At 42.8% G+C, this 248,496-nt stretch overlaps 2 protein-coding genes across 3 annotated transcripts; one reads left to right on the forward strand and one right to left on the reverse strand.

Moving 5' to 3' along the window:
• Positions 1–23,989: 23,989 nt before the first annotated feature.
• UBP1 (upstream binding protein 1) lies at positions 23,990–72,903 on the forward strand. 2 transcript variants are annotated; one of them, XM_065398589.1, is made up of 16 exons: positions 23,990–24,102; positions 35,471–35,622; positions 40,341–40,417; positions 44,097–44,202; positions 44,795–44,901; positions 46,612–46,764; positions 46,906–47,016; positions 47,561–47,668; positions 56,709–56,812; positions 58,577–58,631; positions 58,863–58,956; positions 65,929–66,019; positions 66,803–66,915; positions 69,299–69,441; positions 70,529–70,580; positions 72,832–72,903. In XM_065398589.1, exons 1-16 carry the CDS (start codon positions 23,990–23,992, stop codon positions 72,867–72,869), a joined length of 1,617 nt encoding a protein of 538 aa, XP_065254661.1. In that variant the 3' UTR covers positions 72,870–72,903. The 2 variants fall into 2 exon arrangements, with proteins under 2 accessions (XP_065254661.1, XP_065254662.1); XM_065398590.1 differs by lacking the exon at positions 47,561–47,668.
• A 4,380-nt stretch (positions 72,904–77,283) lies between these two features.
• Positions 77,284–210,278, reverse strand: FBXL2 (F-box and leucine rich repeat protein 2). Its single transcript, XM_065398813.1, has 15 exons — positions 210,201–210,278; positions 156,105–156,166; positions 121,934–121,988; positions 120,194–120,268; positions 111,743–111,837; positions 107,852–107,920; positions 107,670–107,765; positions 107,245–107,371; positions 106,971–107,045; positions 101,528–101,658; positions 89,903–89,963; positions 86,274–86,318; positions 85,447–85,503; positions 78,689–78,901; positions 77,284–77,487 (listed from the first exon to the last, which is right to left on the reverse strand). The coding sequence occupies exons 1-15, from the start codon at positions 210,201–210,203 to the stop codon at positions 77,380–77,382; spliced, it is 1,272 nt and encodes a 423-aa protein (XP_065254885.1). The 5' UTR covers positions 210,204–210,278; the 3' UTR covers positions 77,284–77,379.
• Between the last annotated feature and the right edge of the window lie 38,218 nt (positions 210,279–248,496).

Raw genomic sequence — 248,496 nt, forward strand, 5'->3', positions numbered from 1 at the left:
TGCACACCAAGAGTGGAATACATATAGACAAGCACTTGGAGAAGAAGCCACTCTCACAAGAGATATCTGAATCTTCTTCAGCAGCCCATAGAGTCTCCCTGGCTGTCACATGCTTTGTATGGGCCATAATGTTGTGGTGTAATTACCTAAAAAGCATTGACCTCCAGAACCATGATGAATTCAAGTTTGCAGTAAATCAGATGTCCCTAAGCACTGGTTTGAGGGGGAGGGATACCTCAGTGGTTTGAGCATTGGCCTGCTAAACCCAGGGTTGTGAGTTCAATCCTTGAGGGGGCCACTTAGGGATCTGGGGCAAAATCAGTACTTGGTCCTGCTAGAGAAGGCAGGGGGCTGGACTCGATGACCTTTCAAGGTCCCTTCCAGTTCTAGGAGATGGGATATCTCCATTAATTTATTTATTTTATTTATTAGTGTCTGGTTGATCTATGGATTTCAGGAGGCTGGCAGCAAGAGCCAAGGCAGCTAACTCAATGGCTAGGCACCAGCTCTGGCTTTCACCCTGGACAACAGATAATTCTTCAGAGAAATCATGTGTGTCTCAAAATTCTCTTGTAAAAAATTAAGGGGGAAACACGATGAACAGAGACAAGCCAAAGCATTTGCTCCTCACTCCAATAAAGCTGCGGTCTCTCCAAGAAAGCTTCTATTCTTAGTGGACCTGGCAAAAGCTTATTAGTGGGTTCTATGTAAGCTCTGTCAGTGGGTGAATCTTTGGTTCACTAGTGCGGTGGTTCTCAAACATATTTGATCGCAGCCCCCTTCTTTGTATCTGTAATTCTTTATGCCCCTAGTGCCTGGCCAGCAGCTGCTGCTCTCAGACTGCCCAGCACTGAAAGCAGAGTGGAGAGTAGTGGCTGCTGGCTGGGTGCCCAGCTCTGAAGGCAGTGCCTTCTCCACCAGCAGTGGATAAGTAAGGGTGGTATGTTATTGCCACCATTACTTCTGCACTGCTGCTGGTGACAGTGCTGTCTTCAGAGCTGGGCACCCAGCTGGCAGCTGCTGCTCTCCGGCTGCCCAGTTCTTGAACGTGCACAGTAAGTTTATTTTTTTCCCCTAATCCATCTCACGCCCCCTCCCTCACCAGAATATATTTCATGCCCCCTCCTCCCCAGAATATATTTTGCACCCCCCAATTTAAGAACCTCTGAGCTAATGGAACTCACCCCTGTAAAAATGTTACCTTTGAGTTTGTCCCCTAACTTATATGTTCACAAAAGAGAAATGTTTTAATGCTTTCCTGAACTTTGACCTCTTATGGCTAAAGATTCCGAATCCTCAATATGAAAAGAGAAATGGGAGCTTTGTTTATAAAGAAGTACATCTTCCTGATGGACTACTTACTGCATTTTTCAGTACCGAAGAATAGAGTACCATCTAACTACATTAGTAAAATGTTATGGGGTAGAGACATTTCAGTAACTGAGAAAGGACTACATCATGCACATATCCAGAAATACATTAATTGAGGGACTGGATGTTTCAGGCCACTAGGAGTACGCTACAATCCCATTTACTTCTATGTATTCCCAATTCAAATCCAGTCTAGGCTAATGCCTAAATATCATGATTACCTGACAGTTACTCAGTGGCATATGTGAAATTAGACCATAGTCTCAAAGCAGTGCCTAACTGATAGGTATCTCCATCCCAAAACTGCCATCATAATTGGCAGTAGTTGCTGACAATTTCAACAAAAAGTCCAAAGACTGAATGGGGACAGACAGAAATAGAACTACTTTCTAACCGCTAAGCCTGATCCACCCCACGTTACAGCTGAAGAACTGTGCTGCACTGCTGCTGCCCGTGTTTAAATAGAACTGAAATTTCTAGGACTGTCAGCCCAACATCTTTCCATTGCAATAAAATTTGCTTGAATTACAATTAAGTGAATTGTAAAAATAAGCTTCAAAATGTCGACATCATCCTGCCACAGCCAGATGGTTATAAATTGTTATAAATATTCAGTTTTAAATCTCAGTGAGTATTTAGTGTCCAAACCTCCAAGTGCCAGAAGTTGGATCACTCAGAATTGTCCTGTTCTTTTCATTCCCTCTGAAGCAGCTCTGACTTGCGCAGCTCACGCTTTTTTTCAGCCTCAGCAATACGCCTCGCCTCAGAGGTATTACTGCCTGTGTGAATGAGGCTGTGCCATGCTGAACGGTTCAGTGCGAAGGTTTCCCATGTGGCGGTGTTGATCTCGAAGGACTTCAAAGAGGTCGTCAGCGTGTCCTTGAACCACTTCTTTTGTCCTCCATGGGAACGCTTTCCCTGAGTGAGTTCTCCGTAGAAGAGCTGTTTAGGAATGCGTTCATCTGACATTCTCACATGTCCGGCCCACCTGGTCTGGGCTCTCATCAGCAATGTGTAAACTGACGGCAGACTGGCTCTAGTAAGGACATCAGTATCGGGCACTTTGTCCTGCCATCTGATTTTTAGAAGCTTTCGCAGACAGGAAATGTGGAAGTGATTGAGCCTTTGTGCATGACTCCAATAGACAGTCCAGGGTGGCTGTTCCATATGCTATTGCTCAGTGTTCTGTTGTACCACAATAGTATTTTACTTTGCACTTTTTAACAGTACCTTTCATCTGAGGATCTTCATACGCTATGAACAATGAATCTATACTCTCAACAGAAGAATTATTCCCATTTTACAAAAGATTACACAGGCTGGGAATTGGAAACTAAGTATTCTGAGTCCCAGGTCTCATGCTATAACCTCTAGACAATACTCCTCTAATTTTAGACCATCATATAACGTCTAAATGGTACTCTTTTGGTTTTCATGTGTATTTTAAAAAGACTAAACATATAATGGTTCACTGAATTGTAATATATGTAAATAATACAGTCTGAAGCATTTACTCCTTTATTGACTTGAATGGGAGTTGGGCTCATAGTATTTGAAATTTTTACCTACACTGGCTCATTTCTTTCTCCCTCCCCCCTTCCCACTTGAAATATACATGCACACTGCTACATAGTGTAACCACAAAGGCCCTGATGCAACCGAACATTTAAGTGCAAGCACATGAGCAGTCTCATTTAAGTATGTTATTTTACTGCATGGTTAAAGTTGGCCTGTGCATAAATGCTTGCCTATGACATGATCCTATGAGGTGCTGATGAGCACCTGTGACTTCTGCTGAAGTCAGAATCGAGGTCTTACACAGTGGCGCAGATAGATCTAGCTTGGTATTAATAAAGGGCTCAATTAATATCTGCAGGAAGTTAAAATTGTACATCATGGTTAGGCTTGGGAAGGATTAGATTTTTATTGGTAAATGCTGATAAATGTTGATTTCACCGGACACACACAAACAGATGAAAAAATATTTCCATCAATAATAATTGAAATGTATAGATAGGGAATACAAGAAAAATGCTGCTTGAGAATTTTAGATTTTGATTTAAGGCTGATTACTTTGTATATTTTGACATGTGATGTTGACAATTTGTATTTTAATGACTATAAAGCTTTAACTTTTTGAATCTCAACATCTACTGTCATTAAATAATTATTGTCTGGCACCCCCCCAGTTGCTTGACCTTCCCTCATAATTTCCTGTAACTGTGAAAGAGGGGAGGAGATGAAATGCTTAATTTCCATAATTTTGTGCAAATGTGAACATTTAAATCAATAAAAATAAAAAGGTTAAAAATAAGCATCATATATGTTGGTCAAACTTATTACAAATAAAAATTGAAATCTGAATTCTGCCAAGCCTCCTCATGGTGCTTGGCTGTCTACACCTTTGGCTAAAATATTTTGGGTCTAACACAGGAGTTCTAAACTATATTTATGAAAAAGAGGAATAAGAAAAAGGCATCAGAAGTAGAGACTAGCAGTGTAGATCCAAAGAGAGGAAGAACCACTAAAATCAATGTATAAAGAGATTGAAACGAGAGACTTTTCATGTTCCAAATAGGAAATATTTTGTCAAATAATCAGAAATGATAACTTTTGATTAAGAAAAAAATGCTTAACCCTAGGAGAGAGGAAAGAGATGGTAGGATAGTGTTACAATATGTAGTAGCCTGCCACTGAAACTATGTAGACAGTGAATAGATACAAGGGATAAAGTATCAAACACTATCGAGAAGGCAGATCCTAGGCAAATATTTGGTGTATTCTATTTGCCTCAGACAGATGCCTGAGGCTTCCCATTTCTCTCGTTTCAGCAATGCTTTTGTTGCTTATGTTGATCAAGTATTTTTAATGGACTGCACAAAGGGAGAGCTTGTTGGGGAGAGATCAAAAGCTACTTTCATTTTTCCTTTATCCTCATCCATAGTGCAGTTTCCTCTTCTGGTTCACAGAAATGGCAGCAACTCTGCACAGGGAAGCACTGAGAGTGAGGAATAGAGGGGAGGAGATCAGCAGCTGGATGTGGCTGATGTCTGGGCTGCACCTGATGACAGGATAGCTAGTAATAAAACGTGGCAGCTGAGAGCAGAACAAACTAGTGAAGAGCTGAGAACTGCTGTCGCACTACTGCCTGCCTGCCTTCCTGCCCCAGAGAGACTGACCCCTGGCAAACTCACTAGCAACAGCTGAATCTAACGGTGAAAGAGGAAACCAACCAGCAGCTTTAATCTGAATTTATTTCTGACTTTGCTTTTCTTCTTCCTCATCACAGCAGTGACCATCTCTTAGTAGAGCACAGTGCATCATCTCATCCTAAAATGCTTTTCTGGCACAACCAGCCTGAACACTATCATCCTCACCAGCATCCCACCAGTAACAGCAACTACCTGCGGTAAGAAAATAATGGACAGGGGTTCTTCACTTTAAAAACATGAGGGTTTTTTTCCCAAAAAAGTACATGTATAGAAGAAAGTGAAATACATGCTAAAAGAATATGATTCTTACAAAAGAACCCTCCAAATCCAGTAATTCATGTAAGAAATCTAGAGGCTTTCTCCCATTTACCAGAAAAGATTTAATGGCAGTCTCTGTAGTGGAGCCTTTCATTACTAGAACTTCATTGTTTTTGCAAACTATATCACAATACATATGCTAGTAACAGTAATATCAATATTTTGCCACTAAATATATTTATATATATATATTTATACATATAACTAATTGTAAAATTTAATTTACAATTGAAACGTACAATGTGGGCTAATTCCATATCCCGTTTATATAAATTGTGTGGGTTTTTATGTATATGGAATAATCCTATAAATTCATAAAGACACTGAGATCTCATGTCTACTGTGGAAGTCCATATTATTTATTGAAATTCAGTTGATCTGCAGCAAAAGTATGTGTGGGAGGGCATAATATGTAAAGTTCAACACATGCCAATGAAAATTGTACATAGTGAAATTCTGATGCAATACATAGCCAGTTGCATCAGAATCCTTCCACGGGCTATGAATTTGCTTTACTTCTTCAGAAATTAAATATTTTCTGGTATTTAAGCTGTTAAAACTAAAAATTAATATTTCTAATAAAAGGAGTAATAGCTTTTAGAAGAACTCAGATAAGAACAGAGTTTCAGGATGGTCTTGCCTATTGTATTTGAATCACAATTTATAACTTGGTTTACTTTTATTTGGAATAAACTTTAATTTACAGTGGTGTTGAATATAGTGTTATGTATTGTGACAGGGTCAGGCCAGATGGCTACAGGAGAGTGATAGAAGGTAGATATATTAGCCCCAGATCAAGCAGGTCCCTTTTCCCTGAGTAAGCTAATAGGCTGATCCAGAACAATCAGGAAGTTGCTGGAACCAATTAAGGCAGGCTAATTATGACACCTGGAGCCAATTAAGAAGCCACTAGAATCAATTAGGACAGGCAGGCTAATCAGGGCACCTGATTTTAAAAAGGACCTCACATCAGTTAGTGAGGTGAATGCGAGGAGCTGGGAGCAAGAGGCGCGCAAAAAGCTAAGCGTGAGTAGGCGTACTGCTGGAGGACTGAGGAGTACAAGCGTTATCAGACATCAGGAGGACGGTCCTGTGGTGAGGATAAAGAAGGTGTTGGGAGGAGGCCATGGGGAAGTAGCCCAGGGAGTTGTAGCTGTCACGCAGCTGTTACAGGAGACACTGTAGACAGCTGCAATTCACAGGGCCCTGGGCTGGAACCCGGAGTAGAGAGCAGGCCCGGGTTCCCCCCATGCCCCCAACTCCCTATTTGATATAAGAGGAGTTGACCTGGACTGTGGGTCCCACCAGAGGGGAAGACTCTGGCCTGTCCCCCGACCCACTAGGTGGGCCAGCAGAGACTGCAGGGATTGTTCTCCTCCTTTTCCCCATGCTGGCCAGTGATGAGGTTAGCTGAGTGAATGGCAGGTTTGAGCCACTGGCAAAAGTGGCCAAACTGAGGGCTGCCATCAGGGCCGGCTCCAGGCACCAGCTTAACAAGCAGGTGCTTGGGGCGGCCAAGGGAGAGGGGCAGCACCTGTGGCAATTCGGGGGCGGCAGGTCCCTCACTCCCTCTAGGAGCGAAGGACCTGCCCCTGAACTGCCACCGCCGATCGCGGCTTTTTTTTTTTTTGCTTGGGGCGACAGAAATGCTGGAGCCGGCCCCGGCTGCCATGAATCTCTGAGGTGAGCAAATCCACCAATAAGCGCAGTACACACCAAGGCAGAGGAGGAACTTTGTCACAGTATATAATATAAACCTTTAGTAACCTATCTTAAAATATGTTTCTGAAAATTCTCAGACTATGTAAAATGCTATAATTTTACATCTATCCTGTTTGGACTATTGAATAGGATGTTTCTATTAGAAATGTGTTTATAAATTTACATGATTAGAAATGTAAAAAAGAAACCCATATTTGGATCCTGATAACTCAAAAAAGTGGAATTCAGATGGTCTGTTACAGAATCACCAGAATCATTCAGTGGGATTTTATATAATCAAAATTCATTTCAGTATAAAAATTTCAGGGGATCTGGAATTCAGATAATAGGAATTTGGCTAATAAGAGTTTTCCTGTACTATACTAATAAACATACAATGTAATGGGTGAGGCCCTGTACAGAGGGGCTACTCACATGTGTTAAGGAAAGCACATGCATAGATCTTTTCAGAAAGAGGGCCTATGCTGCAGTGTTAAGTACTCAAAAATAGTCAGGAAATGAACAAGTCTAGGCAGCCTGCTCAAATCGAGGTCACAATCCTGCAAGTTGCTCTGCACTGGCAGATCCCTGCTGAATTGTTGGGCCCCAGTCCTGGAACTGGAAGTCAACAGGGTTCTGTGAGGAAGCAGCGGCGCACCCACACAGACTCAACTGAAAGATCAGGCTGCTCCCATACGAGAATGCTTTATGAAAGTCTGTAACTACATGATCCACATTATTTCTCAATTATACTTCATAAAACCTTTTCTTTGACCTTAGGCATACATGTGTAGCAACCTGTTGTATTACTAAACTCTCTGTGTGGGTGGGTGGTGGTGGTGGTGTTGTATACTTATGCTATCTATGTTATCAGTATATCTTAAATTATTACTACTTTTTATGTAAATTGTCTTCTCTTATGTTAATAATCAGTGGTCTGATCCTGAAACCGTTGAAACCAATGGCAATAGGATCAGGCCTTTAGGCAACAACCAGGTACTCTCTACATTTTCTTTTCATGCAGGAGCAGAGCACAGCTTTCCTTAGGTGCAATTGACAAGCTGAAATAGTTAATTATGCAGCTATCTTAGACCTTGACTACATGGCGGCGGCATGTAGGGTTTGTGTAGCTGTCCGTCACACTGCAAGGAAAAGCTGCACCCATGCTCACTGTGCTGGGTAGCTACACGAGGCAGTGAAAGGCTCTGGCAGTGGGGAGGCAGCAGGACACTACACTGCTAAAAATAGCAGTTAGACGTGGGAGGCACTGCTTGGGTGTGTAGAGAGCTAGGTAGGGTGTATATTCTAGAGTTCAGGCACGTAGGACACTCTAAGCCATGCCTCACTATCTAAGCTGCTATTTCTACCCAGGCTAGCTGAGCATGTAGGTCCGTACTCTACATGCTGCTGTAAGTGTAGACGTACCTTTAGATGTAAACTCAGATGGCCTATGTATACTAGCAATTTTTCACTATTACTCTTGATTGTTACCCTTAATCTGTATATTACTGACCTCACTTTGGTGGGGAGCAGGGTATGAATCCTGCACCTTCACCATAAAAAGCATGAGCCCCTGGCACTTGAGCTAAAGGACTAAGTCCTGTAGTGGAAAGCTCATAAACCTTTTATATAGGCAAACCATTAGAGTGGGACAAAGACTCGTGTTCTCGTAATGTGTGTTTTATGTAATAAGTGATGTAGGTAGTGTTTGCTGTGTGCTGTTCCTAAATATTTTTTACTGACTCACTGGCATACACATGTTGTATCTAAGGTTGTAGGGAAAATAGTATGTGATCATGTAATTTGATCATTGGAGGAGGGATAGCTCAGTGGTTTGAGCATTGGTCTCCTAAACCCAGGGTTGTGAGTTCAATCCTTGAGGGGGGTCACTTAGGGATCTGGGGCAAAATCAGTACTTGGTCCTGCTAGTGATGGCAGGGGGCTGGACTTGATGACCTTTTGGGGTCCCTTCCAGTTCTAGGAGATAGGTATATCTCCACATATATTTTAAATTTAAAGACTGAATTGTAATGGCTGTGCGTAAGGAGGCAGAGTTCAGCTTGGGTGTGCAATTTCCCGACGCCACACTCAATTGTGCAACCTCAATGTTCTCTTACTCATAGAAGCATAGGACTGGAAGGGACCTCAATAGATCATCTAGTCCAGACCCCTGCACTCAAGGCAGGACTAAGTAATAACGAAACCATTCCTGTTTGTCTAACCTGTTCTTAAAAACCTCCAATGACAGGAGAGTCCACAACCTCCCTAGGCAATTTATTCCAGGGCTTAACCATGCTGACAGGAAGTTTTTCCTAATGTCCAACCTAAACTTCCGTTGCTGTAATTTAACCCCATTGCTTCTTGTCCTATCCTCAGAGGTTAATGAGAGAAATTTTTCACCCTCCTCCTTGTAACAACCTTTTATTTACTTGAAAACTGTTATCATGTCTCCCCCTCAATCTTCTCTTCTCCAGACTAAACAAACCCAGTTTTTTTTCAATCTTTCCTCATAGGTCACGTCTTCTAGACCTTTAATCATTTTTGTTGTTGTTCTGTGGACTTTCTCCAATTTCTCCACATCTTTCCTGAAATGTGGCGCCCAGAACTGGACACAATACTCCAATTGAGGCCTAATCAAAGCAGAGTAGACCAGAAGAATTACTTCTCGTGTCTTGCTTACAACACTCCTGCTAATACATCCCAGAATGATGTTCGCTTTTTTGCAACAGTCTTACACTGTTGACTCATATTTAGCTTGTGGTCCACTATATAATCCCCAGATCCCTTTCTGCAGTACTTCTTCCTAGGCAGTCATTTCCCATTTTGTATATGTGCAACTGATTGTTCCTTCCTAAGTGGAGTACTTTGCATTTGTCGTTATTGAATTTAATTCTATTTACTTCACATAATTTCTTCAGTTTGTCCAGATTATTTTGAATTTTATTCCTATCCTCCAAAGTACTTGCAACCCCTCCCAGCTTGGTATCATCTGCAAACTTTATAAGTGTACTCTCTATGCTATTATCTAAATCATTTATGAAGATATTGAATAGAACCGGGCCCAGGACCGATCCCTGTGGTTTTTCTATGTGGAATTTATTTTTATTTTTTTAAGAAATGAGACGGGGGAAATGTAAACATAAAAAGGAATTGCTTTCTTACACAATATTTTTTTTAAAATGTGAATAAATTCCAGTCTGGAACTGCTGCTGTCATCACCAGAATACCCTGACTCCTGGGCCATAGGAGGTCTGGAAGAGAGAGCTCCTCTCCTGTGAATTGTAGGTGCTGCAGAGTTCTAAAGATGTATCAGAGAGTGGCGTTCCCTCCTGTGCACCTTATAAAGTACATAGAACCCTCCTTCAGCACCTTTGTTCTTGTTCTTAGCCTCACTGAGTACTTTGAGTTTAGAACCCAATCCTGCAATATGATTTAATTCAGACCCCTCCTGTGTCACTAATTTAGTGGGACTCTGTCTCGGTATAAGAGTTAGATAGTAGGATTGAAATCTTACTAGGAAAATGCACACAAAATGTGCTACATGTGCACAGTATATGATTTCCTAAGTTTTGTAATTTGGTTAAATCAAATCCAGTTTTCATTGAAACACTTAGTCACTTCTAAATTATGGCTATTTACATACTGAGCTTAAACTCTCTACTCCATCCCCCCATTGTAACTGCAGAGCCAGTCCCCGGTTAACCAATGTGCACTCAGTGCACTTGCACAGGGTCCCCCTCTCAGTTAGTGTTTGTCTGAGCCTGTGGAGCCACATGTCCACTTGCAAACAAGTGGTCAAGTTCACTAGGTTGCGCCTGCGCCTTCTTGAGATGTGGCTCAGGATGGTTTACTGCCCTGCCCTGCATTACCTGGACAGATTGATTCACCTTCCTCAACCAGTCCTAAATTCCTTGTGCTGGTGGGAGTCCCCATGGAATGTGTGCCAAGGAGTCCCCTTCGCTCTGCCCTCTCTGACTAAGTCAGTGGTTACTGATGCTTCCCTTCTGGGTTAGCAGGCGCATCTGGACTGATGGAGGGTGCAGGGCCTGTGGTTGGAACAGGAAGCCTCACTCCATATCAACATGCTGGAACTTCGGGCCATCCACAATGCATGTTGTGCCTTCCAGGACCGCATCAAACACTCAGTGGTTCACATACTCACTGACAATACCACTGTGATGTACTATGTGAATAAGCAAGAGGGGGTGCATTCCAGGTTACTTTGCCTGGAAGCGATCAACCTGTTGAAATTTTGCATCAAAGAAGACATCATCCCAATAGCAATCCATTTGCCAGGGGTGCAAAATCATCTCATGGACCATCTCAGCAGGGTTTTCTCCCTGTGCCACGAGTGAAGGAGAGTGTTCTCCAGGTCATCTTTGCAACATGGGGCAGCCCCACGATCAATCTGTTTGTGACGAGGGAAAACAGGAAGCGTCGACTATTCTGCTCTCAAGAGGGCCTCAGCTGGGGTTCCCTCTCTGATGCCTTTCACTGCAGCTGATTGGTTGGTTGAATCTTTTGTATGCCTTTCCACTTCTTCCAGTCATTCCTGAGGTCGTCTTCAATCTCAAAGCAGATTGGGTCAAGCTCATCTTCATTGCTCCAGTATGGCCAAGACAGTGCTGGTTCTCAGATCTCCTTCCTCTGTCAATTTAGCCTCCCATATCGCTTCCTCTCCATCCTGATCTGCTCACTCAGAACCCAGCTGCACCCTCCATCCTGCGATCAGCTCTCTGCACCTCACAGCATGGCTGCTGCATGGATAAATGAAGAGGAAGAGCAGTGCTCAGAGGCTGTCCTAAAAGTCCTACTCAACAGTAGGAAGTCCTCCACTAGCATGGCCTAGTTAGCAAAATGGAAGAAGTTTTTGGCCCACGGGACCCAACTGACAGAAGCTTCCATCCAGGACATCTTGTAACATCTTCAGAAATCAGGCCTTGTGCTCATTGAGGGTGCATTTGGCAGCAATATCCGTGTACCATCCCCTGATACAAGGAAAGTCAGTTTTTTCCAATGCCATGGTGATGAGATTTCTGAAAGGGCTTCTCCGCTTACATCCTCTGGTCGAAAAAACTGGTTCCCTTATGGGACCTACACGCAGTTCTTGCAGCTCTGATGGGCCCTCCATTAGAGCCCCTTGCATCCTACCCACTGTCACTCCTGTCTCAGAAAACTATGTTCTTGATAGCCATCACATCAGCAAGAAGGGTATGAGAGTTGCAGACACTAATGGCTGAGCCGCCTTACCCTCAGTTCTCCAAGGATAAGGCAATGCTGTGATCACACCCACAGTTCATGTTCGTGTCTTATGCGGACCGCATGAAGGGGCTAAGTGGGCTCTGCCCAGACCATCTCTAGATGGATAACATCCTGTATCAAGGCTGGGTATGAGATAGCTTTGGCTACACCTCCTTGGTAGATACAGGCTCTCTCCACAAGGGCACAAGCAACATCAACAGCATTCCTCAGTGACATTTCCATATTGGACATATGCAGGGCGGCCATGTGGTCATCCATCCATACATACATTTACAGATCATTATGCTATTACCGCATCTTCCAGAGCAGACAAGACCTCGGAAGGGTGGTCCTGTGATCCCTATTGCAGTAGACTCCAAGCCCTGCCTCCAGACTGGGGTATGCTCGCGAGTCACTTAAGTGGACTACATGTCTGCATCTACTCGAAGAAGAAACCATTACTTACTGTAACTGTGGCTCTTTGAGATGTGATGCAAATGTGTATTCCACGACACACCCTCTGTTCTCTCTGCATTGGAGTCTCCTCTCAGGGGCTTTTGTTGCAAAGGAACTGAGGGGGGTCGGGATGGCGCTACCTCATATATAGTCAGGGGAAGGGTGACAGCCAGGGCCAGTGCAACCACTAGGCAAACTAGGCAGCCGCCTAGGGTGCCAAGATTTGGGGGCGCCGCCGCCAATCAAGACGCTAGCTGCAGATCACAGACTGTAGGGAGGGAGGACGTATATGATAAGAACCACACTCCCAATTAATTGCTCTCCGGCCATTTAGAAAGCCAGCGAAGTCCTTTGATTGTGACTGGATACAGATAGGTACATTTACACAGTAATAGCTCCTTTGTCTTGTAGATTGCACAGCAGCCAGAAGGAGAGTGGTGCAGCTTGCGGCGGGAAGTGTAAGACCCCTGCTGGGGCTGAGCTGTGCTGTCAGTGCGGTGCCGCCAGGACTGGCTTGCATGGCATGCTCGGAGAGCGGGCGGGCTGCAGGATTTGCAGGCACAGGAGGCTCTGCTGCTCCCTGGGGAGAGAAGGGAGGGACGCCGCAGCTGGCAGCTCTGCGGGCTCTCGCATGGAGGGGCGGCTAAGCTGCTTTAACCCACCTCCCTGCGCCCCAGCTTTCTACCCTCCCAACCCTGCTTTGGCGTGAGGGCCGCGCACTCTCTGCCTCACAGTCCTGCCTGCCCCACGCCCCCCTGCTGGAGCGAGAGCACAACATTCAACTCCCCAGCCGGGGCGCAGGACAGACTTGTGAGGGCAAAGCAGGTGACATGCTCCCATTGCCCTGTTGCAGTTGCACTTGGCCCGCTGCTGCATGCCAGGGACTGGAGAGGAGAGCGCCCATTTCACCTTAACAACAAGGAGTCTGGTGGCACCTTAAAGACTAACAGATTTATTTGGGCATAAGCTTTCGTGGGTAAAAACCTCACTTCTTCGGATGCATAGAGTGAAAGTTACAGATGCAGGCATTATATACTGACACATGGAGAGCAGGGAGTTACTTCGCAAGTGGAGAACCAGTGTTGACAAGGCCAATTCAATCAGGGTGGATGTAGTCCACTCCCAATAATAGATGAGGAGGTGTCAATTCCAGGAGAGGAAAAACTGCTTCTGTAATGGGCCAGCCACTCCCAGTCCCTATTTAAGCCCAGATTAAGGGTGTTAAATTTGCAAATGAATTGCAAATGCTTGAAATTTAGTTCAAGCATTCGTAAAACTACAATACCCACCTGGGGAAGTGAGGAAACAGATTGACAGAGCAAGACGAGTACCCAGAAATCACCTACTACAGGGCAGGCCCAACAAGGACAATAACAGAACACCACTGGCCATCACATACAGCCCCCAGCTAAAACCTCTCCAGCGCATTATCCACGATCTACAACCTATCCTGGAAAATGATCCCTCACTCTCACAGACCTTAGGAGGCAGGACAGTCCTCGCTTACAGACAACCCCCCAACCTGAAGCAAATACTCACCAGCAACTACACACCACACCACAGAAACACCAACCCAGGAACCAATCCCTGTAGCAAACCTCGTTGCCTACTCTGTCCCCATATCTACTCTGGCGACACCATCAGAGGACCCAACCACATCAGCCACACCATCAAGGGCTCATTCACCTGCACATCCACTAATGTTATATATGCCATCATGTGCCAGCGATGCCCCTCTGCCATGTACATTGGCCAAACCGGACAGTCCCTCCGCAAAAGAACAAATGGACACAAATCGGACATCAGGAATGGTAACATACATAAGCCAGTAAGTGAACACTTCAATCGCCCTGGTCATTCTATTACAGATTTAAAAGTCACTATCATTGAACAAAAAAACTTCAGAAACAGACGTCAAAGAGAAACAGCAGAACTAAAATTCATTTGGAAATTTAACACCATTAATCTGGGCTTAAATAGGGAGTGGCTGGCCCATTACAGAAGCAGCTTTTCCTCTCCTGGAATTGACACCTCCTCATCTATTATTGGGAGTGGACTACATCCACCCTGATTGAATTGGCCCTGTCAACACTGGTTCTCCACTTGCGAAGTACCTCCCTGCTCTCCATGTGTCAGTATATAATGCCTGCATCTGTAACTTTCACTCTATGCATCCGAAGAAGTGAGGTTTTTACCCACGAAAGCTTATGCCCAAATAAATCTGTTAGTCTTTAAGGTGCCACCAGACTCCTTGTTGTTTTTGTAGATACAGACTAACACGGCTACCCTCTGATACATTTCACCTTGTGGCTCTTTGAATCCTACCCCGCCTGCCGCCCCCCGGCCAAACCCAGATTGCGCCTTCTCCCCGCTCCACACCCAAACCCGGTCTGCTTCCCTTCCACTCCCCAGCCAAACCCAGTCCTCCCAGTGACCAAACCCGGTCTGCTCCCCTTGCACTCCCCAGCCAAACCCAAACCCCCACTGACCAAACCCAGTCTGCTTCCCTTCCCCACCAAACCCGATCCCCCAGTATGACAGAGTATCCGCCATTCTAATTTTATAAAAACAACAAGGAGTCTGGTGGCACCTTAAAGACTAACTGATTGATTTAGGCACAAGCTTTCCTGGGTAAAAAACCTCACTTCTTCAGATGCATGGAGTGAAAGTTACAGATGCTGGAATGACACATGACGAGAAGGGAGTTACTTCACAAGTGGAGAACCAGTGTTGACAGGGCCAATTCAATCAGGGTGGATGTAGTCCACTCCCAATAATAGATGAGGAGGTGTCAATTCCAGGAGAGGCAAAGCTGCTTCTTAATGAGCCAGCCACTCCCAGTCCCTATTCAAGCCCAAATTAATGGTGTTAAATTTGCAAATGAATTTTAGTTCTGCTGTTTCTCTTTGAAGTCTGTTTCTGAATTTTTTTGTTCAAGAATAGTGACTTTTAAATCTATTATAGAATGTTCAGGGAGATTGAAGTGTTCACCTACTGGCTTTTGTATGTTACCATCCCTGATGTCAGATTTGTGTCCATTTATTCTTTTACGTAGGGACTATCCGGTTTGGCCAATGTACGTGGCAGAGGGGCATTGCTGGCACATGATGGCATATACAACATTAGTAGATGTGCAGGTGAATGAGCCCTTGATTGTGTGGCTGATGTGGTTGGGTCCTCTGATGGTGTCGCCAGAGTAGATATGGGGACAGAGTAGGCAACGAGGTTTACTACAGGGATTGGTTCCTGGTTTAGTGTTTCTGTGGTGTGGTGTGTAGTTGCTGGTGGACTCCTTGTTGTTTTTGTGGATACAGACTAACACAGCTACCCCCTGATACTTGACACCATGTAAGGCTCTAATTTTATAAATTTTATTAATAACAATAATTGGATATTATAAAAGGTAGAATAAAATGTAGGAGATTTTGATATGAAAGAATGAAGGACGGAAGTGACAGTGTATTGTGTATAATGTATGTGATTTATTTTAAGATCAATGCTATGTTGTGCAAAGTGAAAACAATGTCAACAATGTCAGGTCAGGTTATTCATTTATTTTTATTTAATATGTAGACTAAATAATGAAATTAATAAATTTTCAAGCCGAATGTGTATTAATTCTAATGAACAATGCCATATTATGCAGTATTCATTTTTGAAAGTTTATAATAAGCAATGCTCTGGGGGGAGGGAGGGGAGGGGAGCGCAAGGTGGAAGTTTCGCCTAGGGCACAAAATATCCTTGCACCGGCCCTGGCGACAGCCACAAGGCGCAAGTGCCACCCCTCTGTAGGTACTGCTAGGCAAAAGTCTCTGACTCTGGCGCACTGGGCGCGCACACATACATGTCTGCATCGCATATTGAAGAACCACAGTTACAGTAAGTAACCATTTCTTTGTCTGAATGCTGTTTATTTTTGGAGTAAGAAAACAATAATAGTATTTCCAATCCCAGGCATTTAAAAATCATGTATCAGGCCCCAAAAAATCATGAGATGGGTTTACAAATTTACGTTTTAAAAAAAAAATGTGTTTTTTTTAATTTGCCTTTTGAACCATTAGAATTCATGTTTTCAAACTTTTCTCCACGAGGGCTAGAAACTTATTTTTTCTTTGAGAATCTCAGCTTTCTTTAAAATCATATAATTCTAGTAGCTAAGGATTTAAGAAACAAACCAGGTATCACAAGCATTACAGTAACATTACAAGAATTGGCGACATTGCAATACAATATGTGAGAGAACAGAAGTAAAGTCTCCAGGAGAGAGAGCACAATGTGTCTTGTCTGGCAGTCTGGTCTGAGCTCTAAAAAACAAAACGGCGGCTGCTCTCTACTCTCAGGGGGTGGGGTGGGGGTGATATACCTTTAATTTAACAATATACAGAAAACAAAAGGCATCGCAGTTTCATAGCTACATACGTCACATAGGTAACCAACCATTAGGAATGCACTAGGAGTCACTAGGGTCCCTAAGCTGTGTCAGCTACATGCCTTTAACTGTTGGGGAATAAATTAATGTTGGTATCAGAAGGTTTCATAGATGACATCTGGAACTGAGCAGTTGGTGAGTGAGAAATCTAAAGTGTAGTGATAGCAACAGGACCTCCCTGAGAAGGAGTGAGGAAAGTGTAAATGCAGTGAAAGTGAAAAATAAAGAGGGAGTGAGCAAAAGAAGAAACTAAGAGAATAATAGAAGGAAAAGCAGGATGACAAATTCTCTTGACAGGGTACAGTGAATGAGCTCCTGGTGTGTGCTTGCTCTTGCTGCACTGAATTAAGAGTTTGAGTTATGTGATGAATTAATGAGGTGAATCCGCTGATGTCAGACAAGATTCTGCAACTGCCCCTTACCTCCTGGCCAGGGGATGATGGATTACCAGTGAGGGAGAGCTCCATGGTAGTTGGGAGGGGGCGGTCACAGAGGCAGACAGTCTGGAGCCCTGCAGAGAGCATGGTGCTGAAGACAACTGGGGAAGGGCATATTTGGACCCACCCACCAGATGTTCAGGCCAATGAAGCCTTAGCTGCTGAAGCGCCCCTACAGGACTTCCTCAGCTGTGGTACACTTGGCATTCAAAACGAGGGCCGGTGTGTATCCCGGCTCTTGAGACCCTGCAGGAGGCCAACACTTACAGCTGTTTGGCCCATCTTTTGTCTACGTTTTAAAATGAAAACTACTTTGTTTACTCTAGTGAGTAAATGCTTACAAGTGCCTTCTGTAAGACTGTAATTCTGCTGAGAGGGGTAAAGAGGTTGAGGGGATAAAACTATTATTACCGAGGTACGGATACATTATGATTTGGGATAAAGAGTTGCAGCCCTAACTACCAAAATCAAGCACTCCTCATATATGTTGTTACAACTTGGTATAGGGCTGTTGGTGATATCTGGACTCAGGGACTGAAATTGATGTGGGGATAGGAGAGGAACAAGTTTCTGCAACTTGAAGAGAGCAACCCACAATATATCTGGATGCTATCACTTGCCAATAAGGTTACACTGGCATCTTTGGAACTGACATATTTTCAGAAATCCCCCTATAAGATCAGACTATAATGTCAGGAAGTGCAAGACTTGACTTGAAAAATACAGGAACTCCTGCTGACAAAACATGTTGATGGGTAATGCATTATGAACTATAAAACTTCCTAGAGCCAACATCCAGAAGCCTGGATAAGAACTTGAAGTTAAAAAAGATGATGGAAGGGACCACAATGAAATGGAGATACTATAATCAGGCTAATAGGATGAGAACTGAGATAAAACAGGTAAAGATTTGCAGGAAGATCTCAAGCACACTTGGATTCAGCTGGAGGGAGGATGTCTGGTACTTGAAGAACATCACATAGCAGACCAAGCTGTGGGAGAACGTGGATGAGCAGTAGCTGATGAAGACAATCAAAAGTATTTGACCCTTCTAATGTTTTTCTGCTGTTAACACAAGGAAATAAAAACCTGTGGGCAATATCTTGCCCTCAGTTCCTCCTTCCCTTCTCCAATACTAGTTTATAGGAATTGACAAATCTTTCAGAATGCAAAGCTAACCTGAAGGAGGAGATGTACCAGCCCCAAAACAATATCCTTACCCAGATCAAGCCAAACAATACATGGACAAGACTATTAAGTCCTTACTGACCTAAGGAGTTCTACATAGATGTACTTCCACCGCCAATTCCCCTATTTGGCCCGTTAAGAAACCAGATGGTTCCTGGCGTCTAACAATTGATTAGAGATGCCTAAATCAGGTCACACCTACTTGTGCCCCTATGGTGGCCAAGCTGCCATATCTCATTAAGTCCTTTGATCCAGAGGCCACATGATTTACTGTCCTCAACATCAGCAATAGGTTTTGGATGTTATACTGGCCCACATTTCCCAGTACTGATTTGTGTTTAGTTTTCAGGGGGTCCAATATTCCTGGAACCATTTATCCCAGAGGTACAAAAGTTCCCCTGCGTTATTTCCTGCTTAGATTAGGCAGGTATTGTCGCAATTTTCTAAACCAATAATGGCTCTGTTCCAGTATGTAGATTACCTTTGTCTAGTGACCCATACCAAGAAGGAACATCTGGAAAGGCTTGAGGAGCTCCTGCAGATCATAAAGAAAGTAGGCTTGAAGTGCAATCCTGCTAAGGCACAGTTAATGGCCACTCATGTGTCTGTTTTAGGTCTCGCCCTGACAAAATGGGGTAGAACCCCAGTGCAACAGAAAGTGGACACAATCCAAAAATTGCCTCTACCCAAGGATCCAGCGGCTTTAAGATCCTTTCTGTGTTTGACTGGGTACCACAGAGATTTCATTCCCAATTTTGCTTCCACTTAGGTACCTTGTACCAACTCCTACAGAAGTGTGTTCATGGGAATGGATTGAGCAACACACACAAGCAGTGTTCCAGTTGAAACAGGCCATTGTCATGGCTCCAGTGTTGATCACTCCAAATCCTGATACCTTATCATCTGGAGGTGGCAGTGAGTGTTAATGGGTTGGCAGTTATGGCTTCACAAGAGAGTCATGGGAAAATCAGACCCGTGGCCTATGCCTCACATCAGGGCCATCCTTACCCATACGCAAAGTACGCAGCTGCGTAGGGCACCAGGAAATTTGGGTGCCCCAAATTTCCTGGTGCCCTGCGCAGCTGCGTGCTGCTCCAGCCCCTGCCCCTGCTCTGCCCCAGCCCCGCCTCTTTCCACCCCTGTTCCGCCCCCACTCCACCCCTTACCCAAAGGCTCCGCTCCTTCCCCCCCTGCTCCGCCCTCCCCCCCCCCCCCCGATGATTGCAGCAGGGCCGGGCCTGCACTCACCGGTGGTGGGAAGTGCAGCAACCTGGCCCCAGCCTCACATTTAATGTCATCAGTAGAGCTCAATATGACAATTGTGAAAAGTTACTCACTGGTCACTAATTGGGTCATCCAACATTTTTCTTTCCTGATTGGCCTCAGCCCAATCATATAACAGTCATCGCACACTCCCCTTCAGTTCTTACTATCCAATCAGGTAAAGGATGGGCAAGTCCCAAATGCCGACCTAGCCCACTGGGCCTTCCTGCTGCAAGGAAAGAATATTGCAGTGAAACCTGTTAGAACACCATATCTGTGTGGCTCTAAGGGGAGCCACATGTGTGTCCAGATACTGACCAATTGAGTTTAAGGGGGAAGGCGAAAAGGAAGCTTTTTCTACCATTGGTTCAGTAGAAAGATTTCTTCAAAAGGTACCATTTCTTTGTAGACTGCTCTAGTTATTACAATCAAGGGAAACCTTATATTGGGTTTGGGATCTATGCAGTTCCACCTGAGAGAAAAGGAGAGCCTTGGGAGAAGGCATATTCATGCACCCCACATTAGGCCCAATATACTGAATTAGCAGCAGTGGCTTGTGTTTTGGAGTAATGTGTGCAAGTTCCATTATTTTTTTTTTCTTTCTAGACTAAGAACACACATTTACAGAGATATCTGGAAGGTGAATATTGTATCCCAAGCCATCACAACCTCCGTCCCTTGATTAAAAATTTACTTTTACTTCCTTATTTCTATTCTCTTCAAGGATTCTGAATCTGGTATCTGTGTAAGGCCCCATGCCTTTAGCATACTGTGATTCTTTAATATCATTCCTACCTCTTTTGCCACATTTCTCTACCCTTACTATTTTCAGAAGTCATTCCTTAAACCCAGCCCAATATTCCAAAGCTGTCCATAGTCCTGCTCTCAGTTCAGCTTCTTTTTACAGCTTATATATTTATTGGCTTTAGAACTACAGTTTCTTACTAAAATATTCTGGATAAAATATTTTTTTAAATAGTAAGACCTCAGCCGTAGTCTGTCAGTGGGTTGCTCTAGCTCTAAATACGCATTTATTTCCCATTGTTTGTTAATTTTCTTCCTTCTTTTAAAATGACTGGTTACACTTTTAATTCAAGAGTAGGTAACAGTTGTAGGTAACTAGTTTAGGGAGGGGGGGAGAGACTAAGGTGCCTAGATGTCTTGGTTCACCCCCAGAACCCCGACCAGGGGTATTCTATCTGCTACCCAAGATCCATAAACCCGGAAACCCTGGACGCCCCATCATCTCAGGCATTGGCACTCTTACAGCAGGATTATCTGGCTATTTGGACTCTCTCCTCAGACCCTACGCTACCAGCACTCCCAGCTATCTTCGAGACACCACCGACTTCCTGAGGAAACTACAATGCATTGGTGTTCTTCCTGAAAACACCATCCTGGCCACCATGGATGTAGAAGCACTTTACACCAATAATTCCACATGAGGATGGACTACAAGCTGTCAGGAACAGTATCCCTGATGAGGCCACAGCACGCCTGGTGGCTGAGCTTTGTGACTTTGTCCTCACCCACAACCACTTCAGATTTGGGGACAACTTATACCTTCAAGTCAGTGGCACTGCTATGGGTACCCGCATGGCCCCACAGTATGCCAACCTTTTTATGCCTGACTTAGAACAACGCTTCCTCAGCTCTCGTCCCCTAGTGCCCCTCCTCTACTTGCGCTACATTGATGACATCTTCATCATATGGACCCACGGAAAGGAGGCCCTGGAAGAATTCCACCTGGACTTTAATAATTTCCACCCCACCATCAACCTCAGCCTGGACCAGTCCACACAAGAGATCCACTTCCTGGACACTACAGTGCAAATAAGTGATGGTCACATAAACACCACCCTATACCGGAAACCTACTGACCGCTATACGTACCTACATGCCTCCAGCTTCCATCCAAGACACATCACACGATCCATTGTCTACAGCCAAGCCCTAAGATACAACCGAATTTGCTCCAACCCCTCAGACAGAGACAAACACCTACACGATCTTTATCAAGCATTCCTAAAACTACACTACCCACCTGGGGAAGTGAGGAAACAGATTGACAGAGCAAGATGGGTACCCAGAAATCACCTACTACAGGACAGGCCCAACAAGGACAATAACAGAACACAACTGGCCATCACATACAGCCCCCAGCTAAAACCTCTCCAGTGCATTATCCACGATCTACAACCTATCCTGGAAAATGATCCCTCACTCTCACAGACCTTGGGAGGCAGGACAGTCCTCGCTTACAGACAACCCCCCAACCTGAAGCAAATACTCACCAGCAACTACACACCACACCACAGAAACACCAACCCAGGAACCAATCCCTGTAGCAACCCTCGTTGCCTACTCTGTCCCCATATCTACTTTGGCGACACCATCAGAGGACCCGACCACATCAGCCACACCATCAAGGGCTCATTCACCTGCACATCTACTAATGTTATATATGCCATCATGTGCCAGCAATGCCCCTCTGCCATGTACATTGGCCAAACCGGACAGTCCCTCCGCAAAAGAATAAATGGACACAAATCGGACATCAGGAATGGTAACATACATAAGCCAGTAAGTGAACACTTCAATCTCCCTGGTCATTCTATTACAGATTTAAAAGTCACTATCATTGAACAAAAAAACTTCAGAAACAGACGTCAAAGAGAAACAGCAGAACTAAAATTCATTTGGAAATTTAACACCATTAATCTGGGCTTAAATAGGGAGTGGCTGGCCCATTACAGAAGCAGCTTTTCCTCTCCTAGAATTGATACCTCCTCATCTATTATTGGGAGTGGACTACATCCACCCTGATTGAATTGGCCCTGTCAACACTGGTTCTCCACTTGCGAAGTACCTCCCTGCTCTCCATGTGTCAGTATATAATGCCTGCATCTGTAACTTTCACTCTATGCATCTGAAGAAGTGAGGTTTTTACCCACGAAAGCTTATGCCCAAATAAATCTGTTAGTCTTTAAGGTACCACCAGACTCCTTGTTGTTTTTGGTTTTACAGAGACCGTTCTGGGGCTTTGTTTTACATCGGTGCCTATTACATCATCCTAATTTCCCACACTTGCTATGGGGTCATCCTCGGGGAGCTAAGGCGGCGGCACATCCCTCCCGGAGGCACAGCGCTTCCCTGCTGGGGGGGACCCAGCACGCTGCCTCCCCGGTGCACTGCACTGGAAGCTCTCTCCCCCGTACCCCTGCTGCAGCCTACAGGCGCTCTTAGAGCCAGGCCCCGCCCCAGGCAGCGACGTGCCCAGGCTGCCCTGCTCATTGCTTTGCCTGCCACTCTACTGCCGCCCATTTCCTTTTCCCGGAGAGTGACAGAGCCCCACCTCCCTTTCCAGCATGGATTGGTTCCTATAGCTGTCAGTCTTAGGCTCCAACCAGTAGCAAGGGCAGGGTTAACGCAAGCGCTGTCCGTGCAGATACGTCCCAAATCAGCGCCGCCAATGAGGGCGGGCTGTAATACTGGCTGCTAGGGTGACAACAGTTCCCAGCATGCACCAAAGGCTTATCGCGAGCAGGCCCCGCAATGCATGCTGGGCTTTATAGTCACTTCTCCCGGAGTCGCTCGCAATCGACGTCGCGGGGCCTGGGGCACTGCCTTTTGATTGGCTACCGTCTACTTTGCCTCCCTTCGAGGTTCTGATTGGACAATCCTGCTGCCCGCCAACAAGCTCCAGCCAACCTTCCCTCTCGCTATGGCTAAGTCCCGCCCCGGTAGGGGACCTGAACGGGGAAGGGGAAATAGCCGACCGCCATGTTAGTACAGGTTCTATAGCCGCGCTGGAGCGGAGACCCCAGAAGAGCCCAGTCCCCGGAACGCCTGACAAGGAACGGCGCCGCGGCTCTCAGCGGGGTGCTCAGAGCCCGGCTGGGGAGACGGGGACAGCCGTAGCGGTACCGGGAAGGAAGCGGCGCTGGCGGCCCGGGCTGTTGTCGCCGGCGGCGGGTCCCCACCCGGGCTGTAGCCGGCGGCGGGTCCCCAGGCAGGGGGTGGTGCTGTTGCCGCTTCTCCCGTGAACGATGCGGCACCCGCCGCTGGGCTGGGTCGGAGCTCGGCCGGCGGCGGCCCCTTGCTGTGTCCGGGCCGAGGCCGCCGGGTCCCGGGCCCCACGCGGCGGCTGGGCGAGCGCAGGATGCTGAGAGCGGCCCCGCGCCCTGGTGCTGCTGCTGCTGCGGGGAAAGGGCCCCCCCGGGGCTGAACGCGGACTCTCCCCTTCCTCTCCCGGGCTCTCGGCGCCTCCCCCGGGCCCTACCCGCCCCCGCCGAGTCACCGCCTCCCACAGGAGTAGCGGCGGCGGCGGGGCTGAGCTGCTCCTCCCCTCCGGCCGCGCCGAGCGGCGGAAGATGGCGTGGGTGCTGAAAATGGATGAAGTGATCGAGTCCGGGCTGGCGCACGATTTCGATGCCAGCCTCTCCGGCATCGGGCAGGAGCTGGGAGCCAGCGCCTACAGCATGAGGTACCCGCCCCGCAGCGCTCCCCGGACCGCCGCGGCCAGCAGGCCCCGCTACGCCGTCAGTGCTGCCCCCGCAGCCGCTGCGGCGCTCCCGGTGCCTGGCCACATGTTAGGTACCAGCGCAGCGTGTACCTTCTGCCCTGCTGCGGGGGGTGGGTGGGTGGGTGAGAGCAGCCAGATCCCAGTCCCTTCCTTCTCCAGCATGTGCCCAGAGCCCGCCTTGGGCGTTACTTCTTCGTACAGCGACGATACCGCCATACCCCAATAACGCGTACTGGAGTGGGGACGCGGACGGGCAGATGGCACCGTCTACAGTAGCCCATGTTTGCAGAGACTAGTATAGGGTTGTTGTGAGCCTCTTGTGCAGCTTAGCTTTAAACGTCTCCGGGGATGGGACTTCTGCAACCTGGGTACATTCCTTATTAGGAAGTCTTTCCAAAGTGCAGATATTCTTAACATAAGCGCTGCTAGTTTTAGATCTGTGTTCTTCCCTAAATCTACCTTTCTTGTTCTTTTTGCACCCTTCAGGGTGGTAATCTGTCATATTTCCCAAAATTGGTGTTAATTAGTTAAGCTGTTTTTATTTAGTTTTTCATTAACTATCTAATAACTTTTATTGCTCTTCCATGAGCTCTAATAGTCAGCATTCTTTCAAGCATAGTATCTAGTTGTACTTTTATTAGGCAGCTCATCTTTTGCTTAATAATGGTGACTTTGAGTCTCTGTGCAACCTAAAATAGTGATGGCTTTTATTGTTTGTTTTTCCTACCCTGTCACTTTTCCAATTCATACCCAATTGTACAGTCTGTTCTGATTAGGTATATTTTCCCATGATGGGTTTCCAGGTGTTCTTTTCCACTGAAAGTGTTTAAGGTGCCCATCACCATGGCATCTGGGTGCACTTCAAATTTAAATGTTTATTTAGAATAAATAGATTATATTCCACCTTCCTTCCTTTACTAGTAACACCAATCTAGCTAACCTTAAAGGACAAAGAAAACCTAGCCGTAGACTCAGTGCCAAGAAGTTCCAGAACCTGGTTGGGAAAGCTTAGACAAAGAGACAGATCTCATATTGGGCAGTAAAGGTAACCAGGCGTGGACTTGGACATGTATCCAATAGGACCTAATTTCAGAGGCGAGGGCCTGCTGTTTAGAATGCTGCCCTTCTGTGCACATCATCTTTGGACCAGACAAAGCATTTTCATAAAAACAGATGACATACTGGTGCATAGGTGATAGCTGGCTACTGAGATAACTGGATTTTATTCAGTTTAAGGTTTTGTCAAGTAACGAGTACCTTGAATTTAATCCACAAAAGAATTGGTATCGATTACAGTATGTAAAGCACAGGTGTTTCTATACTCTTGGTAGCTTACTCTAATCAGTTTGGTGGCAAAACTGAACATTCGCTGAAACTTCTGAGTGGTCTTCAAAGTCCAGGTATTCTAGTGTGTATACCTGCTAAGGTGATTTTCATTTAATTCACTTACCTGCACTTTTAAAATAGCGATTTTTGTTAAAGGTCTGCCAATCTGAAAAATTAGATACTCTCTTTTATTATCAACTTCACAGGTAGCTCATTCCCACTTGAGATTGTTGGTATTTATTCACTCAGCTCTCCTCTGTGGTAGCCCATCTTTCTGACCCATTCTCTTTATCTCAGTCAAGATCTGAGATGCTTCATTTAATGGGAATGAAGTTGTGTGCCAGGTGGTGCAGGGCCTGCAGTTCTTGCCTGAGCTGTTTTTATAACCAGTTATTTTTGTGAGGTCAATTTTTCTTATTGTCCATCTCTTAATTTAAAAAAAAAAAAAAAAACCTAAGAAAAATAATCATTTATTTCCTCTAGCTTATTAGTAATCTAGTTGCTAATACAACTCTTCTCTCAGGTATATTTTTAAACACTTCTTATTCCCTGTAACCAGTCTGGCTAGCATTAACTCATTCTACTTTTTATTTATTTTTTAAAATTATTGTTCAGGCTTCCTCTCAAAGCTGATTTTATATGCCCATTTTTGGTGCATTTTCTTTGTTTTATTTGAAAGAAAAGGTGTGGTTAAAAAAACAACAGACTTTTGAGTAGTCCTGTTAAAATGCGTTGTTTCTTCTGGTTCTTTGTATTATCTATCTGAGGAATTGTTTATGATCTGAGCTTTGTTTATGATGCCTTTCATTCCATGCTTATAGATTTTAATTCTTCCTATTGCATGGTGTTGTTTCTTAGCTCGAGTACTGCTGCATCCTGTGAATCCATGCCTTACTATACTAATGCTCCTCTTTTCTCAGTCACGTCTTGCTTTGTGTTTGGTACCCAATCTGAGATTTTGCTGTTGATAGATTATATAAATCATGATCTCATAAGAAATTATCACTCAAATAGTAGCCATAGCAGCAGCACTTAAAACATTTTTAAATAAAAAAAAAAAAGTGCAAGTTGTGAAATTGCATGTAAGAATCTAAAGTCAATATTGCACATATTTTTAGGGTTACAATAAAGCACAAACTAAGTTCTTTTTAGATAACCTATGGGCAAAAACATTAGCACTATTTTGCAATTTTCATCTGTAAGCATGTGGTCAAAGGAATTCTCTAATTGGGATTGTATTATTCTTTGGGTAAAGTTCAGAGTCGGTTACCCAAATATGCTGGGTTTTTAGGTACCAACAACAGATATGTTAGGTCTTGTATCTGCAGTAGGACATAGTAGGGTATGATTTGGGTTAATGATGGTGACATAAATGGAAAAATAAAAGCAAGTGATGGAATGTAAAGAATGTGACCATGAGTCTCATTCTGTTGTGCCTGTTTTTGTATGAGAAGTCCAATATTTGTAATCTCTGGAAGGAAGTGACAGAAGAATGTATTCATCTTTTGAAAAATAGGCTTGCTATATAGAAATAAATCTCTAGATCATATGTCCATGCTCTGTCTCTCTAAAGGAAGACTAGCATGTGCTTCCTGCCCCACTACCAGTCTTCATAATGTATTTAGTGACCTGAACACTATTTTTCTATGTGGGGATTCTCACCCAAGTTGATGGTCAGTTTATGTCCAGAAGTATGTTGTCAGCCAGTCCAGCATTTATCCAAATAGAATACCTGTGGATGTCTATTAATCAATGTAGATTTTAAAGAGATGCTGTCAACCTGGAATTGAGTAATTTTAAACATTTCCTGGTTTTAATGATACTCTTTAAATAGTAGATCATGAAATTTAAAAATATATTTAAAAAATCTTTTTCTGATCATCTGTTTAAGCGTTCTTTATGCTACAGTGAAACTAACTCTACATATGAAACAGTGACACTTGATATGTACCTAGTGCTGTTAAATGTACAGAAAACAAAACAACCCCCTGAACTGGAGGGGAAAAAAATCCAATATTTTTTGCTAAGTTCTTTCAGTGATGGTAATTTTGGCAGTTACAAGTAACTATACTAGCTATGACACTCACAGAAACGTGACAAGTAACTATACTAGCTATGACACTCACAGAAACGTGACATTAAGTGCTTTTATAGTAGATCCTGTCAAAGTTCATGACCAAAACCAGTATGGTTCCGCAGCCCTGTGAAAACTACTTAAGCTGTGTAAATGGTTAATACTCTGAAAGAAGGTTAACATAATCCAGATGCAGCAAACTTGGTTCTTTTGGGGCAAATGAGTGTGTTTTGTGTTGTTTTTTAATAAGGCATCAAATAGTGAAGGCTGTGTCAAGAGAGAAAATGTTCATCTTAAGAAACTATTCACTGTTTCTGTGGTGGAATGAGAATTTTTTTCTTTCCATATCATGAGAGCCGTGAGCCTTCATTTAAACTAAATCAGATTACTAATAGTTTTTTCATGTTTTATACTTAACTTTTTCAAAACTGGCTATTTCGGTTTAAAAACTGCAGTTTTCAGTATTCATAAGTTACCTGCCAAAATATGGCCTACCATTTGGGGATTTGTTTATTTAAACTCTGTAACTGAGAGCCAACAATAGCCATTAACAGTGGGCTAGAAAAAAATCACGTAAATTCATGTGGGAAGTAGGGTGACCAGATGTCCCGATTTTATAGGGATAGTCCTGATATTTCGGGCTTTGTCTTATATAGGCACCTTTTACACTCCACCCCCGTCCTGATTTTTCACACTTGCTGTCTGGTCACCCTAGTGGGAAGTGTAATGCTTGTTAGTTAAACTGCTACTATTCAAAACTGTGTGTGCAATAGAGAAACTAAGGTTTTGTCCACTTTTGTAAATTGACCAAAACAGCTATTATGAAATAGTTACTTCGGAATAAACCCCATGTGCAGATCTTTATTCTAGAAGTGGATTAAGCTAAATCAGGAAAAAGTACTCTTACTCTGGAACAAGAGTCTTAACACCAGAGCTTATACCAAAATAACTATTCTGGTATAGCTATTTCAGTAGATTTCCAATTGTAGACAAGCCCTTAAAGGATCTGTTCAGCTTGACTGCAGCATGGGAAAGTTAGGAGTGGCCTTGGGGTTGGAACTGGGTCTCTTGGAAGTAAGAACCAAAACAAAGAATGGAGGTTGGGGAGCTGAAATTAACACAATCATTCTTTCACCCTGACAGTATCTGAGGGAGCTCCTTACAGCCTGGGGTGTTGGATGTTTGTGGAACTTCAAAAATAATCTATTCCCTTGCTAAGCAGAGGCCTTGCAATTGAACAGGATCCATGGACACTAGCTGGCTAGAACTCCCAGTTCAATTCCCCACTAATGTGGTGTGTGTGTGTGTGTGTTTGGATCTCACAGTTGGGGGTCCCCCCTCCCCTTGTTGGTTATGTTGGTGTCTGGCTGATATGTTTGTCTCATAGCTCTTTAGATGCCTGATAAACTTTTCAAGCTCTGCAGTAACAAAGTAAAACATTTAGGCGAGTGGTTCAGTACGCACTTCTTTTATGTATTTGTGGGCACTGTTACTTTTGACAGATCAAATTACTGTTTAATATAGTTCCCATAACATTACATGGCTTTCTAAACAAACTTGAATCTTTGTCCAGACTTCTTGTATAGTTACACACACCAAATTATCTAAGTCAGTGGTTCTCAAGCTTTTAGCAACCCAAGGACCCCCATTTTGATTTAAAAATTTTCAGGGACCCCCAAGCCCCTCGCTAAGCCCCGGGCCCTGCCCCCATTCCACCCCTTCCCTCAAGGCCCCGCCCCACCCCTGTCCCTCCTCTTCCCTGTTTCTTTCTGCGTCCTTCCCCAGTGTACCCCGTCCCCGCTCCTCCCCTTCCCACCCAGCGCCTCCTGCACGCCGCTGAACAGCTGTTCCCCGGCGTGCAGGAGGCACAGGGAGAGAGGTAGTGGAGTTGATCAGTAGGGCCCCCAGTTTGCGAAACACTAAGTGATCATTGAGTTTTCCTCGACTATTTTAAAAGTTCTGAGCTGCTTTTTTAAACAATAGATCAAACAACTTTTGCACTTCTTTTCTTTAAATATTATTTTTTGTTTGGCTATTTTTTTCCACATACAAATATAAAGCACAATTTATATGAATATAACCTTATTTTATTTGTAGTAGATCCCAGAAGTCCTGCTCCAATTAGGATTGCAGCTTTGTTATACTGGGTGCTGTGCAAAACATAGACACAATCCATGTCCTGAAGAACTTACAATCTAAAAATTTATAGTATAAAAATGTCATACATAAAACAATATGCATTACATATTACAAATACCTTTTTAATAGAATGGTAAATTTGTTTAAATTTTTTTGTTCTGCTGTAAATTTTTATTTATGGTAATGACCCCAATGTTCTAGATCAGTGGTGTCCAACCTTTTCAGCCTGATGGCTAAACACATTTCTAAAAGGTTAAGGAGACATTATATCTACCCCGATATAATGCGACCCGATATAACACGAATTCAGATATAACGCACTAAAGCACTGCTCCGGGGGGGCGGTGCTGCGCATTCTGGTGGATCAAAGCAAGTTTGATATAACACGGTTTCACCTATAACACGGTAAGATTTTTTTGGCTCCCAAGGACAGCGTTATATCGAGGTAGAGTTGTACCTAGTACTTCAAGACAGATTCTGTTGAACTTGCCTGGCTAGTTCCTATGCCTCCCTCCTTACAACCTGTGATGAAAGGTGTGTGTGGGGAGCAGAGCAGCAGAGTGGTTGTGGCATACTGCTTTTCAGTATCCCTGATGGCATTGATCCCATGACCATAACCAGCTGGAACAAGTTGGGGCAGCCAACTGGTTTCTCTAACCTGTGCTGAGATGGGCAGAGAACAAGGGAGATGTAACTGGTGGCTGATTCTCCGATTCTCCTTACTCCTTTTCCTGGATTGCTGTGGGTTGTTTGAGAAAGGGGAGCCATCCTTTGCTAGGTGCTCTCCTTGGCTCAGGCTCATAGCCAGTTGAGTTTCCATCCTGCTGTCTCTGAAGCTCGCGCAGCCTGTCAGGGAAGAAGGCAGTGGAGTAGCCAGAGTTACTGTCCTCTTTTCTATAATGTAGCAGGGGACTTTCTGAGCAGCTGCAACAGGGAAGGGCCAGGAGCTGCTTGCTCTGAGTGCTCCCAACTCTCATCAGAGCTGTTCCTTGGGCTGCAGGGAAAGAAGCTTTGGGAGGATTTGGGGATGTGATGCTTTCTGCCTCCTTCTTGTAGTTATGTGGATGATTCAAGCACTTACTTTAACATTGCAGAGTGTGGCTGTGGGAGCACAAGTTTTACCTTATCAAATACTCATTAATACATACATTCACCCTGAGAAGTCACAATTTAGAGCCCCAAAGGCCACAAGTGACCTCTGGACCACAAGCTGGATATCAATGCACTGCATACTACATAAAAAGGTCATTTGATCTAAAACAAACAAAATTAAGAGTGGTCAGTTATAGAGTCACTTTTGATTATAAAATTCTTGATAAAATGATTTTTTTTGTTTATATAAATATGACGACTCCCCAATTACTCTGTGGCCTTGGGAGCCAGTTGTTTTCTTCACAGAGGAAGTAGTTCAGAAGGGATTTGTGTTTGGAAAGGGAGGTGACCTTGTGGACCAGGCAAGGAAGACATTTCCAGGTGTAGGGCTGGCACAGAAGAAGATAGAGGTCACTGTGAGAAGGATGTGAAGACAAAATTGTCTGAAGCATAAAGTTGGGCATTGTTTGGTTGAAGCAAATATTCAAGCTCTTTGGAGCTCAGCCATTCTGATTTTCTCCATTGGAGAATAGGAACATTAATAAAAAGTGATATTGTATATAAAAATTTCCACATTTTTAAGGTGGTAAAATCTTGCACTCAAAAGTTAGAAGATGTCAGAATTAAGGTTGCCCGTAAGAGGAGTTTTTTCTCGGCAAAAAGTAGAGATTATGACTGCCACCTGTGCCAAAAGTATAAAGAGGCCAGAGTGGTTAAAAAACCATGCTTTTTATTGAAATCCGATTTTTTGTTTACATTAAACATATTTTTCTTTAAAAAATAAACCTGTTTAAAATTAAATTTGAAATTTTGACTTAGATGCTAAACTTACTGTAATTTATAAATAAAAATACGTTGAAATTAAGATACGAAATCTAGAAGAGAATAATGAAGTGAACCTGAAACCTGTAATAGATGGGTGTGTAGTGCCTATTTGATGCATCTTCTTGTCAAACACTTACATACTCCAGGAATAAAGCAAATTTTTCAAATAGTAAAATACTTCTGCGAGTCACTTTGCTTCAGCTTCACTGAACACAGGAGGAGGATCAAAACTAATTCTCCCCCATGACGCAAGATGGAATTCAGAGGTTGACTATTGTGAGCTGTTTATTAAAAACTTGCCTATGCAGATGAAAACTTGTGAAGAAAAGCAGGACAAAATAGATGGAACTATCGCAGCCAAATGTAATCAACGTAAGACTGAACATAAGACTGAAGAGAAATGTAGAAGATATGCTAAATATACTGAAACCTGTTTCTATAACTTTGGACAAATTGCTTTATTGCTGATGCTGTTGAAGTTTGGAAAGACCTTCAAGCAACACTGCAGGATATCCAACAACAAATTTAAAGTTTGCAGTCAGTGAGCAAGCAGATGGAGAAAGCATTTATACCACCTAATTTTCTTGCTAGTATGCACAACACAAAGTACCAGGGTAGATGCCTAACAGCCAAAGAGGAAGTTACTGTCATAGATGTGGACATCTTCTAGTCATCCATCAATCACGCCATCCATAATAAATACCCAGGATGGAAGGGACCCATGTTCAAGCAGTACATGTTTACTGCTGAAGTTCTAAATCGTATCTAGAAATACACTGTATTCTGGTTAGCAAAAAGCATAAAACTTAGTGTGAAGTTAGTTAAATTTAATTGCAAAGCAACATGTGGTTTACTGGTCTTCTATGAAGTTATGGGTTCTTTCAATGTGGGCATGGTTTCCAACCCCCAGTCTGCTTTAAATAAAACCTGTGGGACTATTCAGTCATAAAAATCATGAGTGGTAAATAGCATTGCTTCCTCAATTATTGTGGAGAAAAATTTAAATAGCAGTTAGCCTTAAAGGCGATTTGTAAAGCTAAACTGAATTTATGCATAGATGTATACTGAATGCCACCACTGACCAGAGTATGGAAGGCTTATGCAAGGAAATAAATTTAATTTACCTTGGAGAGGCTGGGGGAGAAGAAACTTCCTTCTAAGTATCTTCTGTGTTTTGTTTTTAAAGCTAAGCTATTAACCTACACCTGTACTGTCCGGCTGCTGGAGGCATTCAGTTTATATTTTCTGGCCTTAACTAAATTTTTGTTTGATTTTATGCAGTTCACCTTTCATTATTTAGAAGCTCTTTGCCACTGGTAAGCATTGGTCCCTGGATTCTGACATTGTCAGCACCAAATGCCAGATTCTCTGGCTTCTGAAAATTCCTCCGCACAAAAAACAATGTAGTATATATTAAATGAATTTTAAAAAGTTGCTAACTGATATATCTCAAACAACAGTTGTATATTGTTAATTAGTATTGCAGGTAGAAAAAAAGACGTTTAAATGATGGTAACTATTGGAACAAATAACTGAAAGTGTGGTGGATTCTCCGTCACTTGAAGTCTTTAAAACAAAACTGTCTTTTTAAAAAAGAAGCTGTGGCTTAATCAGAAGTTATGGGTTTGTTGTAAGAATTATGGAGTAAATTTCTGTGACTTGTGTTGTGTTATGCAGCAGATCAGACTAGATTATCATAAATGGGCCCTTTTGGCCTTCAACATATTTGAAATAATACATCTTTTCCTGAAAGGTGCTTTCTACTGTATGTAGATCATATGTATGTGAGCAATATTTTAACAATGGCACAAGTTGCTACCTTGCAACAATAATTTAAGTATGTCACCTCTAGATTCTAAAATTATCTGAACTTTTTTCAGTTCTGAGTGTGAGGTTACTGTTACCTGGGTATTGTTTTTGCCTTCCATTTCCTCTCAAAGGGATTGCATGGCTTATGGAATATCCTTGGGGATTGTGGGGCAGATGGCGTCTCTCCATGTGGCTTCAGCTTTTAAACAAATGGTCTAAAGAAATCTCGAGTTAAATGTTTTCCATTACAGTAGAACCTCAACGTTACGAGCATCTTTGATATGGAGGTTGTTTGTAACTCTGAACAAAATGTTACGGCTTTTGTTTAATTTTTTTTTTACAACTGAACATTGATTTAATACAGCTTTGAAACTTTACTATGCAGAAGAAAAAATGCTGTTTTCCTTTTATTTTTTTTAGTACTTTACGTTTAACACAGTACTGTACTTGCTTGCTTTTTTTTTTGTCTCTGCTGCTGCCTGATTATGTACTTCCGGTTCCAAATGAGGTGTGTGGCTGACTAGTCAGTTTGTAATTCTGGTGTTTGTAATTCTGAGGTTCTACTGTATTTCCTTTCATCACTTTTTCTATTCTTTTTCTTTATCTGGGGAAGGCTTTATATACCTAGAGCTGGCTGTTTTAGACAAGAATCAGCAGAATTTTACTAAACACTTAAGTGAAAATACATGCTTGGTAGCTGCATCCATATTGAGGGTGGCCTGATGAGTGGGAAGATTCACCTCCTAGATGTGTCTTAAGTGACTGCCAACAACCTTTGTTCATAAACATGGGCAGAACAGGAGCCTTCAGTTGGATTCTTTTGTATTTTCTTAGCCGTATTGTCTGTGATTGCCACACTGGCAAGGTAAATCATCTTACCAATTTAGTGTACATACAGTAAAGCAAAGTAAAGCAGACCATGAACTACTTTCTTACCTGATGTTAACTTTGAAGCTTGTCACCCTAACTTCCTCCAGTAATCCTTCTTACTTTCTTTGATCTGCTGAAGTTTCACTCATCACTTGTCTCATCACTTTGAACCTTGTCTATGCTGTACTTCTAATAGAACCTCCAGGAACTTGGTTACAGCCTGCTTCCAATTTATAATGTAGATAGTTTCTGTTTGTGTCTGTTTGGCAGTAACTTCACCTTTCACTAGGAAAGGGACTGTTGGTTTAGGTGCTTGAGATAAGTTGCATTGTAGGTGCTGCGACAAAACTCTTCTTACTGCAACTATAATGGCTTTAGACATTTGAGCTTGGAGTTCTTTCACTTAGGAGTGTGAACCTATAAGCAATATATCGTATAGAACTATTCAAGTAGGCATATCTCTTAACCTTGCTTCCCAGATTGAGAAACTGAAGCAGAGCAGTCCAGTGACTTCAGAAGGTCAAAGTATATTAGTGGCAGATGAAAGAATAGAAACCATGTCTCGTGGCTGCTTCCCCAGTTCTAGACATAGTCTTATCTGCATTGGTAGTTTTGGGAAAACTCCTGTCTTGCTTCCACCTGTCCAGCTCCACCAGAGTCTAGAACTAGCAGATCTCATCCTTCTATACGAGACAATTTTATTCATACATTGGAAGGGGAAAACAAGTTTTTTCCACTTTATCAGCTCTCTTTAGTTTCTTAACTTTGAATGATCTAGTCAGTGAACTGAACTACTTAAATGAACTGCAATGGAGAAAACAGTCTCTCTGAACCTGCACAAGAGGCTACTGCTGTCAAAAGCTGATTTAGCACTTCAGCAAATTCTGGTTCCTGGGGCTTGGCCAGTAACTTCAACCAGTTGAGTGGTTTGACTTTCTTTAAAACTTTGCAGCGGACATGTACTGCTTAATATTTTTATATTTTAATTTAAATAGATTATAGTAACCTATGCTAAGGCCCAATCTATTTAATTAAAATTTAAATATATTCTTGATTTTTTTTTTTAATTAATTTTTATCCACTCAGCTTTTTGAAAATATTTTTCCTAAGGTGGTGGTGGTTCTGATTTTGCCTTTGTTTTGTAAGATAAATGGATGCTTCTTTCAGACTGATGTTGTGGGATTTTTGTTTCAGTGATGTTTTGGCACTGCCAATTTTCAAGCAGGAAGATTCCAGCCTTCCACCAGACAGCGAGACCAAACATCCACCGTTTCAATACGTTATGTGTGCTGCAACATCTCCAGCAGTCAAATTGCACGATGAAACTCTTACTTACTTGAACCAAGGTTAGTATGCGTCTTCTGCATATGTTGTTTACCGTGGATGTAGCTTAATGAATGTTGGGATGCTGAAAAGTATAGGGATGAAAAATAGGGGTGGTATCTTCATCTTTAGAATTTCCATGTGAAAATGAAAGACCAAGAGTGCTGGGGGAGGTTTCTGCTTACAGCTTATAGCTTTGGCTGTCAATTTCAGTGACATCTAGCATGCTTATGGTATTCCTCTTATGTCTCTCCTGACAGTCATGTATGCCAGTATGTCCGACTCTCGTGACCTAGGTCCATTTCAGCAATATACCATGGTCTATGGGCAGCGTGTAAATATGCATGTTTTAAATTAAAAAATAAATGCGCATTATATCATATTTGCTTTTATCTACATATTCCTTGATAGTTAAATACAAATTGCTTGAATTTACCAACAATAAAAACCTACAGTTGGATCATTTCTTTGGTCTGCAGTTATATGGTTACAGTGCTCTGGGACTGTATTTTAATCACTTTTGTAATGACATTACTAAAAAGTTACAGCATATAACAGCATGTCTAATGTTAAAGTTGACTTCAGTGGGAGCTGCTGTGTGCTTAACACTGTAGAAAATGAGGTAGGTAGGCATCTAACTACAGGCACCCAATTATTAAAATCTTGACCTTGATGTCACAGATATCTGACTTGGCATTCTGCATTTCTGCTTGTGGAGGGATACATAAGCAAATCCGCATTAGGTGAGTAACTCTCAAGACTGCACAGGATGCTACTAAAATAAGGCTTTAGTGACTGCTACATAGGGATCAGATAGGACTTGCCACTACCGATCATATTTTAATGTTCTGTTCCCACACATTGGCTTCCTAGGAAGTCTCCTTCTACCTTAAACTTAACAAAATGTATCATGAAACTTCAGAGGTGCTGGCAGAGGAGTTAGAGAAGCCAGCATATATGCAGAGGGTAGTAACTAAACCTCTAAAAGGTTAGAAGTGCACCCAAAACAGTGAATTAATCTTTTAGGTATTATTCTGCAAAAGTATTTTGGTAGCTGCAAAGCAGTAGGAGCACCTAAAGCCAGAGAAATCTAAAAATTTAATATTAATTTAAGTTTAAAGGCGGAGGGAATCCTTCTGGGAAGGGAATGTGTAGGGATAGAAAAAATGCCACTACTGAGAGGAGACTCTGCAAGTATTGGAAAAATATACTGAAATTATTTTGCTTCATGGAAAACAAAGGTCAAGCTTACTTATATGTAATTAACTAGAAAATCAAGCTTAAAAGACCTGTTACCGTACTAGTATGAAAGTGAAGTGTTATTTCACATTTTAAAGGATACTGTCTGAATTTTTTTATACCTGCGGGTAGCACTCAAAATGAATATAAATAGAGAGATTTGGTATAGGTGGGATACTTCACAATTTTTATTACTTCATGCATTTGACAACATTTTATATATAATATGTTTAATTGTGTCCCCTTTATAGCTGATCAGTTTCTTTTTGTTGGTTTTCGCCCAACAATAAAGTAAAGAGACATTATTTTTAAGAGTATGAAAATGTGACCTGGAAATGCCCCCAAATGGGGAAGGAGACACAGGGACAGATGTATATATGAAACTAATTTTAATTAAAATTGAAAAAATTCACTAGACATTAAGGTGGTGTCCATTTTATATATGGTTGGTTAGGTTAGTTACTTGGCTGATGTTTTTATTGTGTGTTTGTTTTTTTGAGATAATTCAAAGGTTAAAATCATTGTGTTCTTAAATGGCAGTTAACCAGGGCTCAAGCATCTGTGTAACAATGTAGGTTACTGTCAAGTCTTGGAAAGCTATTTATGACTAACGTATGTTTGAAAGGTAAATTCTGAATGTTCTATCTGTGCAAATATTTACAAAGTAACACGTACAGGTAGATGTCCTTGCAGCCCTTAAGTACTTTACTGTCTGTCTCACTTATAGGAAGCCAGTTAGATTACTTGTCATGCGAGTCTAGCCATTTTATCTAGTAGCCTATGATAGAAAGATCTTCTACGGAAGTCCTTTCCACTAAACTTCACCAGTCAGTAGACAAACTTGGGAAGTTTTTCTCTTGCTGAGCTTAAGGGAAGAAATGCTACCATAGTGGGTAAGTTAAAAATAAAACATATAAGCCAGAGGTTCTCAAATTGTGGTCCGTGGACCACCAGTGGTCCATGAGCTCCATTCAGGTGGTCCGCAGATAGTTCCCTTTTAAGGTGCGTGCCTGGGCAGCTGCACACAAGAGAATGAAGGGCCCACCTCCTAATTAGTGGAGCCACGCAGGAGTGGCTCCACTAATTGGGTGCCTGGACCCTGGAGAAGAGACACATGTAAGGTGAGGTGGTGGCCTTGTGGGGGGAATAGAGGATAGGTGGGAGGGGGCAGAATCCATGTATGCAGACTGTACCTACATTTAATACTGGCATGATGACCGATATCATCTTCAGATTTCCACATGAATAAGGTCACTATGTATCTTATCTTGTGGGACTTATATTTATAACCTACTCTTTCTATATTTGTTTTAAGCACCTTGAGAGTAATAGCAGTTTTTACGTGATTGAATACAAGACCATAATATATTCTCTGTGTTATGTAAGAGGTCTGACTAGATCATAATGCTCCCTTCTGGCCTTAAAATATTTGGAGTGGGGTGTGTGTATACTGCATGCATTTGTTTTGGATCTTCCAAGATGGAAGGGGCCACTTATAATCAAGAAGGATTTAACTGGAATAAATGCTTCTAAGAAAAATATTTTACATGCAAGTACATTGTTTGGGCTCTAAGTACTGAATGTGAAAGGGAATTTGTGTAGGCCCATCCTGTCTGGGTCTTTTGGATTGCATTTCCTTCATTGGTATCTCAGTGAGGAATATATGTAATTATTTTATGAATAGTTCAGGAAAATACCTAAATTTATTATAATAGCAATGGTCAATATCTGGAATAAATTGCCTAGGGAGGTTGTGGAATCTCCATCTCTGGAAATATTTAAGAGTAGGTTAGATAAATGTCTATCAGGGATGGTCTAGACAGTATTTGGTCCTGCCATGCGGGCAGGGGACTGGACTCGATGACCTCTCGAGGTCCCTTCCAGTCCTAGAATCTGTGAATCTATGAATATTATGACGGGGGCTGTGTTGTGCTAGGTGTTGCACAAGCTTAGTAGATATGAGGTCCTTGCACGAAAGAGCTTAGTCTAAGAAAAATATAAATTGGTACAGTTTTGTGTAGTTTTGTAAATAGCTTTTTTTGGTTAGCCATACATTTCTTTTGATCCTCTAGGCTAGTGTTTTGGAATCCAAATGTTTAAAGTTATTTGTCTTTATAAATACTTGATTAAAGTTTCTGAGATAGACCAACCACTAACTGAAAGGGTTCAGACAAAACTTCCTCCTATGGAAAAATTATTCCATAATTGTCCATTGCAATGTTCTTACATTTTCCTTTGAAGCATCTGGTACTGGCCACAGTCAGTGTCTCAGTATTTGACTACATGGTCTGATTTTCTGTGTAACAACCTTCAAGCACCAAAAGCTTTGCTTCTGGACTTCTTTGGAGTAAGTGTAGTAACATTTAATGTTTGATTAGATTACTGGGTGTGAGTATACATTAAAACTTTTAGTGATTTTAATCTAAGTGAATTCTATGTATCTTGGGTTTTAATGTGGTACCAGTCACTATAGTATTTAAGCAAAGGAATTGAGCTGTGAATTTAGCTGATTGTCAGTTATGTCTTAGTTTCATACATCGCTGGTTGTCTTGAATATGTGGTTAGGGAATGCCAAAGCATGGCAAGTTTTGCCCTGAATCTGCTAGAGATCTAGCATCTGCTAACATAATCCTTAGATAAACTCTGACTTTACTCTTAATTACATAATGCTTCATTCAACCTGACCAGCTGACAAGGTGATATAGACAAGTCTGATTCTCAGTTGGTGCTGACTGAAATGTCTCTGGGCTTGTCTACGCTACAAAGTTAAGGCAACGTAAGGCAGCTTACGTCGACGTAACTGTGGAGGTGTACACACTGCCATGTTCCTCCCACTGGTTTAACTCTGCTGCTGTGCCTTGACAAGAGGTGAAGCGCTTAGGATGATAGTGTCAGTGTAGACACTGCGTTGCTTATGTCGCCCTAAATGGCCTCTAGGAGGTGTCCCACAACGCTCACTGTGACCATTCTGGTCACCGTTTTGAACTCTGAAGGTAACTATTTTAAAGACTGCCACTTTTAGAAAGTTATAGGAAGGGTTTTTACCCCATAGGCAGAATGTGTTTAAGGCAAGTTAAAATACAGGCGATCAGTACATAAATGCAGCTGTAAACGGTATAAAAACTCATTCCGTTGCAGTCAGAATATATGGTACTTGTGAAAATATTCTATTTTGTCATCAACATATTGCCTTTCAGCTATTTCAGATATAAAGGAATTCAACTTTTGGTGTGGTCTGTGTTCCTTTCTGCCAAATAGGAATAAACACTTGCACTAGACATAAAGTAGGATACATAGGGTTTGGAAGTATCTGTAGTTTCAGCAGTACTGTAAAAGTTTCACTTTATCCTTATGCAACCAGCTATATACTGAAAACTCCCTATAAGAGTTCCTTAACCTTATGTTTCTACAACATGCTGAATATAAACCAAATATTCTCTGCTTTAAACATAGAGGCTTTGTATGTCACCTTTTTATTGATACAAACTTTTTTTCTCTAAAGGTCAGTCCTATGAAATACGGATGCTAGATAATCGGAAGATTGGAGACATGCCGGAGATCAGTGGAAAACTGGTGAAGGTGAAGTAGAGTTGTTCTCTAGATAATAGTAATGAGAGATTGCTGCTGGTTGCCAAGTTAGTCCAGTGGTTTTCAACTTTTTTTTCTACTCTTACCCCACATTGCAACAGGAAAAAAATTTGGAACCCTTTCTCCCCCAAACCTCTTAATCTAACCATAAAGAAAGTAGAAGCAGTCACAACCCCCAGGTTGAGAACCCCATAGCTTAGTCTGGTTGGGAGCCAGGGAATATTAAAGGAAAATTAAGTATTTTCCTTCCAGCTAACATGGCTGGATAAAATCAAATCTGAGTAACTTGACAAAATAAATGAAACTTAAGTAGTATCTTAAATCCATGGTGTGCACACATGTTGCATACTCTGTCCATTTCTAGTCGCCCCATCTCAGAGGATATAGCGGAACTGGAAAAGGTTCAGAGAAGAGCAACAAAGATTATCAGGGTTATGGAAGCTGTTGCATTGTGGGAAAGGAAAAATAACATTTGTCTATTCACTTTTTCCACACTATTCATGTTTGTTTAGACTGCTATCATATCCCACTTTAGTGGTCTCTTTTTTCTAAGCTAAACAGTTCTAATCTTTGTAGTCTCCCCTGGTATGGAAGCTGTTAGCATTCCTTCAAAATATGATCAAGTTGGTGGTTCTGAAAATCAGATATTCTTTTGGTCTGCATATTAGGTTTTTACCTTCAACTGACCTGCCTTGCTGGCAGAAGGGAAGAACATTCTGTGTGTATATAGCAAGGCCCATAAGAAGGCAGTTTTAAAAAACCCTAACTGTCCCTCACCTTTTTGCTTTCCATTGCAACCCATCTTCTATCTTGCAAGCTTCAGTCTCTTCGGGATAGAGACTTCTTTATTTTGATTACTTTGATCATCGCTGTACATTGTCTGCTCTGAATAACAAATAGTAATATCTGTCCTTAATTTTTTTAATCACAGTTGAGTATTATTAGGGAGAAGGTAGCTACTCCATAGTTAAGACTGAAGACTTGCTTTCTATTATAAGCCAGCTAAAGGGCTTTGGAATTTACAAAGTGCAAGGTAGCAGGCATCAGCAGGAGCCCAGCATAGGTAGTTTATAGAGCTCTGCATACTTTCTCTGGCACCAGAAGATCAATCAGTCATGCAGGTCTCTGGACCTAATTCCCAGATGGCTTCCATGAGTCACTTGCTCCTGCTTCCCTTTTACTTAGAAGCTCTGCAGGGTGTTCTCCTTCTTACCTCCCTGTGGCTGTCATAAATATTTAAAAAGAAAATAATAAGGAAACCAGACAAAATTAATGTTGAGAGTACGTCATAACTTACTGGTTGTTGTGGGTTTTTTGTGTGTGTGTGTGTGTGTGGTGTGTGTGGTTTTTTTTTTTTTTTTTTTTTTTTAGTACAATACTGTTGTAGTTTAAACAAAAACAGACAAAAGCCCTTTGGAATTCAGAGCTGAAGTTAAACTTCAAGAAACTTAAACGTCTGAAAGTATGAAATTAGCACTTTGACTCTGTCCCATATAAAGCTTTGTGTTTTGCTGTGAGTTATTGCATTTTGCAGATAGAGGAAGCTGAAGCACAAAGATTTATGGGCTTGATTTTTTTCAGAAGTGCTGAACACCTGCAACTTCAGTTGAAGTCAGTTGGTAGCTGTGAGTACTCATCACCTTAGAAAAACAGATCTTAAGTGTCTTGCCGAAGGTCACGCAGCAGCCCAGTGGCCGCTGAGCAAAGAATCCATCTCTTGTGACTCCGTCTTATCAGTAGTGCTAACCAAAACTTTTTCTAACTTGCTGTTAGGAGCTACAGTAAACAAAATAATGTAGAGTGAATGTAATGTTTGGCAAGCTAAAAATGGGAATACACACAAGTGCTCATGAATTACTTGTTTAACTTTTTTTTCTAATAGCCAGAAGGACAGGTTGAAGAAATTAATACATACCCTATTGTTGTTAGGTCTCTGAATGAGAGGGAATTATCAAGATAGTTAATTTTTTTGCCCACCAATGCCGACTCTCCATTTGAGAACTTTGCTGGCAAGTATAGTCCTGCTGTTTGCTCTTCAGACAGGGAACTTATTCTGTGATAATTCCATCAATGAGTGCTAGATGTGAGCATCACATTGCTGGATTTATGGACCCTGGAACTGAAACACTGTAGTCATCTGTGCTGCTGCTTTGCTGTTGTGACAAACATTGCAGATTTCTGCCACCTTTTTCTTTGGGGGCTTTAAGTAACATTTCAGTGTATCTGATGGGAACCCACTGCTATTGAGACCAATTTGAAAAGTATTTATTGTTTTTACTGGTTGAATACACTTATGACTAACCTTTGGGTGAGTATTTGAGATCAGGGTTACTTTTCAATAGTTATTTGACTTGCATTTACTGCTTTAGTTAGGTATTTGAAATGTTTTCAGTTTGGATATTGAAATGCTTGTTGGTTGTGAAGTATTTTCTATAGTGGGATATTTTGCATTGCTGTAAACAGCTACAGATATTTCAGGTTCCCAACAGGCTTAACAATTTCAATTGAGAAGTAATGTTAATCCTTTTGTTTTTTCAACTTATTTTTCATGTTAAAAGCTACAATAGTTTAATGGCAAGGATATGAATAAAGCCAGAACACCATATTTGAGTGTTTTGGGCATTTAGTGGGCATTTGGCAGCCCTTTGTGAACCGCCAGTTTCTCCATTTCCCTCTGTATAGTAACTTTCCCTGTTCCTGTGCACATTCACACAACTAGGCAGAGAGAGACTTGTATTTTTAGAGCGAGAGAGAGGTGTGGTTGTAAAACCACAGAATTTTGCGGGGCTACTCTGGGGCATGCATAGTATTTGAAACCTATTTTTAACTTCTTAATAAATTGTCTAGATTTTATAATATTTTAGATGAATATTGTATCTAGAAGAGTGGAAATAGTTCTAGAATTGGCAGTTTCTGTCCATGCTAACTATAAATTGAAGTCCTCCTTGTGTAGTGCAAGATCTTAATGTTTATCTAGTAATACATCTTTTTTACACAAACACATCGATTTATCCATTTATTAATTTTCTGAACTGTTGGAGTCACAATTATACTTTAAATATTTCAATTAATGCACTCCTGTTTAGAAATTGTACAAAACCCTTTTTTGCAGATTTTTAGGTGACTCATTCAAGTTTAAATATTTTATTTTGTGGATTACTGCAGAATGTTACCTTTATTTCTGATTTTTTCCAGCAAATTCTTCTATAAATTTGGTTCAAACCATACATCAGTGCTATTCAGTGTGTGAAACTGAAGTTATAACCTTTCCGGTTGACCTGTTCTCTGATTTTCCTAATGCTAGCCTCACTGTATCCATGTAATTTGGCCACTGTGCTGTGTGAGAGCCTTATCCTCTCCAGTTCACCTAATCTGCAACAGCCTTTACGGGCGGTGTCTGCCCCAGCTCGCCATTTCACTTCATATTGCATCTGAACCATATTCTGTTTCTTGCCCCTTCTTTTCACCTTTGTTTCTGTATTACTTAGTCTAAAGTGTTCTGGGACATTATACTAAATAAAGTTGGATTAAGTGCTTTCCATTGATTTTGTTCTAAAAGTGTGTGTATTTATCACCAGTACGTATTTCAGAATATTTTTAATGCATCAATCTCCTCTTTAATGTATACTGATTCCAAGGCTAATTTTTAACTATTTCTTCCTCTGACTAGAGTATCATAAGAGTTGTGTTCCATGACAGAAGGTTGCAATATACAGAGCACCAGCAACTGGAAGGTTGGAAGTGGAATCGCCCTGGGGACAGACTTCTTGACTTAGGTACTTCTATCAGTTCCCTTATTATCTAGGGTTAAAATAAGAGACTGTCTTGATATGAAGAGCATCAATTTATATATCAACAGCGGGGATAGCAAAAGCATACATACCAATGTCTGTATGCTACTTGTTGTGTTAGGATACTTGAGATTTATATAAATGTTTTCAATAATGTTACAGTGTGAATTTTCCGTGAAAACCTCTAATGGCATCTAACATTACAGAAAACAGCAACACTAAATAATTCAGTTAATACCCCTTTTGTTCTTTCAGAGCAAAATCTGTTCTGGTAATCGGGAACATGAGAGAAACATCTGTATTGCTAATATACTGTAAAAACTTAATTATTGCAGATTTCATAAGACTTACAGTAAAACCCATAAAATCACCTCGCATTATTCCCCAGAAATTAAGTACACATCTCCATCTTTATCAGAAGACCACTGTCATTAAACCAATTTTTGTCATCCCTTGTGTGGTAACGTACAGTATGTTTCACTGTAGATGAGTTTGCAGATTAATGGGGTTTTATTCAAAACAAACCAAGTCCTCTCACTGCTGTGTTCCTATAGCATATACTTTCATTTTTATGTAGATATTCCAATGTCTGTTGGAGTAATTGATATAAAGACAAATCCAAGCCAGCTCAATGCAGTTGAATTTCTGTGGGATCCTGGAAAGCGTACATCTGCCTTTATTCAGGTTTGAAATTTTGCTTTACTGGATGTGTACTGATTTGGTCTTTGTCAGGTCATGAATGTGATTGTTTCCTATATAATTATCCTAGTAAAAAGCAAAATTATCCTATTAGATCCATCATTTTTGGAAACTTAGATCCATGCATCTGCTTCTTCTGTAGGTGACACTAGCTGAGTTTTTATCTTGATATGAGGTTTTTAAACATAGCTTAGAACAGAAGCAGCTTTTTAAAACCAATCAATAAAATGAATGAGAGTGTGCTTTAAATGAACATTAATGATTAGCTCTTACATCTTTGTATGGATAAACATTTACGGAGGTGTATTTTTAAAGCATTTTTTGTAAATAACTGTTGTTGTTCCATTACTTCAGTTCCAGTTAATAGGGCCCCTGAATAGGACTGAATCTGCTTTACCAAGAGAGAGAGCATTTGAAATCACTAAATTTCAAAGCAGATTTTTAGTCCTCTTACTTACCTGATTGATAAGATGTTAGATTCTTGATTGTTTGTTGTTATATTCAAGGCAGGTTTTTTTCTAAGTGACTTACTCCGTGGAATTAGATTTCATTAGAATCCTTTGTATTATACTATAGTCTTCCTTCTGGATAATTTTGTCTCAAAAATCAGGTATTGGAATGAAGAAAAAGTGCAAAGCGAGAAGTGGCAATATTCCTTAGCCTGTTAGCTCAGGTAGATTGTTTCCACATTGGCAGTAAATTATGTTGTGCTACTGTACCCTGACAGTAATAATTCTTCCTTTGTCAAAGAATTATACAATTATTACAATGTCTGCTTCCATGTCAGGCTTTGCTGCAAGGGAGTAAAGAGTGTGTAATGAACCATCCATTTTACTTTTGTACAGTTATATTTTCAACCTTGCAGAATGTGCTAATGGCATGAAGAAAAGCTTAGTCAACTCTTACTGTTTGGAAGGTGGGAATGCACAGTGTGGTGGCATTGGTGATATACTGAGTATTTAATGCCCTACAACATTGTAACTGTATTGTTTCCTAGTATAGCACTCTCTTCTTATTGTACCTTTTTACTGCCATGATATTCATGTGTCTCATAAACTCAGTGCCTTTATTCTGGTATTTTCAAAAAAGCTGTAGGGAGTTAGGTATCAATTCCCACTGCCATTCATTGACACTTGGGCACCTACCTCCATTAGCCTCCTAAATCCCAGCCTTAAGTTAGATTTAAAAATCGTTCCAGTAAGTGGTTTTGATAGAAATTTCAAGACATTATATTTAAAAAAATCTTAATGTTCAAGCTAGCTAAATTATACCACTGTGCACTAATACCTGGAAAAATCTTTGAATTTATTCATCATGATTGATGTAGTTGTTCTGCTCTTATATTTCTTTTAAGATCCCGTATAAGAATTTGAGAGGGATTTTTTTAGTAACATATGATGAGATCCACAACAGTTGTTTAATGTTGTGAAAGATGTAGGAGTTAAAGTATTACTTTCTGGGGAGTATATAGGTGATGTATTGATAGTAAATAGGGACAGGTTTAAACCTGACTTCCAAGCCTGTGCGGCTGGCAAAGATACAGGAATTTGTTCCTACCTCCCTTGGATTTCCAGTTTCATTTCCTGAGTAAGCCATAAATTGTTGCTCACCCTGTCAGAGAAATTTATATAATGGTAGTGGCAAAAGTATTAAGAATATGCCCAGAATGGAATACAGCTTCACTTTGTTTTTCAGGTACATTGCATCAGCACTGAGTTTACCCCACGTAAACATGGAGGTGAAAAAGGAGTTCCTTTTAGGATTCAGGTTGACACTTTTAAGCAGACTGAAAATGGAGAATACACAGATCATTTGCATTCAGCCAGCTGCCAAATCAAAGTTTTTAAGGTAATAGTTGTAAATAATGGTCCCCAGTACATTTTTTAGACATAGAAAACATGTTTACATTATAATGGCTGATTTTTAGGTCCATATTTCAGTTGCAAAGCTGCTTTCTGTCTGCTTGTTCATTTAACTATTCATTTTTAGCCAAAAGGAGCAGACAGGAAACAGAAAACAGACAGAGAAAAGATGGAGAAGCGAACTGCACATGAAAAAGAAAAGTATCAACCTTCGTACGACACCACAATCCTCTCAGAGGTAACATGACGGAACTGCATGTATTTATGAAGAAAAATTATCTATATACAATATATGAAATATTAGCAGTAAATAAATTATATTCTCAAAATGGGGGGAGAGTTACAGCATACATAGACAAAGGTAGGCTTTTTAATATGACAAACTTGTCCCAAAGAAAAACACCAGTAACCTTTAAGATTCTCCTGAGTAAATTACACTTGCCTATATAGTAGATATTGTATTCAAATACCCTTGGATAGAGCACTGTTTGTGCTGAATTCTAAAACAAGTCTCATGTACAGATCTAAAAACCTTGCAGCTAAAAAACAAAAACGGGTTTAGGATTTATTTATACATGTCAAATTTGAGCTCAAAACCATGTTTTTAGAGACTACTGAGTTTATGGCTAGAGCCTCACTGGGTTTTTGCATTTTCTTTTTATTTAAACACCAGTGCGTTCTATACAGTTTTCTAAAGATTGCAAAAGTTTTTAAAAGGCTTTTAGATCTTTCCTCACTGTATAATGAAAAGAAATTGATCCAAATCTTTGGTGTTTGTCCAGATGAGGCTTGAGCCTATAATTGAAGATGCAGTTGAACATGAGCAGAAAAAGTCCAGCAAGCGGACTTTGCCAGCAGACTGCGGTGATTCTCTGGCAAAGCGAGGCACTGTAAGGGACTTCTGCTTACCTTTTCATTGTGCAAGATACCTTGTGCAGTGTTAGATATAGGAGAAACTTCCATGATCAAAAATAAAAACATTTTGACTGCCTTGGCTTAATTTCATTCACTCTTGTTTACACCAATTACTCTGTTTCAGTGAGGAATGCTTCCTAAATCTAACACTTAAGACAAATTGTTGCAGAGGGACTGCGTGACTCTTTAATAATTAAAAAAAAAAAAAAAAAAAAATCTTTCAGTTTACACCTGCATTTCCTTTATTGAAATAGCTAGATGTTTTTTAAAAGCTATTTGCTTTCTTTATATATATGTAATCAGTGAAAGTAAAGATAATAGCAAAATTTAGTTACAGCATATATGTTTTGTCCCATATTTCCACCTGCGTTTAATGTAAGTTTCCATATACATCTGTACTTTTAAAGCCCCGTGTATTGTTGCAGAGAGGTTGTTTGTAGTAATATTACTTTGTTTCCTCTGGCTCTCCGCATCTTGTTCTCCTTGTGCTTCCGTCAGATACAGCAAGGCTTAATGTTATTGAGCACTACTTTTTCTCACAGCATGTGGACCCTCTCTTTAATCCTGTATCTATCTGCTTAAAAGAAGCAAATATGTATATTTTACACTTTCCCTATCAAGTTTTAACCTTCCAGGTGTTTAAACTGACACTTATGGTGAACGATAAATATTTTCCAATATCTTTATTTCTAAGATAGATCTTAGCAACTTATTTGTTTGGGCAAGTCATGATCCTGCATCTACCTGTTGGTAAATTTGGTCATATATTAATGTCCACCTGTGAAAGTCAATTATTTGACTTAATTCACTGAACAAGCAAGTTTTGTTCGTATTTCCTTGACACCTCTTCCCCTAAAGCACTTAGGTGACAATTAGCTGACTTTTGTCCATCAGTATTTCCCTCCCCACTTTGTCATCCCTTTGTGTGCTATTCAAAATTCAGCTTGTACATTTCTCAAGGCAAGGGACCTGTTCATTCTTTGTTTATGAAATGCCCCCACACAACTGAGGCGCTATAATCGAGCACTGTAAACAGTGGGATGAATTCTTTGGAGAATTTTGTTTTACCTGATGCTGTAGTAAACACTGGGTTGTCTGGAATTACCTAAAGTTTATAGTAAAATATTGGCAACCCAGAATACCTAGTTCCTTAGTTGAAGCTGTTGCATTTCTTCTGCAGCATCCGTTGTCAACCCAGACATTCTTCTGCTGCTGGGCAGGATGTCCATCAGCAGATGTATACAGGGGGGGAAAAAAAAAATCAGTGCTCAACATGTGTCTCTCCCTATAAAGCATGTTAACATTTCTAATTAAGTGGAGGCAGCTCTTTCAGATGGCAAGGCTCGACTTCCAATGTTTACGTTTTTGAACCTCTTTTTCCTTTCTGACTAAATTAAAGTATTTTAGAGTATGGTAATGCCCAGGGAGTTCTCCCCGTGCTCAGTGAATCTCTTTTTGGATGTGGCCTCCTGCTAAGTGCATATTGTTGCTGCTGCTAGTTGTCAGGCAGGTGTCGTCCTGTGGGAAGGAGATCTCCAGTTTGCATCCCTCTTAAGTGCTGGAAAGCCAGAGCTTAGTCTCTAGAGAAAGATAGAACTTCCCTTACATTTGGCAAAAATGGACCTAGCCCTTTTCATAATGATTTCATTAGGTCTTCACTGCTCTCTTTCTTCCCTTGTAGTCAAGACTCTTTAAGCCCAGGAGACTTGTTGTTGTTTTTTAATCCTGCAGTTCGTGTCTTCTCTGTCTCAAGGGAGGTCCTGTAGAACTACAGGCTGAAGGCTTTCAGTGATTAAAGGGCTCTGTTATGAGCCATACTCAAACATTTCTAATCTTTGCAAGTGTGGAGTTTATAATATGCTGAATGTTAAGTTTTGCAAGTGTAAGGCTTGTACTGTACAGAGCTTAATTCTTTTAAACAAAAGTTAATTGGAATACAAAAACTTCAGTTCATAGTACACTTCAGTTTTTGACTTGGTGTTTATGTAATGGGGAACATGGGCTGCTCATGCAATATTGTGTCTAACTATACTGCACCTCAGCTTAACTCTTTGCTGAAGCACAGGCTAGAGTTCTGTCTTGTAAGGACTTTTCAGAAACACATGACAGTTAAACTTCAGGGCTATTTTATGTAAACCTTGATAAATGGATGCTAATAGTTCCCAGGCAGCTTCAGAGAGCGAGTACCATACATTTTCTTAGTAAAACAAACATTTAATGCACACAAAACACTTGTAAACAGCATAAAACATGGTAAATAGTATTTGGAATGCTGTGAATAACTTTTAAATAAAAGCTATTAAACAGTAAATCTGCTGGTGTTCCTTATACAGACTTCCCCCTTTTATTTCTGTTACAAACATTCAAATACAAGGTTTTAACATAACGTTTTCTGTACATTAGTGCACCTATCAAAACGCATTCCCCTCTGATCTTCAAACAGGTGCTTTCTCGCTCTTTGTAGCGTGACCACAGTATATCACCTGGACTCTTCAGAGCCTGAGAAATGGCAGCATTTCAGTCCTTTCAAACACTTTAGAACCCTGTCAGCAAACAATGCGGGCCTCCACAGCTAGCAGCATTCTAAGCCTTGGGTTAATAGCTGACAGGTGCTCTCAGTTGTGGGGAAACGGAAATCTGCAGCCCGTGTCCAAGGTGGTACAGGGATTGGGACCCAGCCCTCACAGCAGATTGACACAGAACCATGAGACTATCACCTGTTGAGTCCATGGGGCTACTTTTAACACCTCTGTTTATAACCACCCCATCCACTGCTCTCTGGTTGGCTCAGCTCTCCGAGGGTGACTAGAATATGACTGCTAGGTGAGTAGCCCACAGTGAAAACTTCCTATACAGCCTCAGAACAGCAACTGAGAATGTCTGGTAACTACCACTCTGTTCTGGAAGTTTCTGGGTCTTTGAGTTACCATGCCCTACTCTCTGTACATGTGCAGACACTCAGTATCCAAGTAAGATCCTCCATGTGACCATATCTCCTTCCTCCACACTGCTACATTCTCTTCCACTCCTCTGGAGAAACAAAGCCAAACGATGCAGTATAAAGTATATGGGTGGGTTATACTTAATTTTAAGGTTATCATAGTAAACTTTGCTTGGCCCTATAGCATGTACCTAGTACTTCTTTTATGCTCGTTTCTTCTTAAATGCATCTTTTAATATATTCAAGTTACATGCCAAAAGTACAAGATGTGCAGCATGGCTGATTTAGCATTCTGGGGACAGTAACATCCTCATTTTCTGACTCTGTGTTTAAAGTAACTCATTACATGAACAGAATTTTTAATTGTATATTGTCATGTTAGACTAAAAGGTATTTGGGATAGGAACCCTATATTTTTATATGTTCTTTGACATGCCATTATGGGGGCTCTATAAATAGTCATGCTGATCAAGCAGCACACTCTAAATCTGAAAAGTGACTCTGTTCCTGAGAATAAGGATCTTATTTTGGGTAGTCATAAAAAGGCCTCTAATTCTTTCTTTGTTCTCTGCTGTAGTTATGATACTTTGGATAGGGAGTGAACTTCTCACAGGACCCACAATCTTTGACTTTTTAGGTACCTTCTCAAAGCATAAATTCAGAGTGAATTTCAGTGTTCTGAGAGTAGGGAGAAAACAGCTCTGGGAAGTGGCTCCAAAGGTCTCTAATCCATGAACTATTGGAACTCCTTTACAAAACTTTTCTTAAACATTACATGAATATATTGTCTCATACTATAGAATTAGAATTTATAATCCCTATTCCATGATGTGATATCTTTGAGCTACAATGTATCTTTAGATAGGTTTTTTTTCCCCTCAAAGTATTTTATCAAAAACTTTTTTTTTTTTAAATGATTTTTATCTACCCTGGCATATTACAAGACAGAATAATGGAGGATTGTTCCATGGATACAAGTTTTAGTTATTGCAGATGTGATTAAAGCAACTGTGGCTTGTTGGAAAGTATTTCTGGTTCTTCTGCAAGACATCATAGATGTATATAACAATGCTGACATCTATCTTGCTGTTGTCATGTAATATTTTATTTAATCAATTCTTATATAAACAAACTTTCTATAAAACAAGGCTATTTAAAGAGAAATGAAGTTCATGTGAGACTTTAGGGTCTGAAGTCAGTGGCTTAAAAGAAAGTAAGGGTGAACAAATATTAGATCATTGAAAGGTTGAGAATGTTAGTTGTTTTTGAAAGTCATTACACTGAAATTAGGGATATTCATTTGTTTTACTATTTTGATGTCAAACAGAAGATGTTTGATAAGTAGCAACCACTTTACTGTGCAGTTGTGGACACAAATATCATTGTCTTGCCTCTGACTGGCTGTCTTGTATATTCATTTTCTTGATCATTTTAATATATTGTGAACAGTAATGGCAGCATGGCTTAATGTAAAGTGGCACAGTGAGAGCAACATACAGCTTTTAATGTGCAAATTGTGTAACTATTAGGGCTGCCAATTGCAGTTAACTCACGTGATTAACTCAAAAAAATTAACTCGGATTAAAAAAAATTAATCTCAATTAATCGCACTGTTAATAGAATACTAATTGAAATTTATTAAATATTTTTGGATGTTTTTCTACATTTTCAAATATATTGATTTCTATTGCAACAGAATGCAAAGTGTACAGTGCTCACTTTATATTATTTTTGATTACAAATATTTGCACTGTAAAAAATGATAAACAAGAAATAGTATTTTTCAATTCACCGAATACAGGTACTGTAGTGCAATCTCTTTATCATGAAAGTTGAACTTACAAATGTAGAATTATGTACAAAAAATAACTTTATTTTTGAATGCAATGTAAAACGTTAGCGCCTACAAGTCCACTCAGTCCTACATCAGCAAATTGCTAAGACAAACAAGTTTGGTTACAATTGGCAGGAGATAATGCTGCCCACTTCTTGTTTACAATGTCACCTGAAAGTGAAAACAGCATGGAACTGTCGTAGCCGGCGTCGCAAGATATTTACGTGCCAGATGCGCTAAAAATTCATATGTCCCTTCATGCTACAACCACCATTCCAGAAGACATGCGTCCATGCTGATGACGGGTTCTGCTTGATAACAATCCAAAGCAGAGCAGACCAACGCATGTTCATTTTCATCATCTGAGTCAGATGCCACCAGCAGAAGGTTGATTTTCTTTTTTGATGGTTCAGGTTCTGTAGTTTCCGTATCTGAGTGTTGCTCTTTTAAGACTTCTGAAAGCATGCTCCACACCTCATCCCTCTCAGATTTTGGAAGGCACTTCAGATTCTTAAACCTTGGGTTGAGTGCTGTATCTATCCTTAGAAATCTCATATTGGTACCTTCTTTGCGTTTTGTCAAATCTGCTGTGAAAGTGTTCTTAAAACTAACATGCTGGGTCATCATCCGAGACAACTATAACATGGAATATATGGCAGAATGTGGGTAAAGCAGAGCAGGAGACATACAATTCTTCCCAAAGGAATTCAGTCACAAATTTAATTAACACATTAATTTTTTTAAGGAGCATCATACGTATGGAAGCATGTCCTCTGGAATGGTGGCCAAAGCATGAAGGGGCATATGTATGTTTAGCATATCTGGCACAGTCCTTGCAATGCTGGCTACAAAAGTGCCACGCGAACGCCTGTTCTTACTTTCAGGTGACATTGTAAATAAGAAGCAGTCAGCGGTATCTCCCGTAAATGTAAACAAACTTGTTTCTCTAAGCGATTGGCTGAACAAGAAATAGGACTGAATGGACCTGCAGGTTCTAAAGTTTTACCTTGTTTTGTTTTTGAGTGCAATTATGTAACACACACAAAAAATCTACATTTGTAAGTTGCGCTTTCACAATAGAGATTGCACTACAGTACTTGTATGAGGTGAATTGAAAAATACTATCTTTTATTTTTACAGTGCAAATATTTGTAATAAAATATAAAGTGAGCACTGTACATTTTGTATTCTGTGTTGTAATAGAAATCAATATATTTGAAAATGTAGAAAACATCCAAAAATATTTAAATAAATGGTATTCTATTATTTAACAGTGCAATTAATCGAGCGATTCATTTTTTTTAATTGCTTGACTGCCCTAGTAAATATTCCTCATTTTGTGGGGGGAACCTTGAAAATTTAAGCAAAACAAGTATGTTGTAACTCTGTGTATGTTTAGAGTACTGGAAAAGGACCGAGTAAGCATTATCGCTACGGCCCTACCAAATTCACAGCCACGAAAAATGTGTCACGAACTGTGAAATCTGGTGTTTTGTGCACTTTCACCCTATATTCTACAGATTTCACCAGGGAGACCAGCATTTCTGAAATTGGAGGTCCTGACCCAAAAGCGAGTTGCAGGGGGGTCACAAGGTTATTTTATGGGGCAGCGCAAAAGTAAGTGTGGTAATACCATACCATATCATCTTTACTTCTGTGCTTCAGAGCTGAGTGGCTGGAGAGTGGCAGCTGCTGACGGAGGGCCAAGCTCTGCAGGCAGCAGTGCAGAAGGATGGCAATACCATATCATGCCATTCTTACTTCTGTGCTGCTACTTGTGGTAGCTCTGCCTTCAGAGCTGGGCTCCCGGCCAGCAACTGCTGCTGCTCCAGCTGCCCAGCTCTGAAGGCAGCGCCGCCATCAGCAGCAGCACAGAAGTAAGGATAGCAGTACCGCAACCCTTCCTACAATAACCTTGCAACCCCCCTCCCCCGCCCCCATAACTCGTTTTTGGTCAGGAGCCCTACAATTACAACACTGTGAAATTTCAGATTTAAATAGCTGAAATCATGAAATTTAAGGTTTTAAAAATCCTATGGCCGTGAAATTGACTGAAATGGACCGTGAATTTGGTAGGGCCCTATCGCATAGTATTTTATCACAAATTATGGTATCAGAAAATTCAAGTTTTTTGAACAGTAACACTTCAGGAAAGCAGCCAAAGAGTAAGACAGATGTAATTCTTGTCTTGTTTATAGTGAAGTCTCTTGGACTTTGGGGATTGAGAATTTGAGAATCTTCAAAGGAAATTACCCCACTGTCCCAACTGAACTGAATGTTTTTTTTATTTCTCCTTAAGGCTAGTCAAAAGCCCACTGTGCAATGTTACTTCCAGAACACCAGAGTCTCAGGTTATTCTGATTTGGTGTAAATGCTAAAAAGTTAAAATTAAAAAACCTTTGGCAGCTTTAACTAAAGAAATCTACTATAAGTTGTATTAAAATCAAAACAGCTCAAAACACAATGTCCTAGTGGTAAGTACATACAGAAAATTGCCTCACTAGAGCACAGACAGGAGGTAGTATCCTGGCCATGTCACGTTTTAGGGATGTCAGAAATCTTCCACCCTCTAAACTTTCCGCTTAGTGCTAGAGAAATAGATGGCTCGTTAGTTTATTATTTGTATTGTGGTCGTGCCTAAAGCTCACAATTAGGGATCAAAGCCTCATTGTGTTAGGTGCTGTGTACACACATAATAGAGTCCTTGTCCCTGAGAGCTTAGAGTCTTAGTTTATGATGAGAGACGTCAGGTAGATATGACAGAATGGGTGGGGGAGTACCAGGTAACAGTGAACCATCAAGTTTAGTAGGAGTGACGTCGCAGTCTAGTATGCCAGTGTCGGCTATATCTGTACATGGTAACAATGTGACATTCTTTGTATTAATAAAAGTTATAAGATCACAAATCCCCCTCTAGAGTGAGTCCACTGTATATGTGATTTCCAAGTTTTCCAGCTTTTGAGGCCCCAAGCAGTGTCTCTAGGAACATCAACCAGTTTTAGGATTTTTGGTGTACTCATTGCTGGCAAGTGAAAGACGGACTTCCAGCACAAAAAGATTAATAAGCATGTCAAAAAAACGTGCAGGCAGCATAAGATTTTTCTCATGTTTATTGTCGATAAAAAGGGCCTTTCAGTACTCAAACATACGAGGGATTTCAAGTTCACTGAATCTTCCATGTTTGAAGTGTAGGCACCTGTTAAATTCTGGGACTTACTGTTTAGCTCTTGCTTTTCAGGGACAAGAAATAGCTTTAAAAACTGCCTTAAAGAAACTTTCGCTTATATTTGGGTTAACGGACAATCGTGAAGAGTGTATCAGAAACCTGTGTTGGCATGTCTAGCATGGTCTTGGCCTTCAGTTCATTTAATCTTTGTTTGGCTGCTTGTTTTACAGTTTATCCATGTGTCCTTGCACTTTTCCTTATTAAAAGCTAAATCTTTTTTAAAAATTAATTTTATTTTTAATAGATTATAATAAAGCATTTGGAGCACTAAACACCAGTGTTATTTTAAAGGGCCTTTATCCTGGCTGGTAGATTTTAAAAAAATTGACCTAACTTGATAGTGGGTTTATCAGTAAATGCTTGTGATGAATTACTACTTCATGAATAAAACTCCCAGCTTAGCATGAAAGAAAGCAAAACTGCAAGTGGGCATCAATTTAGTCTTCTACGAAATAACTCTTAAATTTCAGTCCAAAGAATGATTGTTTGAAAAAGAAATGCTGCTAGACAAACAGCTGATGTGAGCACTGTCAGGGTAGGCACCTTTTAAGCTTATGGACTGAGTACTGAAATCTGGTTTCTCAGCTTTGCTTATACTCCTTATCCCAGAACCTTCTTGTAGCCATTTGCTGCCTATTGGGGTTGATTTGTGCGGATTTCAGATGGTTTTTTTTTTTTTTTTTTTTTTAATGAACTTAATAATCTCTGCAGTCCTTCCATCAGCTCCATCCCCACCACCTTCACTGTGTCATTAGAAAGCAATAATCAAGTTAATAATAAATAGGAATCTCCTTCGTGGAACAGAAAAAATAAGTAAAACAGCTTTGGTTTAGTTAAAATTCCTGGTCAGGATCAGATACATGCATGGAACAAGTGGGGTGGGGGAAACTTAATTTGAAAACTCAGATTAAAATTCAACAAGAGTGAACTCAGGGCTTTTCAGTGTAGGACTACATGCCAAAGTGACAAGATTTTACGATAAACTTATTGTTTAATTCTTTTCTCTATCTTCAGTGCTCACCATGGCCTGATACTCCTACGGCATTTGTAAACAATAGCCCTACCCCAACACCAACTTTTACCTCTGCTCAACATAGTACCTACAGTGTCCCAGACAGGTAAGTTTCTTTTCTGTAGTTTAATTTGAAGTATTTTTAAAAAATCAATCTTATGCTTAAAGCATTTTCCTTTAATTTGAATGTAGATTATGTATAAATATGAAAGCTTGACTACGAATCCCCAAAATTAAGTTGAGTGGGGGGAAATGTAGAACTTTGGCCAACATTTTTCAGAACTCTGAAACTTTTGGCATTATTTTTTTCAATTGTAAAATTATTCCTCCAGCCCCAGGAATCATATTTTCCCTGCTCAGTATCCATTGCTGGAAACTTAACTTATTGACCGTAGCACAATTCATAGCAAGTTCTTTTCCTTTTAACCGGGGTACTTACTAAGGCCTTATCTACACAAAAGTCGGATTACTTAAACTGTATCAGCGAAGTTACAGCAGTACAACCCCCCTCGTGTGGACAGTAATATTGGTATAAGTGCTTGTACCACTATAGCTTTATTCCTGTAAGGGAAGGGGGATACTACAGTAAATCTAATCTATGAAATTCACAGTGAAATACCAGTAATAGCTGCTAAATCAATTACTTATCTTCCTTCCTTCATTTAAGGGGGGGGAGGTGAGAGTCAGGTGAGATAGCACAACTAAAGATGAGGGACCTAGGGGAAGATTTATGATCAAGAGTGTTGTCTTTTTCTCCCCGCCTTTCTTTTGTCTTTCTACTTTTTCATCTTCAAGTGTGGTGGCTTACTGGCAGTAGGTGCTGTAGTTGAAGCACTTACAGAAAACATTAATATGCATCTCTTTGTTTATGATGGTGTTTGGGAAGGAGATGCCGTGACAGTGGCAGATTACAGATTTTACCCTTCAGACCTGGCCTAATGGGGGTGTTGGGGGGAAGAAGAATGTTTGTTTGACAGAAGTGTTTTCTGCAGAGAAAAGCTTAAAGTACCCACAGTAGCTCAGAAAGTTATAGGCTCTGCTGGAAAGGATTGCTTAGTAATCTAAATATCAGGTTTTAAATATTTCATTTGTCTTGTAGAAATGTGTTTCACATTTTGGTATGGTTGGCACATCCTTTAGTTTAAGCCTCAAAATAGAGCTCCATGCCAGTATCTATATCAGGTTCAGTTTTTAAAGTCTAATCTGAAAGACTATCTGATCTGAATGTTATGTAAGAGTAGAGGTTAGCCTACTATTGTATCTCATGTTTTGCTCTGGTTGACTGATGCCCTCCATGTCAGAGGCCTCTGCAATGGTGCCATATGTATAAAATATAAGAAACTGGGGTGAAAGGTGCTATATAAATGTGAAGTATTGGTGTAATTTACTGTCACTAATGCAACATTCAGGAGAACCACTAATTTTTTTCAGGGTGTTCAGAAAGCTGATCCTGGCATCTCTACCTTTTTTGTGACTGACCCTGTGCATCAGAGGATGGACAGCACCTCTCTTACCTCTTCAATCCTGTGACCACTATTCATTTCTTCCTTTTAAGATAGATGGTTGGATGTGTGAGTTTATTATGGGTGCTGCTTTTTCAGTTGACTAGCAGGGATTAGATTAGGAACCAAGTGATTTGCACAGTCTAAGTGATGATATTCCTCTTTCTTACAGCATATCTCCACCAGACCAGTTTATTCCCTGAGTGGTCTTTAACCTAGGAATCATGCTGCTGCCATAAAATAGGGACTTTCTTTTATCATTTTGGAAATTGAAGGTTACCTTTATCAGTAATGCTTGAATGTTTTTATTCTCTTAACTTTTAAAAATCCAGTAATATCATTATTTTTGTTCCACCTCTCCACCGTAGCAATTCTTCCTCCCCAAATCATCAAGGAGATGGAACTTCTCAAGGGTCTGGAGATGTGAGTATCTATATTGCTGTTTGGTCTTCATTACACAATGCAAACCTTGTACCTAATTGCTGAATAATCAGTGAAGTGGAGGTGATTCATACTGATTTCATTATTGATGTGTTCTGATGAAAGGAAATGAGATACTTAATTGTTTTTAATAATGTAACAAAATTAGTTGACTTTTGTTTTATAAAAACAATTTAACATCAAAATTGTCTTCTTCAACCCTGTTTCTCACAGCAACTTCAGCCTTCAGCCACAATCCAGGAAACTCAGCAGTGGTTACTCAAACATAGGTTCTCTACCTATACAAGGCTTTTTTCAAATTTCTCAGGTATTTTTTTTTAATGTCTATTTAGAGTTTTCCCTCAAGTTTTGAGTGAGTGTCTTCTCTGAAAAATTACTCTGTAAAAATAGCATCATGGGGTTGAATATTTAGTGTCTTTCTGATTTCTAGGCCAAACGTTCAGTTTACAGGGAAAAAGCTGCCTTTAACTGCCAGCTCTACAAACTCAACCTGACACCTGAAAGTGAAACTGGGTTTTCTTTCTTTCTTCTGCATCACCACCAGTAATGATGGTTCACAGACTCAAATGCTAATTCACTCCTTATTTAGGAAGAAAATGAATCGACACACTGGATTAGACTCGTGGTCTGTCTAGTTCAGTGCTCCCATGTGAGGGCATAAAGAGTGGAATGGCCAGTCCGTTCTTACCACCTGTGGCAGCACAATGGAACGTGGCGAATGTCTGACCATAGATTTGGCTCAACCTTCTTCAAATCTTGTGAACTTCTTCAGAACTCCTTTGATTACCTTCCTCTTCAACTGCTGGGATCCTATTCACTTGACTGGACAGGGTATTGGAGGTTAAACCCCCGCCCCTTTAAAATTGCTCCTTAACATGACAGACTTGAAACCTGTAGGCTTCAAGCCCTGTTCATGCCGCACTGGACTAGTCCCCCTAAAAGATGGATGCAGTAGGTGCCTCTTCTGCCTTGGAGAATCACACGTACCAAGCAGATGTTCAATGTGCCTGACGTTTCCTGCTAGGATATGTTAAGTCATAAGACACAAGGGTCAAACTCCACTTTCCAGAACAATCCATAAAGGTCTGTCTTAGGGCCTGAGGAGACGAGCTCTAAAATCTTGCTAGAGGACAAGCCAGGCTCATTCAGCACCCTCCACAGCAGACAAGATACCAGTGTGGGCAAAACAGCACCAAGAAAGAAACAGGGCACAGCTGCCATGGCACCAAAGCAGATATCATCAGCATCAAAACAGGGACCACCAACTGTCAAAGTCCAGCACCAACAGGTTGTTTAAAGCATAGTGGTAGAGACTCCAGACAGAACTTTCGGTGTCCTCCCATAAAGACAGGTAATGCAAAGCCTCTGCAGAGAAATCCACCAGGCCTTGCATAGCATTGAGGGCTAGGGAAATGGAGAAGCTTGTGGCACCCAAGACCACACCAGCACTGAACCTGGCTCCAGGACCTACCCCCTCAGCATCAACACCGACCATGGTGAATAAGCTCAAGGTAGACTTGGAAAAACCACCAGTGCCAAAGGACTTGCTGGTACTGGTACAAACCGTGGTACTGAGAGTGCCATGTAAGTCGTTGTTGCTCCTAGAGAAGTTGTCTCCTCCTCACTATGACTTGGGCATACATTCTTCCCATCTTCAAGCTGAGAGGTTTGGAGAGTCAGTACCATGCAGCGTCTTGCCAGAATCCCCTACAGGGATCAGCCACAACCGCAAGACTGGCAAGAGTCAACAGTAATGCCACCATCTCAGGCATTGGGGAACCGGTCTTCACTGTAATAGAGAAAGAGGTCACGCTCCCTTTCAGCATCTCTGGCCAGACCATGTATGCTGGAATATTGGGAGGAACCAGATCCTAGGGTAGAGCAACACCAGCACCCCATATTGCCACTTAAGGAACCTCTTAGCTTCATCTCCTGAAAAGGCAGTATCCTTGGCATTGGTACCAATGCCTGATGACTTTAAAATATTCCAGGAACTCCCTCTGCAGGTTACTGGAAGTATGGAGGTAGAGACAGCAGTGGTAGAAGAGAAATACCAAATTATATGAGATCCTATCAGTTCTTGGCCTGGATAATATTACCATTCTGAGAAAGAAGGGGCTGCTTGACCCAACTAGGCCCTGTGGCAGCCACAATAATGCCCACCATGAAATGGGTTGAGAAGAGGTACCAAATACCTTTTAACAAGGTTTGAGTATTTCTGTATTCACCCAACCTAGGCTCCTTAGTTGTGTTCGTGGTACAGGAGAAATCTAAGTTGAGCAAGAGTACCATCAAAGACATGGGTGGGTGAGATTTTGCGGCCTGCATTGTGCAGGAGGTCAGACTAGATGATCATAATGGTCCCTTCTGACCTTAAAGTCTGACTCTGACATGGTCTTGAAAAGGTTTGACCTCTTTGGGAGAAAGTCACACTTTTCTGCCTCTCTCTACAATTGCATGCAGCCAACTGCCAGGTCTTACTGGCCTAATATAACTTCTTAACCTAGGACAAGGTGACCCCCCCCCCCCCCCCTTCTTGCAGTGCTCCACAAGATGCCAGAGAGGTGGTAAGAAACATAATCAAGGTTGAAGTTGTGTCAACTGGTAGCCTGGATGACACACCAAGTCACAATTAACATCTCCAGCACTGTGGTGAGATCTGTGGTGATGTGCAGAACTTTGTGGCTCCAAGTATTGGGTATCCCAAGAGAGGTAAAGGTCACAATTGAAGACTTAACCTTTGTGCTCTGTACTCATTAAGACTCAAAGGCCACCTTAAATTCCCCAGGGAATCACACCCCAGCACCATATCACAAGCCATACGGTCCTCACCTTCAGATGAGGCCTTGGATGCCCGCATACCAGCACAAGCATCCTGAATATCAGGCATAGAAAATACCATGGTATGATAGGGCGCCAACCTTCTTCCTCTTCGGCAATGCACACCGCTCCTATGACATGCCACATGCCAGCAAATTTGATTGCATGGTTGGGAACCACATCAGAACTGGTCAAATGAGCATTACCTTCCAAAGCCACCTTGCCTGTTCCACTGGGCATAGTCTGCCATTATATCGGACAGATGGGTGTTAGAGATTCTTTCCATGGCTACCCCATCTACTTCCACTCTTCACCCCTGCCCCTCTCATGCAATCAGAGGTGGCCACCTTGCTTTTAGAAACCATAGAGGAAGTTCCAAAGAAATGCAAGGGAAGAGGCTTCTACTCTCAGTATTTCCTAATTCCAAAGAGGATGAAGACCTCCCCCTTCTTACCTTAGACCTGAGGAGACTCAACAAATACAGACACCATGGCCTTTCAGCCTTTTCATGGCACCTAGAGTATTCATTAAGTGCCAGGAAGTAGTAGGAGCACATTTGAGGAGAGGGAATCCATGTCTATCCTTACTTGGATGACAGGCTGATCAGATACAGATCCCAGCCTTGGATTAAGTTTTTCTCTCTGTTCCCCCCCCCCCCCCAACTAGAACTCCACATGAGCAATGAGAAATAATCCCTAACAACATCTCAGATGAGAGAGTTTATAGGAGCTGTGTGATCAACTCCCTATCAGCCAGTCTACCTGCCATAGAGTCCAGTGTCTCCAGTTGATGGTAAACTACCTGTAGTCAAACCCAATTATGATGGTGTGTGCATGTCTGGAGCTCTTAGGCCACATGTTGCCATGTACATATGCGACACTGCTTGCCAGAATTAATCTTCAGCCTTTACAACTGTGTATGCCCTGTCCAGACACCACGTGAACAAAAAAGTCTCAGTCCTGTCCCACATCCTACAAGAGCTGATGTGGCTGGATCCAGTGAACATACAGAAAGGGAACTGCCTGTCCCCTACCTGACTGACATTTATCACAAACAATTCAGGGACAAGGTGGGATGCCCTCATGAACCACCTGCAGGTGCAAGACACCTGGGTCCAGGATCTGTGATTACATTTGACCATCTTGAAGCTGAGGGCATCAGACTAGCCTGCATAGTGTTCCTGTCCTTCTTTGGAATTCCATGGTACCAATCCTGACATGTCTGCTATGCACGATATAAAAACAGGGAGGAATGTGATAATCCCCTCTGTACCAGGAAGCCATCAGGCTCTAGAAGCAGTGCCATCACTACAGGATTATCCCATTGTCTATACACCTCCCAGAGGTTGTCATCAACCTGGGAGACTTTTTACGGAGGCATGCAGTGGCCAAACGTGAGTGGTAGTTGAATTATGTCATAGACCTCATATTCCATCAATTAAGAATCCCTCATTGTCCACAGGTTTCAGAGTAGCTGCCATGTTAGTCTGTATCCGCAAAAAGAACAGGAGTACTTGTGGCACCTTAGAGACTAACAAATTTGTTAGTCTCTAAGGTGCCACAAGTACTCCTGTTCTCATTGTCCACAGAAGACGATACCAAATGCGCAAACTTCTATTCCAGAGGAAATATAAACCCAGGCTTAATGCTGGATGCCTTTTTTTCTCTGGTGGTCTCTGACTCATATATGCCTTCCCAATGATTGTTCCTTTAGTCTGTAGTGATCTAGCAGACATCACTGATTCTTTCTGCTTCTGATGTACTAAACTTTTTGTTCGTTTTTACATATTTAGCTATTTGCTCTTTGAAATCCATTTTGGCCCTTCTTTATTGCCTGCTATAATTTATGCTGCTGTCTGACTTCTCTAGTGTCAAATTTCCAAATTTTGAAGGATAGCGGTTTTAGTTCAAGAAACTTAATGAACCTTGTCATTTCACCACGCTGCTTTACACTTTGCTGCCTGGTTCCCCTTTTATTCAGTGGCATGCAGGTCTTCTGAGTCTATTGTTTTCTTAGGTAGTATGCATGCCACTTCTAAGGATTTTACTTTCTTTAAGTTTTGTCTTTAGGGACTTTTTGACTACTCTTATCGTTGTATTAAAATCTGTCTTTCTGAAACTGTCACTGTGTCACTTTTTGGTATCTTACATCCCCCTAGAATTTTGACCCTAATTATATTGTGATCACACTATTACTTAGCAGCTTAGCTAATGACACTTTCGAACTAACTCTTGTGTGTTACTTGAGAATAAGTTGAGAATAGCCTCTCCTCTTGCGTTCTAGAAATAAGCAATCACTTAAAATGTCAAGAAAGTGTTTCTCTAAACTTTGCCCCGCTGTGCCATTTAGTTTATATGTGAATAGTTGAACTCCTTTCTTTCTTTCTTAGGCTTTGCTGCCTCTGTGTTCTCTCAACATTCTGCATTAGGTTTCCTTTCTTGATCATGAGGCCAATAACATAACTGTACTTACGTATTTACATTCTTAAAGCTTAGGATTCATATCGATACAAATTCAGCTGCATGGTCCTCTCCACTTAGAATGATGATCTCACTAGACTCTATGGAATCCTTAAGATGCAAGACAACTACTCTCCCTAATTGGCCCAGTCTGTTTTATATAGTTTATAGCCAGGTATTACAGTATTCTACTAACTTTTGTCATTCCACCACATCTCTAATGTCTATTATATCAGAATCATCTTTTGTTCTGAGAAATTCTAGTTCACTTACTTTTGCTTTTTAAGCTTCTCATTTGTACATAAACATTTGTAAGGTGGTGGGGGTTTTGTTTTTTGTTTTTTGACAGATGTCTGTGTTTTTATTTAACACCTTATTCTATTATTTCTCTGAAGTTTTCTCTGGTTTTCCTGTCCCTTGTCTAGATCAGTTGCATTTTGTGCTACCCTGTATTGGCTACATAGTACTATTCCTTATAATTACTGATATCTTTGAAAGATGTCTCTGTACTGCTCGTCTCCTGTCCTCTTCCCCCAAGCTCCTAGTTTAAAAACTCAAATCAAAACCTAATTTATTTTGTGCCATCCGTCTGGTTCCATTTTTATTAAGATGGAGCCACTCCTTCTGTATAGTCTCCCTTTCCTAAAAAGATCCCCAGTGTCTAATAAATGTAGACCTTTCTGCACCATCTTCTCCACTACACATCAAGACCCTGAAGTTCCTCTGCCAAGATGGAGCTGAATTTTCAGAATATGCCCTCAGTGACATCTGTATAACCTCACTGTCTTCAATAGATCTGCAGAGGGGCACAGGCCTTAAAATCAGAATTCAATGCACTATTCTGTTGCACAAGAAAGAAATGGAATTGAACATGTTATGTTACCGCTGTGTTGGCTCTACAAGGATAAAAAAATTTGTCACGTAAGCTGATCTGACTGAATACACCGTAGGATGCAGATATGTCTATTAGAAAGGTGCCATTTTTGCATAATCACTTTTCAGAGTAGAACTGCACTTAATATTGTAGTCTTTTTATTGGTTGGCATATGGTAGAAATAGTTATTCCTCTGTAAATGTGGCTCTTGATACCATTTGTGAGACTGTGCTTTGGTAACTGACTCAAATTAGAGAAGGTTGGAGGTGAAGTGGACATCAGCTGATCTTGTGGCACAGCAATACATGTTGCCAGAACTTGGTAAATATATGCTGAAGCCCTACTCTCTGAGGTTCTTGATGCAGCTAACATATGGACATAGAGCAACTGTGATGGGTGTCAGAGGAACTTCTTTTTCATCCAAATTTTCTGATATGCACAATCTTTCTAGGGAACAGCAATGTAACCAGAGCATTTTCAGTGCGCACAGTCTAGGATAAGGTGTCCCAAAAGCTATACTGTAATATAAGGATCAGCAGGCTGTGATAAACCAACACTTCTATGGGTGTATTTTTTTCCTCCATTTTGCATCTGACTGAAACACATTAGCCCAGGTGTAAATCTCTTAAATCATAGTTTAACTGGCTTAAGACCAGATTATCTATAGAGCAGTCTAATATTTTTAAACCATTTTTACTAAAACAGGTGACACTTTGCAGTCACATTACCTGATTTTCAAAGGTGTTGAATTAAGCTGGAGGTAGGGGTGCTACTTTCTCTGAAAATCAGGTAATTATTTCTTAGTGTTAGCAAGTACTTGTGTGTTTTGCAGGAGCATTATCAAAATCATCTTTTAGTCTTTGTTTGCTGTCAGTGTTTATCTTGCAGAGTTGCACTGTTTTTCAAGGGCCAATTTTGTAACTTGTTTTTAATGACAGGTTTCAGAGTAGCAGCCGTGTTAGTCTGTATCCGCAAAAATAACAGGAGTACTTGTGGCAAATTTGTTAGTCTCTAAGGTGCCACAAGTACTCCTGTTATTTTTTTGTTTTTAATGAATATTGAATTCTTTTGAACTTCCTTGTCCTAAAAGAAACTAGCTAAATCCTGCTCTTCTGAATTTCTCCAGGTGCTGATTTATTAAAGCTGACAAGAGAGGACCTGGTACAAATCTGTGGTCCGGCCGATGGCATTCGGCTATATAATGCACTGAAATCCAGGTAAAATGCCAAGTTTACATTTAAGTGTTTTTGTTCAATCACAGTAATGTGCCTTTCTTAGAATAGGGGATTTGGGAGATATGAATTGAGAATTAGGTTGGCATATGCCTGTTTAGCTGTCTCAGGAGTTGGCAGTAATGTGCTCAAAAGAAGACTGTTTTGTGTACACCTTCAGGGCAGGCTACAGATATGATGCAGGCACTGATGAGTTCAAAGGTAGACTGTAAGACTGGTAGCAATGCAGTTGGGCAGTACTGATTTCTTGAAGACGGATGGGTTTGTTGCCAAGAGACAAAACTTCTCATTTAGGTGAGCTATAAAGAACCTAAATTTTTTGAGGTCATGGCTGCTAAATAATAAATACAGAATTCTAATTACAAATGAAACTGATAATACATATTTAGTAACATACTGTCTTTATAAGAGATGTAATTATTGCTATTCAGTAGCTGTGTTCCAGGATTCCATTGTAAGCAAGTCTTGTGTCAGTGATTTTAAAATTGTTGAATTAATTTTTAAATTTAAATTTTACCAGCATCTGGCAGACCATCTCAATGGTTCTGAGACTAGATCATTAGATTAAGCCACTGGTGATAATTTGTATGAGGTGTGTGTGTTTTTTTTTTTTTTTTTTTTTTTTTTTTAAATAGCTTGTAAAGCAGCAAAATTTTAAGTATATTGTTAATGCAAGGCAACTGAAATAAGATTGATCTAAATCATTCATACCGTTTTTGGGCAAGTGTGTTTATTTTTAAAATTATATGTATCCTTTGTAAATTGCAGGTCTGTTAGGCCCCGTTTAACAATCTATGTCTGCCAGGAGCCATTGAGGAGCATACAACTGGAAAGGCAGCAAGATGCAACCAATGGTGATAACAGCAATGGTGCAATATATGGTATGATCATACAGTGCTCTTTTTATGACTTACTAAGCAATGAAAGGTTTGAAATAAACACGTGAGGAGGAAAAAGAGGAGCTGAGAATAGATTTTCAATAAAATATAATAGTTTAGACTAATTTATAAACTGCTAGAATTGTGGCTTTACACATAGCATAGCATCAATAAAATTGTATCCAGAAAGTGAATATGCAGAGGAAAGTGGATTAAAGGTGACACAGCAGTTTTAGCATTGCAGAGATGAGTGCACTCCTAAGACTTTTAAGCCAGAAGTGGTATATGTGCTTCTATGGTGGAACATATATCACCTTCAAGAACAGAAAATTTAATAAAAAGTAGGCTTTTAAGTGGCTTGAAAAAAATCTAAGGTTTTGTTTTTGTTGCATGGATAATGTAGTTAATGAGCATTCACGTGATCCGTGGTGGTCTGCCAAGAAATTCACTTTAGGTGAATGTACAACTGTAATTGAAGGAACTTATGTTCATATCCATTTCAATTACTTTTTACTGATAGGACTTTATATACTTGAAATGAAACTAGTGTGGTTTGGATAAGGAAAAATAGCTGAGGAGTGTATTAAAGGATATGATCTTACTAGTGTGTGTTTGGCAGGGAACGGCTCTATTTCCACCACTGCTGAGGACGTAACTGAGTACATTACAGAGCAATCACATTAAAGAACAAGTAAATCCACATTGCTCCTATTATTAGAGCCATTGGAACTACTTGAAGCTAAACTTATCTTGCTCTTTCACTTATGTCAACTTTCTGGAGGGAGAAAGAAGAAGTGAGGTTTTTACCCACGAAAGCTTATGCCCAAATAAATCTGTTAGTCTTTAAGGTGCCACGAGACTCCTTGTTGTTTTTGTAGATACAGACTAACACGGCTACCCCCTGATACTTTCTGGAGGGAGTGGAGACTCGCCCTCCCATCAGATTTCCTGGGGAATGACTGAGGATCGTATACCAGCACTTAAATGCTTTCCAGCCAGGAAACTGGGGCAGAGAGGGAGTATCTGTATGGAGTACAGTAGAACCTCAGAGTTACGAACTACCCAATCAACCACACACCTCATTTGGAACCAGAAGTACGCAATAAGGCAGCAGCAGAGACACCCAGCAGAGCTCTTCCCCCCCCCCCCTTTCCCCCAAGCAGAAAATACAGTACAGTACAGTTAAATGTAAATTACTAAAAAAAACAAAGGGAGAACAGCATTTTTTTCTGCATATTAAAGTTTCAAAGATGTATTAAGTCACTGTTCAGTTGTAAACTTTTGAAAGAACAACCACAACGTTTTGTTCAAAGTTACAAACAACTTCCATTCCCGAGGTGTTTGTAACTGAGGTTCTATTGTATGTCCTATGTTAAATAAGCTAGAACTTCCTCTTGGATAAGTGTAGTTTCTCATTAAATTTGATAATGGCTAACACATCCAAGGTTCAAAATTGCTGTGAAAGGAGAGGGAGGGGCATATGCAAATATGTAACTGCTAGACACTTCTGCCTCTTTTCATTTATTAGAGCATTCCCAGCAACATGTACAACAAATCCTGACCAAATATTGATCACAGTTGTTAAAGCGATATTGGTATAAAGCTTTTTAATTTTCATCTCTGGGAACCCACAGTTGTGTAAATCTGTAAAATTCAAACCCAAGCATTAAGCTGCCCACAGCCATGCTGCTGTTTGGAAAAGAAGAAACTTTGACCATGTTTTATTTTGCTGTACAGTCTCACGTTTACTATCGTATCAAGTTATATAAAATGGAAGGGAGAGATTAAGGCGGAAATCATCTGGGTGGACTCTGTAGAGAGCTTTCTTTGCAAGAAAACTCATGAAGCAAAGTGATTATAGTCTAGTAGCTCAGGCCAAATATATTATCTGCCTTAAAAATAGAATATGATAGATAATGTCGTGGATTAAAAGTTTTCCAGTCATTTTTGTAGCAGAACTAAAACCAGTTTTTAAAAGGTAATTTTATACATGATACTGTAAAATCTGTCCTACGGATGCTTTGAAGGTTGTTTCAGTATCAAAACAAATGCAAACTAGCTCTATTCATAGAACTGTGCTGAAAATTGATCATTCTGATGAGAAATCAGATTGAAGGAAAAGTCATGGTCGTTTATGCACATGAATGAAATAGAGAATGGGAAGAATCACTGTTTGCCAAATAAAGGACAACACTGTAGAAAAAGGTATTCAAGTTTCTAAGAAGGTATTGCAGACCAAGGACAGTCTAAAACAAACAAACAAAAATGGGGGACTTTAAGTGGGGGAATGTAAATTTTACAACCCTACAGGGATGTGTTTTCATCTAAATAGTTATCAATGACAGTATAATTCTTATTCAAAGTAAAAAGCTTTTTTTTCTTATAGTTTATCATGCAATCTACTTAGAAGAAATGGCAGCCTCAGAAGTCACTCGCAAGCTTGCTTTGGTGTTTAATATTCCTTTGCATCAGATTAATCAGGTTTACAGACAGGGTCCTACTGGTATCCACATCCTCGTTAGTGATCAGGTAGCAAATTTTTTTTGTTTAAAAACATTTCTATTGTTTCATTTGCTTTTTTAAATAAATTGTGATTTCAAAACTGACAAGTTTACAAATTAAAGTTGGTAAGTTTTAAGTTAAGAGTTGTGGTTTATTTTAAATCACGTTTGTATCCACACTTTCTTTAGGCAGTTTTCTCTGAGCAGCACTGCTTTTTTCTCTTGCATAGTATGTAGCATATACTTAATGTCTTCTAATAGTTAGAACTTGTGTTTTTCCACAGCAACAGTGTGACTGGAACCAAAGCCATTTTAAATAAATACATTAGATTAAGGTTCTCCTTTCTTCACTCCCAAAGGTCAAAAAGACATTCCATAAAACTCAGAGTAGAATGTGGCTTAACCAGATTCTGGTGAGAGTGGTTATCGTAGTACAAAGTTCATTACTGGCAGTATAGTAATGACTAGGGCACAAGGGATCTGAGAGAAGCTCCCAGTAGTATATAATAATTGAACATTAATATTTTCATGATACATGTACATCAATTGTAATACTATGAAGGCTTTACCTTGCAACAGTAAACAAACCATCTGAGTTAACTTACACTTTGGTTTGTTTAATTTATCTCTTCCTCACAATTAGTAATTTAGAAATTGAAAGATTATGGGAATGCGATTTACTATGTAGGCAGTTAATTATGAGATGCAATTTGTTTTCTTGATTAGATAAATATTGAAGAAACATAGTATGTAAGTAGCAAGGTTTAAATACCATTGTTAGCTGCGAATTACTTAAGCAGTTTATGCAGACAAAGATTCTAGCCACATAATTCTGGAGCCCTTTAAGTAATGATGTTGTAAATGAAGTATCAATAAATTATGCTTGTACTTATATATTGACATTTTAGTAGCTCCTTTTGGGGAAATCTAGTACATTGTACTAGTATATTTTGTATATAACTACATGTACTGAGAAAAATATTATGAAAATAGTTGCATAGAGTGCCCATTTAGAAATATTTATGGATCACTTTGGCATTCAAATTGCTTAACTGGCTTGCTGGCTTCCTAGATGGTACGAAGTTGGGATTTTAATATCTCCTTTTTCTTTCTAGATGGTTCAGAACTTTCAAGATGAGAGTTGCTTCTTAGTCACCACAATAAAAGGTATATTATTTTTTGTAATAATAAAGATAACTGGCCTAAGTAGTGTCTAGATTTTTAACTAAGAAGCAGAGTTTTGCACCTAGACATGCCAGCAGTGTTGCTTCTACAAACAAGTAACAGTGCAGCCAACTAAAGTAACTTGAGGGAAAGAGGTGGAAACTATTGCTTTCAACCCCAAATTAAGAGATTTTATAATGTGAAAGGTCTAATGCTTTTTCTTTTAGATAAACCTTTAGCTAGAGATTGTTACTTGTTAGATATAAATCCATGCCAGGACAGCTGCCTTGCAAATTTGAGTGAAGTAACCTGATCCACATCTATCCCCAAAATGGCAGTTTAAAACTAACAGTTCACAGGATTTAAGTGTGATTCTATAGCACTGTTTGTATCAGTGCTCACTAGTGTTCGAGATACTCCAATAGTACTTTTAAGTAATATAGGGATGAATTAAAGTTTCAAAGAGAAATATACTACAGTGGGTGATAAAAATTGAAGGTTGCAGCCTTCTATAAAATTTAACTTTTTAGAAAGAATTTGTGTTTAGCTTGATGCAGGACAAATTTCCAAAGGTTAGAGAGCCAACAGATAGAGCATTATTTTAGGTTGGCACGAATCCCTCTTGCGATCTTGGTGTATACACTATGCTAGCTGGCTGTTCCAATTTACATTTGAATAAAACAAAACAAAAAAATCATTTAGTGGCTGCATATGCTCAGGCTGGCATTACATGCGTACTTCTTCCTGCTTTCCAGCTTGCTTCATCACTAATCCTAGCTTTTAACCTAGTCTCCTCACACTTCCTGGGTTGCTGCTTACATCCCTCAGATGTGTTTTCTAGCTCGTATTCCTTCCATATTTGCGCACGATAGACAATGCCTTACAGCCAATACATAACAAATCCAAATGCCTTGGATTCATCACTCTTACTATATAACACTTTGTGTATATAGTAAGAGTATTATATACTCTGCACACAGTCAACCTGTGGAACTCCTTGCCTGAGGAGTGAAGGCTAGGACTATAACAGGGTTTAAAAGAGAACCTTCATTAATTTATCTAGTTAAGTCCATTAATGGCTATTAGCCAGGATGGGTAAGGAATGGTATCCCTAGCATTGCCTGTTAGGTTCACTCCCTCTGGGGCACTTGGCATTGGCCACTGTCGGCAGACAGGATGGACCCTTGGTCTGACCCAGTATGGCCGTTCTCATGTTAAATTTTATTTGGAGGGGGTCTCTTAACCTCATACCAGGAGATTTGTGTCTTTGGCTTGTCATTAATCAAATCTTTGTTACATTTAGATCTTATGGCTAAAAATAAAAAATAGTAGCAGGCATCTACCATAAATCCAGCTTTTCCCCAAAATTTTTGTGGTGTTGAGTTTCTGTAAATAGTCACTAATTTCTACTCCTAGTGAATCTGCACTTTTTCTAAAGATATAAAAATTGTTTTGAAAAATATTTTTTAGAAGTTCAGTTTGGCTTCAGCAGCTATTTACTGCAGTTGTTTCAAAAGGCCCACTGCTTTATCTGCATCCTGATGTTCTGGGCTACAGGGCAGATGGCTTTCCTATTCTATATATTCACACACTTGTTTTGCTGATTTACCTGCTTTATTCTAGGATAACTAATCCATTTGCTAATGTTGCTATAGACCACCAAAGAATAACACTATACAATCTACTGAATTTACTTGAAAAAACGTGACAATTTAAAATAACCCCAAATCGTTTCATGCGGATTGTATTGTTCATCAGTTTTGTGAAGCACAGCATTATAGAGCAGATGAGATTTAAGGATAAAGCACTAAAAAAAAGCTTCAGCAACTGGAGTTGCAGGGGACCCTTTGGTTCTGTGTCAGAACTGATGAAAGAGATCAAAAACAGGAAAGTAGGAGGGACTGCATGAATTGAAATGGGAACAAGGAAGTTCTAGAAATAAAAGTAGCAAAGCAAGTGCCTAGATATTTAAAATTACATTCAAGATAATTTGAGCTTAATTTATTAGCGAGTCAGTGTTGTTGGAAAGTGGTGCAGAATGTGTTATGCTGGGAAAGTTCGCTGTTTTTATTCCAAAAAAGGTCAGGTAGTCATATGATAACACAGCATCAAATTAGTAGTAAAAAGTTTTGCTTTTCAATATGAGCTTCAAGAACTTACATGAATTTTAGATTGTTCTATCTTCAGTGGCTGGGGTCTTGGGTAAAGGGATGCCATTCTTTCATATAAACCTGTCCTTTTTTCTTTTCTGCAGCTGAAAATGGTGAAGGTTTCCATATAATTCTGAAGTGATGGCATTGAGAGAGGTGTGTGTATATATACTGGACTGATATTCCAATGCAGAATGAAGTCATGCTTAATGACGATGAAGAACATCCAAAAACTCTTAGGATTGGACTTCACCATATAAAATGTTTCATATTGAAAACACGAGACCTTTCTAATGAGCTGTTTGATAGGTGAACTTTCTTATCACTGCCATAGCTAAGTGTCCTCATAAGAGGTATAATGCCATGACAGCCTATGTACAGGCATGGAAGACAATATAAGCAAAGGTGCTTGCCCTTTATTGAAATAAGGCAAATTATGGCCAGTAGATACAGTTTCTAGAAGCAGTATTGCTTTCCTATTATACTGTGTCCAGTTTGGAGATGAATGTAAACTTATTCTGGGGCATTTACCTTTCTGTGCCAGTTTGTCTATTACTTGCTTGTACCTTATGCTGATTTTATTTTTTGTTAGCAGAGCACATAGTAATCTGTGTGGAGACGAGTAGTTAAGATGATAGTGATCAGGTTGTTTGGGTCTTTTGAGAGTAAAGCTGTCAAAACAGCTTCCTTGTGTAAATTGTGTATAAGAGTGTACGTAAGAAATGTAAATGCCAGAATAGGATTTTAATAAGTCCTAGCCAGATGCAATATATGCATGCAGCAAACTGCATTATCGACAGTACCTTATTGAAAGGATTAACATAAATCCTGTGGGGTACAAAGTAATTGTTTTGCTTTTAACAAATTTAATGGAAAAGAATTGCCTATGCATCCTTAATTTTTAGTTTCCAGTTTCTCTAAGAAGCACTGCTGCAGGGTTTTGTTTGTTTGTTTGTTTTTAACCCCACCATTTTAAAAAGCAAAAAACTGCCAGTAATAATGAGGGTTTTCCTGAAGTGTTTTTTTTTTTGGGGGGGGGGGGGGGGAAGAGAGACAGAATTGTGCAAACAAGGAAATTTGTCAATTACATTGCTCAAGAAACACTAAATATACACCACTTAATCTCTTTAGTAGCAGGTATGTCTTTCTATAATCACTCTTTATGGGCAGGTATCTTGACCTTTTCTGTGATTTCTTTATTCTCAGATTGATTCTGTAAATTTTTTTTACAGTGCCTCTTCCATATGACCTAATACTTATCTTTGAAATAAGCAATGTGCTTTTCAAAATTGAGTTTTTCCTTGAAATTGTCAAATGTATGGCACTGCAATTCAAACATTTAATATTAATGTCCACTTATGAGTTTATTAATTAGTTACTCTGGGGAAGATTTTTCAAAGGCAGAAAAACCCCCTTTAACTCACAGTATCCCCCCTCCCTTTAAATCAATTTGAAAATTTTGAATGCTGTAGTGTAGGGGTCGGCACGCGGCTCGCCAGGGTAAGTACCCTGACGGGCCGGCCCAGTTTATTTACCTGCTGAGGCGGCAGATTCGGCTGATCACGGCCCCCACTGGCTGTGGTTCGCCGTCCCGGGCCAATGGGGGCGGCGGGAAGCCGCAGCCAGCACATCGCTCGCCCACGCTGCTTCTCGCCGCCCCCATTGGCCTGGGACGGCGAACCGCACGCAGCCAGTGGGGGCCACGATCGGCCGAACCTGCTGCGTCAGCAGGTAAATAAACTGGCCGGGCCTGCCAGGGTGCTTACCCTGGTGAGCCGCGTGCCAAACATTGCTGACCCCTGCTGTAGTGCTAAGTGCAAAATCATTTATAGAGAACAAACTACTACAGCATGCAAAATACTATTTTGATATTATTTAATTCCTTCTTTAGCTGGGTTAAGTGCTTACCAAGAAAGCCTTTCTAAAGCTCTAGCAATTCTGCAAACTTAAATATATTTCTTTCCTGTTTTTCTACCCTGATCAAATAGCATTTTGTAGACTTAAGTTCGAGTTTCTTCTGCCTATAAATTGTTCATCTTTCAGTATTGGTTTGGTCTTAATAGTTTATTGAACTGACAATTGTCATTTCACCTCAGCACCATTTTCAAATTCCAAATGTTTTTTATAAAAGTGGAAAAATCCTTGATTGGAAAGTATCCAACTAGTTATCTAATTTTAAAGGAATTGTATAGTAGTTTGTCCAGCTCACTTGAAATTGGAATTAAATTATGGCACCAGCAAATTGCTTTTGTTTTAAGATGTACACATTTCAATTTAAGTATAATAAATGTTTTTCAATAATTTTGTAAATGTGCTTATTTTTCTGCTAAAATAGAATTAACATTGTTAGTAGGAGTAATGCATTTCAGAGCAGATAAGTCAGCTCCCCCAGCAATATTTTAGAAAACAAATTGAAAAAACTCAATTTCAGCTTGACAAAAACCATACTTTTTTTTAAGTGAAATATTAATGGCTTGCAGTGCTCCTTAATTTTTGAAATCAGTGAAACAGAAGTTCAAGTCAATATTAGCTGATTGTTTATTTGTTTCCTATATCATTTTTCTTAGTGTAAGCATATGTTAAATTTTGGTTTTTGTACAACTTTAATGCCATAAAAACCTCACAATAAGATCCATAAAAATGAGCCAAACCTAAGGCAACACACAACTACTCATTCTGACAAGTTGCACTGAGTTCACATTTAATTTTGGTCTTCCCCCCAATGTTCTGCTAAGAAAATTGTATAAATCCAAATTTCTAAGTGGGAATCTTGGCAATAGAAGTGTATTCATAATATGAAAATTAATCCAGGAATTTTTGCTGTTGCTACAAAGCTGAACCACCAAAGTTTAATACTAAGTCTTTATACCATATTCATATAGATTTTTAGCAGCTTAAGTTTGCAGATCTGCAGCTGTAAAAAGCTGCCTTACATTTTCACATTAACTTTTTAAAACATGTAGTTCTAAACATTCCAGATTAAGAGTTTTAAGGGTGCAGTGTAAATGTGTACACTGCCATCTGAATCCAGTTATGTTTTGCCAACAACTTAGACATTCCCCATAATGGTAAGGCAATATTTCCAATATGTGTGGCTTATTAGAGCTTTTGTCAAATGACATTACATCATTTTCAGAATTTAAACACTATATCAGTTGACCAGTCTTTTTTTAAGCCCAAGATATTTTCCTTTAAAGGGTTACTGTTGAGCCTGGGTAAGTGAGTATACAGAGGCTGTGCACACCAACCATTTATTTAGGTGGCTTAATATAAAAATGTAGCTCCCCCTTAGACTTGTGGTTTTACATTCAGATTTCACTCTCCTTTGTAGAAGGCTTAAATCTACAGCTGAAATTCTGTCCCTACTGATGTCAATAAGGCCAGGATGTCACCCTCCCATATTAAAAAAAAAAATTAAAGGTATTAATGTAATTGTCATGTTGAATGCTCAGTTTCTGAAAAGTTTGGCTTCAGTTTTTAAAGGAACAGAAACCACTGCTTGTTCAGGGTCTCAACCATGTCAACTATGTTAAATTATTTAGCCCAGGGGTTTTCAACCTTTTTTCATTTGCAGACCCCTTTGGAAATCTGAATAGTCTGGAACCCGTGGTTGATAACCACTCAGCTCATTGGTTAGGGTACTGGCCGAAGATGCAGGAGCCCAGCATTCAATTCCTTGCTCTGTCTCACAGATTTAGGATCTGACCTAGGCAAATTAAGTAAACTGTTTAAAAAAAAAAAAAAAAAAAAAAAAAGGGCAGTAATACCCCCCCAGAGCTTCTGTTTAGGCTAAATATATTAAATACCATGACAATGAGGGAAATATAAGTACCATACATAGATATTCTTTCAGCCACTAGAGTAAACAGCTCTACCTACTCAGCTAGAGCATATAAAAAGACCTTTTGTGTACAGGGCACAAACTGCCATACCTTTCTTATCCTAACCTACTTGGTAACACTTAAGTCGCTTTAGAGAAATATTCTATACAGACCATTCAACAATGTGAGGAGTGCTCTTTTGTATATAACAAAGTTCAAATTAAATAGTTTTCTAGAGGTGTACTACCTCGTAACATGTTGGGAGTTTTTGTAGAAATTAAATAAAGCTGTAGCAAAATAGGAAGCGATTTTTCATTATTACTTTCCCTTTTTTGGTCAACTTCTGCTAAAGCTGATTCGTCCTTAAACCTGATGATGTAATTGGTTATGTGTATTGTACAACAGCAGTTTGGACTCACATGCTTAAGAGACCCTGAATTTTTTTTTACACTAAAGAATGCTTACAAATAGGAACTAATATTCAGGTTTAGTGAGGCTTATAGTGTTGGGGCTGTCACTGAGCATCTACAACTCTGAAATACCCCAGTCCACATTAGCAAATGGTACTATGATTGTCATATCAACAGCAGGGATGATGGAGTAGATGTAATCAAAAAAACAAAAAAAGCATCAGTTACTCCACATCCACATGTAACATTAAGACTTTTTACCTGCAAAAACACCTTTCTTGAGTCAGTACCAGCACAAAATTGGATGACTGTGACATCACTCCTATGGCAGTTAAGAAACTGACACTCTGCAAGCCACTTGCAGTCTGATTTTGTTTCCATAATTAAAGGAATCTTTCTTCCTCTGCTGATGCTCCTACTGTCAAAGAATAATGCAGCACCTGCAGAGTCGCTGTCGACTACCTCCTACAGAAGGAGGAGGGGTGACTGGAGCAAAGTAGGCATGAACTTTCACATCAGGTAAATGAGCCTGTAGATGAAAATTCAAATGAAAAATGTAACCCAGAAGTATGAAAAGCAAAACCAAACTATTGCTGACATCACACTACTGTCAAAGCTTTTCTTCCTGCTCATATTATCTATATATAGGGCATCCAGGCAAGCCATGGCTTAACCTGCATTACCTAAATGCCAAGTCCCAGTGCTTATGTCCAGCAAAACTGGAAACGTTATGGCATAGGAGTAATATTTAAGCATAGGAGAGCAATGTAATAATCTAGAACCTGGCCATTCACTCATCCAAAAGCTACCACCTTAAATCTCAGTGACTGACTCCTTTCTGTTGAACTGGTATTTACACTGCTGATGTGGGCTGGCTAACTTTCATTCTGCTGTTAATCACTAGAGGGTGGATTTCTTGCCAGTGAAGAAACAGAAGCAAGACTTAATTATACATCTCCCGTACAACCATGCTTGCCTCAGCCCTGAAATCAGCAGGGAAGGGAGTGGTGGTACCTTCAGCAGTTCCTGCAAGGGAGAGAGGCAGACTTCATCAGTGCAAAGTGATTAATTTGAAAGTGAACTAGCACAGCATTACTGTGTCCGTGGATCAGTACTATGCCCTAAATGCTGCCACGTGCTCAGCAGAAAAGTTCTGTGCTTAAAACACAGGGAGTTACATAGAGGAGGGGAGACTGATCCTGCAAGGGGCAGGGGATGTTAGGTCTGCTGTTACTAGGTAGATCCACAGGCCTAACTGCCCCTACTACCCAAGTGTCCTATACTTTATTATATCTGCATTGTAATGAGGATGCATGGTTGGTAGAATTTAAAGAATTCTACAGTCCTACAAAAACACAACCCACACTTTAAAAAACCCTGAGGGAATGGGAAACAAACATTAGGAACTAAACAAAGAGCTCCAGCTGGAATCCACATCAGTGGGAGAAAAGATCAGCATGGACAATTATTCTGATACCAACTGTAGCTTGGATTATAAATGGGATCAGGCACTGGGTGGTGATTTTTGATCATATACCCAGGGGTAGTTCTGATGCCTAAAGTTGGGGGTCTTCTAAAGTACGTTAACCAACATCCTTAGTTTTCATCCTACCTTCCCTTGCTTTGGGCTATCTGTTAAGCTACTGTAAGTGTATCCAATACGTCTCCCTTGATTGCACAAATGACGGTCTTTCCCAAAGCTGAATCTTTAAAAAACACAAGACACATACTCTTATTCTTTTGATTCCTGCTCGCGTGACTTGCTGACAGTCATATAACTCAATTCTCTCCAAACTGTGGCAGTTCTCTAGGTGCTCCAGGGTCACATCGGTGATAAGAAGACAATTGTCTAACTCTAGGACCTGGAGCCTTTCATGACCACAGGTACTGTTGCTCAGATGCAGAATCCCATCATCTGTGATCAGTTCACAGTGAGATAAGCTCTACAAGACAAAAGGACAATGAAATGTTTCATTCCACTCTTTTTTTTTTTAAATTATGTCCCGTGCAAAAGATCAGGACTAAGAACAACCTCAAGCGACTTTGTATTTGGATTACCATGTTCAAAATACTTGTACTGTTAGTGCCATTTCATTACTAATCCTTTTGCAGAAGCAAAGAGGCATATTTAAAGTGCTATCTCCTTAAACCTGAAGAGCAGGAGAAGCAGCTGCCAAAAGGAACAGCTTAGGGTTGCAGCACTTAAATGACACTCAGAATGACACACTTAAATCATAATTTGACTTCATCACTACAGCCCCAGGACAGGCACTTTTGTAGCAATGGCCAAACTCAGCACTGTGCTCTCTAGAGATGTAGAAATCCAATTATGTTGTTACACAGCTCAATTTACTGAAAATAAGGGGCAAAATTACACATTTGCAATGCCAGATGCTGACTTTAAGAGGAGAGACATGATATTCTCCCAGAACATTCTTTACTCTTACAGACCTGCAATTATACAATCTATGTATGAAGAACAATAATGGCTTGATTTTTCTGCAGTGCTAAACTCACTTCAGCAGGAGTTACGGGCACCTCAATACCTCTGAAAAATCAGATCTTACATTCAAAACTGCTAGATTTCTTGCAGAATAAGTTACCTATACCGTTGGGTGTCTGTGATATGCCACATGAACACTGCAGGCATGTATTAGTGCATACTCTGGATCCATGCAAGCAATCACCTCAAAGACCCAGGTACTATGCTGAATTAACTGCTTTTTTGGGAGAGTGTTTTCCTCAGCCTTTTGTTTTAGCCTTTATTTACTTATAAAACTAATGTTTTTTCACCAAGGACTTATTGACACAGGCCTTATACTGAAGGTGGTAAGAGTAGGTTTAAGAATTGTATTTCAAGCATTCAAAGCACTGGCATTCCCTTAAAAGACGTCAGCTTGCACCTGTTTACCTCTCATGTTTGAAGAGAATGGAAAAAGCCTCATGTCCCCCACTCCAGAAAACCATTTCAAGCTGAGCTGGTTCCTGCCTCCTTCAGAGGATTCATGGCCTTCACAGAAGCATTGTCAGGATAACAAGACACCCTTGAATTTTCATTGCAGATACTTTGAGACCCTTGTCAGCTACCTATAAAATAAATGCTCTGCACTGTCATCACCTCTGCAGAAGGGCTTGATGTGTTGAGTTGATTCCATCTTTCACTCTGACCCAGCTCAGAACCATGAATTGTCCATAGACCACCAGCTATCTGCTCTGTGCGCCTTTTTACTTGTCTGGAGAGAGCTTCTGATGGAGCACCTCTGGTGCGGAGACCCTTGGTCATGAATGGAAAGTGGGTACACTTTCTAACTCCTCACCAGAGGCAAATAGCAGCTCTCAACAGTCCTTTAGATCCAACAATTGGGAAAGCTATGGGGCACCTGTATCCTTTCCTCAGCCTGTAGCACATTAGACCTTTTGCTCCAGCAGGACAACAAATTCTGAGGACTACTACTACTGTGGCATGGGGTGGATAAAAATTTATTTAAAAATAAAAATAGGATTTTATTAATTTAAATTAATACAAGGTTATTTAAAATAAACCTATTAAAATTCAATTTGAAATGACAACCTATGTTAATAGCACTAAATTTACTATAATTTTAAAATCATTTAAATTAAATACAAATAATATTAAGCAGTATGTTTTCTGCCAAGAGTTAAAGAAAGTCAAACCACTGAACTGGGGGAAATCACTGGCTAAGCATCTGGAACCAGAGTTTGTTAAAGTGCTAGTCAGTCAACTTTTGACAGCAATAGTCTCTTCTGCGGATACAGAGAGTATATTTGCTTCATTTCCATTTATTCAACAAGTTCAGTTCAATGGTTAGTTCATTCAAAGTTAAGAAACCAACTGAGAGCTAAAAAAACCAGAAAAGCTTGTTTTCCTCTTCTATCAATGAATAAAAATTAGATGTGAAAGGATGAGATCTATCAGTTCTAAAATCTGAAGGACATAGTAACTAGAAACAAGCAGTTCAATTAATTAACTACAGATATTTCCTTTGTTTAATAAATCACTTTTAAATGGAAAACATGTTTTGATAAACTGTTTTTCTTATGTATTCAGCACTTTTAAGGTAGTTTTATGTATTAAAAAAATTAAATTGTGTATTTTAATTGAATTTGAATTTCCATCCAAATAGAGCTTGACAAGTTTAAAAATTAGAGAGACAAGATAGATAAAGTAATATCTTTCTTTCATTGTGGCTTGAAAACTTGTCTCTTTCACCAACAGAAGTTAGTCCACTGAAAGATATTACCTCAACCATACCTTGTGTCTCTAGTATCCTTGAACCAACACGGCTACAACTACACTGCATACAATAAGTTAAAAATTAGCCATCTAGTAAATAAGAAATGCACCAATCATCATTTTCTATTAAAAATGTAAAAATTAAGAATCTGAATAAAGGTAAATTAAGCTATATAATTGCTTAAATAAAGGCGTATAGATAAATTGTATCCTCCTGATTAACAAAAAGAAGCACCTAATTTAGCGTGAAGTTTATAGTTGGAAACAACATATTTTAATAGTTACCAACCTTTATTGGTAATGAACCTTTGTTTAGCAAAATAACTAAAAAAAAAAGTAGAACTACAAATCACAACTGAAATAAATTAAAGTTGCTTATTTAAATCATGATTTACATTGATAATTTGAAACTTTTTGATTTAAATCAGTGGTTCTGAAACTTATTTGATTGTGCCCCCCTTTGTGTCTGTAGTAGTTTACGTTCCCCCTGCCACACAAGTACATAGACTGTTTTAAAAAAAATCAACATGCAGCTCACTAAATATTAAAAACAGTAAAGCATTGATTCAAACAGCCAACGATCCACTGTAATAAGAGCAAATGCAAAACTGTGATCGTGGTCAATGCTTACAATTAAATGTGCACACCATATCGTAGCAAATGATGACCTGATATTTCTGGAGAAATCAGCTTTGCTAGTTATTCATTGCTGTGGGTAAAATGTGCACATGTTTTTTTTCTCCCCCCTAAAGCTTCTTGCCTCTTGCTCCCTGCCCCCCAGTTTGACCACCTCTGATTTAAATCAATCCATCCTGCTGTAGCAAACCCTTTCGCTTACTTGCTTTGGTTTATGAGGGATTCTTGGCCATTAACAGGCACAGACTAGCCTGTATATCCTTAAGATTAGCTTCCTCCTCATCTGTTTTTCCCCTTACTCAAAGTTGCAAAGGAAGAACAGAGACCAGAAAGAGAGGGAGGACTCAGAACTCTCCAGCTCTAGAACTCTCACTGAATCAGTCTGATGGAGAGAAGGGGGATTTCATCCACTTCTCCAGAGGAACCATCTCAGCATTTCCCCTTCAATTCCAGCTGCTTCATGTTGTATTTTCATTTTATTCACCCAACAGGGTGCAGTGTGTTTTGTATTACAACATCATGTAATGTACGCATATATTATTATTTTTTAAAAGTCACAAAATGAAAGTGCTTACTCCTGTGAACTCTCTTTTATCTTAAGGTCTGTGTTTACATTCTTAGCTCCTGTTCAGTCTTTGGATGTTTTAGATCTCGTTTGCCTTCTCTCTGTATATACTTGTATACATATCCTCCTGAGCACTTATTTGGCTGGCAACCTTGAAATTATCAGGAGTCTAAACCGCAAAGTCTATTTATAACAAACCTGTGGTTTCAAGGAAGGAAGGAAGGTTATATGAAGACACATGTGACCTTTTGGCTATTGTATCAGTCTACTGGCTAATTAAGAGAGTTTCACATCCTAGGAAATAAGCAGCTTATAAATTCAGCTTTCCTGAGAGATTGTACTCCAGTGACTTGAAACTGAATAAGACAATACAAGATGTACAGCTAAATTAATAGACTTTATGAAGCAAACATACCTAATGTAATATTCTGTATTAAAGCACAAGATACTTCAGACTTGATAAATCTGGTTGAAATAGTTAACAAGATAGAAAGTGTCAGGTTTACAGTTTAAAATCTTAGAATACAGAGGGCTGGTCAACTTTTTGGTTTGCTATTTAGAAATAAATGTTAGGTACAAATCAAATTAAGACAAAGTTTGTTGAGCTAGCTGAACAACAAATTATTAACAAACAGTATAAACAAAATAACTGATGAGATAAGATTTTTTTTCTGCTGATGGAATATCCATAGACCAATTACAATTTCTCTGGTGTATTTGTTTGTTTAAAAAAATCACATAAAACTGTCAAATGCTTCTGAACGTCTACAAATTGATTATATAAAGTATTGGAGTATTTGAATTCTGCCAAGTAAGTTTGTGTCTCTGTTCCCTGATTTGTTCTGAAAGGAAACACTGGTGAATTTAAAATTTGATTTCTGCAACTTTGAAATGCACTTTGTAAATATTTGTGCCACTAACACTCAATTGGATAAATGTTCACAGAAAGCAATCACAAAGAGTTCACAGCACAGCTCAAGTGAATTAATTTAAAACTTTAAATTAAGATTAGTGGGCTTTTTTTTTTTTAAATGTTTTTCCAATTCACCTGGTGGTGTTCTCTACACAATCTGCCTGAACATTTTGTAATGTTCTCTGCTACACACAGGATAGCATTGGGCAGGAAATTGAATTTTTATTTCTAAAAATCACAGGATACATGGTTTCTGTACTATAAAGGTGCCATAATATATATTAACATTGTACCAGTTCTCAGCCGATAGACTGTGACCTTCAAGTAGGTCAGCAGGTTGTCTGAGGCACAGGATATCACAATCCTATTACCTGTGAAGTAGATTGTTAAAGGAGGAATAACATCCATAAACCATGATTGCTGATTTCTATGACATCTCCTTTGAAGTACTGGGAGAGGCACAAAAAATTCTTGTATGTACCTGAGGAGGACTGGTTATAAATGGGATTACGATATCAAAAAGAATACAATACTGCAATTTCTATAGTAATTACTCCTCTCCATTCATTTTGATCCCTAAACTGAGTTTTATTTCTAAACTTTCCTTTCTATTTCAAGTAAGTGATGCTATAGCATATCGTTCCCAGCCACAGGGACAGATAGCATTTTATAAAGAACTCTTGATAAAGCCATCTCTAGTCATACCAAATAGACTGTGTCAAATTATTAATCTAAGTAAGGCTACAATGAGACTATCAAATGGAACCGTAATTCTTTATAAAGTAGATTCCCTCTGCTGAATGGGATTGCTAAATTACAATATATGTTCAAGTTCACTATTTAATAGGAAGCCAATAAATATTTTGGATTGACTGACCTAGATTTGTGCAGTTTAAAATATCTTTGGATATAAACGATCCTATGAAGATTCAGAGATGGGACTGAAGCCATTTTCAGTACCGTGGCACATGTAGGCAAACATATTCTTATAAAGACTGACATGTAAACAGTTCCTTGTCTGATTGGTAGACTACTTCATTCACTGAACTAAAGCATACAATGTGTGGAATTATGACCGTGAAATAGGATGGGATGGGATGATTAATCTGCATATAGCAGTGGATACGGTTCCTTTTTTAAAGCCAAATCTCTTCCTGAGCCTGCTGCTGCCTTAGTAACACACTTCCTTGAGCTGAGGGTGTGGAGGAAGTCAATGACATGGCTACGCAATTAACAAAGAAGTAAACATTTCCTTAATCCCTCCTAAGCATAGATTAGAAAGTATATCTATTTTCTTCAGGTAGATTTAAGGCAGTATATCATAATGAACAGTAACCTGCCACACATGAAATACAACACCCTTCCTTATGCCAAATGGTAGTGTGACAGTTGGCTCCAAATGCCTAGGCCTAAATTTTCAAAACCCACTAGTGATTTGGGGTACCTCAATTTCAAAGTGGCCAATCTGAGTCACTTTAAGTGGCCTGATTTTCAGAAAATGAGCACCCACCCTATGAAAATCAGATCCATTAAAATATCTCAAGTTGGATTCTTTAAAAATGAGGTACCCAAAATCCCTAGTCACTTTTGAAAATGTAGGCAACAAAAACTGACAGATACCAGAAACCCACTGCTGCGAAAATCACACACATGACTGTTTACAGGATTGGGCCATATCTGTATACACTTTTGCTAAGCAATTATCCATTTTCTAATTAATCATTTGATCTGTTTCAAAATATACTGTATATTACAATTTCATGATTTCCTAGAAAAATCTTTAGAGATAAAATATGTAAGAGAGCATCTTTAAATATTTTTAAACTGTCTCATGTAGCTTTTTATTCTGACTAATTGCTCACGAGTAAAGGATGGTTACAGGTTCATTATAACATTTAAGCCGTTTTTCTGATTATATTGGGATTCATGGATTGCTTTGAGACGATCTACTTACAGTACTTGATGCCATATTTAAAATAGTCTTAGAAATAAGCTTCATTTAAAACATATTTTATAAAAAAGTATAAATTGTACAGTGTTGTAACAACAAAAAACTAGTAGCTACAGGCTGAGAGCCAATCCTTATTATTAATAGATATATTATAAGAGTTAAACTCACCAATGCTTGCAGTTTAGGACAGTGAACAGAAAGTTGTATCAATGTGTTATCTGTTATCTAGGAAGAGAAGAAACCAAACAATTGGCTACATAAATGCAAAGTTATAGACTGGCTTATACATAATAATAGAGCTGACTAGCTGAAAAAAAATCCACTTTGTTCAAGTAGCTGAACATGTACACTTGGGTTTAATTTTATTCCATTCATACCCTTCTGATCTATAAACCCATAAAGTGGATAAAAAAATAAAGTCGTCCCCTTTTCCCAAATTTTATCTGAACAGATGGATGAAGAGCTTAAAATGTAGGAAAACAGTCACTACATGCTGAATTGAACTTAGTCTATCACCAAGCTATTTGGATAGATTTGTCATCTTGCCAATTGTCAGAGAGGACGTGAGATGAAAAAAAACCCACCACCTTTTTTCCCAGCAGAGAGGGTTTTATAGACCTTCTTAAAGGTCCAGTAAATTCTGCCATGTTTTGTTCCTTTGCTCATTTTTATCATTTGATACCATAAACAACAGGTTTGTAACCCAATCTCTACATCAAAGTTAGGTATTGCTCTCTGCCAGATGACGGTTCTGATATCAACTGGTCTATTAGAGACTTCTCTGGGAAATGGATAAATGTTTGTAGTCACCTTTCTTTGAATTCCCCTTTATACAGACCTCCCAATAATGATCTGCACTTACTATCAGAAACATTAGAATTTGGAATTCCCCCTATTGGTAAACAAAAAAACCACAAAGCACCGATGTTCTGAATGGCATTACAGGTTCTTATAATGGACTTATGATGAATACGCCTTGTAAAACTGATTCTCACCAGAATGCACTCTTCTAAGTCCATCTTTTCCAGTTCGTGGCAATTCTAAAAAATTAAAATAATAAGAACAAAAAAAATACCACAAGTAAGAGGAAGGGTGGCAGTTTGATCTTGAATTCTAATGGGTGGTCCTAACCGCATCACCATTAATACTGGGTCACAGACAAAGGGAGAAAGAATATTTGATTATTACAGTGTTTCAGGCATCCATGCTGGCTTTTGCCATTATAAAAATGGTTACATACCTGTTTGGTAATTGTTGTTCTTTAAGATGCGTTGCACATGTCCATACCACTTTAGGTATGACCTGTCGGGGCAGCACATGTGATCTCTGCATGCTTGCGCTGCTAGATGAAAGTATAAAAATATGGAGCTGCCCTGACTCCTCCCTCAGTTCCTTGACACTGGAAGCCAGTATTTGCTGTGCCTCCGATGGAGAAAGGAAGGAAGGAAGGTCATGGAATGAACACGGGAACAATAGTTTTCAAAGAACAATAATTACTGAACAAGTACGGAACTGTGTTTTCTTCTTTGTGTGATTGCACATGTCCATTTCACTTTAAGTGGCTCATAGGAGTCTGATGGAGGAGAGTATCAGAGTCTACTTAAACAAGGACTGCAGCACCACTCTCCCAAACTTAGCATTGTAACTAGAGGCCTGGGAGAGAGCATAATGAGCAACGAACATATGAGCAGATGACCAAGAGACAGTCTTGCAAATGTCACTGATGGGAACGTGACCCAGGAAAGCAGCCAAAGCTGCTTGAGCTCTTGCAGAGCATGCTAAAACACTCTGAGGTCATGGAACATTGGCAATAGCATAACACGGATGTGGGAGGGAGGAGATCCAGGAAGAGATCTTCTGTAATGTAACAGGCTTCCCTTTCACCCTATCAGCAAAGGAGGCTAATAACTGCAGTGTCCTAAACTCTTTAGTCCTGTCCAGACAGGAAGCCACAGCTCTGCAAACATCTAAAGTATGGAGCTTTTCCTCAACTTTGCATGAGTGAGGTTTGGAGGGAAAAAGTTGGTAAGTACAGTCTGATGAATATGAAAATCCAAAACCGCTTCTGTGAGAAATTTAGGGTGTGGATGCAAACCAACTTTGTCCTTGTAAAATACCGTCTAAGGAAGGTCAGCCATCAAAGCCTGAAGTGCTCCTGGCCAAAGTAATAGCTACTTGGCATGCAACATTCATCAAGAGGTGAAACAATGAGCACGTAGCAATCGGTTCAAAGGAGGCCCCATTAAAACTGAGAGAACCAAATTTAGATCCCAGGATGGAGTTGGGTCTCAAATACGTGGGAAAAGCCTACTCAAACCTTTCAAGAACTTTATAGTCATAGGGTTGAAGAAAACAGCATTCCACTATCCTATAGATGAAAGGGCTAAGATAGCAGCCAGATTAATCCTCAGGGCACTGACAGAAAGACATTTCTCCTTTAGGTGAAGCAGGTAATGAAGAATAAACTGAATGGGAACCCATAAATGAAAGGTAACTTTCTGCTGGGACCACACAGAGAACATCTTCCATTTTATGAAGTGTACCTTGTGGAGGGCTTTCTGCTATTCAAAAGAATGTTTCACACTGCAATAGAACAAGTAGACTCGTGAGTAGTTAACCACTAAACATAACCAATCAGGTGCAGGCTAAGAGGGCTGGAATGCAGTTTGGCCCTGATTCTGGGAAACTATGTCTGGGACCTGAGGAAGGATTATGGCAGGGGTGGCCAACCTGTGGCTCTGAAGCCACATGCAGCTCTTCAGAAGTTAATATACGGCTCCTTGTATAAGCACCGACTCCGGGGCTGGAGCTACAGGCGCCAACTTTCCAATGTGCAGGGGGGGGGGGGGTGCTCACTACTCAACCCCTGGCTCTGCCCCCAGTCCCCCCTCCCCTGAGCCTGCAGTGCCCTCGCTCCTCCCCTCCACCCCCAAAGCCTCCTGCCCGCCACAAAACAGCTGATCGGGAGGTGCGGGGAGACGCTGATCAGCGGGACTGCCGGTGGGTGGGAGGTGCTGGGAGTGGGAGCTGATGGGGGGCTGCTGACATATTACTGTGGCTCTTTGGCAATGTACATTGGCTCCTTCTCAGGCTCAGGTTGGCCATCCCTGGATTATGGGATCTCAAATTGAAAGGTTCAACAGGTCTGAAAACCAGTGCTGTCAAGGCCAGGCTTCTGCTATCAAAATTAAACAGCATGATCTTGCCTGAGTTTGCCCACCAGTCTCAGCACCACAGGGACTTGGGTGGTGGCGGTGGTGGGAGGGAAGCGTTAAAAAGTTTCCCCTTTCAGGATAGTAGAAAGGCATCTGATACGGACCCTGAACCGACACTCATCCTGAAACAGAACTGGTGACATTTCCTGTGCTGTCAGGTAATAATCACGTCCATTTCTGGCATTCCCCACATCTGAAAAATGGACTTTGCTATGTCAGGTCTGAGGGGACCATTTGTAATCTCTTCTGAACAATCTCCTGAAATGGTACACTAGACAGTTCTGACACCGGGGATGGTGAGATGCTTTGAGCATAATTTTGTTCTTGATGCAAAAAGACCAGAGGTTCATTGCTTCTTGGCAAAAGAGGTCTGACCTGGTACCTCCATGCTTGTTAAGGCGGAACATAGCAGCAGTGTTGTCTGAGTACTTGTATGGAACAAGCCACAATGTGGGAAAGAAATACTTAACAGGCCCCCAAATTACTGCAATAAAATCAAATAACCCAGAGAAAATATAAATACAAGAAGAACTAACTGACCTCCCCATATAGTTCACACAGAACTATTATCCAGCCCTACCAAACCCTCATCTCCTCACAAGCCAGGGGAAAAGGTGCATCTTGCTGCACATGCTAACAAATTCGGGATGTTACAGCCCTGATAAGGAAGCATGTTCCAAAGGTCTAGAGAATACCCTGCCAACTGCCCCCTATGCCCATGGAACTAAAATAGCTCTTGTTCATATCAAATGTTTGTTACACAACTCCTATTTAAATAAAAACATTTTTGTGCTTCATTTTATTTAAAATAAACCTTACACAATTTTATAAAAGAGTGAAACAAAAATTAGATCCATTAAAACAGAAACCTTTTCCCTTTAAATATTCAGTTCCATCCAGTCCCTTAATCAACACAGTAAGTCTGCTTCTAACTTTAAACGCTATAGAAGTCTCACTGAAGTCAATAGGCATGAGTTAAGGCTTAACTGAAAATATTATCTAGATATATTTTGCAGCAATAATTGATACACAGAACAATCTGCTATAAGGAGACTTTCTGTACTTAGGAAGCCTGCTTGCATTATATTTTATAGTTATAGGCTTTAAAATTATTTTTCTATATATGAAAAATACATGTGACTAAATTTAAATACTTTTTTAAAAAAATAAAAAGAGCAGGGGCGGGGAAGGAAGAAAGCCACTGTAAAAAATATTCCAAGCTCCAGTTATTTGTAAATACGTTCCAGAAATAAAATCAATTATTTTGGTTCTTTCCTGACCACCTCCTCTAAGGGGCCTCTCTTCTACTCTACTTTCTTTTCATCATCCCCAACATGACTGGATAAATTCAGATATGTACGGTACCAGTGAAAATTAGGTAAACTGTACATTTTTAAAATAATCCTTACCCGTGCTAAAAGTGTAAAACCTGCATCTGTCAGGTGGGAACATCTTGCAGCTTCCAAAATCCTGAAAAAATAATTGTTTTCAACATAACAATATTAGTGATACAGTAATGAAAAGCAATTACTTCTTTTTATTTAAATCTATTGTCAATATGTTGTAACATAAAACTGATTTGAACCAAACTCATAAGTCCATTTTGCAATTTTAAAAAAGGCAGGACTGATTTTTGATTCAGCTAATCAGAAAGATGTTCAGGCTACATAGCAGAATTAAATTATGTACAATTAAGAATTATACCTATGGACATTTGTAAAGAAAAAAATTTACAGTGAATTCTTGTACTTGTAAGGCTATGTATATACTTATTGTAATACTCAAAACTGTATTTTGAAAAATACCATTTTCACTGCATATCTTATTCCCGATACACAAAGAAGTGGAGTTTCTATGTTGGGGAAGAGTACAGAAAGAGTATACAGGGAGGAATTTAGGAAAGTGCAGGTCAAGCCATCACAATGTGCCTCCAATGTTCTATTTGTTGTCAGGTTCTTACATTAAGCATTTTGGCTTCAGGTGTCAGAAAGCAAGGAGACAAATAGCTGTCAAAGCCAAAACGTAAAGCCAAACCTACCTGATTCAATCTTCCAGAAACAAATATAGAAATATATTAGGAAAAAAATCATCACCTGAGAAGCAGTCCCTTAGGAGAGGTGTGAGTGAAGTAAGATAAGAGAAAAAAGGAAACTATGACAAACAATACCAGTACGTATGGTTTTCATTGTAGTACTTCTGCTCTTTCCTTGTTCAAGTTTACACTAAGCAGATAGTAGTGAGCAGTGAGACTAACAAGGCGAGAATGTCACAGAGTAACCACGAGCACAAAGTCCCCCATTCAACACAACAGCCACTTCCTTTATGTTTGACAGACAAATTCATAAAGGAGAGATAAAGGAAATAGACTAAGAGACTGCTGATTTAGATTTCTCTGTCTAAATGTAGCCACAGATAGCGTTTAAGAGGTAGCTAGAACTCAAGTGTCTCTCTTCATGGACAAAGAGGAAGGGGATATCATCCCATATCCATTGGATAAATGTGATCTTACAGGATTCATACCTTCTCTGGGTCCTGAGATTGTGTAGAGGGCTTGGTTAGACTAGTCTAGCAACATGCTCAGGAGAAACTAGCATAGGTATCAAAGCTTAGAGGTAGGCTATCAACATTTGCGTTTCTACCATAATGCATTACACATCTAGTATAAGTTTTCAAAGTACTAACCATAAAGCACTATTCAGAAATGCTTCAAAATCTCATCTCCCTCCCAGCAGGGTCGCTGAGTAAATATTCACTTAGTACAGGAACCCTTTTCTATCAATAGGGCTATATTGAACATCCATATGTCCTTCATAGGTTTCTCAGGCCCACATTCTTCTTCAAGTGATGGTCCGTATATGGATTCCAAACATGGGTGTGCAGTTTTTGTAGTAATTTGCATTGACCTGCACATCGTGGGTCATCCGTATGCTCGCATCTGAGGCTATCAGAGGCCGTGAGGGTTGACACCGCTCCAGTTCTCTCTTATCACCACATGGCCAGAGTCAGAATCCCTGTTCCTCAGTGCTCCTAGCCTTGCTAAAAGAGATGCTTGTCTGTTTTTCCAGTATATATAGTTGTATACAGATGTTTGTAGTGTAGATTCCTAGTTGATCCTCATTGGACCCTTCCCCCATCAGGGAGATTCCCCCCTCCGGGGATTATGCCCCAGCAAGCCGACTTCAAAAACTGTGCTTCATGCCTGCATTCCTTCTCTGTGAGCGACAAGCACCAACGGTGCCTCTACTGCCTCAGCAAAGCTCACATCATCACCTGCTGCTCCATCCGCCGCTCATTCCTGCTCAGAATGAGAGAAGTGAGAGAATTTCGCCTCCATAGGTTTCTAATGGAGGAGCTTATGCGCCCACGTGCGCAGTCAGATCCAGACCAATCAGATCACCTCCCATCACCACCATCCATCCTCCATCTTCCTCCAAGGCGCCAAACCCAGGGGTACCACCGCAGCCGCAGAAGCCCACTGTGAGCATAAGAAACATGGACATGGGCATAAGGTTGGCTCCCCAACAGGGACTGCCCCTAAACACAGTGTTGCCTTCCTGAGCCATGCCAAGTCGGGTGAGAAGTCATGCACCAACCCGACTGCTCCAGCTCCCAAGAAACCCCAGACGGAGCATAACTTGAAGTACCGATGTGATCCGCTGGTGTCACCTCCAGCCCCGGTCACTGGTCCAGCACCCTTATCACTTCTGGTACCAGTGATGATGCCGGGCCCCTCCAGGCCACCACGCATGGTTCCCTGCACACCTGGAACCACTGATGCCTACTGCGGAGCTGTTGCTCCCATACGTTCCCAGGTTCCCCACTACTGTCTGGTCCCCCATCCACCACTGAGCTCCCTTCTCTGGTGGATGAACCTTTCCGTCTTTTCCCAGCACGATGCATATCTTCCACCCATCTTGCACCAGCGGCTCCACCCCTATTAGACCCGTCCTCCAACTCAGAAGCCTTTTCAGAGCTGGATTCCCTCATTCTCACCCGGCCAATCTCACAGCCCATATCCCAGGCGCTGACCATCCTATCTACTGGTATATGACCTTACTTCCGACCCAGGGCTCCGCTATCCCTGATGTCTGCCAATACCTGGCAACCTGTACACTTGGCCTCACTGGCCTTCTTGGGACCGCTACCAGGACTGTGGACTACTACTGGTAGCCTCTTACCAACCTGGCCACACACCAGACCTTTCTCGGTTGACGACGAACCAGAGGACGCTACAGTACAGCCGGTACCATCAGTACCGCCAGTCCCCACTGTAGCCTCGTTGTCACCAGACGAGGCACTAATTCCGCCTTCCCTCTGGATGACCATAAACAATACCACAACCTGCTTCAGCAGCAGCTCTTGGCCTCCCAGTGGAGGAAGACCAGGACACATGAAACCAGCTCCAGAATACCCTGAAACTGCCGGGACCCTCTCGCACTGCCCTCCACATCCATGGGGCCATGCTGCAACCAGCACAGTTGGTCTGGCATACACCCTACTCTTAAGCGGCAGAGTGGCGATACTTCATCCCATTGAAAGGAACAGACTTCCTTTTCACCCCCCCATTCCCAACTCACTGGTGGTTCACGTGGCGATGGAATGCACTTGCCAACAACACCTGAAGTCCACCCTCACAAACATCTCCACCCCGGACAGAGTGGCAAAGAAGCAGGACCAATTCTGCATCACCAATTACAAGGCCATGTTGGCAAAGTACAACTTTCTCATGTACTGCAAACTTTCGGAGTTTCAGGGTTTTCTTCTGCCAGACAAACAACATTAGTTCCAGACACTACTTGATGAGGGCAAACTGGTTACTAAGGTGAGCCTCCAGGCAGTGGTTGATGCCACTGACACCACCTCACGCTCAGTGGCGACCAGAGTCGTACCCCGACGTGACTCCTTGCTCCAATCGTCCAGACCTCTCTTGAGGACCTCCCCTTCGATAACCAGAAACTTTTTAGTGACAGGACGGACGAGTCCCTGCATTCACTCAAAGACTCTCGCGCCACTCTGCGGTCGCTTGGCATTTACACCCCAGCCTCTTCCCACTCTTACTTCCAAAGACAACAAGAGCCATCATGACATCATCAGCATGCTCAGTAGCCCCATTACTCTGCTACTACAACCTCCGCACCCTCAACCCTCCTGCTATGTCAGTCTAAGCAACAATTTTGACACTCTCACCAAGACTCGTAAACGTATCCCTACCCCTCCATCTTGCCCTCTTTGCCCACAATTGGGGCAAGATCACCACAGACCACTGTGTACTGGACATCATTCACATGGGATACTCTATAGAATTCCTCACATTCCCCCTCCCCCCATTGCCTGCCCCACACTGGCTGTGGAGATCTTCTCCGAGAGGAAGCAGATGCCCTTCTCCAGAAAGGTACCATTACCATCCCCCTCCATTCCAGGGCTGCGGCTTTTACTCCCCATATTTCCTTATTCTGAAGAAGGGAGGCGGCTGCCACCCCATACTCAACAGGTTTGTATGAAAATTCAAGTTCCGGATGGTCATGCTCATTATCCTTTCTGTCTCCCACGGCTCATGGCCATTCATGGCTCTCAATGTGAAAGACGCATATTTCCACATTGATATTCACCTGGCTCATTGGAAGTTTTTCCGCTTTATGGTTGGTCACTCCCACTATCAGTTCCATGTCCTCCCCTTTGGTATCGTCCCCAATCCACATGTATTCACAAAAGTCTTCACCATTGTCGCAGCCCACATGCTATGCCTCTGCCACTCCGTGTTTCCCTACCTAGACGACTGGCTCCTACTGGCAACTTCACGCAACCACCTCCTCTGAGCTATCCAGACTCTTTGCGATATCCTCACCAATCTGGGCATTTGTATCAATGAGGAGACGTCCATCCTTGTTCCTACCCAACAGATCACATTTATTGGGGCATGCCTGGACACTCTCGTGGGTCAGGCTTTCCTCCTGGCAGATCGGTTTACCATCTTTACTTCTCTCATCGCTTTACGCCACAAACCACACACCTGCATCTGCGAATGCCTTTCCTTCCTTGGCCACATGGCAGCCTACACATCTGTAATGCCCCATGCCCACCTCTATATGCGCTGCCTTCAACTATGGATCAAATCAATCTACAAACCGGAGACAGACCGCTTGCAAGTCTGTCCCTCTCCCGTTTCGTCCTGGCCTCCCTCACCTGGTAGACTGACCTGTCCACGGTACTGATAGATACTGACTGTTACACTTCCCACCTCCTGCACCACTCTAACTATGGATACCTCCCCATAAGGGGTTGGGACACCCACCTGGATGCTCACATGGCCCAGGGCCTTCCCCTCATATGATCACGTCACATTTAACTGCTATCCTACAACATGCTGGCAATTTTATATATCAACAAGCAAGGCAGTGCCAGGTTGCCCCCTCTGTGTGTGGAGGCCATCCAACTCTGGAACTGGTGTATCAGATACGATATCACGATACAGGCCATGTACCTTCCAGACGCCAGCAACTCCCTCACGTACATGCTCAGCAGGTCATGCTCAGCAGGTCCTTCTATGCTAACCATGAGTGGGAACTACATGATCCCACACTATGCTCAGAATTCTACTGCTGGGGCCCCTTGGCGTTGGGACCTGTTCGCAACCAACAAGAACCAAAAACTCCCCCTCTTTTGTTCCAGAGCAGCACTTGGGATGGACTCACAGGGCGTTGACTTTCTCCTGCCCTGGACCAACAAAGTCCACTATGCCTTCTGCCCATTCCCCTCCTGTGCAAGATTTGATGGGATTGAGCGACGTTCATACTATGTCAAGTATCAGAGGGGTAGCCGTGTTAGTCTGGATCTGCAAAAAGCAACGGAGGGTCCTGTGGCACCTTTAAGACTAACAGATGTATTGGAGCATAAGCTTTTGTGGGTGAATGCCTGCGTCTGACGAAGTGGGCATTCACCCACGAAAGTTCATACTGATAGTTCCCTTCTGGCCTCACCAATATTGGCTCATGGACCTCCTCCACCTCTCTGCTCATCCCCGGATCCACCTCTGCCCTCACCCAGATCTCCTCACACAGGCGCAGGGCCGACTCTGACATCCCAACCTGTGCCCGCTGCATCCCACGGCCTGGTATTTGGATGGAGCTCGCAAGGAAGCAGAGCATGTTCCACGTCAGTGCATGACATCCTCAAGCACAGCAGGAGGCCGCCCACTAGGACCTGCTATCAGGCGAAATGGAAGTGTTTCACCGCCTGGGCATGCTGACAACATCACCCACTAGACTCCATCTCCATTCCTATCCTCCTGGACTACCTTCTCCAACTTGAGATGGGCCTATTTGCCTTCCAATACCCACCCTCCATCGCCTCTGCTATGGACTACTTTGCTTACCGGTTAGAGGGATATTGGAGCAGCAGCGACCCGCATGACCTCTTATAGACTCGGGTGCGAGCTTGCAGACGATGTGTTTGCGTTCAATGGACACTACTACAAAAACTGTTCCGGCTCCTACACAGGGTACACATGCACACCCATGTTTGGAATCCAAGTAGGGACCACACATCTCAAAGAAAGCTCCAGTTACAGTAAATAACCTCCTCTAGTTTTGAGCAGCTCATCATAGGTGGTTAGCAACCCTTAATGAAAGCCTGGATAGAGCAAACACATAACTGGTGCGAAAATGATTTAGAATGTCAAGCATAAGGGAAAACATGTTTTAGAACCATCCATGTGTTATCCCTTTCTTTGTTTGCATACCACTAATCTTTTTTCAGTTCTAATTATGTGTGTGACCTCTGCCTCTCATCAATTCTGCAAACCTCTTCTCTAATGCTCCATAACATAAAAACATGCATAGTGATGGGATATGCTTTAAAAAGAAAGAGCAATCACACAACTTACTTGCTACACACCTGGTTGAAAAGCACTGAACACTGGTGCACGGGCAGCAGTGGGGTGAGAAAGGAAAAGAATGGCAATTCCACCTTCAGATTAGTTGCCCCTAGATCTAGTGACAGGGGGTGTGGAGAGGTGACCTAACAGCTGTCCTACTGTGTCATTCAGCTAGGGAGCCATGATGCAGATTAGGTTGGGCCATAATATTGGGGCATACTGATCACAGATATTGCACTGATAAGCATGAGGGTGAGTAAGGTTCTGGTGTTGGTCTGTTTTGATGATTGCATCAGATTTGATGTGGCTGTCTAGAGAAATTCTTTCTATGCACTGGCTGGCATTTTCTCCGTTTATTTCTTTATACTATAACTAGTTTTGGAGGGGGATGCAGGTGACTGGCCATCTTAACTGGCTTTGGTGTGTGACAGATACATAGATCAGGGGTCGGCAACCTACAGCATGCGTGCCAAAGGTGGCACGTAAGCCGATTTTTACTGTCACGCTGCTGCCAGCCGGGATCCCGGCTCCCGGCCCCGTTCAGCCCCCTGCCTGCCTAGGTGAACAGAATCCTAGGCCGGCAGCGGGCTGAGCAGGGCTGATGGCCAGGAGCCAGCGGCCGGAACTCCAGACCGTCAGCTGGCTGAGCCGCTCAGCCCGCCGCCGGTCTGGGGTTCCGTCCACCGGCCCTACTCAGCCAGCTGCCGGTGTAGGGTTCTGGCTGCCGACCCCTTGCCAGCCAGGGTCCCGGCCGCCGGCACTGCTCAGCCTGCTGCCGGCCTGAATGGAGGGAACCCCGGGCTGGCAGTGGGCTGAGTGGGGCCAGCAGACGGAACCCCAGACTGGCAGCAGGCTGAGCAGCTCAGTGCACTACTGGTTTGGGGTTCCGCCTGTGCTGGCAGTCTGGGGTCCCGGCCGCCGGCCCCGTTGATCCCGCTGCTGGCCTGGCTGAGCCGCTCAGCCCGCCGCCGGTCTGGGGTTCCTGCCGCCAGCCCCTTGCCAGCCAGGGTCCTGGCTGCCGGCCCCACTCAGCCCACTGTCAGCCTGGGTGAACAGAACCCCGGCTGGCAGCAGGCTGAGCAGGGCCAGGACCCCGGCTGGCATGCGCCGGCGGACAGAATCCCAGATTGGCATCAGGTTGCCGGCCCCTTGCCAGCCGGGGTCTCGGCCCCGTTCAGCCCGCTGCCGGCCTGGATGGATGGACAGAACCCCAGACCGGCAGTCTGGGGTTCTGTCAGGGGCCCCTGTAAATGTAAAATTTATTTTGGCACATGAAACTTTAAATTACTGAAGACTTGGCACGCCACTTCTCAAAGGTTGCCGACCCCTGACATAGATAGTGGATCTGAGTTATGGTGCGGTCTTGCTGAAGATCTGAGGACACTGTTTTTAGGAAACTACAATTACAGTTAAGTGATTTTCTCTTTCTTCCAAGGTAAGCATCCTCAGAATAGTCATATTCTTTGGAGACTACAAAGGTAAAAGGGAGGTATCTCTGCTAAGGAAACCGAAGAAGAAAAACCAGGACAGACAGACACAGCGAGAGATTCCATGCTATGTATGACAAACCAGAGGGAGGAAAGAGTTGTAACTCAACTTGGAAAGAGATATTATAGATTACATTTTAATTCATTCATGACACCTTGTCTAATAGCACTACATAGGGAGCAGCCATGACTGCCTTGTAAGACTAGAGCTAAGACTGAAGGCTGCCTATTGTCCCTTGTGTGTTAGAATGCATTTATGATTAATACAGTTCTTGACTGAGATCATTCTAAATAATCCTTACACAGGTAAGGTTTAAGTAGTCGTGTGTTTCAAAGTGCTAACCCTAAAGCACTACCCAGAAATGCCTCAAAATCTCATCTCCTTCACAAGTCCACCCAGTGTACGGTCAGTTAGTAAATACTCTCTGTAATACAGGAACCATCTTCTCTCAATAGGGCTATATTGAACATCCATGAGCAACTCTTTATAGGCTTGTTAAGCCCATGTTCTGTGATCTTGAGCAGTTCATCATAGGTGGTTAACAATTGTTAATGAAAGATCTAAGGGCTGGTCCACACTGGGGCGGGGGATCGATATAGGAAACGCAACTTCAGCTACGAGAATAGCGTAGCTGAAGTCGACGTTTCCTATATCGAACTAAAAGTACTTACTTTGGGTCCACGCGGCGCAGGCAGGCTCCCCCGTCGACAGCGCTTCCTCCTCTCGGCGAGCAGGAGTTCCGCAGTCGACGGGGGAGCGCTTCTGGGATCGATCTATCGCGTCCAGATGAGACGTGATAAATCGATCCCAGAAGATCGATCTCTACCCGCCGAATTAGGCGGGTAGTGTGGACCAGCCCTAAGTGTGTAAGAGAGTGCACTATATGGCTACACCTGCCATTGTCATATGCAGTTGAACAGGAAACAACCTATTCCCCCCTTTTCAGCTGAAGTATAGTAGATCATTGAATGTTGATTTTACTCTATTAAGTACACAGGATATTTTCTACTAGAAGAATTGCAGAGTTGGCAATACTTGAACTATTTTCTTCCCTTTCTCCTCAAGAGAGGGTGCATGCATTGCCAAAGCACCTTTCTGATTAATTGGATTCCTCACTCTTTCCTAAAGGATAGAGAGAAATAGGTGATAAGAGTGTGAAGAAGAAGCAAGGCACTGACAGTCTTGATCTGAGTTTAATCACCATAGTACTTTTTGTAATGGTAATTCTGCAGAAAGCCTGAGAACAGCATGTGGAGTTGTAAGACTGATCCCTGGATAGCAAATATTCTTATAAGGCCTGCCCCTAAATTGGCCAGTGAGTAGATCAGCTGATCCAATTTTGGGAAGGGAGTTAGAAGGTTTCTGCAGGTTTTCTAGTTCTTCAAAAGATGTGTTATTTAGAAGGTACAAAGAAGTGGGGAGTTGTATCTCCCGTTGATTGAAATTTTTAATACAGTATATTTTAGTACATAGTCTTGAAGCTCAGTCTATGGCAATTTGCATTACCCTTACTTTGGATGAGAGACGGATCTATGGGGATCATTTTGTCAGATTCATTTTCCTTGGTGGTATCTTGTTACTGTATGAGAAATGGCTGAAGCCTGTCCCCTTGTGGCACTGAGGGAGACTAACAAGCTACAGGGTAGTAAATCAGGCTTGCTTAGCTAGCAGTACATTTTCTGGTGCCCCGCGTTGGGTGCTTCCTTACATTTTTCTTGAGAGATTTCTCATGAGAGTTGTCTTTCACTAGAAAGGAGGAGTGTGGGACTGATCGGTATTTTAGGCCTCTTTCTTTGCCTTAGAAAGTGAGCCAGGAATAATTTCAAAGTATCTATATTTTTCTGACATCAGTTAGAGAGAAAGACTCAAGATTTGTCCTAACTAGTGGCAAGGGGTTTAGCCTTCTAAGGAGTGTGACAAACCAGTTTGAAAAGACTCTTGTGACTGAAGCAAGAGCATGCATAAGCTCTCATAGCTATTTGCATAAGCAGCCAAATTTGGATCAGATACAGACATTGACTTGAAGAGAGTATTTCTAAATTAAACAAAAGCTCTTTTTTTTCTACCAATCAGATTAAAAATGAACATGGCAGAATGTGCTTGGTAATTACATACAATACTGGCATCCAAATATAGTTTGTCAGAATTTTTTTTTATACAAAGTTTACTAATATATATTTTCCTTAATGGTTCATAATTAATTGGTCAGCCTCCCTAAGAACTGTTATGACTCTTGAATCTGTTTCTGTCATAATTAAGGTTTTAACTTCATTTTAAGAAGCTTAATATTTTTGTATTAAAAAATCAACCTTAAAAGGAAAATGTCTTACACTTTTAATTAGAGTTGCCCCATAACAGAAATCTTCTTCATGACTAGGATGGAGGCAGATATCCATTTCTGCATTAAACAGAATCTTCAAAATATTGAGAAATGAGGATTAACTGTGCAGGGTTACCATACACTGTCAAATAGCTATATTTCACTCCTGAGATGGCTGCATTTTAGTGGTGGGTGAAATAAAATCTGTGTAGGAACTGCCCATAATTATAGCATCTAACATACACACAGAGGTTTGTGGCTTGAAATCACTCTTGATACCATATATCACTTTAAGTAAAGTAGCCCAAGGAAGGGAAACTATAGTGAATACTTACCCTTTAGAGAAAGTTTCCTTAGTATTAAGAGTTAAATAAAATTATTTTGGTTCATATAGCGTGCAAGGTGCAGCTAATACCACTAGAATATAAAAAGTTAACAGCAAATTTATATTATTTCTGAATTGGCAGATAATTTACTTATAGTAATAACATTATGAAGATAAATTCAGATATACTTAACCAGATTCTTTTCCTTGTTCCAGACCCTCTGTGCTGCTCTGGTTGTGTAAATGGGCCAAAAGCAAAAACATCTCTAGCGCTGAGCATTGCCCCATTGTGGGAGAGTCACCAGCTGGCTTTAGAGCAGGCACGGCCAACACCTATGCCATTCCCACTGCAACCCTCAGCATAAGGGCATTACAATCTGAAGGAGGGAGAGATGTAGCCAAAGTGCTACTATACTGTAGCTATTCTTGGCTGGCATATTGGACCTAAAGGCTGTTCTAACTACACCCGTGCTGGGAAAGAACAAGACAGAGGATCAGGGAGCTGCAACTAACTTCATTTTGAGCCACCCCACCTCAGCTGTGCCCATCAGATATTGGGTGTAGATGACAATTTAGACCATTGTGCATTTAAGTCTAACAATGCTGGGCAGCATAGCATACTAATGGCAAAACACACCTAAAATGTCACCTACGTGTAGTTCTAGGTCAGTATTTCAGGTATGATTTACAGTACTATTTGTAAGGCAAAAGAAGAAGATACCGAACCATAAAATGTAGTATATATTGGACAGATCCTCAGCTTGTGGAAATTGTCATATGACAACTGACAGCAGCTGAGGATCCTTTGTATGTATCTATGAAGTAATATAGAGTCAGTTAGTAACTGTGGCTTAAATTCTTTTTCCTCTTTTCACATGATATGCAGGGGTTGGGTTTTTGCCCTGATGCTGAACACCCTTAACTCCAATGGAAATCAATGGAAGTTGAAGGTGCTCAGAATTTTATAGGAGAAACTTAATCTCCCAGGATCAGGCCAATGATGAATATAAAAACTGTGACATACTCACTTCAATCTCGGACAGTTTAGACCAAGTGCTGTGAGAGAAGCATCTGTAAGGTTGCTACAACCAGAAACACACAGTGACTGAAGTCTGTGGCATCCTCTACAAATTTTTACAATGCCTTCATCTGAAATTTGCTGCAACAAATAAAAAAGGTTGAAGTTTATCCTGCTATCAAGTAATTTGTCTAGGAATAAAAATAGAGCCATGAAGTATGACATCAGATCAACAATGTGCAACCATGATAAGTTGTCTATTTTCATCCACAAAACGTCAGCAGGAAATCACACACCAGGTGATAACTCTGCTTCTTTGAGACAACCACCACATAGGATTCCTGCTCACCCACATCTTTTTGTAGATTTGAGATTCTGTTCTAAGGCAGTGTGAAGCTGGGTTTTCTCCCATCTTTGGCATGGTTTTCATGTGGCAAATATTTTAATTTCCAATCACATGCAGTTTGTATTTTTAGGGGAGCTTTTCCTTCCCACAAATTTAGCTAAGAAATGTCTAGAGGTAGTTGAGGCACTAGCAGTTAGAATGAAAGATGAGGGAGGGGTTCATGCCCAATGCCACAGACTGCCAAAAACTAAGAGCAATTACCATCTATCTTGCACTGGGGATGCAAAACCCAAGAGTGGGAATCCTATTGTATGGTATCTTCAAAGAAACAGAATTACAGGTCATCAACTATTTCTTATCCCCATTTTACAGAAGGTATGTTGAAATACAGAGATTTGCCCCCAAATTACCCAGGAAGCCTGCAGCAGACCCAGGAAAATAACCCAGACCTCTCATTTCCCTGTCCTTTGAGTTAATCTTTCATTATAGTGTTCTGGTTTAGCCACTCTGATAGAAAGAACTAACTTATGTTCTGATATGCCTGGTGTTGAATTTGCATGCTCATTTTCTGAAACAGGCATAATTGAAAACAGCTCCTCAATACTAGTTGCACACATGATATGAATAGTCTTCTAGGACACAATGAAGGATTATGATATTTAGAAAGATGAATTGTGTCAGTTCTTCTGGATCCTCCTTTCTGAAAGAAGTGTTTTTCCTACTTTGGTAACTTAACGTTTCCCAAATAAATTATCCTTTGTGTTAATACAAGCTCATTCCTCTTTTGATTGTCATTCCCATGTGATGAAAACAGTGATTTCTGCTGCCTTTTGAGATGACTGTGTTTATTACTTTTATGAGCCAATTATCTAGATATGTTAATATGACCTTATTTCTGAGACTAACCACTACCACAAACATTACTTTTGGTAGCCAAAAAAACCCCCAGTCTTGGAACTTAGATTAGCACAGTCTAGAAAGATGTGCATTGGTAATATACTATATTTTCCCATCTGAAAACTGAAGCAGCTTTCATGATTGTAGAATACTAGCAGATTAAAAAACAGGTACACCTCATAGCTACACCTGATGTAAATCCTCCTGGATCCACAGACAGGAGACTAGATTTTAGAGTTTCCATCTTGAATCATTTTAATTTGACAGACATATTGAACCATTTTAGACCTAATATTGGTCCTGTATCTTCTGGCATTGTAGAAAGAGTATATATCTTAAATTCTTGACTGAATGGCTTCTATTATTTTACTTGGCGCCAACTATCTAGAATTTTTCTTATTTTGGTCTTTGAAAATTATATTATTGTGACAGTAGTAAGCAGATGATTGAACTTGACTTGGTGACCACTGGAGAAGGATGGAACTCTACATTAATTTGTAAACCAAACCCCACCTCTCTGAAATTATCCAAGATTTCACAGCACCTAGATCCTTTTCATGAAAGAGTACAATTAAATCCACAGTGCTCATAAAGATGTTTGCAATCCACAGATCATATAAATTCTGAATGCAATACCTCTTGAATATGAGGTATAATAATAATCTCCAGGGGCAATGCCAGTTCACTTTATTACCATGTCAATGCCACGCTAACTTCTAAGGACCACAAAAATGAACCTGCAAATCTTGTTAGGGATGGATCGCCCTTCTGAGTTTAGTAAGCTCCATAGTGCTAACCTATGAACCATCTAAGCAATATGCTGCACCTGTAGCCTCTGAGAACATGTTTCATAGCAGTAAGCTATTGGGCCAGATTCTTCAAAGCAGTGCAAAACCACCAGTCCACTATGGCCCCAAAACTGACAATCAGCTTATGGAAAATTACCCCACTGTAAAGGTAATCTTCCAGTGACACAGAGTCAATGTAGGGGCTCTTATACAACTCATACTCTCAAGTACTAATACAGCAGAGAAGATGAGCAGGCATGGAATGTCATGCACTAGACTGGATCTTCAGCAGCACTTTGGGGCCCCCTGTGACTGTTGTAACCTGGTGTAAGTTAGCACAGAATTCAGACTAGTCCAGTGATCACCAACTGGTCGATCGCGATCGACTGGTCGATCCTGGAGACTCTTCCAGTTAATCGCGATTTCCGGCCGCTAAAAGTCCAGCGGTGCAGTAGAGCTGTCACTAAGGCAGGCTTCCTGCCTGCCCTGGCCCCACGCCACTCCTGGAAGCGGCCAGCACCCCCCCATGACTCCGGGGGAGAGAGGGGACAGGGGTCTCCGTGCACTGCTCCTGCCTGCAAGCACCGCCCCCGCAGCTCCCATTGGCCAGAAACGGGGAACTATGGGCAATGGGAGCTGCGGGGGTGGTGCCTGCAGAGAGGGGCAGTGCTCAGAGCCATGTACCTCACCAGGAGCCACAGGAGTGTGTTGGCCCCTTTCGGGAGCGGTGTGGGGCCGGGACAGGCAGGGAGCCTGCCTTAGCCCCAGCGCATCGCCGATCGGGAGCCACCAGAGGTCAGTGACACCCGGCAGGATCCCGCACCCCAACCACCAGCCCTGAGCCCCCTCCCGGAGCCAGCACCCTATACCCCCTATTCCACCCCGAACCGCCTCCTGCACCCCAACACTCTGCCCCAGCACGGAGCCCCCTCCTGCACCTAAACTCCCTCCCAGAGCTTGCATCCCTCACCCCCTCCTGCACACCAACTCCCTGCCCCAGGCTCAGCCCGGAGCCCCCTTCCACATGCCTAACCCCTTGGCCCCAGCACAGAGCCCGCACCCCGTCCCAAATCCCAACCTCCTACCCCAGCCCAGTGACAGTGAGTGAGGGTGGGGGGGGAATGAGTGACAAAGAGGGGGAGCATGGAGTGAGTGGGGCAGGGCTTCGGGGAAGGGGCGGGGTAGATCCTGGGTTGCACTTAAATTCAAAAAGTGATCTTGTGCGTAAAAAGGTTTGAGACCACTGGGCTAGTCTAACAATTGCAGAGAGACCAGCCTGCACAGAGCTACATCAAGACCAGGTAAAGCCCCCAAACTGGTGCTCCATGTAGGCTAGCCACATCCCAGGATCTGGCCCATTGTTTGGTGAAGCTTCTCAATTCCTTGAATCAGAATATTTGTTTTACCGAGTTTTACAATCTCCGTGGATGTATTATGCTACTTGAACTAAAGATATTTGATTTATGAAGCTTAGACACTATGCCATGAAGCTTCTAAACACTTGTGGCGAATGCATATTCCTCCAATCAAACTTAGTTTTATAGATTTTATTTATTCTGGTTTTGAATGTAAAGCTTTTAAATTCTTTGAAGCATACCACTTGGATTAGAAAGGTTATCCCAACTCTTCAAGCAGCAGTTGCAGAATCTATACGTTCTGCAGAACTCTAGAAGTTCAAATATTCAAATTAGCTACCCAATCTTAAAAAAATAGTCCTATGCATTAAATCTTACAGAGGACAAAAAAATCAATTATGAGGGTCCCATTTTAGAAGCCAGATTGCCAAAGAATACTGAATTATTTTTGAGTTTGAATTCAGATCCCATATAGGCTGAAGAAATAGTGGAATGGTGATATCACAAAAAAGTTTAGACACTGAATGTTTAGCAGCTGAGCAATTGAGAGGAAGATTCTTAGTAAGACTTCTTGGGTTTTGTCTGTAGTAACATCTACTTACGTGACTAACATTTTAGATGCAGAAAGACTGTTAAAAGCTTCTATACCCTTGTCCCTTCAGTTAAGATGTCAGAGTTCACAATAAACATCCATGAGACCTCCCAGAGGTCCTCCAGCAAAATCAGACTTCTAAGGTTAAAATCAAACAGAAGAACAACTTGGGGGGAAAAATTCAGGCCTTCTTTATATGGCAAATAAAAAAGGGGGAAAGCTCCATCTCCACCCTGGATCTTTAAAGAAAATAAGCATGCAAAACTTCATGAAGAAAGGGAAGAAGTAAGGATTGTAATGGAAATTGCCTCACTGTCTCACCCTAGACATTCATCTCATGGAAGGCACAAGCTCTGCATTCACAAAGTTTTTAACTACTGCAAGATCTCTAATGTAGCTTGTAATGTTTGCAGTGCTCTAAGATATTCAAGACTTTGGCATCTAATAAGTCCACAATTTCCCATCAAACCTTAATACAAATGGCCCCATGCTGGAGTACTCATTGAGGAATAATGAATAAAACAGATTTGAAGGTTTCAGACCAAATAGTTTTTGTGATATGCTCTTGCAATAAACAGCAGAAAACTTTTCCAAAAGTAAAAAACTACAATTTTTCATACTTCTGTAAACAAAGAATGGATGGGCCAATTAACCTCAAGTTTTTCTCTCTCTCTCTTTTTTTTTTAATTCTCTTCTCTGTAAGTAACCATTAGAAATTTCAGGCAAAAAGGAGATTTCCCCCCATCTTACAGAGTTAGAGTGGAGTAAAAATCAGGCTTATAAAATGACACCATAAAACAAATATATTTTCAGTGCACTGTGGGATGCACTGAATTAGATGAACAGCAGCAATTTCCATTCATAGGTAGATGAACAACTAAATCCCTCCATATTATGTTGAGAATGTATGCTTTTTTCTCCTGCTATCAAGGACTGTCCTGGCATAATCTAGTAGATGTAATGGTACTAGAAATTTTTTTTTTTTAAATATCCAGCACACAAGAATGTGCTTAGCACCTCATAGACATGGTCTCTGCCCAAAGAACTTACAATTAAAAATAGATCACAGATGACAGACTTGGGACCTGGGAGAACAGGCATAACATAACATCAGTAAGACTGCATGGTTACTTTGATTGTATACGGTCCATAGCAGTTGACTGATTCCAGTTACTAGTTAAAAGCTAAAGCTATCTACAAATAAAAATAATGGAAAGCCCAAAGGTTCCAAATCCGCATTTAGCAGTGGAAATATTCAGCTGGTTTATGGCCTCCAGGCAGCACAGGCCATGTTCCACTCAGCTATTTTATCAACACTGTGACTGAAATATTCTGTGACTTGTAGAAATGTGCTGTCCCAACTATTCAAAAGCATAACACTTGAATTCATCAATGTCCGAAAAATGCTTTGAGATCCTTAGATAAAAGGTGCTATAAAAGTAGAATGTACTCTTTTCAAAGTTTAAAATACATACTGTGCATGACTGCAAGTTCAGGATTACAAGTTCACGACAGTGATTTTGAATGTGTTTCAGTGCTTCATCTTCCAACTGTATTAATGAATAAAAAATAAATTAGCAAGGAAGGCATTAAAAGCAGCACGCTACAAATGTACACACTTTATAGTGTTAAAAAACAAAAAGACTCTGTAACAAAAACATTATCATCTAAATTCAAGGAGGTTTTCAAAATACCAAAACATAAACTGTACTCCTAAAGGATTATCTTGACACCCAAGCAGTTATGTACCTGTGTGCAACCTCTAAGAAATAGTGCTTTTAGTCCACTGCACCCTTTCACCAGTGCTTCAATACCATCCTTCGTAATCTGATCACACCAGGAAAGATTCAAATGTTCCAGATTTCTGCAACCCTCACTGGGAGAATTTAAAAAAATGCATAAAGTTAAATCCAACCTTAGAATAGTGATAACAGTGAAAAACCCAAATGAAGCATGCTGTTACAAATTCATGATGGATAACTGTGCCAGGGCTCTACAGAAAAACCATGGGACAAGACTACACATAAGCACTATACATTACACCTTTAGAAATGCTAGGTATAGTGCATATATGAGGCTGATACACGGTATTAAGTTTCAAGAAATATTGAGAAATATGTGATTTCAGTAAATGTTCTTCAAAACAGTCTTTTAACATGAATAAATATTCTTACCTTAAACCTTTCAAAGAGCTGTTTGTAATAGATACACAGGATGTCAGATCCAGATGTTTCAGCTTGGTACAGAATTTGCTAAGGCTATAACACGTGCTGCAAAACAGCAGACACACTAAAAATATCTTCAGTCACTTCTTTTTTCAAATTTCACTATCACATGGAAAAAGCCTTTCACCTACCTGTCAGTAATTTTTGTACATCCGTTTAGATTCAAATGTTCAATGTTTCTACAGTTCTGTGCAAATGTCCTAAAACAGCAATAAAAAGTTAATGAAATTTTATATGGAGCAAGTTATAATTCAGCCACTAGAGCGCACTCTCCCCTCAACCTCTTAATCTAATACAATATACAGAAACAGCCAACAACCTTGAGATGTGGGCCACAAAGTAACTACAAAGTAAATTTCAGACACAATTGTCACAAGGGCTGCTTCTTTCTTTTGCCAGAGTTCTTTTGTAAGTTTTGTCTCTGTTAACTTGCAAAACCAATGTAGCTCCCATCATTTTCCCTCAAACTTGATTTTAGGGAGACGTCTACTTCTGTTGTCTCCTAGATCTGTTCTGCTTTACACCTATTAACTCAAAACATTAATAGGAATAGAAGAGAGCAAGTATCACCACATTTGGATATTTGACTCATGTTAAGCTGCTGGGCAGAGGATCACTCCTTTTTCTGTTGTATTACTGATTCGTCAAATGGGCCACATTAGGGGCCAATCCTTCCTAAGTCAAAGGGAAGTGAAGATGCCCGGCAGGCTATAGGATGAGGCCCTAAAGCAACTGAACTATCCATGCAGGTCCCCTAGGCCTATACTTTGGTCATTCATGAGCTATAATATATGCAACTGAATGAAGTACTGCCATCAGCTGGGTCTGAATTGTAAAGATGATTGTTATCACTATCATGTTAAAAACCTGTATATAACATTACCCTAATTACCTGGAGGAAATACATAAATATCATAGAATCATAGAATATCAGGGTTGGAAGGGACTTCAGGAGGTCATTTAGTCCAACCTCTTGCTCAAAGCAGGACCAATCCCCAACTAAATCATCCCAGCCACGGCTTTATCAGGCTGCAGATGAAAAGAAAATGTACAGCTACACAGCATTTCAGAACAGTATTTTTATATCTAGGTTTCCTCCAACTTCATGAATTTTATGAGCACAGTTGGAGGTACACACACAAACACAGCTTTGCCTGGGGAGTTTTGCCTTGGTTAACAGATGCAACTACACACTCAGCTGGTAACAAGTTGCTGGCTCTCCAGTGTGGATTGAAAACAAGAGGGTGGGGGGAGAGAAGAAACAGCTTATAGTTATATGGTTGATAGTTTCCACTTGAATCTTCAAAATGGCTATTCCAAAGTTCAAGTATTTACTGGAGGGAAACTTACATTTAATTAGACAAATGAGACATCTGTTGATTACTCTCAATATTTTCTCCATTCTGCAATAAGCTGTAGGAATAGTAAACCTATTGGGAAAACTGTGTCCTGCAAAACACCTGTGTGGATTTTCTGATACAGGTACCTCAACCAAGCAATATTTATGCATCTGACATCTCTTTCGGTGACTGGGAATTATTTTTTAACACAAGCATGGTAAAACAAAAGGGGTGAGAAAGCAGATCTGAAAACAGAACAGCACAGAAAGACAGTTAAACAGAAAGGTATTTTCAGATTACCGTATATACTCGATCATAAGTCGGTTTGTTTATAAGCCGACCCCCTTCCCCCCCCCCCCCCCCCAAGATGGATAAGTAAAAATGGAAGGTTTATGACCCGTTCATAAGCCGACCCTATAATTCAGGGGCCAGCAGGATAAGCCGCTGGCAGGCTGAGATGGTTTGTTTACCTCGAGCGTCCGCAGGCACAGAGGTAAACCTAAGTAAACAAAGTGTCCCGGTGCACCAGCTGCTTACCCTGATGGGCTGGGACAGCAACTGGTGGGGAAATTTTTTGGGGGGAGAACCTCGGGGTCAGGGGAGTAAACCCTGTGACCACCCCCAACATAAACCCACCTCTAGCCCGGGACCCCCATACTCTCCCCATCCCTTATCTGGGGAAGTCCAGGGGAGGATGTCTCTGGCCTGGCTGGAGCTGCTCCGGCTGGCTGGGCAGCGCAGCCGCAGCCTGCTCCGGTGGGCCTGACCGGGCGTCACAGCTGCAGCATGTTCCAGCGGGCTGGGCCAGGTGGCACGGCCGCAGCGTGCTCCGGCGGACTGGGTGGCGCGGCCACAGCCTGCTCTGGGGGACGGGGACGGGGCCGAGCGGCACGGCTGCAGCCTGCCAGCCCCAGAGCTGCAGCTGCTTCGGAGGCTGGGGTGAGAGCAGCGTGGCCAGAAGCGGAGAGACTCTGGCCCCGCCTCTTCCCTTCTGGCTGTGCTGCCTCTCCTTGCTCCTTCTGTCGGGGGGAGGGGCTGTGTCCCACCTCTCTCTCTATATATATACGCGTTCATAAGCCGACCCCCTTCTCTGGTGCTTCCCTTTTTTACTAAAAAAATTCGGCTTATGAACGAGTATATACAGTAATAATTTGAAAATGAAAGCAATCTTCCTAACTATTTCCCTAAAGAAAGCTTAGGTCACTTACTATTTACTGGATTTTCTCTTGACTACATCATCCCACCTATACTTGGAGTGTATACAGGCTACAGCCTTTTCCCACTAGTTGCTGTCACCAGTGCAGCTCCACCAATGGCAGTCACTAGGGAAGCAGTAGTGTACGCAGGCCACCAGTACGTAAACCATGTCATCTAACTCTCTGTTATTTCCTGTTTGCATCATTTACTTGAATGAGCTCATGAATATTCTGTGTACCTGTTTAAATTATCTGTATAACCTCATACATCTTTTCAGCACCTGCCTGAAATCTGAACCACAAAAAAACAGTTATAAATGTCAACACTGTTAGTATTCATAACAGGGAAGGGGCGGGGATGGTAGGGGACCTGATTCTCTCAACAAATCCCAACATTTGAAAAAAGACGAAACCAGCCTCAGGATTTGAAGAGACTCAGTGAAGTTATTTAAGTGCTCTTAAATGAAATTATGGCCCATCTCATTTCTCTGCTATGGGCCTCACTGCTCATCTAAATGGAAGCATACTAAGATGTCAAAGTTACACTGCAGATAATTGACGTAAGGTAAGTTATTCCAGAAGGACAAGAGCTTCTCACTGGAAAAAAAAAATAAGGAAACACTAAGGTTTCCTCTTGAGAATATTTTAGTAAACTATAAAGTTATTCAGTTTTTAAAACAGCTGTAAAGGTTAAAAAGGTTTCCAGACATCTTCATAGAGAATATTAATGTTAGTTGGGTTTAATTGGTTTTTTCCTTTCCTTTTTACTCTCTGGAAAACAAACTTTCCTTTTATAAAACATGGCTTCTTTCCTTAAAAGATGTTGTTTTGTTCCTACATGATCGTTGTTGTAAGTTTTATATTTTTATTGATTCCAACATAATTTTTCATTTTAAACAGGAAATGTTTGACTAATTCCAGCATTAACTTTGTTTTATAAAGCAGAGTATGTTCTATTTGAAACAGAAAATTTGGTTGTTTCTTGCTTTTTCCCCGTACTCTTTATAAAGAAATTCTGTTAATAGTATGGGTTTTTCATTTTGAAAAAGAATGCATTGTTTCTTGCCAACTTTTTTTTTATGCTGAAAAGAAAATTTGGTTGGTTCTATATATGGCTTAGCTATTTAAAAGCAACAAGGCTTCTATTGAGAAAACATGGTTTATATTTTAAGAATAGTCATGAAAAGAGAAGAAATAAACTGTTCACCACAAATTTGTTGAATACTTACACCAGAAAACTTTTTTTTTTTTTAGGTGCAAACAACTAGTCTGCAAAAATATGTTCCACTGTCAAGCATTTAAAATATTCAAAATCAGTAATAGCTCGGAAAACAAAAAATGATCTCTCACTGTTCTCATTACTTAATTCATTTCAAGAAAACATTAACTATTCTCTGTCCAAACTGGAATTCACATTGAGTGACTACATTAAGTCATTAAGATTTGTACAAATATGACTAAATCAAGTTGTGGATAGATTACTTACTTCAAAGCGGAGTCTCCAACACCAAGACATCCTCTCAAACTAAGTTGTCTCAGGAATCCACCACACCTTTTGGAAATATTTTCCACCACACGACCCTTAAACCAGATAAAAATAAAGTTTTAATAAATGTTGTTTTGACACACCTAATATTCTAAACAAATATGAAATTTCAATGCTGAGTCCCTACCCCTGCCATCCTCTTCCAGAAGGAGATTTCTAAAGTACGTAAGGAAAAAAGTACTTGCTCACTGAAGATCTGTACCAACTCCAATTGAAGTAAATGGCCAAACTCCCGTTGACTTCAGTGGTGTTGGACTGAGCCTTCAGGCAATCTGGTGAAAAGAACTACTATTTGCTTCAGCAAAGCTCTATGGTAATATATTGCTGAAACAAGGTTTTTTTAAAAAGATACTTGTACACTTAGGCCCCAATCCTGCAAACACTGATGCACATTAGTCATCCCACTGAGTTATTACATATTTAAGACTTTGTCTACACTACAGGCGCTACAGCACTGCAGCTGTGCTCCTGTAGTGCCACATAGTAGATGATTCCTACAGCAACAGGAGGGATTTTTTCACTGTAGCTAATCCGCCTTTCCAAGCGGCAGTAGCTAGGTTGATGGAAGAATCCTTCCATTGACCTAGCCGCATCTTCTCCGGGAGTTAGGTCGGCTTACCTATTGGTCTCACACCTGTGTTCACCAAATCTGATTCTTACCATTAAGCATAGGTTTAAGTCCTCAAAGATACATATACTTTATACATCACTCTGCATTTCTAAACTTACAGGCATTTGCTCCAGAACACTATTTATTTATGTCTCTCAACTGAATGGCGTGATTCAACATGCAGACTGAAAATAGCATTATTGTTTTAAAAAATGCCCCTTAAAGAGAATTATGGTATTACACCCCTCTCTTCCACCCAGATTTTTTTTTGGCGAGAGGAGGAGGGGGGAATACATTAGTTCAGCAGTTCTCAAACTGTGGGTCAGGACCCGAAAGTGGGTCGTGACCCTGTTTTAATGGGCCAGGGCTGCTGTTAGACTTGCTGGGGTCCAGGGCTGAAGCCGAAGCCCGAGTCCCACTACCTGTGGCCGAAGCCCAAGTCCCACTGCCTGGGGACAAAGCTGTCTGTGGCTGCAGCCTTTGAGCTTCAGCTTTGGCCCCCCACCCAGGGTGACGGGGCATGGGCGGGCTCAGGCTTTGGTCCCCCCTCCTGGGGTCAGGTAGAAATTTTTGTTGTCAGAAGAGGGTCGTGGTGCAATGAAGTTTGAGAACCCCTGCATTCGTTTATACCAAAAGGCAGAAGCATTACATATTGTTGGCCACACCACCACTTTGCTAAATACTTACAAAGTGGAATAATTTTAAGGGAGCAATTAAAACTTTAATAAACTATAGAAGCAAAAATAAATATAATTACAAAACTGATCATTTTACTTACTAAACAAATGTATACTTAAGTGCACAAGAAAAGCAAACAAACATTTTAAAATTAGAGCAGATCAAATACACAAAGGTTTTATGTTCCTTCTCGACCTTGAAAGGAAGTTATACTGAAATACAGGCAAACACACAACTTCCCCAAATACAGTATTTTTAATATTTATTATTATTATTAAGTAACAGAATGTTTAAATTATATACGATTTCTAGAGTAAAAAAGACAAACTAAAATTGATAATACACTTCCTGAGATGTTGTGATTTTTTAAGCTAGGCTCTGATTAGTCACAACTGCTTCCTAACTGAAGCTAATTACCTCTAATGAAAAGATGAAAAAACATCACCAAAATAAACTGAATATAGTGTAGATACATAAACCATGAAAATGCAAAAATGCCAACTGTAAAATATAATTACTGAAGAAAAAGCTCCAGAACAATAATATTTCAGATTATTTAATCTAAAGTTAAAAGATGCACAAATAAAATATATTCTAAGTTTTCCAAACCCAACTGTTTTAGGAATGTTCAAAATATTACCAACTAAGTAGCATATGGTTGGCCACAGAGTTGTGAACCAATGGGCCATAATGACATGGCCCCAGAGTGCTCATTGTGTACGATGCTTAAATTGAATTATAAACCTCAAACTAAAAATTGCCTCAGGATGAAAGTTATTAAAAACTATGTTGCATCAGTTATTGATTCTATATTGAAAATATCTTTCAGATAAGAGAAAGCCAACGTATAATTCCTCTTGAAATACAGTCCCACTTCATTAGTGGACACAACGCATAGTTTATGGATCTACAAATTTAAATATATCCACATGATTTTTAACACGACTAGCTATAATTAATGCCTTGTGGGACAAACTTTCTAAAATATATTCTAAAGACTTACCTGAAATTTTGCACATGAATTTTCATGACTAAACTTGCATATGTAAAAACCATATTTGTCTGCACAAATCTGGCGTGTCTAACTACCCAATCTGGATACACAAAAGCTTAGACAAGAAAACATCAGAATGACCACACTGGGTCAGACCAATAATCGATCTAGTCCTCTATCCCGTCTTTTAACAGTGGCCAATGCCCAGATGCTTCAGAAGGAATGAACAGAACAGGGCAATTATCTAGTGATTCCATCCCTTTTTGACCACTCCCACTTCTGGCTGTCAGAGGTTTAGGGACACCCACAAAATGGGGTTGCATCCCTGACCATCTTGGCTAATAGCCATTGATTGGACATACCCTTCATGAACTTCTCTAATTCTTTTTTGAATCCAGTTAAACATTTGGCCTTCACAATATCCCCTGGAAACGAGTTCAACAGGTTGACTGTGCATTGTGTGAAGTACTTCCTTATGTTTGGTTTTAAACCTGCTGTATATTAATTTCATTGGGGGCCCCCTAGTTTTGGGGGGGGTTATGTAAAGGGGTAAATAACACTTCCTTATTCACTTTCTCCAAACCATTCCTAATTGTATAGACCTCTAGCATATCCCCTCTTAGTCTCTTTTCTAAGGTGAACAGGTCATAAGAGGGGGTTCAGGGAAGATTTTCTTTCAGGATGGGGTCCGCATCAAGTATGGCCTTCAAACAACCCCTAATCTCTCCAAGCTCATCATCAGAAGCAAGCTCCCCACAGAGCGGGACACATCAACTTAAAGCGGCACCAGACCCTGCCAGAACAACAGATGCAAAACCTGCAGACATATCTCCACAGCTACAATGATCAACACGCGCGCGCGTGCACACACACACACACACACCTTTCAAGATCCATGGGTCCCACACATCCCCATCAAAGCATTTGGTGTACCTCATCCAGGGCACTAACTGCCCCAATAGCAACCATGTGTTTGAGACCAGACAATCACTATGCTCTCAAATGAACTCACACAGAAAATGTATAAAAGATAAAAACACCGTCATCAGTGGGTGAACACTTTTCATAAAGTGATCACTCTGTACCTGACCTATCAGTCCTCATCCTCAAAGGAAACCTGCACAACACTTTCAAAAGATGAGCTTGTGAGCTTAAATTCATAACTTTGCTAGACACTAAAAATCATGGAGTGAATAGAGACACTGGATTTATGACGTATTACAACAAACTGTAAGCCACTAACAACCCCCACCCCCAGCTGTGTCTCTCCCCTTCCCTTTCCTTTCCTCCCTATAACTGGAGGAGTGTTCACTGGCCTCTTCACCTTTAATGACCCTTTGAAATGTGTTATCTGCTTATGCTAAACAGTCTGTTCAAATACTTGTATTTGGCAGTGACGCTCTGAGTCAGTTTCCCAGACCTGAAGAAGAGTTCTGTGTAAGTTTGAAAGCTTGTTTCTCTCACCAACAGAAGTTGGTCCAATAAAAGTATTACCTCACCCACCTTCCCTCTCTAATATCCTGGGATCAACACAGCTACACCACTACTGCATTATCTAGAGTAATTTTGTACTGTCTGCAAACTTTGCCACCTCCCTATTTATGCCCTTTTCCAGAACATTTATGAGTAAGGCTGCATGTCTGTCACAGAGGTCATGGATTCCATGACTTTCCATGACCTCTGTGACTTCTGCAGCAGCTGGTACGGCTGGCTCTGGGGCCCAGCAGCAGCAGCAGTTTGGCTGTGGGAGGGGGCTGGGGTAGGGGGTTGGGGTTCAGGGCAATGCTTACCTTGGGGGGACTCCCCAGAAGTGGCCACCATGTCCCTGCAACTCCTAGGCGGAGGGGCCGGGGGCTCTGCACGCTGCCCCTACTGCAGGCACCGCCCCTGCAGCTCCCATTGGCTGCTGTTACTGGCCAATGGAAGCTGCGGAGACGGCACTTGTGGCAGGGGCAGCACACAGAGCCCCCCTAGGAGCTGCAGGGACATGCTGGCTGCTTCCAGGGAGCTGTGTGGAGCCGGGTAGGGGTGGAGCCCCACCCACCCCAGCACCAGCAGGTGGTTCCGGGCCACTTCCTCCAAAACCTGCGGAGCTCCCGGACCACTCCCCCAGAGGGCCCATGGCCCCTAGCCCAAGTTTTAGTTAGGGGTATATAGTACAAGTCATGGACAGGTCATGGGCCATGAATTTTTGTTTACTGTCCGTGACCTGTCCATGACTTTTACTAAAAATATCCATGACTAAAATGTATCCTTATTTATGAGTATGGCCAACATTTGTCATGCATATTTTAGTAAAAGTAACTGACAGGTCACGGGCAATAAAGAAAAATTCACGGAAGCCTGTGGCCTATCTGTGACTTTTACTAAAAACATGCATGACAAAATGGGGAGCTGTGGGGTCCCCACACAACCTCATGGGGGTCCCCAACTGCCTGTGGCTCCAAGCTCCGGGCACCCCCGCCGCCAACGGTGGCTGGGAACAGCGGGGCACCCTCGGCACCTGCAGTAGCTGGGAGCTCTTGGGGGACCCGCTGCCCACGGCAGCTCCGGGCTCCAGGGCACCCCCGCCGCCTGTGAGCTCCCGGGGCACCCCACCTACCTGCTGCGGCTGGGAGCTTGGGGCCCCCACAGTTCCCAGCCACCACGGGCAGTGGGGGGCCTTGTAGCTCCCAGACGCCACGGGCTCAAGTCACGGAGGTCAAAGAATTCTAATAGATTGGTGAGGCATGATTTCCCTTTACAAAAGCCGTGTTGACTCTTCCCCAACATATCGTGTTCAGCTGTGTGTCTAATAATTCTATTCTTTTCCACAGTTTCAGTCAATTTGCTTGGCACAAGCTTAGAGGATGAATTAAGGCCCCTTTGAAAGACTATGCTGCTCACTTAGGCCAGGTCTACACTAACCCCCTAATTCGAACTAAGGTACGCAACTTCAGCTACGTGAATAACGTAGCTGAAGTTCGAAGTACCTTAGTTCGAACTTACCTCGGTCCACACGCGGCAGGCAGGCTCCCCCGTCGACTCCGCGGTACTCCTCTCATCTAGCTGGAGTACCGCAGTCGACGGCGAGCACTTCCTGGTTCGACTTATCGCGTCCAGACAAGACGCGATAAGTCGAACCCAGAAATTCGATCACCAGCCGCCGAACTACCGGGTAAGTGTAGACCTACCCTTAGAGGTGATCTGCAAACAGAGGTGGATTAAGCTTTTGTGAGGCCCAGGGACAGAGCAAGTGGAGGCCCCTCCCCACCCCTTCTGCCTGTAGCCCCCCCGTCAGGGAGCAGGGTTGGGGCACAGGGGGCTTCCTCCCACTCCCCGGCAGGAGTGCCAGGCAGGCAGAGTGGGTCAGGGTGCGGGAGCGCCCATTCTTCCAGAGCCCTCAGTTGGCCAGGGCCCCTGGGCACGGGCCTTGTTGACCCAGTGGCTAATCCACCACTGTCTGCAAATGTATTTAAAAACAGACAGGCAGTTGCAGTATTAAGAATTAAATGCCCTGAATAAAACATGAGGTATTTTGGTGCTTTAGTAGTTTAAATGTACTTTTTTTCCTGATGTTTGTTTATGAGATCAGCAAAGTGCAATTCCCTCACCATCGCCGCTAACATTCAGCACCACACCCCAGCACACACGCTTTGGCATAAGCTTGATAAGTCCTTAAGACAACAGTCTGCTTATAAAGGTAAGGCAGTCTATTTTTTTTTCTGGTATTGTGTATACAAGACCAACATGTATATTTGTTTTATACATTACAAAACAGTGTACTATCTTAACCCTATGGCAGACTCAAGTCTTCGGTATTGTTCGATGGTGTATATGATGCCAACAAGGGCATACTGTGAAGTCATGCTGAGCAAAAGATCGTGTCTACAGGGACTTTACAATTTGTGGTCCTCAAACATAGTAATCCAAAAAGATGCTGTTTTGAGATGGAAAGACATCAAAAGAGCTCTATTTTTTCTTATGAGATCACTGGGCCTGGGTGGGTATCTGTTTAATATTCTATTAAAACTACTTTTTTAAAGTTTTTTAGTGTGCCTTAGATAAACAGTGAATAAATTAATTAAAAGGTAAGTTTAAATTACTATTGAGCTGAAATTCAAAGTATAGCAGCCACTGTATTGTTTTAAATCTAAATGATAAAGGGATAATTTATACTGAAAATCAACCACATCCTGGGACCAGATTATAACATGGCTGTCCCAGGACATATCAAGAACACAATACTGCCTTGTAGCACATAGGCTATGCTACAAATCCATTGTATAATCAAAGAATTAGAAAAATTATACCATATGAAAAACGTATGTCCAAAAGCATAATAATCCAGTACTGTCCTTCTAAAAAACAGAATCTTCAAGCATCAGATACGTTTATCAGATAGAAAGCTCATAGTTCTAAAATACATTTATTACTGCTCAGAAATAAGAAACAAAAATATTTTCAGCCTTCTATGTGCAAATAAACAGGAGTAGCAGTTAATCCCTCCCAACCTGTAAAGATATGTTTAAATGCTTGCAGGATCTGGAATCTGTTCTCCACTTCAGTACCGATCCCCATAATAACCAATATCTATTGTTGGCTTTTAAAGTACCAAAAAGAAGCTGACAATGAAGTTTCAAAGTGCTGTTGACAGAATTTACCACTAAGTTAAATTGGTGAATTTCTATGCTTTGTATGTTTGGACAATGTTTAGCAAAATTTATCCAATGATCATCATATAAATTTTATTCATATAAGACAGGAATTTAAACATGGGGCAAGAATGCCAGAGGAGAATGAGACTATTTTCTTCTGGGTTTTAATTTCTAGTATGACTCTGTAAATGTACCGTTAATGGGTCAGTTAAGTAATTTTCCATGGGATTTGTTCCTAAATCTCTCTCTCAACACTAAAAACATTCAAAAGAGGTCATTTTTTGTTTCATGGCTTTACTAGTCTTGATACCAATCTCTTTGTATAGTCTAACACAATCATGCTTTCCTTATGTTTTAGTCCTTTTCTTATATAGCGAGAAGGATTTTAATCCACATGTACCTGAATTTCAGTTTTCAATTAAGAATTAAACCTATTATTTGGGTTAGGAACTGAATGGCCTGCAGAAGCAGTAATGAGCTATGGGGCAATTAAGTGGTTCACATCCAGCCCACATCTGCGGTAATAGAAATTGTTTACCATTTTACAGCAGTTGAGTAGCCTATGAAAAGTGAGGTTTTGGTCTAAATACCAACTCCTATTTAACAAGTCTCTATATTACCTTCAGAACTAAATGGCGCTCTCAGCTGGGAGGCCAGAGAGTGAATGGGCATGGAAACTAAACTACCCTCTCATCCCCAGAAGTAATTCTGAGGGTCTCAGTCAAGACTGAGGAACCTTAGAGGGACATTTTCACTGTCTATATGATACCTGTTCTATGCAGGGCCGGCTCTAACTTTTTTGCCGCCCCAAACAAAAACAAAACAAAAAATGAGCGCCGCCCAGCCGTAACAACCCCCCTTCCCGAGCGCTGCCTCGCAGAAACAAAAACAAATAAACAAAAAAACTCCCCGAGCGCCACCCCGCCGAAACAACCCCCCCGAGCGCCGCCTCGCCAAAACAAAACAAACAAAAACCCCGAGCGCCACCCCGCTGAAACACCCCCCCCCCGAGCGCTGCCCCGCCGAAACAAAACAAAACAAAACAAAACAGAGCGCTGCTCCACCACTCCAAGATTGGCCGCCCCTTAGAAGGTGCCGCCCCAAGCACGTGCTTGGTTGGCTGGTGCCTGGAGCCGGCTCTGGTTCTATGAACAGAAGTCTTGAGTCTCCAGAACAGTCAGTATCATAGAATCACGTCAATCCCATACCTTTTGTGAACAATGTGTGTACATGAATTACTTAAACCTAAATAAATTATTTGTCACTTAGCTGAAGATCAAAACTCAGATACAATTCCAAGGTAAAAAGTGAGCCAAATACAATTACCTGCTTTTTCTATCTGTTCCTTCACAGCATTACCATTTTGTATTTTAAGATTGAGATACTTATACTGTCAATAAGGTCTCTGGGATAATTAAGACAGTTTATCCTTTTAACATCCCATGTAAAGACAAAAAAACTACAGTACTAACCTCTATATCTGTCTGAAAGTTAAAAAGATCTATTCTTTGCCAGTTACTTCCATCCAGAGCCAAGACATTCCATGCCTAGAAAAAACATATATATGTTTAATAAATCTTCTCTATCAGGTACCTATATAGCCCTCCCCTCATCGCTATAGTATGAGTGTCTTGACATCACAAACACGACACAATTATTCTTTCAGAATGCAATATTTTGTATGTAAATCAAAAGTGATTTAGGCATTGAGGGTTATGAAAAAGTAGCTTGCTAAAAATAGATTTTGTTGGACTGAGTCTTTTAAATCCTGGGATTGTGTGTTTTCAGACTGTAAGGGCCAAATTCTGCCCATGGATACGTGCATGAACATTGACTTAAATGCAAGCCACACACATACACAGTATAATGGCAGAATTTTAACCTCATCATTTAAAGCAATTTTAGTAAGTTCATTGTTCAATAAATTATTTTTCTTAGAGCTGTATGTAAAGAAGAAGAATTTAAAACATAGCTGCTTCTAGTCAAAGAATAAAAAGGAAGAGCTGGGAACGCTTGAAATAAATGTATTTATATAGAGGTTTTCAACTCCAAAATTCTTTATAAACTTTACAAACTATTGGCTCAGTCCTGAGAGGAGCAGAATACCTTCTGCAAGATGCTACCTTCTGAACCCCCCTATTTTCATGGGAATGGAGGCATTCAGACCCTCTCAGGATTGGACCATATTTTATTATATAGTACGTACACACACACACGCACACACACATTTCTTCACCACCACTGGGGTGAAACATGGCAGCTGTTAAATAGCACACATCACCTCTACACAACAGTTCAGGCTAGAAAGTGAAAAGGAATTCCTTACTCAATAGAAACTGCTGGGAGATATGGTTACTCAACCAGTTCAATACTGACTCAGAGGGAAGACTACCACCTACTGATTCATCAACATTATTTTCTGCAGTACCCTAGGTTTTAGCTGGAGATATTGACCAAGATTGATGCTGCTTAGCTTATTAAATCACAGTTCATGGTGGGATGGAAGCAGGAATAATATAGTTATGTTCTGAATTAGAAAAAAAAAGGTTTGAATTTCACCAAAAAAAAAAGGTGAAGTGAAAATTTTAAAGCCTGCCTTTTGAAATAATACAGAAAAAAGTTCACTATGCTAGCTTGGTGTATATAAGGTTTGTTTTTGTACACACTTCATGTAAGAATAAAATCTATTTCATTTTAATTCAAGCAAAACAAGCTAGATGAACATAAAAATGTATTTAGATATTCCTTTTCAATTGTCTTCACACGAGTGCCCTTTTCTCTACTGGTAGTAGATTTACTTAATACCTTCAGCATTTGGCAAACACAATGGATACACTTCTTAAACATATGTTGAATATTAACAGAGCTACATGGAATTTTAAGCACAAAATACTTCTGAAAAAAGCCACAAACTTTAAATAGCAAATGCCACTATACCAAAAAAGGCCTAATTCTTTCTGCATATACAAAGCATGTATCATTGCACATCTCTTGCCCCCACCCCCTAAGAGAAAACTCCAGACACACAGTGATTCATTCTGCATATCTGATTGCAGGATAGGGCTCTCAGTTTCTTATCCATTGCTCATCGAAGTCAATGGTAAGATTCCCTTTGATTTCTAAGAGCCTGATCTAAAGCCCATTGTTTGCTGGTAATTAATAAAATAGTCCTTCTCAGTGCACAAATGACCCAAGTAAAGCAAATACTGTACCTTGGAAACTTGCGCACATCGGCACAAAGTGACAATATCCAAGAAGGAAAATATTCTAGGAAGAAAAGGAACAGAATAAAATTATGCTGATGTTTTATTACTAATCCAGTCTAATATACAGGCTCACAGTTTCGTAATCATAGGAAAAAATTCAAGTTACATAAAAAACTAAATTACATTTAACTCTGCAATACTACAAACTTGTATCGGATAGGCTGACAACATTTACATATACTGACTAAGGGGCAAATCCACCCTCTTTGTCCATGGCTGTGGAGGACCTCAATGTAGCAGAACTAGTGCCCAGCTGCAGCTGCTGATGCGGACATCTGAATTTTGGCTTCTATGTATGTATTACTAGAGAATTCATGACCAAACAAGTACTACCAATAACCAACTCTAAAGCTGATTTTTAGATTAAAGAGAAACTAGTTCATAAACATTTTATGGTGTGCCACTTTCTAAAAGAGTAATTACTAAAAAACAAAAGCAAAGATTTAGAAGAAGGTTTAGAGAACAATCATTTGGAAATAGGATACATATGCTATTTTTGATCAGTCCATTCCAATCAGGGGTGTGTGCACGCACGTGCACGTTGGCCAGAAGAGTTTTCCCCTAGCAGCATCCGTCGGGTCGGCCTGGATGCCCTCTGGAATCGTGCCTTCATGGTGCCTAATATAGAGCCCTACCGACCCACTAACCTCTCAGTTCCTTCTTGCCGGCTACTCCGACAGAGGAGTAGAAAGGTGGGTATTGGAATGGACATGAACAACACATCTCAAAGAACAACAGTTACGAGAAGTGAGTAACCGTTTTTTCTTTGAGTGCTTGTTCATGTCCATTCCAATCAGGTGACTCTCAAGCCGAATTTAGGAGGTGGGGTCGGAGCTATCCACTGATTGGAGTACTGCTCTTCCCAAGGCCGTATCGTCTCTCCGTCACTGGCTGTAAGAAGGAACTGAGAGGGTGGTGGGTCGGCAGGGCTCTATATTAGGCGCCATGAAGGCGCAACTCCAGGGGGCGTCCAGGCCAACCCGACGGATGCTGCTAGGGGAAAAATCTTCCGGACAACGTGCACGTGCGCGCGCACACACCTGATTGGAATGGACATGAACAAGCACTCCAAGAAGAACAGTCCAGATTTCTAATAGGTCACATATTGCTCACTAAGCCTGTGAAATTCAATAATTTTAAAAAATTAGACTTACTCTACAAGAAAGAATGACACAGGAGTTCAGTATTCACCATTACTATCTAAACACGATACCATTTCTGTAAACCCGTCTACTCTAACTGTTCAATTCTGAAGGAGATTTGCATTGGCAAGATGAACACATGTTCCAAATATCAATAAAGGCAGCTCAGAGGATGTGCTCAGGGGAGGAAAGAATATTGGTGTAAGCACAAAAATGCAGATTCTTTTCCAAAACTATTTTCTACTACAATCACTCATAAGAATATATACTAAAGTTAAAAACATTACCTGCTCATGAAGAACATCAACATTTTTATCCTCAAAATTATGAAAATCTTAACTTGCTATCAGTATCATCTTGTACTAAAATCTTAACACCGATGGTAAATACAGCTGATGTGTTGGTGAAGAGATGATGATTATTAAAAATGATCTAAAAAATCTGACCAACATTTTCAAACTTTAAAGCTTAAATCAAGGCACCTAAACCCATAATTAGGAACTAAATAAGTTGCCAATTTTTCAGTTCAATACCCATGGAAGTTGACAGGATCTACAAAATGCCACTTGGATACCTAATTTTTGACACCCAGGTTTTAAAAATGGTCTTTCCTGATATTCCATTATCACATTTAAACACATTCTATTTTTCAATACATAAAAATATACATGAATTAAAATAGATCCATTTACCATGCAAACTCAAACAGAAGAATGAGCACCTTTGTAAGGTATGAATTGCATTTTACAAAAGCATTTTTGACAATATTTATTGTGATTGGAATACCCATTTGAAGCTCAAGGCACTTTATAAAACTAAATACCAACACCATGTGAATGGATTTGGAAGGTCTCAGATTTATACATGCTGATTTCAAAACAGTCGTCCAAAGTATTTCAGTAAATTTGCCTTCACATTCTATCTAGTCAAAAAATAAAGGGCTGTGACAAACCATTCTGTGGCACTCTTGTTTGAATGGAGAAGAGGAGCAGCGTTTTGGCTTTCATACTAGTCATTCATTTTGTCATAGGTAACATTATACAGAGATCTGGGAAGAAGTGAAGAGGAAAGGAGTTTGTAGATCCCATTACTCTGAATTGTCTAATAGTGTTTCCTAATGTTTCACTGTTTATGATGGTGCACATTAATACATCAATATTCTGTTTTAAAAGAAGGAAAGAACACAAAGGTCAAACATACAGTTAGGCTTTTATTTCTTTCTCCTCTGGCAGTTGGCCATTATTCTAGCAGAGGCAACTTTGTACAGGGAGTTGCTTTGCATTACAAGGAGAATCTTTTTAATTTGACCTTCAATTGGAGAAGTTTTTAGTTTTATCTGATGAAGTCAACTTTTCTACCATCCTTGGAAGTCAGCCAAGTTGTCCTCATGAAACAGACAACTTAAATAATGGCAATAACAGAACATATGCATCATACCTCATTTTTTCTTTACAGGCATTAATTAATGCTTGTCAGCACTTTGAAGGTATAATATGCTATGCAATTGTTAAGTATTACAGCTGATAGCATGAGATACCATTGACTTGTTTAGCTATAATTGCTATGAGTCATTTCACCAATGCCATAATTTATAAATTGCCATTATTTCTGCTTGAAATATTAAGCAAAAAGATTTCCATTCTTCTTGCTTATTTCATTCATATCATCTTGAAAAGACAATTATCTGCCTTCCGTATTATTGACCAATCTAACAAAAATTTGTTTCTGCAGATACTGATATAAATGTCTGATTCAGAGTTCATTGAAGTCAACGGAAAAGCCCTCATTAACTTCAACTAGGCTTCTGATCAGGTTCCAGACCTCTTGGAGTTGGCTAATCTCTATCCTGAATAGGGACTCCTTCTCCCACTGAGTTTGTGGAATGAATGCCAAATTAAGCAATTCCATGCCATCTTCTCAACAACAGAGTCTACGTAATTTCACCTAGCTCAAGTGCAATAGGGAATAACAGCAAGAGACTCCGTGAAGTGAACAGACTCCAATGTGCTCAAAGTCAACAGTCAACCATGGCAAAAGCTGCTCTCATTTCCTCCGATTCCCCTATTTTTCTTCCTTCCCTCTGTCCAGTTCTCTCTAACCTCTCCATTTATCTCAACCACACTTCAGCTTTAAAATGATTTTAATGATCCTTTTGACTAGAAGAGCTTTATAATTCCTAACACCAAGTAATCTCTCTTGTAGCCTTCTAATCCTGCTGTAAAATCTACATCTTTCATGAAGCCTCACAAATCTGATGCAATCACTAACAAAGTTTACATGCCATCTTGCATCTGAATTTAATACATATTACATTTGTTCAAGCTCGATTTGCGTGAGTCCTCAGAGTAAGGGATTTGTCCTTTATGCATTTGCAAAACAATGTGTACTTTTACACTGACTCTTCCTTAGCTGACAATTCCTTACCAGAATTAGCCAGAGAGCCAGAAAAAGGACTTTGGAGTCTGAATGGGGAGAGGAAAAAAAAAAAAAAAAAAGATTGAGAAGTACAGACTCTGACTTCTCAGCACTTAACTTGAGTGTTTTTTGTTTGTTTGTTTGTTTTAAATGTAAAATATACCCAATAGGACAGCTGATAGACCTACAGCGCACCGGTCCTTCACAACCAGAGTTATGCAGAAGTTAATGCAGCCATCAGGAACATTAATTTCCTCTTAGTACTTGGGCATGGATTAGCACAGGGGAGCTGGAAATGAAGTTCATATTGCATAGATTCTCCTTTCTCCTGGATAGCTCCATATCTGAACCAACAGGCAGAGCTGGGTGGATAGTTCTTTACATTACTTCAACACATCATACTGTGTAAGGTATCTGGAGTGAGTAGGGTTACCATACGTCTGGTTTTTCCTGGACATGTCCAGCTTTTCGGCAATCAAACCCCCATCCGGGGGGAATTGCCAAAAAGCCGAACATGTCCAGGAAAAATACCGGCCGGGCACTTCCTCTCCCGCGGCTGCTCTGCTCCTCCCCTGACTCAGACTTCGGCTCTGTTTAAGAGCCAAGCTGCCCGAGCCAGCGCTACCGGCTTCGGGCAGCCCCTATGCCTCCGGACCCCAGCCGCCGGCCGGGCACTTCTCCTCCCCGGCTCCAGCTGCTCTGCTCCTCCCCGGACTCAGACTTCGGCTCTGTTTAAGAGCCAAGCTGCCCGAGCCAGCGCTACTGGCTTCGGGCAGCCCCCTTGCCTCCGGACCCTGCGCCGCCGGAGCAGAGCAGCTGGAGCCGGGGAGGAGAAGTGCCCAGCCGGCGGCTGGGGTCCGGAGGCAAGGGGGCTGCCCGAAGCCGGTAGCGCTGGCTCGGGCAGCGTGGCTCTTAAACAGAGCCGAAGTCCGAGTCCGGGGAGGAGCAGAGCAGCTGGAGCCGGGGAGGAGAAGTGCCCGGCCGGGGGCGCAGGGTCCGGAGGCACGGGGGCTGCCCGAAGCCCGAGCGCTACCGGCTTCATGGTTTGCCGGGCAGCCTCCAGACCCTGCGCCCCCGGCTGGGCGCTTCCCCTCCCGGGCTCCAGCTGTGCTGGGGAAGCGCCGGCCGGGGGCGCAGGGTCCGGAGGTTGCCCGGCAAACCGTAAAGCCGGTAGCGCTCGGGCAGCCCTTTTCGCGTGGCTGGGAGGGGGAGTTAGGGCGGAGACTTTGGGGAAGGGGCGGGGAAGGGGCAGAGTTGGGGCGGGGCCAGGGGTGGGAAAGGGGCGGGGCCAGGGCCCGTGGAGTGTCCTCTCTTTTTATTTTTTAAATATGGTAACCCTAGGAGTGAGAAGCTGAGCTGAACATAGGCAAAGCAGCCTCTCCTCCCAGCCCCCCTGAGGACTCCTCTCAACTTGGGGCCACCTGAAATCAAAGTTTCTGCAACTTGTCAAAACCAGCCCTGCATACAGTAATTATTCATTCTCTACAAAAATAGATTTTATAGTGCTAACTTGTGCTGTGCATAGGTGCACAATTTGCTTTAAAAACAAAATAAATAAAAGTATCAAACATGTACATGCATATACCACATACCCAAATGTTGGTCTAAGAGAGCCCAAATTTGACATCTTTCTGGGCACAATGCAAGAACTATTTACTTTGATTTGTTCTAAAGAAGTGGTCTGAATTGGGACAGTATCAGTTTTCTCTGGCTGATTTGGGAATAGTTTCTTCCCCCATATTAATCTGGGTTATAATTTTTGAATGCATTTGAAAATCTGTATTGTTCTTACTCTTGGAGTGATGGCATAAACTATAAATCCAAATATCAAGACACAGCAAAAGTGAGATGTGACTGATTTAGTCAAAACACAAATATTCATAGTATATTTCAATGATATCTCTTAGGAGTACCTCTTCACTCCATGCAATGACCTCCTGACATTGTGCTACATTAAAAGGCCTACATAAACACAGAACTGCCATGACATTTGCCACCCTCAAACCTGGTTACTCTGCTTATGTATTATATCTTTTAATCCTTCATGTGTCTTGCCTATATAGAGTATAAGTTCTTAGGGTAGGGAGTATCTTTCATGTGTTTGTACAATGCCTAATATGAGATCCTGATCTGAGGTTGTTGCTAGACTACAAATAAAATATTTATTAATTATGAAGTATAAGGTCTATGTGTAAGAGATAGAGACCATCAAAGAAAGATGTAGTACAGCTATTACAAATGTGATTTCTTTTTAGGGCTGTCAAGCAATTAAAAAAATTAATCTCAATTAATCGCGCTGTTAAACAATAATAGAATACCATTTATTTAAATATTTTTGGATATTTCCTACATTTTTGAATATATTGATTTCAATTACAACACAGAATACGAAGTGTACAGTGCTCACTTTATGTTTATTTTTATTACAAATATTTGCACTTTAAAAAATGAAAGAAACAGTATTTTTCAATCAGGGCCGACAATGTAGAACCAATGTGAATGAAATTGTTTTTAGTTATTCACTGTACCATTGTAACTTCTGTTCACCATTTCATTACACTTGCCATTTTGCCTACATTGTAACTTTCATTACACTTGCCATTTTGCCTACATTGTAACATTGTAACTTCTGTGCAATATTGTAATTCAAACCCCATTTTAAAATGCTTACTCCATTTTGTAAGGGCTTGCTGCAACCTTCATTTTTGCAAACCCTGCTGTAATTTTATTAGTCTAGTTGAGATGTGTGAATGAGGGATGCATGGGTGATAGAATCAACCTCCAGCACCAGCCCGTCCTGATGAGATAAAGTTCAAATACCAACGGCTGAAGAACTAGACAACAGCCCTAACTCAAGCAAGAAGCATCCACCCTAAAAAGAAACAACAGAAGGAAGATCAAAGCCAGGTCCCAGGCTGACAGTCACGCCTGCAACTGACGGGTGATCAAGCACCAAACCCAGAGGCGGCGTGACACAGCGAGACCTAGGAACTTTGAATCCAAACTAAAGCCTACAAAAAGGATGGGTGAGATGAAAAACTTTGGAGGAGGGTAACATTCTGCTGCCAACATGGAAGGGCATCGGTGCATGCCCAACAGAGACCCAGCTCGTCCTTGTGCCCGGCTTTCCTGGCCAGTTAGCCGCCACAAGCTACGAACCCAAGCTGCAAACTCAAGCCACAGACTCAAGCAGGACTGGTAACTATGCAGCAGCTGCAGAACATCTGATGGATGTGTGTGTGTGTGTGTGTGTGTGAATGTGTGTGTATAGGTATTAGGTATAATGTGTGTATAAGGATTAAGATATTAGTTATTGGTCATAAATCAAATTGTTATCATAATAAATGTGGCATCTTTGTCTTGACCCCTAAAACGATCCTGTGTAAGTTTGTGGGACAACAGCTCCAGGCACCAGCGCACCAAGCAGGTGTTTGGAGCAGCCAATGGAGAGGGGCGGCACGTCCGGCTCTTCGGCGGCGGATCCTTCAGTCCCTCTCGGAGGGAAGGACCTGCCGCCGAATTGCCGCCGAAAAATAAAGCGGCGGCGGTAGAACTGCCACCGAAGTGCCACCGATCGCAACTTTTTTTTCCCCCCCCCTGCCGCTTGGGGCTGCAAAAACGCTGGAGCCAGCCCTGTTTTCAATTCACCTCATACAAGTACTATAGTGCAATCTCTTTATCATGAAAGTTGAACTTACAAATGTAGAATTATGTACAAAAAAACCTCCATTCAAAAATAAAACAATGTAAAGCTTTAGAGCCTACAAGTCCACTCAGTCGCACTTCTTGTTCAGCCCATCGCTCAGACAAACAAGTTTGTTTACATTTCCAGAAGATAATACTGCCTGCTTCTTGTTTATGTCACCTGAAAGTGAACAGGCATTTGCATGGCACTGTTGTAGCCGGCATTGCAAGATATTTACATGCCAGATGTGCTAAAGAGTCATATGTCCATTCATGCTTCAACCACCATTCCAGAGGGCATGCGTCCATGCTGATGTCAACAGCAGAAGGTTGATTTTCTTTTCTGGTGGTTTGGGTTCTGTAGTTTCCGCATCAGAGTGTTGCTCTTTTAAGACTTCTGAAAGCATGCTCCACACCTCATCCCTCTCAGTATTTGGAAGGCACTTCAGATCCTTAAATCTTGGGTCCAGTGCTGTAGCTATCTTTAGAAATTTCACATTGGTATCTTCTTTGCATTTTGTCAAATTTGCACTGAAAGTGTTCTTAAAACGAACATGTGCTGTGTCATCATCTGAGATTGCTATAACATGAAATATATGGCAGAAAAAGGGTAAAACAGAGTCAGAGACATACAATTCTCCACCAAGGAGTTCAGTCACAAATTTAATTAACACATTTTTTTTAACGAGTGTCATCAGCTTAGAAGCATGTCCTCTGGAACAATGGCCGAAGCATGAAGAGGCATATGAATCTTTAGCGCATCTGGCATGTAAATATCTTGCAACGCCAGTTACAACAGTGCCATGTGAATGCCTGTTCTCACTTTCAGGTGACGTAATTAATGTCACCTTCTTAGCTATTGGCTGAACAAGAAGTAGGACTGAGTGGACTTGTAGGCTCTAAAGTTTTACATTGTTTTGGTTTGAGTGCAGTTATGTAACAAAAAACCCTACATTTGTAACTTGCACTTTCATGATAAAGAGATTGCACTTGTATGAGATGAATTGAAAAATACTATTTCTTTTATCATTTTTACAGTGCAAATATTTGTAATAATAATAATATAAAGTGAGCACTGTACACTTTGTATTCTGTGTAGTAATTCAAATCGATATATTTGAAAAAGTAGAAAATCATCCAAAATATTTAATAAATTTCAATTGGTATTCTATTGTTTAACAGTGCGATTAACCACGATTAATTTTTTTAATCGCGGTTAATTTTTTTGAGTTAATTGCAATTAATCGACAGCCCTAATTTTTTTCCTTTTCCTCTTAACTGATTTTTCTCTAAACTATCTTGGAAGTATGTCCAGATGCAATCCATTAACAAGTGGCAGAGGAAAAGATCAGCCATTCTTATAATTCATTACTAATCCTAGATGACCAACACAATTGTAGAGCCCTGCAAACTGTAGCTGAAGTTGTCTGGACTTTGCCCTGAGCAGACAGGCCAAATCCAAAAACAGAGTTATTTCAGTTCCTTTTCTTGAGGGCCTCCCCTTCCACCACCCTCATTTTTATAAACACCCAAGGAATGGTGTCGTCTGAAAGGCAGAATGTAATACCAAAGATAATTATGATCCATCAGTAGACTCAATTATTGCTGGTGGCAGCATGCAAGTGGTATCCAAAAATATGCAGCCTAAAAATCCACAATGATGCAAAAATCATATTCCACTGGATTTATGGCTATAATGACTGATCTAAAAGTGTTGTATGCATGTATATATACACAAATAGTTTACAAATTTTAAGTCCAATATTGAATATATGCCTCCTGATCTCTTAGGGACCACAAAATACCCTTGAAACCTCTTGAATTTTATTGTAATAACTGCTCCTATATACGAAAGATACATGTTTTTTCTTTTCCATCAACGTTTGAAGAAATCAGACAAGAAATAACAGTATTCATATAATCAGTTTCCCTGAAGAAGTGAAAATCATCTGCCAGTGGAGAGATCCCAGATTGAAAAATGAAGAGAGAGACCAGGTCCTCCTTTTTTCATTTTTTGGTAACTGCTTTAGACTTTTTGGGACATCTGGGGAAAGCTGAACATTTTTCTTTAGCCCACAGTCAGAAGTTGTAGTCTGAAAAAAAATCTTTTGTTGTTTTTTTCCTCTCTCTAAAAGGCTTGACACAATAACTTCCCAAGGGACAGACCTTCAAAGTATATGGATATTTGAAACTCAAAACTGCTATTCACCTTTTAAGGTTTAATTTTGATGTTTACCCTGGTTATGCCATTTTCAGTACAGATGCAACTGAAAAAGCTGAAATCAGCCTTGAGTCTTACACTGTACACTCAATTTTTCCTGATAGATGAAAATAAATATCCATTTTTATAGGGCATTGTGGATACTGTGTAGTTTGTGCCTAGTAAGCATCAAAAGCAGCTCCTGTTGCTGTGCCGTGTTGGTGGGGGTCCAGCTCCCTCTTCCCTTTTAGTTTGCTGGAAAATAACAGTTCAGAGTTCAGTTTGCAGGCAATTTGATGGGTTTATTGGGGCTAAACAAGCAAGCATATTTTGAAGCCCTTTACATTAATTGGGCTATTTTTATACGCTGATAGAGTTTCACCATATTTCGAACCCCTTCACACCAGCTGGGCTTATTTTTATACGTCAATAGAGTTTTCCTCTTCCCCTCACCCAACTACAGTTCTATACGCCGATAGAATCCCCTTCTTCTCCTAACCCCTAGCTTCACACGCCGAGGGAGCTCCCTCTTCCCCTCCCTCTTCCTGGCAAACTTAATTATACTTGTACTTGTAGTGCCCCTTCCCTGGCACCACCCCTTCCAATATATGGTCATGTTCCGTTCTGGGGGGTCTTTTTTAATTTATCTTTAAACTACTGATGCTGCCCTTTTTAGTGTATCCAAGAAGTACGCCTGTTTATAACAAGCATGATGCAATGACACCATCTCATAGGAATGGCCATACTGGGTCAGACCAATGTTCCATCTAGCCCAATATCCTGCTTTCTGAAAGTAGCCAATATCAGGGGCTTCACATGGAATGAACAGGACAGGCAATCATTGAGCAATCCATCACCCATTGTCCACTCCCAGCTTCTGGCAGTCAGGGGCTAGGGACACTCAGAACATCCCTGACCGTCTTGGCAAATAGCCACTGATGGACCTATCCTCCATGAAATTATCTAATTCTCTTTTGAACCCAGTTATACTTTTGGCCGTCACAACGTCCCTTGACAACGAGTTACACAGGTTGACTGTGAGTTGTGTGAAGGAAGCCAGCATCGTCTCGAGCCTGCTGGATAAGTGCATAATGCGATGTAAATGTCTGGACGGACGACTAGGTGGCAGCCTTGTAGATATCCTGGATCAGCATTTGGGCTACAAGCTGCCGAAGAGGCTTGTACCTTGAATGGGCGGTTACAATCGCCAGAGGGGGTACCTTGGCCTGGTTGTACCAGTATCAGATACAGGCAGTAATCCAAGACGAGATCCTCTGGGCCAACTCTGGATGATCTTTCATCCTGTCGGCCACTGCAACAAATAACTGCGGCGACTTACGAAAAAGCTTGGTCCTCTCAATATAGAAGGCTAGCGCCCTTCTGACATCCAGAGAGTGCAACCTACGCTCCTCCTCCGACTTATGAGGTTGAGGAAAGAAGACAGGTAAGAATATGTCCTAAGTCATATCAAAATGCGAAATAACCTTGGATAGAAAGGCCGGATGTGGTCGCAGTTGGACCTTGTCCTTGTAAAACACTGTGTAGGACGGCTCCAAGGTAAATGCCTTAATCTCGAAGACCCTGTGGGCAGATGTTATTGCCACCAAGAAAGCGACCTTCCAGGAGAGGAGGAGGAGGGAGCAGGACTTTGAGCCTCTGGCTCAAAGGGTGCTCCCGTGAGTTGTGACAGCATGAGATTTAGGTCCCACGGAGGAACGGGGTCCCTGACATGAGGGTATAGGCACTCTAGGCACTTGAGGAACCTGGCAGTCATGTTGTGGGTGAAAACCAACCTGTTCTCGAGCGGAGGATGAAAGGCCGAAATAGAGGCCAAGTGGACCTTAACAGATGAAAGAGACAGACCCTGGAGCTTAAGATGCAGGAGGTAATCCAGGATTAAATGAAGTGAGGGCCTCTCGGATCCAATGCCTTTATCTGAAGTCCAGCATGTAAACTGTTTCCATTTGGCCAGGTAGGTTGCTCTGGTAGAGGGTTTTCTGTTGCCCCGCAGGACCTGGACACCGTCTGAGCACAGCCGCTCATCCGCATTCAACCATGCAGCAGCCAGGCCGTCAGATGCAGCGCTGTCAGGTTCGGATGCAAGAGTCTGCCATTGTTCTGAGACTACAGGTCCGGCCAGAGCGGTAGCTGTAATGGGGCAGCCACCGAGAGCTCCAGCAATGTGCCAAACCAGTGCTGGCGCAGCCAAACCGGCACTATGAGGATTACTTTCGCTCTGTCCTGCTTGATCATCATGAGGACTCTGTGAATTAATAGCACTGGAGGGAAGGTGCACATCATAGCCCCTGACCTCAGGAGCAGGAAAGTGTCCAACAGGGTGCCTCTGTCAGCTCCCCCCCCCCCCCCCGAATCGAAAAGAAAGCATGGCACTTTCTGTTGTGCCTGGATGCAAACAAGTCCACCTGGGGAATCCCCCACCTTTGGAAAATGATGCTAACGACCTCAAGATAGCACGAGACAAGACGGTCCTGCTGAGGTGATCTGCCAGAGAGTTCCTGGCCCCGGGGAGGTCAGCGGCCACGAGATGAATGGCATGCTGAACATAGAAAATTCCAGAGCCTGATGGCTTCTTGGCAAAGGGCTGAGGACCAGGCTCCGCCTTGCTTGTTGGTATAGAACAGGGGCGGCCAACCTGTGGCTCCGGAGCCACATGAGTCTCTTCAGAAGTTAATATGTGGCTCCTTGTATAGGCACCGACTCCAGGGCTGGGGCTACAGGCGCCAACTTTCCAATGTGCCGGGGGGTGCTCACTGTTCTGCCACAGGCCCTGCCCCCACTACACCCCTTCCCATCCCCTCCCCTGAGCCTGCCGTGCCCTCGCTCCTCCCTCGGGGAGGGAGGGAGAGGCACTGATTGGCGGGGCTGCCAGTGGGCGGGAGGCACTGGGAGCGGGGGGAGGGGTGGAGCTGATGGGGGGCTGCTGATGTATTACTGTGGCTCTTTGGCAATGTATATTGTTAAATTCTGGCTCCTTCTCAGGTTCAGGGTGGCCACCCCTGCTCTAGAATGTCCCCCTTCACTGGGGGTGCTCACTGCTCAACCATTGGCTCTGCCACAAGCCCTGCCCCCACTCCACCCCTTCTCACCCCCTCCCCTGAACCTGCCATGCCCTTGCTCCTCCCCCTCCCCCGAGCCTCCTGCACGCCACGAAACAGCTGATCGGGAGGTGTGGGGAAGGCTGCTGGTGGGTGGGAAGCACTGGGAGCCGGGGGGGAGTGGGGAGCTGACGGGGGGCTGCTGATGTATTACTGTGGCTCTTTGGCAACGTACATTGGTAAATTCTGGCTCCTCGGGCTCAGCTTGGCCATCCCTGGTATAGAACATAGCAGCGGTATTGGCCATCAGGACTTGAACCACACTTTTATATGAGGCAGGAAAGCTTGACTGGCCAGGCTTATCGCTCTAAGCTCCTTGACATTTACGTGTAAGAAGCAATCACAACTCAACCAACAACCTTGCATGCCGAGGTCGCCCAGATGGGCTCCCCATCCCAGATCCAAAGCATCGGAAACCAGGGAGACTGACAGGGACGGGGCCACAAAGGGGACTCCCGCCAACACCGATGCGGGATCCAACCACCAAGCAAGCGACGACAGTATGTGGTCCAGAATCTTGAATACCTGGTCTATGTTGTGTCTGTTGGGGACATAGACCGACGCCAGCCATGCCTGTAGGGGCCTGAGATTTTTTCTCGTTTATCAACAGACCTAGATCACGACATGTGGAGCAAACCAGCCCAAGGTGCTGCCACACCTGATGCCAAGACCGGCCCTTGATCAGCCAGTTATCGTGGTACGGGTAAATTTGAACGCCCCGACACCTCAAGTAAGCGGCCACTGGTGCCATACACTTTGTGAACACACTCGGGGCTGACAAGAGACCAAAGGGCAGTGCCATGAATTGGAAATGGTGCTGGCCGAACACAAAACAGGAACCAGCTGTGTCCTGGGAAAATGGAAAAATGCGTCCTTCAAGTCGAGGGCGACATACCAGTCTCCCGGATCCAGGGAGGGGATGATGGAGGCCAGGGAGATCATTCGAAACTTCAAGTTCTTGAAATGCTTGTCGAGGCAACACAGGTCCAGGATGGGTCTTAGGCCCCGTTTTGCTTTCGTGATTAGGAAATATCAGGAGTAGAATCCTTTTCTTTTCATATCCCGAGGGATCTCCTCCACCACTCGCAGCCTTAGGAGGTTTCCCACCTCCTGAGCGAATTGCTCGTGAGAAGGGTCCCTGAAGAGGGAGCGGGAAGGGAGGTGGAAGGGAGGAGCAGTCAAGAACTGTAGGGTGTAGCCCAAGGGTATTGTGTTGAGCACCCAACAGTCTGATGTCACTTGCAACCATGCCAACTAGAAGGCTTGTAGGCGGTTGAGGAAAGAACAGGAGGGTGGATCCAGGTACTTGACTGGGGCACCGTCCCCGGTCGCACCTTCAAAACACCTGTCTCTGGCCCCCAGGGTGTTTCAAAGGGCCAGGTTGAGCCGGCGAGCGAGAGGATGAAGGGTGGCGGTGCTTAAACCCTTTGCCTTTCGCCTTTCTCCTGTAGGACCCCTGCTGGGAAGATCCCCAGAACCTAGATGGAGGAGGAGGCCAGAACTGCTTTCTGGCCTGCTGTGTAGTGTGGAAGCCCAGCAACCGCAGGGTGGCCCAGGAATCTTTAAGGCCATGCAGCCTTGCGTCAGTGAGCTCAGAGAAGAGCCCCACGCCCTCAAACGGGAGGTCCTGGATCATGGCCTGCATCTCTTGGGATAACCCCGAAGACTGTAGCCAAGAGCTGCGCCTCACCACCGAGACAACCATCCTGGTGGCCAAGTCAGTAGTGTCCCAGGCCATCTGGAGGGCGCCCTTCGTCACCACTTTTGCTAAAACAGTAAGGTGCTACAAACTTCATATAAAGAAAAAAAATTGCTAGAAATAATAATAATAAAAGGATCTCGAGAAGATTTCCAATAGTATCTAATTTTGGCTTAAACAAAATTCACCCTTTAAATAAATAATATCACCTTTGTTTTAATCAACCTTTTCTTATACTGTAAGACCATTGTCTGTATTTATAGCTCAGACACTGCTTTTAAAGAGTACAGAGCTCCACATTACAATGCCCTAAAATAATGTTTTTGCTTACTCATAAAATTAACATATACTGTAACATTAAACCTCAATATGTATAGTAACTACAGCTTTAACATCTAAAGTTCCAAAAGCTCTAACACTATATTTGAGAAAATGATTTAATACTCCATCTGATCAGTCCATCTTATGACCAAGTAAAGAGTATAGGAAATGCTGTATATATATGAAATTAATGCAGTATCAATTCTACACACAATGGAAACCCACTAAGTTAAGCAGATCAAAACTGAAATGCAGCTGTAGTCTGAAAGCTGAGCACAAAAGGCATTATAATAGGTTCCATCTCTACTGACTTTTAATGGCTTTTCAAATTTGTTCAGTTCACAAGTAAAAACACACTGGAATGCAACTAAAAAGCAGTACAGACGCTCTCTGGGTTACGCAAACCCGACTTACACAAATCTGCACTTACGGAGAAAGTTCCATAAGTTCCGTAAGCTAGAAAGCTTTTTTGTTGTTGTTTTTGGGGGGTTTTTTGCGTAATGGTTGGGTATACATTCCCAACTTATGCAAAATTCGAGTTACGCAAGGCGTTCCGAAACGGAACGCTTGTGTAAGTTGGGGAGCGTCCAACTTAATCCAACTTCAGACAGGTCATAAAAACTGAGCAGCAAAAAGTAGGTATACTTGATTTCCTACTGCTCGAAGATAGTGATTTTAGAAAAGAACCTAAAATATATTTCAAACTAAAAAATTTAGAAGTTTCCAACAGGGGTGCTGGAACAATTTTTATAGTGGGGGTGCTGAGAGCTATTGAACCAAACTATAAACCCTGTATATAATGGAAACCACTTCAAGTCAGGGGGTGCAGCAGCACCCCCATTTCCAGCACCTATGGCCTCCAGTGATATTCATTGGGAAGCTCATGGGAATGTTTCCAAGAGGGAAACTCATTAGTTAGTACTGCCTCTAGAAAAAAAGGGATCCAAAGGAACACATTAAGGCAGAGATAAAAAACTGAAAATTCTCACAAATGCTTTCTAAAAATATAGTCATGGAACTTCTTATTAGAGGCAATCCATTTAAGTGTTACTTTTCAAAAAGGCATAGGGTGAGATCCTGTGCTCTCTCTCTAAGAGGAGCAGCCCAGAACTCACAGCCCAAGGGTAGAGGAGCTAAGGTGACTTCAAACCACCTTTGTGTCCTCACAATCCTGGGCTGTGTTGAGGGCTGGAGAGGCCCACGGTGTAACTTTAATAACCCTGAGGGCCTGTAAATTACAGCAATCTCCCTGGGCAGTGCTATGAGCCTACTGTGGCTCACAGAACAGCTACAGCAAGCCTGTAATTTCCACAACATTTCATGTTGCAACTCATTTCATTCTTTAACTCGGATGTTAAGATTTTTGCCAAAGTTCCAGCTACGAGGATAGAACCTATCTTACCTAGATTGGTGAAAAGAGATCAGACCTGTTCTTTTCAAGGCATCAACTGGCACACAATGTAAGAGGTCGGCCGGAATGATCCATTGAGGTCAGTTGAAGGTCCCTAATATGAAGAAAAGTCTTTAATCAAGTTGTTGAATTATTTAAAGGGGGAAATTCAAAGCATAAATCTGGGGGATGTAATGCACCAGACTAAGTTATTAAACAACACTCCATAGCCAAGGTTACAGTTTGGGCACTAAAACAAATTAATTGTTTTGCACAGTGGAACTGGGCAAGGGTACCCTCTGTCACTTCTTTTTGCTGTATTGACAGAACTCTTTGCATGGATAACTAGGAACAAGAGTGGCATTCCTGGCACATAAACTAGAGGCTCTGAGAATAAATTAGCTTTATATGCTAATAATGTTTTATTGGAGACATCTGAAACCTCAGCTTTTGTTAAGCAGAAATTGTGGAGTTTTAAGGTGGTCTCCAGTTCAAGATAAATTAAGGCTCCAAAGTGATGGAACTAGGCCTTGACCAGTGAACTCAAAGATTCTTAAGTTTAAATTTAAATGGGCAAAGTAAAACATAGAGCTTATGTACCTGGCAGTGATCTATTTGATATCAATTTTTCTACCCCTTGTAATACAGTTTAAAAGTATCTCATCAATTGTAACTTTCTCTCCAGTATTTGTAGGATCACAGCAATCAAAATGCTTACAGCTAGATACCTAGCAATCCTGTCACCCACTGTCTGTTTTTTCTTTCACCCAAAATTCCCATAAAAGTACTATAAGAGTTTCCCTCTATAGTAATACAAAATTGATGAAAAAATATGCTTGCAGTTACCTCATCTACACTGAGTATGTGTTGACATTAAAAAAAAGGTGATGTTTCAGTGGTATCTTTCTTCCTCTCAAATAAAAAAAACATGTATTTAAAGTACCTATGATGCCTGTTAGAAACTGCATGAGGAAACATAACTTTCTCCATAGCTGGTGGGACGATTCAAAGATGGCCAATTTCTCGTTGTGTATCTTAGATTAAACTTCTGAAACCACTTGATCTAGACTGTCCACCGAGTTCTCTTTCAAACTCCGGTAGGAAAAGAGCCCACCTACTGAAAAACTATTCCAGACTAATTTCTTATCTTCTGGTTGGGGAAAGATTATCTTTAACTGAATACTGGAAAAAAAGAAAAGAGCCCCCCGATATTAATTGAGTTAGAAGGGTCTGAGATACATGGAGAAACTCAGATATGAAAATAACTAGGATTTTTTTTAAATCATCAGGCTTCTGTTAGACTATGAATAAAATAATCCCTCAAAAATCCATGAGGACAAATACAAACTCTTCACTTTATTATGATATATATATATGGGGTGTCTAGCGATTAATCGTGCTGTTAAACAATAACAGAATACCATTTATTTAAATATTTTTGGATGTTTTCTACATTTTCAACCATATTGATTTCTATTACAACACAGAATACAAAGTGTACAGTGCTCACTTTATATTTACTTTTGATTACAAATATTTGCACTGTAAAAAACAAAAGAAATAGTATTTTTCAGTTCACCTAATACAAGTACTGTAGTGCAACATCTTTATCATGAAAGTTGAATTTACAAATGTAGAATTATGTACAACAAAAACTGCATTCAAAAGAACAATGTAAAACTTTAGAGCCTACGAGTCCACTCAGTCGTACTTCTTGTTCAGCCATCACTCAGTGACACACAAGTTTGTTTACATTTGCAGAAGATAATGCTTCCTGCTTCTTGTTTACAATGTCACCTGAAAGTGAGAATGGGCATTTGCATGGCACTGTTGTAGCCGGCATCACAAGATATTTACATGCCAGATGCGCTAAAGATTCATATGTCCCTTGATGCTTCAACCACCATTCCAGGGGACATGTGTCCATGCTGATGATGGGTTCTGCTCGATAAAAATCCAAAGCAGTGCAGACCGACGCATGTTCATTTTCATCATCTGAGTCAAATGCAACCAGAAAAAGGTTGATTTTCTTTTTTGGTGGTTCAGGTTCTGTAGTTTCCACATCAGAGTGTTGCTCTTTTAAGACTTCTGAAAGCATGCTCCACAACCCATCCTGATCAGATTCTGGAAGTTACTTCAGATTCTTAAATCTTGGGTTGAGTGCTGTAGCTATCTTTAGAAATCTCACATTGGTACCTTCTTTGCGTTTTGTCAAATCTGCTGTGAAAGTGTTTTTAAAACGAACAACATGCTGGGTCATCATCCAAGACTGCTATAACATGAAATATATGGCAGAATGCAGGTAAAACAGAACAGGAGACAAACAATTCTCCCCCAAGGAGTTCAGTCACAAATTTAATTAACATGTTATTTTTTTAATGAGCATTATCAGCATGGAAGCATGCCCTCTGGAATGATGGCTGGAGCATGAAGAGGCATATGAATCTTTAGCATATCTGGAACGTAAATATCTTGCAATGCTAGCTGTAACAATGCCATACGAACGCCTGTTCTCACTTTCAGGTGACATTGTAATTAAGAAGTGGGCAGCATTATCTCCCGTAAATGTAAACGAACTTGTTTCTCTTAGCAAAGTAGGACTGAGTAGACTTGTAGGCTCTAAAGTTTTACATTGTTTTGTTTTGAGTGAAGCTATGTAACAAAAAAACCTACATTTATAAGTTGCACTTTCATGATAAAGAGACTGCACTACAGTACTTGTATGAAATGAACTGAAAAATATCATTTTTTATCATTTTTACAGTGCAAATATTTGTAATAAAAAATAATATAAAGTGAGCACTGTACACTTCGTATTCTGTGTTGTAATTGAAATCAATATATTTTAAAATGTAGAAAAACATCCAAAAATATTTAATAAATTTCAATTGGTATTCTATTGTTTAACGTGCGATTAATTTCAATTAATTTTTTTAATCGTGATTAATTTTTTGAGTTAATTGCGTGAGTTAACTGCGATTAATCGACAGCCCTATTTTTATTTATATATATATATATACATATATATTTATATATATATATATACATACATACACACACACACACACACATATACACACTTCTCCTGTTAAGTCAGTAGATTCCACATTAGTGTTTGATTTCTCATACCTATCTGTTACATTTTATAGATCTGTATTGTGTCTCTCATTCTGCTCCAGCATTTTATTTCTTAAAAAAAACTAAAAATAAAAGGAATAAAAAGCTACTGACTTGCTTAAATGACCAAAAAAAAGCGCACACTGCTTTTTATTCCTGTTAGGCCTGTAGAGCCAACAAAGATAAGAAAGTGAGCTGCATCATCAACAGAATTGTAAAGTAGGGTCTGCTTTACCCTGCAGAACTTTTATCATCAGTGATTAAAAAAACCCAGCTTGATTCATGGAGCCTAGGTAGAATTTTCAAGACTCGCAGTTAGAAAAAACTTTACTTGTTAACTGAGCATATTTAACCAAAATAACAGAAAATAAATATGGATCTCTACAATTTTAGTTTTACTTTTCAGAATAGACATAGGATTAAACATAGAATTTTGAGTAAATCAATGTTTTTTCAATACCTGATGTGTCAGTTTTTCATTTCCATATATTTCTTTTTATTCATTTTGATTTCTGATTTAATATCAAGATTTGTTAGTACCATGTGTGAAGTGTTTTTACAATAAGAATCCAAGAAAAAAAAAGGGGGGGGCACGAATTGCTAAGCATTAATTCAGGGGTAGGCAACCTGCGGCACGTGAGCTGATTTTCAGTGGCACTCACTCTGCCCGGGTCCTGGCCACCTGTCTGGGGGGCTCTGCATTTTAATTTAATTTTAAATGAAGCTTCTTAAACATTTTAAAAACCTTATTTACTTTACATACAACAATAGTTTAGTTATATATTCTAGACTTATAGAAAGAGACCTTCTAAAAATGTTTAAATGTATTACTGGCACGTGAAACCTTAAATTAGAGTGAACAAATGAAGACTCGGCATACCACTTCTGAAAGGTTGCCGACCCCTGGCCTATACGCTAATACTAGGAACATGGATAACAAATAGTAGGAATGGGAATTGATCATTCATGAGCATAAATTTGATCTAGCTGGTATTGAAACCAGGTGCGGTGATTCACACAACTGAAAAGTTAAAATCAATGGTTATAACCTATTTAGGAAGGACCGAATGGGCAATAGAGGAGGAGAAGTTGCATTCTACATCAAAAATGGCCTTATTTGTTTGTGAGTCACAGATAACTCAGAAGAAAATCATCTTGAATGCTTATGGATCCATGTCTTAACAAATAAACCAGAAGAGGGGATACTAGTTGGTGTCTACTACAGACCATCAAATCACACTTAGAAACAAGATGACCACTTCCTATCTACAATGTGCAAAAAAAAAAACTGAGATCATGTCGAACTTCAATTTGAGTGATATATGCTGGAGGTCTCATGCTGCCAGTACTAAAACACCCTTGGAATTTCTAAACATTATAGATGACAATTTCCCCCATGTTGGCTGCCTTCCCAACTCAAAGTGATGCAGCCAACACGGGGGAATTCTACATTAGACCTTGTCCTAACACATGAAGAGGAATCGATCATAGAACTAAAACTTAATGGTAGCTTAGGTACAAGTGATCATAACTTGATCACACTTATAATGTGCAAGCAGAATAAAATCCAGACCAGTAATATACATACTCGGTGCTTTAACAGAGCCAATTTCACAAAGCTGAAAACAATTATGAGCCAAATCAGCTGGCAGGAAGAATGTAATCAGAAAAATGTGAATAATAATTGGGAATCATTAAGAACACCTTACTAGATGCCCCAAAAGCCACAATTCCACAACTGTGGGAAAAGGGTGTACTGGTTAAAAAACTAAACTGGTTTATAGGGGAAGTGAAGGTAGCTTTCTGTGCGTGTGTATACACACATATATATACACACACATACATACATATGCATACACAAAATGGAAGAAATAGAAAGTTGATAGTAATGAATATAAATCAGAAGTTACAAATTGTAGAAAATGTATATGAGAAGCCAACGGACACATGGAGAAATTTATGGCCAGCAGAATTAAGGACAATAAGGAGTTTTTAAATATATTAGGAATGAAAAGAATCCTGACAACGGTATTGGTCCATTGCTAGATGAAAATGGTAGAATTATCAATAATAATTCAGAAAAGGCAGAGGTATTCAATAAATACAGTATTTCTGCTCTGTATTTAGGGAAAAACAGATGATGCAGTCTCATTATATGGTGAAAACTCTCTTTCCATTCCACAGGCATCTCTAGAGGATGTTAAGCAGAAACTACTAAAGTTAGACTTTTTTAAATCACCAGGTCCAGATAACTTGCATTCAAGAATTTTAAAAGAGCTGGCTGAGGAATACACTGGACAGGTAATGTTGATTATCAGTAAGTCTTGGAGCACTGGGGAAGTTCCGGAAGTCTGAAAGAAAGCTATTGTTGTGCCAATTTTCTAAAAGGGTAATCAGGATGACCCGGGTAATTATAAGTCTGTCAGCCTTACATTGATCCCAGGCAAGATAATTGAGCGGCTGATGAGAGCCTCAATTAATAATGAACTAAAGGAGGCTAATGTAATTAATGCAAATCAACATGGGTTTATGTTAAATAGAGCCTGTCAAACTAACTTGATATCTTTTTTAGACAAGATTACAAGTTTGGTTGATAAAGGTAATAGTGATGATGTAATATACTTAGACTTCTGTAAGTTGTTTGACTTGGTGATATGTGATATTTTGATTAAAAACTAGAATGATACAAAATTAACATACACATTAAATAGGTTAAAAACTGGATAACTGATAGGTTTCAAAATGTAACTGTAAACGGGGAATTGTCATCAAGCAGGTCTCTTTCCAGTGGGGTCTCACAGGGATCTGTTCTTGGCCCTACACTATCTAAACATTTTTATTAATGGCCTGGAAGAAAACAAAATCACAGATAAAGTTTGCAGATAACACACAAATTGGGGGAGAAGTAAATAATGTAGAGGACAGATCAGCGATTCAGAGAAATCTAGATTGCTTGGTAAACTGAGTGCAAGCAAACTGTGTGTGTTTTATTATGGCTAAGTGGAAATGATATATATCTGGCAACAAAGAATGTAGGCCATACTTACAGGATGGGGGACTCTATCCTGGGAAGCAGTGACTCTGAAAAAGATTTGAGGGTTGTGGGGGATAATCAGCAGAACATAAGCTCCTAGTCTGTTGCTATGGCCAAAAGAGCTAATGCAATTTTAGGATGCATAAATAGGAATCTCGAGTAGGAGTAAAGAGGTTATTTTACCTCTGTACTTGGCACTGCTGTGACTGCTGCTGGAACACTGTGTCTGGTTCCACTGTCCACAATTCAAGAAGGATGTTGATACATTGGAGAGTGTTCAGAGGAGAGCCACGAGAATTCTTAAAGGATTAGAAAATATGCCTTATAGTGTGATTTAAGGTGGTTAATCTATAAGAAGGAGAAAATTCAGGGGCAACTTTGATCACAGTCTATAAGTACGCACATGGGGAACAAATATTTAACAATGGGCTCTTCAGTCTAACAGAAAGGTATAACGTGATCAATGACCGGAAGCTGAAGCTAGATAAATTCAGACTGGAAATAAGGCATATTTTTTTAATCGTGAGCGTAATTAACCATTGGAACAATCTACCAACAGTTGTGGTGGATTCTCCATCACTGACAATATTTAAATCAAGATTGGCTGTTTTACTAAAAGATTTGCTCTAGGAATTGTTTTGGGGAAGTTCTATGGCCTGTGTTATAAAGAAGGTCAGACTAGATGATCACAGTGGTCCCTTCTGGCCTTAGAATCTATGAATCTATGTTTATCCAGAATCACAGAATATCAGGGTTGGAAGGGACCTCAGGAGGTCATCTAGTCTAACCCCCTGCTCAAAGCAGGACCAATCCCCAACTAAATCATCCCAGCCAGGGTTTTGTCAAGCCGGGCCTTAAAAACCTCTAAGAAAGGAGATTCCACCACCTCCCTAGGTAACCCATTCCAGTGCTTCACCACCCTCCTAGTGAAAAAGTTTTTCCTAATATCCAACCTAAACCTCCCCCACTGCAACTTGAGACCATTACTCCTTGTTCTGTCATCTGCTACCACTGAAAACAGCCTAGATCCATCCTCTTTGGAACCCCCTTTCAGGCAGTTGAAAGCAGCTATCAAATCCCCCCTCATTCTTCTCTTTTGCAGACTAAATAATCCCAGTTCCCTTAGCCTCTCCTCATAAATCATGTGCTCCAGCCCCCTAATCATTTTTGTTGCCCGTTGCTGGACTCTTCCCAATTTTTCCACATCCTTCTTGTAGTGTGGGGCCCAAAACTGGACACAGTACTCCAGATGAGGCCTCACCAATGCCGAACAGAGGGGAATGATCACGTCCCTCGATCTGCTGGCAATGCTCCTACTTATACAGGCCAAAATGCTGTTAGCCTTCTTGGCAACAAGGGCACACTGTTGACTCATATCCAGCTTCTCGTACACTGTAACCCCTGCAGAACTGCTGCCTAGCCACTCAGTCCCTAGTCTGTAGCAGTGTATGGGATTCTTCCGTCCTAAGTGCAGGACTCTGCACTTGTCATTGTTGAACCTCATCAGATTTCTTTTGGCCCAATCCTCTAATTTGTCTAGTCCCTCTGTATCCTATCCCTACCCTCCAACGTCCCTCGATCTGCTGGCAATGCTCCTACTTATACAGCCCAAAATGCCGTTAGCCTCAATTACTTTGAAAGGCATCCTCTCCTGTATACATATGTATATGTCAATACTCTTTCAAAAAAGGCCTTTCAAAGCAAGTCCATTGTTTGTTTCTGGGGCTGTGTGTTTTCAGTCTTATTACAATGTCAGCACTTCAAATAATATAGACTTTTTTCCCCCAAAATCTTTGTCACCTCTCTTTTCTTGCCAAAATTATAAGTAATAGACATGCATTCTTTTTCAATCATATACTGTTATATTCATTGTGTTAAATACACATCACATTTAAAAATATTTTCAAAAACAGTTTTCACAAGACTGTACTATAACTACACTATTTGAAGTGGTTAATTTCTAATGCTTTAATTAAAATTTTAGCTTAAGACTAAAAAAAAAATCCTTTCATTTTTCCAGCAATTTACAGTTACTATTACCAGCAGAAAAACACCTCCTGTAATTAACAATTTAGAGGTCTTTAATTTCTTCTTGAGTATTAGCAGTTGAAGGTTGTGCCATCTCAATAGAAAAGTAGTTGTGTCTAGATTTACAATAATGTCTTGGATTTGACTTATAACTTCTGTCATTATCCTTTGGGGTTAAGAAACCTATTTCTCAGATTGCCCCTATATTAGAGTAACTGATAAATTGAATAATCAAATAATGCTTTACCAGAAAGAAAGAAAGAAAGCAAGCAAGAAAGAAAGCAAGCAAGCAAGAACTGCAGTTGTATGAAGATACTTTTTAAATTAGATATTAAGTACCTCTCTGATATTCTTACTCAATTATGCAATTAAACATTTATTCAACCTTTCACTTTTCATAATATATATGTAGCTGACCAGGCCATGGGCAGTCAGGCATAGCAATGGAAACAAGAGTTCTGCCTACCGGTTAACAGCTAGATTTAAGGTAGGCAGAGTCCAGGAAACGAGCCAAGGATCAGTACCAAAGAGACAGAAGCCACATGCCAGAGCCAGAGGGTAAACCGGAGTCCTAAGCCAGAGGCAGAGCCAGGGATCAATACCAGAGAGACAGAAGCTGAATGCCAGAATTAGAGGGTAAGAATCATAAGCCAGAAGTCTGAGGCCAGAGGGGAGCAGGGACTGGAAGCAGGCTGGAGCAGGTGCTGGAATAAGGAGTGGAACAAAGCAGGTGCAGGGACTGAACAATAGCAAGCACAGCTGTGGGCCTGGTATGTGTTCAGCAGCTGCTGGTCTGCTGTGGGGGGCTAGGCTTATAAGCAGGGCTGATAAACCAGCAACCAATCGGGGCTGTGGCCACTGTCAGGTCCAAAGCAGCACAGGGCTCACTAACTGTGCTGCTAGACAATCAGTCAGGCAGCAGGCCAGCAGCTGGTCCTAGCTGGTCTGGTCCCCAACAATACAATAGCACAAGGAAAAGAGTGGCCCTGGCCCAGTGGCAAACTAACACTGCAACAGCTGACGTGGTAATTTTTCTTTTGGCTTGGACAATGGCACTAAGCAGCAATTAACATTTATAAAAGCAGCCTGTTTTCTTTGTAGAATAAGTCTACTCAAATATCGGTTTTAAGATCGTAATGTCATTAAACCAGAAAAAGTACACAAAGTAGACCACTCTCCACATAGATCAGCCTCCTTCCCACCTGGAATTGAAACAATGATATCCCTCCATACAAATAATGTCTTCTTGGAGACACCCATTCCCTCCAGACAGGGGCGGCTCCAGGCACCAGTGCAGCAAGCGTGTGCCTGGGGCGGCAAGCCGTGGGGGGCGGCCTGCCGGTCCCTGTGAGGGCGGCAGTCAGGCTGCCTTCAGCAGCATGCCTGTGGGAGGTCCGCCGGTCCCGCGGATTCGGCGGCAATTTGGTGGCGGGGATGCCTAAGGCGTGGCACCAGCGGACCTCCCGCAGGCGCGCCGCCTCAAGCCGCCTGACTGCCGTGCTTGGGGCGGCAAAACACATAGAGCAGCCCCTGCCTCCAGATGTCTTCTTGCTGCCCTGCCCAATCCTCTGTGTCTGCATCCGATGACTTGAAGAGGTCTACTATTTGGTTTCCACCTCAGACAGACCTTTCCCCACTCAGTAAGGCTGAACTTTTCTGTTATTTACAATAAAGTGTGCTAGGTACTTTGTAAATCAAATATAAAGACAGTCCTTACCCTGAAAAGCTTACAGTCTAATTTTAGATGTGACATGAGTGTGGGTAGCATGGTAATGAAGACAACATTTACAGTAAGAAGATCACTTGGTTACTCTGTTGTAGCTGAACATCTTAGAAGTTATTTTTTTAACTGGCACCTGCTTCTCATAAGTACTATGTTAGAAGTGGAGTTATAGGTGAAATTTTCATGAGGGGAGGGAGATAAGCAGTTTCATTATAACAAGCTAAGTTTAAAGAAAAAAGAATGCAATGTGAATAAAAACAAGATTTTGATCGTCTTCTGTTTATACCCCGCAAATATATCAGTATGATAAGAAAATGCAATAGCTTTTATTTTTAAACATTATGTTTTTTGTACACGTGGAAAATAGAAGAGAGCAGTTAATATCATATTGTTATAAATAGCTATAAATGGGAGAATAACTAATTTTGTTATAACAGACAACTAGCAATAGAGCATTTGATATCACTTTACTTTCAGCAGTACTTACTGTCAATTCCTAAACAGTGAGCAAAGTCTTTCTGCTAAGGTTGAATTACTCCTTAATTAAAGGAGGCAATACAGAATTAATTTAGTGAAAAATAATGAGGATGTTAATTATATTCTGTAGAGCAATTTGGAGTCTCTGATGGTGTAGTAATACCTCAAGACAATAAAAAAATTGAACAATACACACGGACACAACCTGTGCCTTTGGTTTTTCAGACTGTGCATATTTTGGAGAACATTAGTCATCTTAACTCATCTTTCTGGATGCTGCTGGTTGATGTCAATATTAATTACACTGGTTTTGGTTCATAAATTTATAAGACTTCAAATAAATGCTTATTCTTGGTTAAACAGATAATTATACATTTTAGAAGGTATGATCTTTACCACATGATCAAAACAGTTCTTTAAGAATAGTATATATTGGCTATGTTAGTAGTTGACACACCCCATCAAAAAAAAAATTAAACCCTATAAATAAGACACACTTCTTTATACCGAACAGATAAAATCTGTTTTCAAAATTGGAAAATGGAGCCACAACAGTAATTCCCTTAACCCACCCAACAATATTGTTAATCTTTCCAGCTATACTCTTAGCCCAGCAGAAGAGTCTGTCCTATCTCGGGGCCTCTCCTTTTGTCCCTCCAGACCCACGAACATGATACAGTTCTGCGGTGACCTAGAATCCTACTTTCGACGTCTCCGACTCAAAGAATATTACCAACATACCTCTGAACAGCATACTAACCCACAGAATCCTTCCTACCAGCACTACAAAAAAAAGGATTCTGCGTGGACTCCTCCGGACGGTCGAAACAACAGACTGGACTTCTACATAGACTGCTTCTGTCAACGTGCAAAGGCTGAAATTGTAGAAAAGCAACATCACTTGCCCCATAACCTCGGCCATGCTGAACACAACGCCATCTACAGCCTCAGAAACAACTCTGACATCATAATCAAAAAGGCTGACAAAGGAGGTGCTGTCGTCATCATGAATAAATTGGAATATGACCAAGAGGCTGCTAGACAGCTCCCTAACACCACATTCTACAGGCCATTATCCTCTGATCCCACTGAGGATTACCTAAAGAAACTACACCATCTGCTAAAAAAACTCCCTGACAAAGCACAGGAACAAATCTGTACAGACACATGCCTAGAACCCTGACCAGGGATATTCTATTTGCTACCCAAGATCCATAAACCTGGAAATCCTGGATGCCCCATCATCTCAGGCATTGGCACCCTAACATCAGGATTGTCTGGCTATGTGGACTCTCTCCTCAGACTCTACGCTACCAGCACTCCCAGCTATCTTCGAGACACCACTGACTTCCTGAGGAAACTACAATCCATCGGTGATCTTCCAGAAAACACCATCCTGGCCACTATGGATGTAGAAGCCCTCTACACCAATATTCCACACAAAGATGGACTACAAGCTATCAGGAACAGTATCCCCGATAATGTCACAGCTAACCTGGTGGCTGAACTTTGTAACTTTGTCCTCACCCACAACTATTTCACATTTAGGGACAATATATACCTTCAAGTCAGCGGCACTGCTATGGGTACCGCATGGCCCCACAGTATGCCAACATTTTTATGGCTGACTTAGAACAACGCTTCCTTAGCTCTCGTCCCCTAATGCCCCTACTCTACTTGCGCTACATTGATGACATCATCATCATCTGGACCCATGGAAAAGAAGCCCTTGAGGAATTCCACCATAATTTCAATAATTTCCATCCCACCATCAACCTCAGCCTAGATCAATCCACACAAGCGGTCCATTTCCAGGACACTACTGTGCTAATAAGCGATGGTCACATAAATACCACCCTATACCAGAAACCTACTGACTGCTATGCTTACCTACATGCCTCCAGCTTCCATCCAGGACACACCACACGATCCATTGTCTACAGCCAAGCTCTAAGATACAACCGCATTTGCTCCAATCCCTCAGACAGAGACAAGCACCTACAAGATCTCTATCAAGCATTCTTAAAACTACAATACCCACCTGCTGAAGTGAAAAAACAGATTGACAGAGCCAGTCGAGTACCCAGAAGTCACCTCCTACAAGACAGGCCCAACAAAGAAAATAACAGAACACCACTAGCTGTCACCTTCAGCCTCCAACTAAAACCTCTCCAGCGCATCATCAAAGATCTACAACCTATCCTGAAAGATGATCCCTCACTCTCACAGATCTTGGGAGACAGACCTGTCCTCGCTTACAGACAACCCCCCAACCTGAAGCAAATACTCACCAGCAACCACACATCACTGAACAAAAACACTGACCCAGGAACCTATCCTTGCAACAAAGCCTGATGCCAACTCTGTCCACATATCTATTCAAGTGACATCATCATAGGACCTAATCACATCAGCCATGCCATCAGGGGCTCGTTCACCTGCACATCTACCAATGTGATATATGCCATCATGTACCAGCAATGCCCCTCTGCCATGTACATTGGCCAAACCGAACAGTCTCTAAGCAAAAGAATTAATGGACACAAATCTGACATCAGGAATCATAACATTCAAAAACCAGTAGGAGAACACTTTAACCTGTCTGGTCATTCAATGACAGACCTGCGGGTGGCAATTTTGCAACAGAAAAGCTTCAAAAACAGACTCCAATGAGAAACTGCTGAACTTTAATTGATATGCAAACAAGATACAATCAACTTAGGCTTGAATAGAGACTGGGAATGTCTGAGCCATTACAAATATTGAATCTATCTCCCCATGTAAGTATTCTCACACTTCTTATCAAACTGTCTGTACTGGGCTATCTTGATTATCACTTCAAAAGTTTTTTTTTCTCTTATTTAATTGGCCTCTCAGAGTTGGTAAGACAACTCCCACCTTTTCGCGCTCTCTGTATGTGTATATATATATCTCCTCAATATATGTTCCATTCTATGCATCCGAAGAAGTGGGCTGTAGCCCACGAAAGCTTATGCTCAAATAAATTTGTTAGTCTCTAAGGTGCCACAAGTACTCCTGTTCATTTTCTGTAGTTTCACCAGCATTATATAATTTTGGGAAGTGGGGCAGAAGATTAATGACCTTAAAATCAAAAAGGAATCCTACAAGATGTGGAAACATGGACAAATTACTAAAGATAACTACAAAAGAATAGCGCAAGCATGTAAGGATAAAATCAGAAAGGTTAAGGCTCAAAACGAACTATGCATAACAAGGGACATAAGGAAATAAGAAGAGTTTCTGTATATACATTAGCAGCAAGAGAAAGCCAAAGGAAAGTGTACGTCCACTCCTAAGCGGAGAAGGAGAGCTAACAATAGATGACAACAAGAAGGCTGAGTTGTTTAATGCCTATTTTGCTTCAATCTTCACTAAAAAGAGTAATGATGACCAGATACTTGACATAATTAATATTAACAACAAGGGGGAAGGAATACAAGCCAGAATAGGGGAAAACAGATTAAAGAATATTTTAGATAAGTTAGATATATTCAATTTGGCAGACAAAATTCACCCCAGAGTACTTAAGGAACTAGCTGAAAGCAATCTTGGAAATATCTTTGAAATTACCTTCAAAAACTCATGAAAGATGGGTGAGGTCCCAATGGACTGGAGAAGGGCAAATATAGTACCTACCTTTAAAACAGGGAACAAACACAACCTGGGAAGTTATAGACGAATCAGCCTAACTTTAATACCTGGAAAGATACTGGAACAAATTATTGAGCAATCAATTTGTAAGCACCTATAGGATAATACATTATAAGTAGTAGTCCACACAGATTTGCGAAGAACAAATCATGCCAAACCAACCTAATTTTCAATTTGACAGGGTTACTGGCCTAGTGGATGGGGGGGGAAGTTGTAGATGTGAGACATCTTGATTTTACTAAGGCTTTCAACACAGTCTCACAGGACATTCTCATCAGCAAACGAGGTAAATGTGGTTTAGATGAAAATACTATAAGATGTGTGCTTAACTGGTTGAAAGCCCATACTCAAAGAGTAGTTATCAATGGTTTGCTGTCAGACTGGTAGGAGTTTCTTGCAGGGTCCCACAGGTGTCTGTTGCTATTTGATATAGTCATTAGTGACTTGGAAAATATACTTATAAAATTTGTGGATGACACCAAACTGGGAGGGTTGCAAGCACACTGGAGGACAAGATTTGAATTCAAAATGACTTAAAAATTGGAGAACTGGTCTGAAATCAACAAGATGAAATTAAATAAAGATAAGTGAAGTATTTTGCAAACTTAACTTTCCTGCTTAAGTACTACAGGATAAACAATGCATATGTGAAAAAATCCTTTAATGGTACTCTGCTTGAGATTGCTAACATGGTTTTTTGCTGCCAAGGTGCATAGCTCTTGAAGCATCATTAGCTTCATCGGTATAGCTTCGGGTTGTTGTTCATAAAAGCCTTTCCCTCTTATGTGAACCAGAACCTCTTCTATGGCTCCCACCTGAAGGAGGGATTGGACTTCTTGTTCCAAACAGGTGCTCGTGAGAAGGGTCACTGAAGAGGGACTGAGAGAGGGGGCAGGAAGGAGGGATAGATAAAAATTGGATGGTATAACCCAGTTCTATCATCTTGAGGACCCAGCGGTCCAACGTGATCTGAGTCCAGGCATCCAAGAACTGGGAAAGGTGGTTGGAAAATAATGGGGTAGCTGGACCTGATGCAGGGGGAGTAGCAGTGCCAACCTCAAGCAGCTTGTCAAAACGAGTTTTTTGATGATCCCGAGTGTCCAGGTCCGGGTTGAGTGGGACCTGCCGATGAAGACGAGGGAGGAGGTCTGCATCTAAACCCCTATTTTTCCTCCTATGTTGGTCCTGCCTAGGAGGTGGACAGAAGTAGCGACTTGTCTGTTGTGGCTTGTACTGCTTTCTTGACCCTGCCGGCACAAAGTCCCAGGGATTTCAAGGCCGCTTTTGAGTCCTTGAGGCCGTGCAGCCTACCATCCATTTGCTCCAAAAAGAGCAATGTTCCCTTAAACGGGAGGTCCTGAATAGTTTGTTGCACCTTGTTAGGTAGCCCCGAGGACTGCAACCACGAACTTCTCCATACTGTCACCGCAGTGGTCACTGATCTAGCCTGTATGGAGTCTTATGGGAGAAAGTCCTTGAATTTCATCATGTATTCCCAAATATTAAAATCATAACAACCCAGCAAGATTCACTGTGCGGAGTTGAAGGCCCCCCGTGGAAAATGCCTTCTGTCTGAATAGGCCAGTTCCTTTGACTTAGGCGTAGGAGCCGTCTGTCCCTGGCAGTCCCTCTCATTGGCGACCACAACAACCAGGGATCCTGGGGGAGGGTGAGAAAAAAGGAATTTGTACCCCTTGTCTGGTACAAAATACTTGCGCTCTGTGTGCTTTGCTGTCTGAGGGAGAGAGGCAGGGGTTTGCCACAGTGCCTTGATTGGTTCCATGATGGCAACAGAAAGTTACATATAAAACAAAATCAGTATATGCTTTCTAGACATTAAACTTAACAGGCTAACTTTCTGCCTAAAGAAGTTTCTCTCACGTTAAAAGTCTTTTACAGTGCTTCCAAACAGGGAGGTTGGGATCTGGTTATCATGAACGTGATGACACTCCCTGATTACTTCCTCAGGTGCAGGATAAAGAGGTGTCTTTTTGCCTTACCCTTACATTCCCCAAAGACATTGTTTGTCCCCAGAGTTAAGACGACCCCCCCCCCCCCCATGGTTTATTCCCTGCTGTGCTGTCTCCAGGAGGACTTCATATCCTCATGTTGACTTTGTGTGCTAACAGGGCTTGGCTTCCATTGTGTTGACATATGATGTTTAATTTACACATGAACCAAGGTAGAAAGGTGAATATACATCCTTTGTTTTGCAAAAACCCCTTTGTCAACTCTGCCTTGGATACAGACTTTAAAATGTATTTTCAGTACATACACACAACTCCTTAAATATCATCCGTACATACATCTCACAACCATTATGAGGATCAGTATGACAAACTTTTATTAGAGACTTCACATGACATAATTTATGGATAAATACCATGAAAGCAGTGTGCTAGCTGTAGTGAATTTGTCAGGCCTGTTAGGAATTGCTGTTACAGAACTTTGAACCTTTTGACAGCTGGCACCAATGGGCCTCTGGATCACAAGTTTGGAATGCAACAATACAAAATGAAATTGTTGGAAATTTATTTTCAGAGGACCTCTCATACCGAGTCTATGCAACTTCAAGATGTGAACAATTTTTATGTGACAATAAAAAATGTTGAAAAATTGAAAGTTCATATGCAGACATGAAATATTTTAAAATGTATTAATATAGCACACTGTGCAATGTGCTATGTGCGTTGATATAACAGCCAGAGATTTTCTAACAGGTCTGTAGATGCAAGCTACACCACGTTCACTGTGAAGAATTAATTTTTCCCTCAAAGAAAATTCAAGCTTACTTGAAAAAAACTGAACTCTAATTTCTTTAAACATAAATTAGTTTCTTTGATGCCACAAGAATAGCAGTGTTCTAGCACATGGACACATTTGAAGCATGCATAATATTTTGGGAACACTCCTTTTAACACAAGATAGAAAATACAAAGGATAGCAAACATTTTTCCACTTAAAATTAGGCAGGAAGTGATGATACATTGGTTAACCATATGCCTCTCTTCAATGTATGAAGGATGTAGTGTGAACTCAATTCTAGTGACACCACGACAAAGAATGGCAATTGCACCAAAGTATATATTGAAATGTTAGCATAAAGGAAGGGCTATAATGAGAACTACAACCATGTTAAGCTACCTACTGAGCTGTCTGTTTCAGGCCAGGTTTGGCTTCATACAAAAATGGAATGTCTTCAGATATTTCAGGACTGGATGTTGTCATGATAGGCAGTTTAAATTTTATTTGAAATAAAGTTCAACTCAGGTGTGACAGATGGGACATCAATTCTTTAACCACATATTGGATTTTTGAGCATATACTGTAGCTAACTCCTGCCCACTTTGAGCCTGTCCAGAAGAGAGAACAACACTCCAGCAAGTCTAAGGCTGGCTGAATTAACATGAATAAAATCTCAGTTTGCTTGTTTTCTCTTTTCCTTCCCAGTCTGCTTGAACTATACATAGCACAGAGCAACAACAAAACAGTTACAGGAGGTGTCTCATTAAAATAACTTTTTGAAAGCTTTCGTGTTTTCATTTATTTTTATTAACAAAAGAGATTTCATAACAAAAAGCCCAAACAGCCACTAGAATAATTGCATTAAGGACAGAATGCTATTCATATAGTGTGTGAAGGTAATGTGTGTGACAGGGAAAAGTTTTTAGTCTATTCAATATGCAGTTAACAGAGCAGACAAACAATATCTGCACCTATGTTAGATCCCCAAAAGTTTTTGTTTTTTGTTTTTTTTTAAAAAGAATCCTATATCAACCAAAGCTTTCCAAATATAGTCTCTTACTGCTTTATCTCATAATAAGACCAGATTACTAATGCATAAATTGGCACTTAACTGTACAATGTTATACCATACTTTAAAATAGATTTCAGGAGCAAAGCTATGTATTTTGCTACATTTTATTCTTAATGGAGAATGTAAGTTCAAGGACTGTCAAAAAATAAAATCAGATAAACTATTTATTTTGAATCATAGACTTACGTAAGAAAGAAGAGTATATTTCATTTCACTAAGCCATACAAATCTAAGCATCACATTCAAATTGTAACTCTTAATGCACAAGTTAACTAGAATTACCTTAACAGAAGTTCTTTGGGTAACTTTTTGTTAATGGGGGCTTCATCACTGTTTGAGAAAACCTGAAAAAAGAAATGAAGTACATTATGAAAAAAACACTAGTTCATTAGGCCAAGAAGAAAATTCACGCATTGTCTCGTCTTTTTTTTTTTTTTTTTAACTCAACAAATCCTGCAAGTTTAGGCAACAGAGCACTATACCTAGTATCTAATAGCCTCCTTCTGACACCCATAATTAAGGCTAAGATTTTGTCACGGTTATTTTTAGTAAAAGTCACGGACAGGTCACGGGCAATAAACAAAAATTCATGGAAGTCCATGACCTGTCCCTGACTTTTACTAAAAATAACTGTGACATAATGGGGATGGAAGGGGGTCCAGCACCCATGGCTGCTGTGGCTCCGGGGAGCGGTGGAGTCCCCCCCTGCTGACAGCTCCAGCCCTGCCGCCTCAGGGCTGAAGCAGAAAACGTCACGGAGGTCTCTGGAAGTCACAGACTCCATGTCTTACGTGACCTCTATTACATAACATTAGCTTTACCCATAACACACACACACACTCCCCCACTACTGGGTCTGAATAAGGCTGTGACGTCTTCTGATTCCATCATGGATTGTTACCCAGATCTCTGAGACCTAGCTAGATAATGCTGCCATCCCAATTTTGGCGCACACAGGCCAGGTTGCATTGCATGATCCACCCCTCTTATAAAAATGAAGAGGAGTATGATTTTTTTCTGTTCTTGCTTGCAATGTGTACTGGGGAAAACAGCAGACGCAAGTTTATTTAAACATCCATTCCATTTCCTGTGGCTCTGGAGAAAGACTCTGTGGGTGTATACAACCTAAAATGTCACATGGAAGATTTCCAGTTCTGAGATGCTGTTGGAGTTATTATGAATTACTGTCCTTTCAGATATCAGACTGCACATTGATCACGATTCCAGTGGGCCAGCCCCTGCTTCCCAGGAAATGATGGACTCTAGATTTTATTCTCAAGGCTCAGAGCAACTCCTGCAGGGTTGACCATACACTCATCCTCATCTTTGATTATTTCTAACCATCAGGTCACTGCTGTTGGGTAGCTATTTTCAGCTCCTTGCACTGAAACACTATAAACCTCAAATATCAGTGCCTGAGCTGGTTTATTGCTTCAGAAGCATGGAGATTAAATTTACTTATGTCAGTGTCATTTTTTAGCCGCTAATGTGGTAAGTAGCCCATAACACACAATCATCTACTAATTTGTACTACAGCAGCATTTAGAAGAACCAAACAAGATTGAGGCCCTATTAGGCTAGGTGTCGTTCATACAGATAGTAAGAAATAATCCTTGCACCGAAGAACTTCATATAAATAGACAGACAGTCAAAGGGTGAGAGAAAGGAAGTATTATTCCTGTTTTACAGATGGGGAACTGAAGCACAGAGAAAACCTGTGGGTAGATCTGAGAACTGAACCCAGATCCCCTGATTTACAGTCTGGGACCTTAACTACACCACCACTTCATAATTCTATATGTGCAAAATTCTTCCAGAAGAACTGTAATACCAAAGGAGAATGAGGCTGAAAGAATGACACTTCTTGTTATGTAGGATAGCACTACCAATTTACATATACGTGCCACTGTTTTATTGTATGCAAACACTGACATTTATATACCCTTTACCTAATAATTCCCCACATGTCCATTAATATGGGCATACACTTGTTATGCGAATGCAGCATGGCATTTAAGTAAATAAGGCATCAGAATAGTAATATATATTTAAAGCAGCTACAACACATGCTCAGTACTTCAGCAATTTTTAATTCTCCATCACTTTCTGTATCAAAAAGCCATGTCATTATTAAAGACATACTACAAATTTGGAGAACTAAGCAATTCCTCTATTAGGGTATGTCTACACTACGCGAGTAGTTCGATTTTACTTAAATCGAATATGTGGAATCGATATTACAAAGTCGAACGTGTGTATCCACACTAAGGGCAGTAATTCGACTTTGTGAGTCCACACTAACGGGGCAAGCGTCAACATTGGAAGCGGTGCACTGTGGGCAGCTATCCCACAGTTCCCGCAGTCCCCGCTGCCCATTGGAATTCTGGGTCGAGCCCCCAATGCCTGCTGGGGGAAAAAAATGTGTCGAGGGTGGTTTTGGGTAACTGTCGTCATCCAACCGTCACTCCCGCCCTCCCCCTCCCTGAAAGCGCCGGCGGGCAATCATTTCATTTCGCGCGCTTTTCTGGTGAGTGACAGCGCGGACGCCACAGCACTGCGAGCATGGAGCCCGCTGCGACCATCACTGCAGTTATGGCCGTTGTCAACACCTCGCACCTCATCGTCCACCTTTTCCAGAGGCAGATGCTGAGAAATCGGGCGAGGAGGTTACGGCATCGTGGTGAGGACATGAAGTTTGAGAGTGGCACAGACCTCTCGCAAAGCACGGGACCCCGCGCCGTGAACATCATGGTGGCAATGGGTCATGTTGATGCTGTGGAACGGCGATTCTGGGCCCGGGAAACAAGCACGGACTGGTGGGACCGCATAGTGCTGCAGGTCTGGGATGAATCACAGTGGCTGCGAAACTTTCGGATGCGGAAGGGAACTTTCCTGGAACTTTGTGAGCTGCTGTCCCCTGCCCTGACGCGCAAGGACACCCGGATGCGAGCAGCCCTGACTGTCCAGAAGCGAGTGGCCATAGCCCTCTGGAAGCTTGCAACGCCAGACAGCTACCGGTCAGTCGCGAACCACTTTGGCGTGGGCAAATCTACCGTGGGGGTTGCTGTGATGCAAGTAGCCAACGCAATCATTGAGCTACTGCTGTCAAAGGTAGTGACCCTTGGAAAAGTGCAGGTCATCATAGATGGCTTCGCCGCGATGGGATTCCCAAACTGCGGTGGGGCTATAGATGGAACTCACATCCCTATCCTGGGACCGGACCACCAGGCCAGCCAGTACATTAACCGAAAGGGCTACTTTTCAATGGTGCTGCAAGCACTGGTGGACCATAGGGGACGTTTTACAAACATCAACGTCGGATGGCCGGGCAAGATTCATGACGCTCGTGTTTTCAGGAACTCTGGTCTGTTTAGAAGGCTGCAGGAAGGTATTTACTTCCCGGACCACAAAATAACTGTTGGGGATGTGGAGATGCCTATAGTGATCCTCGGGGACCCAGCCTACCCGCTAATGCCCTGGCTCATGAAGCCCTATACAGGCGCCCTGGACACTGAAAAAGAACTCTTCAACTACCGTCTCAGCAAGTGCAGAATGGTGGTGGAGTGTGCTTTTGGACGTCTCAAGGGGAGATGGAGAAGCTTACTGACTCGCTCTGATCTCAGCAAAACCAATATCCCCATTGTTATTGCAGCTTGCTGTGTGCTCCACAATCTCTGTGAGAGCAAGGGGGAGACCTTTATGGCGGGGTGGGAGGTTGAGGCAAATAGCCTGGCTGCTGATTACGCCCAGCCAGACAGCCGGGCGATTAGAAGAGCCCAGCGGGACGCGCTGTGCATCCGGGAGGCTTTGAAAGCTAGGTTCCTCAGTGAGCAGGGTAACCTGTGACTATTAACTTTGTTTAAAGAGAAGCTGAACCTGCCCCCGTTTCTTTACCCAGTTTATGTTGACTATCCTCTGCAGCTACATACCCCGTTCACCCCGTCACCCCCCTTCCAACACACGTTTGAAAATAAAATACATGGAACTTTGTTAATGAACACCGTTGTCTTTATTACGGGTTTCGCGGTAAAGGGTTGAAACTGGGACGCAGACTGTGGTGGGGAGCGGGCGTAGTGACGGAAAGAACGCTTATAAACTCGAGGAATGACAGGCTCCTGCTCCTAGAGCGGTCCGCAGTGCTGGACTGGTTGTTGCAACGGAGCCTGCCACCCCTCCTTTTCGGGACTCTGTGTGTGAGAGCTATGTCACTTTGTGGCAGGGGAGGACGCTGCTGCGTGGCTCTGTGATCCAGGATAAGTACCGCTGCATAAGATCTCTAACCGCCCTCCCCCGCCACAAACTCACATAGCCCCCCCACACACAGAACATAAAAACCACCTCCCAGACTGACCAGGGTGCCTAGTGACTGCAATGTGTGTGTGACCTGCTGCTGAACATGCCCCCGTCCGTACCCTGGTAAAGGTGACTGTCCTGTCCAATTACCAATCCCCTTCCCCCCCTTCAAACACACTGTCCTCTAAAAGAACATGATGGAAACAGTAATTAAAAGAAACGTATTTTTTATTAGCAACTAAACAGTTAGGGGATGAAACTGGGCCAGGGGCTTGGGTGAGGTGGGAAGGAAAGGACTTATCAAATTTTGGGGAATGAGAGCCTTCTGTTACTTGAGCAGTCTGCAGGGGTGGAGTGACAGTGTTCACGGCCCCTGCCGCCCCTCCTTCTTGGGACTTTGGGTGAGGGGGGTATGGGACTTTGTGGCGGGGGAGGGCGGTTAGAGATAGACTGCAGCGGGGCTCTGTCCTCCTGCCTCCGGTCCTGCAGAACATCCACAAGGCGCCGGAGCGTGTCCGTTTGCTCCCTCATTAGTCCAAGCAGCGTTTGAGTCACCTGCTGGTCTTCCTGACGCCACCTCTCCTCCCGTTCAATGTGTGATCGATGGATTTGGGACATGTTCTCCCTCCACTGGGTCTGCTGGGCCGCCTCGGCTCGGGAGCAGCCCATAAGTTCTGAGAACATGTCGTCCCGTGTCCTTTTCTTTCTCCGCCTAATCTGCGCCAGCCTCTGGGAGGGGGATGCCAAGGTAGGTCGGGAGACAGTCGCAGCTGTGGGATGTGAAAAAGGGAGTGAATTCCTCACAAAGACATTGTTTTTGTGAACAATGAACATAGTCTTTCTCTGTGAAGAAGACCATGCACAGCACCTATCACATGTGCACTCAGGACAAGGTCGAATTTTCGGCCTTCGCATTCAGTGCCTGGGGTCTTGCACTGGAGATCAGAGAAGCGGGGCAGGACAGCGGAATTCGGGTAGCAGGCTGACATGGTAAGCCGTAGACTTTTGGCTGCTTAAAACTTAAATTATAGCAGTGCTCTCCTTTCACATTCAAAGCAATGCTCCTAGCGTTGGCCAGTTCCTGCTGCCGGCAATCCAGCAAGCATGAACTCTGCCCCTGTCCCACCCCCTCGCGGCTGTCCCCGGGAAAGATCCCTGTATGCTGCCCCTCTCCCGCCTCCACCGCGTGGCTGTAAACCGCCGGTTATAGTTCTGTAAAGGAACAGGCAAGCAGTCCCAACAGTAACATTCCCCTAATTCAAAGCAGGTCACCATGAGCGACATCACTCTGCTGAGGATTTCTGGGACAGAGAAAGACCGCATGCTGCGTGAAAGCCAGCAAAAACCAGGGCCGTATGCCGCCATGCTCTGCAAGGCAATGATCCCGGAGTACTTGATGATAGCCTGGCGTGGAAAAGTTTCCTACCACGGAAGACCCAATAAGGCCGCTCTCCCCAGGAACCTCATGCAAAGGCTTTCCAATTACCTCCAGGAGAGCTTCGTGGAGATGTCCCATGAGGATTTTAGCTCTATCCCCGGACATATAGACCTTCTTTTCCAGTAGCTGCACTGGCAAGGACTAAAAAGTAGAGCGCCTAGGGCAAACTAATCATCATAAACCGGACACTGTTTGATTCTTTTGCTGTAGTTGCACTGCCAAGGACTAAAACGTTAAGCGCCTAGGGCAAACTAATCATGAAAAACCCATTGTTAATATTGTTAATATTCCTGTTCTGTTCAAAATAAATGTTTACATGTTTTAAACACTTACCGACTGATCCTTCCCCTGATTCTGGCTCCGGGTTAACGCCTGGGGACGGTTGGTAGGGGATCTCTGTGAGGGTGATGAACAGATCCTGGCTGTCGGGGAAATCAGCGTTGTAAGCGCTGTCGACTGCCTCGTCCTCCTCATCTCCTTCTTCATCTTCCCCGTCCGCTAACATCTCCGAGGAAGCGGCCCTCGACAATATCCCATCCTCAGAGTCCACGGTCAGTGGTGGGGTAGGGGTGGCGGCCGCACCTAAAATGGAATGCAGTGCCTTGTAGAAACGGCATGTCTGGGGCTGGGATCCAGAGCGTCCGTTTGCCTCTTTGGTCTTCTGGTAGCCTTGTCTCAGCTCCTTGATTTTCACGCAGCACTGCGTTGCATCCCGGCTGTATCCTCTCTCTGTCATGGCTTTTGAGATCTTCTCGTAGATCTTTGCGTTCCGTCTTTTCGAGCGCAGCTCCAAAAGCACGGACTCATCGCCCCACACAGCGATCAGATCCAAGACTTCCTGATCAGTCCATGCTGGGGCCCTCTTTCTATTCTGGGATTGCATGGTCACCTCTGCTGGAGAGCTCTGCATCGTTGCCAGTGCTGCTGAGCTCGCCACGATGTCCAAACAGGAAATGAGATTCAAACTGCCCAGACAGGAAAAGGAATTCAAATTTTCCCGGGGCTTTTCCTGTGTGGCTGGTCAGAGCATCCGAGCTCGGACTGCTGTCCAGAGCATCAACAGAGTGGTGCACTGTGGGATAGCTCCCGGAGCTATTAGCATCGATTTCCATCCACACCTACCCTAATTTGACATGGCCATGTCGAATTTAGCGCTACTCCCCTCGTTGGGGAGGAGTACAGAAATCGAATTTAAGAGACCTCTATGTCGAACTAAATAGCTTTGTTGTGTGGACGGGTGCAGGGTTAATTTGATTTAACGCTGCTAAATTCGACATAACCTCCTAGTGTAGACCAGGCCTTAGATCTTAAAAATCTAAAACTGCATTCAAATTACATTTCTGGCAACGCTGCAAGGAAAAAATACTTATGAGATGGATTTTTTTTTTAATTTACAGCTGGACTGACAAATTGTATATCACATTTCAGCCCAATGTGATCTGATATGGCCAACACATTAATCTTTAGGAAACCTGGTTTATAATGGAAAAAATGTTCAACTTTTAGTATTGCACATAAGAAAGTTAATCTCCATGAGTTAACTACACATGAAGTATCCACTTATCTAGTACATCTGTTAATGAAAAGTAAGTCATACCTCAGTCATTCTGTTGCAAAGTTTTCTTTACATAATATGTACTAGGTATTCTTGTGTGCCTCAGTTGCAAACGTCATATCATATAGTATTGTTTTTGTGGATTAAGAATATGTAGCTGGATGAAAATAGACACTTAAAGTGCTCTTTTACTCTGAAAAATATATTTAAAAATCTACAAAAATGGTATTATGCAGGACTCCACATTTGCATCTCAAGGACACCAAGATAAAATCTGTTCACTTTATAAGCAAAAAAACTTTTTAAAACCTCAAGTTCCCGATATCCAAAAGTCAAGTTACGCTGCCTTGCTCATCCATTGACCAGTAATCCTACCCCAGCTAATATGTACTACAGGTGTAGTCATGTTACAAGTGAGGTAAAATTCTTTAACTAGAATTTAACTTTCTGATGTGAAAGCACGAAAAAAAAAAAAAGGATATTGCCTCTGTAAACATGTCCGGCAAACCTAATAAAATCAATTAAGTCAAAGCAGCTATTTTCTTACTGAAATAAACAAATACAGTATACATGCATGATTGCATCTGTTCCAAGCCAGAAATAATCGGTTAAAATATTAAAAATGGAAACTATACCCAAGTATGAAAATGTTGGCCTACAGGCCTCAAGTACTTAGAGCAGTGGTTCCCAAACTTTAACAACCCTTACAACAAAGCTTAAACTTGTTCCTCATAATAATTTTAAAAACAATACTAGCTGCCTATTTAATTTTAAAAACAGCAAAAAATATCCACCTCCCTTTCCATTTCTTATAAGGAGTCTTGAAGCTTAAATCTCCTCAGTGTAATAGATGTGCTTGCTTTGATCTGCTTAGTTCTTGGAAGTCCAGGTCCCTAGGGAGAGCTCTGTCCGCCATTAGGGAATTTTTCCCTGAGAACCCCCTGTAACATTTTGCAAACCCCCAGGGGTTCACGAACCCCAGTTTGGGAACCACTGACTTAGAGCACCAGTTTTCTTTAAAATACAGTTTTTGAAAGAAAGCCAAAACTACGTGCAAAATTACTCTTGTAGTTTGTGGTGTCAGGATCAGTGGCAGTGCAGGGTGGATAAAAATCGATGATTTAAAAAATTAAAAATAAAAAAATCAGATTTTTTAAATTTAAATCGGATTTTTTGATAAAATGCTTTTGGAGGAAAAAACTTATCTAAAGACAGTTTTAATTAAGATACATTACAGCTCAAAGATATCTCATTGTGGAATAGGGATTATATATTCTAATTCTATAGTATGAGACAATATATTCATGTAATGTTTAAGAAAAGTTTTGTAAATGAGTTCCAATAGTTCATGGATTAGGGACCCAATTTTATGGGGTTCCAGGGGCTTCTGTATAGATTATTTAGGTTAATGCTTCTATCTACCCAATGGGACTCACTGCTCAGTCTATAAGATACCATCAGAGATGCTTAGTTTTGCAGTTCTCAAACTGTGGATTTGTGTCTCCAGGGATAACATGCTTGTTAACAACAAAAATGTTTTAAAATAAATAATATATACAGGTGAGAAATAACAAATCTCAAATCTATTGTCCCTCTGCAAATTTGTGTACACAGAGTCAATCCCTTACCTCTCTAAAATGTGCAAAGTTTCAAAAAGTTCAATGAATAGAAGATTGTTGGGAGCGGAATAGATCTGGACAAAGCGAAGAAGTCTGGAGATAAATGTGAGAAGGGAGGGACAGGCAGTAGAAACAAAAGTGAAACTGTTTGAGCAGCATATTTAGGGTGACCAGATTAGAGGAAGAAAATATCGGGACACATGGGGGGGGGGGGGGGGGGGGGGGGACAGAGCAAAAAAAAAAAAAAAAAAAAAGCCGAGTGTTGCCGGCAGAGCGAAATATCGGGACAAATTGCGTCCTGACCAAAGATCGATCGGGACGCGGGACAAACACCTAAATATTGGGACGTCGGGTCACCTTAAGCATATTCCAGAAGTCTTGAGGTCTTTCTGAGTATAGCCTTCATTGATTTGAGATCTACCATGCCATTCTCTCACCAGAAGGGAAAACCTATAATGGCAGTAGGTCATAAAAGAGACCCAGTTTGGGAATATTTTAATGAAGTTCCTCTACCCGTGAAGAATATGTATTAAGGTTATAACAACCAACAAGAATGCACTTTTATGTAGCAATCCATTATTAAATTGAGCCTTCCTGCCTAGTGATTTAAATCATGATTTAAATCAAATCCAGCCTGGTGCAGTGTCACCTTTAATGTTTGGAAATTTTCATATGTAATAGTTAACTGTTGTATAACAGGAATACAAAAAAATTAAGTAAGGAAAAAAGTGACTTTTACAAACTTCAGCTGATATAGATCCCTTACAGCCTTCTTCATTCTGTATACAGACATTAAAAACCATGGACTAAATAGAGGCACTGGTTTCATGGCTCATTACAACCATTTGTAACATGCACTACTGCCTGATAACCATTAATTGCCCACTTCATTTTAAGTGGTCACCTACAGTATGCATGAACCCCCTGCACTTAACAATCTGTCCCAACTTGTATTTAACTTAACCACTCTGGTTAACTTCCCAAGACCTGAAGATCAGCTCTGTGAAGCTCGAAAGCTTGTCCCTTCCACCACCAGAATTTGGTCCAATAAAAAAATATTACCTCACCTACCTTGTCTCTTTAATGATCAATGATGCAGCTTTGTTAGCAGCTCATCCACTCCATTCCTAAGAGCCTTTGGATGAATACCATCTGGTCCCGCCAATTTTTCAAATTGGTAATTTAACTGTAATCAATTTGAATCAGAGATAACCCCGTTGATATGACCAGGTAAAGAGTGGAGCTGTCAACTGTGACAGAGAAAGTATGGGGATGAGAAGGGGTGCTGAGTCACTGATATTGAGAGGACATGAGACTACAGGAGGAAATGAAGTCACCCATGGGGGGGAGGGAGAAGGGAGGGATGTAGGGAAGAAGGAGGAGACTGACTGACCTATAAGGATCATCAGTTGTGGTGGGTGGGAGAGAGACAGGGAGGGACAGGGGGAAAGGATCTATCGAAGGCATGGCTGAAAGAGCAGTTGTGAAGTTAGGAACAAAACTAGGGAAGGGTTAGTGTAGTAGAAGCCAAAGGAGATAGGATATTGAAATTAAATGAATAAACTTCCCTTCTCCTGCTATTGACATAACAGCAAACTTGATAGCAAATCACTTAAATGTTAAATATTCCAGTATGTTAACAGTATCAAATCTATGAGGTTGTCACAAGTAGAATAAGCATTGCAATGCAATAAGCTATGCAATAATGTATTTTGAGTGTCCCAACAACTGCCCATTTTTGTAGAAGGGTATATCATTTAATATTTATAGGGACACTGTCATATTAAACTTTTAAAAGTAAGTATTTAAATAGAGCACCCTATAAACAGTATGTACTAAAAATCCTCTTTAAAATGGCTAAGTATTCTTTTGCTGATGTTCAAAACTGCAACAAACATGCTGCAGAACCTCTCTCTGCTCTCTCCCCTCCATTTCTGTGCACTTGTCCGATTGTTGACTGTTCTAATTGTGCTTTGCTGCTGGTGAATTACCACTTGCAGATACTGAAAAGAGAGTAGATTAGCTCCCCCAAAGGCAGTTCATGAGAGTGATTAAATTAACCAATAATACCACAGTGAAACCGTCTATACACAAAGATGGCAAACAGATAAAAAAAGAAAGCATTTTTCTTTACTGTACATTAGAGATCAGACACCATGGACCCCCACTTGAACCTGACAAGTAAATGATGCAGCAGATTTAGGCAGACAAGCAGAATCATTTACTGCCATTCTGAATAATATTAATAAATGTAGCAGCATCCAGGCTTCAACAGGAGTGCTGATCAAGAGAACAGACATATAGTCTGATTGCTTATACTGAAAACAGAACTGTAGTAACTTATACCAAACCCAAACAGTTGAGAGCATGATGAAATCTCATTACAAATAAATGAGACTCTATGATAAAAGCTTCTTGCATAAACAATAAGAAAAAATTATGGAAAACAAGACGACCTCTAACACCAGCACCATGTGAAACAAATTCAGGCTGTTAGCCTCTCAAAGATAATGGAGACAAATAACTTGTCATTTTTAGTGGAATGGGTATCACAGCTCTAAGTTAAACATTATGGAGGACAGTATATAAGAGAGCCAGCAAGTGCATGTGTATGCATCATATGTCAAAGGAAGGTGCACAGGTAAAAATAAGGACCTGGACATCAGCCTATTGTTTTCACACACTGAAATTTACACAAGAAATGAAGTTGGCTGCAGCTGAAAACCTCCAAGGCACTGTCTACTTCTACAACCAACACAAAAGACAAAAATATTAATTCCTGAATCATAGTTCTAGCAACCAAGCAAAGCATCATGCACACTTTCTTATTCATTTATAAAAATCTCCCAAACCCTACAAACACATTCCCTGCCAGACTCATTAGTTTGGTCTTGGGCAAACAGTACTTATTTGGGGAAGGGGAGCCTGCCACTAAATTGCTGGTTAAACTCTTAACTAAGGGAATTCCAGCTTCAAAACAAGTTTGACAGGTCTAGTCTTACCCTTATGCCATGTCTACACTACAAAAAGTTAAGTCAACTGCACGTAAGTCAACATCGAGCCTCCGATTTAAGCAAGTCGATCTTGCGTATCCACACTACTCATTGTGTCCGCGAAGTGCATCCTCACTACCAGGGTTTGCATCGAAGCACGGAGCACTGCACTGTGGGTAGCTATCCCACAGTGCACGTAGCCAAGTGGAATTTTGGGTTGGGCTTGCAATGCCTTATGGGACCAAAACATAGGCATGGGGGGTTATGAGAACATGGCGTTAGCCTCCCATGATGCACATACCTCCCTCCCTCCCTGAAATCAACGGCAAACAAACCAAGCTCTTCACGCCTTTTTCTGTAAGCCTGGATTCCCCGCGCAGATGCCGTAGCACAAAAAGTATGGACCCCGTTCAGTTGTACGCTGTTGTGAGCATGACAAACACCTCACGTCTTATCCTGCAGTATTTACATAGCTGATACAGGAGCCGCCGCATGGAACAATGTGATGCCACGCAAGCAGCCCTGCTGGAAGACATAGAGCAGAGCAATTCGCAGTTGCTGGTGACAGTCGCGCATCACCTTGACATGGTTGAGTGCCATTTCTGGGCCCAGGAAACAAGCCCTGACTGGTGGGACCGCATCATTATGCAGCTATGGGATGACAAGCAGCGGCTGCAGAACTTTCGAAAGCATAAGGCCACTTTCCAGGAACTATGTGAAGAGCTTTCCCCAGCCCTGAAGTGCAGCAATACTAAAATGAGAGCTGCTCTGACAGTGGAGAAGCGAGTGGTGATAGCTCTGTGGAACCTTGCAACACCAGACTGCTACCGCTCAGTGGGGCATCAATTTGGAGTGGGTAAATCTACCATGGGATCTGTTGTGATCCAAGTTTTCAAGGCCATCAACAGACTTCTGCAAAGAGGGTAGTGACTCTGGGCAACATGCAGGACATAGTGGATGGTTTTGCCACGATGGGGTTCCCTAACTGCGGTGGGGCGATAGATGGAATGCATATCCCTATCTTGGCACCAGACCACCTTGCCAAAGAGTATATAAACCAAAAGGGGTACTTTTCAATGGTGTTGCAAGCGCAGGTGGATCACAGGGGCATTTCACCAACACCAGTGTTGGATGGTTGGGAAAAGTGCATGATGCGTGCATTTTTAGGAACACAGGTCTGTTCAGAAAGCTGCAAGCAGGGACTTTCTTTTTCAGACTGCAAAATAACCATTAATGATGTTGAAATGCCAATCATGATCCTCAGAAACCCAGCCTAACCCTTGCTCCGATGGTTTATGAAGCTGTACACAGGCAGCCTAGACAGCAGTAGGGACCGGTTCAACCATAGGCCGAGCAAGTGCAGAACGGTGGTGGAATGTGCCTTTGGACGTTTAAAAGGTCGCTGGCGTTGTTTGCTTTCTAGGTTAGACTTCAGTGAAAGCAATATCCCAATTGTTATTGCTGCCTGCTGTGTGCTCCATAATATCTATGAAGCAAAGGGAGAAAAGTTTCCGCCAGAGTGGGGCGTTGAGGCAGATTGCCTGGCAGCCATTTTTGAGCAGCCAGACACCAGGGCAATAAGAGCACATTGAGGGGCCCTGCATCTCCGTGAGGCTTTGAAAAGCAGTTTCAGCAATGAGCCAGAGTAATATGATACTTATCTGTGTTGTTCCTTACCAAACTGTCCCCTCCATTGCATTTTCTCCTCTGTAAACTCCACCCCTGCCAACCACCGTGTGTTCAATGAATAAACAGCCTTTTCTTCTCAATCCATTAGGTTTTTTTATGCACACAAACACACAGAGACAGCAAAGAAGAATAAGATAACCTGGGGCAAAAGGGCTGATAACACTGAGGAAGGGGGAGGACAAGGAAAGCTTGCTTACAGATGCACTGCAATAACAAAGGTGTGGGAATGGACGCCTTCTGGTCCTTGTACCCTCCCCTGGTATTGAGTGCAAGGGATACCAAACTTCCCCCCGCCTCACAGAACCTTTGGGGGAGGAGGATGTAGAACTGGGCGATGATGGCAGCAGGTCCAGCATAGGCTGCAGAGGGACTCTAGCATCCAGCAGCTGCCTTTCTTGAACTTCAACCAGACGCCTCAACATGTCTGACTGCTCCTTCATAATCCGCAGAATCTCTTCCTGCATGGCACACACTTGTTCCCTGCATGCTGTCCTGTCCATGTCCAGGTTATCAGACAGTGTAATCCTCCATGCTCCGAGCTCCATCTTGTCACTCTCGAAGGCGCACATTAACTCATTGAACATGTCCTCCCGAGTCTTCTTTTTCCGCCTTCTAATCTCGGAAAGTCTCTGTCCCGTAGGTGGAGGATGCATCAACCAACAAGGTTTCAGCTGCAAGGAATGCAAAGCACAAGGGTAGCACTGACAGTGCATACATTGTTTCTGGTGCACAGTTAATTTTTTTAATAAAAAAACACCCCGCAGTACACTGCAAGCCACAACGTAATCACAACCGCTCGCTATTGGAAGAGTCAGTTTCCTGCTCTAGCCATGATGAGTAAGGCCACGAGGCATGGGCGAGAGGTCTTCTGCTGCTGCTTTTGTGAAGACATCCTTGGGCTCACAGGTTGGAACTTGAGAAAAGCCCCCTTTTCCCTGGATGGTGCTTGAGGACAGGCACCAGTGTAAAGCCCCCCAAATTGTTTTTCACAAAAGCAGCACTGGGTTGGGGGGGAGGGAGGGGGAGACAAACAGGAAGCCGCTACCACCACCCTTTTTTTTTTTTTTTTCCAATGCTGCTTGCAATATATGGTGATCCCTTCCAACCACAACCACGGCATATTTGGGAAAGCGTGGTTTTGTGACCCAGATTTCACCAAACAGGGGGCGGTTTACTTGTTGAATTGTTTGCAGTTTAAGTGCTAGCACTGAAGACTTCCCCCGTTTCCCCTAGGTGACTCTATGCGATATCACTCTCCTGATGGTAACAGAGGCAGCAAGGGAGCAGATGTTGCAAGCGTCTGGGTACAAACCTGGTCCTTATGCTGGAATACTGTGTGCTGCAATGATGCCAGCAGAGTTAACACTGGAGTGGGGCGGGAAAGTGTCCTACCATGGTGGACGAAATAAGCAGCCCTTCCCAGAAACCTTCTGCAAAGGATTACAGAGTACCTTCATGAAAACTTCCTAGAGATCTCCATGGAGGATTCCCAGGCCATTCCCGTTCACATAAACAGTCTTTTTTGGAGAGCACCCTCTGCGTAGCTGGAGTGCCAACAATACCCACTACACCTACTTTTTAGTTCAGATTAAACATAAAAAATAATAGCATGTAACCCCTCCAGTTTGATTGGAAATGAGTACTCACCAGAGGTGCCTTCCCCAGTATCACACTCTGCTGCCAACTTGTTCTGTTAGGGATGGGCTCCAGGGTTAAAAACCGTTCTTGGCTGTCGAGGAGAATCGATCCTCCGCTTGCCTGCCTCACATTCTCCTCCTCCTCTTCCTTCTCAACAATATCCTCATTGGGAGGTATCCACAGAGCATTTTGGGGTAGTGGTAAGGTTGCTGCCAAGAATCGCATGCAGCTCCTCATAAAAGCAGCATGTCTGTGGGGCAGAACCAGAATGACTGTTCGCCTCCGTTGTCTTCTGGTATGCTTGCCAAACCTCCTTTATTTTCACGCGGCACTGCTGCATGTCCCTAGCGTAGCCCTTCTCCCCCATGTCCCGTGCAATCTTGGCATAGATGTCAGCATTTCTTCTGCTGTATCAGAGCTCTCCCTGCACAGACTCTTCTCCCCACACAGCAATAAGATCCACTACCTCCTGTGTACTCCACGCTGGAGCGTGTTTGCGGCCTTGATCTTCATGATTAGCTGTGCTGGCGAGCTCTCCGCACTGATCAAACAGGAAATGAAAATTCAAAAGTTCCTGGATCTTTAACAGAGGAGCGGTATTTCCTGTGTACCTGACTGACGTGCAGTGGAGTTGAAAGCGCTCTCCAGAGCAGTCACAGTGGAGCACTGTGGGACACCTCCTGGAGGCCAATTCATTCGAATTACACAACACAGTGTTTACACTATCCCCATGTCGACCCATAGGTGTCGAATCAAGCGCTACACCTCTTGCAAAGGTGGCATACAGAAGTCGACTTTCAGGCCACTTAGGTTGGCGGAAAGGACTCAGTGTAGACACATACATTATTAGATCGATTTAACGAGGCTTATGTCAACCTAAGTATGTAGTGTAGACCAGGCCCTAGACTTAGATTAGTTGCCTTGTAATTTAGTCAGTCAGATTTACCAATATCTCCTTTTTAGTACCTTCTACTGTTATGACAATATTTGATATAGTTTTTATTTTTTTTATGGCCTCAGTATTATTGTTTAAATCAGATGTTCAGTTACTCTGGTGATGAAAACGGTATAAATACCTAACAGTAACCACTATTATCTATTGCCACCAGAGCTCAAGATAGCTCTTTCTTCAGTTCTACTCAATATGCATACCACTCAGATTCTCAAATTAATTTAGAACATGTAAAACACCCACAATAACCAAGACCAGATGTGTCCCCCCCAGACCCTCTGTTCCAATATAGTGGAAAGAAGGTTATTGTACTTATAATACCAGATTATCCAAATGTATTGGGAGGAGGAGGCAATCAGAAACTATTGATAATCAGAATTTCAGATACATTTAAACATTCTGTGGGGAGGGGGTGCGAGTGTCAGGAAAATGGGGCCCACACTGGCATCGGTGGGGATGCGAGTCTCTGGGCTGGGGGCGCTCCATGGCTGGGCTCTGAGGGGCGGCGGCACAGGGTACATGAGTGTGTCTGGACTCGGGAGGACGGCAGCTAGGCTATGATGGGGACGGGGTGTGTGCCAGTGTCTGGCTGGGGGGGCCCCACGGCTGGGTTCTTGGGGGTATGGGGTGCATGCGAGTGTCTGGACTAGGGGGTGCCCAGCAGCTGGGCTCTGAGGGGTGTCTGGCCCCCCTACTGGGCTCTCTGTTCCTGGAGGAATTATTTTGTGTCTGTACTGTTACAGACATAGTTGCTGAGAGATATTTTGAAATAAATTACCAAAATAATTGAAACTGGTGTGATTATACAGTGTTATTTTGACAAATAAAATATGCAGAATTTTAAAATATTGTGCGCATAATTTTTGGGCGCAGAATTCCCCCAGTAGTATATGTATCCATCTTTGCAGACAAGAGCTGCTGCAGGTACACACCAAACAGTGGACAATGAGGGATAATTGAATCTTCATGACTGCTCAACAAATATGCTAAGAGAGTTAGTTGGGAGGGAGTAAGTAAGACGCTTACTTCCTCCTCTGGTCCTGGGGGAGGGAGGAGAGGAGAGTTGGCACAGTGGAAAGTTACTGAAACACCGAACAAAGGCGGCTAGGTGTTGGAAGGAAGTTTGGGCAGAAGGATGGGAAGGAAGAGCACGCACAGACAGACAAAGTGAGAGGAGGTGAGCTGGGGGAGAAGACTCCATGTTTCAACACACAACCCATGCTCTGCAGCAGAAAAACCTGAACAACCCAGAGGATCCAGCCTCCATCTCAAAGAATGCTCTGGAGTGGTGTGAAAACAGGCAGGGAAGTGTGTATAGGGTTTATTATTTTATATGGACTGTGTATATCTCGGTCTATTAAAGAGCAATAATGTGTTAGACTCTGGACAAAGAATGTGTGTGTGTTATATGCTTTACACTTACCACAGGCCTCCTGAGAGTGTTAAAAGTTAACCCAGAACATTCACACCTTTGGGTGGAGTTCTGGGACAGGGTGTGTTTAGGTTACAAGGGAGTCAGGCTAGGCAGCCAGGACCGTTGGTTCCAGCACTCAGGAGCAGGTGCAGAGAAGGAAGAACTACTAGATACAGCAGTCATCTTAACTTGCTCTAGATATCTAATATACTTTCACAGAGTTGTTTAAACAGCACCACAATTCATTTAAACTGCAAAGAATAGCTTATTTAGCACTTTAGCCTTGTACACATGGATATAAACTAAAGAGGCATGAAACAATCATACTGAAAGTTATATAAATTTTTCAACATTACTGTGTTAACTTTTCAGGAGAGAGCTGTGAGTAATTAGGTAACTAATTCAAAAGCAGTCTAGGTCAGTAATAACCAATATTTAGTACCATTTGACCGTTGGGTGGCAAGAGGGGAGGACTCCTGCCTCATACTGAGAAAGCAGGACAATCAGCGAGTTATCTTAAGTGCCTATACACAAATGCAAGAAGCCTGGGAAACTAGCAGGGAGAACTGGAAGTCCTGGCACAGTCGTGGAATTATGACGTGATTGGAATAACAGAGACTTAGTGGGATAACTCACATGACTGGAGTACTGTCATGGATGGATATAAACTGTTCAGGAAGGACAGGCAGGGTAGAAAAGGTGGGAGAGTTGCATTGTATGTAAGAGAGCAGTATGACCGCTCAGAGCTCCAGTATGAAACTGCAGAAAAACCTGAGAGTCTCTGGATTAAGGTTAGAAGTGTGAGCAAGGGTGATGTCATGGTAGGAGTCTGCTTAGACCACCAGACCAGGGGGATGATGTGGACGAGGCTTTCTTCAGGCAACTAACAGAAGTTACTAGATCACAGGCCCTGGTTCTCACGGGGGACTTCAATCACCCCGATATCTGCTGGGAGAGCAATACAGCAGTGCACAGACAATCCAGGAAGTTTTTGGAAAGTGTAGGGGGCAATTTCTTGGTGCAAGTGCTGGAGGAACCAACTAGGGGCAGAGCTCTTCTTGACCTGCTGCTACAAACCGGGAAGAATGCAAAAGTGGATGGGAACCTGGGAGGCAGTGACCATGAGATGGTCGCGTTCAGGATCCTGACACAAGGAAGAAAGGAGAGCAGCAGAATACGGACACTGGACTTCAGAAAAGCAGACTTTGACTCCCTCAAGGAACTGATGGGCAGGATCCCCTGGGAGAATAACATGAAGGGGAAAGGAGTCCAGGAGAGCTGGCTGTATTTTAAAGAATCCTTATTGAGGTTGCAGGAACAAACCATCCCGATGTGTAGAAAGAACAGTAAATATGGCAGGCGACCAGCTTGACTTAACAGTGAAATCCAGAAGCTTACAAGAAGTGGAAGCTTGGACAAATGACCAGGGAGGAGTATAAAAATATTGCTCAGGCATGCAGGAGTGAAATCAGAAAAGCCAAATCATACTTGGAGTTGCAGCTAGCAAGGGATGTTAAGAGTAACAAGAAGGGTTTCTGCAGGTATCTTAGCAACAAGAAGGAGGTCAGGAAAAGTGTGGGCCCCTTACTGAATGGGGGAGGCAAACTAGTGACAGAGGATGTGGAAAAAGCTAATGTACTCAATGCTTTTTTTGCCTCTGTCTTCACGAACAAGGTCAGCTCCCAGACTATTGCACTGGGCAGCACAGCATGGGGAGGATATAACCAGCCCTCTCTGGGGAAAGAAGTGGTTCAGGACTATTTAGAAAAACTGGACGAGCACAAGTCCATGGGGCCGGATGCACTGCATCCGAGAGCGCTAAAGGAGTTGGCGGATGTGATTGCAGAGCTATTGGCCATTATGTTTGAAAACTCATGGAGATCGGAGGAGGTCCTGGATGACTGGAAAAAGGCTAATGTAGTGCCCATCTTTAAAAAAGGGGGAAAGGAGGATCTGGGGAACAGGTCAGTCAGCCTCATCTCAGTCCCTGGAAAAATCATGGAGCAGGTCCTCAAGGAATCAATTTTGAAGCACTTTGAGGAGAGGAAAGCGATCAGGAACAGTCAGCATGGATTCACCAAGGGCAAGTCATGCCTGACTAACCTAATTGCCTTCTATGATGAGATGACTGGCTCTGTGGATGAGGGAAAAGCAGTGGATGTGTTATTCCTTGACTTTTGATACGGTCTCCCACAGTATTCTTGACAGCAAGTTAAAGAAGTATGGGCTGGATGAATGGACTATCAGGTGGATAGAAAGCTGGCTAGATCATTGGGCTCAACAGGTAGTGACCAATGGCTCCATGTCTACTTGGCAGCCGGTATGAAGCGGGGTGCCCCAAGGGTCGGTCCTGGGGCCGGTTTTGTTCAATATCTTCATTAATGATCTGGAGGATGGCGTGGATTGTACCCTCAGCAAGTTTTCAGATGATACTAAACTGGGAGGAGTGGTAGATACGTTGGAGGGCAGGGATAGGATACAGAGGGACTAGACAAATTAGAGGATTGGGCCAAAAGAAATCTGATGAGGTTCAACAATGACAAGTGCAGAGTCCTGCACTTAGGACGGAAGAATCCCATACACTGCTACAGACTAGGGACTGTGTGGCTAGGCAGCAGTTCTGCAGAAAAGGACGTAGGGGTTACAGTGGACGAGAAGCTGGATATGAGTCAACAGTGTGTCCTTGTTGCCAAGAAGGCTAACAGCATTTTGGGCTGTATAAGTAGGAGCACTGCCAGCAGATCGAGGGACATGATCATTCCCCTCTATTTGGCATTGGTGAGGCCTCATCTGGAGTACTGTGTCCAGTTTTGGGCCCCACACTACAAGAAGGATGTGGAAAAATTGGGAAGAGTCCAGCAACGGGCAACAAAAATGATTAGGGGGCTGGAGCACATGACTTATGAGGAGAGGCTGAGGGAACTGGGATTATTTAGTCTGCAGAAGAGAAGAATGAGGGGGGATTTGATAGCTGCTTTCAACTGCCTGAAAGGGGATTCCAAAGATGGATCTAGGCTGTTCTCAGTGGTAGCAGATGACAGAACAAGGAGTAATGGTCTCAAGTTGCAGTGGGGGAGGTTTAGGTTGGATATTAGGAAAAACTTTTTCACTAGGAGGGTGGTGAAGCACTGGAATGGGTTACCTAGGAACGTGGTGGAATCTCATTGCTTAGGGGTTTTTAAGGTCAGGCTTGACAAAGCCCTGGCTGGACGATTTAGTTGGGGATTGGTCCTGCTTTAAGCAGGGGGTTGGACTAGATGACCTCCTGAGGTCCCTTCCAACCCTGATATTCTATGATTCTATGTGTTTTAGTTGTGGAGGCTTAGTCCTGTTCCTCGTACTACAGAATCCACATCAGTACTGCGTTACCAATATTTAAACAAGGGGCTCTGAAAAAAATTTCCTGTAACCTATAAATGTACTCTCTCATAACCAAGGAGGGAGGCAAAATAACTGGGCAAATGTTTAATATAGGACGTAGCATACTGGATCAGACCAGTGGTCTATCTCGTCCAGTATCCTGAGTATGCTCCTGAGTATGCTCCAGAGACCAGCACAACTCTGCAGTAGGCATATGTGAAATAATCTGTCCCCACACAAAGATTTCAACCTGATGTCTAATAATTAGGGATTTGTTTAAGCCCTGAAGCACAAGTTTTAAAGTTATTGTCATTATTTATAATTATCATAGTTTCAGGGTTAAGTGCATCTTTGACACACTCACCCCAGGTCTTCCTTGAGGGCACCCATTTAAGGTTTTGGGCTTCCCAGCCATCACCTCTCTGGGGGCAGAGACCCATTTCTTTCCCCCTTCAGACCTGGGGTTTAGGCTTGCAATCCTTCTGCACTTCAATATGAGTTTGAAGCTGACCTGGTATCAGCACCTGTGGTTCTCTCTTTCTCCAAAGGCAAGCATAGTGTACACCAATTACCAACCAGTCTTCAAAGCATATTACATTTATTCTTAGGGCAAAAGCATTACAAAGAAAACATATCTAAAAACCTACATGCATGCTGAAAGATTACCAAAGGTCATCTCCAACTCCAATGTAGGCCTCTGGTAGATATTAGTCTTTCAAACCCCAAAACTGGGTTTGCCCCCTTGATTACAAGTTCATATCAGTGTTTAGATCAGGAACCAGACACCAACTAGACAGTTCAGCTATTTCTTTATACAGTTCAGGATGCTGATGTCCAGTCTCCAGGAACAGGTAATCACTAGTCAATGGCCCTATTCTCAGGATGGAGCTTCAAGAAGCTGGGTTTTTGCATAACTGCGGTTGTTTAATTTGCATAAACTATTTCCTAGGGATTTCGCAGGAAACCCATTTAACACTTATTACTCCAGAAGTCCATGCTTCCCTGGAGCATTTAAATATAGTAGTTGAACTTACACTCTCAGTTCTCACATCTGTCACAATGTGAATTTTGGATATTTTTAATATCTATATAAATATCCAATTGTTTTTTGAATGGTGTTAAGTTCTTGGTTTCAGTGACTTCCTCTGGCATTGAGAGCCACAGCTTACTTACATGTTTATGGGAAAGTATTTCGTATTATCTGTTTTGAATTTCCCACTTTTTAATTTAATCCAATGTCCCCTTGTGCTTGCATTACTCTTCTACTCTTGTATTGCTCTTGTGTTTAAGAATACTTGCTGAAATGTTTACACATTATTCCTGAAAAACAAGTACAAATTTCAATTTAAGTAATCTGCTGTGTGCTGGCAGAGATTAAAGGGACATTTCTTCCTGGAAAGTTTGTTTACGTTTTGTTTTGCTTTAAACAAATGACCCTTAAGATTATGACTGAAAAAATAGACTAAACAAAAACAATTTTTTTTTTTTAGTCTAAGTGCTGTTAAGTTTTGTTGATGGCCAGTTGTACTCATCTCATGTAACCAGCATGCCTACATACATTTCTAATGCACTGCTCTGGGGATGAGGCAGTTCACATGCAATTCAACTTGACAGTCCCTATAAGGCCAAGGCAGCCGTAGGGAGAGGGCAGAATCCCTCCTACAGGAGATTTTTTGAAAAATAGCTTATTACATTTCAGAGGCAAAGAGCATATATTCTTCAAAAATATTTTTTCTGAGCCCCAGAAATAAAAGTGTCATTCATTACAGGGATGATTCTGCAATATCCAGAGAATGACTGAACCCCAGAAGCAGGCAAGTCACCCCAACTTTCCCTAAGGTTTTAGAAGAAGCTTCTCTGACCATACTCCAAAACATCGCTGATCCACTTAAACTCACCACTGTAACTCACATCCTTGTTGATACTGAGAGCAAGGAATGAACTGACACAGTGTCCTATTACTCTTATTCAATGAAATAGTTATGATTTTCTGAATATGATTGAATTCATGTATCATTTTTGTATCTGAAGTTATGAATATTGACTATGTACCTGTCACGGTGTTTGGGGGAGACAAGGCCCTGCACCCCCGGCTTCCTGCGATTCACCGTGACTCTCAGTAGAACAGAAGGTTTATTAGACGACAGGAACACAGTCCAAACCAGAGCTTGTAGGCATAAACAGGACCCCTTAGTCAGGTCCTTCTGGGGGGTAGGGAGCTTAGACCCCAACCTTGCATCACATCTCTCCCCCCTTCGAGATTGAACTGAGCGGGGTCACTCTGACCAGTGACCTGGGGAAATTCAGGGCCCCCTCTCCGGGACAACGCATCCGCTATCATGTTGGCACTTCCCTTCACATGGACCACGTCCATATCATAATCTTGCAGGAACAGGCTCCACTTCAGGAGCTTGGCGTTGGCTCCTTTCATCTGGTGTAGCCAGGTCAGGGGAGAGTGGTTGGTGTACACGGTGAAGTGTTGCCCAAATAGATATGGTTCTAGTTTCTTAAGGGCCCACACCATGGCCAGGCATTCCTTCTCGATGGCCGCGTAGTTTTGCTCCCGGGGTAGCAACTTCTTGCTCAGATACACGATGGGGTGTCTCTCCCCCTTTTCATCATCTTGCATTAACACCGCCCCTAGTCCCGTGTCTGAGGCGTCGGTGAACACCATAAAGGGCTTGTCAAAGTCTGGGTTTGCCAGAAATGGGCCACTGACCAGAGCCTCCTTCAGTGCCCGGAGAGCCTTCTGGCACTCCTCGGTCCAGACCACCTTGTCTGGTCTCCCCTTCTTGCACAGCTCAATGATGAGGGCGGCTATGGAGCTAAAGTGGGGCACAAATCTTCGCTAGTACCCCGCCATCCCAATAAAGGCTTGGACCTGCTCTTTGGTTTGGGGAGCAGGCCAGTCTCGGATCACCTCCACTTTGGCTGGTTCTGGCTTTAGGCAGCTGCTCCCTACCCGATGGCCCAGATCAGATACTTCAGCCATCCCAATCTTGCACTTCTCAGCTTTTATGGTCAGCCCCGCCTCCTGCAGTTGATCCAGCACTTGTCTAACCTGGGACACATGGTCCTCCCAGGTCTGACTAAAGACACAGATGTCATCAATATACGCCATCGCAAAACTCGCCATCCCCCTCAGTAGCTGATCCACCAGGCGCTGGAAGGTAGCTGGCGCCCCTTTGAGGCTGAAAGGCAGGATCAGGAACTCATAGAGCCCCAAAGGGGTGATAAAGGCCAATTTCAGCCTGGCATCTGCATCCAGCAGCACTTGCCAGTAGCCCTTTGTAAGATCCATGGTGGTAAGGAACCGAGTTCCTCCCAGATTGTCTAGGAGCTCGTCAGGCCCGGGCATGGGGTAGGCATCAGATACAGTGATGGCATTGAGCTTCCGATCGTCCACACAGAACCGGATCAACCAGTCCTTTTGGGGGACCGGCACCACTGGCGAAGCCCAAGGGCTGGAAGATGGCTGGATCACCCCCAAAGCCAGCATGTCACTGACCTCTCTTTCCAGGTCCTGAGCAGTTTTCCCTGTGACTCGGAATGGGGAGCATCTTATAGGCAGATGCGATCCTGTCTCCACCCGGTGGACAGTCAGATTAGTGCGTCCAGGCTGGTTGGAAAACAGCTGTCGGTACAGATGCAGCACCCCTCTGATCTCAACTTGCTGGGCAGGGGTCAGCCAATCAGAGAGGGGAATTGTTTCCTGGGAGGAGCCAGCTCTTGTCCCAGGGAATAGATCTACGAAAGGGTCATCTTCCTGCTCCTCCCAATGTCCACACACAGCCAGCACCACATTTCCCGTCATAATATGGCTTCATCATATTGACATGGTACAACCGGCAGTGGTGTGCCCGGTTAGACAGCTCCAGCACATAGTTTATCTCATTTAGCTGCTTGACAACCTTGAAAGGACCTTTCCAGGCGGCCTGTAGTTTGTTTTTCCTCACGGGGATGAGAACCATCACCTGATCCCCGGTGGCATAGGCGCGGGCCCACGCCGTGTGGTCATACCAGACCTTCTGCTTCCTCTGGGCTCTGGCCAGATTCTCCCTGGCCAGGCCCATGAGCTCAACAAGTCTTTCCTGGAAGGTCAGGACATACTCCACCACTGATTCTCCATCGGGAGTGGCCTTCCCCTCCCATTCGTCTCTCATCAGGTCTAGGGGCCCCCTTACCCTCTTGCCATATAATAGTTCGAAAGGTGAAAACCCGGTAGACTCCTAGGGCACTTCCCTGTACGTGAACAGCAGGTGAGGTAAGTACTTGTCCCAATCCTGCGAGTGCTGGTTCATAAAGGTTTTCAGCATCATCTTTAACGTTCCGTTGAACCTCTCCACCAGCCCATTGGACTGGGGGTGGTATGCTGAGGTCCAGTTGTGCCGGATCTCACATTTCTCCCACAAGCACTGGAGCAGGGCCGACGTGAAGTTGGACCCTTGGTCTGTCAAGACTTCCTTGGGAAACCCCACTCAGCTGAAAATGGTTAGCAGCGCATCTGCCACGGTGTCTGCTTCAATGAAAGATAAGGGCACTTCCTCGGGGTAGCAGGTGGTGAAATCTACCACCACCAGAATGTATTTCTTCCCCGACCAGGTCGTCTTGCTGAGAGGTCCCACTATGTACATGGCCACCTTCTGGAAAGGCTCCTCTATGATGGGCAAAGGTCTCAAAGCCGCTTTCCCCTTGTCCCGGGCCTTCCTCATCCACTGACAGGGGTCACAGGATCGGCAATACTGTTGGACAGTAGTAAAGACCCCAGGCCAGTAAAAGTTCTGTAGCAGCCTCTGCCTGGTGCACCAGATCCCCTGCGAGAGGGAGGTCATGGGCCAGGTACAGTAGCTTGCAGTGATACTTCTGGGGGACCACCAGCTGCCTCCTGCTCCCCATTTCCCTTGGGGGAGCCCATTCTTGGTACAGGAACCTCTTCTCCCACAGGAACCTCTCCTGGCAACCTCTCCCCATGGTCTGTGCCGCCCTGAGGTCGGCCAGGTCCCTTAGCTTCCGCAAGGAGGGATCTTTCTGCAACTCGGCCTGGAACTCAGTGGCAGGGGAAGGGATGGGGACTTGCTCCCTCTCGCCGGCTGGGTCTGAGGCTGCAGCTCCTCTGAGCCATGTCCCTGGATGCTCCCTCCCCTCCGGGGTGGGGTCCTGTGCCTCAGGTAAGGTACCCTTCCCAAGGTCAGGGCATAGTGCCCCTCACCGGCTCTGGCTGGGTCACAACCAGGGCCGCCCTGGGGGTTGCTTGTCCAGTCCTCTAGCTCCCGCCCCCATCAACGTCTCAGTGGGCAAATGGTGGTGCACCCCCATGTCCTTGGGGCCCTCCTTGGCCCCCCATTTCAGATGGACCTCGCCACGGGCACTTTGAATGGGGTCCTGCCCATCCCCGTCAGGGTCAGGTAGGTGTTGGGCACCACCCGATCTGGGGCCACCACCTCGGGCCGGGCCAGCATCACCTCCGCGCCTGTATCCCAGTATCCACTGACCTTCCTCCCCATCCACCTCCAGGGAAACAAGGCACTCGCTCTGCAGGGACAGCCCCGCGTCCACCCTGTAAACGGAGAACCTTGAGTCCGGAGCATCCAGCCCTCCAGAGGAGCTGGTCTGGGGCCCTCCTCCCTCCTGAGCAGTTGGAAAGCTGTCAGCTCCCCTTGCCTGGGAAGCCTGCCCCTCGTCCAGCTGGGTCCCTACCCAGTTAACCCGTTGTGGGTTCGGTCTGCTCAGTCTGCCCTTGAGCTTGGGGCACTGGGTCCTTATGTGGCCTCTCTGGCCACAGTGATAGCAGCTCAGGTCCTGTTGGTCCCCTCGAGCCGGTCAGTTTGTCCTGATGCCAGATGTTCCCCTTGGGAGGTCCCATGGTGACTCTCTCTCTGCATCATGGCGGGCCTGTTCCTTTGGGACTCCTCCCTGCCACCCTTTGACCAGCTCTTCACAAACTCATCAGCCAGCTGCCCTGTGCGTCGTGGGTTCTGTGGCTTTTTGTCCTCCAACCATAGCCTCAGGTCGGATGGGCACCGCTCATACAGTTGCTCCAGTACAATCAGCTTAACCAGGTCCTCCTTCGTCTGGGCCCCATCTGCCCACTTGTGGGCATATCCCTCCATGCGGATGGGCAGGTGCAGATATGAGACCTCAGGGGTTTTATACGGACTCCGGAACCTTTCCCGGTACATCTCAGGAGTCAGCCCAAACTCGCATAGCAGGGCCTTTTTGAATAGTTCATAGTCCCCTCTCTCCGCGCCTTCCATTCAGCTGTACATTGCCACGGCTTTGGGGTCCAGTAAAGGGGTGAGAAACCGGAGCCTGCCTGCCGGCTCAACCTGGTGCAGCTCGCAGGCATTCTCAAAGGCAATTAGGAATTCATCTATATCCTCCCCTTCCTTACGCTGGGGCAGGATGCACTTATCAAAGCTCTATGCAGTCCTGGGTCCCCCCTCACTCACTGCAGCAGGAGGCTCTCTGCTCCTCAGCCTCGCCAGCTCCACTTCATGCTGACGCTGTTTCTCCTTCTCCTCCAGTTCATCCTGACACCGCTTTTCCCATTCTTCCTGCTCCTCCTGCAGTTTCTGCTGCCTCAGCTCCAACTCTCTCATTTTTAGCTCCCTCTCCCATTCCAGCCGCCTCAGCTCCAGCGATGGGGAGCTCCACCGGGAGGATCGGTGACCTCAGTATTCACTGGGCTCTTCCCGGCCCCTCCCCAGGCATAGGAAGGAGGGGTCTTGGGACCCTGGTGCCCGCCTAGCATCTGCCAGGCTGATTCCCTCCGAGACAGGGATCAGTTCCTCTGAGCGATCTCCCTCCTCCAGCTGGGCAATCAGCTGTTCTTTGGTGAGCTTCCCAATGCGCAGCCCCCTCTGCCTGCACAGCTCCACCAGGTCGCTCTTAAGGTGCTTATTATAAGAAATAAGGCCCATGTGCTGGTTTCCAGGAGGAACCCCTAGTGTGCCAGCCCTTCTCCAGGTCACCACCTGTCTCCCAGGATCGAGCTGCAGACTCCTCCGCCCCGAGACTGCTTCTCGCTGACTCTTCAGCACGCCTGGTCCCTGTCAATCCCCCTTCGTTTACTGCTCCCCAGTCACTTACTGCAGGAAGCGCCGTCAACGGGGTGAAGTAGATCCCACCGCTACCACCAGTTGTCACCGAGTTTGGGGGAGACAAGGCCCTGCACCCCTGGCTTCCTGCAATTCACCGTGACTCTCAGCCAGACAGTAGAACAGAAGGTTTATTAGACAACACTGCTCTACAGCCAAAATGCTTCTGAAATAAACGTAGTCAAACTTTACTAATTCTAGGTCACTGAGAACGAAAATGATGCTTAAAATTGTTGATTGGCTCTAGTTTTCAAGATATGCTATTGGGTCAGTATATACGACCCTTGACTTGGGAATGGCGGAGGATAAGTGAGTTATAAAGGGAAGGGATCTCAATTTAAACCAGAAATGACAAAAATACATCTTTGACTGGATCTATGAATAAATCTATGACTGGGTTTGGACAGTACTTGCTTTTTAGGCAAAACAATGAATGCAATCTGAAGCTGGTATTGCGTCATACATGATATGAATTGCATCATGTTATTCCTAGAAGTCATGGATGATGCAATCATAACGAAGCTTACATCACTCTGCTGAACAAATTGCCCTATATCAGCTCTAGAAATCATACAGTGTCGTGCTCTCTTATTTGTCAGTGTTTGATTTTGCAAAGGGACACATTTCTGTTTAGCCAAAGTGAGCAGAGATGCCTCGTACTTGTGTGAACAGTGCAGGTAACTTCTGCTATGTTTGTGGTGAAGTGACTTTTGCATCACAAAAGCGCAGTATAACCACTATGGTTAAGAAAGCCTATCACCTTTATTTTGGCTGCAAAATTGGAGATCAGGACAAGAGGTGGGCCCCACACATATGCTGCAACACTTGTGCAACAAATCTTCGCCAGTGGTTGAACAGGAAAAGGAAATCTATGCCTTTTGCAGTGCCAATGATTTGGAGAGAGCCAACAGATCATACCAGCAATTGTTACTTCTGCATGGTGCCTCCAGTTGGGAAAGGTGTGTCAAAGAAGAAAAAGTGGACTGTGCATTATCCAAACATTCCATCAGCTATACGCCCAGTACCCCACGGAGAAGGACTGCCGGTTCCTGATGCACCAGAATCATTCTCACTTGAGTCAGACGAGGAAGAGCAAGAGGATGAAACTTCTGGTCCTGAACCATCAATGTCACAGGACCCACATTTTCTCCCATCCTCCTCCTCTGAACCACACCTCATAACACAAGGTGAACTGAATGACCTTGTCAGGGATTTGGAACTACCCAAGAGTAAGGCAGAGCTGTTGGGCTCCAGACTACAGCAGTGGAATCTCCTGGCAGGTGATGTTAGGGTTTCCATGTTCCGTGACCGTCAAAAGGATCTTGTCCCATTCTTCTTCATGGAAGGTGATCTTGTAGCCTGCAACAACATCGATGGTGTGATGGCAGCCCTCAACATCGTTCACGATCCAGATGAGTGGAGACTGTTCATTGATTCATCGAAGACGAGTCTTAAAGCTGTTTTACTGCATAATGGCAATGTTTTGCCATCAATTCCAGTTGGTCATGCAGTCCATATGAAGGAAACCTATGACAACATGAAACAACTTTTGAGGTGCATAAACTATGACCAACATCAGTGGCAGCTTTGTGGCGATTTGAAGGTTGTTGCTCTCTTGCTTGGTCTGCAGACTGGATACACAAAGTACTGCTGTTTTCTCTGCGAATGGGATAGTCGTGCAAGAGATTCCCACTACATCAAGAAAGATTGGCCACTCCGACAGTCATTGGAGCCTGGGAGGAAAAGTGTTCAGCATCCACCACTTGTTGAATCAAGGAAGATTTTGTTACCACCCTTACACATCAAGCTGGGTCTGATGAAGAACTTTGTCAAGGCCATTGACAAAACACAAGCAGCTTTCAAATACCTCCGTGGAAAATTTCCAAGGTTAAGTGAAGCTAAGATAAAGGAAGGTGTCTTTGTTGGTCCTCAGATTCGTGAACTTCTTCGAGATGATGCATTTGACCATGCACTGCGTGGCAAGGAAAAGACGGCATGGAAAGCCTTCCAGTTAGTGGCAATAAATTTTCTCGGAAACAACAAGGCAAACAACTACAGGTTGTTGGTGGAAAACCTCCTCAAGGCATACAAAAGCCTTGGTTGCAACATGTCACTAAAGATACATTTTTTGCACTCTCATCTAGATTTTTTTCCACCGAACTGCGGAGCAGTGAGCGACGAGCACGGCGAGCGATTTCACCAGGACATTGCAACAATGGAGAAACGCTATCAGGGCAAATGGAGCCCATCAATGCTTGCAGACTATTGCTGGACAGTGACAAGAGATGCTCCATTTAATGAATACAAGAGACAAGCCAAGAAGCGCCGAGTAGACACTGAATAGGACTAAACTATGTACAGAATAGTTTTTTGCCTTTTGTTTCATTATAACCCTTTTGCTGATTTTTAAAGTGTTACATAAACAGGACAGGTGAAATATTATCATGTAAAGCAACCATAAACACATGAAAAGACCTAGGTTTACAATTTATGATTAAAACTCTACTATCTACACAACATACATAGACATAAAATGTAAAAACTTAAATATCTTAGAAACAGTAGCCAATCAGTTGTTCTAATTGTCATATTTGAATTCAGCACATCAAAATACATAATAAATAGCACATTTTATCTCTGAAGCAGACGACGTCTCAAAAATTGTAGACCAGTGCAATAGGAACACAGTCCAAACCAGAGCTTGTAGGCATAAACAGGACCCCTTAGTCAGGTCCTTCTGGGGGGTAGGGAGCTTAGACCTCAACCTTGGGGTTCCCTCCAATTCCCCAGCCAGCCCAAGACTGAAAAACCCCCTCCAGCAGTCTCACTCCCCCTCCCTCCAGCTCCTCCTCCAGTCTTTGTCCAGTTTCCCGGGCAAAGGTATCACCTGGCCCAATCCCCCTTCTGGCTCAGGATACAGGCTCAGATATCATCCCGCAAGTAAAGTCACCCCCTGCTATTCCATCCCCCCTGCAGACAGTCCCAGTAAAACTAGACGACATTCCCAGGTCAATCCCTACTGCGTCACAGTACCTGCATTTCAAATGTTTTTGTTCCTGTGGTAATACCCACAAGGTAATTTACATACAGTCTAGCTAGCACATTGTGAATGGAGAATTCAAGTTGATGGCCATAGAAAAAGCCTATCCCCACCTAATGGACTTTCCTGTGGAAGATTCTAGCTAAAATATGGGTAATGGCTCTGGTATGACCCATTGAAGCATGCAAGGACATATGACTAGATCATGTGGTACTGAACTCCATCTTGTGCCTGTACTTTTCCACAAACTGTGCTGAGGGCTTTGCTTGGAACAATGAGTTTCCCTCCACATGGCAAAAGCTATAAAAGGCACTGGAAACATCTCCAGTTTGCCTCTTTCCTGCTCTGATCTCTGGACTACGGACTCATACTAACGGAAGCATTCTAACCAAAGGACTGAGGACCTTCCAATCATCTGAAGCAATCAGACTTGACTTGAGCCAGCAGTTTATGCCATCACTGCTTCAAGCCTGATCCAATAACTTTGCAATTATTGTGTGTATTTGAGTCCTTTAACCAATTTTCACTCTCACTTCTTTCTTCTCATAAATAAACCTTTAGATATCAGATACTAAAGGATTGGCAGCAGCATGATTATTAGGCCAGATCTGAGTTATATATTGACCTGGGTACGTGGCTGCTCCTTTGAGAGCAGAACCCCCCCGCCCCGCGGTTGATGAAATTGGTTTTAAATAACCACCCATCATTAAGTCTAGTGTCTAACTGCATTTCTGACTTCTTGTTAGCCAATGGGGTGAGATAGAAGTTTACTTTTGTTGCTGGTTCGGTATATCTTATGGAAGAATAACCACCAGTTTTGGGTTGTGCCTGACCTATTTCTTAGCAGTTTGTCCTGAATTTGGTATTCTCAGTTGTGACCCACTGAGGCACAGTGACAATGGTATACTCATTCTGCCTATAATATAATAGCCCTCAGTTACAAGGGCACCTTTTCATAATCACCGAGAAATCACTAAATAGAAATTCTGACTGACTTCACTGGGAGCAGGATCAGACTCAAGCTTTCAAAAAGTATTTTTAAAATGCTCCAACAAAGGGAAGAAATTGAGAATTGGAGGAGATGCATAACTTTTATGTAACTTTCTACACAGTTGACCTATGTCTAAATTCCAAGGCTTTGAATGGTAGAAATAAGAGATCCTAGTTATTCTTGCCCTAAACACAATACAAATAGAGAAAAGTTTCAGAATTGCAGGCACACTAAAATATTATATCCCTTTACATTTGAGTAGCCTTCCCACACCACAGCATACTGAAGTCATAAAATGGAAGGAGATTGTTTCCTTAGTGAAGCTGGCCTCAGTATCAGCCTCTAAGGCTGTCTACACTAGAGTTTTTTTGACAAAAGTTATGTCGACGATCAAAAAGCACTATAATTTTATCACTACTGCATGTTCACACTACGCTCTCTCTGTTGGCAGAGTGCGTCCACACTTGGTGCTCTAGCATCGACAGTGAGAGCAGAACACTGTGGGTACCTATCCCAGTGTGCGACTTGCCACCTTCTGCAGCTAGGACTTGTGGGAAGGCAGAGTGGATCACAGCACATCATGGATGCTGAGTCAATGTCCCATGATGCATTATTTTCTGTCCCAGCATTCCACAGTCTTCTGACTTTTTTTGCAGCATTTTTCAATGGCCCCTGTTTACTGTGTGCCCGCCCTCTGTGTGAAAGGATGGATCCTGCACTGCTCTCTACTGTTGTGGTCACTGTTATTAACACATCACAGATGGTAATGCAGTTAATCGTGAGCTACCAATCTGACCAGGAATCAGAGTTGCCTGACCTGCTTTGTGCCATGGAAAGAAGCAACACCAGATTACTTTTGGCATTCATGGAGCAGCTGCACACAGCAGACATCGCTTTTGGGCTTGAGAAACAAGCACTGAGTGGTGGGATTGCATTGCTATGCAGGTCTGGGATGACTGTGTGGCTTCAGAACTTTTGGATTCAGAAAGCCACCTTCCTGGAACTGTGTGTGGAGCTCACCCCAGCACTGAGGCGCAAGGACACCAATGGAGAAGCACATGGAGATCACTGTGTGGAAGCTGGCAACCCCGGACTGCTACCGGTCGGTCTTGAATCAGTTTGGAGTCAGGAAGTCAACTGTGGGGGCTGTGTTAACACAAGAGTGCAGGGCCATTAATCGCATTCTGCTAATCGCATGACTCTCTGAAAAGTGCTTGAAACAGTGGATGGTTTTGTGGAAATAGGATTCCGTAACTGCAGCAGGGCGATAGATGGAATGCATTGTTCAATTTTGGCCCTGGACCATTTTGTGACAGAGTACATCAATAGAAAGAGGTACTTCTCCATGGTATTGCAGATGCTTGTGGATCATACGGGTGTTTCACTAATATCAATGTGGAGTGGTCTGTGAAGGTGCATGATGCACACGTCTTCAGGAACACTGGCCTCTACAGAAAGCTGCAAGCAGGGACTTTCTTTCCAGACCAAAGATTACAGTGGGGAGATGTTGAAATGCCCACAGTGATCTTGGGATACGCAGCATACCCCTTACTCCCATGGCTCATGAAGCCTTACAGGGAAACCTGGACAGTAGCAAGGAGTGCTTCAACAACAGGCTGAGTAGGTGCAGAATGACTGTGGAATGTGCCTTTGGCAGATTAAAAACATGCTGGTGCTGCCTTTATGCAGGTTAGGCCTAAGTGAGGAAAACATTCCAATAGTCATAGCTGCATGCTCCATAATTTTTGTGAGGCTATGGGTGAAAAGTTTGCCCTGGGTGGAGCTCCGAGTTATATCACCTGGCTGCTGATTTCGAGCAGCCTAATACAAGTGCTATTAGAGGGGCACAAGGAGGAGCAATTCGAATCAGGGAGGCTTTGAGGCAACATTTTGATAATGAGCGCTAATAATCTGTTTTTTCTATACAGCAATCTGCCATGCATCATTAAGCTCAGTTATCTTATTTGGCCTAGCACTTGTAATGATTCCTAACTGGGATTTGTAGTAAGCAAATTATTAGAATGCATGTATATGTTACTAGCAGCAGCAATCACACATGTAGGACACAAATAAAGATTGGCTACCTTTCAGAGAGTTTGTTTTTATTAAACACCAATTAACTCACACAAAAGGGTTGGCGGGAATGGAGGTAAGAGTGCTGAGCAGTGGAGGCTCTCATAGCTGTGCATAAATCCAGCTATCATTTTGGAAGGTGTCTCTAGGGCTGGAACGAACAGGATAATGTGATGTTTGGGGAAGTTGCAAGGAATGTATGGGAGGAGTTTGGGAAGGGCATGGAAAACAGTTCTGTATAGGCTGAAGGGGGGCGAGCATGCATCTGTTCTGCCAGGAGTGTGATTAGGGACTTCAACATCTCTGTTTGCTCCTCTATCACTTTTATCATCTGCTCATGGACCTTTAGAATGCGCTCCTCACTATACTTTCTGTCCCGTCTTTCCATTTCTCTCAGTTCCATGGCGCTCTCTTTTTTCTGATTGGAGGATTGGAGCACCCCTCTGAACATGTCCTCCTTGCTCCATCTTGGTTGCTTCCTTATCTGGCAGAGGCGCTCCACCAGTGTGCAGGGTGTTCCCCTGAAGGCAACATCTGCAGAAGCACAAGAAAATTCACAGAAGCATGATTGTTAGTTCGCTCGCTGCACTGAATCATTACAGTAAAATACACCTCTTTTAACATATCAATCACTTTCTCTCTGTCCCTTGGCAAACACACATCTCAACGAACACCCTAAACATGGTGAGTTCAGCCTGGGTGGGCATTCAAAATGGGGCAAGGGTGTTAGTGATGCTTTCAGGGGATCAGTAAAAGCAACTGAGGACAATATTTTAAATTCTGCCACCACTTTCCACAGGCAGGGGTCACTGAAGCCGATATCTCACTCCTGAGGGTGAGCAAGGATGCATCTACTGCATGCGTCTGGGTTCAGACCCGGTCCCTATGCTGCTCGCCTGTGTGCTGCGTTGGTCCCTGCACAAGCGATTGCCGAGTGGTGCAGGAAAGTTTCCTACAATGGGGGAAGGAGCAAAGCAGCTTTCCCAAGGAACCTTTGGCAAAGGATTACCAAGTACTTCCAGGAAAGTTTCCTAGAGATCTCTCTGGAGGGTTCCCGTGAAATCTCGGTGTGCATCAACACACTGTTCCACCACACTGCTTAGCTGCTCAGGAAAATGTGGAGCACACTGAAATACAGCTAGTCTTATAAATTTCTATCCCTTCCTTCACCCACTTCTACAATATTCAGAGCAAAGGACAGCTGTACGCCATTTAACCAAACAGCATCAACTCAAAAAGATTACTTACTCCGCTCCTACACCATGCTTTCTGGAAACTGAGTGCTGGAACTGGCTACATCCCTCTGGACTGGAAAAGAGTTCCTGACTCGCCTGGTACTGGACCACCCTGCAGTGGGCTCCACAACATCCTCCAACTCCACAACTTCATCCTTGGGGTTAGGTCCACTTTCCTCTGCTTCCAGTCCCACCAAAGTGTCCATGGGGCTCTTGGCGGTAGATGTGGGGTCACTGCAGAGGATGGTGTCCAGCTCTTTGTAGAAGCGGCAGCTCTTAGGTGCAGCAGTGAAATGACCGTTTGCCTCCCTTGCCTTCTGGTATGCATGCCTCAGCTCCTTTATCTTTGCTCTGCACTGCACCATGTCCCACTCATAGCCCTTCTGTCATAACTATAAAAGGAAGGGTAACAGCTCTCTGTGTACAGTACTAAAATCCCTCCTGGTCAGAGACTCCAAAATCCTTTTACCTGTAAAGGGTTAAGAAGCTCGGGTAACCTGGCTGACACCTGACCCAGAGGACCAATGAGGGGACAAGATACTTTCAAATCTTGGGGGGGGAAAGGCTTTTGTGTGTGTCCTTTGTTTAAGGGGTTGTTCGCTCTTGGGACTGAGAGGGACCAGACATCAATCCAGGTTCTCCCCATCTTTCTAAACAAGTCTCTCTTATTTCAAAATTGTAAGTAAAAGCCAGGCAAGGCGTCTTAGATTTACTTTGTTTTCTCAACTTGTAAATGTACCTTTTACCAGAGTGCTTATCTTGTTTGCTATACTTTGAACCTAAGACAGAGGGGATTCCTCTGAGCTCTTTAAGTTTGATTACCCTGTAAAGTTATTTTCCATACTGATTTTGCAGAGATGATTTTTACCTTTTGCTTTAATTAAAAGCCTTCTTTTTAAGAACCTGATTGATTTCTCCTTGTTTTAAGATCCAAAGGGGGTTTGGATCTGTATTCACCAGGAGTTGGTGAAAGGAAGGAGGGGGGAAGGGTCAATCTCTCCTTGTTTAAGATCCAAGCAGTTTGGATCTGTATTCACCAGGGAATTGGTGAAAGGTTTCTCAAGGCTTCCCAGGGAGGGAATCCATCGAGAATGGTGGCAGCGGGACCAGAGCTAAGCTGGTAGATAAGCTTAGCAGTTTTCATGCAGGCCCCTACATTTGTACCCTAAAGTTCAAAGTAGGGATACAGCCTTGACATGGTGGCACAGCGGTGGGATCGTTTTAAACCCAAAAGCCAGTAAGAGATTTTTTTTTCCTTCTAGCTGCTTGGAGAGCAGAGCTGAAGGTAGATGCATATCTTATCTCTCCTTGCCTGAAGGCAGAGGTGTTAAGTTTTTTTAACAAGGTCCTTTGTTAAGAGAAGGGTTCAATTAATGAGCAAACAACTGGTAAAGATAATTTACAAGCTGAATTGTGTTTTTTTTCTTTTTTACATCCTCGGAAGTAGCTAGTTAGAAACTCTCTGTTAACTCAGCAGCACTCAGCAGGAGCCTGAGCTAAATACATCCCAGTTTCAGTCAACTGCAGAGGGTGAGACCCAGCACAAGAAAACCAGGAAAATGACTACCAGTGAAGCAGCTAGCAAACTAGAACTGGCCAGACTAGAAGCAGAAGAAAATGAGAAAAAACATCAGAGACTACTTCAAATTAAAAAACTCGAGGAAAAAGCCAAACAGGAGGCCCATGAAAGAGAAGAAAAAGCCAAACAGGAGGCCCATGAAAGAGAGGAGAAAGCCAAAGAGGAGGCCCACAAGAGAGAGATGGAGCTGGAAAAAGCCAAAGAGGAGGCGAGAGAAAAAGAAAGGAAGCATGAACTGGAAGCAGCAAGTGCTAAGCAGGATGCATCAGACCATCCTAACAATTCCTCTCCAAGTACCACTTCCCATCCCAGGAAATTCCCCACCTACAAGGCAGGCGATGATACTGAGGCCTTCTTAGAAAATTTTGAAAGGGCTTGCCTTGGATACGACATCCCTCCAACCCAGTACATGGTAGAGCTGAGGCCGCAGCTCAGTGGACCCTTAGCAGAGGTGGCGGCTGAAATGCCTAAGGAACACATGAACAGTTATGAACTTTTTAAAAACAAGGCCAGAATCAGAATGGGGCTAACACCCGAGCATGCCCGTCGGCGGTTCCGAGCCCTAAGGTGGAAACCAGATGTGTCATTTACCCGGCATGCCTATCACATTGACAAAAATTGTGATGCCTGGGTATCAGGAGCAAATGTTAAATCTTTGGAAGATCTGCTTTCCCTAGTAAAAATGGAGCAGTTTTTAGAGGGTGTTCCTGAGGAAATAGAAAGGTACATCCTAGATGGGAAGCCCAAAACTGTAACCGAGGCGGGGGAGATTGGAGCCAAATGGGTGGAGGTGACAGAAAAGAAAAAAGCTAGTAGCAGTTGGAGCGAATATCAGAAGGGGCAAGCCGAAACAAAACCTTATCACCGGGGACAACCCAAGGCCCCACCCACATCCCAAGGGAAACCCCAGACGCCTTCTCACCCCACCACACCAGTCTCCAGCAACCAACATCGCCCCGGTGATACCTTAGCAGGGCGATGTTTTAAATGTAATGAACTGGGGCACATAAAGGCTCACTGCCCCAAGAACCCCAACCGATTACAGTTCATTACACCCCAATCACACCAAAGAACCCCAGACCCAGATGCCTCTCTCATACCCTCGGAGCGAAGGGAAACCTTGAGAGTGGGCGGAAAGAAGGTTATCGCTTGGAGGGACACTGGGGCACAAGTGTCAACTATCCACCAATCCCTAGTGGACCCCAAACTCATCAACCCTGAGGCTACAGTGACAATTCAACCCTTTGTGTCACAGTCTGTAACCTTGCCTACAGCCAAGTTGCATGTCCAGTACAAGGGCTGGTCAGGAATGTGGACTTTTGCAGTCTATGACAATTATCCCATTCCCATGCTGCTGGGGGAAGACTTGGCCAACCATGTGAAGCTAGCCAAGAGGGTGGGAATAGTCACCCGCAGCCAGGCTAAGCAAGCTTTCACCCCCATCCCTGTTCCTGAGCCGTTCACCAGGGCCCCGTCTGTGTTACCGGAGACCCAAAACCAGGTGGTGGAACCGGATCCCCTGCCAACGACTGCAACAGCCGTAGTGGATCCAATCCCAGAGACCCAGCCAAAGCCAGTCCCAGAACCGGAACTGGCAACGCAACCAGCACCAGAACCATTGCCAGCACTGAGTCCAGCGCTTGCAACCCCGTCTACAACTCCAATGCCAGAGGGCACCAGCGAGCCTAAACTGGCGGAAGCAGCAGATAACCCTACCCAAGAGGCTCAGCCAGAGCCTGAAATACCACATAGTGCACCAGCGGACAGCGGTTCACAGTCAATGGAAAAAGCCCCAGCACCTGCATCGCTTCCAGAGGGACCAAGCCCCAGTCCACAGTCCAAGGAGGAACTGATGTCTCCAGCATCAAGGGAACAGTTCCAGGCCGAGCAGGAAGCAGATGACAGCCTTCAAAAAGCTTGGGCAGCGGCACGGAGCACCCCACCGCCTCTCAGCTCTTCTAACCGATCCCGGTTTGTTGTAGAAAAAGGACTTTTATACAAGGAGACTCTTTCTGGTGGGCACCAGGAAGACTGGCATCCTCAAAGACAGTTGGTAGTTCCCACTAAGTATCGGGTAAAGCTCTTGAGCTTAGCCCATGATCATCCCAGTGGCCATTCTGGGGTGAACAGAACCAAAGACCGGTTGGGGAAGTCCTTCCACTGGGAGGGAATGGGCAAGGACGTTGCTAATTATGTCCGGTCTTGTGAGGTGTGCCAACGAGTGGGAAAGCCCCAAGACCAGGTTAAAGCCCCTCTCCAGCCACTACCCATAATTGAGGTCCCATTTCAGCGAGTAGCTGTGGATATTCTGGGTCCTTTCCCAAAGAAGACACCCAGAGGAAAGCAGTACGTACTGACTTTCATGGATTTTGCTACCCGATGGCCCGAAGCTGTACCCTTAAGCAACACCAAGACTAAAAGTGTGTGCCAGGCATTAGCAGACATTTTTGCCAGGGTAGGGTGGCCCTCCGACATACTTACAGATTCGGGAACTAATTTCCTGGCAGGGAACATGAAAAACCTGTGGAAAGCTCATGGGGTGAATCACTTGGTTGCCACCCCTCATCACCATCAAACCAATGGTCTGGTGGAGAGGTTTAATGGAACTTTGGGGGCCATGATACGTAAATTCGTCAATGAACACTCCAATGATTGGGACCTAGTGTTGCAGCAGTTGCTTTTTGCCTACAGGGCTGTACCACATCCCAGTTTAGGGTTTTCACCATTTGAACTTGTGTATGGCCGCGAGGTTAAGGGGCCATTACAGTTGGTGAAGCAGCAATGGGAGGGGTTTACGCCTTCTCCAGGAACTAACATTCTAGACTTTGTAAGCAACCTACAAAACACCCTCCGACACTCTTTAGCCCTTGCTAAAGAAAACCTAAAGGATGCTCAGGAAGAGCAAAAGGCCTGGTATGATAAACATTCCAGAGAACGGTCCTTCAAAGTAGGAGACCAAGTCATGGTCTTAAAGGCGCTCCAGGCCCATAAAATGGAAGCGTCGTGGGAAGGACCATTCACGGTCCAGGAGCGCCTAGGAGCTGTTAACTATCTCATAGCCTCCCCCACCTCCAACATAAAGCCTAAGGTATACCATGTTAATTCTCTTAAGCCCTTTTATTCTAGAGAATTAAACGTTTGCCAGTTTACAGCCCAGGAAACTGATGACGCGGAGTGGCCTGCAGGTGTCTACTATGAAGGAAAAAGGAATGGTGGCGTGGAAGAGGTGAACCTCTCCACGACCCTGGGACGTCTGCAGCGACAGCAGATAAAGGAGCTGTGCACAAGCTTTGCACCGATTTTCTCAGCCACTCCAGGACGGACCGAACGGGCATACCACTCCATTGACACAGGTAATGCTCACCCAATTAGGACCCCACCCTACCGGGAGTCACCTCATGCCCAAGCGGCTATACAAAGGGAGATCCAGGACATGCTACAGATGGGTATAATCCGCCCCTCTACCAGTGCATGGGCATCTCCAGTGGTTCTAGTTCCCAAACCAGATGGGGAAATACGCTTTTGCGTAGACTACCGTAAGCTAAATGCTGTAACTCGTCCTGACAACTATCCAATGCCACGCACAGATGAGCTATTGGAAAAATTGGGACATGCCCAATTCATCTCTACTTTAGACTTAACCAAAGGGTACTGGTAAGTACCACTAGATGAACCCGCTAAGGAAAGGTCAGCCTTCGTCACCCAGGCAGGGGTGTATGAATTCAATGTACTCCCTTTCGGGTTGCGAAATGCACCCGCCACCTTCCAAAGACTTGTAGATGGTCTCCTAGCAGGATTGGGAGAATCTGCAGTTGCCTACCTCGATGATGTGGCCATTTTTTCTGATTCATGGACAGAACACCTGGAGCACCTGAAAAAAGTCTTCGAGCGCATCCGGCAGGCAGGACTAACTGTTAAGGCTAAAAAGTGTCAAATAGGCCAAAACAGAGTGACGTACCTGGGGCACCCGGTGGGTCAAGGAACTATAAATCCCCTACAGGCCAAAGTGGATGCTATCCAAAAGTGGCCGGTTCCAAAGTCAAAGAAACAGGTCCAATCCTTCTTAGGCTTGGCCGGATATTATAGGCGATTTGTACCACACTACAGCCAAATCGCCGCTCCGCTGACAGACCTAACCAGAAAGAAACAGCCAAATACAGTTCAGTGGACTGATAAGTGTCAAAAGGCCTTTAACCAGCTTAAGGCAACACTCATGTCTGACCCTGTGCTAAGGGCCCCAGACTTTGACAAACCGTTCCTAGTAACCACAGATGCTTCCGAGCGAGGCGTGGGAGCAGTTTTAATGCAGGAAGGACCAGATCAAGAATTCCATCCTGTCGTGTTTCTCAGCAAGAAACTGTCTGAGAGGGAAAGCCACTGGTCAATCAGCGAAAAGGAATGCTACGCCATTGTGTACGCGCTGGAAAAGCTACGCCCATATGTTTGGGGACGGCGCTTCCAACTACAAACAGACCATGCTGCGCTACAGTGGCTTCATACCGCCAAGGGGAATAACAAAAAACTTCTTCGGTGGAGTTTAGCTCTCCAAGATTTTGATTTTGAAATACAACACATTTCGGGAGCTTCTAACAAAGTGGCTGATGCACTCTCCCGGGAAAGTTTCCCAGAGTTAACTGGTTAACAATTGTTCTTGTAATGAAACATATTGTTAGTTTTTATATAATCAGTAGTATGTCTAAAGGTACATGTGTCTTGTTAACTCTGTTTTCTCCTAGAGCTCCAGGAAGAAATCACAGCCAGTGTGGAACCAAACGTCCAACACTATCTGTGATTTGGGGGGCGTGTCATAACTATAAAAGGAAGGGTAACAGCTCTCTGTGTACAGTACTAAAATCCCTCCTGGTCAGAGACTCCAAAATCCTTTTACCTGTAAAGGGTTAAGAAGCTCGGGTAACCTGGCTGACACCTGACCCAGAGGACCAATGAGGGGACAAGATACTTTCAAATCTTGGGGGGGGAAAGGCTTTTGTGTGTGTCCTTTGTTTAAGGGGTTGTTCGCTCTTGGGACTGAGAGGGACCAGACATCAATCCAGGTTCTCCCCATCTTTCTAAACAAGTCTCTCTTATTTCAAAATTGTAAGTAAAAGCCAGGCAAGGCGTCTTAGATTTACTTTGTTTTCTCAACTTGTAAATGTACCTTTTACCAGAGTGCTTATCTTGTTTGCTATACTTTGAACCTAAGACAGAGGGGATTCCTCTGAGCTCTTTAAGTTTGATTACCCTGTAAAGTTATTTTCCATACTGATTTTGCAGAGATGATTTTTACCTTTTGCTTTAATTAAAAGCCTTCTTTTTAAGAACCTGATTGATTTCTCCTTGTTTTAAGATCCAAAGGGGGTTTGGATCTGTATTCACCAGGAGTTGGTGAAAGGAAGGAGGGGGGAAGGGTCAATCTCTCCTTGTTTAAGATCCAAGCAGTTTGGATCTGTATTCACCAGGGAATTGGTGAAAGGTTTCTCAAGGCTTCCCAGGGAGGGAATCCATCGAGAATGGTGGCAGCGGGACCAGAGCTAAGCTGGTAGATAAGCTTAGCAGTTTTCATGCAGGCCCCTACATTTGTACCCTAAAGTTCCAGTCCCACCAAAGTGTCCATGGGGCTCTTGGCGGTAGATGTGGGGTCACTGCAGAGGATGGTGTCCAGCTCTTTGTAGAAGCAGCAGCTCTTAGGTGCAGCAGTGAAATGACCGTTTGCCTCCCTTGCCTTCTGGTATGCATGCCTCAGCTCCTTTATCTTTGCTCTGCACTGCACCATGTCCCACTCATAGCCCTTCTCACACAAGCCACGAGAAATCTGCCCCTAAGTATTGAAGTTCCTACAGCTGGAGCAGAGCTGGGACTGGACAGCCTCCTTTTCCCATATACTCAGCAGATCCATCAACTCCACAGTGGTCTAAGTGGGACAGCGTTTGCCACATGGAGCTGCCGTGGCCAGCTGGGAAGATGCGACATGAGCTCTCCATGCCGAGCAAACAGGAAGTGGAATTTCAAAAATTACCAGGCCTTTAAAGGAGGGAGGGGCGGATGCTTGTTTACCTGGCTGCAGGACAGCAGAGTTCAAACTACTGACTAGAGTGGTCACGATGGGCATTGTGGGACACCTCCTGGAGGCTATTTACAGCGACAAAACCATGCGCGGTGTCTACACTGGCCCTTTGTGGACATGACTTTGTTGCAAAAAGCTCTGTCTCTCTCATTGAGGTGGTTTTATTTTGTTGGCAAAACAGGAGAGTTTTGTCATCAAAAGTGGCATTGCAGTTTGTACACCTCCACTGTTTTGGCTGCCTTTTGTCAAAAATCTCTGTAGTGTAGACAATGCCTAAGGCTATGTCTACACTACAGTAGCAGCACTATGGTGCTGAAGCTGTGCTGCTGTAGCTTAGATGCTTTCTACATCAAGAGAAAATGTTTTCTATTGATGTAGGTAATCCACCTCCCAAAGAAGCAGTAGCTATGTTGGCGGAAGACTCTTAGTCAATCTAGCTGCATCAATAGTAGGGTTAGGTCCATTTAACTACATCACACAGGGCACGGACTTTTCACAGCCCTGACTGATGTAGCTGAGTCGATCTACTTTTCAGGTGTAAACCAGACCTTAGGGACAAAAGCCTGGAATACTGAATGAGTTTAGCAATTATGCAGACCTGCGGATGGCGGCTTATTGATTTAGATTTTCAGGATAGAACTGGTTAGCCAGTTTATCACTAATCAAATCCAACAGAGAAAAAAAATACAACTTGTTGTTTAAGGCTGAAACAGGATAGGGAAAAAATACTGGGGCAGGAAATACTTTTCCCAATCAAGAAGCACCTTTTCACAGAAATTCAGAAAGTGATATTTAAAGCCTTGTGTACTCCCACACAGTTTTTTCCTAAAGGCAAGTGTACTGTAGACAATGATGGGAGGCAACATAACCACAGGAGTCAGGGTGACAATATAAAACAAGTTGCACCCTGAACCTTAAAAATTGTTCAAAAAATTCAAAAAGTAATATAAATTCAAAGTGTGGCTCTTGGCAACTGTTGGATTACTCTACTGTAAGGCAGAAGGAAACACAAAACTGTCCTTTGTAAATGTTGGACTTATCTGTGTCTTGATTGTGCTTTTATCTTTCCTTGTGTTCCAAAGAAAGGATGGAGGAATCTGACTTTAGCCCCTCTCCAGCAATGGCTAGAAGTACATAAAGTCTGCTAGGAGCAATATGGTCTAGAATCAGGAAATGCCCTACAGCAGAGCTCCAACAAACATACTGAAAACCTGTGTTTTCTTTTGAAGGGATTATGCGGATCTGACATTGTCAATCAACTCCTGAGAAACCATACCCATGAAGTAAGTCAGTTCTCAGAGCAGCATTCAGTATTTAAGTTATAACAGCATGTTATTCAAGTGAACGGTCTCCCACATAGGAGCACCTTCATGTCTCCCAATAAGGTGATTGTAGGTTAAGGTCAAACTCCATGTATAAAATGATAAATTTTATTCCAGATTTAGGGTTAGACTCCACAGCCACTGAACTGTGGAAGCCATTGAAATAGTTTTAAATCAATAACAAAATTGATTTAAAATTCTGGCAGAGAAGTCATATTCACTAAGAGAGAGAGCGCGCGTATATAAATTCACACACTTATAGATTCTAGGACTGGAAGGGACCTCGAGAGGTCATCGAGTCCAGTCCCCTGCCCGCATGGCAGGACCAAATACTGTCTAGACCATCCCTGATAGACATTTATCTAACCTACTCTTAAATATCTCCAGAGATGGAGATTCCACAACCTCCCTAGGCAATTTATTCCAGTGTTTAACCACCCTGACAGTTAGGAACTTTTTCCTAATGTCCAACCTAAACCTCCCTTGCTGCAGCTTAAGCCCATTGCTTCTTGTTCTATCCTTAGAGGCTAAGGTGAACAAGTTTTCTCCCTCCTCCTTATGACACCCTTTTAGATACCTGAAAACTGCTATCATGTCCCCTCTCAGTTTTCTCTTTTCCAAACTAAACAAACCCAATTCTTTCAGCCTTCCTTCATAGGTCATGTTCTCAAGACCTTTAATCATTCTTGTTGCTCTTCTCTGGACCCTCTCCAATTTCTCCACATCATTCTTGAAATGCGGTGCCCAGAACTGGACACAGTACTCCAGCTGAGGCCTAACCAGAGCAGAGTAGAGCGGAAGAATGACTTCTCGTGTCTTGCTCACAACACACCTGTTAATACATCCCAGAATCATGTTTGTTTTTTTTGCAACAGCATCACACTGTTGACTCATATTTAGCTTGTGGTCCACTATAACCCCTAGATCCCTTTCTGCCGTACTCCTTCCTAGACAGTCTCTTCCCATTCTGTATGTGTGAAACTGATTTTTCCTTCCTAAGTGGAACACTTTGCATTTGTCTTTGTTAAACTTCATCCTGTTTACCTCAGACCATTTCTCCAATTTGTCCAGATCATTTTGAATTATGACCCTGTCCTCCAAAGCAGTTGCAATCCCTCCCAGTTTGGTATCATCTGAAAACTTAATAAGCATACTTTCTATGCCAATATCTAAGTCGTTAATGAAGATATTGAACAGAGCCGGTCCCAAAACAGACCCCTGCGGAACCCCACTTGTTATGCCTTTCCAGCAGGATTGGGAACCATTAACAACAACTCTCTGAGTACGGTATCAGAGGGGTAGCCGTGTTAGTCTGGATCTGTAAAAAGCAACAGAGGGTCCTGTGGCACCTTTAAGACTAACAGATGTATTGGAGCATAAGCTTTCGTGGGTCTGACGAAGTGGGCATTCACCCATGAAAGCTTATGCTCCAATACATCTGTTAGTCTTAAAGGTGCCACAGGACTCTGAGTACGGTTATCTAGCCAGTTATGCACCCACCTTATAGTAGCCCCATCTAAATTGTATTTGCCTAGTTTATTGATAAGAATATCACGAGAGACCGTATCAAATGCCTTACTAAAGTCTAGGTATACCACATCCACAGCTTCTCCCTTATCCACAAGGCTCATTATCCTATCAAAGAAAGCTATCAGATTGGTTTGACACAATTTGTTCTTTACGAATCCATGCTGGCTATTCCCTATCATCTTACCACCTTCCAAGTGTTTGCAGATGATTTCCTTAATTACTTGCTCCATTATCTTCCCTGGCACAGAAACTAACTGGTCTGTAGTTTCCTGGGTTGTTTTTATTTCCATTTTTATAGATGGGCACTATATTTGCCCTTTTCCAGTCTTCCATGATTTTCCAAAGATAATAGCTAGAGGCTCAGATACCTCCTCTATTAGCTCCTTGAATATTCTAGGATGCATTTCATCAGGCCCTGGTGACTTGCAGGCATCTAACTAGAACAGCTTCCCCCCAGTAGCTTTTTCAACTTTCTGAAATAAAAAGTTGTCTGCAATGCAGTCCAAGAATTTGTTGGATTGTCTGTGCCCTGCTGTGTTATTTTCCCCAACATATATTTGGATAGTTGAAGTCCCCCCATCACCACCAAATCTTGGGCTTTGGATGATTTTGTTAGTTGTTTAAAAAAAGCCTCATCCACCTCTTCCACCTGGTTAGGTGGCCTGTAGTATACTCCTAGTGTTGTCCCACAAACTTATACAGGATCGTTTTAGGGGTCAAGGCAAAGATGCCAAATTTATTATTAATCTGTAACTATTAGCAAATACCTCAATGCTTATACACACAATCACTCACACACACACCCCAAAATGTTCTGCAGCTGCTGGATAGTTACCGGTCCTGATTGTAGTTTGAGTTCGCAGCTTGGGATCGGAGCTCGTGGCAGCTAACTGGCCAGGAAAGCTGAGCACGAGGAGGAGCCGGGTCTCTGTCGGGTGCGCACCGATGCTCCTTGATGTTGATAGCAGAACGTTACCCAAAGTCTCTCATCTCACCCTTCCTTTTTTATAGGCTTTTAGTTTGGATTCAAAGTCTCTAGGTCTTGCTGTGTCACGCTGCCTCTGGGTTTGGTGCTTGAACACCCGTCAATTGCAGGTGTGACAGTCAGCCTGGGACCTGGCTTTGATCTTCCTTCTGTTGTTTTTTTTTCTTTTTAGGAACAGGAGTACTTGTGGCACCTTAGAGACTAACAAATTTATTAGAGCATAAGCTTTTGTGGGCTACAACCCACTTCTTCGGATGCATATAGAGTGAAACATATATTGAGGAGATATATATATACACACACACACACACACACACAGAGAGAGCATGAACAGGTGGGAGTTGTCTTACCAACTCTGAGAGGCCAATTAAGTAAGAGAAAAAAAACTTTTGAAGTGATAATCAAGATGGCTCAGTACAGACAGTTTGATAAGAAGCAAGTGTGAAAATACTTACAAGGGGAGATAGATTCAATGTTTGTAATGGCTCAGCCATTCCCAGTCTTTATTTAATCCTGTGTTGATTGTGTCTAGTTTGCATATCAATTCCAGCTCAGCAGTCTCTCCTTGGAGTCTGTTTTTGAAGTTTTTCTGTTTTAAGATAGCCACCCGCAGGTCTGTCATAGAATGGCCAGACAGGTTAAAGTGTTCTCCCACTGGTTTTTGAGTATTATGATCCCTGATGTCAGATTTGTGTCCATTAATTCTTTTGCGTAGAGACTGTCCAGTTTGACCAATGTACATGGCAGAGGGGCATTGCTGGCACATGATGGCATATATCACATTGGTAGATGTGCAGGTGGACGAGCCCCTGATGGTATGGCTGATGTGATTAGGCCCTATGATGATGTCACTTGAATAGATATGTGGACAGAGTTGGCATCGGGCTTTGTTACAAGGATAGGTTCCTGGGTCAGTGTTTTTGTTCAGTGATGTGTGGTTGCTGGTGAGTATTTGCTTTAGGTTGGGGGGTTGTCTGTAAGCGAGGACAGGTCTGTCTCCCAAGTCCATCTTTGTGTGGAATATTGGTGTAGGGACTACAAGCTATCAGGAACAGTATCCCCGATAATGTCACAGCTAACCTGGTGGCTGAACTCTGTGACTTTGTCCTCACCCACAACTATTTCACATTTGGGGACAATATATACCTTCAAGTCAGCGGCACTGCTATGGGTACCCGCATGGCCCCACAGTATGCCAACATTTTTATGGCTGACTTAGAACAACGCTTCCTTAGCTCTCGTCCCCTAACGCCCCTACTCTACTTGCGCTACATTGATGACATCTTCATCATCTGGACCCATGGAAAAGAAGCCCTTGAGGAATTCCACCATGATTTCAATAATTTCCATCCCACCATCAACCTCAGCCTAGATCAATCCACACAAGCGGTCCATTTCCTGGACACTACTGTGCTAATAAGCGATGGTCACATAAATACCACCCTATACCGGAAACCTACTGACCGCTACACTTACCTACATGCCTCTAGCTTCCATCCAGGACACACCACACGATCCATTGTCTACAGCCAAGCTCTAAGATATAACCGCATTTGCTCCAATCCCTCAGATAGAGACAAGCACCTACAAGATCTCTATCAAGCATTCTTAAAACTACAATACCCACCTGCTGAAGTGAAAAAACAGATTGACAGAGCCAGACGAGTACCCAGAAGTCACCTCCTACAAGACAGGCCCAACAAAGAAAATAACAGAACACCACTAGCTGTCACCTTCAGCCCCCAACTAAAACCTCTCCAGCGCATCATCAGAGATCTACAACCTATCCTGAAAGATGATCCTTTACTCTCACAGATCTTGGGAGACAGACCTGTCCTCGCTTACAGACAACCCCCCAACCTAAAGCAAATACTCACCAGCAACCACACATCACTGAACAAAAACACTGACCCAGGAACCTATCCTTGTAACAAAGCCCGATGCCAACTCTGTCCACATATCTATTCAAGTGACATCATCATAGGGCCTAATCACATCAGCCATACCATCAGGGGCTCGTCCACCTGCACATCTACCAATGTGATATATGCCATCATGTGCCAGCAATGCCCCTCTGCCGTGTACATTGGTCAAACCGGACAGTCTCTACGCAAAAGAATTAATGGACACAAATCTGACATCAGGGATCATAATACTCAAAAACCAGTGGGAGAACACTTTAACCTGTCTGGCCATTCTATGACAGACCTGCGGGTGGCTATCTTAAAACAGAAAAACTTCAAAAACAGACTCCAAGGAGAGACTGCTGAGCTGGAATTGATATGCAAACTAGACACAATCAACACAGGATTAAATAAAGACTGGGAATGGCTGAGCCATTAGATTCAATGTTTGTATCTCCCCTTGTAAGTATTTTCACACTATCTTCTTATCAAACTGTCTGTACTGAGCCATCTTGATTATCACTTCAAAAGTTTTTTTTCTCTTACTTAATTGGCCTCTCAGAGTTGGTAAGACAACTCCCACCTGTTCATGCTCTCTGTATGTGTGTGTATATATATATATCTCCTCAATATACGTTTCACTCTATATGCATCCGAAGAAGTGGGTTGTAGCCCACAAAAGCTTATGCTCTAATAAATTTGTTAGTCTCTAAGGTGCCACAAGTACTCCTGTTCTTTTTGCGGATACAGACTAACACGGCTGCTACTCTGAAACCTCTCTTTTTAGGGTGGATGCTTCTTGCTTGAGTTAGGGCTGTTGTCTAGTTCTTCAGCCGTTGGTATTTGAACTTTATCTCATCAGGACGGGCTGGTGCTGGAGGTTGATTCTATCACCCATACATACCTCATTCACACATCTTAACTAGACTAATAAAATTACAGTATGGCTTGCAAAAATGGAGGCTGCAGCACAAGCCTTTTACAAAATGGAGTTAGCATTTTAAAATGGGTTTTGAATTACAATATTGCACAGAAGTTACAATGTAGGCAAAATGGCAAGTGTAATGAAAGTTACAATGTAGGCAAAATGGCAAGTGTAATGAAAGTTACAATGTAGGCAAAATGGCAAGTGTAATGAAATGGTGAACAGAAGTTACAATGGTACAGTGAATAACTAAAAACAATTTCATTCACATTGGTTCTACACTAGCATGACATCACTCTTGTTTTTTACCTCTTTTAGCCTAACCCAGAGACTCTCAACACTTCCATCTCCTATGTCCATCTCCACCTCAGTCCAAGTGTGTACATTTTTAATATATAAGGCAACACCTCCTCCCTTTTTCCCCTATCCTTCCTGAGCAAGCTGTATCCATACACACCAACATTCCAATCATGTGTATTATCCCACCAAGTTTCAGTGATGCCAACAATGTCATAGTTGTATTTATTTATTAGCACTTCCAGTTCTTCCTGCTTATTACCCATACTTCTCGCATTTGTATATAGGCATCTAAGATACTGGTTCGATCTTGCCTCCCAGTTTTGCCCTGACCTTCCTTTCTCTCTGCCATTATAGCCCACACTCCCTCTTGTTTCCAACCCATCTCCCAGGTCTCCATGTTCCCCATTTACCTGTGGGCTTTGCTCACCTGTCCCTGTCGAACCTAGTTTAAAGCCCTCCTCACTAGGTTAGCCAGTCTGTGTCCAAATAGGGACTTTCCCCTCCTCGAAAGGTGAACGCCATCTCTGCCTAGAGACTTACTATGCATATATTCTTCTAATATATTCCCCCCAAAACAAAAATCATATATTTAAGGCACAGATCTAATGGCAAAAAATTTAGTCCAAATGTACAAAAACACTCAACTGTTTTGTAGTTCTTTAAATCAAAGATATATTTTAATGGGCTGTCCTTCCCCAAATAAAACAAACAAGGAATCTACCAAAAATGAATCGTAAATTACAAATCTATTTTAATTTCAAATTGTCAATTCTATTTCAGCTTTTAAAATGGGATATTATTCTCTTAAATTATAAGAAAACGTCAACGATTTCCCATTTTACAGTATTTGGTTTGATTTTAGCAACAGCATTTTTTTAATGTTTTGAAACTTTTTAGATTCAGCTGATTAAATTGAAAAGTCACACAAACTGCAATTAACAATTTTGATCATGTAATAGTCAAGCAAGGGTTCCATGACTCTAGAACCTCTCTTGCATCTGTTATCAGATTCCATTAGTTTGATTTTCTATTCTCACCAATAATGATAAATTGAGTAGACTAAAATTAAAAACTTGTGTACACCTGAATCTGGATTTCAAATATTTGAAGATATTCCCATTGACCATTCAAGAAACTTTATAAGTACAAAATGAATACTTGTTATGGTATCCAGTTTCAGAAGCAATCTATACTAGAATGCTGTTCACAGGGACTACAATAACCAAATCCCAAGGATCAAAAATAATCTAATATAATGTCAACTTCTGCTGCATGAAAACATGCCATTTGCACATCCTCTCACATTCATAGCATTTTACAATATTGAGCGATGGATCAGAGAGCAGGCTTTGTTCTTCATAAACTATAAATAAAATATTGCACTCTTTAAAAGAGAGAACTTCTAAAAATATCACTAAACTCCAACTTTGCATGAGTTTAAAACAGGAAAGCTGGGTTACATCACTATTTCAGATGACAACTGGAAAAAAATCAGTTTTACAAAATGTGTAAGTACTCTCAGAACAGGGAAATTAATTTTAAATAGGAAATAAAAAGGTTAATAGAAACAAACAGATGTGGCATTTCGCTAGAGAATGAAATTAGGAATGTATCAGAAATATGTATTGTAAGGAATGTACACGAACTGAGTGTGAGTGGCTAGCTAATTGGCTGAAAGAGCTCCAAGCAGAATCATTATGAAAAAACTCACAAATTATGAAATCCATCTCACTCAACTCTGTCATCTTCCTTTTCTGTATCCAAAAACTCTCATGAACAAGGACAGAATTACTGTACATTTAGTTAACAAGTTATACCAAGTTACGGACTTCTAATTCACAAAGCACCTGAAAGACTGCTAATATTCACCATTTAAGTGATCTAAGATTACCATTCAAAACAACATTGCTATAATTCTGAAATTAGTGTTGCTTTCCTAGACCAAGCTAAAAGAGCTGCTATACATCAGTGGAAATCTGACTCTGGCTCTCATTTAAAAACACGTTTCCACATTTAGCAGCCCTACCTTATCTCAGACTAACTTTAAAGGCACCTCTGTAGCCCTAATTTACTTCCCTTTTACTATTTTGCAGGGAACATAATTGTTTCACGATTATAACACCTGGTGTTAACTGGTCAACATAATTTCTTGCTCATTCGATTTAACAGCAAACTATTGAAATTATGCAGATCTGAAAGAAAGTGGGGAAAGTAGCCTTACTTTTTATAATCTTTATAAAAAGAGAATGGTCCATGTAAAAGTGTTCACACAGTAAATATTGGAAAATCAAAAACAATATATTCCATTCATTAACAGGCCTTTTTTATTAGCCTTCAAATTAAAAGTATGGGGCTGCCCAACAACTAGACTCAAATTAGAACAACAAGAGGGCTTATCTAGCATCATTAACTTGATTTCACCTGTGAACTACATTGCCTGTTTACTTTCCAAATTGCAAGTTTGTTGGAATGAGACTGCAAAAAACCTTTTAATTAGAACCTCTACCAACAAAGAGGGAAAATCCCTTACAACCTTCTTCAAAGAAAGTCTATAATTGAATCTCAAAAACAATGAGGAGTCCAGTGGCACCTTAAAGACTAACTGATTTATTTGGGCATAAGCTTTCATGGGTAAAAGACCCACTTCTTCAGATGCATGGAGTGAAAATTACAGATGCAGGCATTATTATACTATATATAATTATAATTACTATATATAGTATAATTATATATAGATATAGATATAACTATATATAATTACAGATGCAGGCATTATTATACTATATAATACTATATATTATATATATAGTATAATAATGCCTGCATCTGTAATTTTAACTCCATGCATCTGAAGAAGTGGGTTTTTTACCCATGAAAGCTTATGCCCAAATAAATCGGTTAGTCTTTAAGGTGCCACGGGACTCCTCGTTGTTTTTGTGGATACAGACTAACACGGCTACCCCCTGATAATTGAATCTCAGTAGCTAAAAGGCATCTACTTACGCAATACATTCATTTATACAATGTCAATGTTTTATTTTCAAAATCTTAGTTTTCCATACATTTAGAAGATGAGTTGTGCCTATTTTAGACTTATTTGGAAGCACTCCATCAATGCAGCTCCTCTGTTGGAAGTGATAATGGAAACACCAGTGCAGACAGGACACTTTTTTGGAGGGGGAAGTGGAAGGGGTGCACATCAGGTCACCGAATATTGCTCTCAGCAGTACTACATGAAATGGTGGTAAAAGTGTCAGCAACCATCTGAAGTCCGTCTGGTGTAATGGAGATTTCCAGATCAAACCTAGCATAAAGACGGCCTCCACAATTAATTGTCTTCCTCCCAGAAACAAAACTGATTACACAGAAGAACAGTGTACTGCAGCCAAAGGAAATCTCCCTTTGTATTTCCCAATAGGTTTTTATTTGTTTCTTTTAAATGAATACACATTTAAAATGTACAGACTAGTAGCAAGGTTGGAGAGAAGGAAGAGAGGATGGAAATGCTTGGGTGGAGGAAAACAAAAGAAACCTTTCACAAGTTATCACTAACTAAAAACCCTATAGAGAATCAAAGTTAACAAAAACACAAGATACATCCACACCTCTCTTCTTCCTAGAGCTCCTCCTATCATTTATATTTTTCACACGTATGAGGACACTACAAGATTATAGCTCAGCTGGTAGAGCGGAGGATACTACCTCTGTGCACATACAACGTTTGATTAAACCTGTACAGATCTCTGGTTATACAACCTTCTACCTTAAAAGACAAGAGTATCCCCAAGTATATCAAAGCATGGCAGAGCTTTGCTCCCCTTCAACAGGAAGCAACCACTGTGAAACAACTGAGGTTCGGGATCCCCTCCAGGAGTAAGTGGAAACAGGCTTCATACACATACCTCCCTCCTCAAACACAGAGATACATACCACAGTGTACACACCCCTCCCAGGACATAAACATACCCCTATTCCTTTCCCTCCTACTCACTCACCGCACCCCTCCCCCCCAACACCCCTCAGCCTTTCCCCTCCCGCAGCGCACCCCCCTCAACCTCCTCCCACCGCACCCCTCAGCCTCCCACAACACCCATCAGCCTCCCCCCAGCACCGCACCCCTCAGCCTTTCCCCCCGCACCGCACCGCACCCCTCCCCCGCACACCCCTCAGCCTTTCCCCCCGCACCGCACCCCCCTCCGCCTTTCCCCCCGCACCGCACCCCTCCCCCGCACACCCCTCCCCCGCACACCCCTCAGCCTCCCCCCACCGCACCCCTCAGCCTTTCCCCCGCACTGCACCCCTCAGCCTCCCCCCGCACAGCACCCTTCAGCTTCCCCCCCCCAGCCAGGGCGCTCTAGTCGCGGGGGGACGACGACACTCACCATGGCAAACGCGCTGCGGCGGGGCCGGTTGTCCTGGTGACAAGGAGCCCAGAGCAGCCACTGCCAAGCGCAGGGTCTGCGCGCGCAGCCGAACCGAGTGGGCGAGACTAGTAGGGCACGTGACCGGGAACACCCCTGCTGATTCGGCTCATCCCCTTCACGTGACCCGAAGGGGCGGAGAGGGGAAGAGATAGGGGTGGGGTCGGGGTGTCGCGTGCACACATCAGAGATCACGTGTCCGCGGGGAAGCGGAGCCCGAGGAAGTTGGGAGGGGCGGGAGAGGAGACGCGGCTTGAATGCAGGGTGGCCGGTGGGGAGGGGGGCGAACACTCTGGTGGCAGCAACGCCCCCTAGAGGCCCGGGGTGGCTGCGCCTCTCTGCCCCTCGCCACAAAGAGCAGCTGCGGGAGGGCACGTGCCACGTCTCGTAGACGCCAGGCAGATACGGTGCGGGAGCCCCAGAGGCGAGAGCGTTCCCGGGCCAGCGCAGTCGCTGTCCCCGTTAGCCTCCCACCTTGTGCCCATGTAATCCTGCACCAAAGAAGCAGGCCCGTTGCCAGGCTTTCCAGGCGCCTGCCCTGCAAGGGTTTTCGCTCTCGGGATTTGAAAGAGCCCCTCCAATAAGCAGTGCAGGGGTCTCCCCCCTGATAGGAAAGGTGGGGACCAGGGCGAAGTAATATCTTTTATTGGACCAACTTCTGTTGGTGAGAGATAAAGAGAGAAAGATATTACCTCACCGTCCTCACCTACCCTCAGCAACTTAGGTTAGCTCAAGGGCTAAGTAATGACAGGATACTGTGGGTACCCTGTGCATAGAAATTGCATTAAAGCCCATGATAACTTTCCCATAGGACCGTTGCAGCTTACATCCATTTGGGGTCCTTGCTGGCATCTTGCCAGAGCCTAAAGTCTGAAATCTGGGCCCTGGTCTACACTATGAGTTTAGGTCAAATTTAGCAGCGTTCGAGTGATTCAACCCTGCACCCATCCACACAACGAAGCCATTTTTGTCGACTTAAAGGGCTCTTTAAATCGATTTAGGTATTCCTCCCCAATGAGGGGATTAGCGCTGAAATCAACCTTGCTGGGTCGAATTTGGGGTAGTGTGGACGCAATTTGACGGTATTGGCCTCTGGGAGCTATCCCAGAGTGCTCCATTGTGACCGCTCTGAACAGCGCTCTCAACTCCGATGCACTGGCCAGGTAGAAAGGAAAAGCCCCACGAACTTTTGAATTTCATTTCCTGTTTGGCCAGCGTGGCAAGCTGATCAGCACAGGTGACTATGGAGTCCCAGAATCGCAAAAGAGCTCCAGCATAGACTGAACAGGAGGTACTGGATCTGATTGCTGTATGGGGAGACGAATCCGTGCTAGCTGAACTCCGTTCCAAAGGATGAAATGCCGGAATATTTGAAAAAATCTCCAAGGGCATGAAGGACAGAGGTTATAACAGGGACCCGCAGCAGTGCCGTGTGAAACTTAAGGAGCTCAGGCAAGCCTACCAAAGAACCAGAGAGGCAAACGGCCACTCTGGGTCAGCGCCCCAGACATGTCGCTTCTATGATGAGCTGCATGCCATTCTAGGGGGTGCCCCTACAACTACCCCACCCCTGTGCTTCCCTCCTCCCCCACCCCTCCTGGGCTACCTTGGCAGTTATCCCCCCATTTGTGTGACGAATTAATAAAGAATGCATGAATTTGAAACAACAATGACTTTATTGCCTCTGCAAGCGGAGATCAAAGTGGGGAGGGGAGGGCGGTTGGCTTACAGGGAAGTAGAGTGAACCAAGGGGGCGGGTTTTCATCAAGGAGAAACAAACAGAACTTTCACACCGTAGCCTGGCCAGTCATGAAACTGGTTTTCAAAGCTTCTCTGATGCACAGCGCGCCCTGCTGCGCTCTTCTAATCACCCTGGTGTCTGGCTGCATGTAATCAGCAGCCAGGCGATTTGCCTCAACCTCCCACCCCGCCATAAACGTCTCTCCCTTACGCTCACAGATATTGTGGAGCACATAGCAAGCAGTAATAACGATGTGAATATTGGTTTCGCTGAGGTCTAACCGAGTCAGTAAACTGTGCCAGCGAGCTTTTAAACGTCCAAAGGACACATTCTACCACCATTATGCACTTGCTCAGCCTATAGTTGAACTGCTCCTTACTACTGTCCAGGCTTCATGAGCCATGGGAGCAAGGGGTAGGCTGGGGTAGGTGCGACTGTGCGGTGCTGCCGACTGGGAGAGCAGCCTGAGGCAGAAGCCTCCAGCTGGCATGATATTCCAGGCAGACTGAATCTCCATTAGACGAAACTTAAAGAAGGGAATGACCTGGAGTCATTCCCATTTTTGTCCAGGCGCCCCCAACCGACCTCACCAAGGCCAGCCAGGAGCACCCATGTCTGCACAGGCACCCCTGACCAACCTAACCAAGGTTGGCCAGGAGCACCCACGGGACGATGACGACGGTTAGCAGTCGTATTGTACCATCTGCCGTCCGCAAGGCAAGGGGATGCTGCTGTGTAGCACTGCAGTACCACGTCTGCCAGCAGCACCCAGGAGATATACGGTGACAGTGAGCTGAGCGGGTTCCATGCTTGCCGTGGTATGTCGTCTGCACGGGTAACCCAGGAAAAAAGGCGAGAAATGATTTTTTGCCGTTGCTTTCACTGAGGGAGGGGGGCCTGACGACATGTACCGAGAACCACCCGCAACAATGTTTTTGCCCCATCAGGCATTGGGAGCTCAACCCAGAATTCCAATGGGCGGCGGAGACTGCAGGAACTGCGGGATAGCTACCACAGTGCAACGCTACGAAAGTCGACGCTAGCCTCGATACTGTGGATGCACACCGCTGACTTAACGCGCTTAGTGGGGACACACACAATTGACTGTATCAAATCGATTTCTAAAAAATCGACTTCTACTAAATCGACCTAATTTTGTAGTGTAGACAGACCCTGGGAGATAAGGCCGGCAGAGACAATAGATCCCAGCAAGAGTTGGTCCATCTTGACCTTTACATTTTTAAGGAACAAAAGACCACAAAAGAAATACACGAACTCACTATTCCCAGTTAGGGACAGATTTTTGTTCATTCCCTTTACATTGATTAACAATACAAATTGTTTGTTGCTGCACTAGTCCACAGTCCATATGGAAATAGCCTGTGTAACCTTTGGGTGGGCTAGAGCAGCGGTCTCCAAACTTTTTTGATCGCGCATCCCTATCAGTAAAAATTTTTGAGCACGCACCCCCTGCCGCGCCGGCTCTACCATTTTTGCCAAAGAAAAAAAAAAAACCTGCTCGGACTCCCGCCCGAACTGCCGAAGCATTAAAAAAAAAAAAAGGGCTCCTCCTGCCGTGCACCCCCAAGGATCCTCTTGCACGCACCCCACTTTGGAGACCACTGGGCTAGAGTTCACTTCATTGCCCTTCCCTAGAGCCTAAAAAACCCAGGTAGGGTTGCCAACTTTCTAATTGCACAAAACCAAACACCCTTGCCTCGCCTCCTGCCCCAAGGCCCTGCCCCTGCCCTGCCCCTTCTATGAGGCCCCTCCCCCATTCACTCCATTCCCCCCTCCCTCTGTTACTTGCTTTCCCCCACTCTCACGGTGCTGGGGCAGTGGGTTGGGGGGCAGGAGAGGGGATGGGGGGTAGGCTCTGGGAGGGAGTTTGGGTGTGGAAGGGAGCTCAGGGCTGCTGCAAGGGGGTTGGAGTGCAGGAGGGGGCTCCGGGCTGGGGCCAAGGGGTTTGGAGTGTGGGAGGGGGTTAGGGCTGGGGCGGGGGGGTGAGGTGTGCAGGCTCTGGCTGGGCAGCGCTTACCTCAGGCAGCTCCCACAAACAACCGGCATGTCCGGCTCCTAGGTTCAGGGGCAGCCAGGCAGCTCTGCGTGCTGCCCCTGCCTGCAGGCACTGCCCACGCAGCTCCCATTGGCCATGGTTCCTGGCCAATGGAAACTGCAGACAGGGCCGGCTCCAGCGTTTTTGCCGCCCCAAGAAGCAGGGGGGGGGGGGAAAAAAAAGCCGCGATCGGTGGCACTTCGGCGGCAGCTCTACCGCCGCCGCTTTATTTTTTGGCTGCAATTTGGCGGCGGGTCCTTCCCTCCGAGAGGGACTGAGGGACCCGCTGCCGAAGAACCAGATGTGCCACCCCTCTCCATTGGCCGCCCCAAGCACCTGCTTGGTGTGCTGGTGCCTGGAGCCGGCCCTGACTGCAGAGTCGGTGCAGCGCGCAGAGACCCTCCTGGCCGCCACTGTGCCTAGGAGCCCAAGGGACATGCCGGTCACTTCTGGGAGTCGCATGGAGCCAAGGCAGGTAGGGAACCCAGAATTCAGTCTAAGGATTTTCAGCAAGGATTGCACAGGGTCAACCTCCCTCCCCACATTCAAATCCCCAAAAGAACAAATGGAATTTAATTAAATATCAACATTGTAAATCTTAAGCTAAAGAAAAAAACAAATAATAACAATGTTTACAACGTATCATGGCTATTATCTTCAGTTTTACATAAACTTAAAGAAAACTAAATCTAAACAGGTCAATCCTCACAGAAACACAGTGAGAAGAAACTCAGAGTTCCCAAAAGCTTTTGTTGAGCTCACTTGAGTCTCAGTTAGAGTCTTTGATCACCAAATCTATACAGTCTGCTGAGTTAAAAGCAACATCTTCCCTCCATTTGCTTGTAAGAATCTTCAGCTGGAATCCGTGCAGACACTTCCACTTCCTCTGCTGAAATCACTGTTAGCCAATCAGCTAACTGATTATCAACCACTCAGTTATGTATATAGATTTTTTTAAACACCCATTACAAGAAAATACAAAACTGAGAGTAGCAAAATATAAATGACTCTTTCCCCATTATCATACTTAAAGAGAAGTTGGTGATCATACTAGTTGAGACAATTTAACTAAAACAGTTTGGCTAAAATCAAACAACATTCAAAGTATACAAGTAAAATAAAAGAAATGAATTTTTCCTCCAGGGCCGGCTCCAGGTTTTTTGCCACCACAGAAGAAAAAAAAAAAAAAAAGGAGTGCCGCCCCAAGCACATGCTTGGAATGCTGGTGCCTAGAGCTGGCCCTGTTTCCCTCCCAATTTCCCCTTTTTATAATTAACATTGCCCATGCTTCCCTGTTGGAGGGTTAACAATAATCACTAACCTACTGCAAAATGCTTCAGAGTTAGGGACAACAGCCTGCTTTCTACTCCTGGGTTCACTTCCATGTGGCCTTTTGCAAAGCCTTAACTGCTTGCCCTCATGGAGTCTGATCCCAGCAACAGGGAACCTATTGGAGCATACCCAAAACTACCACACCCATGGCCTAAGTGACTACTCATTTTGGTGCCAGAAATGGGTGGTGTTTGGCAGACTTTGCCACTTTTTTTTTCCCGCCTTAAACAAGATTCCCCCCCCCCCAAACAAGAAGGAGCCAACCAGACCACATTATCCTATGGATGCCCCAATGAGGGGGAGCCAAGCAGCACACACAATCATATTTTGAGTATCTGCACCATTTACTGTAAGCAGCATCTCATTCTTGCATTTCACATGAGCAGAGCTTTAAAGAGTACCACCACCCTTTTCTTTTTTTCAAATTTGACCCTTGACATTTGGGCTGGAATTTTAAAAGGACCAAAGGGGGCTGACAAGAGGGCAGAGCTGGTTGTTGAGTAACAGTGAGGTGTTTCCTAGATGGTTCTTCATCCCTCACCCAGACAGATGGTCCTCAATCACATCCCACTTCCGCAAAAACAAGGGAAATTCACTGTCCAAGAAAGTTAACACAGAGCTAAGTTTGACTGGCAGTATCCCATACTCTTCCATGTAACCTTCTGAAAAACAGAAAAAACAGAGTTAAGGTAATGTCTCCAATACCATAGGGAGGATGTTAACCGCACCCTTTGAGCACTGCCCTAATGAGTCCCTATGAGAAAAATAGAACTGTACTCTTCCCAAACATCAGGAGGGGGAGCATAAAAAGTGCATACTGATAATGTAGAGAAAAATCTTCACTAAGATAAAGTTCAAGTTTAGGTCAGGCTTAGTGAACATGAGGTAGCTACGCACCACATATACTCAATCTCTGCCTCCTCCAGACAAATCACCACAGACTTGCCAGATGTTAACAGTTATTCAGCCTTGTCCAAGGAATTTCCTCTGGGAAATCATCTTCCATTAGTCCTGGCTGAGCCTTTGTGTGTGCCAATAGCCCGCTACAACTCCCTAGGGCAATAGTGCAACAGAGCATAGAGAGGGTGCAAGGCATTGTGTAAATGCCAGTGCAGTGTGGTGTTCAGGCGGACAATGAGAATATACAAATGAGTGCTAGAAAGGGGTGAAGCACTTTTAGTCCCCTATCTTCTTGACATACCCAGTGAAACATCAGCCTCTGGAGATGACAGTGACAGCCGTTCAAGTGCCCCTAAAACTCTACAGATATTTTAAAAAACTTTTGTATTCATTCCTAGATATTAAATCCAGGAGAGGTCATTGTGACCATCTGTCTGGACCTCCTGCACACCACAGCCATGGGGGAAAAAATCCCTGCTTCTTTTAGCTACAGCTACTCCTAAAATGGCAGCGCCAGATCTGGCAGCTTGCAGCAACTAATGCTGAATCAATACAGTAACAGTGAGGGTCAATAGGAGTGTGTCAGGATACCAGGACATAGGCAGTCTGACCTAGTTGTCAGGGGCAAAGCTCAGAACCCTAGTCACAGCCCAAATTCTAGGCTCAAGGGTCAAGACCAAGTATGAGCCAGGAATTGGAGCTAAAGATCACAACCAGAGTCAGAGAAGGCAAGAGCAGTCCTGATTCAGAGGCAGGAGTGAGACTGGGAAAGGACTGAAACAAGGCTGAGTGCAGGGCTTAGTGTGAGACAAGCATCCACAGGTATGTGCATTGAGCAGCAAGCCAGCTATCGCTGCTGCTAGGCTAAGAACCAGCTTGCTAGCTTCCTTACACAATCAAGCAGAGCAGTCCATCAGGGAGCTTAGTTGACTTGCTAGGCCATCAGGAGACTGAGCAGGTGCAGCTGCGGGGCCTTACTCCTGACAGAGTATCTGAAGAGGAATGATGGTTTAATATCATATATTACACAGCAGAACAAAATGGCAGATTTTATTAGGGATATATCAAGTTTGGTTGGGGCCTTGGCCTACTGCCAATTCCAAGGGGCAGAGTTAAGGTTTTGTTGGGGTAGTGAGGGAGACATTACCTTTAACTCTGTATCTCCTAGTTTTCAGAGTCTGAGTTAGGAAATAAAGAGATAAGGTCAAACTGTTTCAGGGGTTTAAGTATTGGTACATTTCACATTCTGGAAGAGTTGAGCCACTGCCAGTTAAGCTTAACTCCGCATTAATTAAGTTTTTTGAGGAATGCATTTATAATAAAAATTTAAAGAATTTAATCAGTTATCATACTTTAACATCTACAGTAATCATTCACTCAAATATAATGGAGGACCATAGTTTGGCAAGTATTTCCTGTGTGCTAGATCTTGACAAACTATGGTCCTAGTCTTGCAAACACTTACACAACTGGTTTTCCTTACATACCTGAGTAGTCCCATTAAGCAAGTAGAGAAGTCAGGAGTCACTTGAGATTTACAGTAGCATAACTGAAACCAGAATTTGCCTTCTGTGTATTTTACATAGATTTGATACCTTCATTATTGTGTTTCAAAGCACATTTTTATTAGCTGTGTGGTTTTGACAGGAGATCACAGCTCAAGTGTTTTTAGTTTAATTTCTCATTTAAATAATGGGAGTTGAAATTTCTATCATATTCACCATCAGAAAATATCTGTTTGAGAAAACTAGTCTGGTGAAAGTTTGAAAAAAAATTAATTATGTGACTGCCAAGGACACAGCATATATATTTATCCGCTGCCACATATATCTATCTGCAGTGCACAAATATAGACCAACTTTCCATACAGTGCAGACTTGTAGTGTCTATTTAACCACATACTGCATATGCCAATAGTTTAATATATTTGGCTTAGAGATATATTTAAAACATTAAGTCAAAATCTGAAGAATGCGCAACTTCTGAAATAAGATTCATGTGCTTTGAAATAAAAAAGAAAGTTCACATGTGGCAATAGTATTTTATTACCTGATTTAATCTTCTGCCCAGTTCAAAGTAGATTTTTATAAAGCTTACAATTTATATTGTACCGAGTTATATCCACATGTTTGGCTTATGTAAAAATTATAAAACATATAGGATATGACACCCTCTACAAAATGTCAAAAAAAACTTATGTTTTATAATTTTTACATAAACCAAATACATGTGGATATAACTCGGTACAATATAAATTGTAAGCTTTATAAAAATCTACTTTGAACTGGGCAGAAGATTAAATCAGGTAATAAAATACTATTGCCACATGTGAACTTTTTTATTATTATTATTATTATTACTACATTCTAACTATTAATACAGTTTAATACATCTAGCTTTAGTTTAGCTGAAATAGTCTGTGGTAGTTTCCATCAGTTTTGCTTCTTGAAAATGTTGAAATTTAATTTTCTTCCCCTTACCTTGTCAACTGGGGTCATATCATCATGGAAGCATCCACCATCATTGCATGTCTGAGGAAGCACTAAAATCCACTTACCTACCATCTAGTTTGATGCAATCCATCCATCATTTCCTCAGCGTCTCTATTCTATCCTTTCCTGCCATACTATCTTCACCAAGTCACCTTCATTCCTCCTCTGCATGTGTCCAAACCAACAAAGTAATGCTTCCTGGATTTGTCAGCCACATCTCAGACTTGGATTTCTATCCTAATACTTTCAGTTAGAAACCTGTGTCCTCATGTAAGTCCTCTTATGGCATGAAGACATCTCATCTCAAACATCTGTAGGTATTGAACCTGCCATCTCTTTATCGCTCAGGCTTCTGCACCATACAGCTTTGTGAGGCACACCATTGTTCTATACAGTTGGGCTTTTAGGCTCAGTGGCATATGCTTGTCTTCCACAACCCCTGAGATGTTATTCCATACACTTCCACCACTCCCTAATCTGGACTGTAGTTCATATTCAAGTTTGCTGTCTTCTGTGACCCAGCTACCAAGGTACCTTCTGTCCACTGTATTGTATACTTTTTCTACATCTATAAAAGCCCAGAAGCTATCCTGTTGGTAGTCTAGCCACTTCTCTATTCCTTACAAATTACAAACATGGCATCTATGGTTCCTCATCCCTTCCTAAAACTGATTGTTCTTATTCAAGGAGGGATTCCACCATTTTTCTAAGTTTATTGTCCATGATACGTTCCAGTATCTTCATCCCATGCAACGATATCTTTATCCCTCAATATCTCCACATTGATGGATGCTTCCCTCCTTATGTACTGGGACCAGGATAGATTTGCACCAGTCTTCAGGAATTTTCTTGTCTCACTATATGGCTTTAACCACTCTACTCATTATTTTATACAGTATAACCTCAGAGTTACAAACACCTTGGGAAGGGAACTTGTTTGTAACTCTGAAATGTTTGTAACTCTGAACAAAATGTTATGGTTGTGCTTACAAAAGTTTACAACTAAACATTGACTTAATACAGCTTTGAAACTTTACTACGCAGAAGAAAAATTCTGCTTTCAACCGTCTTAATTTAAATGAAACAAGCACAGAAACTGTTTCCTTGCCTTGTCAAATCTTTTTTTAAACTTTCCATTTATATGTTTAATAGTTTACATTTAACACAGTACTGTACTGTATTTGTTTGTTTTATTTGTCTCTGCTGCTGCCCGATTGCGTACTTCCAGTTCCAAATGAGGTGTGTGGTTGACTGGTCAGTTCGTAACTCTGATGTTCGTAACTCTCAGGTTCTACTGTACCTCTCTCATGTAAGACTTTCACCATGTCTACTGGAATTTCATCAGGCCTTACCATTTTTCATTTCCTGGACTGCATTTCTCATCACCTCCTCTTATGTTAGGTTCAGGCACCACATTAGGGTCACAAGTTGGCAACTCCACCCGTGACGTTGTGCAGTCTATATGGTTTTATAAAAACTTGATAATAAGTCAATATAATGTAACTGGGATAGTTTTAGAGAAAATACGGTAATAAGTGAATGTAACGTAACTGGGATATGCTTCATGCAAAAGGTCTCTTGTAAGGTATCATTACAAAGCTTATAATCTACTGAGTATGATCATCTGATATGTATAAATGTACCACTCTTGTATCTAAAACTAGAACTATAAAATGTAACTCTGAGGGCCTATTGTAATTATGTAAAGTGTGGGCCATTAATGATGGTTTGGAATCTTGATGACTCCCATTGTCTGCAGATGGCTGTTTACCTGTGAGTCTCCCTGTATATGTGTGTGCTGGCAAGTGAGTAATGAAGTCTTGCAGTGACATGTGATCATGTCACCTGAACTGGAATCCATCTTTAACCTGGTGCTTTTCCAGTGAGGGGGGGGTGGAAACCCAGAGGGACAAAGGGTTCCCGCCTTATGCAAAAAATATATAAAGGGGTGGAACAGAAGAAAGGGGAGAGGAGCCATCATGGAAAATCCCCTAGCTAACACCTAAGCTGGAACAAGAGCTGTACCAGGGGAAAGAATTGTGCCGAGGCCTGGAAGGTGTCCAGTCTGAGAAAAACTTACTGAAGCATCTCTGAGGGTGAGATTATCTGTATTTAGTTTGATTAGGCATAGATTTGCGCATTTTATTTTATTTTGCTTGTGACTTACTTTGTTCTGTCTGTTACTACTTGGAACCACTTAAATCCTACTGTCTGTATTTAATAAAATCACTTTTTATTTAATAATTTACTCAGAGTATGTATTAATACCTGGGGGAGCAAACAACTGTGCATATCTCTCTATCAGTGTTATAGAGGGCGAACAATTTATGAGTTTGCCCTGCATAAGCTTTATGCAGGGTAAAACGGATTTATCTGGGTTTAGACCCCATTGGGAGTTGGGCATCTGAGTGCTAAAGACAAGCACACTCCTGTGAGCTGTTTTTGGGTAAACTTGCAGCTTTAGGACAAGTGATTCAGACCCTGGGCCTGTGTTGGAGCCGGACAGGAGTGGCTGGCTCAGCAAGACAGGGTGCTGGAGTCCAGAGCTGGCAGGGAAAACAGAAGCAGGGGTAGTCTTTGCACATTAGGTGGCAGCTCCCAAGGGGGTTTCTGTGATCCAACCCGTCACACCACCCTAAAGGGATTTGCCTCATTTAAGAGGCTCTCAAAGTATTGTTTCCATCTCTCTTTCACTTGTTCAGGTGTTACCAGCAGTCTCCCCGATCATCATTTACATTCCATACTTCTCTTTGCGTCTCTTTTTTGCAGTGCTATGTATCTTTTTGCCAGCAAACTGCGTTGTTTAAAAGCTTGGCATACAAATTCTCTAGGGCACTCTTCGGCCTCCTTCACTGCCTGCCTGGCAGCTCACTTTGCTTCTTTGTATTTGTTTACACTTGTTTACAGTCTCAGTATTTAAGCAAGTTGATGTTTAACAAGTTGCTTAAATACATAGATTGATTTCACTTGGAATACTCTCATAACGTTGGTTTTACTCCTGGAAAAAAATCTCTTAACATAGGCATTGGTCAAATAAACTAAAAATCAAGCTGTGTTGGGCATCAAAAGTAAACCACGATGGAACTTTCCTGGATAGAAGTGGAAGGGAAGAAAAATGTTAGACTTTTGAGAAGGGAATGAACTATATTGTGTATGAATGCCCCAGTAAAACTTCTAGGTTTGAAATACCTGGCATTACATTGGTAAGACAGACATTTTTATCCTTCTACCATTTCCATTATTATTTCTTAAGCACCTTTACAAGACACAAAGGTCCTGATCCAGAGCCCATTGAAACCATTAGGCTTTGGATCAGGCAAAGGCCAGACAACACAGAAAAGACAGGACATACTGGAGAGCCTAAAGGAAGAAATAACCTGGAGGTTATGTGTTACATTGCTTTGATCGGTTCAGAAACATTGCTCATTTCAATAATGTTTGCTTCCCAAATTAATAATTTCCATTGGGTGTGGAAATGCTTTACTTTCTTTTTTTATCTCCTTGCATATTTCATCAAGTTTAATTATTCCAAAAGTTCCATAACAGAGTTTCCAAAGGTATTACCTGTTACACATTTTCAGAATAGGACTACACCATAAAACTCACTGTAACTTCTACTATGTAGCATAAGCAACTAGATAAGCAGGTTGTTTTGTATTATTTATTGTGGTAGGATAGTCTGTTCTGTACAATTGGCTTTTGGTGATTGAAATATTAAGTAAATAAATAGATTCTTTGCATTGATTGGGCCAAATTTTCAAAACGTAATTTGTATGTGTGTGCAAACAACTTTGAACACATAATTTCTGTACACTAATGCTTTTGCACACAAATAAAAAATGTACATGCACAAACCCATGTTTTGTGGACAAATGAATTACAAATGGGTTTTACATATAAAAATGCTATGAAATGTATGTGCAAGTTATAGTATATGCTCCTTAGGGCAGGGGCCATCTTTTGTTACACGTTATGTTCAGCATAATAAGACCCCGACTGAGGCCTCTAGCAACTCCTGCAATTCAAATAAAAATATTTATGAGTGCAGTTATTGTGCATGCATAAATGAAGGCTAGGCTAAGGTTTCTGAAAATTTTACCTTTAAAATAGTGCTTTTCAATCCAAGGATCTCAAAGCATTTTGTCAAAAGATAATCAAGCAATCCTCACAATACCCCAGAGAAGCAGGCAATATCTGTTTTACACCTGGGTAAAATGAGGGGAAAGAGATTATGTGACTTGTAACAGCAGGTTAGAGGCAGTGTAAGAAATAGAACACAGAAGTCCTAGAATGTGGTATAGACTTGTAGTGCAAAACTATGTGATGTCAGAATGTCTTCCCAAAAATCAAACGAGTGCTTGCAACCTCCTGCACACTTTTATTACCAGGTAAAGTGCCTTCAAGAGGACTATGGTAGTAAGCACTGAACCCAGTAGCAAGTGTTTTCAGGATCAGCCTCTAAATTATTTTTGATGGCATACAAAACAGAACAAGAATTATGAAGACTAAAACAACTGCTAAATCTGTTACTAATGGCTGACTGGAAATACTGCAACATATCAAAAAATGCTTACAACATAGAAAAATATGCAACATGAAAGCCAAGATGGTATTTTGAAACAATTCCCATAATCTACAAATCTTTATGTAACAAAGTACATTTGAAATATTGAATACATGGGATCTAAAAATAATTTTTATTTTCTGTTAAGTTAAATCTTGATAAAGTCCTAATAACAAGTTCTTCGGATGTCTGCCCTAAAATACTTATTAATGAAGAGTAGAATAAATTTTGATAGGGGAATCACATTAATTTCAGATTGGATACATTGTTAGGACAATTTATGGATCCCTACATAATATATTGTTGCATCTTGCAGACAGTTGTATTTTAATCTATTTAAAAGAATAATAAAGATAAGCCAAAATATCCATATTTGTGCTTTACCAGCTTCTTTCTTGGACAGTTACAGAGCTAAATTAATCCCTGTTGTAACTCCATTGACGTCAATGGAGTTTGTTCAGGGATGAATTTGGCCCATGAATTTCCAAAAAATTCTCTTAGTTACATTTTATGTGGAAAACACTGACAGCCAATCAATCATAAGTGATTTATTAGCACAATCATGAAGGTTTCAGCTTACCTACTAACTTGCTCAGGAAACAGATCCAGCAGAAGCTATTCCTTACTTGTCTGGCACATGTCTAAAGAATATGTGGTTGTACGAGGATGGCCTTTTAAAATGAATTGGAAAAGTGTAGACAGTTTACATGAATAAGGACTCCTCTGAAATACAACAAATATACAGTATGTAAAAATATAATGAATCCTTAAAATGTATACCTGAAAGGGCCTGATACTGTAACTTCTCTGCAGGCAAAATCATGATCCCATGAAGCTAATTGGCAAAACTACATTGCTTTCAATGAAACCAGAATTTGGCTCTATGTGTGGACCTCTCATAGACGTTCATAGACATTATGCATATGGTGATGCAGAAGCAGATCCTTTTCTTCAGTACTCCTTCCTAGGCAGTCATTTCCCATTTTATATTTATGCAATTGATTATTCCTTCCCAAGTGTAGTACTTTGCATTTGTCCCCACTGAATTTCATCCTATTCATTTCAGACCATTTCTCCAGTTTGTCAAGATCATTTTGAATTATAATCCTGTCCTCCAAAGTGCTGTCCTCTCAGCTTGGTGTTATCTGCAAACTTTAGAGAGTACACTTATATACCATTACCCAAATCATTTATGAAGCTATTGAAAAGAATCAGACCTGAGACAGATCCCTGCGGGACCCCACTTGATATCCCTTCTAGCTTGCCTGTGAACTATTGACAACTACTCTAAGTATGCTTTTCCAACCAGTTGTGCATCCACTTCTAATAGGTTCATCTAGGCTATATTTCCTCAATTTGATTAAGAGAAGGTCATGTGAGAGAGCACTAAAAGCCTTATTAAAGTTGAGATATATCACATCTACTGCTTCCTCCCTATCCACAAAACTTATTACCCTGTCAAAGAAAGATATTAAGTTGGTTTGACATGATTTGTTCTTGACAAATCCATGCTGACTATTACTTATAGTCTAAGTGCTTACAAATTGATTGTTTGATTATTTCCTCCATTATATTTTTGGGTACCAAAGTTAAGCTAACTGGTCTATTGTCTACCATCACCAGCACTAGTTAATATCATGACCCTGCACGCTCCTGAGATCCATTCACTGGAGACCTCATCTTGCATCATTTCTGGCAGTATTACCATTGACTTCAGTAGGATCAGGACTGGGGCCAAACATAGTAATTTCCTTACTATACTACATATTAATGTATACTTTGATTTTATGTGATAAGAAAACAATTAATTTTATGCCCTGTTCTAAAAGAGCAATATAAATCCTTAAGAGATGGCAAAGAGAATGATTTTATTTGATGGAGGAAAAAGTACTGTACTTCATTTAAATTACATCATCATTTATAAAACATTACTTTTTATAGAGTTCCACATTATCTACCCTTTATAATGTATTCACCACGATTTTATACAATTGTTCAGGGATAATCCACTGTGATCCCTTTTCTGCATTCCTGACACTCATTGACTGCAATACAAGAGTACAAGGTGGGACTGCAGGAGTGGGGGCAATGGGGAAAGAAGGTGAAAGGGTAACAGAGCTTTATAACTTTCTTGAGAAGACCATATATGTACCTTTATGAACTAGAAAGGTAGCCCTGATTTTACATGATCCCTGTCATCTTTTTCCAGATGTTCACCAATTCCAACCTTGCAAAATTAGCTTGGGGTACCTGAGAATTTGGGGACATCAGAATACTAGTTTCACATAATTTAAATGAAAGCACCATATTAAGCAACTTTAACAAACATTAAGGAACTGAAAGGCAAAACTGCCCTGCATTTAAAAAAAATTCACAAAGTTTCCAAAAACTAGCTTCTAGGTGTTCACCAAAAGCTGTATGTAATAATTCACATGAGCAATAACTGTATCTGTCATGCAAACATCTGTTTGTATACACAAATCAGAGAAGTGCCCCTCTACCCAGTTTGTACATATAAAAACCCATTTGTGTAGACAAATGAAGTAGTTACACATACAAATAATTGTACACATAACATTTGTGGATGGACATTTAAGCCAAGGTTTTAAAAATAGGAGTAAATAAATTAGGCTCTTAAATCCATATTGAGGCACCTAAGTAGCCTGAATTTCAGAACTGCTGAACACCCAGGAGCTTCCATTGATTTTACCACAGTGGAAGACTCTGCTTAACATCTTAGATAGCTATATACAAATGCAAGGAGTATGGGGAATAAATAGGAAGAACTGGAAGTCTTAATACACAGAGTAGATTATGACTTAATTGGCATCACTCAGACTTGATGGGATAAATCTCATGACTGAAATATTGGTATAGAGGAGTATAGCTTGTTCAAGGACAGGCAGGGGAAAAGGCAGATGGTGTTGCATTATACATCATCAAGAATATATTTCCTTGTTTTGAGGTCCAGAAGGAGGTGAGAGGCAGATCAGATGAAAGTCTCTGGGTGAAGATAAAGGGGGAAAAAACAGGGGTGACATCGTGATAGGGAAGTTCAGTAGACCATCAAATCAGGAGGTGGTGGTGGATGATCCATTTCTAGAACAAATAACAGAAATATCCAAATCACAATTACTGGTAGTAATGGGAGACTTTAACTACCCAGACATCTGTTGGAACTGTAACACGGCAAAACACAAAATCTCAATAAGTTCTTGGAATATATTGAGGACAACTTCTTGTCTCAGAAGGTGGAGGAAGTAATGGTGGGGCAGCCATTTTAGGCTTGATTCTGTCTAACGGAGAAGAATTGGTTGTGAATCTGAGAGTAGAAGGCAATTGGAGTGAAAGTGACCATGAAATGATAGATTTCATGATTCTATGCAAAGGAAGGAGTGAGAACAGCAGAATAAGAACAATGGACTTCAAAAAAGCAGATTTACAAATTCAGAGAACTAGTAGGTAAGGTCCCATAGGAAGAAAATCTAAGGGAAATAGGAGTTCAGGAGAGCTAGGAGTTTCTCAGAGACAATATTAAAGGCACAACAGCAAACTATCTTAATGTGAAGGAGAGATAGAAAGAATACTAAGATGCCAATAGTTCTCCACCAGGAGATCTTTAGTGATCTGAAAATCAAAAAGAAATCATACAAAAAAATGGAAACAGAGAAAAGAATAGTGCAAACATATAGGGACAAAATCAGAAAGTCTAAGGCACAAAATGAGTTATACCTAGCAAAGGACAAAAGGCAATAAGAAGAGGTTTTATAAATACATTAGCAGACAGAAAAAGATGAAGGAAAGTATAAGTACACTACTTAGTGCGGAAGAAGAGTTAATAATGGATGACATCAAAAAGGCTGAGGTGTTTAATGCTTATTTTGCTTCAGGCTTCACTAAATAGGTTAATTGTGACCAGATTCTTAACACAATTTATATTAGCAAGGGGAAAGAAACACAAAACAGAATAGGAAAGAACAAGTTAAAGAATATTTAGATAAGTTAGGTTGATTTAATTTTGTACTGTAGACTTGCCCTTAGGGTGAATTTTGTCAGGCTCTACCAATTTGAATACACCGACGTTACGTTGACGTACAGCCACCTCAGTAACTGAATCAGTTTTACACATCCACACTAAGCTCCTTGTGTTGGCAGTGCATGTCCACACCAGAAGCACTTGCACCAATTTAACTGCCAGTGTGGAGCATCTTGGGATGGTTTCTGAAAGGCAGCAACAATCAATGTAAGCAACACAGTATTTACATTGACACTGTGTCGGCCTAACTACATCAACTTAAATGCTACGCCTCTCAGGGCAGTGGAGTTATTAAGTCGGTGTCGTGGGCAAGTTACATTAGTGGGAGTTACATTTTAGTGTAGAATCTTACAGAGCTAGATTGACGTAAGCTGCCTTATATCGACCTAATTCTGTAGTGTAGACCAGGCTTAGGATATGTAAGGAACTCGCTGATCCATTCTTGGAACTGTTAGTGATTATCTCTGAGAGCTCATGGAGGATGGGTGAGGGCCCAGAGGACTGGAAAAGGGCAAACATAGAACCTATCTTTAAAAATTGGAACAAAGAGAACTTAAGGAATTATAGACCAGTCAGCCTAACTTCAGTACCTGGAAAGATACTGGAAGAAATTATTAAACAATCAGTTTGTAAGCACCTAGAAAATAATAGGGTTATAAGTAATAGTCAACATGGATTTTTTCAAGAATAAATCATGCCAAACCAACCTTATTCCTTTCTTGATAGGGCTGGGGATGGAGCTGGGCTGGGAGCCAGGGCCGGGAGCCAGGTCCACAGCTTGGGGCAGGACTGGGAGCAGGGATGGGGCCGCAGCTGGGCTGTGGTTGGGGCCCAGGCTGGAGCTGTAGCCAGGGCCAGGAGCGAAGGCGCAGCCAGGGCCGTGGCCAGGTGTGGAGCCGTGGCCAGGCCGGGAGCCAGGGGATGAGGGCAGGGATGCAGCTTGGGGTGGAGCCAGAGCAGAGCTAGGGGACAGAGCAGGACTGGATGACACTCTCTTTTCCCGTAGGGGCTGACCTGGGCCTCGTCACATGCTCCCGAATGCTCCTCCAGGCCCCACTAATGGGGGCGTGAACCACAGTTTGGGAACCACTGGTCTAGATAAAACTACCATAATGTGGGTTGAAAGGCTGTATTAAATGGTTTTCTTTCAAACTGGGAGAACATATCTAGTGGGTCTCCCAGGGGATCTGTCCTGGGTCCAGTACTATTCAACATTTTCATTAATGATTTTTATAATGGAGTAGAAGTATGCTTATAAAATGTGTGGAGGATACCAGTTTGTGGGTTGCAAGCACTTTGGAGGACAGGATTCAAAATAACCTTGACAAATTGGAGAACTGGTCTGAAACTAACTAGATGAAATTCAGTCAAGACAAGTGCAAAGTATTACACTTAGGAAGGAAAAATCAAATGCACAAATATAACATGGGGAATAGCTGGTTAGGCAGTTGTACTGTGTCACAGGGTGCACGGCCGGCCCCTCTTCTTCTGGGCCCAATTGCCCTCCCAAATAAGTCCAGGGACACTTCAGCTTGTGCAACACCCATGTCCTTTATTCTTTAAGCGTTTTCCCACTACCGGTGTCCAACTATATACAATCCTTATATATTTCTTGCCTACCACAGGCTGGTACCACCCTGCCACATACTGCTGAAGAGAATCTGGGGGTTATAGTGGATCAAAATTGAATATGAGCAGTGTGCAAGTAGAAATCGTTTCTTGCCGATACTGCACTCATGGGAGGGACACAAGGGGAGGTATGTGACCTCTCCACGTGACCCTCCATGTGACCCCTCCCCGCCCCCAGCCCGGGGCCCCCACGGTCTCCCCATCCCCTCCGACACCCCCCTTTGTATATACAAACATCAACATGCTTAACTACTCACTTTTCCTCCACATATGTAGTATTCAGTCTGTTTATATGGAATATGGGAATTGGGTGAGGAGCCATTTCAGCATATGTATGACTTATTAAAAGACAAATTTTAAGTAGAACTGTATCCTAAACTGCTTTATGGTATTGTACCCAAACATTGCATTTGAATGGGGGATTCAACTTCCTTTATAGGAACAGACTCCTGAAACTCTTACCAGCCCACAAAAGTGGTCCATAGTCATGCAAATAGTCCCATTGTCTTCAATGGGGTTGATCAAATGATTAAAGGTTTACGGGATTAGGTTCCAAGTTTGTAAATTGTTCCGGATGAAACTGACAATGCCTGAACTGTCAGATCAGAAGGCGCTTCATTTGAATAAAGGTGGGCAGATGTGTGATAAGTCTTAGCTCCGTTGCTAAGATGAGGAACTTATTTTCAGCAAAGTCCTTGGCAGATTCCTGAGGCAGCTGGTTTAAGGCTGTCAGTGTCCAGCATTAAAATCTTCACTTATAGTTCTCTCACCCACAAAGCTGGAAAATTAGGCATTTGTTTTGCTGCTCCAGTTCCAGTTAACAAAATGCATGTTAGACTAGTTTGGCTGCAAAGAAGAATTCTGTGTACACTGGGGACAACACCTGATTCCTGTCAGGCTGCAGAACTGGGTTGACATCAGAATCCAAACATCCTCTGGTCAGTGCAAGCAGAGGAATTCCTCTAATAATATTGACTGTGATGCAGTATGGATGTCATGGATAATTCAGATCAATGGGGAGAAACAGAATCAAAAACACCGTTTACATTCCTTCCGTCCCCACCACCTCTCCCCTCCCCTCTTGAGGACTCCTTACCAACTTAACAGCACAATACATATGCTAACAAAGCCTTTGTTTAAGTTTGTTAGCATATGTATTGTGCTGTTAAAACCATTTAAAGAATTAATGCCCTCCTAGCTTTTAAGGAGCAGAGCACAGCGCCCCCGCCCCTCAGACTGGGGGGGCTAGCCCCAAGTCTTTCTGGTACCCTGTACCTGCTAAAAATCTCTTGCTGGTACTGCGTACTGGTGGGTACCCCCCTACTTGCACTCCTGAATATGAGCCACCATGTGATGCATTGTGAAAAAGGCTAATATCATTCTGGGGTGTATTAATGCACTGTCATACATAAGACACGGGAGTTAATTGTCCTGATCTACTTGGAACTGGTGAGGCCTCAGCTAGAATACTATGAGAAAAAAAAGTTAAAAAGCTGGGTATGTTTAGTCTTGAGAAAGGAGACAGAGGGTGGGACCTGATAAGTCTTCAAATATATTAAGGGCTGTTATAAAACGGATGGTGATCAATTTTTCCCTATGTTCACTGAAGATAGGACAAGAATTAATCAGCTTAATCTGCAGCAAGGGAGAATTAGGTTAGATATTAGGAAAATCTTTCTAACTGTAAGGATAGTTAAGTACTGGAACAGGCTTCTGAGGGAAGTTTTGAAATCCCCATCATTGGAGGATTTTAAGAGCAGGTTAGACAAATACCTGTCAGAGATTATCTAGGTATACTTGGTCCAGTCCTCTTGAAGTCCTTTTGAGCTCTACATTTCTATGGTTCTATCATTCTCTGTTACAGTGTGTGCTAAGGAATGAGAGGCCAATTTGTATGACCCTGTGCTTGCATCCCATTCCCCGTGGAGGGTTACCAATTACCATGGAATTTAAGTGGCTTAGAGGGCCTTATAGGACCCACCATGCTGGGGTGAATTTCACCCTAATTGCCTGGTGTTAGGTATGATCTGAAAACCCTTACTCATATAGGTAGACCTTACTTACATAAGCAGTCCAATTGAGTTCAATGGGACTATTTGCGTAGGTAAGGGCTTGCAGGATAAAGCATCTATCTTAGTTTCCTCTTCCAGTAGTGGACACCCTCAATGATGTATTTCTAAATTCATTGTGACTAATATGACAAAGCTTTCACTTTTTAAAAAACAAACAAACCATGCTCCACCTTGTGGTTTTCATTATTTGTTCAGTATGCCTGTGGCCTTTGGGTGGGGAATTCTCCAATGTGACATAATGTCACCTATTACTATCATCCTATTTTGTGGTTTGCCTACAAATTGCTTGCAGCTTAGAAAAAACTTTTGTTTTCAATTAGCACATATGTAAAATAAATTACACCAGATAATTGTGTTGTCAAATATTTATTTAGTATCTTAGTACTTGAGTTCACTTACCAATCACATAAAATTCATTTGAATTCTTTTATACTGACACCATATTCCTAATTTGCAAATTCATTTCTAGACACAGAAGTAACAAAAGTTTGCATTGGCTTGTTGTGAGTAGTGGTGATGTTTAGGAATTTTAATGTGCAGTTTAGTGTTTTCATAATGTCATTGTGAATCAGTGCTTAATTTTAGCAAGAGACGTCTTTATCCCTAAGCTACTTGCTCAGTGCAAAGTATTTTCCTATTTTCTAATTCAGACAGAATGACCGGACTGGAATCCTCAGGGAATTTAATTAATGGCCCTCTAATCTACAAACTGTTAGATCTCATTTTATTAGTGCTGCTGTCTCATACTAAAGTTCACACCATGGGCATCATTTAGCATTGATGGAAACAGGTACAAGTCCCATTATCTTCACCTATATAGTCCAGGGCTTAAATTGGGCCAATTAATTTAACTGTTTATGTTTGCATGACATGTACACCAGTATGTCACAATCAGGTATTTAGTAGCGTTAGACCATGAAAAATAACATATTTCACAGAGATATATAAGCACACAGGTAAATACACAGATAGATCTTTGGTATCCGAGTGTTATACAGAACATTACACTAATCTGTATAAGCATGTAGGTAAATACAAGTATATATGTACTAAATAGGTGTACTACTATTGAAAATTACTAAATGTATATAATATAGTACACTGCAAGGATATAGGTGGGTTATGATACATAGGAGATACACCAAGCCTTCTCCATGTTTAATCATTGCTATACTGTGTTGGATATTTTTGTTTTTGTCATAGTGAAACAAATTCTACTCTCAGGTATTCCCATGCAAGCCCACGGAATTCAGTGGAGCTGTACTAGCTGAACTGAGAGCAAAATATGGTAGAATGTTGTTGCTCCTTTTCAATTATAATCAAAGTTTGGGCCCTGGTTCTGTGTTTTTTATAGATACAGACACACCCCGCCAACCAAACCCCCCTCCGCCCACACAGTCCAAAACTCCTGTTTGGTGAGGGCTTGAGATTAATTTATCCTTACAGTTATGTTAACTGAAGAGTGTCTTTTCACTCATCAATCTCAACAAGGTTTTAATTCAACCCATAACAAAGTTTCACCCAGCTCATAACAATATGTATATTTCTGAATGTTTTACTCTTTTGTAATACAGCTCCTTGGTCAATCATTGTTCCTCCAAAAAATTGCTGAGCTGGTAACCATCTATGGATGAACCGGTTGTGTTTGATGTTGACAAAGACAGATTCTCTCTCTTAAATCTGCTTCAATTGTTTTCAGAGTTGAATATTCAAATGTTCTGGTTTGAGCCAGTTTAGGTTTATGTATTTTTGTGCTGTTATCACGACTATTAAGAAGAGTTGTTTCATGAACACTAAACAAGGATTTAATATTGGGGCCAGGTCTACACTTAAAACTTTTGCCAGTATAGTAATGCCAGCTAGGGATGTGGGTTTAATTATGACATTTTACATGAACAAAAGGCCTAGTGTAGACAGTTATCCGGTCAAAAGAGTTCTTATTTAGTTTGGGGAACAGGTATAAACTACATTGGCAAAAGCAATCTTTTGCCTGTATAAGATACATCTACATGAGGAGGGTTTGCCAGTATGCTGGAAGACCTTTTCTAGTGGCATCTGGTTTGATTGATGACTGGGTGTCATCTGCCTTATACTGTACTTTCTAGCAGAGATGGAAAACCCAAATCAGAAAAGGCACCTCAAAAGTATGACCAACCCAAGTACAAAAATGGCAAAACAAAAGATTTCAAATTCTGATGCATTGTTAGAACTAGTGACAGGGGAAGCCTGAAAACTTTCAAAGGTTTAGTCTTGGAGAAACATTACAAAATGTGAATGTTTCTCCATATCATATCTGAACATGGTGACTCCCTAAAGTCTGCAAAATTAGGCTGATAACTGCACAAGAGCAGAGCTTCTCATGATATTTCCAGTATTACTTGTTTCAAATAACCAGAAATAGGATGATACTTACTATGGTGATGGGCTCCTTAGCCTGCCAGCCAAACACTGGAATACATCAGACAATGCTGGGAATTGCAAGATTTGGGTTGTATTTTGGCACTTCTACTTCCACTCCTAACAAAACAAAAAATTGGAAATACATCTTTTAGAACTATGTCTTTATTTAGAAAGTTTTAACACATTTACAAATTCTAGTCGTGTAAATATCAGAGACAATACAATAATCATTACAACAGTGAGCTTTTGTTTAACGAAACATTATACAGTAATATAATCACTGAATCTCTCCATTTAACCAGGTGTTACCATGTTACAAAGTGAGTATTTTCATACTATTTATGACAGAGAAATACATTTTTAACAAGAGAATTAAACTTTTTCAAACTGCCAAGAGATTTGGCTTGGGTGAAGATTCAAGTCATTTCCTATTTTATCTAAGCTATAACCCACTTACAGTTAAAATAGCTACTCTAACCATAAAAAAATAGGTAGATGAGGTGGGTTAATATGCTACTTTTTCACTTCTGAAGACTGCAGTTCAAATTATGTTCACCATAGAATATCAGGGTTGGAAGGGACCTCAGGAGGTAACCTAGTCCAACCCCCTGCTCAAAGCAGGACCAATCTCCAGGCAGATTTTTGCCCCAGATCCCTAAGTGGCCCCCTCAAGGATTGAACTCACAACCCTGGGTTTAGCAGGCCAATGCTCAAACCACTGAGCTATCCCCGCCTGTTAGCCACATCACCATTTGTCCACATCACCAAACCACCAGCCAATTAGGTATTTTTTTGGCAGCCTGTGCTCAAGAGAGGCCCATACTTGGAACAGCAGAAATGTTGCTGGGTCTAACATACACATTCTCGTGGTTGGGCAGGATGTAAAGGGTTAGCTGGTCCAGGTTCAAAATCATCCGCATTCAGGATGCAAGGAGAGAGGAGGTTATGACCCTTCTTCAAATACTACCTGTTACCTCTTTTAGTTAGTGGTTCTGCCCTCACCAGTTGAGAATCTAACACTCCCTGTGTATTGGTCTTTGTAGTTCTTTTTCTTGGCCCTGCTTGCTTTCCCAGAGACCTTGGTCTCCCAGTTGTCAGGGATCAGGGCCTCGTTGTGCTAGATACTGTACAAACATAGTATAAAACACTCTCTGTTCCAAATAGCCTACAGTATAAACCGATAAGTCAGAGAAAGGATGGGAAGAAAGGAAGCTAACATACACACAGAGTGATCCAAGTGATGACTGGGAACCATCATGTTTGATCTATGGTTTGCAGTATTGCCAATGTCAAGTATTCAAAAATCACTAGTCAGGCCTCAAAAATCATGAGACTGATTATTTTTAAGCCAATTTGGTGTTGTTTTTATTTGCCTTCTGGTTTCTCAGCTTTTTAAGGTGCACTCAATCAAGTTTTCAAACTTTTCTCTGAAACTATGAGGACTAGAAAAATGCATTTTTAAATTAAAACTGAGATTCTCATGGAACCATATAACTCCAGGAGCTGGGGTTTTAAGTAAACCACCAAATATTGCAAGACTCAATATAAACTAAATAGATCTTGTAACACTTCACCTTTTTCTCTGATTTTGGGTGGGGGGCGTGTTTTTTTCTTTATGGGATTTCTTGTATCTTAGTGTAATATGGGCCCAGGGTAGGGTGAGGAAGAAGGCAGGAGGGGAATGAGGTAATGGGAACAGGGGAGTGGGAAAGAGAAGTAGGGGGGAAAGAGGCATTGCAGGGGAAATAGGAGGTGGAGCAAGGAAAGGAGGGATGGAAAGAAGCATGGAAGGTGTGGAAAGTGAAGGCATCAGTGGAAGGATGGTGAGAAGTCAAAGCAAACAGGCTATAGCTATCAGTAAACATCATTGTAAATATACCCATCTTCCTAAAGTACAATGGCAACCTCAGGAGCATTGAAAACTACTAGAGCTGTAAGTGAATATTTATCTGTAATTGCTTTATTTGGGATGGGGAGAAAGAGTGTATCATTAATTACCTAAAGGCTGACCCTGCAAAAACAAATGGGCAGCATATGTGCCTTCTGACTTCATTCATGTCCAAACTGTTACATGCTGCATGCCCATGCCATACTGTGTACATATATCTTGGAGAGGGCAATGCTACTTGAAATGCACTGATGCCTTTAAGACTGGTAGCTCTAAAATTAAACCTACCACGTGTATTATGGTTTGCAGGTGTGCAGACGTTCATGAGCATGTCACTGTCCCTCTGCTCAGTCTATCTGGTTGATTCTTCTGAACAGCAAGGTAATGAAATTTGTGATGGGTGAATCCCAAAAGGTTCAAAGACTTGGTTCATGCAAGCATCCTAAAGTCTGGATGCTTACCCAGAATTGATCCAAAGTTCAAGGTTGTTCTCATTTTCAAAGCTCTTCATAAATCCATCCCTACCAACATCTTAGCCAAAATGTCCTCCTTCAGCCTTCCTGGTCCTTCTTTCTGTTCAGGCTTATCTTATTACCATTGCCTCTGTCTCCTTTGCCCACTCTAGACTTTGTGCTTTCTTTTACATTACTCCAAGGCCTGGGACATTCCTCACTTACCATAAGAATGTAAGAACAGCCATACTGGGTCAGGCCAATGGTCCATCCAGCCCAGTATCCTGTCTTCCAACAGTGGCCAATGCCAGGTGCTTCAGAGGGAATGAACAGAACAACCAATCATCGAGTGATCCATCCCCTCTCATCCATTCCCAGCTTCTGGCAAACAGAGGCTAGGGACACTCAGAGCATGGTGTTACATTCCTGCCCATTCTGGCTAATAGTCATTGATGGATCTATCCTCCATGAACTTATCTACTTCTTTTTTTGAACCTTGTTATAGTTTTGGCCTTCACAACCTCCCCTGGCAGAGTTCCACAGGTTGATTATGTGTTGTGAAAGAAGTATTTCTTTTTGTTCATTTTAAACCTGCTGCCTATTAATGTCACTGGGTGACCCATGTTACTTGTGTTATGTGAAGGAGTAAATAACACCTCCCTATTCACTTTCTCCACACCAGTCAAGAATTTATAGACCTCTATCATATCCCCACTTAGTCATCTCTTTTTCAAGCTGAAAAGTCTCAGTCTTTTTAATCTCTCCTCATTCAGAAGCTGTTCCATACCCCTAATCATTTTTGTTGCCCTTTCCTGTACCTTTTCCAATTCCAATATATCTTTTTTAGAGATGGGGTGACCAGATCTGCACACAGTATTCAAGATGTGGGCGTACCATGGATTTATATAGAGGCATTATATCTTATTATCTATCCCTTTCCTAATTATTCCTAACATTCTGTTAACTTTTTTGACTGTCGCTGCATATTGAATGGATGTTTTCAGAAAACTATCCACAATGACTCCAAGATCTTTCTTGAGTGGTAACAACTAGTTCAGACCCCATCATTTTGTATGTATAATTTGGATTGTTTTTCAATGTGTATTACTTTGAATTTATCAACATTGAATTTCATCTACCCTTTTGTTGCTCAATCACCCAATTTTGTGAGATCCCTTTGTAACTCTTCACAGTCTGCTTTGGACTACACTATCTTGAGCAATTTTGCATTGTCTGCAAATTTTGCCACCTCACTGTTCACCCCTTGTCTCAGATTATTTATGACTATGTTAAACAGCATTGGTCTCAGTACAGACTCCTGGGGGACACCACTATTTACCTCTCTCGATTCTAAAAACTTATCATTTATTCCTACACTTTGTTTCCTGTCATTTAACCATTTACTGATTCATGAAAGGACCTTCCCTCCTATCCCATGACTGCTTACTTTGCTTAAGAGCCTTTGGTAAGGGACCTTGTCAAAGGCTTTCTGAAAGTCTAAGTACACTATATCCACTGAATCACTCTTGTCCACATTTGTTGATCCAATCCAAAGAATTCTACAACAAATTCAAATTCTACAAACAAATTTATACAACAAAATTCCCTTTCTCTCTCCTCTCTAAAAGAATCACCTAGCTTCTGAAACATTCTGGCTATAATATACTCACTTTATCTGTGTTCATTTTATCTTGTTTCATGCTGTATTGCATCTTCTGTGTCTTTGGCCTGTGAACATCTCCTTTTTGTTTAGTTACTTCACCTATCCTATACTCAAATAGCACTACATAAATAATAAGTAGAATTATGTTGGGAGTTAGGTGAAACCTCATTGAAGCAGATGGATGGAATTGCCACCCTTCCTTCAGGACAACTGTAAGAAACACTTAAGCCTTGTGTACACTACACCGTTTTGTAGACAAAAGGCAGCATTTGTCAACAAAACAGTGGAGGTGTACACGCTACAACAATGCTCCTCCTGCCAACAAAACTCTCCCACTTTGCCAAAAAAATAAAACCACCTTGAAGAGAGGTGTAGAGCTTTTTGCAGCACAGATCGACAAAATGTCAGTGTAGACACAGTTACATTGCTGTAACTGGCCTCTAGGAGGTATCCCACGCAGGAGCGGCGCCAGGGTTTTTGCCGCCCTAGGTGGCAGCGCTCCTCCACAGTAATCGGCCGCAGCTCCTCCTCTGAAGCTGCGTTCTTGGCGGCGGGGGTCCTTCTGCTCCAGGTCTTCGGGGCACTTCAGCGGCGGGTCCCGGAGCGAGTGAAGGACCCGCCGCCAAATTTCCACCGAAGACCCGGAGCTGAAGAAGCCCCTCGCCGGCGAAATGCTGCCCCCCACATCCTGCCGCCCTAGGCAACCACCTAGGGTCGCCTAGTGGAAGCGCCGTCCCTGATCCCACAAAGCCCACCGTGACCGTTCTGCTTATTGTTTTGAACTCCACTAAGCTACCTTGCATCAGCTACACAGGCATGTGCCCCTCCCCTTTCAAAGTCCCAGGATGTTTTGAAACTGCTTAGCAAGGAGAACTCACATAGCTACTGCCAAGCTGAGCATGCTGGCTCCCAGCAGCAAACGCACTGCCTCCTGGAGTTCAGAGGAGGGGGTGGATCTCCTGGGTCTGTGGGGAGAGGAGGCTGTAGGAAAACTTGGAGAGAATCATGGAATCAAAACATTAACACAGAATCCTGCCTCTTCCTGGCACTAGGACCACAGCGGCAGGTAGGCAGGGCAGGCTGCTGGGGGTGGGGGAGGCAGGGAGAGACTCATGCTGTGCTGTGCAGAACCAGGGAGGGAGGCAGGATTTGATACTGGGGTGTGCCCCTCCCCCGTCTCTGCTGAGCTGGGGGGGGGGGGGGGGGAATACCAGCTGCCTGTGCATCAGCTTCTGCCTCTGGCTGCTGCTGTCTGAACTTAAAGAGACAACACGCCAACACACTCCCTCTCCCCTGACACACACTCTGTCTCTCTTTCTCACATACTCACTCCCCACACATACACTCTTTCACACACTTCCTGTCTCCCTCTTTCACACACACCCCCGTCACACACTCTCCCCGTCCACACTTCTGTGGGCTTCTTGTGTTAGTGTTCAGCAATGTCAGTTTGATCATATTACCAAGTGTTACTTTAAAAAGTGATTTAAAATGTGTTACTTTTCGGACACACACGACAATCATTACAAGGTTCATAGCACGGTGCAAACAAACAATGCCAGGCTCAGCACACTACAGCAACACACATTACTGTGGCTCAGTGTCAATACGCTCATTCAAGGAATCCCCCAGCTGAATAGCCCCCCATTGAGCTCCTCTTATAACCTTGCATTCATAACGCACAGCACAATACAGAAGGGCAGTGCAGGATCCATGCTTTCTGGCAGAGGTGGCTGGGTTGCAGGTTACCCAAGCAGTTGAAAAGCGGCTGGCAATCTAGTAGGATGCCCATGGAATGATGGGATTGAGAAACCTGCATCATGTGATGCTGAATCTGCCCCCATTAGGCACAGAAATCCTTCCCAAAACACCCTCCGGCCAGTTGCACAGTGGGATAGCTACCCACGGTGCACTGCTCTCTGTGTCGATGCAAGAGCTGCTACTGTGGATGCGCTCTGCGGACACAAGGAGCACAGTGTGGACATGCAACAGTGGTTTAATTACAGCAGTGGCTGTATGTCGACATAACTTGCATTGACAAAACTCTGTAGTGTAGACCAGTGATTCTCAAATGGGGGTCTGTGGCCCCCTGGGGGTCTGGAAGCCCTTTCAGGGGGCTATAGGACCCCAGGGCTGAAACCCGGTCCCCTGAGTCATAGTGCCCCCCCCCAGGCTGAAGCTGGGAACCCTGGCGCCCTCCCCGCCATCTGAAGCTGGCAGCGGTGCGGGGCTGAAGCCGGGAGCCCCGGTGCCTCCTCCGGGTTGAAGCTGGGTACCCTGGTGCCCCCCCCGCAGTGCTGAAGCCAGGATCCCCAATGCCCTCTCCCCATGGAAGCCAGGAACAGCAGGGGAGCCCCTGCACCCACCCCCCCATATCCCAGGCTGAAGCCGGGAGCAACAACGGGCTGAAGCCCTGAGTCCCTGCACTCCCCGCGGTTAGAAACCCTGAGCCCATGGGTAGAGTTGGGGGGGCACAAGGCTGTTACTGTTGCCGCCCCAAACTGCAGTGCCTTACCCAGAGGGGGGCACTCCTGTGGCAACTCACCCCCCCCTTCCTCTTTCCCAGTCCCCCTCTGGCCAGGTCATAGATGGGAACATAAGAACGGCCACATCTGGCCCAGTATCCTGTCTTCTGACAGTGGCCAATGCCAGGTGCCCCAGAGGTAATGAACAGAACAGGTAATCATCAAATAGTCCGTTCCCTGTCACCCACTCCCAGCTTCTGGCAAACAGAGACTAAGGACACCAGCCCTGCCTATCCTGGCTAATAGCCACTGACGGACCTATCCTCCATGAATTTATCTAGTTTTTTTTAAACCTTGTTATAGTCTTGGTCTTCACAACATCCTCTGGCAAGGAGTTCCACAGGTTGACTGTGCATTATGTGAAAAGCCAGAGCCAGGCAGTGTGGGGCAGCTACTCCTCTGGCTGGTGGTTCCATGAAGCACGCAGCCATGGCATTCCCCCGTCTGCTGCTGGTGCCCAGGGTTGCAGCTGCTCCTCAGCTCCCAGCCCCCTCTGACTGCTCACTCAGCCAGTAAAAGCTGTCTGGGTGGAGGGACCCAGCTCTGGGGAGGCAGAGCCCTCAGAGAGCAGCCACCGCAGGGGGAACAGCACTGCAGGGGGAACAGCACTGCCGGGGGAACAGCACTGCCGGGGGAACAGCACTGCCGGGGGAACAGCACTGCCGGGGGAACAGCACTGCCGGGGGAACCCTCCCAGCACACAGCTTCTAGCTCCCCTTCTCCCTGCAACCTGAGCTACCCCCTTCCTGCAGATAGCCCCTATCTACTTCCTCCCTGCATCCTGAGCAACACTCCTGCTGCACACAGCCGCTAGCTACCCCCTGCCTACACCCTTAGCTACTCCCTGACCCCTGCCCATACACAGGCTGTAGCTACCCCCTGCCCATGCACAGACCATAACTATCCCCTCCCTGTACCCTGAGCTACCCTCCTGCCTGCACAGAGCCCTAGAAACCTCCTGCCTGCACCCTGAGCTACTCTCCTGCCCGCACACAGCACCTAGCTACTCCCCTCCCTGCACCCTGAGCTACCCTCCTGCTCATAGGCGCTGACTTCCCCTCTACCCGGTGAGTGCTCGACCCCCCCGCCCCTGGCCCTGCCTCTGTCCCGCCCCTGCACTGCCCTCGCCCCTCCCTCATTCCACCCCCTTCACCCAAGTCCCCGCCCCTTCTCTGCCTCCTCTCCTGAGTGCGCTGCATCCCCACTCCTCCCCATCCCTCCCGGAAAGTCCTAAGCGCCTCCAAACAGCTGCTAGGTGGCCGGGGGAGGGGGGAGGCGCGGGAAGCGCTGGGAGGGAGGGGGAGGAGTGGGGACGCGGCACGCTTGGGGGGGAGGGGAGAGGAGGCGGCGAGGAGGGGGGAGCTTAGCTGCTGGTGGGTGCAGAGCACCTGCTAATTTTTCCCTGTGGGTGCTAGGGCGACCAGATGGGATGAATAAAATATTGGGATACATGGGGGGGGTCCCTGCCGGCAGAGCAAAGAAAAAAAAAAAGCCGGCGGAGGAAAAAAAAAAAAAAAAAGCGGAGTCCCGGAGTCCCGCCGGCAGAGGGAGAGGGGAAAAAAAAAAAGTCAGAGTCCCGTCGGCGGAACAAAACAAAAAAACAAACAAAAAACAGGAGTGTGAAATATGGGGACAAATTGCATCCCGACCAAACATTGGTCGGGACGCAGGACAAACGCCTAAAAATCGGAACAGTCCCGATTTTATTGGGACATCTGGTCACCCTAGTGGGTGCTCCAGCCCCGGAGAACCTAGAGAGTCAGCGCCTATGCTCCTGCCTGCACACAGCCCCTAGAAATCCCTTCCCTGCACCCTGAGCTACCCCCTTACCTCCCCCCAAAATAGAAGTCAAATTACATCTATGCCCAAGGGTCATCCCTCCCAGGCCTGGAGTCTTGAGTTTCTCTCCCCCCTCTCCCCCCCTGCTGGGCCCTAGAGTTTTTAATAGCATGTTGAGGGTGACTCAGGAAGAAAAAGGTTGAGAACCTCTGGTGTAGACAAGGCCTTAAGCTCCTTTTTGGAGTGGGATAGCTGTAGGGTTACCATATTTCAGCAAGCAAAAAAGAGGACGGGAGGAGCCCCGCCCTAGCCCCGCCCCTGTCCTGCCCTAGCCCCGCCCTTGCCCCTCCCACTTCCCACCCCCCTCAGAATCCCCAACCCTCCCCCTGCTCCTTGTCCCCTGACTGCCCCCTCCTGGGACCCCTGCCCCTAACTGCCCCCCAGGACTCCACCCCCTACCTAAGCCTCCCTGTTCCTTATCCCCTAACTGCCCCCTCCTAAGACCCCCCCACCCTAACTGCCCCCCAGGACCCTACCCCCTACCTGTACCCTGACTGCCCAAAACCTTATCTACCCCCCGCTCCAGAAAGCCCCCCCCCGAACTCCCAACCCCCCCCCAGTCTCTTGACTGCCCACTCCAAAACCTCCCTGCCCCTTCTCTGACCCCCTGGCCCCCTTGTTGGCCTTCGCCTAACATCTCTGTGAACTTGCTGAGGAATGGCCTGAGCCCTTCGTCCCAGCACGCTTGTCCCGGCAGGCTGGCTGGCAGGGGAGGAGGAGCGGGGGAGGAGCTCCAGACTGCCGGAGGCGATCTGCGAATGCAGGGAGGGAGGGAGTGATCTCTGCTGCAGGGGGGAGGAGGGGCTCTCTCTGACTGTCGGAGCCCCATGTAAGTGGCACCATCCGGCCGGCTGCCCTGTTAGCCGCGCACGCTCTGCAGGGGGAAGTCCGGACATTTACAAATTCCCCCCGGACGCTATTTTTAGCTCAAAAAGCCGGACATGTCCGGGGGAATCCGGACGAATGGTAACCCTAGATAGCTGAAACAATGGGAGCCACCCCTCAAAACAGAGGCTACATGTAAGGCCACTCATCAGCTAAACTATGTGGGTAGAGGGGTTTCACTGGGCACTGAATGCAAATGCAGAGGGCTGGGTATTGTTTTGGTGGAGGGGTGTGTGTGTGTGTGCGCATGTGCGTGAGAGAGAAGCAGGGAAAGCAGACAGCGAAGGCAGCAGAAAGTGAAAGACAGCCAGAGAAGTACTTTTAGCGTGACCCTGAGAGAAAGCTATGAGAGAGTTCTTTGGGTAGAGAGAAAAGCAGGAAAAAGAGGCTTGGAATATTGAGCAAGGAAACTGTGTCCTGTTGTTTGATCACTACGGTGTTCAGGGAAACAGGACTTTGTGTACATTCTTTGTAAATAAACAGTACTGTATCACAGAAATACCTGACTCCATCATCAATTTCTCCTCCTAATGGAAACAGCTCACAAGACCCTGAATACTGGCTCATCACTTGGGTAAAAAGGGGTATCAGTAATAATAAGGGATATCCAGTCAGGCTGGAATAGAATGGCCAGACAGATAAGGTATGATGTATGTTCATGTGACCACAAACCAAAAGAGAGTTAGTAGGTCTTATTTTAAGCACACCAGTCATGGCTGTATCCCTTTCGGCAAGTATTCATCAGTAATTTAGAAACACATGTTCCAGTAAAATATCTGGTTAAGCAGTACCTTAGCTACAGAGATAATATAATTTCTATTTATAATAAAGTATGAATTATTATATATTGTGACAAAGTTCCTCCTCTATCTTGGTGGGTCCTGCGCTTATTGGCGGATTTTCTTGCCTCAGAGATTCACCATGTGGGTTGGGGAACAGCCCAGAGACCTTCCCCTCTGGAAGAACCCACAGTCCAGGTCAATAGGGAGGTTTGGGGGGAACCCGGGCCCGCCCTCTACTCCGGGTTCCAGCCCAGGGCTCTGTGGACTGCAGCTGTCTATACTGCCTCCTGTAACAGCTGCATGACAGCTACAACTCCCTGGGCTACTTCCCCATGGCCTCCTCCAAACACCTTCCTTATTCTCACCACAGGATCTTCCTCCTGGTGTCTGATAACGCTTGTGCTCCTCAGTCCTCCAGCAGCACACCCCCTCACTCTCAGCTCCTTGCACCTCTTGCTCCCAGCTCCTCACACTCTCACACTCCAAACTGAAGTGAGCTCCTTTTAAAACCCAGGTGCCCTGATTAGCCTGCCTTAATTGATTCTAGCAGCTTCTTCTTAATTGGCTCCAGGTGTCCTAATTAGCCTGCCTGCCTTAACTGGTTCTAGCAGATTCCTGATTACTCTAGTGCAGCCCCTTCTCTGGTCACTGAGGGAACAGAAAACTACTCATCCAGTGACCAGTATATTTGCCCTCTACCAGACTCCTGTACCCCACTGGTCTGGGTCTGTCGCAATATTTACTAAAATGGATTGCATACATAGCTAAAATACTTGGTCATGTTATATTTTTAACATTCAGAAAAATCGCTGTCATATTTTAAGTGTATTTTACATATTCCCAAATATGTGAAACATAACATGTACATACAATATATGGAAAAATATATTCATTTTCCAAATAAATGGTCTCAGCTACAAATCTAATTTTAGAGATGTCAGCTTGTGATGACATCTGCACTATTAGATTCATGTCTGGAAATCACATATTGGCCAGGTTTGTGATTCAACCTTCCCAACTCTTTAGTACAACAGTTATAAAATGCTGATGTTCTAAAAGGCTGTGCAAAGTCCAATTTAATTTGCAAATTCAGTATTTTACTTTTGGAAAAAAATACATTATAATATTTTTAACCATCTCCTCGGCAGCAAAGTGTCATCATTGCACTGTCCTGGAAATCCAATGGTAGTACAAGTTTCCTGCATACTTCTACCTCTGGAGCCAAATTGACCAAATATTTTTTAGGACCCAAAGAAATTAAAGCTCTTTAGGTTGGTTGGTTTCCCCCCCCCCCCTTTTGCCATATGAGTGAGGAACATTTTTCTTTATTTTTTAAATAAACATTTTAATTTGGAAAGGATCCTAACTAATTCTATCACCAACCAATGTACCAAGGCAATGTCTCTGAAAGAATCCTCAGGGAAAGGGAGTAGGGGTAGTAAGGTTTAGCAAGTGGCGGGTGGTTTGGTGTGGGAGTAGGTTCAGTGTTGATTGTACGGCAAGTATAGATTGCTCCTGCTTGCTACACCTGACCTAAACCCACCTTAGCAAAGAGAAGGAGTTAGACTGTCATACAGGACACACGTGCTCTGTTCCCAAAGTGTTCTGTAGTGTCTGTGAGAGCAGAATTGTTGTGTTGGTGTATAGTCCAAAGAGAGCAGAGATAAGGTTGAATGGCAAGGGTGGTGGGTACCTTAACTATATTTACTGGTTTTCAGCGGTTTAAGTTTAGCCACTCTCCATGTTCTGGAAGAGCATGAGGCACCACCAGGCAACCTTAACTCTGTGTTAACAAAGATTTAGGGCATTTAATTTCCTTGGTTTTTTAAACAAATAATTTCTCAGTACCCCCATGTACCACAGCCCTGTTCTTTCCTCCACTATCTCTGCCTCCTTGTCAATGATTACCCCAGGCACAGAATGCACAGTTAGTCCCTTCACTTCTTCTTAGCATATGCACAACGTGCCTCAGGTGGCACATGACCAGGATTCATCACCGAATTTGGTCTGCTGGTTGGATCATTACCTTCCCTGGCTCGGGTCAGGTACTGACAGGGAGTGCGACATGAAGGCTGATCCATACCTCCCACCTCTTCACTATTCCTGCATCATTTCATCAACTCTTGTCTCTATGTTTGTCCAGCACAGCCTGGTTCTCCCTCCTCCCCCTCTGATGGAGAGGCAGGCATCAGCATGGGACCAGCAGGTTTGGGAGAACTGGGGAGAGGGTGCAGGGACTAGCATGGAGTCAGTAGGGACATTTTTTGAAGGCACAAACAGATATGTGGGGGAGCACAGAGATGAAGGTTCCCCAACATCCCTCTCTACACACCTCTGATGCCCTGTGTAGACTGGCGCTGACTCACCCCTGCAGCACCTCCTGCTGGCTGTCCTCGGGAATTAGCTCTTTGACCCAGGAGCGCCCTCTGCAGGCCAGTGATTCGCTTACCGTTGGCCCCCGTGTCCCTCTCAGGACCCCGGTGCCCTTATCCCAGGGTTCTTCCTCTTGCAGTACCCCACAGTCTTACTGGGTTTCCCAACCCCAGGGGAACCCCCACTCCCTATCCCCACATCACCTCAGTCATGGCTACTGCCAGTCTCTGTTTAGCCCCCACACCCTGGGGCAGACTGCAATCTATCAACCAATCATCACAGGCAACAAGGGGTTTGGACTGGCTGCCTTTACCCACTCTCCGGCTGCCCCTCTGCAAGCCCAATACCTAGGTGGGCCTAGAACTAGGCCCAGCAGCCTGGGGAGTTGCTAGCCAAGGGCTTCGCAGCTCCTAAGGCCTTTCCCCAGCCCTGACTGCCTCTAAGTCCCCTGGGTGAGTTCCCAAGCAGCCAGGCCTGCCTATCTCCCTCTCCAGTCAGAGAGAGACTCTGTCTGCTTGAGCTCCTGGCTCAAGCCTTTATAGGGCCAGCTGGGCCCTGATTGGGGCATGGCCCCAGCTGAGCCTGCTTCCTCCCAATCAGCCCAGGCGTCTTGCCCTTCCACAGCCCTCCTCCAGGGCTGTTTTAAACCCCTCAGGGCAGGAGCGGGTGACCACCCCGCTACACACTGCTTTCCATCCCACTCTTCCCTGACTGCTCCAACAGCCCCCCCTCCCACTGCTCAGACCCTCATATTCCCTCCAACTGCTAAGACACCCCCAGCACTGCTCTGACATTGCTCCATCACATCCATTGCTCTGATGCTCCTACATCCCCGCTGCTCCAAGCCCCAACACATACAACCCCCCTGCTCTGAGCCCCGCCCCGCACACACCAGGATCACCCTCCTCCTTGTGATTCCCATAGGAGGAGGGATAGCTCAGTGGTTTGAGCATTGGCCTGCTAAACCCAGAGTTGTGAGTTCAATCCTTGAGGGGGCCATTTAGGGAACAGGGGTAAAAATCTATGCCCTGTGAAGCTTGGAGGGGCTATGGGGAAGAAGCTGGTGGGGCTGTGAGGACTCCATGTACTAGATGGAGGCAAGGGGAGGGGCAGAAGAGTGGAGATACAGAGTCCCTGCCTCTGATTTGGGCTGACTGTTTGGAGAAGGGGCTCTACACATCCACCTGCAGCACAGGAGGCTCAGAGAGGTGTGAAATGGCCCTGTCCTCCAGGGCCCGCCCGCTCCAGCATTTCTGCCGCCCCAAGCAAAAAAAAAAAAAAAAAAAAAAGCCGCGATTGGTGGTGGCAGTTCAGTGGCAGGTCCTTTGCTCCTAGAGGGAGTGAGGGACCTGGTGCTGCCCCAAGCACCTGCTTGTTAAGCTGGTGCCTGGAGCCGGCCCTGCTGTCCTCTCAAGGAGAGTAAGTAAGAACACCCTGTGAATACAGCCTGAAACAATAGCTCTGAGAGGTGTGAATCACTCCATTTATCTCAGTGCCTGTTCTCATTTCCCCTCTGCTGGGCATTTATTATCCCTATCCCTACTCACGCATGGGGGGGCAAAGAGAAGGGCTCAGTCCCCCAGCCCATAGAGGGACAGATCCTGGCTCACATGGGAAGGGAAGTGATGGGGCTCAACCCATCCCAGAGAGAGGAAGGGCTCCCCGGACCTGGCTCACATGGCGTGCAGGGAGAGGGTCTCAGATTCCCCCAAAGGTGCAGGGCTAACACATACATAGAGGAAACAGGCAGAGAGGCTCAGATCCCACACATAGAGGAGCAGTGTCCTCCCTGATCCCCCCTCGCAAGAGGGAGCAGAGAGAAAGGCTCAGACTTTCCAGAGGAGCAGTGCCTCCCTGATCATGGCACTTACGGGGGGAGGGAGACAGGCTCAGACACCACCCACAGAGGGGCTGTGCTCCCCAAAGTCTGTCTCACACATGGGGCAACAAGGACCCCCCAGAAGGCCAGGGTACCCCAGATGCCAGCTCACATGGATGGCAGGCAGAGGGGCTCAGAGCCTCCCAAAGTGGCAAAGGCTCCCCATATGCTGGTTCACACATTCCCCTTCCTCCCAACTTTGTGTGAGATACATCCTCCCTCTGGACCCTGCCCTGAGAGAGGGGGGCCATGAAAGGAGCCCAGGCAGGAAGAGGGGAGAGAGAGGGGGCAGAAGTTTCAAATGGGAGGAAAGAATGTATAACTGACAGCCCGCCCTGCCCCAATCCCCCCACTCCTCTTACTACCCATGTCTCCCCCCCTCCTAGCCGCCCACCTTTTCCCTCCCATTCCCCTTAATTTCCACCCCTCTCCGTGGCTCAGATTCCCCCAACCCCTCTCCCTGCCCCTTCATCTCATTTCCTACTCCCCATCCCCATTTATCACCCTCCCCTCACTGCAGCCCCCTAATTCCCCTCACCTCCAAACCCTTACACCCCCATCACTGCTCTGCCACCTCCACCCATCCCCCCACACTCCAACCCCCCATATTCTCAAGCTCTGCACCAAAAAAGTTGTAAGAATCTGAAAATGTTATGAGCAGCTCACGCAATGGGGCTGGGTATCAGGAACCCCTGCCTTGACCAAATGACTTGCTTTCCTTTGATCATACTTAGGTCTCTCATTAAAGC

This window comes from Emys orbicularis, chromosome 2 (genome assembly GCF_028017835.1).
Source record: "Emys orbicularis isolate rEmyOrb1 chromosome 2, rEmyOrb1.hap1, whole genome shotgun sequence".
Lineage (NCBI taxonomy): Eukaryota > Metazoa > Chordata > Testudines > Emydidae > Emys > Emys orbicularis.

Bases quoted from the DNA above. Each gene is read 5' to 3' on its own strand.
- FBXL2 (XM_065398813.1), bottom strand. The intron at 85,504-86,273 runs GTGAGAATCAGT...TTCTCTTCCTAG, and splicing joins ACTTAGAAGAGTGCATTCTG to ATAACAGATAACACATTGAT. The intron at 77,488-78,688 runs GTATGTGTCTTG...TTTCATCTACAG, and splicing joins CAGGAATCAAAAGAATAAGA to GCTCATTTACCTGATGTGAA.
- UBP1 (XM_065398589.1), top strand. From the start codon at position 23,990: ATGGCGTGGGTGCTGAAAATGGATGAAGTGATCGAGTCCGGGCTGGCG. The intron at 44,902-46,611 runs GTTTGAAATTTT...TTTGTTTTTCAG, and splicing joins GTACATCTGCCTTTATTCAG to GTACATTGCATCAGCACTGA. The intron at 70,581-72,831 runs GTATATTATTTT...TCTTTTCTGCAG, and splicing joins CTTAGTCACCACAATAAAAG to CTGAAAATGGTGAAGGTTTC.